This window comes from Typopeltis vanoorti, chromosome 20 (assembly GCF_054136105.1).
Source record: "Typopeltis vanoorti isolate ZY-2024b chromosome 20, IOZ_Tvanoo_1.0, whole genome shotgun sequence".
Taxonomy (NCBI): Eukaryota; Metazoa; Arthropoda; class Arachnida; order Uropygi; family Thelyphonidae; genus Typopeltis; species Typopeltis vanoorti.
Window position 1 is genome coordinate 94071565 of NC_143568.1, and position 288358 is coordinate 94359922.

At 35.4% G+C, this 288358-nt stretch overlaps 2 protein-coding genes across 3 annotated transcripts in view; one reads left to right on the forward strand and one right to left on the reverse strand.

The window, feature by feature from the left end:
- Positions 1-14054: 14054 nt before the first annotated feature.
- LOC150095672 (flotillin-2-like) lies at positions 14055-165720 on the reverse strand. Its single transcript, XM_090410168.1, has 10 exons — positions 165504-165720; positions 146655-146731; positions 137197-137278; positions 110369-110583; positions 91432-91664; positions 53800-53919; positions 26973-27187; positions 24196-24379; positions 17446-17592; positions 14055-14084 (listed from the first exon to the last, which is right to left on the reverse strand). The coding sequence occupies exons 2-10, from the start codon at positions 146701-146703 to the stop codon at positions 14055-14057; spliced, it is 1275 nt and encodes a 424-aa protein (XP_090266294.1). The 5' UTR covers positions 146704-146731; positions 165504-165720.
- A 23857-nt stretch (positions 165721-189577) lies between these two features.
- LOC150095673 (vacuolar protein sorting-associated protein 37B-like) overlaps positions 189578-288358 on the forward strand; it is a 113280-nt gene continuing 14499 nt past the window's right edge. Inside the window, exons 1-3 of one of the 2 annotated variants that reach the window (XM_090410160.1) lie at positions 189578-190015; positions 229519-229666; positions 260760-260931. In XM_090410160.1, coding sequence (XP_090266286.1) covers positions 229529-229666; positions 260760-260931 — 310 coding nt within the window. In that variant the 5' untranslated portion in view covers positions 189578-190015; positions 229519-229528. Of the gene's footprint in view, positions 190016-194045; positions 194159-229518; positions 229667-260759; positions 260932-288358 lie in introns of those variants that run through there. The other variant, XM_090410161.1, reaches the window with a different exon arrangement.

Genomic DNA, 288358 nt, shown 5'->3' on the forward strand with positions numbered 1-288358 from the left:
TCTCTTATTTTGTTAAAAAAAAAAAAAAAAAAAATCAATTTTTTGGCATTTAGGAGGGCGATGTGCGCTAGCGGCACTGTGTTTTCCACAGTGTCATATTGCTACGCGCACAACCATATGCACATCATAGTGAGATGCGAGATGAGCGTAATGAGGCACTGTCCGTTGTGCAGTTCCACTGTTGTTTATATGCAGTTTGCGCCAGTAGTAGAGTGTTCGTAGTGCTTATTATGTTTACGCCGTATCTTTAAATATTTGGACATTACAATTAAAACATAATTATAGTAATTTTTAAGTAATTTTGAATTATACTAAACTGTATAATTTTATCGATAATAAACAATATTTTTTCATGTTTAATTTCATTTTTTAATTTTTACCATAATTTTGATATTTTATCCAAACACACATACACTGTACTTACAGTGTGTATGTATATTTTGAAAGTTGCAGGACCCCCCACGATTTCAAGTCACAAGCCACCACTGCTTAAAACAATGCTATAAATAAAATTATAAAACTGTTTGCCTTTGAATTATGCAATTTAACTAAATAAACTAACTTTATTTAGTTGTTAAATTATTAGAGTACTATTTTTTGCTTTGGTCAACAAGGTATCTTCATAAACACAAATATGCACTCTACCTATGCATGCAGGCACTGAGTAGGAATACAAAAAAAAGGCAGGATCGAATCCTAATGTCCTCAATGGGTGCTGAGGTGGAATCTCATCCATTAAGATTCCATCACTGTCTCCTTAGAGAACACTGGTTAAGACTTTAGGTTCCTGTCTTTTACTCAGTCTTTGTTTGCCTTCCTACTGGGATGCCTGCATGTACAAGTAGAGTATATATTTGTGCCTACAAAGACACCTTGGTAACCCCCTCAAAAAAAAAGTGGTCTAATAATTTCACAACAAAATAAACTTAGTTAATTATCTCTAGATGTGTGTTTTCTCCTCTAAACAAAAAAACATGGTTGATAATGTCTAAGCATCCACAGCAGTCACCATGAACTGTGACTTAGTTGGTCTATATACTTTGAAGCAGATTAAATTACGCATCCATTTGGCAAATGTTATGCCAAATGGAGGTGTAATTTGAATGAAAACTGTGTTTACATATATGTATATAATAAATATCTTACAAAAGCAACATTAAAATATAATTATATAAAAACTTTTGAACTATATCATTCAGTTATGAATGAAAGTTCATTAGACAAAATAATAATCCAAAATAAAGGTGTAATGAATAATGAAGTTCAGTGAAGAGAAGCTTCTTTACTTATACTTTACATGGGCATAAATGTACACTTATCTGTGCATGCAGGTATGCCAGTAGAAAGGCAAACAAAGACTGAGACATACTTGCGAGGAAGGGATGCTAAGGAACATAACTTACCATTCCTTATAAAATGTGCGTTTAGAACTATCATTATTATTTATTTCTTTTTTAATCAAATGAAATTGATCACTTAATTTAAAAGAAAAATTAAAGTAAAGAAAATTCTGGGACGCACTGCTGCCTTAATACCTTCCCTTTCATTCTTTCTTAAATCCTGTGGATGTATTCCTCATAGATATGCATTTATGGATACATTTCTATGAGAAGTTTATATAGGTTTTGATCCTACAATACAGACCAGATCATTATGAAAACATTTTCAAGGAATAAAACAGATAGTGACTGAAAATTGAGCAGTCAGAGATGAGACAAAGAGAATAAGCTTATCAAAATAACTAAATGGTATTTAAAAAATTCCTAATATATAATGTTACCTAACCTAATATTGTAATTTAGTTTAGAATAACTAAACTAATTTAAAACTAAAACCGAACTGCAATAACTGTACAGATTTGTATCTGTTATAAAACTATTAATACTTTAACTTCCTGTAAATAAAAGTAATCTATATATTAAAAAATAGTTTAGAAGTTGCTATATTAAACATTAGTCACTGATCAACAATATTACTTCTATTTTTGATGTAGTACATCAAATCACGATTTTACTATTGCAGTAATTTCATCTTTTGTTCTATGTACAGTATATTAGGATCAAAAATAATCTTTTGTTCATTTCATATATACAAGGGTGGGTGCAGAGAATGAGATTTGTTTGTTCAATTTATTTTAATCTATAGTATATGTACACTTCTTTAACATACTGCATGTTTTTTTGTGTTTCTTTTCACTAACACTAAATCACTAGAAATATTTTACATATCTGTAATTCCAAGTCTGGATATTTCTATCATAAAATATTTCTTCCTTTATCAATCACTATAAGATTCAAATCACTATATAACTAGAAACTAAATCTGTAATTTCTATTTAAATTTAGATCATCCTCAAGCTCTCTGTTTTAAAAATTTTATTGTTTAAATGTTGTATGATCAACATTTGCTGAAGGAATCTTATAGCTATAACACAACAGTTTGAGTTAGAGCTTAATGATTCCAACAAGTGATAACACATGATGCATTTATAGTAAGTACAGGAAATCATATAAAACTGAGAAAGAACAAAATTACAATTCTGCTGTTTGCAATGATTAAACTTTTTTTTTTTTAAAAAAAGAAGTCTTCTTTTCCCTATGTCCCAAGAAAAGAACTAATAATCAGCAAAAAGTGGACTTTGTTCATGCTGTTTAGAAGATATTTCAGCAAAATTCTTTAAATAATGTTAATTACAGTTCATCACATTTTCTAAACAGAAAATGTGATGAACTGTAATTAGCATAATTAAACAGTAAGGCAGAATCAGGTGGTGAGATATCAAATTAAGAGTGGATACATATTACACATATATAGGTTCCCTTCCCCCACAAAACAAAATGGAAAAAGCAAAGTTCTTGAAAAGTACTACCCCCCCCCCCCTCTGGGGAAAAAGTTTTTTAGAAACCTTAATTTTTTATTTTTATTTTTTGACATTTGATAAGTTTTGCTAAGATGCATCCTTATTAGTTAATATTATGGAACATGAAAGTCAGAGCATTCTCACAGTAAAACAGTAGAAGGGCATTTATTAAATAAAATACAATCACGTTATGCTGTGTTCATAGCTCATTTTGTTTTTTATTGTATTGTCATGTTCCTTAAAACTTTATATGACTAGAAACAAAGAAGAAGGAAGAGCTCAAAAGGCAGAAGTGGCCCATGCTTCTATGGACCTTTGAGAGGACCTGAATATACAGATTACTCCAACATTTATGAATACAGTTAGGCTTGAAGAAAGTCAAAGAGAATCTTGAAAAGAAAACAGAGCAGAAAAATTGTGAATTTCAAATTTAATAGCAATAAAAACATTAATTTTACTATAAAATATAAATGAACTGAAAAACAGAACCTAATGATATTACTGTTTTGTAATTCTAATTAAAGATTTGAGATGAATTTTATAACAAAAAAGTAATTACTTTAATTTACTTAAATTTTTGGAGATTGTCATTTAATGGAATTGGTTGTGGAAGTTATGTTTATATACTGCAAGATTTTTAAATTGGGAAATAAGCATACCAACATGCAGAAAGAATAGAGCAAGCAAAAGAATTGAGTCGAGGTATCTGGTCTAACAGGGAAGTGGAAGGCTAAAAAAGTCAACTCACCATCATATACAATGAGCAACTAGAGAGGAAATTGGACATCCAATTATAAAATGGAAAAAGAGGACCATAGGATAGGATCTTGCTCAGAGACATCTGTGCTAGACATAAACAAGATCCATGAAAAGATGGTAATCCCTACTGGTTTTACAATGCAAGGTTTCAAGGTTGGCTGTTAATGGATTTCTTTATTATTTTGGAAAAGGATTAGTAAGAGAACAATGGATTATTAATTAGGTAGTGCAGATTTGTCTATCCTATTTTTTGAGAGATTATGGAGATAGGGGCTAATCTTTGCTACAGAAATCTCAGCAAATTTCTTCTGTGTCTTTTTCTGCATCTTCTATAAATATTTCCCATGATAACTGATCCAATACCCATTCACAGTTCAAATCCAAATTCAGAAAACATTTCTCTTCCTCCTCTTTCATTCCTTTCACTGCTGTATTTTGGAAGAGTCTCTACTCTGCATTTCCCAAGTTACTGATACACAGGTCTTCAAATCAAATGTGAACAAATTTTTCCTTTCTTAACTCTCTACCCAATTACAGTACTGTACCATACAATAGGCTAACCAACCAATCTCTCATGTACAAGATTAACATGAAAAAAAAAAAAAAAAAAAGAAATATCAGTGGAACAGGTGAAGATAAACAAGTGAAAAGGAGAGAAATTAGTTTTCAAATGAGTGCTGAATATAACTCAGAAATCTTTGGTATCCAAAACCTTCCTGGCACCCAGTTTTCAGTATTTTTCTGATATTCCCCTTTCTTCCTTCAAACCCATATCAATATATTATAGGTGGCATTTGGTGTGAAATATATTGATTCCAGGAGCATGTTTTTCTTTTATCAATCAAAGCAGAAATTTAAGAATGACAAATCAGCTATGCTGATGTTGAAGAACCACGTTATTACTGAAACATACTACATTATAAGTAGTTGCAAATCTGTTAAGTCTCCAGTCATACTGATCATCAAAGCAAAGTCGGTCATAATATCCATTTTCTTAAAAAAATGAAAATCTTGTATATACATAATGAAAACTAATTATGAACATGAATCTCTAAGCATTCAACCCAAATAAAAGCCAACACACATTCAATTTGTACAGAGTAGGACAATCATTATTTGTATATAGAATTTCAATAGATTACTGACGCTATGTAATTCAGCATTAAACAAAAGATATTCATTCATTCCTAGTAGAAAAGAATTTTTAGATTCAATAGAGATTTAAAGCTGATGATGTTTAATACAGCCAAATGAAAATTCAACCAATGTTCAACACAATATGTCAAATTTTCATGAATCTGATAAAAAGATAAATCCATGATATATCCTCTTAATGAATTATGAGCCTCTGTAGATCAGTTGGTAGAGATGAAGTCCTTTGGTCGGAAAGACATGGGTTCGATTCCTGTCCAAGATGTGAGGAACCTTTATCTGGTCTCTTTCAGCTAAAGGCAAGTTAGTCAGTCTCATACAGAGGAAGGGTTTTTTTTTTTTTTTCACCTGGAAACTCAGGTTTTTCGTCCTCCAGAACAGGCAAACCGGCCCTGTGAACACGCATTTACAGAAATAGGACACACCAGGAGGCACAAGGCTAACCACCTTATCATCTTGCAACAGGTTCCAGTTGCAAGAATACTTACCTATAAATGGTACACTTACACTATAAAAGGTAGAAGAGGAGGATTAAGTAAAGTAATGAATTATGAATGATATATTTTATGAGTATAAAATTTCAACTTATCACAAAATCAGAGTTGCAATTCTCTCCTCTTCTACCCTTTAGTAGCAGCATCTGCATGGAATAGTTTCACACAGAGTGAGATTTATCACATCAGTGATGGAAGGAGGGTTAGCAAAGTTGTGGACTGGAAAGGCAACAACAAGGAAGAAATGACATATACGTAACTTATGGTTGTCACATGGATTATTTATTATGCTTATATAATGATGCAAGTCATAGCAAAAATAAGGATGCTAATATATGTGGCACTGTGTGCTGTCCAAAGGATGGTTGGCATAAACAAAAATTGATTAACTGAGGATGATATGGCAGGAAAATAAAGTTAGAGAATTTTCCAGTAGGGCAAAAACAATGAGAGGTGGCCCTTTTGTGTGTGTAGGTGGGTGGGTTGGGGAAGAGAGAGGGACCGTAATCATTTCTTTCAATGTGTCAGAGGTTTTTCTTGACAAATTAATAGAAGCATTCAGCTGAGCTAAACTATATTCATGTCATCTATATAAACTTTGCAGATTTTATATATATAAGATATATGCTATATGTGATTCACCATAACTGCAAATTTGGCTTACTGATTTCTCTCATATCTCACAGTAGGCTGGACTCTAATAAATATTGCAGATTATCTAAACCTAGGATTAATTTTAACTGGTGCAAAATGAAATCTTTTGCATGTTATTTAACCATACATTTTAGCTTCTATTTCATAAAATTTCTGATTTCTTTTCACCCTTTCAAAGCTATATTCTGAACAGTTGGGTTTCAGAGGCCAATTACTATAAACATGAGAGAGAGAGCTATTTTTCTACATAGAACTCATAGTGATGATCGCCTTTTATATCTTTAGGTGTGGCAACACAGCTCTTCAATGTGGCTGATGTGCTGAGCAGATTAAGTTAAAAATCTATGTATGCAACTTGAACAGTTTTCAGGCATGGAATCTAAATCTTCTGTTATTTGCAATATTGAATGGGAAAAAAAATATATATATAATAATAAAAAAAAAGTACAGTTTTGATGACGCTTGTTTAGGACTTTTCATTTGTTCTAAAAGCTTACAAATTCACTATAAGTGTTTACTATAGAGCAAGTCAACTGTGTATTGTATTCTACTTTTAAACTTAAAAAAAATTCACAAAACACAATAATAATCACCTTTTATATGTGTAACTTAAATATGTTTATGTTACAAAAATATGTGTATTGAATTGTTGGATCAATAAACAATATTCATAATCTGTTATGAAGAACTAAACATAAAAGATTTTAATGACTAATCTCTAGCATAATACTAACATCAGAGTGAACACAGTGACCAAATGAACAATTAATATTAAAATCAAGTCAATTAGATAATTTCATTTGAAATGTAAAGTGACTTCTTTTTCTCCCCCAAATATAACTGATAAAAAATAAGACAATATAAAAAAAAAACATATTAAGCACAGGAAATTAACTGTTCATCTTTCAGATAACTATTTCCCAAAAGTGAAACAGTCAACATGGAGCCAGTCTTGTTCAGATTTGGCAGATGCAGAAAATCTTCAAAAGATTCCTTAATTAATCTCACAACTAAAGAACTGCAATGAAGATATCACTTCCTACTGTTTGATGCAGTGGTGTAGTTAAGCAATGGTCATCTGGTTCACCACACATTCCATGTTTTTGGAAATAGATGTAATCTCTATGTTCTTCATATCTAACCTCAGATCAGCTAGCTTGACAATAGTAAAACCGAGCCTATACAGCAAGGATTCTATATATGAGTAATACATTATTATCCGGCATGAGGAAAAAAAGAAACTTAATTTATGAAAAGATAAATAGAAAAGTTGGTTTCTGTAAGATATGAGCAATTCTTTCAGAAACATCTTTGACAAGAATAGTTTAGGCAAAATAGCTATTTATTATTTTAATAATGCATACAGAGCAGAGTCAGAGTCATTCAAAGAAATGATCAGTCCTTATGTAAAGGGTCACAGACTAAAATCTTCATATAAGCAAACAATATGTGCTTATGAGTAAGGATTTTAATGACATCACATTTTTGGCTAGAAGGATGATGAGAAGCCATTAAATAGATCTTCAGGTAAAAATGAGCTTCCTATAAATGATAAAATGTAATAATCCATCAGGATGAGAATGTATAAGAATCCAGAAAGAGTTAGAAGTTGTCTTTTCTATTTCTAAAGTAAATTTGATGTACTGATGTACACACTACTGGATACTACTAAATTTGTTAAGTAAATCTGCTACAGAGTTTGATAGATAGGAGGAAAACAGGTGACATGATACATTTAAGTTAGTGAAGGGATTTTATCAGATTAATACAGATGGAATTATAAAAAGAGTGAAGGACTTGAATGAGAAGCCATCCTGAAAGCTGTTCAAAGAAGGGTGAGAAGATTTTTTGCATGGAAAGTGATGGGTGAGTGGAACACATTGCTAGAACATGTTGGGAATGCAGAGAGAGAATAAATGAGCTCAAGTTAGATACAATACTAGTTAATTGAGTTTCCACTAATGTCTGCTGATTCCATGGAAGCTGCTGTAATAATAATAATAAATTGTCTTCAAATGAATGATGAGCAAATAATTTTTGCAAATTTTTTTTTTCAGATTACAAAAACAAATGAATTTTGTTTTACAGAATACATTTTAGAAATTAGTATTTTTTTGACATTATGAAGGGATTTTTTAAGTTTGAAAATAAAATACTTTATTCAGCCTGAGCAATGAGTGGATCAGGAGTAATAAAAACATTTCAAATAAACATTCTTATTTCAAATTTTGTACATGATTATATTTATGCTGATGTAGGTGTAATCATGTATACATGCACATATATAGCCCATTTTTAAGATTACAAAATGATTTGACAGTTTCTTTTCCTGCGAGTATTAAAAAAACAATAATACATCATACAAGCTAAAAGACTGAAAATGTGCCCAATTTCAGTACTACTGCTAGTATTTAGCAAACACATGTGTACACACCTTGCCAAACCATGACTGAAAATAAATAATTTAATCTAGTTATTTATAAAGGTAACTTAAAAAACAACAAGAAATCTATTGCCTTCCCAAATAGTTGTATTGCTTATATTAGTCTACAGAAATTATATAAAACAGCATTCAATATGTATACGAAATTATCTGTTTTGAATTTCAATTTTGAAAAGGGAAAAAAAAAAAAAAAAAAAACCCATTTCATCAAAAGTTGCATCTGTTATAACTAGTGATAGTCTGTGCACCAAGATAGCTCAGGCACTTAGTTACTAAAATTTATGAAATTCTTCAAGTATAAAAACATGGCATTCTAGATATTTAATGTACACCATAATACATACTACCTTTCAAAAAAGTAATACCATGCTCTTCCCCCCACATACACACACACACCTAAGCTAAATAAAGCTAAATAGCTCTTAAAATATGTTATAAGTAGATTGATAAATACATATCATCTTTAAAATATACAAATTAATTCATTCATTTTAATAAATTCTCTACTATTGTAATATTTTCTACTTGCACAAAAATTTTCATTTCACTATCATATAAAACTGGAGGGCATTTCTAATATATCTTACAATTTACTTCTATAATACTTTAGCATGTGCAAATGCAACAAAAGAGAAAGACTGTATTTATTCAAATATAAGACTGCCATGATTTCTGAATTTCAAGAACAAAACAAAATATAATAATATAAGAACTGAATTTATAAGCTGATGGCTATAATACATTGAAAGTAAAAAAAAAAAAAAAAGGAAATACAGCAGCTACCATACTGGATTTTCTATCTACTGTGGTGTAACAAGGTTAGGTAGTGCAGTTTTATAGCAACACATCTCTCCTCCACTGCCAAGACAAAAATTATCTAAAAGCAGGCTGTCTTACATTTTAATATATACAGTAACTGATGACAAATCTGCATGGACATCTTTGTCTATAACTCATCTGAAGAAACAGTGACTGAAATAAAGGAAAGGGAGAAAGTGAAAGCAGATCAAAGCAATAGTTTCAAGCATATGAAAACAATTTTTCAATTTTCAATTACATTATGCATTACTAATATGTATGTTATAAAGAACTTGAATTAAATTAAGGTTTCAGTAGCATAATGTGAAGTGCAGAGCTTGATCATTCACTACTCTATCAAGGTTAAATACTTCGAACTTGAAAGGAAAAAATGAAGGACAAACAATATATTTGTGCCTTCATACATTTTGAAGTTTTGCAAATATCACAAATTCATGATTATATCAGCATTATCATTTTAACAGTAATTCACTGTCATTACAGACATTCACATTCTTAAATATACAGTGAACTTTTGTGAGATTGGGTTGATGACACGATGAAACAGAATAAACAGAGATACATACTTATGACAATAAAGCAATAACAGACAAATACTGAGACAACATACCTGCATTTCAATTTTACTCTTCACAGTATAAAGTCAAAATGTTTATAAAGTCCTTGCACTCTCAAGTTTCTCACTAATTATTTAGTCATATGAGGGCTAACAAAATAAATAATTTATGTATATATATATTACTAGGCATTGCCTCCAAAAGAGAGATCTAAATTCGAATTCTGCCTGATGAGAGGAATTCTCAAGGTCTTTTTTCTTTTAGGCAAGGATAAGTTCATTTCTGATGGAGGCAACAAAGGAATTGCTCCTCTAAACTTTAGATTTTCCTTCTGCAAAATATGCAGATCACTCCAAGACTTTACAGAATAACAGACACAAAAATGACCTGGCTAGAAAACAATAAGCAGAAAGATGATCCATAAACAATTGCTGATCTGACAGTTAAAAGTTGGAACAGTAGGTGGATGATGTAATGTAAACATTATGTTTTTCTTGCCAGACGTTTAATTACTGAAGTGAAGTAGAATTACTTGAACAATTAAAGAGGGGGAAAGAAATCCCAGTTCTTCACATTTTTTATGGTAAATACTAAGTTAAAATTGTTACATATTTCACTAATCCGAAATTTTTTTGCCTAATATTTTATCCAATTTCAAGTATTATGCCACGGTTTGTTCCATTCTAAAAGTTTTATGAGTACTCCTGCCAACAATAGCATCTCAGAAAAATAACGTGAAAAACTGATTCCAATTTTCAACTGTCATGTTTTCAAAACTGAATTTAACGAACTATATTACATGCTCTACTTATTAATACTGGTGTGCTTGTTATGTTTTTGAATAAAGTCAACTCTCACTACAGCAAAATCACTGGAGTGAACTCACTATAAGAAAATTCCAAAAACTGCCAATAGCATCAATGCCATCCTAAGGTATAGTAAATTAGTTTCAATAAGTTTGCTATGGTGAGTACTGATTGCACAGTTCAAAAAATGAACACGAATTCTCAACAGCAGGAATTCTATCAAAAATATGAACTTAGCTTAGCATTTACTTTTCTGTCAATTCTAAATAAGACTGTATACCAATGGCAGATTTAGCAAGCATCTCAAGTGACCACAGTTGTATAAGCCCTATCATGTTATGTGACTGGAAATTTCAATCATAAATTTGACTTTATAGTGATATAGGTGTAACAACAGAGTTAATTTAGTAGTGCATAACTGAATGTACTATGAACTGAATGGATCTCACCTCCATTAATCAAATGGTTTTGCAAACCTTTTTTTACATTTCATTTCCAAATATTTAAGGTTTTAATTAAAAATATAACACCCCTTGGGAATACAGTATCAGGAAACTGATGATCATGATGGTTAAAATACAAAATGTATTGCCAAAAACAACTTCAATCACCTCCATTAATCAAACATGGTTTTGTAAACTTTTTTACATTTCTAAATATTTAAGGTTTTACTTAAATTATTCTAATTAATATTTCAATTAATTAGAATTTGAATTTCAGAAAAAAAAGTGAAAAATTATTTTTTCTTCCTGAAATATTTCCTTTTTTACCTTTAAAATAATTTTGAAAAGTTAAACATAATTCCAATTGTATGTTGTGCATTCACTGATAAAAAAATAAAAAATTCTGAGGTTTCTGAAATCCATATATCAAAATATCATCATATTCATTACATCTGTTTGGTTTGCCTGTGTTTTGTACAGAAACCATGCTTAGCTAGACATTTCATGAAGACTAAATTTTTATTTTTATTTTTATTTTTTTAAATTGACACCTAAAATGCTTACATGGCTGACTCACTACAGCAAACACCATTATAGAAAATTCATTCACTATAACAAATTATGAAAAAGTCCAAGCACAAAGTTCCATATCAGGAATTGTCAGTGAACTTTTTTTTTAAAATATCTGACCAAGAAAGATCACAGGAGCTACAGCATATTAGTGCCATTTGTTCTATCCCTTTGGTCCCTACATGTTTGTTAGAGTGAGAGATTACTAATGCACTTTAAAACACTGCTTACTTTTTTAAAAAAATGCATATGCATTTTCATTAATCTACCTCCGATTTCCAATCAACATGGCCAACTAAATCTGCCACTGAAGAAAACACTGATACACATTTTTTGTTTATTACAGTGCATATGTATATAGCATGCAATAAAGCAAAGTGTTTCATTTAAAAGATCTTCATATCTAACAAGAGACGAAAATGGCAATACCTCTCTGCTTCCTCCCCCCAACTTCCAAGTAAAATAAAGTTTACACATTGCCTATAATGTAGTTAACAAAGTTATTAATTCCCAAAAATATAAAACTATGTATTCACTTAGTTAGCCTAAAATTAAAAAAGAAACCCTTCAAACTATTATTATAAATACTAATTTTGATAACAGCAAGCTAATCTTATCCAGAACGGATTGAATTAACTATTTGGTGTTTAAAAGTTAGCTGTGATAAAGATGGATAGGCCAAAGTATTATTTGACTTATATTTCGGTAAGCTGATTAATGTGGTACAGAGTTCCTCAGTTGTCCTGCTTTTTTTCTGGACTAATATTTATGGAATCATTTTGGGAAAGGAAGGAGATGTCTATAGAGTTGATTGAATAACCTTCCTCAAGGAAATAATGTTTGCAGATATCAAAACTAATTCCAAAACTTAATTTCCTATCTAGGAAAACCTAAAATAATGCTGTAACAACTGAATAATTCTATGTGAATGCAATCAAAAGATAGGCCAATTAAATATCTTGGCCTGTCCAACTTTACTACACTAACTTAAACATGTAAACTTAGCATCAAGCAAACTATTTTGGGTAAAATATAATTAGAAATAGAGCTAATTAAGTTTGCTTTGTTTCTGATTATATTTTATCACAAATATTTCAACATATGGCATCTGAATCTGCTAATGAAGAAAATATGGATAAATAAATGTTTTTAAATATAGTATAATGTATTGCACTATATGAAAAAAAAAAAAAAAATTGTGACTTCAATTTTTTGAAATTGATGCATTTCATGTGTTTTAAAGATTTTTGGAAAAAAAATATGAACATTAATAAACTAAAACTGTTCTTAATTATAATTCATTAAGAATATTTTTTTACATATCTAAATAAATTTTAATTCACCTTTTAAATTCTAAAAGTTGCAGAAGCAATATGTGATTTATGTTTTTGATAAAAAAAAAAATTCTGAAAAACGAACAATTTTTTGAGCAGGATTTTTAACAGTGAAGCTAATAGTAATAGAGGAAGCTTTATGGGTGCACTGCATCTGTTCATCATTAACTAAAAAAGCATCAGCACTTTGACTGCTTCATGGATTTGAGTTGAACAATGACTATTATATAGCAAATTACACTTTAGTAAAAGCTAATAACTGTAAAGTAGATAATGCTTGCTGTAATCTAATTTATTAAATTAATTTCTTTGTATTCCATATCACAAGTACAATGATGAGAAGAAAGAAGCTTTAATTAACAACAGTATAATGTTTAATTACTCAATGGCATTTTTTTTAATCTGTCAGTGACTATCAATAAAAATGTAATTGGAAAACATCTGCAAGATGCTTATTGCTTATAGTGAGTCAAGCAAGAATATAATGTTCTAATTATGAAGATGCATCCAAAGTTTGAGCAAGTAAGGACTGCTATTTGTAAAATCAGTAATTAACACAATGAGCAAATGTTTAATATATAATAAACTTCATTAATACTGAGTGACTTAAATATAGGAAATATATTTTGATACTGGATTAAGCTAATAAAATCCTAAAGTTAAATAAAACCTGAAATGCAGTAAAGAATTATTTTGAATGCTGTGCATGGAGTATACATTGCTACAGTATGAAATTCAAGCATAATGAGTTATACCTGGAAGAAAAGGAGAGGGGAGGAGAGAAAAACAACTAAGTACTTCTTTTTTTGTATTCTTGCTGTTAAAAATTTGATCTATTTCATAAACTTCAACAACCTTAATACATCTAGCAATCCAGTATTAATAAATTTAAATTTCATATAGTATATATTTTGTAATATCAAGATGTAATATTTAATGCATACATAAATATTCAAATTATGACAAATGGACAATACTGTCAGATCTGTCACTGGAATTAATAACTTCAGCCTGGCTGCTTTAATGACTCATTTTAGTGCTTTCATATACTAAATCAAATCCTTAAACTGCAGAGCTGAAGAAATTGCTTTTCAAAATTAAGATACCCAAACTTCTATTTTTACCTTTGTGAGGAAATGTAAAGATGACCATAAGAGAACCAACTACTTTGCAACCGTAACTTTTGATAGTACCTAAATACAAAGGAGAAAAAAAAAAAAGAGTTATGTTAAAAAACATATTTAGAATAAGGAAAACAACATTAAATAAACATTTTCACAAAACATTTTCAGATGATGTGTGTATTCACTATCATATAGCAGAACATCAAGTTATGAAACAGATCATTATGCTATATGAAATATTTTTCAAATAAGCATATTAACAAAATTAATGAGAAATATAAACTAAGCAGATCAGTGCTTGAAACACGTACTGGTTGACCAGTGAGGTATCTCACTAGTAAGGTGCTAGGTTGAGTATCATGGTCGTTTAATGTATCATAGTTACATATTCAATCTTGGACCCGGTCAATCTATAAGCTCCCCCCCCCCCCTTTTAATGCATTGATTTTCTGTGTAACTATCAACATCGAAGCAAATACATTTAACTTTTAGGTGAGAGACCACATTCTTCTTAATGGCAGCCTGAAGAAGTTTAAGGTTTCATAGAATTTCTAGATAATGTAAAAAAATAATAAAAATATAAAATAAACATATAAAAAAAACTTACAGTCCAGCTACAATACTAATGTACTACAGATGTAACAAAAAAAAAAAAAAAAATAGCAATGAAACATGATTATTTATTAATGATCATTATCATTTTCATATATTTTCAGTTCCAACACTAATAGTATTTTTTGAAACACTTATGGAATGGAAAAAAAAAAAGTCAATTTCTTCTGTGCAATTATAAACAAATATTTTTGCCATCAACATATAAATTGATCAATTAAAATAAGTGAATTTTCTAAATTTCTTCTGATTTTTTTTACTTGACAATGATGAGCAGACAAGTTACATTTATCTTGCAGGGCTTGAAAAAAATAACATGACTGTCTTAATGGATATATGCAAAATACAACAGAATTTCCTAAAAGATTACTCTACTTATCAGAATATAGATCAAGGTCCTAGGTAGTGGGACTTCTCAAGGGGGGGGGGGGGTATATTCTTGTCAAGAGAAATTGTTAATAAAACAAACTGTCCCACATTAAACAATCCTGGATATATGGGGCCAAAAAATTTACAAATCCAAAATTCCTTTCATATCACAGTTGACAGAATAGAGCGTGCTACTTAAAAACTTGCCACACAATTAGAAAATCACTTCATCCACACATGCAACCTCTCATTAAAAATTCTATTCACTTCAAAACTTTAACAAAAACTTTTTTCATCATTATCAAATTCCTGATCTATACTCTAAAGAGGAAGTGTACAGGATACTATGATAGTACTACATTAAAAGATCACATTATTACTAGCCTCCTATGAACAATTTTCCTCCAAATTAGCCTGTCATCTGACAAACCTCCAATGTACTCAGATCTTATATTTCAGTCTTCTGAGACATTTTATTGCACCACTGCACCCAGATCATGGTCTCTCTTTGAGTTTTTTTCCTGCCATCCTAGTATCAAACACATGTTTTGCTAACTATTCCTTCCCATTCTGTTTTAAGTAACAGCCAAGAAAAATCGTGGAAGGGAAGCTTGGTGAAGAAAAGCTAGATTCAGGCCAAATCGAGGTTGTCAGGATCAGATTTTCACTTTAGGACAAATAGTTGAGAAATCTTGAGAATGTAACAAGGATTTGTATTTAAATTTTCTTGACTTGGAAAAGGCATATGACAAGGTGCCAAGAGGAAAACTCTTCAAAACACTATAGTTATATGGTGTAAATGGGACATTATATCGAGCAATACATAGTCCCTATTTAAGATGTAAGTCAGCAGTTAGAAGTAGAGGTACAGAAAGATGGTCTAAGGAAGGAGGTGGGCAACCTTTTTAAGTGTGCATGCCAAAATTGCCAAATCTTTGATGCAAAATTTTTTCACGTGCCAACCAAAATTTTGGGGAACATGTTATTATTTGGTGTCTTTTACATATTGGGAGAGAACCTTTCCAAATAATCAAAAATCACACTAGAGTGGTAAAATCAAAGATTATTGTATGGGTGATTATTTTAAGTCATGTAAGATTGTATGAATGTAAAAATCAGTGACGGAATTTTTACTTAAAAGTCCTTCTACCCTGTTGATAGCATGGGTATTTTTTATTTGTCTTTAAGTGTAATTCTAGCTGCCATATACAGCCACACAATTTAAAGAAGTTTTAACCTAAGCAAAAGAGTAAAGAATAATTCGAATAATTCTTAATTTTTTGTTTTTTATAAAGATCAATCAGCCATAAGTTTTTTCAAGTTTTTCCAATATATTACAGTGCACAATCCCATAATCGTTTTACTTGACTAAAATGCAATAAAAGAAAATAAAATCAAAGATACTTTTATTAATTCTTAATCCCTTACAATTAATACATAAAAATTACAGATAAAATAAAATGTTATTTTACCTACATAATATATTAAACAGAAGTTAATCTTTACCATTCTTAGCAGAAAACATATCTGCTGATGCAAGATAGGATGAGTAAAAAGATTAAAATCAGACAACTGAAAAGCTTTAATTTCATAAGGATAGGGAAACAAAATCAGTGCGCTTTTAATTAACAAATCTAAAGTTTTTAGATTTGTTAGTTAAACAAATCTAAAAACTCTATATCTCTATAAAACAAATCTAAAAAATCTCACTACTAAACTTCTCTCTCATAAATTATTTCTTAGTTTTTCACACCCTCCACAAAAAAAAAAAAAAAAAAAAAGAACGATTTCACTGTTTCCAAAGTTATTAAGAGAAACTTTGAACACTTCAGTCATTGACAGTTATTTGTAAAAAATTTTTTCACTTAGTTACAAAGTAAATTAAATTTGCCAAGAAATTATATTCTTGCTTGTTCCTTTACCAAGTGTAAGCAAAACAAAGTTCGACCATGAAGTATCTTCATCACTTCACGTGAGCCTGCACGCACACTTGCAATAAACAATGGCACGCCTGTTAGAACAACTTGAAAAAATACAACGTTTTTTATGTATCAATTATGTGTGGCAATTTTTACCTGTAATTTCCAGTTTTTTAGATACTTCAATGTTTATTACTATTCTCTTCCTTTATGAATACCTGATGAAGGCTGTTATAAGCTGAAACTAGTTGTATTATTCTCATTAAAATCTTTATAAGTTATCTCGGTTTTTTAAGTCATTAAATCTATTTTTTAAATATATATATATATATATATATATATAAAATATATATATTCTAAATTCAATGCAGAAGCAGTATATTTTCCATATACAAGTAGAAAAAAGATGTATCATCTTATTAATAAAACACTCCAGATCAGAGATGATTGTAGAAATTTTTTTCACTTGGTTACAAAGTAAATTCATCTGATGAAGTTATACTGTCTTAGAATACTGAAAAAACATTTACCTTTGTTAAATCAACACCAGTCAAGGCTTGAACAGCGGGCGGTAGCTGACTAGCTAATCTGGCAACTTCAGTTGTCACTCGATCATCACCTCCAAGAAGAATTATTTCTTCTGTTTTGCTGAGAGGCTGTACAACTTCAGCTGCTATCTGTAAGGATAAACATATAGTAACACTAAATTACTTATAAGTAATTAAAAGTTCGTGTCTTTGATAAAAAAAACATAACTACTAATATGAATAACATTCAAGACCTCTCCTATGCTAGCAGTCGCATAGTTTATATAATAATAGTAGAGACTGTACATAGCATGCCCAATGATACATGTGATTAAACTATTATTCTGGTATTTTTTCAATTTAGAGAAATAATGGCTGTTGGGAAACATGTTAAATAAGTTCCTCAAGATGCTGTCAGCCATACAGACATGAACATGTTGAAGAAATACAATTAGTGTTAATAAAAAACATCTATGAGTTAAAAATGGGTTATTTATTACGTTATTAATTATTAAAAATAATCTGATTTTTAAATTTAATAGTTTCTTTAAATATTAAAATTCTGCAAAACTAGCATTATTCTGAAGTCGCATAAAACAGACATCCTTCTGTTCATTAAAAATAATTCACTAAACTTAAAATGAAAGGTCACATGATTAATTATGACAAAAGTTGTGAGATAGTAGTTATGAAGTTAGAATATTCTGTCTGATTATCTTATTTATTTAGATATAGATAGGATAACAACACACTTGGGCAAGAGATTCAAGTCATCTACTGCTATGGGAGTTAAAAAAGAGATATGATTATAAGTTCGGATGAAGATTTGTTATCTGGGAGAAAGGACTAATACTTCTTCAGGTGCATTCATCATCACTAGGCAACATTTTCCATGTAGCCTGATTCATGATGATGCATTCAAATTAGCCTATTTCACTCTTTATTCAATTCTCTCATAATCCCACCTCCACATTCCTGCAAGAAGTTACAACTGAAAATAAGTGGAATGTTCTTCAGTAAAAGGTTACAGAAACAGTGAATTTATGAAGTTTTTTAAAAAAGAAGTAGCTATTACGACTGGAAGATATGATATGTTAATTAAAAATTATATATAATAATGATCAACTAATTCAGTAGTGTAGAACATATTGATTTTGGTGTGTCTGTGCAAATATATCTGAAAAAAAAAAAAGTACCTGAAAATGGAGGATAGGGAGAAGATAAACGGATTGTGAATATACACACAAACTAATCTATTCTTGGACTATGCATCTCGTATTGCATATCAATTGACATAGCAGATGGTGTTTCTGTTAATGAACATGGTGCGAGTTCAAATCCTCTGTGACATCCAGTAATGCTTTTTATTACCTTATAGAGTAGGAGAGGACATTTTAGTCCTGTCTAACTTTTGGAGACTGAGAGGGCAGTTCAATCTTCACTAGTAGTCAGAGACAGCTGTCCCAAGACTATTACTAATTATACATGGCATCTAGTGAAGAGAGATGTCTGACAAGTGCCACCATCTTGTAGTCCCTCCTCTGTAACATGTATTTATTTATTTTGTAATATGAATCCTACCTAAGTCAGGTTTCCAATTTTTTGTGGGTGATCACATTACTGCATTAGGCTATGTTGAGAATTCAGAAACCCTGTTCTGGAAATCCAACATGGAACTTTTTCATGCCACTTGAAACCTCTAATAAGAAGGGCTGGGATCTTGCACTAAGAGATGAAAATTATTTATCATTTAAAGATTTCTACGAATAATCATACCACAGTGGGATTCAAACCCACACTGTTGTTTAGAGAGCAGAGATATTATCTACTTAGCCTACCAGTCTGAATGTTTTTGAGTCTTCAGGCAGTAGATGATTTATACTGCCAAGTGAGAGACCACGACCCTGCCTAGTGGAGCCTGGAATATCTGAAAGAGTTCATTGGTTTGTAAAGAAGGGTTTTAAGATCCTTCGTCCACAAAGAGCATTATATGTGGTTACCAACCCTTTGAGAGTGAGAGCAACTTAAAAATGTTCACCAGCCGATACTAAAAGACATCCATCTGCTGTTCTTCAACAAAATTCAACATCAGAACTTGCTTCACTACATTTCCAAAACTTAGCTCCATACTAAGTAGACCTAAAGTGAAACATCTTTCTATTCAGTATCCAGGAGTCTACAAGATTTTGTGTGAATGTGGCAAACCATATTACGGCCAGACAGCTAAATCCATCCTTTTACGTATGGAAGAATACCAAAGAGACATCCCATACAATAGGAGCAGGGCCAGCGCTCTCTTTAGCCATGTTCTCTTCTCTATCAACTCGGATGAAGGCTGCCAACACCTCATAGACTGGCCGCAAACTGTTAATATCCATGTGTGTTATGATGAACTCGAAAGAAAGATTATTGAATCTAGAGAAATATCGCTCAATTCATCCCATATTAACAACAGCCTTAGCTACAATCTTTATGACGCACACATTGCCACTGTCCAGTATTGGCGCACTCGTGAGAGCTCACGCACATAGGTCAACTTCCATTGGAACTCCAGCATGCATTCCTGTTTTAAAATGTACTATCGTGCTTTATACTAGATCTGTATAAACTTTATACTAGATCTGTATTGCCTGTGATACCTGAAGAAGTTGATTTATTCAACGAAACTAGTAGTACCTTAACATTAAACCTTTTCTTTTTCATTCTCAATATATAGTCATTCAAACTCATTTTTTATAACATTATCTACTGAGTAAATACGAACAATAATATATACATACACACACGAGGGTGGTCTGAAAAGTTCTCGTCCTCGACCATAGATGGCAACACTATCGGCAAGTTTTTTTTTTCTAAGTTGGTACACCTGTCATAAACATCCATGAAACTACAAGTCATTCTATCAAGTAGTTTGTTTTATAGAGCTGCCTGAAGCAAACGTGTTGTCTGTATCCCTTGAAATGGATAAAATTGAGTATCATGCAGTTATAAAATTCTTTGTAAAAGAAGGTTTAACTCCAAAAGAAATTCATTCGAAGTTCATAAAAGTTTATGGGCACTCTTCTCCTTTGTTTTCGACAATTAAGAAATGGGCTGCTGAGTTTAAATGTGGCCATACCAGCCTTAAAGATGATCCATGTGAAGGATGTCCAAAAAGTGTAACAACACCAGAAATTGTTGATCAAGTGCACAGTATGGTATTGGATGACCAGCGAGTTAAAGTGCGTGAAATTACTGAGACTATTGCATTTCAAAAGAAGGTATAGGATATATTTTGCATGAAGAATTGCAAATGAAAAAGCTTTGTGCAAGATGGATGCTGCACTTGCTCACAGCAGATCAAAAACACACGCGCATGAAAATCTCTGAACAGTGCTTGGAATGAGACTATTACACTTTTTATAAAATCTTTATCAAGTAGCTTTATTTTTATCCTCCTACATGTTTCGCCAATCTGTTTCTATTGGCATCCTCAGGGAATACAAATCAGTAAGCACAAAATGAAGGTTACAGACTAGGTTATAACCGATGGTTCTAAATCATACAAAAAATTGGTATTGTGCGTGACAATGTGCGTGTCTCGTTAACGTGATTTATTCGTGATGACTCATGACGTAATTGTTATGAAAGTTCATTTCTTTGATATTTAATGATCTGATAAAAGTTTTCCAAATTTCTGGTAAAATTAGACCTTGATTCTTGTTTAGGTTTTCAGTTTTACGGGCGACTGTAGCTGCTTCTTTAAAGGTTCTTGAATGGTAGTTATCTTTTATGTATGGCATAAGGCTTTTATCCCACTCAATGTGATGGTTAGTAGAGGCCTGAAATAAGACATTTCAGGCCTTTCATGCCACTTTGCCTCTACTAACCATCACATTGAGTGGGATAAAAGCCTTATGCCATACATAAAAGATAACTACCATTCAAGAACCTTTAAAGAAGCAGCTACAGTCGCCCGTAAAACTGAAAACCTAAACAAGAATCAAGGTCTAATTTTACCAGAAATTTGGAAAACTTTTATCAGATCATTAAATATCAAAGAAATGAACTTTCATAACAATTACGTCATGAGTCATCACGAATAAATCACGTTAACAAGACACGCACATTGTCACGCACAATACCAATTTTTTGTATGATTTAGAACCATCGGTTATAACCTAGTCTGTAACCTTCATTTTGTGCTTACTGATTTGTATTCCCTGAGGATGCCAATAGAAACAGATTGGCGAAACATGTAGGAGGATAAAAATAAAGCTACTTGATAAAGATTTTATAAAAAAGTGTAATAGTTTTATGAATAATTGTCAAGAAAAAATTCAACATAGTGCTTGGAATGTTTTAACAAGAATAACACTGATTTTGTGAGTCAATTTATTATTATGGACGAGACTTGGATTCACCATTACATGGAACCAGAATCCAAACAGCAGTCAAAACAGTGGACAGAAGCCAGTTGTTCAGTGCCAAAGAAGACAAAGTCAGTTCCGTCAGCAGGAAAGGTCATGGCATCGGTGTTTTGTGATGCTAAAGGCATTTTGTTTATTAATTATCTTGAAAAGGGTAAAACAATAACCAGGGAATATTATTCCGATTTTTTAACCAGACCAGATGAAAAATTTCGTGAGAAAAGATCTGGTTTGCAGAAGAAAAAAATCATCTTTCATCAGGACAATGCACCTGCCTACAAAGGGGTTTTTGGCAATGGGAAAATTAAGGGATCTGCACTATGAATTGTTGGAACATCCACCATATTCCCCAGATTTGGCTCCCTCTGACTTCTATCTTTTCCCAAAACTAAAACTCTTCCTTGCTGGTCAGCGCTTTTCTTCAAATCAAGAGGCGATTGCAGCTATAGAGGGGTATTTTGCAGATCTTACTGAGAACCACTACAGGGACAGATAATGGCGCTGGAGCATCGCTGGAATAAATGTATTAGTCTTAAAGGAGATTATGTTGAAAAATAAAAAATAATTTTGAAATTATAAATTTGCTTTTCATTGTTAGCCGAGAAATTTTCAAACCGCCCTCGTATATATATATATATATATATATTAATGACTGAAATTCTGAACTTCTCTAACAAACTTAAAAAATACCAACAATAGGCATGACTACATATTAATAAAATTTTTATAGGAAATTATTTTTAAATGATTAACAATAGCGTTTATTTCAAAGGAAAAAAAAAAAGGTACCAGCATACAGTTCTGCATATACTAGAAACAAAACTACACTAGTAGTTGTATTCGCTATTTGACTTTACGTTGTTGACATCAATTAAACACCACTATTTGATATAACTTAATTCAATAGTGTCTCAATATATGATTTCAAAATTAAATGGTTATTTGAATTAAAAATCATCATTTCACAATAAATGAACTGAACCTAGTTAGTATAGGTGGCGTTTTAAAATACCACTACTATACTAACATGATTTTAAGTTCACATTGACTTTCACTTGCAAATGGAGATATTACAGTAATATTGCTGTCTTCAATTTTTTAGGCAAATGACATTCACTGGAAACAGATAAGTTTTGAAAATCTGAAATATTTTTACAGCCAAACAAAATAGAGAGATAGAGAATTCGGGTAACAGAAGTGTGCTAACTAGCCACATTTCATAAACTTTGAATTAGTAAAAATTAAAATCTATTGGAGTATATTTTACATTGTATTATGATTTAAAATAATGAATATTTGAATTAAATGACACTGAAAGCAAATAAAACTATATTCTAATTTATGGCAGATACATTTTTTTTTTTTTTTAAATAATGGACAATATTAGTTTAAAATGTGAAACAATAATCATGAAAAATCACTAAATTTAATTAAGTACTACATGATATACCATACAAATTTTCTTAAATGCTTGGATAGCTCTTAGAATATCCAATTCCTGGAAGGCAAAAATGAAAGGGATGACTTAGCTTTTATGACCATCTGCATCAGATTATGGGCTAGTTTAGAACCTGATATTTTCCTTGGGGACCATCCACTCTCTTCTGTGGGGAAACATGTCTACTAAAAGAAAGTATCACTCGGTTCATGAAAAAGTTGAAATCAATCGTGAGTTAGAACATGGTGGGAATAATGTTGAAACGAGTAAAAAGTTTTCTTTGTCTTCTTCAACAGCATCAACAATGTGAAAGAATAAAGATGTTTACGTATTGCACTGGAAAACAACATAACAAAAAAATTAGAAAATACGAGCTTACAAACATTGGTGAAGCATTGCTTCAATGGTTCACTACAGAAAAAAGTGTGGGATTCTCTGCAGATGGTTGGTCTGATCTTGAAGGCTCAAGTGGAAAAAGCTGCTATGAAATTTGTACATGACGATTTTGTGTGTAACAATGGTTGGCTAGATTGATTTAAAAACAGACATAATATCGTTACGTCAGTTTTTAAAAAAGACTAAGTGTGTTTATTATTAATTGGTACTGTTTTTAAATTATGGACAAATATATTGTTTGAGTAATAATTTAAGTGTATTGTAGTTTATACAAGCATATTCATACAAATATATCTATGTAATTATATTATTTTTGCTAATACTTCTTTCGTTTTTTTTTTGAACATTTTTTATTGAGATTTAAAAAAAACATAGGAGGTAGATTTAACTAATTACTAATCAAAATCAAGTTTGACTGTAGTTATAAATTTAGATTTTCTGTACTGCATAATGTAGATAGCCAACTTTAAAACCAAATACTTATAAAAATTAATTATTTCAATTTCTTACTTTGGGAAGTGACTCCAATACTAAACTCATCACAGCAGCATCCCCATACTGTTTATAGGCTGCAGCTTTCATTCTCATTCGTTCAGCCTCTGCTTTTCCAACAGCTTCAATAGCATAAGCATCTGCACCGCCAATCATCTTGATCTTTTCTGCTTCTGCCCTTGCTACTTCCACTGTCTGTGTCCTAAGAACAAGTTATTACATATTATATACCATCTCAAAAAAAGTGGTTTAAATTAACATAAATTTTAACCCAGAAAAATATATTTAATTATTTTAGCTGGAAATTTCACCCCAATCACCAGCATGCTTTGTATCATCTATAATTTTAAGTTTGTATCATATGACAACAACACAAAATTTCATATATAGTTTTCAATCAACAGCTTTTAAATAGGCCGATTATTTGTCAGATCTCTGATTCTTATTGAGTATAAATAATGTCAAGTTGATTTATATCTTCATTCTTAATATGATTCTACCATTGATGCCATCTGAATTCATCACAGCAATTATTTTGACAAAAGCATTTTGAAAACTGGTTGCAAACTTCAATCTAGACAAATGGTCAGTATAAACTAAATTAAGCTTAATATAATTTTTCTTGATGACACAGATTATAAATAACAGCAAAGATAGCATACGACCACGTTTCACTTAATTTAAAACTACTTTCTAACATGTCTTTCAATTCTAACAGCTAATTTATTACTTTTGTATAAGCTATGTATTGATCTGTATAAAAATTTCCATTTATATTATCAAAGAGAGACTTAAACTGAGCAGTTTTCCTATAGATTTTAACATCAAGCTCAAACAGAAATCCTTATTAAGTCCTTGAAGTTTCTTGACTATCCATTGTAAGATAAGAATCTGGTCATGGTAAATCCAATATTACTTCCTAGAATAATTTTTCTTAACCTTAGGTATGACTGTATTATGCATTACAATAACCTGGTATTTGACCTTATAACAAGCTCTCTGAATTATATAGCTGAAGTGCAATACTTTTAACAAAATATTTCAGCCTTTCAAGCTGAATATCATCTACTTCATTTAAAGTTTTTGATTACTTTTACTACCTTATATACTGAAATGTACTTCTGAGTGTATTCTATATGATTATTTTCAGTTTAGTATAATCTGAAGATAGGATATTCTTAGAACTGTTTTCTCCAGTCTCTAAAACATTCTAGCATCTTCAACATTTTGGATCCAAAAACATTTTAGAAAGAATATAGAAGATAAATCTACATATTTATCTTTTACATTCTTTTCATAATCTTACCATGATTTCTGTCTTGCTTTTTAACTTTGCTTTTCTACATCTTCAAAGAGCACATGCTGAATTACTATGAAACTTTCTATACTTTTTTTATTCCCCAACTGCAAACAGACATGGAAAGTCGAACTTCCTGTGTCCATTATAGAGATTGTTTTTTTCTCCTGTTCTTGCAGTTGCCTTCAGTGCATGCTTTCTTCAAATTATGGTTTTGTTACGAATTATGGATTAGGGTATGGTTTTTGTTTTCAAACTTTCACTTTTCACCCAATAATATTTGTATATTTGAGTCAACAGGTCACATGAGCTTTTTTTTTTTTTTTTTACTGTGATTCTTGACAAATCTTTAGAACACTTTTTTTATTTAGTGAGATATGTTTTTTTTATCCTGCTCAACACCAGGTTTTGGTTGCTTTCTATTTCAAATCTATAGAACATACACTATCTTGCACTAATCTGAAGGCATAATTATCAATAATAATGTAATTGATAAAGATACCTTCTTGCTTTGCTTTGTGTGTTTTCTACACATGAATCTATGCAGATTTTTGTGGGAACATGGTTATAACATAACTAGCCTGTGTCTTGGAGCTGAAATTTAGCAGGTGCTTGTCATTATTATTGCCTTTGTACTTTCCTAAAAATATTTCTATTTGTCTGTGAACTATTTCTACTTGATCATAAAGGAAGATTCATGTCTTCCTTTATGCCTATTGGGTCATCAGTTGGGACTTTTTTAATAGCTTGTTATACAAACTATTAAAAAGTTCCAACTGATGGCCCAATAGGTGTATGCTATGCAAAAAGAATTCACTATAGCAAATTAGAAGAAACTGTTCCTATAGTCCCTATGAGGCTGCTATAGTGAGTGTCAACTTCACATATGCCAAAATTTCAAATTAACATAATTTTACAAAAGTACATGATAGGGAAGTCTTCAAATCATGTAAGGTTTTATCACAGACATCACACAACTGTTGTTGCAAAAACAGGTCAAATTTTGACAATCCAAAATTTAACTCTGAACAATTTCAAACAATATTACATATAAAGAATGAGAAAGTCTGTTATGTCTAATGTTTCTTTAGTCATATGTCATATTGAAGCAATTTCGTTGTGAACCAATCCTAGGTTCAAGATTGGATGGTGAAAGATTTCCTCCTATTATAATTCTGTTTTTGGCAAAACAAACTGAAATGATAAACAATTCCTTCCAGGCTTGATGGAATTAATGAAATTTGGTATTTAGGAATATTTTGTTGAACTGTCTCAAATGGACCATCATAATGGCAAAATGGGCAAACAAATTTATGCCTATGGTACGTATAATAAAAATGGCTGTAGGCTCAACTGTTGTGATAACAAATAGCGTCCCTATATGAGAATGTTACTGTGAGGTAATTTTTATGATTGCCTACGATCATTTCCTTGTTATTAGAATATCTATCCTCGGATTAAAGGGATGGAGCATTATTTAATTTCAATAATCACATACCTTTTCCCCTGTGCTATCATTTCCACTTTAAAAGCTTCAGCTTCAGCTGGGAGACGAACTGTAGCAGTTAATTCTTTTTCCTTTCTTAGAATCTCCTTGTCTTGAACTGAAATCTGTTTCCTCCTCTCTACAACATCTATTTCCATTTCTTCATTGCGGATCTTCTGTTTCATCTTAGCTGCCTGAAGTTCATATGCTAACTGTGCTTCAGCTTTCTGTCAGAAAAATTTAAAAAATAAAGGTCCTTAAATTTATAAATTAAGTTTTTTCTTTTTTTTTAATCTCATTAATATTTTATAAATAAAAATAATATACATATCTCATAATAATTTAGAAAAAATAGCCAAATAAAGCATGCCCAGTCTTACTCCAAAATAAATTCTTATAAATTTACTGTAATCAAGGCATTCTTACATGCAAGAATTTTTCAAGAAGACAAAAAGCATAAATGAGAGGTGGGGTATTCCTGATGATTACAAAGAGCTGTTTCCCCTCCAAATGAAGGGGCAAAGAAAGTGGTGGTAGTAGTAGTGATAGTTTTTGAAGCTGTTTGATGGAGGCTAAAGCAGGTAGGAATATTAGATATTTAGTAGGAGCATTAAATAGGCTGGATAATGTACGAGAAGGTGATTCTGAAATGCTCAAGGAGATGAGAGTGGCAAAAAAAACAGGAATATGATGATAATAGCAAGCTGGCTATAAATAGCGCAAATTCCTTGCGTTGCTTAGACATAACTACTTTAAAAAATATGTGGTGGTAACAATAACAGGATACAGGTATCTCATTAGGCGATAATAAAATAAGTCATAAGTCACCATGACACCAACTGGTAACAGCAATCATGTAACGGAGATGAAAGGCTGCTAGATAGGTGGAACTTCACTAATCAAAAGAGAAGTGCAGAAATACAGAGCAGAAGATTGTGAGAAATTATGGAAAGTCATCAGAAAACTGATGACTTTCCATAGTAAGATACCTGAAGGAGAGGGAAATAGAGTCCATGGCATTGTTTGAGATCAGTAACTGGAAACGATATTAATTTATCCCTAGAGTTAGAAGCATAAGTAGTGGAAAAGGGATATGGATGAATCATGAATCACAGAGAATGTTACAAAGGGAGAGGATAAAATGAAGGGACATATGAAAGGAGATGAGCAGAGGCAGCAAAGCAAGATTCTAGTTTGCCAGCACTGAAGGGTGAGAACAAATGGCTTACAGGTGTTATCTATACAAGATATTGTAGAAATGTTCAGTAACCATTTTGCCAGTGTATTTTGTTGTATAATCTTAGAAAATTAATGTGATGTAATGAATTTTAATTGTATTTATAATTATATTTGTAATTTTGATATACAAAGCAAAATATGCATGAAATATTTTGTTTTTATTGTGTATTTCATGCTGAGGGGTGGAGGAGTAGTCAGATATAACTAGCATAAAATAACAGAGGCTGGCAGTTCAGGAAAATGAAATGTCTGGAATTTTAAATAAGCTTGATGTTAATAAGGCTGTGAGACTGGATGGAATACTGCTATGTACTATATATATATATATATATATATATATATTAAAATATTCCATGAAGGAGCTAATGGTGCCTTTGATTTGGCTGTGTAAGAATCTGACAAAATGATTAGTTCCTGTAGAGTGGAAGAAAAGAAAAATATTGCCATAACATAAAGGACCATCCAAAGTGGTGATGGAAAACTAAAAGGCTTGCATATCATGCATGAAGAAGGTATTGTACAATTTAGCCATGATGGGATGAAGTGTACTTAGCAATAGGAGGTTAGTCATCTTGGTTGACAGATAATGAGTTAAATTTCAGGGAATACACACTGCCTACAAAGGTAGACTGAAGGTTTGTGATTTTCAAAGTTTAGCTGATAGGCAGAAAAGATAGGTGTTACTAAAGAGGTTTTATAAAGTAGGTACTAAAAAAATCATTCAATACATGACTTGGATAAGAGAGAGAACCAAAGGACCACCTTCAGAACTGTAGGAGTGCAATTATGAATAATTTTTTTTGCTAGGATAGTGACAAATGAGTGCAATAGGTTGCCAGAGAGAGGCAGTTGTTAGTGCATTGATAGTGAACAAATTTAATGAGGTACTGTATCAGTAAATAGTTAATGTAAATCTCCCTTGAGTCTTTGACTCCATGACAATGTCTGTTTAATAATAATAATAATACTTTACTTTTTGTGGCATAAATAGCTAAGTCAGACATATACATCCTCCTCCCTTCTTTTTTTTTTTGATTTCTTCCAAGAGACAGCAGTCATGGTATATACAACTAATGGTGTATACCATGACTACTGTGTATATCCTGATTGCTGAAACACAATGTATGGTGGTAAGACTGCAAGTGATTGATACTGCAAGCTTTCAAAGGTATGTCTTATTCTGTTTGAAACTTCCTAACATATGAGAGTTAAATGGCATTTTTGCAACTGCAGTCTTCTTGATTAATCTCATGTCTCAGTTATGTTTTGATTCTTGTCTTAACATGTTTCACACTGGTCTCTTCACAAATATGCAAGTACAGGTAACCCTCATATAGCGCGGATGTTAGGTTCCATAGAAATGCCACATTATATAAATCGCGTTATGCGAGACTTAGATCACATAGAAAAACTAGGGTTAGGTTCCGAAATAATTTTTTTTTAATTATATAAACAATAATGACATCCAACAAAAACAATACTTTTATTTAATTCAGGTAATCCATGCAAGTTAAAAACACAAATTATGAGACAAATGCATATATAAAATTATAAAAATTACAAATTGTACATAAATTTCATTGCACATAATGCATAAATGTTTTAGACACAATAAAATAAAGCGCATATTTTAATCATCACCACTGTCTTCAGAAATAACATTTCTTTAATGGGAATAAATGCAAAAATTTTTGCTCCAGAATTTTGAATTTTGTTCCAGAACGGCTTCAGGCCATATTTTTTTAGTTATCAAGAAGTCAGTAATAAGCCACCATGCTGCAATTTTTTTATTAAGTTCATACTATGGAGCTAAACAAATATCCAATTGTCTCGTGAATTTTCCCGAGTGCTCTTAAGGGATCATTATCCGTAAAATAACTTCCTAACTTTCTTGCCAAGTCCAATCCTTCTGCTAATTTCTTTAAACTGAATTCTTTAACGAATTCATCAGAATCTTCGGCAGAACTTTATCCGCCATTTGGTTTGACGCCATCTATTAATTGTACCAGTTCCTCCTCATTTAAATCTGTTTCTCCATCAATTAATTCACTAATTTTGTTTTCAACCATATCGCAAAAGTGCTCTCCACCAAAAATGTGTGCGACGTAGCTCGGCATCCACTGGAGGTACGAAATTTTGTTCCAGAACGTCTTCAGGCCATATTTTTTTCCAGGAAGCATTCAGCGTAGTGGGTTGTAATTCCTTAATGGACAGAGAAACAATTTTCACACAATTCAATATTGAAAACTCTTTCCACGCTTGAGGCAGTGTCATGTTTGGATTAGATTCCAGTTTTTCCAAAATTAATTGGAATGTTCACCGAATATAATATGACTTAATGTTGATATTATTCCTTGGTCGAGTGGTTGAATAAGTGAAGTAGTATAAGGCAGAAAAAAAGTTATTTTAATATTCTGATGGCTTAAATTTGTTGGGTGACCTGGTGCGTTATCTAAAATTAGTAGAATTTTGAAGTCCATATTCTTTTTCTTTGTATAACTTTCTACATCGGGTACAACACACTTGAAAAAACCAATTTTCAAACAGCTAGCTGTAACCCATGCCTTTTTGTTGGCCTGCCAATAAACAGGTAGGGTGGACTTGTCGAGCCCTTTCATCGCATGAGGATTTTACAGATTGGTTAATAAACATTGGTTTTGTCACGTAATCACCTGATGCATTACTACAAAATAGAAGAGTAATTCTATCTTTGGACACTTTAAATCCAGGAGCTGATCTTTCATTTTGCGAAATATAGGTGCGTGTTTGCACTTTTTTCCAATATAACCTGGATTCATCTGCATTGAACACCTGGTCTGCACTATAACCATCTTCTTCAATAATTTTTAAAAGTTCTGCTGGGTATTTCCTGGCAGCTTCAATATCTGCTGATGCCGATTCTCAATGGATTTTAAGATTATACAATGAAAACCGCTTTTTAAAGTTTTCAAACCAACCCTTATCAGCACAAAATCCATGCTCAGAGATTTCTTCTGAAGAATCTTGATCAAGTTCTTTTAAATGTTCATAAACTTAGAGAGCTTTTTGCTTAATAAGGTATCTATCCAAAGGAATTTTCTTTTGAGTGCAATCTTCTATCCAAATCATTAGAAATTTCTCCATTTTTACTATTAGAATATCGCGAACATGACCAATGCTGTTTGCACTTACCATTGACACAGCAATAACACTTTCTTGGATTTTATGTTCATTTTGTTTGATTGTTCGAATTGTTGATTCATTTAAATTCAGAGTCCTTGCAACAACTCCTGGTTTTTCTCCAATTTTCAACTGATCCAAGATTTTAATTTTTTCTTCGAGAGAGATGAAGTTCCTCTTCAATGTTGTTTTTTTTCCATTTCGTTGCAGTTTTAGTGGCCATTACACAATAAAAATAAACTTTTACATAAAAAAAAGGCATTACATATGTATGTAACTCACCAGAAAATAAACTGCACAGCTTGAGAATAATTTCTCAAGCTGTGCAACTTATGATTATATCCATCAATTATGGACAATTGATGGACAACTCACGCTTATGATTTTTAATGTGCTTTCCTGGCAGAAAACGAAGAAAAATTTTCAACAATAAACACTTTATACAGTAAACCCTAGATGGCAAACCTATAGCACTCGTGCCAAAGGTGGCAAGTCTGAGAATTTTGCTGGCACGTCATACAGGTGATATCCTTTTATACGCTTATAAATTATTCAACTTTCTTTAATTATTACAATACGTACAAGTTGAATTCTGTTTTACACAAGAGAGCAGCTATAAAGACATACATATGATTGGTGCGGTATTAACAAAAGCTCACGCCACCCAAAGACAAAGGTAACCGACAAGTGTCGAGTTAAAATGCTAATTCTGTTCAATCGAATTCCATAACATCTGAAACTGTCATAACAAAATTCATTATTAGTTTTAACACATTCGCGGCAGGGTGTCATTTATCATTCTGACGGAACTTCTCATTACCGACTGGCACAACTCACACAAAAGTTTCAAACCCTTGGTTGAATTTTATGGCTGTTTGTTTGTGTTTGAGGTGGCAGGCGAACTCACACACTCATTATATAGCATATTTCAATTCTTGGTAGAATTTTATTTTAAGTTAGCCTTTGTAATCTGTCATAATGACATCGAGAATTTCAAATGCAATAAAACAAACACTTATTTCATAATTGAAAAATTGGACAATAGTTTTTAGTTAGATACCGCGTTTCAGTGTAACATATGATTTTGCTTGAGTCTATACAGCATAGTTTCTGTTAGAGGGGACATGTGATTCATTAGTTAGCACCGTTTTTTTTCCAGCTGTCTCTAATTGCACTATTTGTTGAGAATTATACAGACTGCAAAAGCCTCTGTACAGTACCTTATTCAGTGATACAATAAAACTAAATTCGATACTTATAACTACTTCCACGATACAAGCAGACACAAATTTAACGAAGATAAAATTTGATTTTTAAATCCCGCAGTGAAAAATATATAAAAAAAAAAAATAAATAAATAAAGGGTTACTAAAAATTGTAGACCGCGTTATATCGAACCACGTTATACGAGGGTAACCTGTATTAGTTTTGCCAGTATTACATCACTGTGTCATGTTAAGATATATATAGTGTTACTACTCAGTGAGATAGCCTGATCACATACCATGATTGTATTAGCATAGTGACAAATGAATGCAATAGGTTGCCAGAGACTAATACTCAGTGCAAAGTTCAGTTTTAGTTTTTGTGTTAAGAAAAGCAACTATTATAGCATCCATGTGATATAATACAGTTTGACCAGATGAGAGAGCCCTTGACACTTCTGCAGATGCCAGAAGAAGGTGAATCCATTCTGATAACAGGGTAATCAATCAATCTTGTGGGATCAGTTTATTATCACATATCAGAAAATTAGCTTTTCTTTTATGAATATGCTAGTTTTTTAAAGTGGTAACTATTTTATAACAATTTGAAAATTTTACATATAGTATTAACAAAATTTTAAAAAAGGTACAAAATAAAAAAAATACTGTAAGTGAAATTTATTTTTAAGAAAGTTTTGTATAAAAAAATAATATACAGAAAACAGAAATTTTTTCAAATGCACTTAGCCATTCTAAAATTACAGATGAGAAAACTCAGACATTTTACCGTCCTAAACCAATTAATTATTTATGCCTTGTTGTGACTCTTTAACAAAACCATGAATAAAATTTTGAAAAAAATACCTTTATCAAATCCTTTTAATCATCAAGTGAAAGTGATGGTGATTCGGTGTCCGAATCACCATCAATTTCACTTACATTAATAGCAAAATCTTTGCATAATTCTGTCTTCAATTATTCTTCTTCTTATTCTTCAATTAGTCTTCATAATTCTGTCTGTCCCAAAACATATTTTCCAATGAGGCAAATAAAAGCAATATTTTCCTCAGTTTTGAACTATAATATTTTTAAGTTTTAAAAGAGGTAAACCGTGAGTAGACATAACTATATATAATAAATAACGGAAAAACTCACGTAGAAATATTATTTAATGGTATAATTTTCGCCCGTGTGTCACAGGCATCTTCAGTACAATTAGGCACAAAAATCAAACATTAACTGACAATTCCAAAAAGCACCACCTAAGTAGCTGGTGTAAGATAACTAAAAAGGTCAATAACTTTCCTAAAAAAAAAAAAAAAAAAAAAAAAAAAAAAAAAAATATTTAATACAATAAAAAGTTAGGAAAGATTAGCTGATTTACAAATCAGCTAATTTACAAATCAGCTTTTATGAACTTTGAATGAATTTCTTTGGATGTTATACCTTCTTTTACAAAGAATTTTATAACCGCACGATACTCAATTTTATCCATTTCAAGGGATACAGATAACACTTTTGCTTCAGACAGCTGTATAAAACAAACTACTTGATAAAATGACTTGCAATTTCACATGGATGCTTGTGATAGATGTACCAACTTAAAAAAAAAAACTTGCCGATAGTGTTACCATCTATGGTCGAGGCCGAGAACCACCCCTGTATTACTCTCAAATACTGAGTTCTAGATAAAACTATGCCACTTTGCTCCATGATAAATTTCCTTTTATTCTGTGACCTCTTGAAAGAAAATCTGATTTCATACAGTATTTTCCTTAAAGAAGTTTTTCTTTCGGCACAGGTATAAATTTAGGAACAGTTGGCACATTTTTCTCACCCATGTAAAATTCATAAATAGTTCTTATACAGTCTACATCAAAATCATTCAATTTTTAGGCGATTTAAATTTTGGTTTATCTTCACCTTTTGATTCCCTACAAATTCTTTTAATAGTCAACTCCGATATGCCAGCAATTTCACTTGAACATTTTGTGGCCTGAGAAATTGGAACAAGGGGGCTTCTAACAATTCTTGTTTGCAGAATGTCAGTACATTATGAAATATTTTTTTGAAAGCACTACTGAAAGATTTAACACTGGAACTTGTTGATATATCAGATCCATCATACAAATAAATATGAAAAATAGCAGTGCAAAAAAAAAAAAGCAACAACATAAATCAAGACAGTACAGCAACAGGCAATAAAGTACATGATTTCGTGTATTGGTGATGAATCATACATTCCTTAATTCTTTCTCCTATTCAATATAAATTGATTCTTCTTGACACTCTACCAGTTACAGTTCTCTCAACTGTGGCAGACTGTAATTGCTCGTTTGTTGTTGCACAAATGGCAGACTACAAGGTTTGATGATCTTCTGAAGAAAAAATAGTTACATGTAGAAAGGTTATTTTACTTGTCACAAAGTACATCATACTTGTCACAAAGTACATCATACTTGCCAAAAAATTACATTCTTGTTTAATCTTTTATCCAAGTATAAGTAACCAAAGTTTACATATGACTCTATACAAGTAGTCTTTTCAGGGCTACTTTGTATGACATATAGAGGCTGATGACTTTGACATTAATGCCTTAGTATTCCATAATGCAAAACACACTTCCTTTTGAACAGGCAAAATGCTATGCATTATGCATGTCCAAAAAGGAAGCGTATGTTTTGTGTTATGGGCTCCTAAAGCAATTGAAGTGAAAGCGAGTCATCAGCTCCTCTATACAAGTAACTAGTCTAGTCGTAAAGATACTTCATGTGCAAACTTTGCTTGCTTGCACTTGGATAACGGATTAAGTAGGAATAATTTCTTGGCAAGTATAACTTTTATAGTTGCATGATGTCTCACAGGTGTATGAACAGAGTAGACTCGTGTGGTGAAGCAATGTTAAAATCCGCTACAAGTATTTATTCATCAGCTGTACTTGGATGTAAAGTTGGAGATCAGGACCCGGGCTCCCCCACTTATGTGGTCACAAGTATGCAGAGTATTTAAGAGGAGAGTCAAAGGGCATACATTTGCTGTTAGGGAGATACTTGTTAAACAGTAACAAATAACATCAACTCATTTGCATGGTCTCTATGCTTACTCTGCCACTGGAATAACAAGTGAGCCCTGCTCTGGTCCTGACGTCCCACTTTACATCCAAGTACAACTCATAAGCTCTCTTAATCAGAGGTGTGAATTTGTTTAACAGATTTTATTGTCACTTCACCACTTACATACACACAGCAAAATGAGCCCTGCACTGTCCATATACTTAAGAAATTGTGCAGACTGTGGATGAAGTATGTTCTTGTGAACTGGATCCAGATTTTAAGTCACCAGTTTTGCCATCACGTACAGTACTTGAACTTTCAAAATGAGAATTTTTTTTTCCCTCAAAAAAAGAAGACAGAAACAAAAATCACCTAATTTTGAAAGTGTCAGAATTTAGAACTTTTTTTTTTTTTTTTTTTTGTTCTATGAGTGGTGAGCTTTTATTTTGCTATGACATTAACAGATTGATGGAAATGAAAAAAATGAAATGCACTAGAAATCTCTCTCTCTCTCTCTCTCTCCTAAAAGCAGATGCTATCCACAAGAAGAAATCCTATCCAGATTTTAAGTCACCAGTGATAAATACTAAATACAACCAATACAGGTAGGATTAAACGAACACATTTCAAAGTGACAGCATTTTTAAATGGATATTATAACTAGGCTTACAAAATACAGGTAACCCTCATATAACGCGGTACTTATACAATGTAATTTCGATATAACATGGTCTACAAATTGTAGTAACCCTTGTGCAATGGGGTACTTATGCAACGCGGTTTTGATATAACACCATTTGCAAATTGTAGCAACTCTTTATCTTTTCATATATTTTTCATCGTGCTACTTAAAAATCAAATTTTATCTTCGTTAAATTTGCGTCTGCCCATATCACGGATGTAGTTATAAGTAGCGAATTTATATTAGGGGAAATACCCTTTAGCATGCATGCATGTACATCAATTGTTTACCGTATAAAGTGTTTATTACTGAAAATTATCTTCGTTTTCTGCCAGGAAAGGGCATTAAAAATCATAAGTCTGGTAATCTCAAGCTGAGGACTTTATTTCCTGGTGAGTTACATACAATATGTAATGCTTTTTTATGTAAAAAATTTACTTTTATAGTAATGGCCACTTAGAGGGCTTTTGCGATATGGTTGAAAACGAAATTGGTGAATTAACTGATGACGAAACAGATTTAAATGAGGAGGAACTCCTCATTTAAATGGTATGATTAATATCTGATGTCAAACCAAATGGCAGGGAAAGTTCTGCCGAAGATTCTGATGAATCCGTTAAAGAAATTAGCAGAAGGATTGGACTTGGCAAGGAAGTTATTTACGGATAACAATCTCTCCGGAAAATTCACGAGACAATTGGATATTTGTTTAGCTCCATATTATGAACTTAATAAAAAATTGCAGCATAGTGGTAAGCAAGATCTTATTACTGACTTCTTGATAACTAAACTAGCCGAAGTATGCAATGAGAATTATACTAATGATGTCCAAGAGATTTCAAGTGATGACGACGTCTGGCCACTCGTAAATAAAGAACATCTATGAAATGTTAGTTTTGAAGAGCGTGATGACGATTAAAATATGTGCTGTATTTTATTTTGCTGAAAACATTTATTTATGCATTATGAAAAAGAAAGTTTACGTACAATTTATGTTTTTTTATAATTTTATACTATGTATTTGTTTCATAGTTATGTTTTCTTAACTTACACGAATTACCTGAATTAAATAAAAAAATATTTTTGTTGGGTATGTCATTATTGTTTATAAAAAAAATAAATAAATAAATAAAATAAAATTAAAAAAAAAAACGATTTCGGAACATAACCCTACACAGCGCTGTTGAAAGACAATTATAGAGATCTTGTAGAAAAATGCTACAAACATATGAAGTAACAGAGGTGAGATATATTAAAGATTAACTTTCTGCACCCATATCTGGATTTAGATTTAATGGAACTGAGTGCTGCCAGTGACAAATATGACAAACGTTTTGACCAGGACATTTCTCATGTGAAACGACAGTACTTGTGCAATAGGAAAATCAGAAAGCTAACTGGAGTTTGCTTTCTGATTTTTTTCTAGTTCTTAAAGTTACCACTTTCCTGCTGTAAGACAGACAGACATCTTCTTATAGCAAGACTTTAACATGTTTCTCTTCATCATGTCCTGATAGGTAGAGAAAAGGTTTTTTTTTTTTTAATATTGATCTTATACATGAGAGGTTTTAGGACCTATAAAGCACATTAATATTAGTGCCATGTCTAGGAACCAGGTGAGTACCCAGAAATTTATGGACTTTTTTTTTTTTTTTTTTTTTTTTTTTAAGAGCTGCAGGTTGTAGTTTGGAAATAGTTCTTGCAGAAAGCTGTTCCAGAGGATGGAGATAGATAGAATAAAAGAGAAACAAGAAAAGCAGGTTTGGTGCGTTTGCAGTTGCACAGTATAAGGAATGCTGGACAGCTGCTGCTCTTGTATTAACAGGTACAACAGAAACTAGAGGAATAATGATTGCCAGTTGTTCAGAGGGGCAACGACCATTGAAGTACCTGTATTTGTCTACCTGTAGAATAGACAAAAAGCCAAAAGACCATCTGTGAGATAGAGGTTGAAATGAATTTGTGAGAGTAAGATTATCTATGAGACAAATTGCTCCCCTCAGGACAGCATCAAGAAGTTTCAGGTGCTCCACTGCAGATATGTGAGAAGTATTTTAAGCATTGGCAGATTTGAGATTTGTACATACTTAAGAATTCGTTGGGTATAAAATAGCATCTTGAACAAAAGAGAATGCCTAGTTTTTTTTTTTTTTTTTTTGGATACTGAGGAAGCTATTGTTGTGATGTGCTATGCCAGAAGAGACTGGAACTGGAGGTAAGTGTTAGTTCAAGCACAGATCTGATCTTGTCTGGTAATTTGTGTACTGTTGATGATTGCTGGCCTGGTTGGCCAAGTGATTAGTATATCCGCTCGCCAGCCAAAAGGCTGCAGGTTCAAATCCCGCTATGGGCATGGATGTTTGTCTGTGAAAATACTAGTAGTGGTTGGAGGTAGATGGTGTTGGTGAAATGAGGTGGAGACAGAGTTATAGAGTAGGGCCCTCCCTCAATGAGTCTTTGGAAGTGTCACGTAATAATAATAATAATAATAAAATAATGTAAGCTGAGATCTCTTTTGTGAGAGAAGAGGCAAGACTGTTTTGGTAACATTGAATGAGACAAGATTGTCCTCTTCCCATTGAAGAATAGTACATAGATCAGTGTTTAAGGCACTAGTTGTAAATGATATTGAATTATGCGATGCCTGTACACTGCATGGTTTGTCCAATGAGTATGATGAATGGAGAGTATCACTGTTTGCAAAGCTGTGGATAAGATTAGTTGTGTGATTGAGAGTAGGAAGCTTAGGTACAAGAGAAAGAGAGGAGGTGACCGGAAAGAATCTGCAGCACTGCTGCAATGGTGATAAAGCTCAAAGAGAGGGATCCACAGCCCAATTACAGAAGGTGGACCAAAGGATGGCAACTTGTTTAGTAGGCCTTGATGCCAGACACAATCAAGTTCAAGAAATGTCAAGAGTTACTGCACAAGTTTCACCAAACCTTTCCGTAGGACATGTCTAATGGTGGTCACTGATTAATTGGTGGACTTCTATTGTAGGTAGCGAAGACGTTAGTTATTGATGATCGGTAGTTTGACAGTAGACTTGTCTCCCTTTTTTGGAACAGGTTAGATATATGAATGCTTCAATGCACTGGAATAAGTACCAGCCATGTATAATAGATTGGATACTATGACAGCCCTAAATAATTAAGTTTGCATTATCAGTAGTTTCGAGCCTCCATAGCTCAGTCGGTATAGACGAAGCCCTTTGGTCAAAAAGACCTGGGTTTGATTCCTGTCTGTGACATTAGGAACCTTTATCTGGTCTCTTTCGACAAAAGATAAGTTAGCCAGTCTCATACGGATGTAGGGGGGATTTTTCACCCATAAACTTGGGTTTTTCGTCCCCCAGAACAGGCAAACTGGCCCGTGAACACGCACATCTACAGACATATGACACTCTGAGAAGCATGGGGCTAACCACCTTATCCTTGAATTATGGTTAAGAAATCCAAGAATACTTGGAAGTTCATGGGTGCTTAAGTGCCTGTTAGAACTGATGATGACGATTATCAGTAGTTTCATTAGCAATAAGTTTATTTCAAATTATCTTATATATCAGACCATTAATATTTTCAGTTCTTAGATTTTGTTCTTCTATGGCACAATAAACCAAATCAACTCACATAGATGTCTTTTTCTTGCCATCAAAATTCTGTTTTGCTAATCTTTTCTTGTCCATTTTGTTCAAGTGACCATACCATCTTGGATTAGTTCTACTCACACATTCTTGAATACTACGCTCCTAATCTCGTCCTTTTTAATATGATTTTCCATTGATGGAGCCTCTTCACTCCTCAAATTTTCCTCATACTTTCAAATATCAGTGTGCTATATTTTTTCTGACCAGTGTTCAAACTGATTAAAAGTTATGGATCTGAAAGTTGAAATCAAATTATACTTGTCTTGTATACTATTAGTGTTTTAGCTAATTTCCCTATTCCATATAAATTTATTCAACTGGATCCCCCCCATACCAGCTCTGTTCATTCCATTTATCTATAGTTAATTTACTATCTTTGCTAATAATTGTGTCTAAATAACCGAAATGTTTTACGAGTGCTATAGGTTTTCCACTGAGAATTACAGCTGATGTTCTGCATGTTTTCCTACTTATTTTCATGGTTTATCTTTTTATTTTTTATTGCAAATTTTCATACCAAATTTGTTACAGCAGTTATTTATTTTAGTTTCAATTTTTTCTTTTTTGTAAAATTTTCATGTAGTTATGAACTGTTTTTAATGGTATCTCAAAAGTAATGGTATCTTATTTCAAGTCATAAAAAACATGATTTGCTTTTAAAAATATCATGCATTACATCAGTTGGTTGCTGCACCATAAATGTCTAGCAATATTTCAATTTTATGATTATATCACCCTACATTATATAGATAGAATTATGATTATTGAATGAACCTCATTCAATAATCATAATCAGTGGTCTCTGACCTTGAATACTATTATGACTGCTTGAGATCACTTATACTGTCTACAACTGAAGACTTAAACTGAATAAAAAAACTGTTTTGAGAAAGTGGGAGGGGAATGCAAACTTCATAGAAAAACTTGCATGCATGTTATAATTATCAATCAAATTATTGAAAATATGATGTTTACATGAAGTGAGCCTTACTTCATGTAATATACTGGGTTAGGACTGTTGGGATTTGTCCATGCTAACAGATTAGTTATTACCAATACCTGCTGAAACACCCTTGACAAACCTATACTTGGACGTCTAATACTGATAGGTCAAGGCACCAGAATGATTACATCCTGGCTCTCCAACAGTGGAAGACTGTGGTATTGATCATCAGCTAGTAAGAGCCAAAGACAGACAGACTCAGAAACCTTTCAAGTTAGAGGGGATGTCAGAGTAATCCCTAATGGATTCATAAAAGAAACATCAACATAGCTGGATGATCTTTCTGAGACTAGTGAGGAGAGCTTACCTGAAATGCTGTGGGAAAAGGTCAAGATTATAATAGAGGATATGGCCAAGAAGAATCTAGGCCCAATTAGAAGACCAAGAGACCCATGGATATTAGATTCAACATGGCATCTGATTGAAAGGAGGTGGTTTGGTTGGAGAAACAAAGAGACACAAGGACTGATGAATATAAAAGATATACAGAGAAGTAAGAAGAGGCATCAGACAGGACAAGGAAAATTTTTATGCTAATAAGTGTGAAGAGATAGAATGCATAAAAGGATGTTTCATTTAGTTCATGACTTAAAGCACAAGTTTAAACTGAATGTCATCAAAGACAAGAATGGAGCTGTATTAACAGAAGAACTGAAAATCAAAAACAGGTGGAAAGAGTACTGTAAGGAACTGTACAGCAGAGAGGATAAGGAAAATTTCTATTTAGAACTTCCTCCAATTAGGCATGAGATTAAAGGAGCAATTAAATAGCTTAACAACAATAAGGCCTCAGGGAATGGAGGGATAAGAACGTTTCCTAGACTGATTACAAGGATATGGGAGAAAGGATAATGGCCAAGAGACTGGAATATGTTTCTTATGTATCTTAATAGGATTAAGACCAAAGTGGAGGCAGAGATACCTGAGGAACAAGCAGGTTTTAGGAAAGGAAAGAGTACCAGAGATCATATTCTTTGCCTTAGATAGATCAATGAAAGATATAAAGAATTTAGACTCCCTATGGTAATATTCTTCATAGACTACTCTAAAGCTAAACAAGGTAAGAGAAAAGCAGATGAGTGAAGAGATTAAGCATGATATCTGGAAGAAGAAGAAAAAGAAGGCACTGTGGAGGCAACACAAGATGAATGTTGGTAATAATCAGTTGCATAAAGAGTACAAAGAGCAGGCCAGAAAGGTAACTCAGTTGATAAAGTGTAGTATAAGAAGAAGTTAGCCAATCAAGCTAAGAAAAATCCTAGTGAATTCTTTTGAAATGTGGCAAGTAGAAAGAAAAATGACTATGGGAGAATGATGCTAGTTGATGACACTGGCAGACTGGTAAACAATGTGAAGGATGCAGTTGGATTATTCAATGATCAGTTTATCAGTGTATTTTATCTTCATGATGACATCATCAGGAGAAGCTGGTGTATAGAGGATATGGTGGAGGAGAAACTGATGATGAATGAGCAGGAAGTATATGAGGAATTAAGTAAACTTGATATTAATAAGTCAATGGGATTTGACAGTCTATCACCACATCTTGAGGGAATGCTCTATGGCAGGGATTCTCAACCTGTGGTACGTGAGCCACTGCCGGGTGGTACGAAAACAGATTTGCATACTGGTACATCTAATATCTTGAATTAAATATGGTGGTATGCCACTGGAAAAGGTTGAGAACCCCTGCATGGAATTAATGGCACCTTTTATACAACTTTTAACACAAGTCTTGCAACACGGCAGGTCCCAAAGGAATGAAAGGTAGGGGAATTGTTTCACTTCAAGGGGGGGGGGGGGGAGAATAAGACTAAGGTTACAAATTATAGGCCAATCTGTGTATCTGGGATTGTTGTTAAGATATTAGAGAAGTTGGTGAGGACTAGGATTCAGAAATAAGTTGATAATATCAGTATTTTTTATGGTGGTCAGTATGAGTTTGTTAGGGGAAGGTCATGTTTCAGCAATCTGCTTAAGTAGTATAAGGTGACAAATTCACTTGATAAAGGATATACATATACAGTGGTGTACTTGGATTTTTCAAAGGCCTTTGATAGACTGTCACATGACAGGTTAGTAAGTTGGATTGATTTTCCTCTACACATTATCAAATTGATAGCATACCTCAAATTACAGATCAATCTTCCGCCTATCTCAATTCCTGTGTTGAGCTCATCCAATACTTCTTGCATCATCTCATCATAGAACACTAAACAGGTGAGGAGAAAGTAGGCAACCTTGCCTAACTCCCTTGCTGACCAGAAACCAATCAGTTAATCCAACACCTTTTCTTACCATGGCTTCTTGCTCACTATACAAGAAGCCATGGTAAGAAAAGGTGTTGGATTAACTGATTGGTTTCTGGTCAGCAAGGGAATTAGGTAAGGTTGCCTACTTTCTCCTCCCTATATTTTTTATAGACACTAAACAGGTGAGGATGTCATACACTAAACTATGATGAGATCATGCAAGAAGTATTGGATGAGCTCAACACAGGAATTAAGATAGGTGGCAGATTGATCAGTAATTTGAGGTATGCTGATAATACAGCACTCCTTTGTGATGAGAAGGAAGAAGTAGGACAAATCCTAGACAAAGTGAACAACATCAGTAAAAACGAGGACTTCAGCTCAATCCTAGTAAGAGAAAGATTAAGGTTCTCAAAGTAAATATAAACAGAGAGCTCCTAAGAAACATGTACCTTAATAGAAAAAAAATTGAGGAAGTCAGCAAGTTTGAATACCTGGAATCCATTAATAATGTGAAAAACTGTTGTTCAGAAGATATCAAAAGAAGAACTAGGAATGGCTAAAACAATAGTCAGAGACTTGTCTAAAATCGGGAAGGATGGATCTATTTCCACAAGAACAAAGTTGAGAATTCTGGATACAGCTGTTTTTCCAACAGCGACTCATGGATGTGAAACTTGGAACCTAAAGTAGGCTGATAGGAAACGGATATTTGCTTTTGAGATGTAGTGCTACAGAAGGTTGTTGAGGATATCATATACTGAAAGGCAGTCAAATGAATGGATGAATGCTAGAAAAGATCAGCAGAACTTTAAAGCTCCTTAAAAAAAAGACAAGCCTTATAAACTCAAGGAGCTATCATGTCCATCTAGAACAGGCTTTTAGAAACATCCATGCCCAAGGTGGGACTTGAACCCACAACCTGTTGGTTGGAGAGTGGATATCATCTGAGTGGATAATGACAGAAGAAAACTGAAATATTTTTGGACAATTGAAAGGAAGGACTTCTCAAAACAGTAATAGAAGGTAAAGTTCCTGGAAAAAGAGGTAGACCTTCAATGAGATGGATGGATAGCATATCTGGAATGACTGATCTTCACAGGGTTGAAGTCATCCAAAAAATCATACGACAGGACCACCTAGCGAAGACTAGTGTGGTACTCAAGAAAAATGTGACCACATAGCATCTGATGATATCCAATGTGTAGATGGATGGAATGCAAATTTAACTGAAGGAGGAGTTTCCATTCTTATCCAGCAGTTAAAATGATGTTGGTTGGCTGCCAGATAGTATATGGGTCCAAACTGGTAATTAACGAGTCTTCTCAGTCAACTGGTGCATAATCCCGTTTCCAGGCCATGCCTGACAACAGAGTCTGAGTAGGTATGTGAGAAGCTAGTCACTCTCTGTATGGGTGTCATGTTCATTAGTATCATTCCCCACTGCATGTCCCCACTCTTTCCTTTCATTTAATAACTAACCAAAAATGAAAAATAATGACAGCAACACTGCAAACATAATAAATCTCTCTCAACAAACAGTTCAGCCAAACAATTCAAACCAAATACAAAATTTCAAACTTATCAGGATCCCCACAAAAAATCATTTCAGGGAGTTGAAGTATCCAATTCACAAACATCCAAACTAGACCACCCAAAGAGAAAGCTGACTTCCTAGCATCACTCTTTTCCTCTAACTCCTGCATAGATGATGAAGGCAAATCATCCCCTTCCATACCAGCAAATGAGCATCATATGCTTCCTGTGGCCTTTCAGCAGAAACACATAAGAAAAATATTAAACAACCTAGACACTACAAAGTTGTCTGGGTTCCGATGGCATCTATCGTATTGTGCTCAAACATTGTGTACCAGAACTAACACTCCTCTATCATCCCTTCAATCTTCTATACTCAGCTGGCACCTATCCCATTTCATGGAAATTAGCATATATCCAACCCATTCCAAAAAATTGAGACAAAAGCTTACCTTCCAAATACCAACCAACTTCCCTCACCTCAATCCTCTCCAAAATAATGAAGAAAGTTCTCAATGGTCAACCTCTTCACTACCTACAAGCTCAACCAGTTAATCAGCAACCATATGGATTCTGCCACATCAGATCCATATGTTGATATCTTAATATACATCACTCACCTCTTGACATTTCCAAGGCTTTCAATCATGTTTGGCATCAAGGCCTGTATTGCAAACAGCCTCCTTCAGCCTATCTGACACCCTCTATAACTGGAGAGTCAGTTTTCTCTCTGGTCGTTCACTGCGTGTTGTAGTGGATGGCATCCTCTCTTTGAGATTTGCCATCAATGCAGGAGTACCCCCAGGGCTCCGATCCTTCACCTATCCTCTTTCTCTTATAAATAACCTACTCCCAATCCCTACAAATCCGATCCAAAGCTTTGGCCACGATAGCACTCTCCACTCATCTTACTCATTTCACAAACCATGCAGTTCACAGACATCCCGTACATCAAGATCATCTGCAACCAGTGCCTTAAAACTGATCTCCATACCATCCTTCAGTGGAGCAAGAATAACCTAGTCATCTTCAATGCTGCAAAAATGTTGTTTCTCTCACAAAATGGATCTCAGTTCACCTTCCCTCATCCTCAGTAATGCACACATTATCAGGCAGGATGAACTCTCTCTTCCCCTGAACTGTCATTTACATTCAACCTGTCTTGGCAGGTTTGGAGGTAAATGACAGTTTAACACCCACTATTTTACACCAACCTAGTTACTAACCCTATATATTCCAAATTGGTCCATTCTTAGAATACTGTACACACACATTTGGGAGTAGTGCACCTCAACTCTCCTTAAAAATTCTTGATGCTGTCCAGAGGAGAGCAATTCAGCTCATAGACAACCCATTCTTCACTCACTTCAACCGCTATCTCACAGATGAAATGTTTTTGCTCTGTCTCTCTTCTACAGATACTTCCATGGTCACTGCTTCAGTGAACTGGAACATCATTCCACTGCTTGCTGTTAGGCCTGTTAAAACAAGATCAGTTGCTGTCCAACATCCCTTTACAGTACAACTACAAACTAATTGAACCTGCTTATCCTCTTCTTCATTCATTTATCTCTATCCTCTTTAGCAGTCTTCCTCGTCATGTGTCTCCCATTAATTTCATCAACCTGCAGTTCTTTAAGAAGAACATCAATAGGCTTCTTTCTCAATCTTCATTTGCACCTCACTCACCACACTGATGTGCTACAGGTTCTTGTACCTCTCTTGTGTGATATATATATATATAGGTGCCTGTGTAGCTCAGTGGATGTGGCGTTTGCACACCATGGCACTTGGCCGCACGAAGGAAGACTTGGTTTCAAGTCTAGTTGGCGACTAGAGGAAATTTTTCTAAGCCTTTTTTCGACCGGTTCCAGAGTTAGTCGATCTCTGGCACGGGCAAGCGAGTTTTTCCTCCCGGAAACTCGGGTTTTTTGTCCCGTAAACTCAAGAAAATCGACTGTAGAACCCACAATATTTCAGGCATTAAATATATTGTGTTAGGGTTAGGGACCACGAGATGGCGGCACATTTGAGCCGTCTCTCTTCACTGTGTACCGCTTAATTAGTGATAGCCTTGGACCATCTATCTCTGATTGGTACCAGTGGGGATTGAACTGCCCACTCAGTCTCCAAAAGTTAGATAGGGCTAAACGGCCTCACCTACTCCGGTATACGGGAATAAAAAGGCGTTAGCTGATTTTTATATATATATATATACAGGGTGTTCGGGATAAATTTGACATATTTATAATTAATTATATTTTTCCGTAAGTTACATGTATTAACACACACTTCTCTTCATTTAAAAGTTTGGACCCTTCTTCATTCATATACAAGATGTCAGAAAGGATGGATAGCTGGAACCCACCTGAATCATGGAAGAGAATAACTTGTATCATGATGATTCGTGCCCGCCATCAAAATAAGGATATTACGACTGCTGCCCAATGCTCCCTGAATACAGTAAAAACAATCAGGCATGAACTAGAGACTTGCAATGGTGACTACGAGGATGTAGCAAGAAGAAAGATCCCTAGCAGACGATCTGATTGCGTTCGTACAGCAGAATTCCTCGCAAATCTGCAGGAACAGGTGTTGAAGAACCCTGGCATTGGAATTCGGGCTTTGTTCGTGGAGTTGCTAACTGTAGTCAACCCCTGGATAACAAGGGTAGCCAATGGTAGGCCATATGTATGGCAGCAGGATTCGGCCCCTTGCCACACCTCTGGGAAAAGTCAAAAATGGTTGTCTGAAAATTTCTACGACTTCACCAGTCCAAATGTTTGGCCTCCAAACTCCCCAGACCTTAACCCCATGGATTATTTTGTATGGGGCGCAGTTGAAAAAGACACCAATCGCACTTCCAGTAATACAAAAGCCCAGTTAATGGATAAAATTAAAACAGTTTTTGCGGCCCTTCCCAGGGAGACTGTAGCATCAGCTTGTTCGAGGTTCCGAAGCAGAATTGAAGCTGTGATTGATGCTAATGGTGGTTATTTTGAGTAAATCTTGTTGATAGTATTGTAATTAACTCTGCCTGTAATGTTTTTTTGTCAATTCATTAAATTTAATAGATACAAAGAAGATTTTCTTTTTCCTTACGAAACTGTCAAATTTATCCCGAACACCCTGTATATATATCACGCAAAAAAAATCTCCTGTTGAAAAAATACAATTTAATCATAAAAATACAGTAATCAAACATTGCATAGCACATGTATATACATGTTTATAAAATAATTTCTTTGATTTCATTCTCCCCTAAAAAAAAAAAAATCCTCTCATATGACACTTCATATAAACTCTGCTTCAAATAAAGTCACTGGAATGTCAACAGATTTTGCATAAAGCTTTATAATTTCTTATTCCACTTTTTACAGTGATTACTACTGAATTTCTTGGCAATAAATCCAACACAAGTAAAACTGTTATAGTAAATAACATCTTCTTCACCATAACATAATCCAAAATGAAAGTAGAATTTTATTGTAGCACTAAGCGAGGTATAATAATGTCCTCCTAACAATCTATTTTATGTAGAATTTTCGATGACTGTTCCTCTATTCTTTTACATCAACTAATTCTTTCTTTTTTGGAGTAACAGAACTGAAGGATAATCTTTGAAATTTTTTCCTGTATTTAGTGCTTCAATAAGATTCCTACTTTTGTTTTGCTGCATGCTGTAGTGGTGGAATGTTATTCACTATACACAATTCACTCCAGTCTTTCTAAAAAATACATCATCATCATCATCATATTCCTGCCATGTACCCTCAAGGGGTGTACAGGATATGATAGTACTACATGAAAAAATTACATCATTACTAACTTCCTATCTACAATTTTCCTCCAAATCAGTCTGTCACTTGTCAAGACTCCAACATTATCAGATCTTATATTTCTATCGTCTAAGGCACTTTGTACCATATCAATCCACCTATATCTTGGTCTTCCTCTGGGTCGTTTTCCTGCCAACCTGCAGAGAACACTTGTTTTGCTAATCTTTCCTCTCCCATTCTATTTAAGTGACCATACCATCTAAGATTAGCTCTGCTAACGCATTCCTGGATGCTGACAATGTCAAGTTCTTTCCTAATATCCTCATTTTTAATATGATATTGCTATTGATGCCATCTGTTCACGCCTCTAATCTTTCTCAGGACTCTCATATCTGCGGTCTCTAGTCTTTGGTCAAGTGTTTTACTTCTGACCCAGCTCTCAGATCCATAAGTTAAAATTGGTTTGAACACAGTCTTGTATACAGCTAATTTAGTGTTCCGACTAATTTCTTTTTTATTCCATATGAATTTATTCAATTGACTTCCCACGATACCAGCTTTGCTGATTCTGTTGTCTATTTCTATATTTAGTTTACCATCTTCAGTAAAAATTGTGCCTAAGTAGCTGAAATGTTTTACTTGTTCCACAGGTTCTCCATTCACAACACAGTTGACATTTTCAATGATTTTGCCTATTTTCATTGTCTTTTTATTGCTGAGCTTCATACCATATCTATTACAACAGCTATTCAATTTAGTCAGAGAATCTTGCAGACTTGTAGTGGATTTATTTAGAAGTATAACATCATCCGCATAAAGCAAAGAGCTGACATTAACATCTCCAATTTTGATATCAGGTTTAATACCACATTCCTTCATAATGTGATCCATATAGATAATGAATAACAGAGGGGATAATGTACATCCTTGTCTCACACCAGATTTAACATTAAACCATCTTCCTGTACTTCCTTCAATTCTAACTGCTGACTCACAACTCAAATAAAGACTAAGTATTGCTTGATATAATGCCCCATTGACACCATATAACTGCAGCGTATTGAATAGCTTCTCTCTTGGCACCTTGTCATATGCCTTTTCCAAATCGACAAAACTTAAATACAGATCTTTGTTATATTCCCATGCTTTCTCGACTATTTGTCGTAAAGTGAAGATCTGATCCTGACAGCCTCTATTTGGCCTGAATCCAGCTTGTTCTTCACCAAGCTTTTCTTCCACAATTCTTCTCAACCGTTTCTCAAGTATACTTGCATAGATCTTGCCAGGAACACTCAGTAGGGAAATACCTCTGTAATTCTCACATTCAGTTTTATTTCCCTTTTTATATATGGGTACTATGAGAGCTCTACTCCAATCATCGGGAATTCGTCCCTCTGTCCAGGCTTTCTGAACTATGCAGTGCAGCCACTGTAAGACTCTTATACCACCATACTTCAGCATTTCTGGTCGAATATCATCTACTCCTGCTGCCTTTCCACATTTCAAGCCTTTGATGGCTTTTTCTACTTCAAGTATGGATATGTATTCCTGACTGCATGCCTGGTCAGTGTTTTTTATCACTGTGCTGTCATCACTGCTTGTTTCATTTAGCAGTTTTTCAAAGTAATTACTCCATACATCAAGGATATCTTTTTCTCCTGTTTTCATTTCACCTTTATCATCTCTAATTCCTTTTACAGCACTCTTTCCTCCATTCCTAAGCTTCTTCAACAACCTCCAGAATATTTTGCCACCTTCTTGATATTTATTTTCTATATTCTTGCCAAAGTCCTCCCATGACTTTTGTTTAGCTAGTTTTACACACTGTTTAGCTTTCTTACATTTGTCTCTGTATTCTGTAAGAGTAAAAGCTGACTTATTTGCCAGGAACTTTTGATATGCTTTCTTCTTTTCCTTCACTACCTCTTTAACTTCCTGTGTCCACCAGGGAGTTCTGATTTTTTTATCTTTGCACACAACCTCACCACATGCTTCTCTGGCAGAATCAATCAATGTTTCCTTCAGAGTTTGCCACTGAATCTCCAAGGTTTGATTCCTGTTCTCAAACTCTTTCATTTTCTTTTCAATAATATTTCTGTATTTTAGTCTATAGTTTACACCTGAGAGCTGCTCAACTTTTATTCGCTTTAAAACTTTCTTACATGTTATTCTTTTCCATATGAAATTCAATTTTATCCTGCTCAAGACTAAATAGTGATCACTTCCAATTTCAAATCCTCTGTACACTCTGGTGTCCTGCACTAGGGAGAAAACATCACTATCAACAATAACATAGTCAATGAGACTTTTCTTATTCCTAGCCTCTTCTCTCCATGTGAATTTGTGCACATTTTTATGTTGGAACATGGTGTTAGTAATAACCAGTCCATGTCCTGAGCAGAAATCCAACAGATATTTGCCATTATTATTAGCTTTGCTCTTTTCTCCAAATTTTCCCAAAATGTTTTTGTATGTCTCACAATCATTTCCTACTCTACTATTTAGATCCCCAACAAGGACCAACTTTTCCTTTTTCATTGTGTCAGTTGCTTTTTCTAAAGCCTCAAAAAATTCCTCCACTTCTACCTTAGTAGAACCTTCTGTGGGACCATAGGCACAAATAAGTCTCATTGTCCAGTTCCCCATTCTCATATTTGCCCACATTACTTTACTTGAGACTGACTGCCATTCAAGAAGATTAGCCTCGTATTTTGTGTTGAATACTATGGCTACTCCTTCTTTTCCTTGATTGTTATTGCCTGAATATAACATTTTGTATTTATTGCTCAGAAAGATCTCACCAGTTTTGGTCTTTTTTGTTTCAGTCACCCCTATTATGTCGATCTGGTACTTATCTAATTCCTCGGCTAGCTCCATTTCTTTGCCAAATACATATATGTATAACAAAAGGAAATTTTATATATACACACACACACATATATATAAATGATGACTGATGATAATGTTAACTGCATAAAAGAATGTTATTCTTAAAAATAAAAAAGAGGAATATAAAAAGACAAAGAAATACATAGGACAAGCCCCAGAATAATTCAGGTCGATTTGCTTACTAAGTGTTTAATCAGTGCACATGCAACTGATGCTACTCACAGACGTGATAAGACAATAATGAATTTGCTTCTCCCTGTAGTTATTTACTAAGCTAACAATATGTCAACATTATTTTTTACTTATTGGTTTTACTGTCCATGCGGTTAGCATAGGGCTGTGCGCTTCACAACCATATGCCTAGGGAAGGAGCGTCGTAGGTTTGATTCCTATCGGCAGGGCTGGTTTTATTATTGGGCAAACCTAGGCAATCGCCTAAGGGCGATTAGATTCGGGGCACCAGATTTTGCTATATAGTTCGCGGAAAAAATATATAGAGACAATGTATAGGGGGCACCTAAATTTTCTTTGCCTAGGGCATCAGATACTCTCGCACCGGCCCTGCCTGTCGGTGATGTGAGGAGCTGAAGGATCTTCCTCAGCCATAGCCAAGTTAGCCAGTCTTGGACGTGGACGTTAAGGTTTTTTCCCCCAGTTTATCCTGGGGTTTTTCATCCTGCAAAGCAGGCAAACCAGCCTTGAGAACTCAACACTACAGGACATAGGATACACCAGGGTGTAGGACTGACCACCTTATCCTGTGAACAGTTTGAGGTCTGAGGATCAATAAACCCCTTGACACCGCAAGGTAAAAGAGGGTAAAAGGAAGATGAGATTGTTTTACTGGTTAGTTATTTTATTTTTTAAAGACCCCCCCCCCCCCTCCAATTCAAGCTGATTATAAATGTGCACATGAATGGCCAGAGGTTAAAAATGACTCATAATTTGTCCCATAGCATAGTATAGCACAGTAATTTATTGCACTGCTCAAATATTACAACTGCTAGAATATTTATTTGTCCCTAGCATATCTCTTTGTATCATATCTATTCTCTTCCTCTTTAAACTTGAAAATTGTACAAAAATGGTTCAAACTCATTTATGACAGTCGAAGTATAATTACTGCACATTTAGTGATTTAAATACATTATCCAAATATAGAATTTTTCTCTTAATCATCAGTTACTTATACATCCTGAAACTAATGAGTATTTTCCCTTCTTCACACGTTGGTTTCTCTGGAAAGCACATGTTATGATTTCTCCTATCCCATTCCATGGTGAAGTATGACATGATACAATTGGTCGAGTGTAGTTTGGAAAAAAGTTTGTAAGATTCTCATCCTACGTAAATATCAGAAATGATTTATTATATATTTGATATGATCCTTATAAATATGCAGCACTTATTGTTGTCGGTTAATCAATTCTTGTATTTACCTTGTATTCTGCCTCTTTGAATTGCTTGTTTGTTCCACACTGATAATGTATTTAGTTTCAGCATGAAATGTTTGCTCATTTTTATTAAATTTATTTACTGTATCCAACATGTTTTCTCTATCAGTTCTGTGAAAGAACACAATAACAACAGAAATGGACTTAATATAGCATGTAAATTTGAAAATCTGTACATCTCCTGAGAATTTTCAAAAAGCTTATTTTTTGCAATGTTCTTTCCATTTGCTTTGCCAGTGAGCAAACTACTTGAACATCATCATTCTGGTGTTAGTCAGTTCTTACTACAACAAATACCATGATACTCACTTACTTTGTTAATCTAAGAAAAATCTCAAATCAAAGCTCTAAAGGTACAATGCTCTGATAAACAAAATACAAAATTCACTATATGGTATGTGTTGCAGTAATAATTGATTATAAACACCAGAATGATGATGTTCGACATCAGCTTTCTCACCAGCAAAAAATAAACTTTTTGGAAATTCTTAGCAGATGTACAAATTTTTAAAATGTTAAAGTGTGCAATCAAAAACTCCCACTTCTAGGAGACTGGAGGTGTGACAAAGGGAGAAGATATATCTAGGATGAAGTTGCTTAATGATGTCATTTATTTGCTTAGAAAAGTGAGAATATTTCAAATAAGAAACACTAAAATTTAACATTCCTTAACATTCAGTAATTATAATTAACAATTATAATGACTGAATTTATAAAAATGGAAAGGTACTGATTTTATATTGGTATTTAGGTTTAATTTGTGCCATGACATGGAAAAGGAAGATGGAAGTGGAATACACCCCCACCCACTTCCTAAAAGGGACATTATTTATATATCACTTAGAGGCCTCCAATTCAAACAAAGAAACCTGCAGTGACAGTTTTTTTTTTCTCCTTCCAATGAAAACTGCCATTCATTTAGAAAAAACTGAATCAACTTACTTTTGTATTTACTTCGGCATCAAAATTAGCTTTCTGAAGTTGGTACATGCGACAGGAATCCTCCACTTTTGTATTAGCTGAAAACTTCACATCCATAGCTGATTTTTCACATTCTGCTTCCTAAAAAGAACAAAACAAAACATCTTAGCTAATTATTACATTTCTATGACACTACTGACTGCATACTGAGTTTTTTTATGCCTTTCATTAACTTATCTGATGTATTTATTTTATTGTCCACCATTGTTTAAAATTTTTTTTTTACGTAACTTGCAATAATTACTATTTATAAATATTAAGTACAATATTAGTCGAGGCTAGCTGGTGAAAAGACGTACTGTCAGACAGCTCCTGAAAGATTTGTGATTTTTGTTGATTTATTAATTATTTTGTTAGATTTAATTGTGTAATTTTAGTATATTATTGTAGTTTTATTAGTGTAGTTAGTGTACTAAAGTGTTTAATAACATAATCTATGTCGGGAAGTCGCTGCTAGAGGGATTCGTAGTGTGTAGTGTTCGTGAAAGCTCCTGATAAGATAAGCGTTATTTTCAGTTATCATTGATAAATTTACTTTAATATTGCGTAGTTTTGTTTGCCTTGCGTATCTTAGTGCGTCTGTTTGTGTGTTTTTGGTGTTTATAATTTATAATTTGATAAAATACGTTACTAGTAAGTATGGCTCCAGTACGAAGGAAAATGGCGGCTAGTAATGATGGTTCGCCATCTTCTTTCAAGAACGGTAATGTAAAGGAGATGATTCAGTATCTGCAAAGCGAAATGTACGCTTTGCGGAGTGCGGTTAGATGATAATAAAGGAGTGAATGTGTGTAGAAAATGTAGGGAGAATGAGGAATTGAAGTGTATTTCGGATCGTGAGTGTGATATTTTTGTCAAACTTCAGAATGAAGAAAACAGGGATATGACAAGAAACGGCGAGGTTGTACCAGAGAATTGTGAGAGTGTGAATGTAGAAAGTGTGAATGATAGTATTAATGGTTTTACAGAGAATAAAAAAGATGAGATAGATGCAATGAGTGAGATCGCGTTGTTGAATGGTGCGATACAAAGGGCAAAACAGCAGCTAGAGCATATGAGCAAAAGTCGACTGAATGAACCAGCCAATAATAAAAAGTATGACAGGAAAAATAAGCGTATGAATGTAAACATGAACAAAATGAAGGATAGAGTGCTGTATGGAGACTCGTTAGTATGAGGTGTGTTAGTAGACGATTTGACAAAATCGTACCAACCTGGTGCGACCATAAAGAATGTAACTGAGTCTATTAGAGAGCAAAAGGAAAGGGTGAAAGAAATGATTGATGTGGCTGGTACGAATGATTTGAAAGGAGATAAAATGGAAATGATAGAGGACCTGAATGAATTGTTTGAGGTAGCCAAAGAAAAGAGTGAGAGAGTTAGAATGATTAGTCTTTTGCCACGGTATGACAGTGAAATGTTTAAAAGGAGGGCCATAATTGTGAATGACTTTATGCGTGGGTTATGTATGCCGAGTGGTGTGGAATTTGTGGATGTGTGGAGTGAGTTTGATGGGCGAAAGGATCTATATAAGATGGATGGCTTACATTTGAATGGTTACGGTGTAAGGAGACTTGAGAAAGTGTTGCTGAATGTAGTGGATGTGCAAATTCAGCGAAACTAGATTTATTAAGGGGGGAGGGTAGATATACAGTCCTAAGGGAGGCAGTTGAATGTATGAATGAATATAATATGCCCGAGCGAATAAGGACAACAAATCAGAGTGGGATAGTTAATATAAGGCATCAAGGTAGGGTTGGGGCTAGGAGTATTAGGAACAAGAAGGAAGTTTTGGCCATGGTTGGCACTTCCAGACCACGGGTTATTGGAATTAGTGAATCATGGCTGACTGTAGATGATATAGCTAGTGGGATTGAATGTGATGGATACAGTGTATTGAGGAATGACAGGGAGAATAAAATGGGGGGAGGAGTATTGTTGATGATAGCTGATGAGCTACAGCCAAGGAGAATAGAAGTTGAATTGCAGAATAGAGAAAAGAGCACATTTGAGGCCATTTGGTGTGAGATTGTGGCTAGCAGAACTAAATATACAATTGGGTGCTGCTATAGACCAGGTGATGGAAAAGATGGTGGTGACAGTATGCACAAGCAAATAGAAGAAATGAGGGGAAGGAGGGTAATTATTATGGGAGATTTCAACTATGGTCGCATTGATTGGAGCGAGGAGAGGACACACGGGAGGAAGGAATTGGATTTTATGCGGTTATTAAGGGATAACTATCTGCGACAGCATGTAATGGAAAATACTAGGGGTCAGAGAGTGCTTGACCTAGTAATTACATCTGAGGATTTGGCTGTAACAAATATGACCACATTGCCACCAACTGGTGAGAGTGATCATAGGGTCTTGACTTGGGAGGTAGCTAAAGGTGTGGAATTTTCAATTAAGACAGGGTACATGTGGAATTATCGTGCTGGAAAGTATGACAAGCTTAGGAGTTTGATTGGTTCAGTGCCATGGCATGTACAACTAAAAGGACTAGAAGTTGATAGTGCATGGGAGGCAGTTAAGAAGTGTTTGCATGAAGCAATGGCTGACTGTATACCTAGAGTCCAAATAATAAATCAAGTAGGGGTTAAATGGATGAATAACACCATTAAGCTTGAGCTGCAAAAAAAGAAACAACTATGGAGGGAATTTAAGGAGAAAGGTGACCGGCAGGCACACGAACGGTATAAAGCGCAGGCCAGAAGGGTAACGAGTGTGGTAAGAAAAGCAAAAAAGGATTACGAAAGAACATTGGCCATGCAGGCTAAAGAGAATCCTAAACAGTTTTTTAGATATGCAGCAAGTAAAAGGAAAAATGTACATGGCAGAATGATTTTAAAGAATGCCAATGGTAGGGAGGTAACTGAATCAGTTGATATAGTTGAGTTACTGAGTGAGCACTTTGCAAGTATATATCAACCAGGTGGTGACATTGCAGAAACGAATAAACCAATAGATTATACGGGAATTGTGGTGAATGAAGTGGAGGTGAGTAGTCTATTGCATAACCTCAATGTCAATACATCCGTGGGATTGGATGGTATACCAGCTCATGTTGTACGAGAAGCTGCTAAAGAATTGTCAGTACCCTTGACCATTTTGTTTAATTTGAGTCTCGGGTCTGGGTTAGTCCCGAGGGGGTGGAAAGAGGGGAAAATAGTTCCACTGCAGAAAGGTGGTTCCAAGACTGCTGTTGTAAATTACCGACTGATTAGCATAGGAATCATTGTCAAGGTCTTAGAGAAATTAATCAAGAAAAGAATACAGGATTGGATAGATGAAAATGGGATATTGTATGGGGGACAACATGGTTTTGTGAAGGGTAGACCATGTCTCAGTAACTTGCTCACGTTTTATAACACAGTGACGGCTGAACTGGATAGGGGTAATGGGTTTACAGTGATTCTACTGGACCTTGCTAAGGCTTTTGACAGGATACCACATGGAACCCTAATCAGTAAACTGAAGAAGATGGAGATATAGGGTTAGTGAGATGGATAGGAGGGTGGTTGAAGGAGAGATACCACAGAGTGGTTTATTCAGGAGTGGAGTCTAAAAGACGGCTTGTGACTAGTGGTGTGCCGCAGGGCTCTGTTCTTGGACCACTGCTTTTCAATTTGTTCATCAATGATATAGGAAAGGATTTGAGAGGAAGTGTTCACTTGTTTGCTGATGATGCAAAGTTGGGTCAGCAATTGTGAGTGCACAGGATGTCAAAATTTTACAGGATGATTTGGATAGTTTGGAGGACTGGGCTAGAAAAAATGGATGTCAATTTAATGTGGCAAAGTGTAAGGTTATGCACTTTGCGGTGAAAAGAATAGCAGCATTATATCGCATTGGTGGAACCGTACTCCAGGAGATTGATGAGGCCAGGGATTTGGGAGTGCTGGTGGATAGGGAATTGAAGTTTAGGGGGCACATTGCAAAAGTGACTAAATCAGCTCATCAAATCACTTGGCTTCTGAAAAATACTTTAACATGTAGAGACAAACAAGTTGTTGTTCCTCTGTATCGAGCCTTGATAAGACCCCATCTGGACTACTGTGCCCAGTAATGGGCACCAGGGTTTCTTCGTGATGGGGAGGAAGTGGAGAGGATCCAGAGACGAGTGACCAAGATGACAGCAGGTCTGTGGAATGAACCAGAGATTGGACGATAGGCGAAGGAGGGGTGATATGATTGAGACATTCAAATTACTGAATGGTTTCTATAAGATTGATCCAGAAGATATTTTTGAAAATATGACTGGTGGTGGGAGGACTAGGGGCCATGCATGGAAGCTGGGCAAGAGCGTGGTTGACAAGGGTGTTAGAGCTAGGTTTTTTACTTGGAGAGTGGTGAATGAGTGTAATAAGCTTCCAGAGTCTGTTGTGGGTGCTACGACCGTGAATGAGTTCAAGGCAAGGTATGATAGATACTGTGTCAATGTCGAATAGTTGTTCTTGACATGATGTTAGGGCCTCCCTCGATGAGTCTGTCGACTCCTTGGAGTTGCCTGGAACAATAATAATAATAATAATAATTATAGAAAAAATGTGTAAAGTATCATAAATTTAATTAATGATAACGACTCGCATAGACAGGCAAAGTGGATACTAGAGCCAACATTATTTCAAAGCTGGATTTGTAGAAACTATGAAAGTTTTGTAATTTGACCTGAAAATGTATGATAATACAATCCTCAGCATCCCTGAGTTGCCTTAGCTACTTAAAAGACATGGGCACAGCCCAAGCATCCATATATTCACCTTTTATTAGTGCTGTCAGGCCAGTGAAACCTTTATCAAATGCACTAATAAAAGGCAATATATGGACACCTGGGCAGCACCCATGTCTTTTAAGTAGTACAAGCTAAGGCAACTTGGGGATGCCAAGGATTGTATTCTTGTAAGTTCTCAAGTCAACTTACAAAACTTTCATAGTCCCTACAAACATTCAGCTTTGAAATAATATTGGACCAAGTTTCCACTTTACCTATGTCATTTTACATTCCCAAAATGAAGTCTTATGGCTCTTCCTTTAGTAATAATAACTTTTAATTTTTATATGAAGTTTTTCTAGGTAATTTCTAAAAATGTAAACCCTTGATCCAAATGACCAATAAAGATTTTCATTCCTAAGAAAGTGCTATTTTTAAATGGCCAACTAAAACTGAAGCTAACTGAATGTAGTTATATTTAATAATGTCAAACTGACTAGAACTATATAATAAATCTGTGTGTGTGTGTGTGTGTGTGTGTGTGTTTTTGTTGGGAATATCTTTGACAATAATCTTGGAATTTTGTAAGCAAGTGAAATCAGAAATCAAGATCACACCAATCCTTTCTACATTTTATGCATTTAAATAATAGCTATATATTTAAATATAGTAACTGGTCCCATCCAGTCACGTGACAGTTATTTAATATCCAGAACAAACTACAAATCAGCTACCTATGCAAATGATTACTTTGATAATGAACTACCAGTTGGTAGTTTAATATTAGTATTTCCTGTAATAAAAAGCAGGATGCCAAATTGCCAGATATGCATTACTGTATTTCAATGCCACCTATACTACACAGGCACAACTTTATGTAGTTAGTTTGTGACTACAGCTATGACATCATTACTCCAAATATTTTATTATAATGGAAAAGCAGGTAAAATATTTACTACTGTTCATATCGAGTATCAAGTCCACCAATTAAGTCTGTCCATGACACTGCTATGAGTTTTGAAGTTTTCAGCAACACATGAGAAAACAACCCAAAGTATGCCTTGTTATTATACTAATAGAAACTCTTATCAAGGAGACTAAGGTATCACCTCTTATTAAGGCAGCTTTATCTGGAGGTCACATGGGAATTCAAGGGAGAAATATATTGAAAAGCTTGTGTTTCCATACACAAAATATGGAATAGTGCTGGCTGTTAAATATAAAAATACAGCTTGTGTTAATGATTATATTTTCTTACATGATATTCAATTTCAGTTTCACAAAGTAAAACACAAATTTCCATATCAATGTCTTTGTTGGATATAATTCATCTTTACTTAAATGGTAGCCGATTTTCACCACTGAACTGGCAGCCAGATAAAATTTCCATTATTATTCACACCAATTTGGTGTGAATAATAATGGAAATTTTATCTTCTTTTTCATAGGTTTCATCACCAAATAAACCCACACTGTTCATTAGTTTATATATGGACTAATGAATGGTGTCATTAGGCAATGAAACCTATGACATGACTTTTGCAATGTATTATTTTTTCTTGTTTCATGTGGCTTGTACATAAGGTTGGGAACCTAGTTAATGCATTAATAGAAGGCAATATAGAGATATACTTCAAACTCTTAGACAACAGTTTGTATAATTTATTAGAGTAATCTTAAGGTATTGAATGCTAAGGGTTTTCTCATATACTATAGCACCAAAAAAACATTAATATATTAGCTGATTTTCACTACCAACTTACTGGTACCCTGAATGCAGCTTTGTAAATACAGTTTTTAGAGTAGGATTTCTGGATTATTTAATCCACAGCCACTCATATGGTATAGATTTACAACCTTTCATGAGGAGTCATAAAAAAATTATACATTTTTTTTAATGTAACTCCCACCCATAAAAAGTTATTTGTAAACTGATCATATATTTCTACCATGGGGATGTGCTAAGGATTTTTTTTTCTTCTATTTTCTTATCAATTTTATATTTTTTTATTTCTTTTTTGCATAGTTCAGAAACCTTGACCTGGAGACCAAACATGAAACTTTTTCAAGTGACAGTGGTGTTGCACAGGACAATGAAATTCATCTCCCACCTAGAGATATTCACAAACATCCATGCTTATGGCAGTATTCATACCTGTAGAAGATCAGATACGCTAACCAGACCAGACCAGCAGAATGATATAGAATACAGATGTCTTCTTAAATTATTTTTCCAGTTTTATCTGTAGTTCCAATTAAGTGACATTGCCCCCCCCCCTGCCAGAAGCAATACAGGCAAAATGATTTCAAGATGCTGTGAAATATGACACATACTCCTCACTAGCAATCACATGCTATATTGGATCAAAACTCTGCAGTTGGGGATGGGCAAATTAATTACAGAAAAGACTTCAGTTGAATAGCTACTAACAGTGCCTCTGTAATGCAACTGGAAAAATGACAAAACATTGTGCTTGTTGATTGGAAAAGACCTAAGTTTGATGCTCATCATGATGAGAGAGGAATCTTTATATGGGCTTTTTCAAAAAAACTGAAGCCGAGTTAGTAGATCTCATATAGAGGTAGCAAGGTTTTTTTTCCCAATAAACTCAGGTTTTCATCCTGTGTATAGGCAAATCAGCCATGACAACAGAAGCAATTTACAGACAAAAATACTATTATTGTTAATGGTGGGCAGCAGATGGCACTGATGGGTAGTAGTGTCATTGTGAGTAGTTGGAGAATTTGGTAGGGGAAAAGGTGTACAATAGAGTAGTGCCCTCACACGATGAGACCTTGGACTCCTTAAAGGTGTTATATAATAATAACTAGGAACCAACCAAATATTTTGTAAGAAATGTGGACACCCAAAAGGACTCCTGATATAATTCAATCCTCATCTTCTTTGTGCCAATGACTCATATTAGAACACATCCACTTTAATACAGAACAAATGAAGACACTGGAAATTATCTAATCAAATTCTAGTGTGAATTTGGGAGAAAGGAATTCTCACATTTCACTTCTTTAGAATAAATACTTTCAATAGTATTAATGTTTGGTAGTAACTGTAATTTTTAATTCTCTTGCAATCAGTTACTGGGTGGAGGTCCTCTTGAGAATAGATCTAAAGTGCTTAAACCATAATTGTCAGGCTCCTACCCCCACCTCCAAATTGTGAAGTGACTTGTTTATAATTACACTAAAGCAACAAGATTATGACAAGTTTATTTTTGTGTTTATATTTATATCTATAAATAAGAGTGTAATTTTCTTACACTATTCTATTCTAATTCTAGCCAGTGTGTCTATACTGCATGAGTAAAAAGTTTAGTTTCAGGAATAAAAGTCTTGTCACCTCAAACTAATTAATCTCATTAGTTTTATGCCATAGTAGTAGAACTACTAGTAGCATTTGCTCATAGTATTTCAATACTAAACTAAGATTCATTTGTCATCTTTTAATTTGATATTCTTATTATGACCAGTACTGTAAAAGAAATCATAGATGATAGAGGTAACATGAAAACTGACGATAAGGATGTTTTACATGTTTAGAGTAATTACTTTTAGTACAATAAATGAAGATAAATGAAGCAATATAGAAGAAAGTGTAATGAGGTGAAAAAAGCAGTCAGAATGGATAAGATGAAATGGTCAATTCAAAAATATAGAACAGCATTATGGAGATCATAAAACTAGGGAGGTGAACAAAATGATCAGAACCATTAATAGAAGGTGGCAACCAAAACAGGTCCCGATTAAAGATGAAAATGTACACCAGTGGACAAGATACTGTAGTGAGCTATATCAAGAAAAACTAGATTTAGATGAAGTTGGAAAACTGATTGAAGAATTGAAGCAGATATCACCACCAGGCAGGAGAGGTAGAAAAAGCAATAGGATGGCTAAAACACAACAAGAGTCCTGGTAATAATAACATCACTGGAGAAATGATTAAATACGGTGGTGAAAGTATAATTATAGAAATGCACCAACTATGTAATATGGTATGGAAGGGAAAATGCCAGAGGAGTGAGTGAAATCGATATTAGTGACATTATACAAGAAAGAAATAAGCTAGAATGTAAAAATTATAGAACTGCTTTGACAAGTCACCCTGTCAAAGCAGTTCTATAATGTGGTGATGGATGATGGTGATATTGACAGAAAGATTGAGAACACAATTGGAAGCATACCTTGCAGATGAGCAAGTTGGATTTAGAAAAGACAGAAGTACAATTCAACAGATTTTGATAATGAGGTTAACAGCAGAGAAAGCTAAGAGAAAACAAACAAACAGACATATATACTTGCTTCGTTGATTTTCAGAATGCATTTGATAGTATAGACCAGAAAGTGACATTATCAGTGCTAGAATCTTATGGAATTGACAGAAAACTAATAGCTATATTAAAAGATGTTTATAAGAATGCAGTGGCAACAGTCGGAATAGGTGATGATTCGGGGGAAATGGTTTAGAACAAGTACAGGTACAAGACGGGGATCAATATCACCAAACATTTTCACTGCATATTTAGAAAGAGCAATGGACAAAATGAAGAAACATGCAAAAGGAATAACAGTACATGGAATGAGAATTAACAATCTGAGATTTACAGATGACATTGTTATTATTGAGGAAGATGAAAGTGAACTACAAAAAAAACAACGAAACTATTAAATGAGGAAGGGAAGAAATTTGGACTTGTTATGAACTTCTAAAAAACAAAGACAATGGCATTCGATGAGAAGAACATGAAACAAAAGATACAAGTGGATGGAATTGATACAGAAAATTTGGACAATTCACATATTTGGGAAGTAAAATGACATATGATTTGGACTGTAAAAAAGAAATAAAGATCAGGATTGCAAAAGGAAGAACAAATCTGAAGGCTATGGATAACATCTGGAAAAGTAAAGTGATCAGCCTGCAAATAAAATTAAGAGTACCAGAAACATGCATCTTTAGCAGTGTATTGTATGGATCTGGAACATAGGTAATAAATAAGGAATCAAGAAAAAGAATTTTGGCATTTGAAATAACTTGTTACAGGAAAAGTCTAAGAATATAATGAGTAATTACAGAAAATTACAAATGAAGATCTCTATTAGAAGATACAACCAAAGGAGAATTTAATGCAGAAGATTATGCAATGGAAGATGCAATTATTTGGATACATCTGCAGAATGAGTGAGGAGCAGAAGATAAAGACATTCATGTTTGATATTATGGATGGTGTAAACAGAAGAGGTAGACCATACAGAGAATGGATAGACAATATAAAGGACTGGTGTGGAATGGGTTTACAGAAACTGCAACAGACAAATGGTGATGATAAATGAAACAGTAACAGAACAGTAGCTGAACATTTCCAGGAGGAATGAAACAGGAGTACGTATCGATATTTGAGGTAGAAAAGGCAATTAAAAATGCGAAATGTGGAGAGGCAGCTGAAGCAGACGATTCAACCAGAAATGCTCAAATATGGAGGTATAAAAGTTTTGTAGTGGATATACTACATAATTCAGAGGGCCTGGTCAGAAAGTCAAATTCCAGATGACTGAAGTAGAGCTCTCAGAGTTCCCATCTATAAAAATCGTGAATGTCAGAATTACAGAAGAATTTCCAATTAGCTATTAGATTTACATGCTGGTTTGAACTCATTACAGGATTTAATGGAATAAATACAACACATAAATAATTAAATAACATGTTTAATCACTCCTATATTTCATCTCAGTCACTGAGACATAGTTAGGAAAACAATATTGAAATTGCAAAAACACACACAAAAAAAAATACACAAACACCAAGTGGAAAAGATTAGACTGAAAGCCTAAAGTCCTATTAGGGGTGTTTTCTAGGGGTTTTGATGACTAGCCTTAGTTAGCCAACAGACCCCACCCCCTGCCCCAGGGCAATTGTGAAGGAAGTCTAAAATTTAAAGTTTCTCAAATCTTGGAAAGTTTAATACAACCTAATACAACCATGACCCCAAACAGATCACATGGTAGAGCTCAACAGGATAAAAGGCAAAAGGTTGTGCTTAGCAAATTGTGTATGAACTGTTTTCATGAAGGAATAAAGTTGCAAACTTAATATCTTGTAATGTCTCAAAGACATGATTTCATGTGACGAGAAAATTTATTGAAAAAGTTTGAAGAAGACAGCAGAATTACTGATATTGCCAGAGTTTGGAATCTCACATAGCATTGTATCTAGGTTCTGGGCAGCATTTCAAACCAATGGGATGTGTTCCAAATGTTTGTTAAGGTCACCTTCACCTCTACCATGGAGCATGAAGACAGATTTTTGGTTATAACAGCAAAATGTAATTGATCCACCACAGCAGGTCAGCTCTATTCAAGGACAGGTACGTAGATATCTCGACAAACTGTGGAAATATGTCTGAGACAAGTAGGTCTATATGCCTGTAGTCTGCTTCCCTTTATCCACAGCTCATCACATAGAGCATGGTTTAAATGGTGTTCCATCCATAAAAATTGGACAAAATACCAATGAGTTAATCTCCTCTTTACAGATGACAGTCGTTTTAGTCTTTCTTCCAATTCTAGAGGTCACTTGATCTGCCATGAAAATGGTACTGCTTACTGTCACGAGAATTGTCTTGAAAGGGATGAATTAGGTTGTGTTGGGATCGTGGTCTGGGGAGGCATTATGCTTAATGGATGCACCAAGCTTAAGTGTCCGCGCGGTTAGCCTAGTGGCTTTGCGCTTCGCAACGATATGCCTGGGGAAGGAGTGTCCTAGGTTCGATTCCTGTCGGAGACGTGAGGAGCTGAAGGATCTTCCTCAGCCATAGCCAAGTTAGCCAGTCTTGGGCGCAGGCAGTAGGGTTTTTCCGCCAGTTTATCTGGTGTTTTTCGTCCCGCAAGCAGGCAAACCGGCCCCGTGAACACACAGGGATACAGCCAAGAATACCTTGAGGCATAGGAGTGACCATTCTATCCTCGTATTTCGGTTACGAAATCCAAGCATGCTTGGAAGGTTGTGGGCCTTAAAGGCTTGTTAAAGCCATTGGGATAGAAGCTTAAGTGCTGGAGAAATGGATTGACTGGTGAATGACATTGCAATGAAGTTCTTCGATGTCATGTTTAGTTGTTCTGTGGTGCTGTAGGCAAAGAATTCATATTTACCAATGAAAATGCCATATTACATCATACATGAGTATGTGGAGATAATTCTGGAGACTGGGGATATTAATCGAATCGAGTGGCAAGCATGCTGCTCCCCAGATCTAAACCCCATGGAAAACATTTGGGACATAATAGGGAGACGGAATGGACATATTCCATACTGAAATGTCTATCCACATAGTTTTCTAAGCACCGTACATTAATTCCTTAACTACATCCTTAGGAAACTTGTAACTTTTGCTGAAAATGTATTGCAATTTAATTTATGACACATGGTTTGTGTAATATAATTTATTAGTATGCTAGAAATAAATTTCCATCCACATTTGGCTGTAGTGATGAAATTTTTTCATATACAGGTAAAAAGGTAGGCCATCCTTAGCTTTTGGATACCAGTGTATATCAGATCAATTGTCCCATAAAGAATTTCTAAAAATTAAGGAGAAATACATTAATATAACAATCTGCAAAGATTTTTTTCTCATCCACAGTTGGTCGCTTCAAGTTGCAGTAACCTTTCATCTAAAAAAAGCCTCAACAAAACAGCCATTAGCATTCTTAGCCCTGGCCACAACTTTACAGTCCATGTAGAAGAAATCTCTCTAACAGCCAACTCCTGTCTCTCTCTCTCTCTCTCTGTAAATTAGACAAAGACAGTAGCATAATAATCACTAGAGCTGATAAGGGTGATTCCAATGTGGTCAGCAATGGCAGTGAATATAATGGGAAGATGAATGTCTTACTTAGAGACTTCACTACTTATAAACCACTGGATTATGATCTCACTAATTCCCAAAAGAAAACATTAAAAAGGCTTCTTAAAATGCCACATCTTGGCCTCCTAAAATAGTTAAAAAGAACCTCAAACAGTTTAATTTTCTCCACCAGTATATACAGATTGCTAAAAATTCGATAACCCTCTCCATCCCACAGTAAATGCTACTGACACCCCCTTTAAATTAGCCAAGCAGTTAGCAAAATCCTTAACCCCAACTTACAGGTCAATCTTCTTCTTTTTATATTACAAACTCCATTCATTTCAAATCTTTAATCCAAAATTTAATTTTAGAAAATAATGATATCATGATTATCTCTGACGTCACCTCCTTTTAATTCATTGGCTCTCCAGCCAATTATTACATGAAGCATTCTGAAAAACATGCTTTGATACTGCTATTCTTAAACCCTTTATCTGGTTAAGATATAGTGATGATGTGTTCTCTATTTGCCACATAGCTCAGACACGTTAGACTCCTTCCACCTCCATTTTAACAGATAGCACTCCACAATCCAGTTCACTATAGAAAATGAAAATAATAATAGTCTGCCTTTTCTCGATACTCTAATTACACATCTTCCCAATGGCACCCTTTCTTTCTCAGTTTACAGAAAACCCACCAACACAGGTAGATACACATAACTTTCTCATCATCCCCTCTCTCAACAATAACGGTGTTATAAAAACCTTGTTAATAGAGCCTCCAATCTCTGTTCTACTGAAACTGATCTTACTGCTGAATTCTCTTTAATTCATCAGACTTTCCTGCTCAATGGCTACAATGCCAAAAAGGTAAACAAATGAATTATTCCTCTCATCTACTCACATCCCTCTCATTCCTTATATCCAGATAATCTCAGAAAAAAATAGCCAGAACTCTAAAAATGCACAATCTCTGCATGGCATTCAAACCTTATCTAAAGCTGGCCATTCTCATCTGCTCTCCCAAGGATTCTCTACCTCCTCTATCACTTCCAGATGTTTACAAAGTTCCTTGTTCCTGTGACTTATCTTATTATAGCCAAACTGGGAATCTGCTAGCATTTGCCTAGAAGAACATAAAAAACATATCTGTTGGCATAAGTATGGTAAGTCAGGGCTTGCACAGAATCAAGTGGAAAAAAAAAACTGCTATGCTTCACCACAAAAAATACAAATTCGAAATGCTTTTTTTAGAATCGGCAGAATTAAAAACCAACCTAATCTCAATAAATATGGTTGTATTAAACTTCCCAAGATTTGGGAAACATTAATTCTTAGGCCTCCTGCCAAACACAGCTAGGGCTAGCCAACAGCACCCATAGAGGGTGCCCCCCCCCCCAGAAACTTTAGGCTTTCAGTCTAATCGTTTCCACTTGGTGTTTGTGCAAATTTGTTTGTTTTTGAAATTTTAATACTCTTTCCCTGACAATGTCTCAGTGACTGAGATAAAATATAGAAGTGATTAAATGTGTTGATTAATTATTTATATGTACTGTATTTATTCCATTAGACCCCATAATAGGTACAGAGGAATTTCTCTACTAAGTGTTCCAGGTAAGATTTATGCAAGCATACTTGAAAAGAAGGCGAGAAAAATTGTGGAAAAGAAACTGGGAGAACAAGCAGGATTTAGTCCAAATAGAGGTTATCAGGATCGATTTTCACATTATAAAAATAGTTGAGAAATCATGGGAGTATGACAGAGATCTGTACTTAAGTTTTGTGGATCTAGAAAAGGCATACGACAAGGTGCCAGGAAAAAGCTTCACAAACACTCCAGTTATATGGGACAAATGAACATTATATAGGACAATACATAGTCTATATTTAAGTTGTAAGTCAGTGGTTAGAACTGAAGGGAATACAGGAAGATGGTTTGATGTACAATCAGGTATTATGAAAAAATCTGGCATTAACCCTAATATCAGAATCAGAGATATCAAACCTAGCTTGTTCCTTTATGCAGATGATATACCTCCAGTGCACATCTCCAGGATTCTCTAACTAACTGAATAACATTTGCTGTAACAAATTTGGCTTGAATATCAGCAATAAAAAGACCAAAAATATGAAAATAAGCAGGAGCATAGAAAATATTAGCTGCATTCTCAATTGAGAATCTACAAAACAAGTAAAATATTTCAACTATTTAGATAGTTTCTGGATCACTTAAAATTTCACTAGGCATCAAAAAGTTTTACCATTTTAAACATTTTACCATTCTTGCAGTGTTTCATGATCTGAATTTTTAAACCTGAAAATATTTTACCCCACCCAAATTTGCTGTTCAACCATTGTAAAGTTATACTGTAAATACAAAACACTTATACCTTTTACCCCCCCCCCCAAAGCTATTTGGGGAGGAGGGGTATTGTAGAATTATGAGTTAACATTAAGTGCTGGTCTAATCTTTACTCCAATCTGAATTAAACAACAAGTTCTGTAACTAGCCAAATGAAAAAAACTATATAATAAACCAAGTATGCAATTAAAAAATCCTAAAATAACTGACAAATATACTAATATCAGAAAGCATGAATATTATTTGCACTTCACACACACACACACACACACACACACACACACACACACACACACACACACACACACACACACACACACACACACAGTCTTTGGAAACTACAAACTATCTATAATTTTCTTTCTTTTAGCATTCATTTAAGTGAGAAAACAATACTCAATCCAGAAGTGGCAGGCAGTTCATTACATCTTATCACCTGAAGTGGAAGCTAATTTAATTTAATTTGTAACCAAGTGAAAAAACTTTCTATGCCTATCTCTGATTCAGAGTATTTTAATAATGAGATGATAAACATCTTTATTACATGTAAATGGGAAATATATGGCTTCTGCATTAATTCAAACTTAGTATCTCAATAAAGGTCAAAACTGGTCGGAGTAGTCATCCTGTAAAAATTCAATACAACAAGAAGAATTTTTGCATAAAAAGTACATCAAGTTTTTACAGATAGGCAAAACCCAGAAAACCTGTAAATAATCTTTTCCTTTAGTATTCAGTACTTTATGTAGCATGTGCACAGCCCAACGAGAATTAGCCATCTCTTTGAAAAAATAAAAGATGTAAAATTGTCAAGGCTAAAGGGAAACGCCCTACAGGAAAGCCTTTTGAAGTTTTGTTTACAAGTTCGACCCTAAGTAACCTCAAGGTCAATGCAGAAAGGGGGCGGCAAGATTCAAATGAATGTTCCGCTAGCCAACATAATCTGATTAGCACATGAAAACGGAGAATGAAGGGGATCGGCGGAAGTTCCAGAACCAGGAATCATGATAACTTAAGGGGTTCTCATAAGTGCATGCAAGGAATGCACGGGATTGAGAAAACTGAACTCAGGGTTTCGGAACCGAGGAGGATATAAGATGGGAGGAGGAGACGGTGAAGGAGAGATGGCATAGTATGAATTTAGAGTGAAGCCCTGACGTGCCGAGGTGAAAGCCGAAGCTCAAAGGGAGAAATGCTGCATGTCGACGTAGCCCAGAAGCAAGGATGACCAGGGGACGAACAGCCAAGGAGCAGCCAAACTTGTCCGTGAGCCATTCCGCTCTACAGAGTCCGTGAAGGCCCTGATAAATCGCGATCCTTCGCCAGTGTGTTTAGTACGCCAATGAATAGTCACCCTAGTCCCGTGAGCTGACCTGATGAGCTGCCGGTAGTCCAAGGACCTAGAAGAAAAGAATAAAAGGAAAAAGGGATCATAGGAAGACACAGCCAGCGGAAATTTGAAGGATGTGCCCTTATAGAAGACAGCCCATGTGAGTCTGAATATTATTTTGTTAAGACTGTGTGACAATTTTTAAGGATAGGTTAATGAACTGACAATTCAATTAAGAGGGACATTAATAGCCTGAGTATACTTAAAGACTCGTTCTGTCGGGAATTTGGTGATGAATCTATGAATGAGTTTAGCTTTTATTTATTTATTTATTCATATGGAGTTTCCTCCCTCTTCTCCCCCGTCCTATTGGGGCGAGTTGAGCCCCCTCATGAGGGGGTAAGTATTTATGGCTGTAGATCTGTGTGTTCACGGGGCCGGTTTGCCTGCTTGCGGGATGAAAACCCCCAGATAAACTGGGAAAAAAACCCTGCTATCCATGCCCAAGACTGGCTAACTTGGCTATGGCTGAGGAAGATCCTTAAGCTCCTCACGTCGGCGACGGGAATTGAACCCAGGATATTCCTTCCCCAGGCATATGGTTGCGAAGCACAAGGCCACTAGGCTAACCATGCGGACAATGAGTTTAGCTAATTCCTAGGGAATGATTTATGTTATAACTTAACCTAATGCTTGCATACATTCATGTATGGCTTTTCTTAGCTAATTTAAGAAATTGTTGTATTGATCGTGATATGTCTTCAATGCTGTTTTTCCACGTATTGAGAATTTTGTTAAAGATATTTCCTTGAGTTAAACAAATAACATAATGTGTACTTTATTGAAGCAAAGATACATGCATGTTTTGCCTTAGTATTTTGAGAATTTTACAGAGGACTACCCCTGTTATTTTAGTGTACAATATATGTCTGCTTATTGATCAATTAAATTTTTTGTTGCATTTTATGTGGAGTTTTGCCTGATCTTGTTCTTATTGCAATGCAGTGATCCCAAAAAAATCTAACCTAAACGGGAAAATCTGATATAGAGTGTGCGTGAGTGAAGGGCCTAGAGTGCAAAGTAAAATTGATTACTTGGGGACGATCAAGTGTTATTTTATATAGTTGTGAGACATTTTGCAACCTACTGGAAGTATCATATTTCTTTTACCATATCGAGGAATGGGTGGCGCAGTCGATAACTTAAACAAATTTTTCCATTGCTCTCAGGTGAAAGGAATATAGATTTTGGAAGGTAGGAATACATCCAAAATAGGGAAGGAAAGATTGTAAACAACGGGTACGATTACATATTTATAATAACGTTATTATACGAAATAACACACATCATTATAGCCCTTCCATAATGCATAGCATTATGCACAATGAAACACTAAGGTAAATGAAGTGAACTCATCAGCCTCTATACACAAGTAATTTAGTTGTGAAACTACTTCACATTAAACTTTGTTTGTTTAGTTGGAAAAAGGATTAAATAAAAAGATAATTTCTTGGTAAGTTTAATTTCTAACTAGTGAAAAAAAAATTCAAGGAAATCAAAGTAGAATATTTCAATGTCAGAAACAGTGCAGTTCAAAATATCAGGTTATCTTTACTTGAGTAATAAAAAATCCCAAGGTTAGTATATCATTAACATAATTAAACAAGTTCTGTAACTAGTCAAATGAAAAAACCTTGCATCAAGAACTCCAGCTTCATACTCTGCCTATACCAAAGCATGCAACATATGCAAATCAGTCATCAGTAGATATAAATCTGATTTTATAAAGGCCACTAACAGAAAACTCCTGTCCAAATGGAAGCTGTGCCTTCTAGTCGCTTGCTAAGGCCGTTGGATGCAACTTCTGCCTTCATTCACTGCCACCTCGGTCTCATCCTGATGCTGTCACTGTTATTATATGATCCAAAGATAAAGCTGACCTCCTGGCATCACTCTTTTCCTCAAAATCCTGCATAGATAACCAAGGGAAATCACTACCATACCAGAATCTAAGCACTGTATGCCTCCTAGAGTTTTTCGACAAAAAGTCATCAGAAAATAACTAAACTTAGATGCTAAAAAAGTCTTCTGGTCCTGATGGAATCTTTCCAGTTGTTCTTAGACACTATGCTCCAGAGCTAACACCCATCCTGCATTGTCTCTATAATTTATTATATATATTATCTGGCACTTATTCCAATGCATGGAAACAATCTCATATCCATCCTATTCCAAAAAAGGGTGATATAAGTCTACTTCAATCACTGACCTGTCATCACCTCTGTCTTCTCCAAAGTAATGGAAAAAAGTCATCAATAGCCAACTCCTCCACTACTCGGCCCACGAATTAATCAGTGACCACTAGCACAGATTCCTCCATTCAGGATCCACGGCTGACACTTCTTGTAAGCTTACCTCATCCACCACTGGATATGTACCATGGAAAGGTTCAGCAAAACTTGTGCTATTGCCCTTGATATTTTCAAAGCTTTCAGCCATGTGTGTGGCATCGAGGCCTACTAAACAAACTGCCATTCTTCAATCTCCCTGCCACTCTCTATAATTAGGCAGCTAGCTTTCTCTCCAGTCATTCTTTGTGAGTCATGGTAGATGGCTCCACTCTCTCTGAGCTTCACCATCAATGCTGTAGTGTCTCAAGGCTCTGTCCTATCACCTGCATTCTTTCTCCTATAAATAAACGACGTACAATAATCACTAATCCCATTCACACCTTTCCTGATGATAGTAATCTCCACTCATCCTATTCATTTCATAAATCATCCAGTACTCTGACATCCCAGGCTACAAGATCATCTACAACTAGTGCCATAAACACTGATCTACATATTACCCTCCAATGGGATGAGGACAACCTTATGTTTAATGCCACCAAAACACAGGCTTGCCTTTTCTCATGCAAAACAGATACTAGCTCACCTACCCTTATCCTCAGTAATACACAAATCACCAGACAAGATTAGATCTCTTTGCTTGGACTAATGTTTACCTCCAGTTTTCCTGGTATCAACACAACACATCACTTCAATAGCTTCCTCAGTATACAAGAACTTGGCATTTTCTTTTGTTCAAGAGTCTATATTACACCCAACTCTTCACTGTACACAAATCTGTCCATGTTTAGGTGTTGTGCACCTAAAACTTCCCTTAAAATCCTTGACACCATCCAGAGGCATGAAATTAGGCTCATACATGATTCCACTCTTACAGACTCATTTCAACCTTATCTCACATGCGCAGTATTTCAGTACTGTGTCTATTCTCCAACTACTTCCAAAGTGAATTGGCAACCATCATTCCTTCACTTTCTGTTGCACCCGTTAATACAAGATGTTTCTATTCATCCTCTTTTATCCCATCCATCTCTATCCTCTGGAACAGCCTTCCTCAAGAAGAATTCCCAAACAACTACAACCTCCTCTTAAATAATAATAATAAAAACTATCTCAGTCCTCATCTGCGCTTCACACACAGCACTGATGTGCCTATAGGTCCCTTGACTTTTTGTATGGCATCAACATATATATTAAAAAATCATTCCATTCCCAAAGAATTCCCAAAACAACTACAACCTCCAACTCTTAAATAATAATAATAAAAACTATCTCAGTCCTCATCTGCGCTTCACACACAGCACTGATGTGCCTATAGGTCCCTTGACTTTTTGTGTATGGCATCAATATATATATTAAAAAATCATTCCATTATATAATGACAAAAAGCTCTAATTAACATGGTGAATTTACCTTACTGAAAAACTGTTGTGGTTCACATCAACTAAATAATGCATAATCTGCTCTCCAACAAACATGCTATATACATATCATAAGCATAGATGTTTGTGAATAGTTTTAGATGTCAGAATTGTATTACTCATTGTGATAACAATCTGCTTATTAGAGGAGTGAATGAATTAGCTTGAAAAAGTTCCACATTTGGCCTAGACTAGGGCAAGGCTTTCAGATTATCTGGCCATATCTAATACAAAAATACTATATATAGGTTTACACCCTTTTATAGGCGGGATTCTCAAAAGACTGATGGAAAAAAAAGAAGGAAGAAAAAATAATCACTACTTACTTGCTTACAAGATGTCAGGAAGTTCACTTATGAAGGTGTGTTCTGGAGCAGGAAGGACTTTAGATGATGCAACAAAAGAAATGTCTATATAATGTATGGTCCCAAGAAACATTTTGTGGAAGAGAAATAGTAATAATTAAATAAACCAAAAGAAAAAAAATTAATAAAGGCAATGTATGAAAACAAAGTATGACAAAATAAAATAAATATAATCGTAAACTAAATTATAAAATTTAAATAATTTAAAAAAAAAAGTATGAAAAAAAAATCTCTTGAAAACAAGTAAAATGATTGCAAAACAGAAAACATAAGTAATAGGAAATAAAAGAAAAAAAAGGGAGGATGGGGTGAAAAATGAAAGAATACTTCTCAAAGAGAATCTTTTATTGAAGGTAGGAGGTAAACATGCACAATCTTTGCTTATTTCATTCCTTTAAGAGGAATGGAAAATATCATTAAAACATTAATGATATTTTCTGTTGTTTCAGAAAGTCCTGAGAAGGTAGAGAGAAACTAAACAGTCATTGGATGGTGCAGAATTGTCACCTTTCTTAAGACTGGACTGAATATGGGCAACAACATATCCAAAACTGAAAATCAGTTTTGGATGCGTTGTTGCTAATTTGGTTAATTTGAATTATTTAAGAAAAGAAAGATGAAGATTTTTGATGAATGCAAGATGTGACATGCTTGAATCCTCTCTTGAATGAACTTCGCATTCTTCTCAGCCAGGGCTTAGGTAAGGAAAGAGTGTAAGAGGATATGCATATTTCCACAGCTATAAGAACTGTTTCAGTGGTGCATTTAGATATTTCCCACCCCTAGGCCAGCAGAAAATGCCACCCCCACATATTTAATGAACATGTTGATTTACATGCATAACCTATTTATATCATAAATTCATAATATAAATATATATATTACGACACACCCAAAATGTCCTAGAATATTCTGTGTCTTGCTGTTCGCTCGGCGAAGGTATTTACCACATCCTCGTAGCCCAGTGTCCTTGTAATATCGCTCTCAATTTGTAATAAATACATTCCTACAACTTTCGCAGAAAATTTGACAGGAAGCCCTACAGTGTATATATATATCCCAATCTGGACATTGCTGTTACGATTTTTATGTGTAAGATGGCAACAAATTGCTCAGCTGAACAATCGTTTTCCGCCCTCAAAAGGTTGAAGGACTGTTCTATGGTAGTCCTTCAACCTTTTTGTATCTACAAAAAGATTGAAGGACTACCTTGAACCTTTTATATAGATCAATTTGTAGATCTTCAATCTGTCGAATTTTCTGCGAAAGTTGTAGGAATATATTTATTTCTAGGCCACTTGATTTTAGGTGCACTCTGAAGTGCAGATATCTGTTTACAAATTCAGGTTCAATATCAGTCGAAAAGTGTTCTAGAAGTTTTTTTGCCCCTTTTATGATGTCCTTTTCACATATCACATGCACTGTTGTGAGAAACCGAACTCCTTCGAGAGGTTTTCATACGACACTATTCTTCGATTCATTTCGAATGAGAGACTGTGCAAAAATGTGTCATAAGTATCAATTTTGAAACTGCCTGATGGATTGTACTCGTCTTCATTTTCGTTACTTTCATCTGCGCTGTCGTCAAAAAACCTGGTGGGCTTTTTCTTCCTCTTTTTCTCTTCCTCGTACAAGTCAACTCCACTAAGCTTCTTCAAATCCTGTTCTTCATAGGATTCATAGAGTAAATCTAGTTCTTTGAAATATTTTTCAAGGGACCCGTACAGTCCACACACCGTTCCTATATCAAATGTTAACACTTTGTAATTTCTTGCTTGTGGCATTCATTCTTGCGAGAATATCATCCCATAGGCAGGTCATGATCCCAACCTCCAGTGACTAAAGTTGCCGTAGAATCCCACTTGCTTCACATCGCGTAACTTTCTTCTGGGTGGTGTCATTTTCAATTTCGGACAAAGTGGAAATTATTTCCTTCCATCCCTCACGAAGACTATGACAGGCATCATCACGAGCTGACCAACAATTAGGCGAAGGACGTTTGATTACTTTTGCAGAAGTCTCCAGATGCTTTCTTAGAACACTCCACTGATGTGTTGAAGATGTGAAAAATATGTACATTTTCTGAAAGGACATAAAAAAACGTGGAAGAGTACCAACAGGATTTGGCAACGCAAGTACCAATTAGAGACAGAGAATGTCAAGCGCACGGTGTGAATTCTGCCAATGGATTTATTTCAAGAATTCTTGTTTGCAGTCCTGTGTACTTGCCTGACATGTTATTAGCATCATCATATGCCTGCCCTCTGCAATTTGCTACATCAATTCCAAGCTCGTTTAGTGAAGTCAAAACTGCCTATTGTAACTCTCCAGATTTTTGACTTACGTTAGGAATGAAACGCAAGAAACACCCCACAGGAGTTCTATGTTCTTTCACATACCGCACAATGAAGGACAGCTGATCAGCATGAGACAAGTCTGGTGTTGAGTCAACTCTTATGGAATAGTACTTAGCTATTTTAAGTTCTTCCACAATAAATTTGATTACTTTCTCGCCCATTATTTTAATAAATTCCTCATATGTGGCAAAGGAAAGATAGGAAACGAAACCTTTTCCTTTTTTCCCACTTTTGGCAATGTGCTCAGCAAGAAAGGAATCAAATTCACTAATTAACTCTAGATACATCATCACATTTCCATTATGCACAGAACAGAAAATGTCATCCTTTCCCCTCAAAGCAAGTCCTCTACTGGCCAATGTTTTTACAACTGCAACTACTCGTTTTAACACAGCCTTCCAGTATTTAATTTCTTCTTCTGGTTGCTTTCTCGTGATGACTCACTCGTGCTTCTGCATTTTTCCAGTCATTAAATCCACTGACAAAGTGACTATCATCAGCTCCCCCTCCACCAAAATGGCGTCAAGGCATTTTGGTTGAGGGGGAGCTGATGCTTGTTTTCGAGTAAACAAGAAAATCTCTTATTATTATTTTGCCATCAAATCAGATTCCTCTCAATGAGTTTCTTAGAAACATGTATTACTTTGTCAGGATAAGCTCTTTGTGATTTTGAAAGATCACTCTCTAAATTTTGTGGAAACCTGTTAACTGCGATATACTCGCATGTTATGTCATTTAGAATCCACTCAGCTAGGTCATTACTCACTATCGCCTGTACTGCCAAATTGTCAGGATTTGTTGTAGACAAATCCTGACAATTTGTAGACACGTCATTTGAAACAAATTCAATTTCCATCTCCTTAACCACTTCTTGTTCTTTTTCCAAATCACAATTGCTATTAGCAGATACCGAAGCAAAAAAAACTGTACAGTTTTCTTGTCTTTGATACTACTTTATTAATTTTCGCTTCCTTTTCTTTTCTTCTTATATTCACTACCACTAAGTAGCTTTCTACCTCTCTCATGTTTTAAAATTTAAATAGTAATTTAAAACATGCAGGAAGTATCAGAATGATTTACACAATTTATAACTTTTTAAAAGCAAAACAATAAAACAGTATTACCTCCAGTCTGATGACAACATATGACAAGGGCACTGAAAACTCTAAAAATAATTTCAGATTTAGCACGTCTTAACTGCCACAAAGATATCAGGATACTGAACTAAAGAGTTGAAGGAAGGGCAACAATTAACAATCTTAATTTGAATTCAAAATAATAAAGAAGGAAAAGTTGTTACAGTTAGTAAGAATAATACCGACACAAAATTAATTAGCATGAATCTCTCCTGACTGCGATCCCTATTGCCTTGCCTTTGTGTCAAGTTACCAGCAACAATACAGTAGCTTTCCGTGCACGTGTCTCGGTCCGTATAATTATGTAGAATCTGATTACATGCTAATATGCTTGCAGACTAAACTTACAATGAGGAAAAGAAAAATATTTCTCTACTTGTGAGTAGATGCAGCATATAAGGAACATGTTATAATTACAAAAATGAGAGCCTGGAAATTTCCGCCCCCCTCAAAATTTGCCACTGTAGGCCCGGGCCTATACCTAAATACGCCACTGGATGCATTTAGTGTTCACAAGACTGAAAATCATAATCCAACCAAGGAAAGGAAACATGGAAATCACAAACTTTAACCTACTTAGCATTGTCACAATGCCAGGCAATTGCATGGATGAGAATGGCAAGATGGTTGTTTTGATTTTAATGTCAAATTAGACATGTGCCAGATAAAGATTAAATTATTTTTATTTATTATTATTTCATGACACCTCCAAGGAGTCCAAAGACTCATCGAAGGAGGACACCTACTCTACAATTCTCCATCATCTACACCAACACCATCTACTGCTCACCACCACCACCAGTATTTTTTTGTTGAAATTTTATTTTTCACTTGGTTAGAGTATAATAAATTTAGTTTAATCCTTTATCCAAGTGTGAGCTTGGTAGAGATGACCTGCTAATGCTTCTGCCTGGTATCTCAACTTGGGCCTGGCTCCCACTGAAGAGACCTCAATAAAAGGTCGAAACTAGTCTGGGTAGTGGCCCTTCCCTTAATGCATAACATTAGACATATCCGCAAGGAGATGTGTTTTGCATTATAGGAGATACTGAGACAGGAGTTGTTGGTAGCTTGCTCCACCTTTGCTACGAGTTGCCTTGGTGTTGCACTACTTGAAAAAAGAAAAGAAAAGAAAAAAAAAAAACAGCTTGCCATTTTTAGATACTTTGATTTGATCGCATGTCTGCCCAATGGTACCTGTTCTTTCTCCATTTACAAAAACCCACCTACACAGGTAGATAGATACATAAACTTTCCCACCTTCAATAACATGGAGTCATCTAAACCCTTGTCAACAGAGCTTCCAACCTGTGCTCCACCAAGCTTCCCTTACAGTGAAACTTCACCAAACCTTCCTGTCCAATGGTTGCAATGCCAAAAAAAACTATACATTATCTGTCCCTTCCTCCACCTCACATCCCTCTCAACAGTAATGCCATTACTATTCCCTATATCCAGGTAACTTCAGAAAAAATAGCCAGAACTTTGGGGAAATATAATCTCTGCTGCTTTCAAACCTCATTTGCAGCCAGCTTCCTTTCTCTGCCTACTTAGGATCTGCTTTCTCTCCTCTCTATTCCAGGTGTTCACAAGATTCCTAGTTCTTGAAAATTATCATATTATGGTCAGACTGAGAGATCTGCTAACATCTGCCTAGAAGAACACAAAAAATACATCTGCCACCACAACTATGGTCAATCAGGTGGTATATGGGGTTGGGGGAGTGGAATTACCACGAAAGATACATAAGGGCAGCCATCTCTTTCTCTACACAGTAGAAGACATGTTTGCAAGTCTTTCAGCTCTTCCTCTTCTTTATTAAGTCTTCTTCCCCACCAACAATTAAAGACAAATACAGTTTTAGAACTGCAGATCATAAAAATCTCCCACAGAAAGTTACCCTTTGCAAAAAAAAAAAAAAAAAAATATTAAGAAAATCCCCACAAAATAGCAACAACACTTGCAGCCAGTGTGACAAGGTGTGCAGTCATTTGATGTAATATTCCATGTCAGGAGAATGCCAAATCTTGAATCTCCCCCACCCCCAAGTTTGATCTACTATGATTTTTCCCATAAAACCCTTCCCCTTGCCCAAAGAAGCACCCTTAAGTATAATAATAATAATATATATATATATATATATATATATATATATATATATATATTATTTTAGAAAAAAACCCGGGTTTTCAAAATTATTCTTCCTGTCTTGTGTCAAACACTACCCCCTCCCTTTTTTTTAACAGCCTAACAGCAGAAGCATGGAGAATGAAGTCATCCTAGCATCAAAACAAGGTATGTACAAAATTTGCTTCCGCAATTATTCTGCTATATTTTCCTTTAAAATACACTTATAATGCCCTAAAAATTTCTTGAGTAAAAAAGCCAATGTATTTAAAATAAGGGACACTCCTCCTAAACAAAAACAGGCTATAATAGCCATAAAAATAATAGTTTTTAAGAGGAGTAACATGGGAATTTTCCCAGAAATAATACCTATGATCTACTATGGCTTAAAACTTCATTACCACATTTTAACTGAATTGATTTTCTCCCTCTGTTTATAACTTATGTTTAAAATTGATTCATGTTGCACTTAATTGAATAATTTAGTGCAACAATTAAAACATTATAAATTATGGAATGAAAGAATAATAGAAGCTAGAATAAAAATAGATAGAGGCTATTTAACAATAATTGGTTTATATGCCCCAGAAGAAGGAAGAGAACAGGATAATATTGATTTTTATAATCAGCTACAAAACATATATAATAAAATAAATAAAAATGATTACGTAATTTTAGCAGGAGACTTAAATACAAGAATTGGAAACACGAAAATTAATAATAATATAGGAATACATGAAGAACATATTCTAAACAGGAATGGTAAAAAATTGATTGACTTTGTAGTTTATAATAACCTAAAAATAATGAATTCCTTCTATAAACATGAAGACATACATAAATATACTTGGGCAGCAAGAGGTGGAAATCAATATTAGTTTACTCCATATTAAATGAAAAGACATCAAAATTTTCACTAGATGTTAGAGTTCACAGAGGATATGAAATAAGCAGTGACCACTTCCTTGTTAAAATAAAATTAAGACTACCACCTAAATGGCTACAAGTAACAAGAACAGAAAGAAAAATTGAAACATTTGTTTATAAAACTAGACTATTGAATGACACAAATGTACAATGGCTATATGAACAAAGAATTAACCAATATGTAGATAAAATAAAACAAAATGAAGAAATAAAATGGCTTAATATAAAAATGATACTAAATGCAGCAGCAAATGAAAGCTTAGGAAAGACCAAAAAATTCAATAAAAGGAAAAAACTGAAGATCTGGGATGATACAATCAAAGAAATAATCAAAAAGAAAAAAGAAGCCTATCACAAATGGTTAAGCAGTAAAAGATTAGAAGATGAAATAGAATATAAAAGAATAAGAGCCATAGCTAAAAGAGAAGTCAGAAAAAGACAAAGAATCATGGAACAAATTTGTTTCTAATTTAGAACATGATTTATATAAAATAAGACCCAATGTATATAAGATTTTGAAACACTTAAATGCAGATACCAAAGAAAACAAAATTAAACACCGAATTGAAATTAGAAGAATTTCTAAATTACTACACAGAATTGTGGACAGACAAATATTTTAAAAAAGACAACTAGCAAACAATTAATGAAAATGAAAAGGAAATAACTAAAGAAGAATTAGAAATCAACCTGAAAGAAACAAGAAATGGAAAATAATCTGGAGAAGATAAGCGAGGTTCAGAACTATATAAATATGCAGGAACAAGATTCAAAGAAAGACTCTTATTATTTTTAAATAAAATTTATTCAACTGGTATGCCCCCAATAGAATAGAAAAAAGCAACTATGATTCCCATCTTTAAAAAAGGTAATAGAATGAAATAATCAAAAAGAAAAAAGAAGCCTATCACAAATGGTTAAGCAGTAAAAGATTAGAAGATGAAATAGAATATAAAAGCATAAGAGCCTTAATGGCAAAGAAATGGAGCTAGCTGAGGAATTAGATAAGTACCAGATCGACATAATAGGGGTGACTGAAACAAAAAAAACCAAAACTGGTGAGATCTTTCTGAGCAAAAAATACAAAATGTTATATTCAGGCAATAACAATCAAGGAAAAGAAGGAGTAGCCATAGTATTCAACACAAAATACGAGGCTAATCTTCTTGAATGGCAGTCAGTCTCAAGTAGAGTAATGTGGGCAAATATGAGAATGGGGAACTGGACAATGAGACTTATTTGTGCCTATGGTCCCACAGAAGGTTCTACTAAGGTAGAAGTGGAGGAATTTTTTGAGGCTTTAGAAAAAGCAACTGACACAATGAAAAAGGAAAAGTTGGTCCTTGTTGGGGATCTAAATAGTAGAGTAGGAAATGATTGTGAGACATACAAAAACATTTTGGGAAAATTTGGAGAAAAGAGCAAAGCTAATAATAATGGCAAATATCTGTTGGATTTCTGCTCAGGACATGGACTGGTTATTACTAACACCATGTTCCAACATAAAAATGTGCACAAATTCACATGGAGAGAAGAGGCTAGGAATAAGAAAAGTCTCATTGACTATGTTATTGTTGATAGTGATGTTTTCTCCCTAGTGCAGGACACCAGAGTGTACAGAGGATTTGAAATTGGAAGTGATCGCTATTTAGTCTTGAGCAGGATAAAATTGAATTTCATATTGAAAAGAATAACATGTAGGAAAGTTTTAAAGCGAATAAAAGTTGAGCAGCTCTCAGATGTAAAGTGTAGACTAAAATACAGAAATATTATTGAAAAGAAAATGAAAGAGTTTGAGAACAGGAATCAAACCTTGGAGATTCAGTGGCAAACTCTGAAGGAAACATTGATTGATTCTGCCAGAGAGGCATGTGGTGAGGTTGTGTGCAAAGATAAAAAAATCAGAACTCCCTGGTGGACACAGGAAGTTAAAGAGGCAGTGAAGGAAAAGAAGAAAGCATATCAAAAGTTCCTGGCAAATAAGTCAGCTTTTACTCTTACAGAATACAGAGACAAATGTAAGAAAGCTAAACAGTGTGTAAAACTAGCTAAACAAAAGTCATGGGAGGACTTTGGCAAGAATATAGAAAATAAATATCAAGAAGGTGGCAAAATATTCTGGAGGTTGTTGAAGAAGCTTAGGAATGGAGGAAAGAGTGCTGTAAAAGGAATTAGAGATGATAAAGGTGAAATGAAAACAGGAGAAAAAGATATCCTTGAAGTATGGAGTAATTACTTTGAAAAACTGCTAAATGAAACAAGCAGTTATGACAGCACAGTGATAAAAAACACTGACCAGGCATGCAGTCAGGAATACATATCCATACTTGAAGTAGAAAAAGCCATCAAAGGCTTGAAATGTGGAAAGGCAGCAGGAGTAGATGATATTCGACCAGAAATGCTGAAGTATGGTGGTATAAGAGTCTTACAGTGGCTGCACTGCATAGTTCAGAAAGCCTGGACAGAGGGACGAATTCCCGATGATTGGAGTAGAGCTCTCATAGTACCCATATATAAAAAGGGAAATAAAACTGAATGTGAGAATTACAGAGGTATTTCCCTACTGAGTGTTCCTGGCAAAATCTATGCAAGTATACTTGAGAAACGGTTGAGAAGAATTGTGGAAGAAAAGCTTGGTGAAGAACAAGCTGGATTCAGGCCAAATAGAGGCTGTCAGGATCAGATCTTCACTTTACGACAAATAGTCGAGAAAGCATGGGAATATAACAAAGATCTGTATTTAAGTTTTGTCGATTTGGAAAAGGCATATGACAAGGTGCCAAGAGAGAAGCTATTCAATACGCTGCAGTTATATGGTGTCAATGGGGCATTATATCAAGCAATACTTAGTCTTTATTTGAGTTGTGAGTCAGCAGTTAGAATTGAAGGAAGTACAGGAAGATGGTTTAATGTTAAATCTGGTGTGAGACAAGGATGTACATTATCCCCTCTGTTATTCATTATCTATATGGATCACATTATGAAGGAATGTGGTATTAAACCTGATATCAAAATTGGAGATGTTAATGTCAGCTCTTTGCTTTATGCGGATGACGTTATACTTCTAAATAAATCCGCTACAAGTCTGCAAGATTCTCTAACTAAATTGAATAGCTGTTGTAATAGATATGGTGCAATAAAAAGACAAAGACAATGAAAATAGGCAGAATCATTGAAAATGTCAACTGTGTTGTGAATGGAGAACCTGTGGAACAAGTAAAACATTTCAGCTACTTAGGCACAATTTTTACTGAAGATGGTAAACTAAATATAGAAATAGACAACAGAATCAGCAAAGCTGGTATCGTGGGAAGTCAATTGAATAAATTCATATGGAATAAGAAAGAAATTAGTCGGAACACTAAATTAGCTGTATACAAGACTGTGTTCAAACCAATTTTAACTTATGGATCTGAGAGCTGGGTCAGAAGTAAAACACTTGACCAAAGACTAGAGACCACAGATATGAGAGTCCTGAGAAAGATTAGAGGTGTGAACAGATGGCATCAATGGCAATATCATATTAAAAATGAGGATATTAGGAAAGAACTTGACATTGTCAGCATCCAGGAATGCGTTAGCAGAGCTAATCTCAGGTGGTATGGTCACTTAAATAGAATGGGAGAGGAAAGATTAGCAAAACAAGTGTTCTCTGCCAGGTTGGCAGGAAAACGACCCAGAGGAAGACCAAGATATAGGTGGGTTGATACGGTACAAAGTGCCTTAGACGATAGAAATATAAGATCTGATAATGTTGGAGTCTTGACAAGTAACAGACTGATTTGGAGGAAAATTGTAGATAGGAAGTTAGTAATGATGTAATTTTTTCATGTAGTACTGTCATATCCTGTACACCCCTTGAGGGTACATGGCAGGAATTTGATGATGATGATGATGATGAAGAATAAGAGCCATAGCTAAAAGAGAAGTCAGAAAAAGACAAAGAATCATGGAACAAATTTGTTTCTAATTTAGAACATGATTTAACTTTTAACTTATGGATCTGAGAGCTGGGTCAGAAGTAAAACACTTGACCAAAGACTAGAGACCGCAAATATGAGAGTCCTGAGAAAGATTAGAGGCGTGAACAGATGGCATCAATGGCAATATCATATTAAAAATGAGGATATTAGGAAAGGACTTGACATTGTCGGCATCCAGGAATGCGTTAGCAGAGCTAATCTCAGGTGGTATGGTCACTTAAATAGAATGGGAGAGGAAAGATTAGCAAAACAAGTGTTCTCTGCCAGGTTGGCAGGAAAATGACCCAGAGGAAGACCAAGATATAGGTGGGTTGATAAGGTACAAAGTGCCTTAGACGATAGAAATATAAGATCTGATAATGTTGGAGTCTTGACAAGTAACAGACTGATTTGGAGGAAAATTGTAGATAGGAAGTTAGTAATGATGTAATTTTTTCATGTAGTACTGTCATATCCTGTACACCCCTAGAGGGTACATGGCAGGAATTTGATGATGATGATGATGAAAAAAGGTAATAGAGATGATCCTAAAAACTATACAAGTATCAGTATACTAAATTCCTGTTACAAAATATATAGCAGAATCTTAAATAGCAAACTAATGAAATATTCCAAAAACTTTATTTTAGAAGTACAGAATGGATTTAGAAAAGGACGATCATGTACAGACCCGGCCTTTTGCCTAAAATTAATAATAGAGAAAAGAAGAGAATACAATTTAGAAACACATATTGCATTTATTGACTTTGAAAAAGCATATGACAAAGTTAAAAGAAACATATTATTTAACATATCAAAAGAAAGACAAATACCAAATAATATCCTAAAAGCTATCACAAGTATATATGAAAATAATCAAATACAAATAAGATTAAATCACGAGCTTTCATATACGAGAGAGATAAACCAAGGGGTCTGACAGGGATGTCCCCTCTCAACAACTCTTTTTAATATTTACTTAAATGAAATAATAATAAAATGGAATAAAAATTTACATCAAGGAATTAAACTTTCTCCTACAGTGAACTTAAACACTCTCCTTTTTTGCCGACGACCAAATAATAATTACAAATTCTGAAGATAACGACCCAGAGGAAGACCAAGATATAGGTGGATTGATACGGTACAAAGTGCCTTAGACGATAGAAATATAAGATCTGATAATGTTGGAGTCTTGACAAGTAACAGACTGATTTGGAGGAAAATTGTAGATAGGAAGTTAGTAATGATGTAATTTTTTCATGTAGTACTGTCATATCCTGTACACCCCTTGAGGGTACATGGCAGGAATTTGATGATGATGATGATGATGATGAAGAATAAGAGCCATAGCTAAAAGAGAAGTCAGAAAAAGACAAAGAATCATGGAACAAATTTGTTTCTAATTTAGAACATGATTTAACTTTTAACTTATGGATCTGAGAGCTGGGTCAGAAGTAAAACACTTGACCAAAGACTAGAGACCGCAAATATGAGAGTCCTGAGAAAGATTAGAGGCGTGAACAGATGGCATCAATGGCAATATCATATTAAAAATGAGGATATTAGGAAAGAACTTGACATTGTCGGCATCCAGGAATGCGTTAGCAGAGCTAATCTCAGGTGGTATGGTCACTTAAATAGAATGGGAGAGGAAAGATTAGCAAAACAAGTGTTCTCTGCCAGGTTGGCAGGAAAATGACCCAGAGGAAGACCAAGATATAGGTGGGTTGATAAGGTACAAAGTGCCTTAGACGATAGAAATATAAGATCTGATAATGTTGGAGTCTTGACAAGTAACAGACTGATTTGGAGGAAAATTGTAGATAGGAAGTTAGTAATGATGTAATTTTTTCATGTAGTACTGTCATATCCTGTACACCCCTAGAGGGTACATGGCAGGAATTTGATGATGATGATGATGAAAAAAGGTAATAGAGATGATCCTAAAAACTATACAAGTATCAGTATACTAAATTCCTGTTACAAAATATATAGCAGAATCTTAAATAGCAAATTAATGAAATATTCCAAAAACTTTATTTTAGAAGTACAGAATGGATTTAGAAAAGGACGATCATGTACAGACCCGGCCTTTTGCCTAAAATTAATAATAGAGAAAAGAAGAGAATACAATTTAGAAACACATATTGCATTTATTGACTTTGAGAAAGCATATGACAAAGTTAAAAGAAACATATTATTTAACATATCAAAAGAAAGACAAATACCAAATAATATCCTAAAAGCTATCACAAGTATATATGAAAATAATCAAATACAAATAAGATTAAATCACGAGCTTTCATATACGAGAGAGATAAACCAAGGGGTCTGACAGGGATGTCCCCTCTCAGCAACTCTTTTTAATATTTACTTAAATGAAATAATAATAAAATGGAATAAAAATTTACATCAAGGAATTAAACTTTCTCCTACAGTGAACTTAAACACTCTCCTTTTTTGCCGACGACCAAATAATAATTACAAATTCTGAAGATAACTTACAGAAAGCTATTTTAGATCTAAATGAGATAGCCATGTTGTACCATCATTTTTTATTTTGGTTTAACCAATAAGAATACAATTTGGTCGGCTAAATCCCAAATTGAATCCCAAAATACACTGCAATTATATGGTGTCAATGGGTCATTATATCAAGCAATACTTAGTCTTTATTTGAGTTGTAAGTCAGCAGTTAGAATTGAAGGAAGTACAAGAAGATGGTTTAATGTTAAATCTGGTGTGAGACAAGGATGTACATTATCCCCTCTGTTATTCATTATCTAAATGGATCACATTATGAAGGAAAGTGGTATTAAACATGATATCAAAATTGGAGATGTTAATGTTAGCTCTTTGCTTTATGCAGGATTAATTCAGTGAACTAATTGGTAATTCAATTAGGTGTGGCATGAATACGTTGATAGATGGAGCAGCAAATCATCTTGTAACATTTAGTGTGCTTGTTATGTGTATTTATTTCTGTTTTATTTATATTTTGCTTGGTTTTCTAAGCATTTTCTTTTGTTTACTGAGGATCAGTATATATTTTTTACACAGTAATAGGACATTAATAGGGTGGGGGAATAAAGGGATGTTGCCGTTTCTATATACTAATGCCAAAGTATCAGGAACAAGAAGAAGGAGTTTCTGGCATTGATTAGTGCAACCTTGCCAAAAGTTATAGGCATCAGTGAGACTTGGCTCACAGCAGATGATGTAGTCACAGGAATTGAATGTGAAGGATTTAGCATTTTCAGGGAAGATAGGATGGGAGGAGTACTGATGATAGCAGACAGGAGAGTGGAAAAATAATGAGAGACAGGAAGGAGAGTGGCTGTTCATTTGAAGCAATCTGGTGTGAGATTAAGACCAGTAAGACAAAATATACAGTTGGTTATTGCTAAGTTCCACAGATGATCTAGAAGACATGCATCACCAAATTAGTACAATGAGTATACAGGTCAAGTGATTATTACAGGGGGACTTCAACTATGGAGATATAGACTGGAAGGAAGAAAGATCACATGACAGAAAGGAAACAGAATTTATACACCTGCTGAGAGATAATTACTTAAGGTAGCATGTGATGGAGGTGACTAGGGGCGGAAGAGTATTGGACCTGGTCACAGGATCAGAAGAGCTATCCATAAGTAAGGTGACAATATTGCCTCCAATTGGTGAAAGTGACCATGCAGTCTTGACTTGGAAAATTGTAAAACATGATGAATATTCTATCAAGAAGGGATATTTGTGGAACTACAAGGCAGGTGATTGTGACATGCTTAGGAAGAAGCTTAAATCTTTACCATGGCATAAAACATTGTAGGGTAAGAATGTTAGCAATGCATGGGATAATTAATGATCATCTAGAGGAAGCGGTATTAAATTGTATATCTAAGATAAGGAGGGTTAAATGGGTAGGAGTTAGATGGATGAGTAATATAATTAAGCACGAGCTGCAGAAGAAGAAAATGCTGTGGAAAGTATAAAGAGAATGGTGACCAGCAAACTCATGAAAAGTACAAGGCTCAGGCAAGAAAGGTGATCGGCATGGCAAAGAAGGCAAAATCAGATTATGAGAAGAATTTTGCCGAGCAGGCCAATGGAAATCCCAAAGAGTTCTTTTGCTATGTGGCAAGTAAGAGGAAGAATGAATATAGAAGATTAACCTTAATGAGTGATGATTGTCATGAGGAGACAGAAGCAGATAAAATAGTTGTTACTGGGTGACCACTATGCAAGCAGATATCTTCCTAGTGAGGTTACTGCTTTAAACTATGTGACAGACACTAATGTGGGAACAAATGTGGATGAATTGGAGATTCTTATGATATTACAGAATCTCAATGTAAATACAACAGTGGGTTTTGCAAGAATGTGCAAGAGAACTGGCAATACTAAGCGGTTTAATTTAAGTCTCAGCTCTAGTAGAGTTCCAAGGGAGTGAAAAGAGGCCAAAATTAGTCCTTTGTATAAGGGAGGTTCTAAGACTACAGTAGCAAATTACAGACCAACCAGTATATCAGGTGTGGTGGCAAAAGTGTTTGGTAAAAAAGAGAATTCAAGAATGGGTAGATAAAAATATGATACTGTATGAGGGGGTCAGCATGACTTTGTGAAGGATTGGTCATGCCTTAGTAATTTACTAATTTTTTATAATAGAGTAACAGCTGGCTTGGATAAAGGAAATGGCTTTTGCTGGATTTTGCAAAGGCATTTGACAGAATACCACATGGAACACTGTTACAAAATAAGAACAAATGGGAATGGATATGACACTGGTTAAGTGGATAAGAGGATGGTTGCTGGACAGATATCAAAAAGTGGGGCAGAATTGAGGCAAAAACAGGTGACTAGTAGTTTGCAACAAGGTTCAGTGCTGGGACCATTGCTGCTTAATATGTGCATAAATGACATAGGAAATAACCTGAAAGGAAATATTCAGTTGTTTGCTGATGATGCGAAATTAGTAGAGTAATAGTTAATCAAGGCGATGTGGAGAACTTGCAAGACGATTTAAATATCAGTATGGGTAAAAGTTAATAGGTGTCAGCTTAATGCTGAGAAATGTAAAGTTATGCACTTTGGGATAAATAGATTACACGCCATTTATCACATTGATGGCACTGTACTCCAGGAAATAGATGAAGATAGAGATTTAGGGGTGGTGGTAGACAGAGAGTTAAAGTTTAGAGGGCATATTGCTAAGGTAGCACATAAGATTACTTGGCTAGTTAAGAACACATTAACAAGTAGAGATAAGGAAGTTGTCAATCCTCTTTATAAGGCCTTGATACACCGACATCGGTGAATTACTGTGCTCAAGTCTAGTCCCCTGGGTTTCTTGTGGAAGGGGTGGAGGGGATTCAGAGGCGAGTGACCAAGATGGTGAGTGGCCTGTAGAATGTGCCCTATAAGGATAGACTGAAGGTGCATGGATTGCAGAAGTTGGTTGATAGGAGAAAAAGAAAGAATATGATAGAAACATTTAACTTGCTTAAAAAGTTTTATAGGATACATGCAAAAAGTAATGTTTCAGGATAAGAAACATTACATAAGCTAGAGGGACCAGAACAAGGGGGATCATCCCTGGAAGTTCAATAAAAGTGTGGTCAGGAGGGGTGTGAGGATTAGATTTTGTGCTTGGAGAGTGGTGAATGAGTGGAATAGGTTGCCACAGTCATTGTGAGTGCTTTTTCTGTTAATGGGTTCAAGGAGAGGTATGATAGATTGTGTGAATAAATTGGGTCTCCTACGATGAGTCTTCGCACTCCATTGAGATGCCAGTATAATAATAATAATTGTTACCATTCAGGAAAGTGAGAGCAGAGGTAACCTAATTCAATATGGTCACTTAAACAGAATGGAAGAAAGGTTAGCAAAACTAGTGCATGCAGCCAGGATGGCAGGAAGATTAGAGGACGACCCAGATCTAGCTAGGTGGATTGAAATAGTAAGAAGTGCCTTAGACAACCAAAATGTAAGATCTGACAATATTGGAGTCCTGAGAGATAACAAATCAGTTTGGAAGAAAATTGTTGATAAATTAAATGATGTAAAGCTTTCATATAGTGCATCAAGAATTTGATTTTGATGATGAAAATAAAATAAATGAATAATAATAATGTGGACTTATGCGAAGTCCCTCGTTAGTTTGAGTTTTTGTAAGTTGAGTATTTTGCAAGTTAGGAAGAGAGAGAGAGAGAGAGAGAGAGAGAGAGAGAGAGAGAGAGAGAGAGAGAGAGAGAGTGTGTGTGTGTGTGTGTGTGTGTGTGTTGGCTTAAAGGTCCAATTTGGTTTTCTGCAATTCATAGGATGTATGAAGTCTATCAACTCTTAAATGATTAATAATCTGCTTTAAAGAAGAAAATTAAAAACATTTTAATGCTCCACAAGCATGTTTGACAGGATGACAGTATATATAAATTAATTTTTCAGTTAGTTCATTACACAAGAAATAAAATTATTTCATGTTATGGTATTTTACTATATCAAATACACACACACTATTACGTGAATTTATACAGATTACTGTAAACTGAAAAGAAATAAAAACCAACTCTCGAAAATTACTGTAGAATCAAGGGAGTAGATCAGAAGATTGTTATATTTTTGAGAATCACATCACATCGAAACTGTAAAAGGCATGGGGAAAAACTATTCATACTCACCCGAATTCCAGCATCTCGTTCTGCTTGAGCTACACCAACATCAGCATCTCGCTTCACTGCTGCAGTACGAGCTTTTCCAAGTGATGCTAAATAATCAACCTCATCAAATACATCTTTAATGGTAAAACTGAGAATTTCTATACCCATACGACCAATATCAGGAGCTGCAACTTCTCGAACAAGTGAAGCAAACTGGTCTCGATCTCTGTACACCTCTTCAACAGATAAAGTACCTAAAATAAATATAATTTTTGCCTTTTGTTAAAGCACTTTTTTCTCCTTAAAGTTACAGATATTCTGTTCATTAATATAGTCAACTTTCTTTTTTAGTAATTACTACTTAAGTATGTGTTCATAGTTATTACTAATAACAATATTATTAGAAGTGATGGTTTTCAAAACAGAGTTCAGATTTAAGAAGAAATCCCAACAACAACAACAACAGCGCTCAAGATTTGCACCATAGACATAAAAAAATAATCAATAGAAAAGAAATAAAACTAGCATTTGAAATGGATAAGTACCAGATTGACTTAATAATAGGTGTTATCAAAAAAAAAAAAAAAAAAAGAAGACAAACAAATCAGATTTTTCTAAGCAACCAAATACAAAATGTTATATTCAGGTAATAATAATCAGGGAAAAGAAGGAATAGCTATAGTATTTCATAATTCAAATACATATGGGTGAATATCAGAATGAGTAACTTGACAACGAGATTTATCAGTGCCTATAATCTCATAAAAGGGTCTACTTAGGAAGGAATTTTTTAAGGTAACTAGACAAGGCAGCCTTGTTACAGATCTAAACAGCAGAATAGGAAATGATTTTCAGAGATATATTTTGGGGAAAATTGGAGAAAAGAGAAACCTAATAATATTGGTAAGTAACTGAATGATTTATGTTTAGAACATGGTCTAGTTATTACTTATGGCACGTTTCAACACAATGTGCACAATTTTACATGAAGAAAAGATGAAAGAAATAAGAAAAATCTCATCGATTATGCATTTATTGATATTGATGTTTTCCCACGGGTTCAGGACATGAGAATAGAGAGGATTTAAAACTGGATGCTGTTAATAATTGGTGGATTTTTATATAGATAAGGATATTCATTGATATTATATCTTAATATTATTCCTACCATAGAGATGATCTCTGTTTCTAACAATTTTTTTAATTTATTATGGAGTGTACCTATATGTTATTATGTGCACAAGGGTTCACTCCAAATTGGTGCAATGATCTTAACTCTTTCTTTCAGAATCCAAATAATCACTGACTCAAGACCAAAATACAAAATAAACACATTTAATAAAACAAAAAGAATATATATACACTTCAAACAACTTTACATTACTAACTACAAATTAATTGGATCCAAGGCCTTTTAAAAATAAACTTACACTTAAGACAAGACTGCACAATCACAAAATGTTCATAGCCAGTTTCTCTCTCTGTCAAGGCTCTTCTCCGAAGATATATAACTTTATTCTTCATTTTCACAGGATCCTTTTTCATCACTCATGTAGCACACACAAAAATCTTCCTGACTTAATTCTGTCTCTTTTTAGTAGAAATAATAGTCAGATCAGGCGTCCTTAATACTGATGAAACTTCTTAATCAAAATTTTCTCAAACATTCCTTTAGAACGTAAATAGCAAATTCTTCTTGTATTCACTATACTTAATGACAGTCTTAACTTTTCCACTTTAAAAAAACTTACAGTTCTATGATTTCCTTTTGGAATCTACTATAAATCTTCCAATTAGCTTTTCCTCCAATAATTCTTTTAAAACAATCTATAGCAATATTTCCCTTTTATTTATCCACATTAAAACTTAATAGTTCCACGATTCCTTTTTCGGAATATACTATTAATTTTCTTCCAACTGTCACAATAAATCTTAAGTTCCTCTGAACCTAAAAAATCCACCGGCCTGTATTCTAAATTCCTTCCGAACGCTATCTTGTTTACAACCGTTACCCAGATACCAAACGCTTTCTTGTCAGCTGTCAATCACTCATCAAACTTCTCGGCGAGCATGCGAGAAAGTTAGGCATAAATAATGGCTGACACGCTGTCTCCGTTAGCGACAAGAGAATGTCCTCATAAAACACAAAACTTAATATTTCAAACCATAATAAATTTGTTTAAAGTAATACAACTATTCAAATCCGTTAAGTACATTAAATTTTTAACTTCTTTACTTATCACTTTTGACAAAACAATTTCCATAACGGGCACATCGCAAGTGCCGACAATGCGTGTTATGAAAACAAAAATAATAAACATTTTAACATAAACAATACGTAAAAATATTCAGAATTTTAATTATGATTATTATTACATTTATGATTATTTTTAATTATGCATTTATTGATACTGATGTTTTCCCACGGGTTCAGGACATGAGAATAGAGAGGATTTAAAACTGGATGCAATCGTTTAGTTTTTGTTTCTTTTAAGGTTACATGGTGGTAAAAATTCATAGAGAAGAATTTGATATGATGACCTCGATATATAGGTCAAAATGTCGAGTGTTATTTTCTTAATTATAAGTAATTACTCCAACATGTGTTTGTGTATCCATAAATTCTTCACTAAGAATAATTTAGTTTTGTTTTGAGCATAATCAAACAGAATTTCATACCGAAAAGATGTGTAAGAAAGCATTACAATGAATTAAAGTTGAGCAGCTTTCAGAGATCAACTGTAGACTAACATACACGATCATTGTTCAAGAAATACTGACTTTGAAAACAAGAGGCAAACCCTGAAGAAAACATTCTAGTAGTAAGATTTATACGTTGGTTAGACATAACTGGTAATTAATTTACGGAATTAACAACGCATATAAAGTATATTAATTAAAGATAACTTTAATGAATCACTTCTATATTTCGGCAATGTCACATTGCCATCTTCAGGAACATAAAGATATGGTATGTGCACTAAGGAACTAACAAAGCAAATGAGGAAGAAAGTAAGAAACTAATTTTGTTCCTAAAGTCCTAATGGTGTCCTCTTGCGGGCTAATTTGGTAGTCTTGGCAGTTGGGCTGAAGTTCTCATAATGAAAGTCTCCCAAATTTGGGGCAGTTTCATGCACCCAAATTTGTTGAGGTTAGGAACGTTTTTTAGAGCTGCTGAAGATTCTTTGAATAATCTTTCGTATTTAAACTTGCTGCGATGGATTATTTTTGTTTTCTTCCAACGAATTTTATGGTGGGTATCTAAGGCATGGTCTGCCAGCCCAGAGCGGCTGTACTGGTGAAACCGGATGTAGTCTTGGTGTTCTGAAATCCTGATATTTGTTGTTCTGCCTGTTTGGCCAAAGTAGGACAATTTGCAGCTGAAAGGGACCTGGTATACACCAGGTAGGTCTAGGGGAAGTGGTTGGTCTTTGGTAGAGCGGATAAGGGATGCCAACTTTTTATATGGTCTGTAACAGGAAGTAAGGTCATATTTTTTGAGGATATTAGTTATTTTTTCAGAGGTGCCCTGGATGTAGGGGATAGTGATAGACTTGGTGTAGTCTTTATTGTGGAGGGGGGAGGGGGAGGGTTGTGGTTTACAGGTTTTAGTATTTTTTGGATTTTTTTGGGGTTATAGCCATTGGCTAAGAAAGTGTTGAGGATGTGGTTTAGTTCCATAGTCAGGGCCTTCTCATCTGAACAGATTAATTTTTCACTAAAGCCAAACCTCCGAAATCCAACTTATCCAAAAACAAATATACAGCCCTACAAGAATTAAAAAACAACAAAAAAATAGTAATCACCAAAGCTGATAAGGGAAGCGCCACTGTGGTACTCAATCAAAAAGACTACAAAGGTAAGCTAAATTCTTTAATACGAGACCGTACAACTTACCTCCCCATTGAATATAATCCGACCAGCTCTCAGATTAGAACTATCCACAGACTCCTTAAGAAAGTCACTTCTTGGCCTGTGGAAGTCACCAACAAACTTAAACCTTATAACTCTAGACCCCCCCGATTATATGGACTCCCAAAAATACATAAACAAAATGTGCCATTACATCCCATAGTGGATGGCATTGATTCCCCCACATATAAATTAGCCAAACATTTAGCCAAAACGCTCACACACTACACTGGCAACACACCATCACACATAAAAAACTCGGCCCACTTTAAAGCCAGTATAGAAAACCTCACACTCCAACACACTGACATAATGGTCAGTTTTGACGTCTCCTCCCTATTCACTAATGTCCCACTCAAAGAAACCCTTGAGCTCATCCAAGCCAAGTTTCCTCCCGATATCTCAGCCCTATTTCAGTTCACAATGAACTCAGGCTATTTCGTTTGGCAAGGAAAGTTCTACAAACAGATAGAGGGGACAGCCATGGGTTCACCACTTTCCCCACCCTTGGCCAATTTCTTTATGGAGACATTTGAAGAGAAAGCCTTAAACTCCGCCCCACAAAAACCCACTATTTGGCTTCGTTATGTGGATGATGTGTTTGCTATTTGGCCACATGGCTCAGACACACTCCACTCCTTCCTAACACACTTAAACAATCAACATCCCAGAGTCCAGTTCACCTTAGAAAAAGAGGAAAACAACACCCTCCCCTTCCTAGACACTTTAATCACCTGCCAGCTTGATGGATCTTTGGTTTTCTCTGTTTACAGAAAACCAACCCACGCTGGCAGATACATTCAACAGCAACCCCCCCCCCCCCCTCACAACAATATGGGGTGATAAAAACACTATATAACAGGGCAAAATTAATCTGTTCAGATGACAAGGCGCCCTGACTATGGAACTAAACCACATCCTCAACACTTTCTTAGCCAATGGCTATAACCCCAAAAAAATCCAAAAAATACTAAAACCTGTAAACCACAACCCCCCCTCCACAATAAAGACTACACCAAGTCTATCACTATCCCCTACATCCAGGGCACCTCTGAAAAAATAACTAATATCCTCAAAAAATATGACCTTACTTCCTGTTACAGACCATATAAAAAGTTGGCATCCCTTATCCGCTCTACCAAAGACCAACCACTTCCCCTAGACCTACCTGGTGTATACCAGGTCCCTTTCAGCTGCAAATTGTCCTACTTTGGCCAAACAGGCAGAACAACAAATATCAGGATTTCAGAACACCAAGACTACATCCGGTTTCACCAGTACAGCCGCTCTGGGCTGGCAGACCATGCCTTAGATACCCACCATAAAATTCGTTGGAAGAAAACAAAAATAATCCATCGCAGCAAGTTTAAATACGAAAGATTATTCAAAGAATCTTCAGCAGCTCTAAAAAACGTTCCTAACCTCAACAAATTTGGGTGCATGAAACTGCCCCAAATTTGGGAGACTTTCATTATGAGAACTTCAGCCCAACTGCCAAGACTACCAAATTAGCCCGCAAGAGGACACCATTAGGACTTTAGGAACAAAATTAGTTTCTTACTTTCTTCCTCATTTGCTTTGTTAGTTCCTTAGTGCACATACCATATCTTTATGTTCCTGAAGATGGCAATGTGACATTGCCGAAATATAGAAGTGATTCATTAAAGTTATCTTTAATTAATATACTTTATAATCATCATCATCATCATCAAATTCCTGCCATGTACCCTCAAGGGGTGTACAGGATATGATAGTACTACATGAAAAACATTACATCATTATTAATTTCCTATCTACAAATTTCCTCCAAATCAGTCTGTTACTTGTCAATACTCCAACATAATCAGATCTTATATTTCTATTGTCTAAAGCACTTTGTACCGTATCAATCTGCCTATATCTTGGTCTTCCTCTGGGTCGTTTTGCTGCCAACCTGGCAGAGAACACTTGTTTTGCTAATCTTTCCTCGCCCATTCAGTTTAAGTGACATTACCACCTGAGATTAGCTCTGCTAACGCATTCCTGGATGCTGACAATGTCAAGTTCTTTCCAAATATCCTCGTTTTTAATATGATACTGCCATTGATGCCATCTGTTCACGCCTCTAATCTTTCTCAGGACTCTCATATCTGCGGTCTCTAGTCTTTGGTCAAGTGTTTTACTTCTGACCCAGCTCTCAGATCCATAAGTTAAAACTGGTTTGAACACTGTCTTCATCATCATCATCATCATCAAATTCCTGCCATGTACCCTCAAGGGGTGTACAGGATATGATAGTACTACATGAAAAAAATTACATCATTATTAATTTCCTATCTACAATTTTCCTCCAAATAAGTCTGTTACTTGTCAAGACTCCAACATTATCAGATCTTATATTTCTATCGTCTAAAGCACTTTGTATCGTATCAATCCACCTATATCTTGGCCTTCCTCTGGGTCGTTTTGCTGCCAACCTGGCAGAGAACACTTGTTTTGCTAATCTTTCCTCGCCCATTCTATTTAAGTGACCATACCACCTGAGATTAGCTCTGCTAACGCATTCCTGGATGCTGACAATGTCAAGTTCTTTCCTAATATCCTCGTTTTTAATATGATATTGCCATTGTTGCCATCTGTTCACGCCTATAATCTTTCTCAGGACTCTCATATCTGTGGTCTCTAGTCTTTGGTCAAGTGTTTTACTTCTGACCCAGCTCTCAGATCCATAAGTTAAAACTGGTTTGAACACTGTCTTGTATACAGCTAATTTAGTGTTCCGACTAATTTCTCTCTTATTCCATATGAATTTATTCAATTGACTTCCCACCATACCAGCTTTGCTGATTCTGTTGTCTATTTCTATATTTAATTTACCATCTTCAGTAAAAATCGTGCCTAAATAGCTGAAATGTTTTACTTGTTCCACAGGTTCTCCATTCACAACACAGTTGACATTTTCAATGATTCTGCCTATTTTCATTGTCTTTGTCTTTTTATTGCTGACCTTCATACCATATCTATTACAACAGCTATTCAATTTAGTCAGAGAATCTTGCAGACTTGTAGCAGATTTATTTAGAAGTATAACATCATCTGCATAAAGCAAAGAGCTGACATTAACATCTCCAATTTTGATATCATGTTTAATACCACTTTCCTTCATAATGTGATCCATATAGATAATGAATAACAGAGGGGATAATGTACATCCTTGTCTCACACCAGATTTAACATTAAACCATCTTCCTGTACTTCCTTCAATTCTGACTGCTGACTTACAACTCAAATAAAGACTAAGTATTGCTTGGTATAATGCCCCATTCACACCATATAACTGCAGCGTATTGAATAGCTTCTCTCTTGGCACCTTGTCATATGCCTTTTCCAGATCGACAAAACTTAAATACAGATCTTTGTTATATTCCCATGCTTTCTCGACTATTTGTCGTAAAGTGAAGATCTGATCCTGACAGCCTCTTTTTGGCCTGAATCCAGCTTGTTCTTCACCAAGCTTTTCTTCCACAATTCTTCTCAACCGTTTCTCAAGTATACTTGCATAGATCTTGCCAGGAACACTCAGTAGAGAAATACCTCTGTAATTCTCACATTCAGTTTTATTTCCCTTTTTATATATGGGTACTATGAGAGCTCTACTCCAATCATCGGGAATTCGTCCCTCTGTCCAGGCTTTCTGAACTATGCAGTGCAGCCACTGTAAGACTCTTATACCACCATACTTCAGCATTTCTGGTCGAATATCATCTACTCCTGCTGCCTTTCCACATTTCAAGCCTTTGATGGCTTTTTCTACTTCAAGTATGGATATGTATTCCTGACTGCATGCCTGGTCAGTGTTTTTTACCACTGTGCTGTCATCACTGCTTGTTTCATTTAGCAGTTTTTCAAAGTAATTACTCCATACTTCAAGGATATCTTTTTCTCCCGTTTTCATGTCACCTTTATCATCTCTAATTCCTTTTAGAGCACTCTTTCCTCCATTCTTAAGTTTCTTCAACAACCTCCAGAATATTTTGCCACCTTCTTGATATTTATTTTCTATATTCTTGCCAAAGTCCTCCCATGACTTTTGTTTAGCTATACTTTATATGCATTGTTAATTCCGTAAATTAATTACCAGAAGAAAACATTGATTGATTCACACAGAGAGGCATGTGGTAAGGCTGTAAAGGATAGAAAAATCAGAACTCTATGGTGGACTCAGGAAATTAAAGAGTGAGCTGAGGAAAAGAAGAAAACATATCAAAAGTTCCTGGCAAGCAAGCCTGTGCACTTAGAGAATACAAAGAAAAATGTAAGCAAGTGAAGCACTATGTAAAATTAGCTAAACAAAAGTCATGAGAAGACTTTGGTAAGAACACTGATAATAAATATCAGGATTCTTGCAAAATATTCTGAAGATTATTGAAAAAAAGCTTAGAAATAAAGGAAAGTGTACCGTAAAAGGGATAAGAGATGACAAAGGTGACATGAAAACTGAAGATAGAGATATTCTACTGGAGTAATTTCTTGAAAAAACTGCTAAATGAAACAAGCAGTGACAGCACAGTGGTATAAAATACTCAACAGGAATACATATCAATACTTGAAGTAGGAAAAAGCTATCATAAACCTGAAATGTAGAAAGGCAGCTTAAGTAGACAATATTTGACCAGAAATGCTCAAATATGAAGGTACAAAAGTTTTAACTGTGGCTCCAATGCAAAATTCAGAAGGCCTAGTCAGAGGCCTTCTGAATTTTGCTCTACTCCAATGAACTCCAGATCATTGGAGAAGAGCTCTCATAGTAGCCATCTATAAAAATGAAATAAAGCTAAATATGAGAATTATCTTACTAGGAAAAAAAAAAAAAAAAAGAAAGAAAGAAAATAAATCTTACCAGGAAAAGATTTATACAGGTACAGTCATACCCCGACTTATGCAAATCCGGAGTTACGCGGTTTCTTATATGTACGTATTCCCGCCCTGTTTCACGCCTCACCACTAGTCGTTTCTTTCAAGCATCGGCCGCATTCGTCAGTGTCGCATATGCTGTGAACAAGCAATCACGTGTTTCACGTGGTCGTCGTTCAAACACGATTTTTATAGTCTACAAACCTTGCGATTGTTTAATGTTATATTCTTGATAAAAATTTTATCACATAAAAAATAATAATGTCGTCCAAAAGAAGCAAGTCCGATTCTTCTACAGCTAGCAAGAAAAGAAAAACATTGACTTTGGAAACAAAACTCAACAGTATTAAGGATTTTGAAGGCGGAATGAAAATTTGTGAGCTAGCAAAGAAGTTCAATCTACAGGAATCCACAGTAAGAACAATTATAAAAGAAAGGTTTACATATTTTTGGAGGACATAGATTCTAACGAGGAACGAATTGTAGCCACAAGGGGCAAGAAATAAAAAAATCATTAGCTTGCTATGAAGAAATTTTGCGTGACAAGAAAAAGACATGATGTCAGACGAATCTATTAGATTTTATGAAACCATCGACATCGAAATAACTTTCTTTTTTTTATGTACGAAAAACTACAATTATGATTATATTTCTTAAAAAACATAGGTGTTTTTTGTAAACCTTTGGTCCCAATTGTATGTTTGTATATATAAATTACATGGAAAATTATACCCCGAGTTACGCGAATTCGACTTACGCGCTTTTTGTTGGTCCTCATAACTTCAGGGTTTTACTGTATACTTAAGAAAAAGTTAAGAAAAATTGTGGAAGCAGAGCTTGGAGAAGAATAAGTTGAGTTCAGGCCAAATAGAGGTTGTCAGGATCAGATTTCACTTTAATGTGGGTTAAGGATTTTCTTCTTTTCTTATTTTTATTCATTTTTATAATTTTCTTATTTTTTATTCATGGTCTGGAGATTCTGCTATATAGACTAAACATGGAATTTTTTTCAAGCCACTTCAGGTCTCCAATAAGCTAAATAATATCTCACACTGAGCAATGAAATTCATATATTATCTAAAAACAATCATATACATCCATGCCCATAGCAGGATTTGAACCCATAGCCTATTGGCTGGAGAGTAGATTATGCTAACCACTCAGCCAGTTGGTTGAACAAAGGAATAAACACTCCATCATGCCATACTCTCAAGTTGGATAAAAAAAACAGGTTTATAGCTGTCAGGTTGAAAGCGCTCTCAAAAGACCTCTCCAGATTTGTTTCAATTAATCTTTGTTGAGTTTTGTAGAGCACTTCATTGTTGATGTAGATGCAAAAATAGTCATTCATACTTGTAATGACGTCTATGTAGTACTGCAGTTTTATTCCATTTAATCCTATGTGAAAGTCTGTCCAAGATGTGGTCTACCAGTCTTTAATTGCCATAAATGACGACAGTACATATACTTATTATGTTTTTCAAGCTGATAGCAGATTTTCCTGTGTCTGCAGTAGGCTAAGCTGCAGTCATGAAGCACTCCTGGATATTGTTAGAGGATGAAATATGTGCTCAGAACAGATAAGGATTAATATTTTGGTATGCAATTTAAAAGTAGATACAAAGATTATATTTATTCAGCATTACTGGGCACTCTCAGATAGAGGGAATAAGAACTGTTTAGCTATGATCTTATGTCATGGAGACGGGGGGGGGGGGAGTATTTTATATATTTTACAATAATTTTAGCCACTTATCTTACTACATGGATTTGTGCTGAAAACAGTAGGAAGATAACAGTTTTGCAGCAAAAGCTGTCTCATCAAAACAAATAACCATAGGGCTCAAGACAAGTGTTAGTGTTTCGAGGATACTGTATTACTGGAGATGCTGGGGTGACCATCTTATTAAGCATCTGTCAATGTGAAAATGTGCTGAGTTTCTATGAACAAAAAAATAATTAATTATTTAAAAGATGTCACTAAAGTAGATTTATTTCTAAGGTATTCTGAATGGTCCACATCCTAAAACGCACTTCACAATAGGAAAAGTATCAAATAATTCTGTCTCTTGCCCTAGATATGTTTCCTAATTTAAACATAATTAGTCTGCACTATGCAGATATTTAGCACCATGACTCAGCTAAAACAAAAAGTGTTCTTTACAAACCTGATTGGGGGGGGGGGGGACAGTAATGACATCTTATATATGTAAAAATATACCAGATAGGTATCCTAAAACAGGTATTACAAGAAAAGTACTACATGATTATGTTTCCAGTATTACAAATCTGCCATTAACAACTTTTCTCCAAATTAGCTTCATCACTTGTCAGCACTTCAATATTGTAAGAACACATATTTCTTCTAAGGCACTTTTGACTGCATCCACGCACCTAGATGTTGGTCTTCATCCGAGTCTTTTTTCTGCCACCTTGGCATCAAACACCTATTATGATAACATTTCCTTTCCCATTCTGCTTAAGAGTTTATATCTCCTTAGATTAGCTCTGCTCACACATTCCTGAATGTTAATGACAGCAAGTAGTTCTCCTAATATCTTGATTATTAAAATGATTCTGCCAATGACACCATCTGTTAACCCCCCCTAATTTGTCTCGCAGTTCTCTCTCCTATCTGTGATCTCTAGTGTTTAATCAATTGCATTATTGTAATCTACTCCCAGATCTCTAAATAAAAATTGGTTTGAACATATCTTGTATACTGCTAGTTTAGTGCCAAAGTACTAAACTAGCAATATAATTTATTCAGCCAACTCTCACCATACCAGCTTTGCTTATTCTGTTGTCAATTTCTATATGTAATTTGCCATCACGACAAATTGTACTTAAATAGCTAAAATATATTTACTTGTTCGATATGTTCTATGAAATAAACCAGAGGTCGGCAACCTTTCAGACTCGTGGGCCACATTAAACTTTTATTTTTAATAATCGGGTCACAAGCCTTTAATTAAGAGAAAATAGTGATTGTAAAAAACACTATTTATCAATTTTTAATATATCAATTTTAAAAAACAGAGAAATATTTAAAGTACGAGATATGAAATAAGTATGAAAATGAAACTTATTGAAAACTTATTATCACGTAAAAACAAAGTAATATAGTTTATGCATCACAATATGTGTGTCTCCCTGCTTAATGTGCCTTTTGTGATTGTTTTCCCTTAGCAAATTCGCATTGAAGCATGGAAATGTTCATCAGTCAGTCGAGAAGAAAATTTACTTTTTCTAAAATTCATGGTAAAAAATGCTTGTTCACAAATGTGTGTGCTTACAAATGCAACCATCATTCTTTGTGAAACTGATTAATCCTACAAATTTTTTGCTACGCATCAATAAAATTTTTCAACATTTTCTAATGAAAATGCATTCTTCAATGTTTCATTCTGTTCCAAAACTTCCATCTGTAGTTGGTTTGATACGTCATCAATGTCTACATTAAGGGTTCAAAAATAATCGCATTTCGATGCTATTTTTATGAAAATCCAAAAATCTTGTTGAAAACGTTTACAAATCTTCAATAATACCAACAAAAGTTTCCTTTTGTGTTTGCCATCCAATTGCAGATGTAGATTTGCAACATATATAATGATGTAGATTTTCTTTCATCATATGTTTCTTCAACAGACATAGTTTGCCATTCAAAAGCATTTATGTCAGAAAACAGTTCTACTAGTAATTTACATTGGCCCTACAGGTTTCATTAAATTCATTAAGGTACACTGTAATATCTACTGTAAATGCAAGAGACATAATCCCTTTTTTATCCGATAGTTGTGAGCAGTATTTTCATGTTCCCTCATGAAAATATCTATTTCTTCTTGTAAATTAAAAATTGATTTTAGCACAGCACCTCTACTTAACCATCTAACAGCTGAGTAGTAGATAGCGTCCTTACACTCCGATTCTATTTCTATCAAGAATTCTTGAAATTGGCGGTGTTTCAGACCGTTGTGTCGGATGTAATTTACAGTTGTATCACAATGTCCATAACGTCTTTCATTGATAGAAATAGAATACCCCCATTTTCAATAAAGAAGTACTTGCTGTTCCATTCATCATTAAACTTTTTTCCTACATCTGTAATTTTACATTTTCTTGAACCCTTTTTGAAATTATTTTTAACAAATATACATCCTCTGAAAATACTAGTTGATATTATTGAATTATATTAAAAGATGGACCAGGAACGCGACTGCAAAAGTGTGCCAAAATCTCGGTTGTTGTCGGATGAAGTCGACTTTGTTATCCCCACTCATGATGACTCACACAGTTAACTCATGCCAAGTTGCATGGTGATATCACGAAGTAGAGGTATAAGATTATTTTTAATTTATTATTCATATTATAAAATGCATTATTTAAAGAATGCAACATACAGGCCACATGCCATGAAAGTATCGTCAACATATTATGGGCTGCCAAAAACGCACTTTTGGGGCGCCGGTTGCCGACCCCTGAAATAAACTATGAAAATACACAGTTAACGTGTATTTTCATAGTTTATTATTATCATCATCATTTTAGATTAGCTCTGCTCACACATTCCTGAATGTTAATGACAGCAAGACAAGTAACATTATTATTATGAAATTCCTGCCATGTACCCTGAAGGGGTGTACAGGATATGAGAGTACTACATGAAAAATTTACATCATTACTAACTTCCTATCTACAATTTTCCTCCAAATCAGTTTGTTACCTGTGAAGACTCCAACATTATCAGGTCTTATATTTCTATCTTCTAAGACACTTTTTGCCATATCAATTCACCTATATCTTGGTCTTTTTCCTGCCAACCTGACAGAGAACACTTGTTTTGCTAATCTTTCTTTGTCCATTCTGTTTAAGTGACCATACCACCTTAGATTAGCTCTGCTAACACATTCCTGGATGCTGACAATGTCAAGTTGTTTCCTAATATCATCGTTTTTAATATGATATTGCCATTGATGCCATCTTTTCGTGCCCCTAATCTTTCTCAGGACTCTCATATCTGTGGTCTCTAGTCTTTGATCAAGTGTTTTTTTACTTCTGCCTCAGCTCTCAGATCAATAAGTTAAAATAGTTTTGAAGACTATCATGTATACAGCTAATTTAGTGTACCGACTAATTTCTCTCTTATTCATTATAAATTTATTCAATTGGCTTCCTACCATACCAGCTTTGCTGATTCTGTTGTCTATTTCTATATTGAATTTACCATCTTCACTAAAAATCGTGCCTAAGTAGCTGAAATGTTTTACTTGTTCCACAGGTTCTCCATTCACAACACAGTTGACATTTTCAATGATTCTGCCTATTTTCATTGTCTTTGTCTTGTTATTGCCGACCTTCATACCATATCTATTACAACAGCTATTCAATTTACTCAGGGAACCTTGCTGACTTGTAGCGGATTTATTTAGAAGTATAACATTGTCTGCATAAAGAAAGGAACATTAACATCTCCAATTTTGATATCAGGTTGAATACCACTTTCCTTCATAATGTGATCCATATAGATAATGAATAACAGAGGGGATAATGTACATCCTTGTCTCACACCAGATTTAACATTAAACCATCTTCTTGTACTTCCTTCAATTCTAACTGCTGACTTACAACTCAAAGACCAAGTATTGCTTGATATAATGTCCCATTGACATCATATAACTGTAGCGTATTGAATAGCTTCTTATTGGCACCTTGTCATATGCCTTTTCCAGATCTACAAAACTTAAATACAGATCTTTGTTATATTCTCATGATTTCTCAACTACAGTTACACCCTGAGTTACGTAAGTAATGCGTTCCATAAACCTTTACGTAACTCTAAGTTGAATTTGCCGTGATGCTGGCCTGCTGTTTTAAATCCGTATATAAGGACATAAGTTTCTCCTGGATAATCAGTAAACTTAACGGTAACCGCTTCCGTGTTAGATCATCGATCATCCAGTGAGACAACAATTTCTCCATTTCTGATATCGGGTCCAGCCTCTTCTCGGTAATAATTGTGCCCTTCAACGATACTGCACTTTTCGTACTTTCAACAATGCAAACTTTATTCTACACTATTGTATTCAGTGTCGAAATAGGTCAATTTATTTCCCGAGCTTTGTTGATAGAATTTTCCTGTCTTCATACATACGAATTATTTTTAACTTTTCTTCTAAAGTAATTGCAGACCTTTGTTTTTTTAATTTATTACCAGCACATTGGGTTTTGCGTTTGCATTCCATTTTAAGGGTAAAAAAAAAACAAAGAAACTAGCAGTGATAACAAGTGACTGAGCTAACCTCGCAAGGCATCTACAGTAGTAGATGCCTCGCGAGGTTAGCCCTGCAATAAGGCTGTCAAAGACACACCTGCACAAAGCCGCAAATGTGTTCATTACGTGCTAAGTTTATTACATAACTGCGAATTTACGTAAGTCGTGTGTTACGCAACTCGGGGTGTAACTGTATTTGTCATAAATTGAAGATCTGATCCTGACAGTCTCTATTTGGCATGAATCTAGCTTGTTCTTCACCAAACTTTTCTTCCACAATTCTTCTCAACCTCTTCTCAAGTATACTTGCATAAATCTTACCAGGAACACCTCTGTAATGCTCACATTCAGTTTTATTTCCCTTTTTATATATTGGTGCTATGAGAGCTCTACTCCAATCATCTGGAATTTGTCCCTCTGTCCAGGCCTTCTGAACTATACAGTGCAGCCACTGTAAGACTTTCATACTTCCATAATTGAGCATTTCTGGTCAAATATCATCTACTGCTGCTGCCTTTCCATATTTCAAGCCTTTGATGGCTTTTTTCTACTTCAAGTATGGATATGAATGCCTGATTACATATCTGTTGAGTTTTTTTTTACCACTGTGCTGTCATCACAGCTTGTTTCATTTAGCAATTTTTCAAATTACTCCATACTTCAAGGATATCTTTTCCTCCAGATTTCATGTCACCTTTATCATCTCTAATTCCTTTTACAGCACTCTTACCTCCATTTCTGAGCTTCTTCAACAATCTGCAGAATATCTTGCCACCTTGTTGATATTTATTTTCTATGTTCTTGCCAAAGTCCTTCCATGACTTTTGTTTAGCTAGTTTTACACAGTGTTTAGCTTTCTTACATTTGTCTCTGTATTCTCTAAGAGCACAAGCTGACTTATTTGCCAGGAACTTTTGATATGCTTTCTTCTTCTTTTCCTTCACTGCTTCTTTAACTTCCTGTGTTCACCATGGAGTTCTGATTTTTCTATCCTTGCAGACCTCACCACATGCCTCTCTGGCTGAATCAGTGTTTTATTCAGGGCATGCCACTGAATCTCCAAGGTTTGGTTCCTGCTCTCAAACTCTCATTTTTTTCTTCAATAATGTTTGTGTATTTTAGTCTACAGTTCACATCTGAGAGCTGCTCAACTTTTATTCGCTTTAAAACTTTCTTATATGTTCTTCTTTTCGATATGAAATATAATTTTATCCTGCTCAAGACTAAATAGTGATCACTTCTGATTTCAAATCCTCTATACACTCTCGTGTCCTGTACCAGAGAGAAAACATCACTATCGACAATAACATAGCCAATGGGACTTTTCTTATTCCTTGCCTCTTCTCTCCATGTGAATTTGTGCTTTTTATGTTAGTAATAACCAGTCCATGTCCTTAGCAGAAATCCAACAGGTAATTGCCATTATTATTAGTTTTGCTCTTTTCTCGAAATTTTCCCAAAACATTTTTTTATGTCTGACAATCATTTCCTACTCTGCTATTTAGATCCCCAACAAGGACCAACTTTTTCTTTTTCATTGTTTCAGTAGCTTTCTCTAAAGCCTCAAAAAATTCCTCCACTTCTACCTTAGTAGAACCTTCTGTGGGATCACAGGTATAAATAAGTCTCATTGTCCAGTTCCCAATTCTGATATTTGCCCACATCATTTTAATCGATACTGCCTGCTATTCAAGAAGATTAGCCTCATATTTAGCGTTGAATACGACTACTCCTTCTTTTCTTTGATTGTCATTGCCTGAATATAACATTTTGTATTTATTGCTCAGAAAGATCTCACCAGTTTTTGTCTTTTTTGTTTCAGTAACTCCTATTAGGTCAATCTGGTACTTACCTAATTCCTCAGCTAGCTCCATTTCCTTGCCATTCAGGCTTTTTATGTTGATAGTACCAACATTTTCATTGTTTCGGTCTTTTATTGCTGATTATCATGTCAAATTTTTAGAGCTATTATTCAATTTAGTTAAAAATCCTGGAGACCTGCACTGAATTTATTTAGGAGTACATCATCTGCATAAAGCAAAGAACAAAGTTTGATATCTCTGATTCTCATATCAGATTTAATGTTACTTTCTTTCATAATGTGATGAATATAGATGTTGAATAAGAGTGGAGCTGAGTTATACCTTAAAAAGAGACTATGTAATGCTGTGACATTCTATTTACTCCATATAATTGTAGCATTCTGAAAGGTTTTACACTTAGCTCCTTGTTGCATACTTTTTTTCCATATCTACATAAGTTAATCATGGATCCTGATCCTGGATACATTTCCAATAATTCTCAACTATCTGATATAAAGTGATAATCTCATCCTGACAACCTGTAATAGCTCTGAACCCAGTACATGAGACAATCAGAGAAATCCATCTATTATTTTCACATTGTTTCATTCTCCCCTTTTTTTTTTATAGATGGGAAACATGATAGCAATACTCCAATCATCCAGAATTCAACTATTTGAGCTGAATGCAATGTAATCATCATAAAAATTTTATACCTCCAGATATGACTATTTCTTGTTGAATGTCATCTACTGCTTTTTTCACATTTCACGTTTTTGATGGTCTTTTCTATCTCAAATACTGATATCTACTCCTGATTGCACTTCTCTTGAATATTTTCTACTATGTTTCTGTCACTTCTTGTTTCATTTTGAAATTTTTCAAAGTAAAAAGTTACTCCAGACATCCAGAATGTCTTTAGTTTCAGTTTTCATGTCATCTTATGTGCAGTTTCTTTTACTGTACTCTTTCCTCCATTTCTAAACTTTTTCATTAGTCTCCAAATTATTTTGTTTGATTCTTGCCAGTCTTTGACTTTTGTTTTGCTACTTTTACACATAGCTTAGCTCACCTATTTTTTCTGTACTCTCTCTCAGGGTATCTGCCAACTTGCTTGCAAGGAACTTTTGATATTCTTTTTCAGGACTGCAACTTTTTGCATCTCCCATAAATTCTAATTTTTCTATTCTTGCAAACAACTTTACCAGATGCTTCCCTAGCTGAATCAATCTATATTTTCTTCAGAGTTTGCCAATGAGAGTTCTTGTTTACAAACTCCATTTTTTTAAAAAATAATATTCAAATTGTTGAGTCTAGAGTGGTGTCTCTAAAAGCTGTACAACTAATTCTGCTTAAAACTAAGTGATGATGGCTTCTGCTTTCAAATCCCTTGTATACTCTTGTATCCTATTGTGAAGATATTGCTAGCAATAATAAATTACTATATTAATTAATATAGTAATTTTATTATTAATTACTAAATATCACTATCAATGATAACAAATCCACATCCTGAACAGATATCTGGCAAACACTTACCAGATAGCTGTTCAGTTTTCTTTGTTCCAAATTTTCCAAGATTTCTATATGGTGGGATTTATTATGTCAATTGCCTTTTTTAAACTCAAGAAATTCTTCCACTTCTTTCTTAGTAGAACATTCTCTGTGCCACAGGCACAAATAAGTTTCATTTTCCAATTCCTCATTTTGAAACCTGTCTGCATAACTCTACCTAAAATTGACTGCCGATCAAGAAATTTATCTTCGTGATTTAGTGTTGAATGCTATCACTACTCCTTCGTTCCTCTGATAACCATTTCCTAAATATAGTATCCTATATTTTGTATTTAGCAGGATCTCTCCTGTTTTAGTCTTCATTTTTGTAACACCAATTATTCAGTTAGTATATTTGAAAAATGTATTTGTACATCTAAAAACAAATCAAGTGATAATTAGTGAAGTGTAAATTGTAATTCTTTTCAAATTTTATTGGATGAAAATAGTAATTTCAGAGTACTTAAGCAAAATTATCAAAGATAACACGACCTTAAAAAAATAATTCTGAAATATGACTACACACCTAATATTGCTCTTAAGTGTCCTTCTAGGGTCTGTAAAATGACACATTTCACATGCTCTACATTCTTTCCTAGGAACTGTTCTGCTGCAGTGGACAAAAATTCTCTTTCTGTCATAACTTTACACTGAGCCACACCAGTGACAGTCAGTGGTACTCCCTGGGCTGTCTCTACATGTTCACATCGAGGTTTCAATGTCATAACTTCTAGGGATAACCTAATATAAAAATTGAAATGAAAAAGCATGAAATTTCGGAAATATATTATCTAATTAAACTTATGAATGTTTGTTTAAGTTATAGTAGAAAGAAGAACGGAAGCAGAAGACCGATATTTATTAAAAAAGTTAAACATCAAAACTTGTCTTATAAAATAAACTCCATGAAACTTAAAAAGCATTAGAATATAACATAACACTACTGCTACTTTTCACTTTAAAACCGTTTGATATGTACCATCTAAATAAAATAGTTTGAACGTACATTTCTTAAAAGTTTAGAAAATATTTAACTATACAGATAAAATCTGTATAATACTTAATTTTACAGATAAAAGATTCAAACTTTGAAACTCCAGTTTAATTATTTACTGATGTCATGTTGGAGGCTTAATGGATTTTTTACAACACTCACAAAGAATTAAAATAGAATTTAATACTTCCTATATTTCGTCCTAGTCACTAGGACATCTACGGGGATTACAAAAACAATTAATGTAACATATACACAAATAACAAACAATACTAAGCCCAACCACCTGGGTGACACTAAAGTCCTATCTAGGTAGAGCGCCATCTAAGGGCAGTAGTAGGTGGCCTGGAATGTAAGGTGGGAACTCTGGTGATGAGTGTTTCCCAAATCTTTAGAGGCTTAATGCAACCGTATTTATTGAGATTTGGTTGGTTTTTGAGAGTTGCTGCTGCTTCTAAGAAAAGTCTCTCTTTCTTGAATTTGCTGTGGTGGAGCATGGTGGTTTTCTTCCATGATACCCTGTGGGTGGTGTCCAAAACATGGTCAGCCAAGCCTGAATGGCCATAGTTGTGTTTGAAGATGTAAGACTTGTGTTCCTCTAGATGGATGGATGCTGATCTGCCTGTCTGTCCAAAGTATACCAGCTTACAGGAACAGGGTACTTTGTAAACTCCAGGCAGAGAGAGAGGAGGGAACTGATCTTTCGTAGAACGGATAAGGGTAGCAAGTTTGCGGTGGGGCTTATATGCTGTGTGTAGGTTGTACTGTTTTAGTATCTTGGCTATTTTTTCGGATGTGGCATGGATGTAGGGTATGGTGATGGCATTTTTAAAATCTTGTTGACGAGAAGGACGGGGAATGGGGGAGGAGTTGATTATTTTTTTGATACTATGATCGCTGTAGCCATTGGAGAGGAAAGCGCTGCGTATGTGGTTAAGCTCAGTAGTGAGGGCAGTTCCACTGGAACAAAGATTGTGGGCTCTCTTGGTAAGAGTTTTAATAATGCCATATTGTTGAGAGGGGTGGTGGTGGGAGAGTTTGTGAATGTATCTGCCTCTGTGTGTGGGTTTTCTGTATACGGTGAAGGTAAGTGTATCATTAGGCAGGCGTGTGACTAAGGTGTCCAGGAAGGGTAAACAATTGTTCTTTTCCATAGTTAACTGGATTCTTGGATGTAGACTATTGAGATGACTGAGGAAGGAGTCTAAGGAAGGTGTCTGGGCCATGAGGCCAAATAGAGAACACATCATCTACATCTCTCTGCGTTTACAAAGTACCCTGTTCTTGTAAGCTGGCAGACTTTGGACAGACAGGCAGATCAGCATCCATCCGTCTAGAGGAACACAAGTCTTACATCTTCAAACACAACTATGGCCATTCAGGCTTGGCTGACCATGTTTTGGACACCACCCACAGGGTATCATGGAAGAAAACCACCATGCTCCACCACAGCAAATTCAAGAAGGAGAGACTTTTCTTAGAAGCAGCAGCAGCAGCTCTCAAAAACCAACCAAATCTCAATAAATACGGTTGCATTAAGCTTCCAAAGATTTGGGAAACACTCATCACCAGAGTTCCCACCTTACATTCCAGGCCACCTACTACTGCCCTTAGAGGGCGCTCTACCTAGATAGGACTTTAGTGTCACCCACGTGGTTGGGCTTAGTATTGTTTGTTATTTGTGTATATGTTACATTAATTGTTTTTGTAATCCCCGTAGATGTCCTAGTGACTAGGACGAAATATAGGAAGTATTAAATTCCATTTTAATTCTTTGTGAGTGTTGTAAAAAATCCATTAAGCCTCCAACATGATGTCCTCACAGCACTTGAGCCTCTACACACGTATTCTAATAATCCATGGAGAAGAATTAGCATTCAAATCCAAGCAATACGATAAGTCAAAACTACGACTATCCAGGCAACTAAATAGGCTGGCCTTTTAAAAACGATGTCGGGATACAAGAGTGATACCAAACTGCGTTAAAATGAAGATCAATTTCCATTCTAAAAAAGCACTTCGTATATATATAACCGTGCCAGCCGGGCATTACTCCACGAGCAAATCACCTCTACACGTGCTACCCTCGCAGTGACGAATGTCGCCATTGGCTCCTTACATTCAGAGCTCTCCACCGTTCTTAACCCTGAACTTGGTCGATTCTCTCTGGCATTTCGGAAACTTCCGCACAGAGAGAATTCCAAAAAATAAAAAATAAACACATCAAGAAATATAGCAACCTTGTGAAAAACAAACTACAACCACAAATTCAACCGCTCCAGACAGTAATAAACTTCTCTTCCAAAAGGCTAAACGACGATGCCATCAGCGCCCTTTGCCTCGGCCGTAATTTTCCGTCCGGTGCTTAACGTAATGGTGAACATCGAACGGGGAATCGGTCGCTTACCTCGGAGATAGCTAACAACATCAGACTTGACGTAGCCAACATCCTCGCACATTCTTCGCCGCCAAAAAGTAATTTATCATATGCCCAACGCACGGCTCTCCTGAAACTACGTAAAGAAAAAAGTATCATCATCACCAGAGCGGATAAGGGTAATGCCACAGTCGTCCTTAATATCAGCGAATACAATCGTAAAATGAACATTATCCTCTGCGATCGCGCTACCTAAATACTGCTAGAACACGACCCCACAAAAACACAAGTTAAGAAACTAAAAATCTTACTCAAAAAAGTATCTTCCTAGCCCCCTGACGTCACGAAAAAACTTAAACCTTTCCGCTCCCGTCCTCCCCGAATATACGGTTTACCAAAAATCTACAAACCCAATTCCCCACTCAGGCCTATAGTAGATGCCACCAATGCACCTTGCTACAGACTATCTAAACAACTGGCCAACTCTCTGATCCCCCTCACTGGAAGGTCCCCTTCCTATATAAAAAACTCAACCCACTTTAAAGCCCTCACAGAAAATTTAACCTTGAATAAGACAGACATATTGGTAAGCTTTGATATCTCCTCTTTGTTTACCAATATTCCCTTAATTGACACCTTATCTTTCTTAGAAAACGTTTTTCCCTCTGACATCTTAGATCTCTTTTCCTTTGCCATTAACTCTGGGTATTTCTATTGGAACAACAAAATCTACAAGCAGATAGAGGGAACTGCCATGGGTTCCCCCCACTCACCCCCCCCCCCCCTGCCAATTTCTATATGGAAGATTTCGAAAAACGAGCCATAGACTCAGCCCCACTCAAACCTTCTATCTGGCTAAGATATGTAGATGATGTGTTCTCTATTTGGCCTCATGGCCCAGACATGTTAGACTCCTTCCTCAGTCATTTCAATAGTCTACATCCAAGAATCCAGTTCACTATGGAAAAGGAAAAGAACAATTGTTTACCCTTCCTAGACACCTTAGTCACATGCCTGCCTAATGATTCACTTACCTTCACCGTATACAGAAAACCCACACACACAGGCAGATACATTCACAAACTCTCCCACCACCACCCCTCTCAACAATATGGCATTATTAAAACTCTTACCAAGAGAGCCCACAATCTTTGTTCCAGTGGAACCGCCCTCACTACTGAGCTTAACCACATACACAGCACTTTCCTCTCCAATGGCTACAGCGATCATAGTATCAAAAAAATAATCAACTCCTCCCCCATTCCCCGTCCTTCTCGTCAACAAGATTTTAAAAATGCCATCACCATACCCTACATCCGTGGCACATCCGAAAAAATAGCCAAGATACTAAAACAGTACAACCTACACACAGCATATAAGCCCCACCGCAAACTTGCTACCCTTATCCGTTCTACGAAAGATCAGCTCCCTCCTCTCTCTCTGCCTGGAGTTTACAAAGTACCCTGTTCCTGTAAGCTGGCATACTTTGGACAGACAGGCAGATCAGCATCCATCCATCTAGAGAAACACAAGTCTTACATCTTCAAACACAACTATGGCCATTCAGGCTTGGCTGACCATGTTTTGAACACCACCCACAGGGTATCATGGAAGAAAACCACCATGCTCCACCACAGCAAATTCAAGAAAGAGAGACTTTTCTTAGAAGCAGCAGCAGCTCTCAAAAACCAACCAAATCTCAATAAATACGGTTGCATTAAGCTTCCGAAGATTTGGGAAACACTCATCACCAGAGTTCCCACCTTACATTCCAGGCCACCTACTACTGCCCTTAGAGGGCGCTCTACACCTAGATAGGACTTTAGTGTCACCCACGTAGTTGGGCTTAGTATTGTTTGTTATTTGTGTATATGTTACATTAATTGTTTTTGTAATCCCCATAGATGTCCTAGTGACTAGGATGAAATATAGGAAGTATTAAATTCTATTTTAATTCTTTGTGAGTGTTGTAAAAAATCCATTAAGCCTCCAACATGATGTCCTCACAGCACTTAAGCCTCTACACACGTATTTACTGATGCTTTTAAAAATCACATAATATAGAAAGAATAACTCAACTTTAGTTAAAAAAAAAAAATTACAAGCAGGTTTAGAGCAAGATAAGAATATATAGCAATGAATAGACAAAAACACTATTAGGAGTGACAGATGGCATAGTAGGGAGGATGGAGCGTGTTGTGTGCAGAAGGTGGATTAAGAAGTGTAGGTGCCTATCTGCAATAAGTCCTTGGATTCATTCATAATAATGCTCACTTATATCTTGGTTTTCAATCTAGCATCATCAGAATACAATTATAACTGTGACAGGCACACAGCACTGAACTAGGTAATTGTGGAAAACAATTCAAATTGTAACTGGAAACAGAACCAATCTTAAATGGCAGCCTCTATGAGCTGGATTAACCATAAATTTAGAGAAGTAAGGCAATCACGGTCTCAAAATAGCACTCTTATAATCTCAACAAGTATGGCTGTATTAATTAACAAAGATCTGGGAGACTGTCATTTTGAGACTTAATAGCCTAACTTCCTGGTGATCTGGCCCATAGACAGTGCCAATTAAGGTTATGTTTTCAGTATTAATACTTATTATTACTATTACAGGCAACTCTATGGAGTTCTTAGATTCAATGAGGAAGGCACTAATCATGTCAGGAACTATTCAACATTTGCACAGTATCTTTAATCATACTTTGCTTTGACCTCATTCTCAGTCATGACACCCACAACAGACTCTCATTGGACAACAACCTATTCCACTCATTCATTACTCTCCAAGCAAAAAACCTAGTTCTAACACTCTTACTCAGTTTTCATGGACAGCCCCTAGTTTTATCACCACCAGACTTATTCTGAAAAATTTCCTCTGAATTAATCTTATAAAAACCCTTCAGCAATTTGTCTCAACCATATCACCCATTTTCCACCTATCAACCAGTTTCTGTAACCCACAAATCTTTAACCTGTTCTCGTAAGGTTCGTTCCATAGAACTTGCTACCATCTTGGTTTTCAATGATACTGCTGTGGCAGTATCATTGTAAACCATCCATTCTCCTTTACCCAGTCTGCCAATCAATCCAAATCATCCTGCAAAAGTTTGACATAATCTGTATTAACTATTGCTATACCCAACTTTGTATCATTGGCAAATAACTGAACAGTTCCTCTTAGATCCTTTCCGATTTCTATAAACAAATTAAACAGTAGCGATCCTAGAACAGGACCCTGCAGCATGCCACTAGTCAGAGGCCTTCTTTTAGACTTGACTCCTGAATAAACTACTCTCTAATTATATATTGGGTTTTATCCTTTATCCAAGTGTAAGCAAACAAAGTTTGTGCCTGAAGTACTTTCAGGACTGGGGCAACTCACGGTAAAGGTGGTATAAGTTCTCGTCACTTGCCTTAGTATCTCCCATAATGCAAAGCACATCTCCTTGCAAACATGTATAATGATATGCATTAAGGGAAGGGCCAATTACCCAGACTGGTTTTGACCTTTATTGAGGTCTTTATTGAGGTGATACTAAGGTGGAAGTAATGGAGAAGTCATATTTACCTATACGAGTTGCCAAAGGGTGTCACACCCTATTATTAAAATTCTCTGGGTTAGAGATAAGTTTATGGAAGTTTTTTTCACTTGGCTATACTACTAATTATCTATTGGGTTTTATCCTTTATCCAAGTGTAAGCAAACAAAGTTTGCATCTGAAGTACTTTCAGAACTGGGGCAACTCGTGGTAAAGGTGGTATAAGTTCTCATCACTTGCCTTAGTATCCCCCATAATGGGATATACAGTGGGCAATTTTCACTAGCATATGATAGTAATCAATGGTAATTCTGGACCATTCTTCTTGTAGACATGTAATGAGATCCTGGATTGTGTGGGGCAGATGTCTCTTGACCTCAGCCAACACTCCAATTCATCCCACAGATGTTCAATAGGATTGAGATCACAGCTCTGTGGAGCCCAGTCTAGCATGATGTTCATGTCCACAAACCACTCAGTTACAGCAGCAGCCCTATGAAGACAATGGTCAGTTCCATAGAAATGTCACAAAGCAGGAAGCATTGCAATGTTCAGATACCTCTCGGAGTTCAATATTCAAGGCACCACAAACAGAAGTCCGAGGCCAAACCAAAAAAACAAGACCATACTATCACACTGCCACCTATGAATTTCATAGATGGTGTTATGCTCTCTGGTAAGAGATGTTCACAGAGGGTATCTGCCACACCCATCCATCTGCTCAGCAGAAGGTGCCGCATGATTCGTCACTCCATAACACAGCATTCCCAACTTCTATATCATGCTGTACATGTTCTTTGCACCACTGAAGATGTCACTGCATGCTGGTTCAGGTAATATGGGACTTGCATATTGCAGTCCCACCATGGAAACCCATGTTGTGAGCCTTGGTTCTGAATGTTTTTATGCATATTCATGTTCCAGTTGATACCTGGAACTCTACATTCAATGTATCGGCCAGTGAATGGCAGCTTTACATATTAACCTTCATAGTGCCATACGATCACTTTTGGTGAGTGTAATGGGTTATCCACTGTGGGTAGCATTTGCAGTTGACTCTCTGCGCTTCCATCTCAGTATGGTATCACTGATTGACGTGGGATGGCCCAATTTGCTAAAAGGCTTGCAACGTGGTATTCTATCACAATGCCTCTTTCAAACTCCATCAAATTCCCCTTCTTGCAGCCATTTCATCTGGACACAGTTGCTGACTTGGGAGTATCATATTCCTCCGATTTATATCAGAGAATTGTTACATGGCACAATGCGCCTAGTCCATGACTTCTTTCCAAGTAGTGTATACAGCCTATACTTAAGTTGTATGTCAGCAGTGAGAATTAAAGGTTAAAGGATATACAGGAAGTTTGTTTGAAATCCAGTTTCGTGTAATTCAAGAGTGCATGCTATTCCCACTGTTATTCAACATCTTTATACATTATGAAAGAAATTGCTATTAAATTTGACATCAAAATCAGATATATTAAACTTAGTTTTTTACATTATGCAGATGATGCCATACTCCTAAATAAATCCACAAATCTTCAGTAGACTAAATAAACTTAACAAATTTGGTATAAATATATGCAATTAAAAAAAATGAAAATAAGCAGGAAAAGAACAATATTCTCAGTGGAGAATCTATAAAACATTACAGCTGTTTAAGATATCATTTTTAACCTGTTGAATATGGAATAAGAAAGAAATGAGCCAAAACACTGAACTAAGCAATCTAGGACGGTCTGCAAACCTATGGATTTCAGAGATGAGATCTAGTTGTTCCAAGACTAGAGAGACTAACAATATAAGAGCTCTGAGAAAAATTACTTGTGTACACCTCCTGAGGTCCTGTACATATCAGGAATTTGATGATGATATTGAGAAAATTACAGGAATGAACAGACATCATCGATGGCAAAATCATGAAGCTATGGGGGAAAAAATTAACTTGACATCATTAGCATTCAAGAATGTGTAAACAGAAGTGTACACAAAGCATTAATCTGCAGTATGATCACTTAAACAGAAAGGGAAAGGAAAGGTTAGAAAAACAGATATTAGTTATCAAGAAGGCAAGAGAAAAACTTAGATGAAAACCAAGATCTAGGTGGAATAGTTACATTTAGTAGAAATAAAATATAAGCTTAAAATATTGGAGATTTACAAAATAACAGATTAATTTGAAAAATTGTTGATGAAATACTAGCAATCATTTAAGCTTAATTTGGTGGCATTATCATACTGGTTGGTTAGTCCATGGTTAATTGGCACAAGGACAACAAAGGTTATACTGTGCCATAGCAAAGGCTACAGCAGTACACAAAGCATTAATAAATAGAGATAAATTAGTAAATAATATATATGTACAAAAATGAAGTTAAGTAATGTAGTATCTATATATAAATAAAATTTATAATCAAATGTTTGTATCAATTAATTCTTTGTAAAAAGTTAAAAACATCATGTAATTTGTCTGGGAACATCTGCCTGATTGTATATGGTTCAGCTAGATAGGTAAAAATTTCGTTCCTGTATCATGTGAAGTGTTGGCACTACACCAGAATATGACAAATGGCAAGGCATGCTACATTTTTCACATATAGGTGGTTTATCATCAGTCCTCAGAAAATAATAAGAATGTGTAAGATGACTGTGATCTATGCAGAGCCTAGCAACATTGACAGGCTTAATATCATTCAATTTTTTTTTGGCAGTGCTTCTTACCATGATGACTGCTAATGGGCAATTAGCTTTGATCTTATAAACTGTCTGTAGTCTGTATATGGAACTGTCAAACAGTATGTGGAGAACGTGTGAGCTGAGTTAACTTTGATAGCAAAAAGTGTCACACATAAGACAGAGCCTTGGGGAAAACATCCTGTTGTTCATGACATGGCTGAGATAGCATACTTCCCACTCTGAGTTGGAAAGCTCACCTGGACAAAGTTTTTAATAAAAGATGTTCTCTAAGAACTAGGTTACAGAGGTCTTTTAATATGCCTTATCTCTAGTTTGTGTCATAAGCTTTTTTTTTTTATTCATGTCAAAGCACTGAAACCAGATGTTCTTGTTTCAGGAATGCATCTCTTATACAAGTTTCTAAACATACCAAATGCTGACATTGCATATTGGAGAGAAGATTATTGCTTTCTAAATACCAGATGTCTGGCATTAACCATTTTCTTTAATATCTTACAAAGGCAGCTGGTCAAAGCAATAGTCTATAATTATTTGCTCATGTTGGATCCTTTACTGGTTTTAGGATAGCAATGACAACCGACTTGCCATAAACCCAGAAACTCTTTCTCTGTGCATTAAAAGAATATCCATAGAAGATGTTTTATCATTTCATAATGGATGTCATCAGGACCTACTGCACCAGGATGAGACAGTAAAATAGATCTTTTTAGTTCTTCCTTAACAAATATCTGATTACACAACTCAAGCTCATTGGTAGAAAAATTTGGCTGCCATTTCTCTTGTTGCTCTTTCAATATTAAAAATTCAGGATTATATGAAGCTGTTGTTGGGATTATGGTAAAATTTTCTCCTTAAGTGCCTGCAGTAGCTTTGGAATCGAGCAACAACAACACATCCATGGTCTTAGGTAGACAAACGGTGTATTCTGTATCTACCTTTCATTTTCCAGATTTCAACCCATGCAATTTTTGCACTGGTTGTTTGATTAATCAATGAGGTAAATACGATTCAAGTTTGTTTTTGACTCTGGCATCTAACATAATGTGCTTTGGCCCAAGCATGCTTAAAAGCTATTACGTTTGATGTGGTGGGGTATATTTCATATATATATGAAATATACTCCAAAAGATCAATACAGCGTGGAGCTTTTGGGCTGCCTGGCATTTTGGGTTCCACCAAGGCTTGGATAGAGTAGAAATCTTGACATTTTTGGAATTAAGGCTGTTGTTACCTGGACAATGCAGTCTGTTACATATTTTACTGCTTCGGTGACAAGCGTTTGACTGACTATCAGCATTAAATTTAAATTTTTCCCAAGTTGGGAATAAGTACTCAAGTTAGCCTGTCCCATTTTCCATAGGGACATCTGTATAGGAGAACATGTTTAATGTGAAGACGTGCAAATAACAGGAAAATGATCACTTCTTTAGATGGTGTCTTCGACATCCCAGGTGAGCAGTGGAAAAATGGAAGGGGAGCAGATTGTAAGATCGATTGTAGAATATGAGCAGGTAGGCATATGGAAGAAAGTATCGAGTCTATTATTCAAATGGAAGAGGTCATTGTCAAGGATTCATTCAACGATACGACCTCATCCATTTGTGTTGGCACTACCCCACAGAGTGTTGTGCCCATTAAAGTCACCCATAAGAAGTATAGGCTCAGGTAGTTGCAAGATAAGGTTATCAAGATTAATTTCATTTAACTCAGCATCCAGTGGTAAATAAATTGAACATAATGTAATAAGAAATCCATGGATAGATGAATTGTTACTGCTTTCAGAGCAGTATTATGCTGGAAAGGAGTATGACTAAAATAACTCCTCATTGGGTCTTAAAAATGTTTCCTTCAGACAGAAACAAAAATGTTCGTGTTTTTGCAACAAAATCTTCATATCACTGATATTCTGGTGAAACCCACGACAGTTCCACTGTAAAAATTTTCCCTTCATTTTGGCTTTGTAGACGTGTCTTTTGAAAAGTATGGACAGCTAATGTCCATCTCTTCCTCTGGTAAAATATTTAATACATCTGATGTGTCAGGGTCAGCTGGCATGTTTTAATTTACTTTCAGTGGATACCAAAGTATTCATCATTTCTGTGGGGTTGTCTGGTGGTATATCTTTAAGTGATATCCTTGCTATAATTTTTTTTTTGACAAGTGAGTTCTCATGAATGGAACCATTTTTGGAGTGAGACCATAGGTCATGCGATTGACGTGCTTAACAGAAAAGCATGCACTATTATCGTAAAGTTTGGGTATATTGAAATTACCAGATGATGTATAGGAGATCCTCAGCAAAAGAGGATCTCAGAGCAGGTGTAGTGGTGGCTAACTTCCTTTTTGTATCCTGATATAATATATTTTGTTCTGTTTTAATCTTTCATGTATTTATTTTTCATCTTTCTACTTCTGACATACATAGGAGCAAATTGAATGATTTCCCTGAACAATTAACACATTTAGCTTTCTTTGCAGAGCAAGATTTGTTATCATGCTCTTTACTACCACATCAGACACAGGTGGTAGAACCACAACAAAGCAGGGTATGCCCATATTTCTACCATTTAAAGAATCTTAGTGGATTAGGGATGCGTCATCTAATAGGACAGTTGAGATACCCTGCTTTTACAGAAGTTGAAAGCTTAAGTATATCAAAAGTAAGGATGATGTTCCTGGGGTCAGAACCAAGAGACCATCCCTATGTATCGGGATGTGCCTTCACACCTGTCACCCCCTGATCTTTAAGCTCTGAATATATCTCGTCATTTCTCTACAAGAATTGAGTGTTTTATGAGGTATTACTGTGATTGGTATTCCAGCCATTAATGTTGCTCCCAGCAGTCTCTTAGAATGTTGCTGACACAATGCTTTCACAAGGATATCACCAGAAAGTAGTTTCTTAACAGTCTTGGGAGATCCTGCCAGTTCTTCTAAATCCTTTTGAATAAAGAAGAGTGACATTTTCCCTATTGGCTTTTCACCTGTTGTGTGGATGATCTGAAACACTGGTACATTTTTACTGGTATCACATATCTTTTGTTTCTTATTTCTTACTTCTGTTACCAAATGCTGCATCTACAGTATCAGCACTTTGTTAGAACAATGTCAGGGCCCTGAAACATTTGAGGATGTAGAATTCATGTATGAAATAAATTCTTTCTCAAGGATATCACCAGAAAGTAGTTTCTTAACAGTCTTGGGAGATCCTGCCAGTTCTTCTAAATCCTTTTGAATAAAGAAGGGTGACATTTTCCCTATTGGCTTTTCACCTGTTGTGTGGATGATTAGAAACACTGGTACATTTTTACTGGTATCACATATCTTTTGTTTCTTACTTCTGTTACCAAATGCTGCATCTAGAGTATGAGTACTTTGTTAGAACAATGTCAGGGCCCTGAAACATTTGAAGATGTAGAATTCATGTATTAAATAAATTCTTTCTCATAATTTAGATACTGGTTAACATGACATTCTGGAAGAAAGTAACTTCTGAAGTCTAGATCCTGAAAACTTGGCATTCAATGGAATGATGTTTGAAAAACCATCACCAAATCATTAAGTTTGCATTGTATGAAAAGTTTTGGCTCACCAGGGGTTGCATGTTGAAAATTCATTTCATATTGTTTTGACATAAGATCTATGAGAAGAGTGAAGATTGAAGGTTTGGATAAAAAAATACCCTTCTTTTAGTATCCGTCATTCACATTAGCAGAAAAATAGCAATGTCAGCTCAATCGATTCCAGATTCTTCATTAGGGTTTCCCCAAGGTAAAAATCTTTTTCTTATTGCTTTTTTACCTTTAGTCCACCGTCTCTGTTCAACAGAAACACTGCAAACTTTATACTGAATTCATGATTGTGTGGAACTTATTTCCAAGTTTTATTCCAAAATGCATGCAACTTGGATGTTTTTTTTTCTTTACAAGTACTACATATATAACATAAGCAAAATTAATCAAAAGCATAGCATAAAATATGTTTGTCCAGTATACATATGATTTCTGGAGTATCTTGCTTCATAGCTAAACCTTTCCAGTTTGTCTTTCTATTAATTATTCATAGTTAACCAACTTCGGATCTACAATTTTAATAGGGGAAAGAAATACTAGACAGAATTCCAATAAAGTAAACATACATCTTTCTTTGAATACAGCATAAGACATTAGTATTATGCAAAATAGAAAAGTAACTCACTTCTGTATAAGTAAAAAGGATGTAAAAAATTTGTACAGTGAAAATTTTTATTAATCTTTTTCTTGCAAATTACTATATGTTATTTCATATATCTCATATAAGCAATATGCAAGGATAGATTAAAAAGTAATAATGCCTGCTGAAGAATAAAATTTTAAATGCTGCATATTCCAATTTGTTGGAATTTTTGAACTGCCTTTCCAATAATACCAATATTATTATTTAATTTAATTTTTTTTTTTTTTTTTTCTTTTTGTTGCAGGTTTTTGATTATGGACTTCAAGTAACGTTTGTATGATGCAGGTGTCATCAAGTGCTTAGTCAAATCAAAAGTCTCATTAAACATTTAATAAATAATATCAATATTGAAAGATGTCTTAACAAAATAAAAATGGTAGAATATCCTTAAATCCTTAGATTATTAGGTAGACCACTAGACACCACAACTGATGAAAATCAGAGCCATAATGAATGAATTGGTCAAGAGTGCCAAAGAACAAAGGCTTAGATGTTCTAAGTATGGTACCCAAATGATAATAGAAAGGTTTGGATATTGAAACATTTGTTGCAAATGGATATCATACCTACATGAGAGAGAGACAAAAAGACACTTGGGATTCATTGAATTTTTTTTCAAAGTGTAACGAAAGGTAACAAGAAAAGTATCGTTACAAGCCAAATCAGAACACCGATCCCAAGAATATGTAAATCCCCCCCCCTCCCACATACACACAAAAGGCAAAATTCTTAGCAAATGTCTTTTTAGATAAAGGTGCTATTTTGTTAGATTTAAAAAAAAAATAATAATAATAATAAAAAATTACAGTGAAACTATCAACAAGTTCTGAGAAATGGGGGGAAAAAAAAATTAAAACAAGTTCTGTAAAGAACAAGAAATGGTAAAGTTTTACCTTTTATTTATTATGTATGTTATTTGTTCTTTAAAGAGTCACCTATGAAGAATTAAAAAGAGAAATCAAAGACGTGTTCAAAAAGTCATGAGCATGCAATTTTCCAAAACTTTTAACATGTAGGTTAAAAGTTTTGGCAAAATTGATGTTTATTACAGAATTTGAGATAAATTCTTTAGTATTAAATTAACATTAGTGTTTAGTATTATATAGCAATCCAAAATAACTCAAGGTACTTAGAAATTTCAATTTTTCAAAGAAAAATTATTAATTTCAGGTACAAAGTACAGGGAAAATATAGCCAATATTGTGAGATCTCAATGAAGATTAATAAGTCAACTACTGAATATTATTATTTGTAATTCACTTTTCTTGTAATTTAAAGCTTTTCTCTCTTTGGCTCTAAATGAACATGTTTTTATGTATAAATATCCTAGCTGTAATGAGCAAGTTTACAATTCTTTAAATAAAAGTTGGAACTATATATGTATATACATATATATTTAATCACTAGCAAAATATCAGTTTTCAGAAGTAAGAAGATACTGCACATATAATAGTGCTCATACCAGTTACTATGACAACAATTATACAAACATCTACACACCAAAGCAATTTAAAAATCAATATTTTACTTGCTTCAATCATGCATTAAATGTCAAGTGGTATGTGTGAATCTTTGCATGATATGAAGCACAAAGAGCTCTATGTCTTAACAGTTATAGTGTACAAAATAAATTCATTTTTAAAGTTCACTAATTAACACAGATTTATACAATGCATGCATTTCTGTGTATGTATAATATGAAAGAAATCGTGTGTGTGTGTGTGTGTGTGTGTGTGTCTATTAGAAATGAAATGGCATAAATTTGAAGAAATGGTCAATAATGAAGATAAACTCAAAATGAAAAGAAAATTATGCTGTTATAAAAAGAAAATGTTTTGTAAAATTAGTCATAATCTCCAACTATATAATTTATATACAAATTACAGAAACTAATTAATCCTTAATTTCATAAATGAGCTCTCTAAATACAAATAGTTATTTTGCATGGAATGGTACAGAAATTTATGAAAGTACTATTTTAAGTAGTAGTAGTATCAACATATACATGCTTAATGGTTATACTAATGCACACTGTGGATAAAATATGGTAATTACAATGTAATCATAAAACATCATATTCATTTCTGGTATATTGCAAAGAGTATTAACCAGATATTGTGATAGTACAACAATATTTTATATTTCCCACCAGTGTCATTCAACAATTTTCTTCCAATTTGGCCTATTATCTGTCAGGTTACTGATCTGTTCCTACAATTCAATTTTTGATGCAACCTTTTGATGCATCAAACTACTTGTATCTCAGTCTTCCTCCACATTTTTTCTCCTGTCATTTTTGCCCTCCAACACTTAATCTTTCATCTGCCATTCTGTTTAAGTGACCATACCATCATAAATAAGCTCTGTATATAAGTTCTTCATATTAGTTATGTGAAGTTTTTTTTCTGGTAACTGTTTTTAATGTGGTTATTCCCCTTACTTTTCCTCAGAGTTCTAATACCTATAATCTCTAGTCTTCAATCAATTTTATTTTTAACCCAATAGACTAAAGCTATGAAAATAGGAAAGAGAAAACACCAGTTGCATTCCCAGTACAGAAATAATATGTGTAACCTATAGAAAGGTTACACATATTTAAAAATTTTAATGAAGATGGCAAATTAAATGTAGTTTATATGTTGATTACATATCAGTTGGGTTTGGCTAATTTCTCTTTTGTTCAGTATAGATTTATTTATTACATTTAATATGCAATCTTCACTGAAAACTATAAATAAACTTTTTTTGTTTCAATGAGAAACAGTACTGAAGATATTTTGTGCACACTTTTTTTTTTTCAAACTGAGAATACAAACTTAAAAATTGTTAAAGATGGTAAACCATGTCCACCTCTTCCAAATTTATGTAATGTTTACATCTCAGAAATGAAGCATAAATAGGATGATTTTTCTTAATAAAGTAAGTTTTTTTATACAACTTTAATGATTTTTTAATAATGTTGCCTTACCACAGCATACCCAATGGAATACCCACCATATGCCACTGATTAAATATAAATAAGTCTGATGGGTTCAACTCAGAGATTGTTTGTTTTGTGCAATGAAAAGAAAACTGTTTTAAAAGAATAAACCAAGACAAAGAAAGTTTGCATGTAAAAAAAAAAAAAAAAAAAAATCCAATGTTACACATTCTGAAGCTTGTATCAGATCTACTGTACTTATTCAAGATTCCAAAATAAAGTAGACCATGGAAAAGATGATGCTCACTCAGAATTAGCTATCATACTTGAAACACTGAGGATAGTTTTTATAAATTGGACACTAAGAATGGAATTATAAAACAGTTATGTGCAAGGTCACAATTTGGTCTTTGTAAAAACTTACTTCGCCTAGGATTCTGTGAAATGTGTATGTAAGCAAAGATGCCAAGACTACAAAGGTTTATGTATAAAAAGAATTCTATGACTTGTGCAACTCGAAGAGCCATTATAGTTCATTATGCACAAATAAACAAATGCCTCTTTTCACACTATTCACATTGACGTTATTTTTATTATTACATTCTTCATTTGTATTCACAGGATGTATAAATAAATTTATGAAAGTGAAAATCATATTCTATATTTTAGAATTTGCCTGGTTGGCCTGGTCATTAGTATATCAGCTCTTTAACAACAGGCTGTGGATTTGAATTCTGCCATGAGCATGGATGCTTTGCCTTTAGCGGGAGATGAATGATGAATTTTGTCTACGAGAGACCACTGCCTGCTTACTGGAGAACTTGAAGTAGCTTAAAAAGTTTCATGTTTGGTCTCTAGAAATAGAAAATATAAATAGGAAAAAAAAATCAATAGCCTACCTACTGTACTATAGTCCGACCACATAAGCGAGAGCTCTCGTTGGCAGACTGCCAAGAAGAGTCAATTCATGTTGAAGGGGAGAAAGAAATAAGGCGATGAATGAATTGGTCAACAACACACGAAATCACGTGCTTTATAGGCAAAATTTTCCAACTGTTATAAAAGAGAAGTTAATTTTCAAACGTGTAATAATAAACAACTCATCCAATACGTGATTTTTTTTTTCATCCACAATTTAGGATTGTTTACCCTATTATCGGAATGGATTCTCCTTCTGTTGACACGCACAGAAGTGTCGAAGGGTCTCGCATCTGCGGGCGTACTATATAAGTTTATATAACCTTTTGTGGGCAGTAGTCACATAAAAAAAACCACTGCAACATTTTGCCAACCAATACTTTTTTATATACTTTGACTAGAACTACTTATTCTACAGAATATCTAAGTATTTCATAAGATATCTAAATAAAGTATGAAATAAAATTCATATTTCGTACTCTACCTCAAGTGACTCCATTATTCTATAGAATATCTAGTTAACTACAGAATAACTGAATTATATACGTTAATGATAACATATATATATATATAATTAATTTGTAAGATTAGCAGTGCAGGCATAGCCAAGTTAGCCGGTCTTGGGCACGGTCAGTAGGGTTTTTTCCGCCAGTTTATCTGGCGTTTTTCATCCCGCAAACAGGCAAACCGGCCCCGTGAACATACACCTCTACAGTCAAAAATATATCCCCCCCCAGCGGCAGACCAGGCGACGGGTCGGTTGGGAGTAGTACTAACAAGTAGTCGCATCTAAGTAACACGCGGACCCTGCATAGGAAGCGGGAATAACGCGAAGAAGAAGTAGATCACTGAATAACTTATATATAAAAAAGTAGATCGGCGAATAACTTTTTATAGAAAAGTAGCTCGCGTAGTAAAAAAGCTGAACACCACTGCCATAGGTGATTAGTAATGATGAAAACTTAATCATACAGTGCACAGTACTTTGTACACCCCTTTGAGGGTACGAGGGTGGGTCCCTAAGTTTCCCGCGTGACTAACTTTTAGCGGTAACAGAAAGAAAATAACACTTTTTCAACAACCTCCCTTTACTTCAACACAATTTCTGCATCTTTGAATTAATATTTCTATGCCCTTGAAAAAATAGTCTGTACTTTTGTCTGCAAAATAGCCTAAAATTGCATCTTTCAATTATCATCATTATCATCTGCAAATTTTCTTTCTCAAAGGTCTTTCTTCAGTTTCAAGAAGAGGTAGTAGTCACTGGATGCTACATCTGATGGGTGTCCAATCTCCTGGAAGCCACAGTCCTTCACTGCAGCCTTTGCAACAATAACTGTATGGACTGAAGCATTGTCGTGAAGCAGGCAAACACCATGACTCAGCATTCTTGTCTCTTCTCCTTTGACATTGTGCAGTTTGTGCAGGAGTGAAGCATAATATTTTGCATTCACAGTAGTATTCCTTTCCTTGAAGTCAATTAAGAGAATTCCCTGTCAATTCCAAAAGATTGTTGCCATGATCTTGATAGACTGAGTGACCTTAGCTTTTTTTGGTGGTGCTTCGCCTGGTTTGCACCACTCCATGGATTCCCTTTTGGAAAGAGCACCATAATAAAGGACCATGGATTCATCTCCGGTCACAATAGATTCCAGCGCTTCTTTCTGATTCCCTTGGCAAAGCTCTAAAACTTGCGAGAACAGGTCACACGATGCTCCTTCTGAATTGAAGAGAGAAGTCGAGGCACCCACCTTGCACTGACCATCGTCATGTGAAGCTTCTTGTGAATGATGTGAAAGACAATTGTTATAGAAAGTCAACCTTGCTGAGATTCTTTGAGCTTCAGCTGTCTGTCACTGAGCAGTTCCTCAACAAGAGAGACATTTTCCTCAGTCATCACTTCCACAGGCTGACCATCATGAGGATCATCTTCGATGCTCTCTCTTCCCAGGCAAAACTGCTTAGCCCATTCCTTCACAGTGGAATAACACTTGATAGCACTTGGAGAAAGCCCTTCTTTGGTGAAAAACATTTTTTAACATTACAGCCACTTAGCATGCCATGTGTTGGTCATAGTGCCTTCAACTGAATGATGCAGGTAGAGAGTTCAAACTGGTACTGGTGCTATCTGTCACACACGGTGTTTTAAAATTGGCGTGCATTTTGTATGTCAGGCTGGAAACTTTTGGAACCTACCTCACACATAGGAATACGATGGTTCCAATGGTGATCCTATGGGAATTGTTAGATTGTGATAGAGTGGAAATTTATGTATTCCTATCTTATCACAGTCTAACATGCTTTTCCAAACAAAAGAATGAGATAAATACAATAAGTTGCCTCTAAGTGTAGAATAAGTATTATGTATATATAAATCAAGTGTGTTCTGTTATGAAAAGGTTAAATAAGTATGTATTTTGTGCCATTCACGAATGTGGTTAATTTAATATTGAAAGTGTAAAACATTAGCAGAGCATTATAAAATATGTATAAAAGAATTATAAAATGTAAGCACAAATTCAACAGTTGGGGGGGAGTCAAGTCCAAAGGTTACGGAGTCGTAACATGAGGGAGCGGCTCGCCCCAAGCAAACAACGTGACGTCAGCATACGTGCAATAGCGGGGGAGAGATATGGACGCCATGACGTAGTAGTAGTATGTGCGAGTTGGCTGGACATCGGAAAGAGCGAAAATCGCCGAGAAAAAAAGAGGGAAATATAAGGGTCATGCGACCCTGTAAGAAGGCATTTTGTTCCTGGATCTCCTGTGTGTTCGTCACTCGTGGTGGCGTAGGGTGCAACTGCCCTCAATGTCGGACGGATCCCGATAGGCAGCTACGAGCTAAGCTGTGATTTCTGGAAGCTACGGTCTTGGCGGCCGTATTCTCCGCGAAAAGAAGCAAGTCTGGCTGTCCACAGAAGGCCAGTTTCCTGTGAACCTATGAAGCACTAAAGAGCCGAAAAGGGAAGATAAGTAAACTTTGTGTTACACTGTTTATGAATGAAAGATTTGTGTCACATTAATATGTTATAGAAGAAGAACATTAATGATATAGGATAGGATTGTATTGTTATCACTTTAGAAGAATATTGATTTTAACCTTACTATCTGTCGTTGTGTTAAAGTTCGCCTTTCTATTGAATGAAATTAAGGATATGTTTAGAGTAAAGAATTGGCATAATATAAAGAGATTGTGAAAGATATGAATGTTATCTTGTGTAGTCTGACAGAGCTACAGAGTCTTAGATTGATTGTGATAATAGTACATGACTAATGCATTAGCGAAGGTTAATATAATTCATACTTTAGGAAGCTACTGTATAATATTTTATAAGTGTAATAATAGTGTTTGAATATTATATACCTTGTCTGGAACTCCCTTAAGATGGGATTTTAATTTATGTTATTATATGTATCAACTTTTGAGTATAATAAACCTTGCTTTTGATTCTAACAAAGACTTTCTGTGATTTCTGGAATCCGATGCACCGCTTATAAAATATTAATGTGAACCTATGCGGGATATTAGAAAAGGGTATATTTTGGCCACGTCTGCAGAGTTAATAGGTATCATTAAGTACTGTCCTGAGATTACCTCTTGGTTGTTAATATTAATAATCTAATAGCTTATTAATATTAATATTAATAAGCTATTAGATCTTAGCTTATTAATATTATTATTAATAAGCTAAGTGGCGCAGCGAAACAAATAAATTTCTTGGCGTTTTACGAGAGGTAAATCTCAGACTCTGATACTCTGGTACTGCCTCGTTCCCGAGGAAATTCCATTGTCCCTCAGAGGTACCACGTGCTACTCGATAGAGTGTATTACGGAGACATAGCATAAAAGGTTAAAATAGTTGTGATAAGGAAGAAAGAGACACAACATAAATGGCGCAGCCGGTAGGATATTGATAGAATAAGGTTAATATAGAAGAAGGTTTAGGTTAGAAAAGATTGAATAAAATACAACCATTGTACAATAAAAACTACAATTCAATGCAACAGAATACAAGACGATTGTTGGCTAATCAACAAAATATATAAAGACCCCTCTATCTTCGGATTAAACTTTGTTTTCAAAGCTTGCACTGCACTTATGATCTAAAATTGTAGATGGAGAAAGGGATGAATGGCAAGGGACACAAGGAGCATCTGAAAAGTTTTACTACATGATAAAGAGAAAAATAATAAACCGAGTTATTTCACAGAACTCAAGACAGGGATTAGAAGGTGGCCAAGTATCAAATCAAAGTCTGTGGCAGACATGATATCAAATGTCTCAGTTATAAAGAAAAAAGTGCAAATATTTTTGTTTGTGTATGTGTGGATAAAATATGGATGAAAGTAATATAATTATGTCAAGCACAATATAATTTCCAACCCATCAAAAATCAGTTTTTCATATTCAAAACCTATTTTTTGCAGCTGTTCATTATTTCCAAGATATCTTATATTGACTTCAGTGTCCTTTATGCATTATTATTTTATTTATTTTTTATAAATCCAACTCTCAAAATGTCATTTACCTGCATTGTAGATGTTATTTATTGTTTGTTTATATGTATTTATATGTGAATTGCTAGTCTATTATGGATGTTTGTGTAGAAGGGTTTGTATCTTATATGTGTATAAATCATATATTTATTTTACAACCATATTATTGTATCTGTAGTGCGTATGCATATAGCAAATTATTTTGTTAAACAAAATAATTTGACGAATTACCCCTTCCCCCCCTCAAAAATATGAAATTTTTGAGATTAGTTCGTTTTATGCAAAATAAGAAATTTTTATTATGTAATTACAAGAGTTCATCGCTGATATTAAAATGTCGATATTTGTGATGATCATGTTATAAATTTTATAATGCGTTTATATATATATATATATATATATATATATATGATTTTCTTATGGTGACATAAATCATCGCCCATGTTTATAGTTTGGGAATCCAATAAATATCTATATTTTTCTGATGTTAATTCAGAAGATCTCACAATCAGAATTGTAGGATTAGTGAAATTTAAAAAGAACTTCTTGTCATCACTTGCAACCTCCATATAGTCAAATACCTTTTTTTAGAGAGGATCACCTGACTTGTTCTCTGCTCATTAACCTGATCTGTGAAAAAAACTTAAACCCACAAAATGTCTTTTTGTTTATTAATTGCATGTATTCTCAGACTTGTATGTATGTTTTATAGGATGAAAAATGTTTCAGGAATGACCTTCCACTACCATATGAGACCTTTAGTCACCTTCATTTGGGAACAACAACACATAAAAGTTCTTTACATTTTGATAATATTTGAACATAATGATATGTGCCATTCTTCTAACTTCAGTTCAAAAGCGTTTATCCCTATTATTTCAATAAGGAATTCAAAGTAGTCAGTTCTAGGTAACTTCATTTAAGTTCTCCTTGATGATTTAAGATAATGTAACTAAAGTAATAAAATGCAGAATTGGCAGGAACTTCACAGAAAAATAAATAAATAAAAAATATTTTACATAGTTAGGTCCTGGATAATTTCTGCATGTAAAATGACATGTGCAGAGGCAGTTAATCTATGTACTGATCTTGGCAGAACAGTCAGTATTAGTGACTCCAATAGAGACAGAGATGTCTCATATGCGAGCTGCTGCACATTTGGAGATCTCACTCTGACTTTTGAAATAGCTCTTTTAGTCAGGAATCTTTTTATTTCATCATCATCATCAAATTCCTGCTATGTACCCCCCAAGGGGTGTACAGGATATGATAGTACTACATGAAAAAATTATATCATTACTAACTTCCTATCTACAATTTTCCTCCAAATCAGTCTGTTACTTGTCAAGACTCCAACATTATCAGATCTTATATTTCTATCGTCTAAGGCACTTTGTACCTTATCAATCCACCTATATCTTGGTCTTCCTCTGGGTCGTTTTCCTGCCAACCTGGCAGAGAACACTTGTTCTGCTAATCTTTCCTTGCCCATTCTGTTTAGGTGACCATACCACCTGAGATTGGCTCTGCTAACGCATTCCTTGATGCAGACAATGTCAAGTTCTTTCCTAATATCCTCATTTTTAATATGATATTGCCATTGATGCCATCTGTTCACGCCTCTAATCTTTCTCAGGACTCTCATATCTGCGGTCTCTAGTCTTTGATCAAGTGTTTTACTTCTGACCCAGCTCTCAGATCCACAAGTCAAAACTGGTTTAAACACTGTCTTGTATACAGCTAATTTAGTGTTCCGACTAATTTCTCTCTTATTCCATATGAATTTATTCAACTGACTTCCCACCATACCAGCTTTGCTGATTCTGTTGTCTATTTCCATATTTAATTTACCATCTTCAGTAAAAATCGTGCCTAAGTAGCCGAAATGTTTTACTTGTTCCACAGGTTCTCCATTCACAACACAGTTGACATTTTCAATGATTATGCCTATTTTCATTGTCTTTGTCTTTTTATTGCTGGCCTTCATACCATATCTATTACAACAGCTATTCAATTTAGTCAGAGAATCTTGCAGACTTGTAGCGGATTTATTTAGAAGTATAACATCATCCGCATAAAGCAAAGAGCTGACATTAACATCTCCAATTTTGATATCATGTTTAATACCACTTTCCTTCATAATGTGATCCATATAGATAATGAATAACAGAGGGGATAATGTACATCCTTGTCTCACACCAGATTTAACATTAAACCATCTTCCTGTACTTCCTTCAATTCTAACTGCTGACTTACAACTCAAATAAAGACTAAGTATTGCTTGATATAATGCCCCATTGACACCATATAACTGCAGCGTATTGAATAGCTTCTCTCTTGGTACCTTATCATATGCCTTTTCCAAATCAACAAAACTTAAATACAGATCTTTGTTATATTCCCATGCTTTCTCGACTATTTGTCGTAAAGTGAAGATCTGATCCTGACAGCCTCTGTTTGGCCTGAATCCAGCTTGTTCTTCACCAAACTTTTCTTCCACAATTCTTCTCAACCGTTTCTCAAGTATACTTGCATAGATTTTGCCAGGAACACTTAGTAGGGAAATACCTCTGTAATTCTCACATTCAGTTTTATTTCCCTTTTTATATATGGGTACTATGAGAGCTCTACTCCAATCATCAGGAATTCGTCTCTCTGTCCAGGCTTTCTGAACTATGCAGTGCAGCTACTGTAAGACTCTTATACCACCATACTTCAACATTTCTGGTCGAATATCATCTACTCCAGCTGCATTTCCACATTTCAAGCCTTTGATGGCTTTTTCTACTTCAAGTATGGATATGTATTCCTGACTGCATGCGTGGTCAGTGTTTTTTACCACTGTGCTGTCATCACTGCTTGCTTCATTTAGCAGTTTTTCAAAGTAATTACTCCATACTTCAAGGATATCTTTTATTCCAGTTTTCATGTCACCTTTATCATCTCTAACTCCTTTTACAGCACTCTTTCCTCCATTCCTAAGCTTCTTCAACAACCTCCAGAATATTTTGCCACCTTCTTGATATTTATTTTCTATATTCTTGCCAAAGTCCTCCCTTGACTTTTGTTTAGCTAGTTTTACACAGTGTTTAGCATTCTTGCATTTGTCTCTATATTCTCTAAGAGCACAAGCTGACTTATTTGACAGGAACTTTTAATATGCTTTCTTCTTTTCCTTCACTGCCTCTTTAACTTCCTGTGTCCACCACAGAGTTCTGATTTTTCTATCCTTGCAGATAACCTCACCACATGCCTCTCTGGCTGAATCAATTAGGGTTTTCTTCAAGGCTTGCCATTGAATCTCCAAGGTTTGGTTCCTGTTCTCAAACTCTTTCATTTTTTCTTCAATAATCTTTGTGTATTTTAGTCTACAGTTCACATCTGAGAGCTGCTAAACTTTTATTTGCTTTAAAACTTTCTTACATGTTATTCTTTTCAATATGAAATTCAATTTTATCCTGCTCAAGACTAAATAGTGATCACTTCCAATTTCAAATCCTCTGTACACTCTGGTGTCCTGCACCAGGGAGAAAACATCACTATCAACAATAACATAGTCAATGAGACTTTTCTTATTCCTAGCCTCTTCTCTCCATGTGAATTTGTGCACATTTTTATGTTGGAACATGGTGTTAGTAATAACCAGTCCATGTCCTGGGCAGAAATCCAACAGATATTTGCCATTATTATTAGCTTTGCTCTTTTCTCCAAATTTTCCCAAAATATTTTTGTATGTCTGACTATCAGTTCCTACTCTGCTATTTAGATCCCCAACAAGGACCAACTTGTTGGGGATGTACACCCCTTGTACATTCCTGCCATGTACACCCCTTGAGGGTACATGGCAGGAATTTGATGATGATGGTATTTAAGCTTTGTCAATCTGGAAAAGGCATACGACAAGGTGCCAAGAGAGAAGCTATTCATTACACTACAGTTATATGGTGTCAATGGGGCATTATATCAAGCAATACTTGGTCTTTATGTGAGTTGCAAGTCAGCAGTTAGAATTGAAGGAAGTACAGGAAGATGGTTTAATGTTAAATCTGGTGTGAGACAAGGATGTACATTATCCCCTCTGTTATTCATTATCTATATGGATCACATTATGAAGGAAAGTGGTATTAAACAGGATATCGAAATTGGAGATGTTAATGTCAGCTCTTTGCTTTATGCGGATGATGTTATACTTCTAAATAAATCCGCTGCAAGTTTGCAAGATTCCCTGACTAAATTGAACAACTGTTGTAATAGATATGGTATGAAGGTCAGCTAATAAAAAGACAAAGACAATGAAAATAGATAGAATCATTGAAAATGTCAATTGTGTGGTTTGAATGGGGAACCTGTGGAACAAGTAAAACATTTCAGCTACTTAGACACGATTTTTAGTGAAGATGGTAAATTAAATATGGAAATAGACAACAGAATCAACAAAGCTGGTATGGTAGGAAGTCAATTGAATAAATTCATATGGAATAAGAGAGAAATCAGTCGGAACACTAAATTAGCTGTATACAAGACAGTGTTCAAACCAGTTTTAACTTATGGATCTGAGAGCTGGGTCAGAAGTAAAACACTTGATCAAAGACTAGAGACCGCAGATATGAGAGTCCTGAGAAAGATTGGAAGCATGAATAGATGGCACCAATGGCAATATCATATTAAAAATGAGGATATTAGGAAAGAACTTGACATTGTCAGCATCCAGGAATGCATTAGCAGAGCTAATCTCAGGTGGTATGGTCACTTGAACAGAATGGTCGAGGAAAGATTAACAAAACAAGCGTTCTGTGCCAGGTTGGCAGGAAAACGACCCAGAGGAAAACCAAGATATAGGTGGAATTGATACGGTACAAAGTGCCTTAGACGATAGAAATATAAGATCTGATAATGTTGGAGTCTTGACAAGTAACAGACTGATTTGGAGGAAAATTGTAGATAGGAAGTTGTAGATAGATAGTAATAATGTAAATTTTTCATGTAGTACTATCATATCTTGTACACCCCTTAAGGGTACATGTCAGGAATTTGATGGTGATGATGTGAATGCAGGTAAATGACATTTTTCTCCAAAATTACATGTACAACTAATAATCACATGTATTCATAGCCAGCAAACTGCAGTACAGTATATGTACTGCAGTACATATACTGGGTAGATATATAATAAAAAACTACTTGCCTCTGGACATCTGTAACTAACCACCAAGCCCAGACCCAGCCTCCGACCACCATTCTTTTATCCAATGAACCGCAACACCCTCCTAAAAATACATAATTATTATTTTACACTCCAAAGTAACATTAAAATAAAATTTCATATGTAAAATTTTGAAACTCATTAGTTGCATGTATTAATTTTCTTTAATGTACCTATAATAACAAAAATAATATATCATTCACTTTGTAGATGCCATGTCATGTAACATGTTGTGCTACCATATAGCAGAGCTTGTCAGAACAGAATATTGAGTAATCTTCATGTGTCTGTTTTTTTTTGTTTGGTTTTTTTAATCATAACTTTATCCTGCACTCGTGGGATTGAGAGATGTGCAGAAAGATAAGTAATTTTTTCAAATTTAGTTAACAATATTAGGTTAATTTCTTGCAATTGTTTTCTGTGAGTTATTTAGCATTTATGAAAAAGTTGTATAGTTTGTATTAAAGTAGATGTTGTTGGTATGGTGCCAATGAATAATGGCAGCCAAGATATCTTTGGGGGAAGTATGTAGAGCAAATATGTAGATGTTCTGAGAGTGAGTGCCAGTTGTACGAAGAGAGCAAAACCCATGATAGCAAAGAACAGATGTTGACAGAAGCCAAGAAAATGTGATATTCTTGAAAGTGAAGTGGTGGAATGTCAGGAGAATGACCTCATGAAATAAATAGTGCACTTATGTGGAGTTGGAGTCCTTTACAGGACAAAGCATAATACTAAATGACTGTAGAAACATCAGGTGACTGGTAGAGCTGAAAAGATTAAAAAACATGATGTGCAAGGTAAGAAATAAAAATCTATGGCTAAATGAGAGAATTAGGGTAAGAAGAAAACTTTTTACAGGATTCTAACATAAGGAGAGTACCTTAATAAGAATATGACGAAACCTTGCTCTCCGGTTAAAAATTAATATTAGTGAAGATGTCAAAAAGTCTAAAGGTCAAAAAATATTGTATGAAAGAAGATATGAAAGTTACCGGAAGAAGCAAAAAAAGAAGAATACGAGTAAAGATTGCTTTAATCTGCTGCTACTGATTGCAAATGAATCAACTCATAAGTAATGCAGAATGAAGGACATGAAGTTTGTAGAACTAAGGAATGGATCTCATGGACTTGTATAATGCTGATGGACATTATAATGTCTGTTTTTTTTTTTTTAATAGTGCAAGGGTTGTGCTGTGCCCATACACAATGTAACAAATAAGCAGCATATATAGGTCTAAAATTTGTATATAAAAACAAATGAATTTTTTTAGCAGTAAACAAGATACTAAGTAAATAAAACAGCATAAACAGATAAAAATCAGTGTGTAAAAAAACACATATGTAAAAAATATGTCTAAAGATGCAAAAAGCAAGTATAAAAAAGTGTAATAAAATTCATAACATTAATAAAAAAAACAACTAGATTTTTAGTTCCTGTCCCTCTATAGACAGGAAAGAACAAAAGGGCTTTCTTGGAAGCTGCACAAAGGAGAGTTTGAGCAAGGGGATGAGGAGCAGAAGTTTTGCATGAAGAATGGTGAGTGATTGAAATGCAGTGCCCGAGAGTGCAAAAACAGTGATCATATTTAATGCCTGGTATGATAAACTGTGTGTGCATGTGTGAGTGTGCGCGAGTGGGGCCTCCCACAATGAGTCTTTTGACTCCATAGAGGTTTGATGATAATGATAACAAAAACTAATATATGTATAATTTATAAAAGATGGTAATCATCAATGCTCCATAAAAATTTTAAAATGGGGGTAACACTCAATGAATCTGATAAAATCTGCACAAGCGTACTAGGGCTCAGACAGATTATGAAAGTGACTAAAATAATGGCTGTGCTCATTGGTAAAATGAGGATAGTCAATCAAAATATGCATAATAGTTAGTCTGGCATCACACAACTCACATGCAGTCATGTCAATACCCCTGAATATGAAAGAGAGTGTGTAAGATGACTATGACCTATGAGTCTAACAAGATCAACTTCCTCTTTAGGGCCCTTATGTAGACTAGCGTGGCTGGAAAATTCACCATAAACATTTTCGCCGTAGGAAAATTCGGCACAAACATTTACGCCGTAGGAAAATTCGGCACAAACATTTACGCCGTAGGACATTTTGCATTAATTGACTTAGATCATAGTTTAGTGATTGTAAGCATCAAGTTGAAATTAAAAAGAAAATATAAACCCCATCATTACAAACGAAGAGAGCAAGAATAAGTGAAGCAGAAATATGAAGAAGGTACAGAACAGTGTTAGAGGAGAAACTTAAAAGTGTGTACAAAGAAAAAAATTCAAATCTAAGAGTGAAAAGAGTAATGAAGGCGATAGAAGACGCAGTTGAAGAAACAGTACCAGAAGAAGAGAAGATCAATAGGAAATGGATTAGACAAGAAACACTGAAGTTAGTACAGGAAAAAAGAATGTTGAAGATAAGAAGGGATATATCAGAACAAACAGAGGAGCAATATAGAAGAAAGCGTAATGAGGTAAAAAAAGCAGTCAGCCAGATAAGATGAAATGGTTAGAAGTCCAATGCGATAATATAGAACAGTACTATGGAGAGCATAAAACTAGGGAGGTGTACAAAATTATTAGAACCATTAATAAAAGGTGCCAACCAAAACAGCAACCAATTCATCTTTATTGATGAATAAAGATAAATTTGTACAGCGATGAACAAGATACTGTAGTGTGTTATATGAAAAAACACTAGATTTAGATAGTGTTGGGAAACTGACTGAAGAATTGAAGCAGATATCACCACCAGGTAATGAGTATGATATGGAATCACTCAATTGGTATCGCGGACCTTGTTGATCAGGGTGATGAACGAGCCAGGATCTTGTAGCTGTTGATCATATAGGCATCAGATAACAATTGTGTTTTTTCTTTACAGTCAGAGCATCGACACTCATCTGACCAACCCTCTTCCTTAATACAGGCTTGGGACTGGCATGAGACCCCTTAGGATTCCAAGGCGGTATTTGCTTTGCTTCCTGGAAAACCAGAATTAACTTACTGCAGATTATTCAGTGCCTTAAAGGACTTATATTCATCATTAGATCCTGAAACATTAATGGTTGACTTTGAGAAAGCAACTATCAATGCTTTTTCTAACATATTCATCAACAATTATAACAGGTTGTTTATTTCATAGGGTACAAAATCTTTATCTCAAAACTGTTGCCATTGGTTTGAAGTTATGCTATCAAACAGATGCTGAATTCAACGAGAAAATTAAATTCTTCACAGCATTAGCATTTCTTCCAGTGAGCGATGTTACTGATGGATTTGTTGAATTGACGATCTGCAGCAAAAAGTTAATTATTTACGCAGCATCTCTTTTAATTTGCACAATTTTTAAATGATTTCATCATGTTATGTATCACTGATATTCACCTTAATAAAGATTTGCCTTTTTAATGATTTTATAATACCCTTTATCATCCATTGATTATTTACAAAATAATTAATGTAAAAGTCTTACGACGAATTTTCCTAGAACTGTAGACTAGACTGCCATAATTTAACTTCTGGATTGATTCGATATAGCTTACTATTGGTACCTCTATTCCAAGACTGCCACAGATAAAAGCTTGTGATTGATAATTTCCCGAGATGTAGGGTACTGGAAAATAATGGAAGCTTGAGAAACAAGCTGACCTAGTTGCAGTAACTGCAGCTTTGTTTCCCTTAATCCTGATTGGAATCCAAAAGAAGCATACATCCAAGTGTGGCTTCCACAACAGAGAGGACATGAATTCAAGAGCGTGCTAGATATTTTTGTAGCTCTAGCCTTCTTATTGCCTGTAAAGAAGTCTGTGAATCTGTACATGTTATGAACCTTTTGTGGCAATATAATCTTATCTATTTTAAAGAAAGTTTCATAGTGACAGTTCAGCTGTGAAGTTATTACATTCTAGTGAAATCTGAGCAGATATTATGCTGTCTGGGGAGCCAGCTGAAGATCCAGCTAATTCAGAAGGCCTGGTAAGAGGGTCAAATTCCAGATGCGTGTGAGATTCACAGAGAAATTTCCTTACTGAGTGTTCCTGGTAAGATTTATACAAGTATCCTTGTGAAATGGGTAAGGAAAATTCTGGAGAAGCTTGAAGAAGAACATGCTGGGTTCAGCCAAACAGGTTCTCAGGATCAGATATTCACCTTAAGACAAATAGTTGAGGAATCATGGGAATGTAACAAGGATCTGTATTTAAGTTTCGTAGATCTTGAAAAAGCATATGACAATGTGCAAAGAGGAAACTGTTCAAAACGTTCTGGGATCTGTTTATATGATCAATGGGACATTATATATTTCAGTTGTAAATCATCAGTTCAAATTGAAGGAATTACAAGAAGATGGTTTGATGTTAAATCAGGTGTAAGACAAGGGTGTATGTTATCTCCAATTATTCATCATCTAAATGGATCACATTATGAAAGAAAGTAGTATTAAACCTGATATTAAAATTGGAGTTGTTAATCTCATCATTTTATATAGATGTTATACTTCTAAATAAATCCAGTATAAGTCTGCAGGATTCCCTATCTGAATTGAATAACTGCTGTAATAAATACCTATAGAACAAGTAAAACATTTCAGTTTTACTTGTTTTATTTCTAATCAAGAGAGCTTGATAAGAAATAAAACACTTGGCCAAAGACTGGAGACTACATATATGAGAGCTCCAAGAATGATTAAGGAAGTAAACAGATGGTATCAATGACAATATCATATTAAAAATGAAGATATTAGGAAAGCAATTAACATTGCCAGCATTCAGGAACATGTTAGTAAAGCTAATCTCAGGTGGTTATGCCACTTCAATAATGGGAAAGGAAAGATTAGCTAAACAGAGTTCTTTTCTGGGATGGCAGGAAAAAGACCCAGAGGAAGACCAAAATTTGGGTGGATTGATATATTAAAAAGTACCTTAGAAAAGAGAACTATAAGATCTTATAATATTAGAATGTTGACAGATAACAAGCTAATTTGGAAATAAATTGTTGATAGGAAGTTACTTGATTTGATTTAATCCTTCAGTTATGTCCGACTCTTGGTAACTTTGTAGGCAAATGTTCTTGCCACAAAGTGTTTCTGGTGATATTTTTACAGGGCAGTTCACCATCACTTTCCCCATTTTATCCAGACTTGGGGTTGGCATATAGCTGATGAATCAGGCCTATGACTAAGTCGTAGGTGGTATTCATGGCTGTAAATTCATGTGTGTTCATGAGGCCAGTTTGCCTGTTCTGAGGGATGAAAACCTGACTTTTCAATTGGAAAAATCCTCTACCTCTGTATGAGACTGGCTAACTCACCTTTAGGTGAAAGAGACCAGATAAAAGTTCCTCTCATTATGGATGGGCATCGAACCCAGGGTCTTTCTGACCAAAGGGCTTTTCTCTATACCGAATGAGATACAGAAGCTCCAGAAAGTTGGTAATGATGTAAATTTTTCATGCAGTACTATCACATAATATCCTGTACAACCCCAAAAGGTATATGTCAGGAATTTGATGATGTTCTTCACTAAAAATTGTGCCAAAATAGCCAAAATGTTTTACTTGTTCTATAGATTCTCATTCAGGATGCAGTCAATGTTTTCAATGTTTTGTTGTCTTTGTCTTTTTATTGCTGATTTTCATACAAAATTTACTACAGCAGTTATTCAATTTAGTCAGAGAATCCTGGAGACTTATACTGGATTTATTGGAGTATAACACCACCTGCAGAAAGTAAAGAGCTTTTTGAGATTGCGTTGAGATTAACATCTCAATTTTGACATCAGATCAATGTCACTTTCCGTCATAATGTGTGATCTTCTCTCATGCTTTACTTAACATTGAACCATCTTCCATTACCTCCTTCAGTTCTAAATGCTGACTTACAATTCAAATATAGACCATGAATTGCTCAACATAAAGTGTTATGTATACCATATAACTGCAGCATTTTGAACAGCTTTTCTCTTTGCACCTCATGTGCCAGATCTACAAAACTTGCTGACAAATCCTGTTATATTCCCATGATTTCTTAACTATTTGTCTTAAAGTGAAATCAATCCTGACAACCTCTGTCTGTCCTGAACTCAACTTGTTCTGCTAATTTCCTTTCTACAATTTCTCTTAGCCTTTTCTCAAGTATACTTGCATAAATCTTACCAGCAATAATCAGTAGGAAAATTGCTCTGTAATTTTCACAATCAGTTTTAATTTCCTTTTTATACATGGCGACTATGAAAATACAGCATTGCCAATGGTCAAGATCTCAGCATACCTAAAATGGAATTAGAGAAGGAAAGCCAGTCTGAGTGGTGAACAATGAAATCTCAAAGGAAAACAACCTTGCTCTATGGGTATTTCAATTGTAGAAAATCAAGCATCAAAGAAAAATAATGGAAAAAGGTCAATGTAGTTATTAGAATTTGGAGAACAAGTAAATGGAGAAAGAAAACTTTGAGCAAGAGCAGATTGGAAAGAGGAGATTAGAGGTTTAGTATTTTCTGAAAAGGATGTCAGATCTGATAAATACACAAGTTCTATCCCTTGTAGAAAAAAGGAATCATCAAAACCCAACTTGTACAGAATAACAGACATGGTGAAATGGACATGGATTTTTTTTTTTTTTTTTGGGAAATCAATGCTAGTTTTTCATTTGTTTGGCATTATATGAATTCCAAGTTGAATGATTTCATTTCTTTGGTTAGATTACTCACAAGCGTCTAATCAAAACATTGACAATGAATCTATGACTGAAACAATTCGTACTGATGTGGAAACATTTAATTCTTGTTTTTCATGAAAGCTTTAGTTCTCCAAGAAGTATGCAAACACCATCCAAGAGAAAGACCAAAACTATTGCAAACTGGCTTTGATTAAAATTTTCATTCTGTCTGATTCTGAAAGGGATAAATGGAGGAAATTTACATTATCATACTAATGTTTTCTTGTAACTCACACTGCACTGTTATAAAAAATAAAATAAAATAAATAAATAAATAAAAATAAAATAAAAGTCACTCTTCTTGCTCCTTATTTTTCCTGCAATTTTTACATTGATGATCTCGATAAATGTCCTACAATTTCAAGCTCATGGTATTCAATGCCCACTATGATTTTTGTTAGAAAGAGATTGAAAGAATCATATCCACTCTGGATATGATTGAGTGTAAGAATGTGTCTAGTAACAAATCAGAAAGGGATAGTTAGTATAAAGAACAGGATAGCGGTGGGACTAAGGGGCTTTTGCACTTTATGTACACTAATGCCAGGAGCATTCAGAACAAGCAGAAGGAATTTTTGGCATTGGTTAATCCATCCTGGGCAAAGCTTATTGGCTAATAAAAGATTATATAGTAGTGGGATAGAATGTGAAGGTATAGTGTGTTCAGGGAGGATAGAGATAAAAGAGTGGAGGGGGAGTGTTACTGATGGTAGCCAATGAACTGCAACGAAAGACAGTAGATGTTCAACTACAAGCAGTAAAAATAGCACATTTGAGACTATCTGGTGTGAGAAAGAGACCAGCAGAACAACATATACAGTTGGATGCTGCTATAGACCAGGGGATGGAAAAGATGATGGAGATAGTATGATTGGCAAATGGACTCAATGAATGGAGGACAGTAATTATTATTAGCAATTTCAACTATGGGAACATACATTGGGAGGAAGGAAATGGAATTTATGATTACTAAGGAATAATTACCTGAGACAGAATGTGATGGAATATACTAAGGGTTCGAGAGCGCTTGATCTAGTAATTGCATCTGAGAATTTGTCTATAATGAATATGACCACGTTGCCAATAATTGGTGGAAGTGGTCATATGGGGCTTTTGCACTTTGACCTGGAAGGTGGCTAAATGTGTAGAATTTTCAGTTAAGATGAGGTATATGTGGAATTACAGGGCTGGTAAGTATGACAAACTTAGGAGATTGCTTTGATTGGTGCCATGGCATGTAAATCTGCAAGGGCTGGATGGCAATAGTGCATGGGAAGTGGTAAAGGAGTATTTGAGGGAGGTAATGGGAGACCGCATACCTAGAGTCAGAAGAGTAAATCAAGTGGAAGTTAAATGGATGAATAGCATCATTAAGATGGAGCTGCAAAAAAAAAAGAAACAATTGTGGAGGGAATTTAACTTACTTAACTTAGGTGACCAGCACCAACATGAACAGTACAAACAGGCCAGAAGAGTAGCTAGTGTTGTAAGAAAGGTAAAAGCAGAGTAGGAAGTTAGTAATACAAGCTAAAGAGAATCCCAAACAATTATTTTGATATGCTGCAAGTAAAAGAAAGAATGTATATGGCAGAATGATTTTAATGAATGCTGATGGTACGAAGGAAACTGAATCAGTCAAAATAGTAGAATTACTAAATGAATACTGCAAGAGTATATCATCCAGGTGGTGATATTGCAGGAACGAGAGAGCCAAAGGTTTATATGGGAACTGAGGTAAATGAAATGGAGGTGAATAGCATATTACAGAACCTTAATGTGAATACAGCTGTGGGATTTGATGGTATATCAGCTTGAGTTTTACATGAAGCCTAAGCCTATTCACCAACATCCAAACCAGAGATTCAAATAAAGTGTCTACAGTGTGGGAAGCAGAGGTGCTATCTTAGGTTGAATGACACAAGATGTCTTCAACAAGAGTGATTGGAACAACTTATGATTTGATGTGTGATGATTATGGGCATCCCATATACAAACAGCTATAAACCTACATTACAATATTAATACCATGCATAAGCTCATGATAAAATAAGCTGGAAATCTTGCTATAGAGAGATTATATATGTAACTTTTTGCCAAGCCACTTCAGGTCTCCAGTAAGCAGGATGGTGGTCTCATATTAAATGATGAAATCCATCTACCACCTACAAACATTCCCAAATATTCCTGCCCGTGGTGGGATTCGATTCCAGAGCCTGTTCGCTTAAAGTGGGTACAACTAGGCCACCATTCATAGTCTTCCTGAGGAGTTTAAGAATAGCAATGATGATACCTTTGAAAAAATATATTTCTAATAAGTTGTTTTGCTAAAACTACTCAGTTTTTTAGTTAGTAATTTTTCTTTTAGAAAAAGCAACATAATGAGAATGGTTTATAATTTCATAATTTGCTAAAAAATACATTTTTGTTGTTAAATTTGCAATAATAAATAAATCTGACTTCCTGCAAACTTAATCATGTAGTGCTGTCAAAGTAGCCTGAACACCTCTTGAGGATGCATTTCAGGAAAATGATAACTTCCTGTGTCAAGTATTAATTCCTTTCTTGTGATGAGTACCAATTCATTGTAACAAGCACTATGAGATCTGTTATTCACACATGCTAAGAAATAAAACTATGAGAAAGTGAACATGTTAATGATATGCATATACATGATATCTCAAATAAAGTGTAGCACTTACCTGATACAATAAGAGCTTCATTTGGTCCGACAGTATAAATGTTTCCCATTTTGTTGCAATTTTAAGGTACCAGTGTGCTGAAATATAAAACATCAAATATTACTTATACAGCATGTACTGCTGAGCAAATATTTATTAGGCTTTGAATGATATTAATAATTATTTAAATCAACATTTAAAAATGTATAGCTAACTGATAGATTAAAAATATTACCAAGGAAAAACATACACAAATAACAATAATAATTTTTAATGAGGATGCATATACAATACTAAGAGAATTATATCATAAAAATTATATCCACTGTGTCATAGCGTTTCTTGCTTGTAGATGATTTTGATCACCTCAACATTTAGACCACATTCCACTAGAGCAGGATTTCTTATTCATCATCTAACCCTTAGCCTATCCAAGTCGCTAAATTATGGAGGTTTACAGCCTTTCATGTGTTCTGAAACTCTCATTATTTAATAATTAATATGAACACAAGAGCACAAATGAAAACTGCAAATTGCAGTCAATAAAAACTTGGTGAATAAATGGATCTTCCAAGACTCATCGTGGGAGATCCATTTATTCGTTAATTATTAGTTAAAGAAGTATCTATCATACTTCTTTAACTTGTTCACCAATGAAGTGCCCACAACCACCTCTGGCAACCAAACCCATTTCACTCATTTACCACCCTCCAAGCAAAAAACCTAATCCTAACACTTTACTAACCACTTTCACTGGTGATTCCATCTTCTCTCCCTTCTTGCCATGCCATATCAGCTAATTTTTGAAAAGTCTGCAGCCTGTCAATCTATTCTCATAAGGAGCATTCCACAGACCTGGCACAATCTTTGTCATTTGCCTCTGGATACTCTCCACAACTTCATCACTACAGAATCTGGGAGTCCAGATCTGTGCACACTAGTCCAGATGTGGCCTTATTAAACCTTATACAGGAAAACAATAACCTCTCTATCCTTGCTTGTTAATGTGTTCTTCAACAACCATGTAATCTGATGTGCTGTTTTTGTTACCTTTGCAATATGCCCTCTAAATTTCGACTCCCTGTCCACAATCACACCCAAATCTCTGGCCTCATCAGTTTCCTGCAGTTTGGTTCCATCAATATAGTACACAGCATCTGATCTCTTCCCAAAGTACATCACCTTACATTTGGCTACATTAAACTAGCAGTCAGTTTAATAGCTATCTTCTTTAATGTGGAATCTAGTCAAATGTTTTTGCAAAGTCTAGCATATCACTGAGTAACCACTTCCCTTATCAAACTCCATTTTCACTTGATTATAAAAAGTAAGCAAATCACTAAGACAAGACCTACCTTTATAAAACCAAGCTGTTGCTTCCCCCACCAATTTCTCCAATACAACCACCACTCCTGACATGCTGATAAGCCTACAATTTGCTACTTCTGTCTTAGAGCTTCCTTTATGAAATGGAACTATTTTGCCCTCTTTCCACTCCACTGGTACCTTCCCACTACTAAGGCTTAAACTGCTTGGTCAGAGGAGCTGATAATTCCCTTGCACATTCTTGTAATACATGGGCTGATGGCTGTGTTTATATTGAGGTTCTGCAATATTTTAAGCACCTCCATTCTTCTGTCAGTCTATGTCACCACCTAGAAAATACACTCCTGTAAAATGCTCACTCAGTAATTCAACTATTTGGTTTGATTCTGTTACCTCTCCACCATCAGCACTTTTTTAAAAGTCATTCCTCCTTTTACTTGCCACATAGCAAAAAAACTCCTTAATGTTTCTTTTGGCTTCATCAACTAGCTTTTTCTCATAATTAGTTTTGGCTTTCCTTACCATACTGGTCACTCTTCTTGTCTGAGCCTTATATTGCTAATGGGCATTCTGATTACCTGTTTCTTCTAACTCATACCTGATTTATCCTTCTGACTCTAGGTATACACCCAGATACTGCTTTTTTCAAACACCCCTTGGCTACCTCCCATGCACCAACATCTCTCTCCTCCAAATTCTTATGCCATTGCTTTGCTGAAAGCTGCCTCCTTAGCATGTCATAATCATCTGCTTTGTAGTTCTACATAAACCCCTTCTTAATAGAAAATTTTGCATGCCTGGCAATCTCCCCGGTGATTGCCATGATCACTTCACACATCATGAGACATGATCACTTTCTCCAAGCAAATGTAATGTAGCTAGATGTGTGAAGTGATCATGGCAATCACCTGAGAGATTTCCAGGCATGCAAAATTTTCTATTAAGAAAATTTTGCATGCCTTCTCTTTTATGATCATTGTAGTTTTTAAAGTGGTAACTATTTTGCTTGTATAATAGTTGGAAAATTTTACGTATAAAGCACATGATTTCGCGTGTGGGTGACCAATTTGTACATCGCCTTATTTCTTTCCCCCCTTCAACATGAATTGACTTTTCTTGGCAGTCTGCCAACAACAGCAGCTCTTGCTTCTGCAGTTAGATTGCATCATGGGGTATTTCGACTATGGGGAATGTAGATTGGGAGGAGGAGCAATGATCAGATCCAGCACTTTTGAACCTCATGTCCCCTCCATTACATGTTACCTCAGGTAATCATCTCTCAGCAGCTATATAAATTCCATTTCTTCCCTGCCTGGGACCATTTCTCCTCCTCCCAATCTACATCCCCATAGTCAAAATACCCCATGATACAGTCTGACCGCAGAAGCAAGAGCTGCTGTTGTTGGCAGACTGCCAAGAAGAGTCAATTCATGTTGAAAGGGGGAAAGAAATAAGGCGATGTACAAATTGGTCACCAACATGCAAAATCATGTGCTTTATACGTAAAATTTTCCAACTATTATACAAGCAAAATAGTTACCACTTTAAAAACTACAATGATCATAAAAGAGAAGTTATTTCCGATCTGTAATAATAAACAACTCATCCCACAATACGAATTGATTACCCTATTATCAGAATGGATTCTCCTTCTTTTGACATGCACAGAAGTGCCGAAGGGTCTCGCATCTGTGGGCGTACAATAATTACTCAACCTGTACTCATCATAGGAAAAGGATCAAGAGGTAAAAAACAAAGGACATGGTTTGAAGATATAAGATCATGGACAGGATCACATGGCTATGCAGAAACAAAAAGGAAAGCCACCAACAGAGAGAACTGGAAGGACATGGTGGTGCTGCACCCTCTCACTGAGGAAGCTACACGAAGAAGCAGCAGCAGTACTCATCATGTTAATTTGCAAGTGCATGGTGTCTACATTTCCTCATATACTCCCCCTGGATTATAGCTGCAACTAATTATATATTTAATCCTATTGGCCTCTATCTCACACAGATAGCCTCAAATGAACTGCCCTCCGAACCTCAGATGTGCTTCTATTCTTTTTGGCTTTAATTCCTGTGTTATCTACGTAGCAAAACCCATCCACCCCATTCTGTTCCTTCTGCCTTATCTGAAGACACTATATCCCTTGCATTCTATTCCTTTGACCACATCTCACTAATGTCTATAACTTTTGGCCAAGGTGTGCTAACTAATGCCAAAAACTTCTCAACCTTATTTTGAATACTTCTGGCATTAATATACATAAACTGAAATACTCCCTTAATCCCACCATCTCCCTTACACCTTGTGTTACTTAGCTGACCTGAGGTGCTACATTTTGCCTCGTGACCACTTTCCCATTTACTATCTTCTAGGTTGCCTGGACCCATACTCACCTGCACCTCCCCCCTTCCTCCAAGAAAACATTCTAGTTACCTTGACGTTGTACTTCCAAATCTCACTGAACACTTTCTCAAGCCTCTTGACACCAAATCCATTTAGATGCAAGCCATCCATACTATATAACGCCTTCCTTCCATCAAGCTCGCTCCACAAATTCCACACCACACGCACTTGTCACCTGCTAAATCATTTGTACCAGTCAAAATAAACATCTTTCACCGTAACTCTCTGATCCTTATAGCATCAGTGACATCTTTAATCTAAGCTCTAGGCAAACACAATTTCATCACACTCTCTTTGAGGACTCCTTGTATCAATGAATCGCCATACAAAATCGGTTCTTTATTTCCACACTTCAGCTTTTTCATGCTCTACTTTCTCTTCCCCTTTGTTTTGCTTTTGTGTCATAACATCTGTCAGGCATTTTTCCAACCATTCAATCCAATACTTTGTTCTGTGAAGAACCCCACATAAGTGAGCTATCTTTTCATTTACCATCCGATCATTCTCTTCATTTTCCACCGTGTCTCCCATATTACTTGCAACACTAAGCTAATCACATTAATCATGTATTTTATCTTTCAAGTCACTGCTATCATTCTTCTTACTCTCTTATTACATTCACTCACAAAACACTTTTGACAAACACGTTCCCCAGTTTCATTCTCTTTCCAAAAATCTCTTGTTCTGCGAAGGCCATATGTTTCACACATGCTGCAGTAAATGTAATCAGATATGTTAAAATTGCCCGCCATTGTTTTGTGCATCAGCGCCATGACACACAATACAGTGTACAATAAAACAAATATTAAACCTTTAAAAATCCTAAAATTACACATGCTACCCTTACAGTTAATCACACAAACACTCATAAATATAATTATGCAAAACTTAGCTGTCGCTGAAAACTTCCAAAAAGAACTTATCTTTTGGCACCAATATTCACAATCTTCTGCCCTCTCACAGCAAATTATTATTAGATGCTTTCCTGTTACTCTCCTATTATGCAAGGATAGATGTGTAATTTTTATTCAAAGTGTGAGAGATAAGAAAATGAATTAGTAGAAATATGAGCAAGGATGTAGATGCAAGATTCAAGTAACTCTTGAAAGAGTTATGCAGTTACAGCTTTATAAAGTTTGTAATAACTGGAAAAAGGGTCTGATTTGTTTTCTAATGCAATCCATGTGCATCAGAATTCCATATTCTAAAATTATTTTTATAATAATAAATGTGCACTACTGGATAAATACTGCTCTCTTAAAATGTTTCAATCTTGACTATAGTCCAATTTCTCATGAATTTCCAAGTCCAGGCAATTTTATAATCTTGTCCAATTAAATATAACAAAAATACAACAAAATCATGTTTCCCTGGTGCAAAAATTAATGATCGTAGTCATGCCATTCAGATGTAAAAAGGTAAGGCAAAAGAACTAATTGTCTTGAAACTAGCAAATTCTTAGCATCTGAAATTGGAATATAAGTTTCATAAGGATATAAAATATATATTTACACTGAACACCAAAGAAATAAATATGGCTAATTCTTCTTATAAGATCAATACAACAGTATCTCCATAATAAAGGTGATACCTATATTACTAGATAAAAAGGTAAAAAAAAAAATACATTATGGTAATTAATGAAAATAACAAGATGAAGAATACTGCAATCAGTATAAACATGATGTACTATGCAAACTAGCTCAGTGAACTGAATATGGAGACTGGTAAGATTAGCGAGTGGCCTGCAAAAGTGGGGGGAGGAGAATACAACTGACAAGCAATTATTATAACATACCTTCATGGAGTCAAAAGTTCATCATAGGAGGCTAACCCAAAACTTTTCAATGTCCATCATACTATTACACCACAACTTAAACCCATTCAGAGTCCTTGCTCTCATGATGGCAATACATTCTAATTCTCAAACAAACGTTTTCTATGGGTAAAAAAACAAAACAAAATCCTACTTATCTCCATTTTAACAGCAGTTTTCTGCAGAGGAAAACAAGGTAAGGAGAAAATTATGTACAGAGACTCTACGATCCGAAGATTATGTAATGAAAGTATAACAAAATCATGTTTCCCTGGTGCAAAAATTAACGATATAGTCATACTATTCAGATGCAAAAAGGTAAGGCAAAAGAACTAATTGTCTTGGTTGTCACTAATGATCTGAGAGGTGAATAGGGAGGATATGAAGGAGTTGTTAGATGAAGCAAAAAAAAAAGAGTGAGAAGGTGAAGACTAAGTCTCCTGACACACTATGATATAGGCGAATTGATGAGGAGGGCATTGATAGCAAACAAATCAATATGTAGGTTGTTCAAAAGGAATGATGCAGAATTTGTGGTCCTATGGTCTGAGTTAGATGGAAAGAAGGGTTTGTGTACTACTGACAGATTGCACCTAAATGGTTTTGGTGTCTAGACAGAGAGAGCTTTGTTCACCAAGAATGCTGAAGTGAAAAGTCAAGAAACTTGAACAATTAGGCTGGATGTGGGTGACTGCATGTAGTAAGGCACCATTGAGACAAGAGCATGAGAATGACCAACAAGTGTGACATCTAGTCTCTCAAGCAAAATTTTGAATTAGGTAGTCAATTCAGAAAGTAAAGATGGTCAGGGACCTAAAAGGATGTTGCAGTTTCTATATACTAATACCAGAAGTATCAGAAACTAAAGGGAGGAGTTTATGGAATGAGTTAGTGCAACTTGCAAAAGCAATAAGCATTACTGAGACTTGGCTAACAGCAGAAAATGTAGTTACAGGGATAGAATGTGAAAGGTTCAGTATTTTTCTGGAAGACAGAGAAGATAGGATGGGGAGGAGGTACTGCTGCTGATAATAGCAGATGAACTGGAGCCAATAAGAAAGAGACAGGCAGAAGGATGATTGTTCATTTGAGGCAGTTTGATGTGAGATCAAGGCTGATAAGAAAAAAAAAATATATATATATATGTGGTTGGTTGCTGCTTTGGGCCAGTTGGTTCCCGGGATGATCTGGGAGGTATGCATTAGCAAATTAGTACGAGGGCTGGTTGAGTGATTATTATGGACTTGAACTATGGAGATATAGATATAGGAATAGAGATCACATGGCGGGAAAGAAATTGAATTTATACACCTACTGAGAGATAATTATTGGAAGCAGCATGCAAGGGAGGGGTATATTTGGAACTACAAGCCAGGTGATTATGACAAGCTAGGAGGAAGCTTGGTCGGCATGGTTGGCCTAGTGGCTATGCACTTCGCAACCATATGCCTGGGAAAGGAGGGTCCTGGGTTCGATTCCCATCGCTGACATGAGGAGCTCAAGGATCTTTCTCAGACATAGCCAAGTTAGCCAGTCTTGGGCGTGGACAGCAGGATTTTTCTTCCCAGTTTATCTGGGGGTTTTCCCTCCCACAAGCAGACAAATTAGCCCTGTGAACACATGCAGCTACAGCCATAGAATATACTGGGAGGCATAAGGCTAGTCACCTTATCCTTGGGACGGGTACGATTCAGAAGGGTTTAAGACAGCTCTGTACCAGGCTGGTAGGTCTAACATGTAGAAGGAAGAAGAAGATATATATTTGTCGCAATTTAGACAAGAATACTTAGAGGCATGGGGTAACCACCTTATCTTTGTATTACGGATGAGAAGTCGAAGGTAAGAGTTAGAGATATCCTCAACAGCTTTCTGTAACACCACATCTCAAAAGCAGATATCATTTTCCTATCAGACTTCCTTAGGTTCCAAGTTTCACATCCATAAGCTGCTGTTAGAAAAACAGCCACATCCAAAATCCTCAATTTTATTCCTGTGGAGACAGATCGTTCCTTCCAGATTTTAGACGAGTCCCTGACTGTTGTTTTAGCTATTCCTAATTTTCTTCTGACATCTTCTGAATAGTAATTCTTCACATTGATAATGGAGCCCAGGTACTCAAACTTGCTGACCTCCTCAATTCTTTCTCCATTAAGGTACACTTTGTTTCTCAAGAGCTTCCCTGTTTGTATTTCCTTTGAGAACCATAATCTTTGTCTTTCTAGGACTGAGTTGGATATTTATTAGGATTAATCTTAGAAGGGAATGTTACATAGGCACATGGAATGTTTGGGGTCTACAGATGGGTACTCTTGAGATTGTCTGTAAAGAGATGGATGGATTAAGTATTAGCTGCAGAAAAATTAAATCTGTGGAAGGTATATAAGGAGAAAGGTGACCAGTAAACTCATGAACAGTACAAGGATCAGATTAAATGAAGAAACTAGCTGAACAGGCCAAAGAAAATCTCCGAGATTTTTCTTTATGTGGCTGTGCCAAGATGAGTGCTGAAGGTTATGAGGTGACAGAAGCAGATAAAATATTTGAACTGCTCAGTGACCACTTTGCAAGGGTACATCATCCAAGTGAGGTTAATGCTGTGACATATGAGACAGACTTATGTGGGAACAAAGGTGGATGAAATGGCAGTTCTTTGAACGTTGCAAAACCTTAATGTAAATACAGCTGTGCGATTAGATGAGATATTAGCTTGTGTTTTTGTGAGAACGTATAAGGGAACCAGCAATGTCTCTGACTAGGCTCTTTAATTGAAGTCTCAGCTTTGGCAAAGTTCCAAGCGGTTGGAAAGAAGGCAAAATAATTCCCTTGTATAAGGAGAGGTTCTAAGACTGCAGCAGCAAATTATAGATCAATCAGTATCTCAGGAGCGGTGGTAAAAGTACTGGATAAATTGGTAATAAAGAGAATTCAAGAATGGGTGGATAAAAATATGATACTCTGAAGGGCAACACTGTTTTGTGAAGAATTGGTCATGCCTTAGTAATTTACTAACTTTTCATAATAGAATGACAGCTGAGTTGGATACAGAAAATGGCTACATGATGATTCTGCTTTGAGTACAACTGGAGAGATGACATTGGGATCAAGAAATTTTTTAGTGTCCAAATTATTTAGAATTCTTCTTATGTCTTTCTGCAGAAAAACTAATGGATGCATATAGTGCTTAGTTACTGGCATGGAAGGAGGCAATTTGCCTTCATCATCAGTGCAGGAGTTGGGAGAAAAGAGTGATGCAAGGTGGTCAGCTTTGTCTTTGGGTGCTGTAACAATGGAGAGAGAGGTGGAAATGCAGGCAAGTAGAAGTTGCATCCAATGGCCTTTGCAAGGGACCAGAAGGCACAGCTTCCATTCAGACAACAGGCAAGTTTTCTGCTGTTGGCTTTTATCAAGCCAGATTCAGATCAGAAGATTGTTTTGCATTTATTTTGTGTGACTAAGTGTGAAAATGGGCTTCACGATGCAAGCCACCTGCAGTAAGCTGAATTTTTCCTTCAACAGCTTTGGTGCACTTTCTGTTGAACCAGGAAAGTGGATGAAAATTTTTGGAGTAGAATGCAAAACGATGATGGACTTCACACCATTGATGATAATTTGTGACTTGCTCAGAGAAGATATTTGGGCTGGAGTAGTGGAAGCAATAGTCAGACCATGGAAAGATGAGTAGAAATTCCAGAGTTCATCTTGCTTGACATCTTTGTAGTGCCAAAGAATACAGACAGAATTGTTGATGGAAGGGTGTTCTGTGAGAAGAACACTTGCACTAGACTCAGGTGCCAAGAGGAGATGTAACCTCTAAGGTATATCTGAAAGGAGAATTGGTTAAAAAGAGACAGAGTATTAAAAGAACAATGAAGGTTATCAGGAATTTGGATTTGCATTAGGTTAATGCTTATAGCAGACTTCTGCATCTCACACAGCTTGGTATGTAGTGTTAAGGAAAGAGGGAGCCAGTTGGAATTGTAAACATTAAGGTCGCCTAGGAAGATGACCTCACTATTTAGATAACTGTATTGCAGATGGTTGAGTTTCACCGAGAGGCAGGTGAAGAAGTTGGAGTAATTTTCATATGGAGGCATACATGCAACAGATGATTACTAAATGAGACAATGGAAATCTTGAGCCAGATTCTAGATTCTAAATTTATAGATATCCAAACCCAACCTGCTCTATCCAATCTACAGCTTCATGACCTACATACACTCTGCAAGATTCTTTTTGCCACAGAATGTAATCTCTCTGGCATTATGCCAAACCAGGAATTCCATTTTTATTTAATCATCTGCTTAGGCACAAAACTTCCTTTCTACATTTTGCTATATTCATTCTGGTAATTACTTTGTCCTTAAAACTAACTTTCTGCAATCTGACTACTCACTAGTCCTTAAGAACTTTAAACTGGAGGAAATGCAAAAGTTTTTGCTTTTAAAAGCAATGATATAATACAAACCATCAGCATGTTATACAATCAGGACCGTCACCAGATTAAATTGCACCCTGAAGCAAACAAACTTAAATATCGACCCTGATGGATTACAGGACAAAAATATAAGAAAATCTCCAATTGCTATTTTGTTTTTATTACAAGAGAAACATTAATGCAAAACGATTACTTAATAATATTAATTAAATGTTTTCTCAATGGGGATATCGCACAATAAAACTGTTTATAAGCTCTTCTAAATTTAAATTATAAGCTATGTCCACCTCTATCGATATAGTTGCTAGACCAGCCAATCTTTCTTGGGACATTGCTGTTCACAAATAATTTTTAATCCGTTTAAGCTTGAAAAACTTCTTTCCGCACTTACTACACCAACAGGAATTGTGATCGTAGCAAAACCGTCTATCGCAATATTGCTGAACGAGCACCCTTATTAAGCTGCACCGTGAGGCAGGCTGCCCCTATGCTACACCCTGTCATCGGTACTGTAGACAATCCTCATCATTCTCCCAACACTGACCTTCTTTTAAGTGATTCTCCTTCAAAATATACCATAAATATATATCCTGTTGGTAATTACGACCATAACCTCACACACTACTAAGTGGGAGGACTTCTTTAATTGTTATCCTTCCTTTCATAATCTTACTGTTTTCACTTTCCAGTGAATGAATCACTGAAATCTTACTGGAATGAATCCTCCATTTCAACCCACTTTCCAAGCCTTGGTTTTCCAAATATTGTGGCAGGACAGTCTAATCAAAAAACAGCACTACAGTTGGCTTGAGACAGAAACTCATGTTGAGAAAACAAAAACCTCATCAACTTCCCCCTTAGCCCATGATGCACTTCCCAATATCTGCAAAAAACAACTTATTCAAAGAGCCAAATGCAAAAAAAAAACTGGTCACCTGCTTAAACAGCAGTCATGTCTCTCCCCTAGCCACGGCCACTGATATATCACCTTTCCATGTTTCCACTTCTCTCACATCTCAATGGCACCATTTCCCAAAAAAGCTGGAAGAAAAAAAAATCAACTTATTCAAAGGTGACATCATGCCATTCAAAGACAAAGATGACTTTTAACCTGGCATTAGTAAGGTGAAGTGTCACAGACCCCCCAAAGATTTCAAATTGACTATAACTTTTTAACAACGTGTGGCAGAGTCATGCCTCAGTATAGCTTCCCCTCCCATAACCCGCTACTTGATGCCATAGACGACAGGCTGTTGCAGCAAGCAAGTTTAGAGTTAATTTTGTGGATCTGCATTTTTATTCTGTAAAATTACAGAACACTTAAACAATACGTAATCTAATATTGATTAAAAAGATATGGATTTCTACATTATTTGGGTGGGTCTATGGGACCCCACCTTACCACTTTTGTTACATTTTCCCACCTCACCAGCACTGGGTTAAGCATAATTTTTCTCAACTCCTGCACAGACAAAAGCAAATCAACTCAATTATACCAAGTTTAATTATTGATGAGAGAAAGAATCTTTGCCGATGGTATCCCTCCATGCTGGGCTCCAGAATGGAGCCATCATCTATTGTCTGGCATTTACCCAAGTGCATGGAAACACACATATCTCCAGTCTAGTCAAAAAATGGGAGATAAGTTACAGTAGATATTAAATTACTATCCAATTGCACTTACTCGGTTTATCAAAAACAATGAACAGTGATCAACAGTTAGCTTCTCTACCTGAAGGCTCACCAAATACTTAGTGATGACCATTACACAACTGCCACTCTCAGTCCACACATCTCCTTGCTAATTATCCACCTCTAGACACAGGACATCTAAAGGTTAAGAGTGTGATTGTTTGACATATTGCAAAAGAGGAACATGAGAAATTTAATTAAACACATATTCGAGAAGAGACAGACTCAAAATTAATGGAGAATTAATATTGATGATGATTTATCCCTTCAGTCATCTCCAATCCTAGGTGACTTTGTAGGCTTGCCCACAAAATGTTCCTAGTAAGATTTTACAGGGCAGTTCACCATTGCTCCCCCTCCCCCCCAATTTTATCCAGTTGTAGGACCAGCATATGGCTGGGACGTATTCATGACTATAATCCCTGTGTTCATGGGGCCGGTTTGCCTGTTCTGGGGGATGAAAAACCGAGTTTCCGGGTGAAAAAACTCCTACTTCTGTATGACTAGTTTATCTGGTCTCTTTCAACGGAAAGAGACCAGATAAAGGTTTCTCACATCACTAACAGGAATCAAGCCCAGGTCTTCTGACCAAAGGGCTTCGTCTATACTGACTAAGCTATGGAGGCTCAGAATGAATCTTACAATACAATATTTAAAAAGGGAACGAAATCTAAACCCAGAAATATAAAGGAATAAACTTACAGTGCACCACTCTAAAATTATGCACAAGAATTATCAAATTAGAATTAGAAGCAAGACAATTATAATGATGAACTACAAGGATTCCATAAGAGAAGATCATGTACTGATGCTATATTTGTTATAAAGCAAATAACAGAAAAAAACAATAAAATTTAACAAACTGATATTTATCTGTTTCATTGACTTACAAAACATTTTCAACAGAATCAGATTACAGGATGTCCTGAAAGTATTCATTGCAAATCATTGAAATGATTTGCAGTGGTATGTCAAAGATATATACACAAAAAATGAATATGCAATAAAATATCAGTACACAAAAAATCCCTGTAAGGAAGATGATCAGACAAGGTGCTTCTTTAAGTTCGTGTTTATTTAACATAAGCATCGATGAAATAACTGAATTTAAGAAATAGAAATTAAATGGAATAAAAATTAAAAAAGAAAATTTAAATTTGGTTGGATACGAAGATGTAGCATTACTTCAAGAAAACGAAGATGATCTCCAAAAGCAATTATTCATCCAACAGATATGCAGCAGTTTTAATATGAAAATATCAACAGAGAAATCAAAAACAATGGTAACTGCAAAATAAAAGAACAATCTCTGAAAGCTAATAAAATATCAGGATGTCTAAATTCAACTATATGGAAAAATAAAGAATAAATGAATGAATGAAACAAAAGTAAGAATATACATATCAACAGTCCAACTAATATTAATGTATGCATGTGAAACATCAAAATACAAACAGATAAATACATGTGAAATGAAAACATAAAGAAAAATAGTTAAATAAAACAAATTTTCAGAGAGTAAAACATGAAAAGATTTAAGAATGCCAACTACAACCCATAGATATGTAATAAAAAAGGAGATTAGAATGGAATCATCACGTTAAGAGGATGAACCAAAAAAAAATAGTTAAACTAACAAGACTGGCAACCAAATACAAAAAAAAAGACCAGTTAGTAGACCAAGAAGAAGAAAAAGAAGACCATGTTATGATTTGCCTATTGCCTTTTTAACTGGATTTGTGTGTGTGTGTGTGTGTGTGTGTGTGTGTGTGTGTGTGTGTGTATCCCACAAAAAAATCAAACCTATAGCAAAGTAGTATTGTGGGTGGGCTAAGGATTAGATAATCGAGAAACTGAACATGGAAACTTTTCAAGTTACTTCAAGCCCCAATAACCAGGCTAGTAGTCTCAGAGCTAGCAAACAATTAAATTCATCTGCTACCTAAAGCCCAACTACTAATTCAACCAAAACACAGTCCTATCGTCTTTCTTACAAGAAATAATAATATCCAGATCTCTAGACAAGATCAAATTTCTCTTCTTTGGCTTTCTAGACACACACACACACACCATACCTGTAGCTTTAAGAAACATAAATAAAAAAGTTGGCTGTTTATAGGAAGCAGCAAGGTCTCACAGCATTTTTTGATCATTTTTCCATAATACAATATTTTTCACCAATATAACTGCAACAATGGCAAATCTGCTCAGTCTTAGATGTCCTCACATATGACACAGTGCAACACTAAAATGCTTGAAGCTATCAAGAGAACTATTGTTTAACTGATGATCCCCCCCCCCTTTCACACAGGATCACTCACTTTTTTCTCACACATCCTATTTCTACCCTATGCCTGTTAGGTATTTTAATAGGCAACATTTTAACAAACTGGCTTTCATCATTACTCTACTTTTCTCTGGTCTCCTAAAAACATGAACAGCTAATAAACCTCTACTCAAACTTGTACCCAATAAACTTATCCTTATTTATTCTATCTGACCCTGTCTTCTAAATAAGCCTTACTTATGTAGCGTAACCCAGAGACCACTGACATCCAACTATGCAAGAAAAACAGCAGCAGCAGGTTTTGGCTCTTTTTAATCACTTGCCAACATATGGTAATAATGTATCAGAAGTTTTAAAACCTCTCACATGCAAGATTAATATATAAGCACTTCCAATTCATTCCAGAGATACTACTTATAATATTTAATACAGACAAAACATAGGTAAAGTGTGACATCTCTTCAAATGGCTCTTATTTCATTGGCTTGTAATACTAAAAGTCCAATACTGTCATTCTCATCAACAGACTCATTGCTGGAGGTCCCCACTAATAAATAATTACTCAACCAAAGTGCACTTTGAAATCATTTATTGTTTCAATACTCACCATTCACACACAATTTCAAGTAATATATTCCAATCATTGTTCTCCAAGTGGATAGCATCACTACTCTCCAAACAGCAAGTTATCAGTTCGAGTCCACTGTGAGTGACCATATACAGTTGAAGTTCTGAGAGCATACTGTAAAAGCTAATAAAATAGCTCAAAGAATTACTTGGATGTTGAAAAACATACTACCAAGTAAAAACAGGGAATTATTATCTCTTTTATAAGGACCACAATTCACCAACACATCTTGACTACTGTGCACAGATTTGGTCACCTGCATTTCATGAGGATCAGCAGGTGGTAGAAAGGATTCAGAGATGAGAGACCAAGCTGGTGATAGGTATGCAAAAGAACTCTATGAAGATAGATTGAAGGTAAGTGGGTTACAAAGTTTATTTGATAGGCAGAAAAGAGGAGACATCATAGAAACTTATAAGATTTTTATTATTACGGGGCGACTCCAGGGAGTCCTTAGACTCATCGAGGGAGGCCCTAAACATCATGTCCACACAACAATATGACATTCTAACAGTATCTATCATACCTTGCCTTGAACTCACTCACCGTCATAGCACCCACAACAGAATCTGGCAGCTTATTCCACTCATTTATCACTCTAAAAGTAAAGAACCCAGCTCTAACACCCTTGCTAACCACACTCTTGCCCAGCTTCCATAGGTGTCCCCCTAGTTCTCCCACCACCAGTCCTGATCTCAAAAATATCCTCTGACTTATCCTATAGAAACCCTTTAGCAATTTGAATCTCAATCATATCTCCCTTTTCCACCTATCAACTAATTTCTGCAACCCACAAATCTTCAACCTGTTCTCATAAGGTTCATTCCATAGACCAAGATGATAGCAGGTCTATGGTTCATTCCATAGACCTGCTATCATCTTGGTCACTCGCCTCTGGATCCTCTCCACCTCCTCCCCATCATGAAGAAACTTAGGTGACCAAATCTGGGCACAGTAGTCGAGATGAAGTCTTATCAAGGCTCGATACAGAGGTACAATAACTTGCTTGTCTCTGCTCGTCAAAGTATTTTTCAACCAAGTGAGTTGATGAGCTGATTTAGCCACTTTTGCAATGTGCCCCCTAAACTTCATCTCCCTATCCACCAACACTCCCAAGTCCCTGGCCTCATCAATCTCCTGGAGTACAGTTCCACCAATGTAGTATACTGCAAGATATTAAAGAGTTTTCATAAAATTGACACAAAGGAAATTTTTCAGTATATGACAAACAGAGAACTAGGGGATCATCTGTAGAAGTTGTGTAAGAGTGTGGTTAGTAAGGGTGTGCAGACTAGATTTTTTTTTAATGGAACAAGTGGAACGGATTGCCACAATCAGTTGTGGGTGACCTGACAGTGAAGGAGTTCAAGGAAAGATATGATAGGTTCTGTGTGTATAAATGTTAGTATGGGTCTCCCACGATGAGTTTCTGGACACCACAAACATACCATATAATAATAACCATCAATTAGCCTACATAAAAAGGGCTGGAAAGCTGATAAATTAGAACAAAAATGATAATAAGGCATTTGATATAACCACAAGAAAGAACATACTAGTAGCAGGGTTATGAAGATAACTTATGCTCTTATATTCTTGTATATTCTCTCCTGTGGTTATATCAGTTGCTTTGCAGGCCTGGTTGGCCAGGTGGTTAGCGCATTTGCTCTCCAGCCAAAATGCTGCAGGTTTGAATCCCACCGTGGGCATGGACGTTTGTGAATGTCTGTGAAAATACTTGTGGTTGCAGTCTCTTGAAGTTGGTGGATGGATTGATTAGTGGAGTCAGAGTTATAGAGGTGTCCTCCCTGGATGTGTCACTTATTAATAATAATCATCATCATTTTTGTTCTCGGTGTTTATCAGAACTTTCTTGTCCCCCTCATACAGTACTAATGTATTATAGGCGTTAAACCTTTCAAGGGGGTGAGCATTTGCTTAAAAAAAAAAACATTATGCTCCTTACTCTATGTCACTCTCCTTAAACTCTTAAGAAATCTCTTTTACATTAATCTAGTACAAGTCCTCGTCACCAATATATGACTTAATCATATCACTCCCACTCCACCAGACTGTGTAGATAGAATTCCATTTACTGAGTATGTCCTCACCAAACATTCTGGAGACCCAATTATTTTAGTCAATTTTCTCTGGAATCATGCCAAAATCCACTTCCTTAAAAACAAAGTTACCATATTTTATTATTATTGCATGGGCACTTCCATGGAGTAACATGAATCATCGTGTCAGCTATCTATCGTGCCTATCCTTCATACCATTAACAGACAAAGCAGTCACAAATGACTCGGGCAACTCAGTCCATTCATTCATCACTCTCCAAGCAAAAAATCTAGTCCTCATACCCTTGCTAACCACACTCTTACCCAACTTACAAGGATGACCTCTTGCTCTGTACCTGCTAGCCAAATGTTAAAATATCTCCCATGCATCAATTCTATAAAATCCTTTAAATAACTTAAACATTTCTATCATATCCCAACCCCCGTTACACCTAACACCAACTTTTGTAATCCACAAACCCTCAATCTATCCTCATATGAAGCATTTCACTTATCATCTTGATCATCTCCTCTGGATCCTCTCCACCACTTCTCATCCCAAGAAACCCAGGTGACCAGACCTGAACACTGTAATTCAGATGTGGTCATATTAAGGTTTTATAAAGAGGATAAATTAAAGATACCAAGAAATTATATACTTGGTTTAATCCTTTATCCAAGTGTAAGCAAACAAGTTTGCACACAAACTATTTTAAGGACTGGGGCAACTCGTATATAAAAGCTTATAACTTCACATTACTTGCCTTAATATCCCATAATGCAAAGCACATCTCCTTGCAGACATGTATAATTCTATGCATTATGGGAAAGACCACTATCCAGATTGGTTTCGACTTTTATTGAGGTCTCATAAGTGAGAGCCAGATCAGGAGTTGATACCAAGGTTGAAGTAATACAGAAGTCATATTTTCATATACGAGTTGCCAAAAGATGCCACACCTTATTATTAAAATACTCTGGATTAGAGATAGGTAGTTTTTGAAAGTTTTTCCACTTGGATATATACTATAAATTAAATATACCAAGAAATTATATACTTGGTTTAATCCTTTATCCAAGTGTAAGTAAACAAAGTTTGTGCCTGAAATATTTTCAGGACTGGGGCAACTCATGGTAAAGGTGGTATGACTTCACATTACTTGCCTTAGTATCCCATAATGCAAAGCACATCTCCTTGTGGACATGTTTATGCTTTGCATTATGAGATACTAAAGCAAGTGATGTGGAAGTTATAAACTTATATATATGAGTTGCCCCAGTCCTGAAAATAGTTCAGGCAGAAACTTGTTTGCTTGCACTTGGATAAAGGATTAAAGAAAGTATATAATTTCTTATCTTTAATTTATAGTATAACCATGTAAAAAAACTTCCAACTTATAAAGAGGAATTATAATTTCCTTATATTTGCTTGTTAGTGAGTTTTTAAATAACAAAGTAATCCTGCAAGCCACCCTGGCTACTTTAGCAAAACAGACATCCATTATGTTTGGCCGATACAACCTATTCAAATCATCCTGCAAGCTCTCTACACATCACCTTGATTAACTATTACTCTACCAAACTTAGCATCAACAAACAGATTAAGATCTTCCTTCAAATTATTTCCTATACCATTTATGTACAAATTAAACACCAGAGTTTTTATAATAGTTTAATCAACACTATGACACAAACAAAAAAGTAACAACTCAGATATCAGAGAATAGTGGAATTCCCACCTAGAGCTTTACTAAACGCTTGCGTTCAAGTTATGCAATCATAAAACACGTGGCTTGCCATTCACATATCAAATATAGCTTGATATGTGAGTGGCAGCTTGAGTGATTGCATACCTGACTAGCCAGATGATCTAATTTAAAGAGGAAGAAACATCTCACGAGATAGTGAATAGTGTAAAGAACGAGGGTGAATTCAATAATACTCGTTCCAGAGTCTCTGACTTCTTGTTGCCACGAAATTTTAATTAACGCAACTTTTGATAATTGTAAAACAAGGTATTATTATTTATATATGTCAATTGATAGTTACTCAAAGTGAAATAATTTACTAAAAGTCTTTTTTAATAACAATAATAAAAAAAAATTTCTTCAACACTTTGAACTGTTAAAACTGGCTATCGAAATTCCATACTCAAAAAATGAGAAAATTTTATGAACGTACACTGCTTGTAGTAAGCTAATTAAATTTACTTACATTGGGCACGAGTGGCAGTGTTCGTTTAAAATCCTTGATGAAACTTGTTTATAATCTAAGAAATGCTGAACATTTGGTATATATATTGCAACTAATACCAACAACAAAAGTTGAAACAAAATCACAGATGTGTGTAGTGTTATCTACACGCATGTCATTAATCACCCGAGAATGAAGAAAATAAAATGAATTATCAGTATATTAAACAAGGACGTGATCCTTATTCACCGCAACAATATAAGTCAAACACGTTGGTGACCGCGCCCACCTTTCGCATCTGATTTCCTTTGAAACGAAAAGTTCAGACCACGCGCCCCTCAAATCGTACACCTGAAACTCTTGTATCCCTTTGATGATTTTTCTCCCAAGCTACCACCAGGGGATCACTGTTTCACTGTATAAATTTAAAATAAAAAATCGGTTATTGCAGTTTTTATAGTTTCGTTTTTTTTTTTTTTACGATATGTAACGATTTAATTAAAACTTATACTTAAAAAAAATAATAATATTGATTATGGCTTTTTGTTGTTGTTGTTTTTCTATTGGAATTGAACTGTTTTGTAAAAAATTACTAAACCGCCCGGACTGTTATAAACTCGATTCAACTCGCTGAAAACAACATTTACTAAAATTAAGGGGATATTAAATCCCACATAGTTTTAAAACCGAATAAGAAACTCAAAGATAGGAATCAGAGAGTTTCTTGCCGAATATACTAAACTATAAAGTATCGGCGAACACTAGCGTTAGCAAATGCAAGTGATCCTAGTACGTAGTACAATCTCGGGAAACTCGTTGCAAAGGTGAGTAAAGTTCAGATCGCTATTCTTAGGTATTATCCATAATGTAAAAACACATTTCCTAGGAAAAGTATGCTGTTATTACATTACGGAGGGAGGTCACCACCCAGACCGGTTTCAGCCTTATGAGTAAGTAAAGCCGTGTCTAAAAATTCGGACGATCCCTAGGCCACTCAATCGTGGGCGAAAGACCGTCCATCTCAGCGTTGGCTCCACTCAGTGATGGCCTTCCACCCACACGCCACCACCGAGCAGAACCGCTCAAATTCCGAAGAAAATCATTCACCGACAAAGCCCCTCAGCGGGCCGTGCCGGAGAACACTTTCCCCGGAGACTCAAATTGCTCCCTTAAGGTAAAAACCCCAAGGAAGCGAACTCATAATAGCCCCCACCGGTTTCAGCCTTTTTTGAGGCCTCATCAGTGAGTGGCTAGACCTAATACCGAAGTGTATAGCGAAAAGAACTTATATACTCTGCGAACGAGTTTTCCAAGTAGGTGCAACCATTAAGTTACTTAAGTATAAAGAGCTAATAAGCTTCATTTCGGCAATGAAAACATTACTAAAATTAAGGGGATATTAAATTCCACATAGTTTTAAAACCGAATAAGAAACTCAAAGATAGGAATCAGAGAGTTTCTTGCCGAATATAGTAAACTATAAAGTATCGGCGAACACTAGCGTTAGCAAATGCAAGTGATCCTAGTACGTAGTACAATCTCGGGCAACTCGTTGCAAAGGTGAGTAAAGTTCAGATCGCTATTCTTAGGTATTATCCATAATGTAAAAACACATTTCCTAGGAAAAGTATGCTGTTATTACCTTATGGAGGGAGGTCACCACCCAGACCGGTTTCAGCCTTTTTTGAGGCCTCATCAGTGAGTAGCTAGACCTAATACCGAAGTGTATAGTGAAAAGAACTTATATACTCTGCGAACGAGTTTTCCAAGTGAAGGTTTAGGTCCAAGTTTAGTTCTAGCCACTCACTGATGAGGCCTCAAAAAAAAAAAAAAAAAAGGCTGAAACCGGTCTGGGTGGTGACCTCCCTCCATAATGTAATAACAGAATACTTTTCCTAGGAAATGTGTTTTTACATTATGGATAATACCGAAGAATAGCGATCTGAACTTTACTCACCTTTGCAACGAGTTGCCCGAGATTGTACTACGTACTAGGATCACTTGCATTTGCTAACGCTAGTGTTCGCCGATACTTTATAGTTTACTATATTCGGCAAGAAACTCTCTAATTCCTATCTTTGAGTTTCTTATTCGGTTTTAAAACTATGTGGGATTTAATATCCCCTTAATTTTAGTAATGTTTTCATTGCCGAAATGAAGCTTATTAGCTCTTTATACTTAAGTAACAACATTTACTAGTTACTTGAGTATAAAGAGCTAATAAGCTAGAATTCGGCAATGAAAACATTACTTAAATTAAGGGGATATTAAATCCCACATAGTTTTAAAACCGAATAAGAAACTCAAAGATCGGAATCAGAGAGTTTCTTGCCGAATATAGTAAACTATAAAGTATCGGCAACACTAGCGTTCTCCATAATGTAATAACAGCATACATTTCCTAGGAAATGTGTTTTTACATTATGGAAAATACCTAAGAATAGCGATCTGAACTTCTCCACCTTTGCAACGAGTTGCCCGGTATTGTACTACGTACTAGGATCACTTGCATTGGCTAACGCTAGTGTCGCCGATACTTTATAGTTTACTATATTCGGCAAGAAATTCTCTGATTCCGATCTTTGAGTTTCTTATTCGGTTTTAAAACTATGTGGGATTTAATATCCCCTTAATTTAAGTAACATTTACTAGGCCTTTCTTCGCCCCCCCCTCTCTCTCTCTATATATATATATAGAGAGAGAGAATATATATATATACACAGTATATTAGGGTTACCAAATAATTTTATAAGCTTGGTTATTTAACTCCTAATCCCAAGTATGCAAAAAATTAACTTTGCGCCTGAAACATAGTTCAAGTCTACAGATGGTACAACACCATTCTAAAGGTGGGTAAAGCTCTGATCACTATTCTTAGTATTTTTCCATAACGTAAAGCACATCTCACTTCTTTCACTACGGGTCCGCGTGTTACTTAGATGCGACTTCTTGTTAGTACTACTCCCAACCGACCTGTCGCCTGGTCTGCCGCTGGGGGGATGATATATTTTTGACTGTAGAGGCGTATGTTCACGAGGCCGATTTGCCTGCTTGCGGGATGAAAAACGCCAGATAAACTGGCTGAAAAAACCCTACTGTCCGTGCCCAAGGCCAGCTAACTTGGCTATGCCTGAGGAAGATCCTCAAATTCCTCACGTCTACGACGGGAATCGAACCTGGGACACTCCTTCACCAGGCATATGGTTGCGAAGCGCAAAGCCGCTAGGCTAACTGCGCGGACTATGTAAAGCACATCTCACTAAAAGATGTATACTGCAATACATTATGGGTGTATGCCCCCCCTTTGCCCAGACCAGTTTCAACCTTTTTGAGGTCTTCTCAGTGAGTAGCTAGACCCTAAATATCAAAGTTGAACTTGAACTTGAACTTAAATGGTTGATGGACTGAGTCCTTGACTCTTTATCCCTTCATCTGGATTTTAGATTGTGGGTGATGAGATTATTGTGGGTAATTTACCCGCTCATTGTGAGCATTGAGGCTGTATCAGCTTTCTCTTGCGATGGAGGATTTCGGTTTTTTATGTTTGAAACGATCTGAGGGCTTGTAGTCCGCTGCCTGTCGAACTAACTGATTTGGGTGATTATCCGTGATTGTGAAGAATTTCTCTGCAATGTTTGTCATGTAGGTCTTAATATCTGGAAGATTGGCTTCTTGATGTAACTGGATGTTTCTGATGAACCATGGGGCATTAAATGCCATTCTTAGGCATTTATTCTGTATTATCTGAAGTCTGTTGATGTTGCTTTTAGTCGTGTGACCCCAGGTTGGAGAGGCATAAGTTAGTTGCGGCCTGATTACCGATTTGAAAAGGAGAATTTTGTTGCTTATGCTTAGGAAGCTGTTCCTGTTCAAAGGTGGATATAGCTGTGCTATAGTCTGACTTGCCTTAGTGGTAACACTATCCATATGTGACTTGAAGATTAGACGTCTATCAAGATGAATTCCCAGATATTTAGTAGAATTGCGCCAAGGGATGATTTTACCAAACATTTGTATGCTTGTATTCGGTTCTGCCTTACGTCTGGTGAAAAGTACTGCAGAGCTTTTGTTTGGATTAATTGCGATACGCCACTTGGTGTGCCAATCCTCCAATTCATTGACTGCTCTCTGCAGCTTGATTGTGGCCAGGTGTGGACGGAGGGATCTGGCTATAATGATTGTATCGTCGGCATACAGAGCGGTGATAGCTGGAGACAGTTTGGGGAGATCTGCCATGTATATGGAGAAGAGTAGGGGAGATAGTAGAGAGCCTTGAGGTACTCCGGCCGTGATTGTATTCTCGGTGGATCTGATACCGTTGAGTTTTATTTTAAATTTCCTGTTGGGTAGATATGATTTGATAAGTAGCACTAGTAGCAATGGAATACCAACTTCGTGTAGTTTAAAAATTAGTCCATGATGCCATACTCTATCAAATGCCTGAGTGATGTCTAGAAAAACTGCGCCAGTGTGTTGGTGCCATTCATACCCTTGGGTTACATGTTCGATAACTCTGTAAATTTGTAGCGTTGTGGAGTGATATTTCCTAAAGCCGAATTGTTCATCTTGAATTATATGGTTGATATCTGTTGCCTCTTGAAGCCGTGTGAGAATAGCACGTTCGGCTATCTTACCTATGCATGAAAGAAGGCTGATTGGTCTGTAATTTACAGGAAACTGTGTATTTTTCCCAGGTTTGGGAATTAGGAAAACGTCGGCAATTTTCCATCGTTGTGGGAAATAATTTAGCCGGAAGATGGCATTAATGATGGCTACTAGATGCATAACCCCTTTGCGAGGAAGTAACTTGAGTACCTTATTTGTTATTCCATCTGGACCTGGAGCCTTTCTGTTATTTAGTTTTCTTAAAATCTCATATACTTCTGTTAGTGATACGGATTTGTTATTGGATTGGAATGAGGCATTTTGAGTTATTTTACGCACTTGGGTGTGAATTTTACTTATGAAATTTATATCTGTATTGATATAATTGGGGCTGCATTGTTTTTCTAAACTGTCAGCAAATGCTTCAGCTTTTTCATCGTCGTTGTAGACAACATTAGATTCACCTTGGATTGGAGGAAATGTAAAACGCTTTGAACAGAGTGATTTCATCATTTTCCATATTTGATTGATCCTCTGTGTTTAATTGGAGAATTTTGTTATTCCAGAGTTGGTTACGCTGGTCCTTTAGGGCATATCGAACCTGGTTTGTTGCTCTATTGACTGCTTGTTTATCCGCTGGGTCCATTGTTCTCTGATATTGTCTTCTTAATCTGTTTTTCTCTTGGATAAGACGTTTTATATCCTGTGGAAGTTTATTTGATGGTGTACATTTGGTTATATTTGTAACCTGCGTTATAGCTGTCAGCAGTTGTTTTTCAAGAGTCTTCACTGCTTTTTCTACATCTTCAGCAGATGTTATATGCGGTATTGGACCAAGGTTTTCCTGGAAGGCTGAGGGAAGTTGTTTCCAATTTATAAATGCGGTGGTGTTTTCTGTTATATCTTGTATGGTGTGCCTAGTTGTAATATGATGGGGTTATGATCAGAACTTAAGTGGTTGATTGCTTGTATCTGATAGCTGTGCGCTATGTTTTTTAATATAGCTATATCTAGTACATCAGGACGACCGGTAGCTCCATAATGTGTGGGTTCAGTGGGTCCTATTACTGTTATATTTCTTGAAGTGATGTAAGAGTTGAGTATTCTTCCATTAATATTTGAGTTTCTGCTATTCCAGACTGAGTGTTTGGCATTAAGATCTCCGGCTATAATCACTGCTCTGCCTGTATTTAATATCACCTCTAAGTCAGATTCAAGGAGTTTTTTATTTGGGGGGTTGTAGGCTACATATATCGTAATGCTGCTTGTATTTTCCATATGTATTTCTATTCCTGTAGTTTCCATGTGTTCTGTTTGGGGTTCTGCTATTGAATTATGTTTTATGTTTCTTTTCACAAAGATGGCAGTGCCTCCACCTCTAGCAAAGCATCTGTCTGTTCGGTAAGTGCTATAACTATTGATTCTGATTTTGTCACTTGGACGAAGATGTGTTTCATTTATGAGGATGATGTCTGCTTGAGTTTCTGCTGCAAACTCCTGCAGCTCCTGTAATTTGACAGATAAACCATTTGCATTCCATGAAACAATTTGTAATGATTTCGGTTTTCTTTTAGATTTATCCATTAAGAATTTCCATAAAGAGTGATTGTGTATGCCTTAAGATGATATCTTTGGCTTCTTGAGTTGGGTTGGTTTGTTGGAGTTCAGCAAGCATTTCACCTAAGTGGCTTGTTATGTTCAGTAGGATAGGTTTGTTGGTTTGCTGTGACTGCTTTGGTTTTGGGTCTTTTTGGAAGGTCGATCTTGTAACTTCAGCATACGATCTTCCATCCGTTGTGGAGACTATGGTTTGATGGGAAGACGCTTGTTCTTGAAGAGGTTTACTGGTTTTGAGTTGTAATTTTTGGTTTTGAGGAAATGCTATACAGCCCCTATAGTTTGCAGGGTGTGGTCCTCCGCAGTTTGCACACTTTGTTGGAAGTGTACGAGGTTTATGGCATTCATTTGATGCATGTTTGCCACCACATTTAACGCAACGAAATTCGGCCTTGCAGCATCGTTGGGCATGCCCAATCTTCTGGCATCTATGGCACTGGGTTGTAGTTGATTTATGTTTCAATGCCTCAACTTTTATGACTAGATCACAGATGGTTTGGAGATTGTATATATGATTTTGGTCTTTGCTTATTTCCACTAGAATTAGGGGATAGGGTGTTTTATCAGCTCTCCGCATTCGGCTGACTTTAATTGGGCTAAATCCCTTAAGTTGGAGGTCTGCAGTGAGGTCTTCTATTTGTAATGTTTCAGTTACTTCCCTTAACACTACTTTTAAATTTTTTTCACTGTTGAGTGCAAAAGTGTGATATGGCAAGTTGTTGTTGTCTAGAAGTTTGGTCATTTTTCTGTAATCTGATGATGTTTTAGGTTGTATGCGAATCCTTCTTCTGTGTTTGTGGCTTTAATGAAGGTGATATCTGAAGATTTCAGTGTGGATGCAACGGACGTCCAGTGCTCCTTGGCCCTTAGGACGACTGGGGGTACCCTTTCTTTAATTAAATTATCTGGTTCTATCTCCACTGTTTTGGGTGTATCTGCAGTAGAGGAGATTTTCCTTTTCTTTTTGACTGTTTGAAATTCTATGTTGGTTTCCACAAACTGCGGAGTATTATCCTGAGATGCAACATTCTCTGTATTCGTGGAGTGACTTGATTCTGGTTCAGTCAACATACTTCCTTCATTAGAATCATCCATCCTATCTTCTGTGACTGCTGTAGGGGGGAATGTATCTAAGAGCTTTACTTTCCCTGGCCAGTTGTCGCTCAAAAGTTTTCCTAATCTTAGGAATTTTTTGTAAACTTCTTCAAATATGCCTTCATTGAGAGGTTTTGTCATGATTAACAGAAGGCAATAACTCTATTAAAATAAAGTTTGAGAAGTGGGACCTAGAGCCCAATGTAAATATCCCGTAGATCAAGTCGATCTACCAGCAAAGGTAGTAAATGTTTCACAGAATGAAGAACACTTACCTCTATATATAAATATCCCGTAGATCAAATCGATCTACCAGCATCAGTAGCAAATATTTTACAAAATAAACTTTTCTTCAGAAAATCATAACGACTATTTAAATCACTGTTCACATATATAAACACTTGGCAACCGCCATTACCCCCTCGCAATCGCCTCCTAAATATCAAAGTTTTAGTAATACAGAGCCTTATTAACTTTATCTATAGCAGCTGCTGCAAGGTGTTTTTATTTTTAATAAGAATATCTGGAGGATATATAGATGTCATTAATTTTTTAACTTGGGGATACTGTATATTAGGGTTACCATGTAATTTTATAAGCTTGGTTGTAATTAATTAATTACGATGTAATTAATTAAAAAATTAATTATATCTATATATCCTCCAGAGATTCTTATTAAAAATAAAAACACCTTGCAGCAACTTCTATAGGTAAAGTTGATAAGGTTCTGTATTACTAAAACCTTGGTATTTAGGGTCTAGCTACTCACTGAGGAGACCTCAAAAAAGGTTGAAACCGGTCTGGGTAGTGACCCCACCCATAATGCATTGCAGTATACATCTCTTAGTGAGATGTTCTTTAGATTATGGGAAAATACTAAGAATAGTGATCAGAGCTTTACCTACCTTTACAATGAGTTGCCCTGGTGTTGTACCATCTTTAGACTTGAACTATGTTTCAGGCGCAAACTTAATTGTTTGCATACTTGGGATTAGGAGTTAAATTCCAAGCTTATAAAATTACTTGGTAACCCTAATATACAGTATCCCCAAGTTAAAAAATTAATTACATATAATTACATATATATACAGTATATATATTTTTAAAAAGAATTGAATGACAAAAACCAAGAAAAAAGGAAAAAGGTTTAATATTATCACACGATTAGTTTCGGCTTTTTACAGCCTTCTTCAGGTGTTTTTATAAAAGAAAAAACCTTAAACATTGAAGATTAAAAACTGTGAATAGCACAGGAAAGTCACTATGCATATTTAACGTGAAAACGTTGTAGTTAATGTATTCAAAGTAGTTCCTTCGTTGGTCACATTGTTGGGTGAATGCTTGCGTATGGCATCTCGTGAGCACCAGTATTTGATCACAGCAGAATGACAGCTGGGAGGTCATAGCTTAAATACAGGGTTGAGGATGATTCTCTAGATTCTACAATTTTTCTCTCCAATTCGTCATGGCAACGGAAAATATTGTTAGAACTATCCCAAAGGATTGTATGACCATGGTTTTCATCATCAGAATCGGCCGTAAAAAAAGGACATGGCTGGATAAAGCACTGACACGCGTTCTCTTGTAAGCGATGTCCCTCCTGTGCTCCTCCATACACAATTCAATAGACTTATCCGTCTGGCCAAAGTAAGGGATGTCGCAGTCACGCCATATCTTATACACACCGGGATATTTTAGATTGTGATGGCTAGGTTTTGGACGGCTCACTAGGGAGCGGATCTTAGGAAGCAGAGTAAATAAAGTTCTAATGTTATATTTTTTGAGAACCTTGGCTAATTTTTGAGAAACTGTGCTCATGTATGGAATAGATATATTGCCTTTAACATTATTCATTCCTTGAGTATGGCGACTAGGAGGATTAAAAAGGAATTTTTAGTAATTTTTTGAGAATAAAAATTCTGTCTGAAGGTAGATGTAAGAAATTGGATTTCTTTACGAAGTTCATCAGGGTCGTCAAGAAGAGGGCGAGCTCTATGTGCCAAAGTAGAAATAACTCCAAGCTTCTGAGGAGGGAAATGATGGGACTGACTATGGAGATATCTATTGGTGTGTGTGTGTAGGTTTTTTGTATATCGAAATTTTAAGTTTTTCAGAAGAACGGGTTAGTTTCACGTCCAAGAAAGGCAGGGAGCCATTAGTTTCAAACTCAGCCGTGAATTGAATATTCGGATTATTTAATACTACTTTTTTAATACTGAAATAAAAATCTCAGGAGGAGATATCTCCTCCTGAGATTTTTATTTAATAAGGTTAAAACACCTTATGGTAACTTGTTCTGGTAAAATACTTATAAGCTCTGTATTACTAAAATCTTGGTAGTATTTCTAGCCTGGCTCCCACTGATGAGACCTCAATAAAGGTCGAAACCGGTCTGGGTAGTGGCCCCTTGCCTTTAATACAAAGCATCATACATCTCCTCCAGGAGATGTGCTTTGCATTATGGGTAAATATTAAGATTTGTGATCAGAGCTTATTCTACTTTTACCATGAGTTGCCTTGGTCTTGCACTACGTGCAGGGTCAGCTAGACTTGCAACACTTGCAGTCGCAAACTTGACTTGTTTGTCTGTTTGCTTACTTGGGAAATGGAGTAAAACCAGGTTTAAAATAGCTATGGTATCTTTAACATTTATTATACCCAACGTAAAATACTTTATATATATATATATAACTCACCTTCGATTGAAAATTGTCCACATAAAGATTACTCCCTCCCGTCGCGAAGAGAATCTTTATATGTGATATTTGTATGCGAAGAGAATGTTTATCACACTTCGTGTGATACTGTTAAACTTTTTTCCTATTTTCTCGGTTTTTGTCATTCATTTCTTTTTAAAAATATGTTTAACAACCGAGTAGATGAATCTCCATGCATATATATATATATATATATATATATATATATATATATATATATATATATATATGTATATATATATATATATATATATATGTATATATATGTTACAGATACCAAGCAATTTTAAACCTGGTTTTACTCCATTTCCCAAGTATACAAACAGACTAAAAGTCAAGTTTGTGCCTGCAATTGATGCAAGACTTGCATCAATTGCAGGCACAAACTTGACTTTTAGTCTATTTGTATACTTGGGAAATGGAGTAAAACCAGGTTTAAAATTGCTTGGTATCTGTAACATATTTATACCCAAGGTAAAAATACTTTCTACATGTATATATATATATATATATATATATATATATATATATACATTCAAGGAGAACCGGCCTACCAGTCAGCAACTCGGGGGATTGGGCGACATAGGCATCGGGGGGAAACCCCGCCTTTCGAGTTATCAAAATTCAGGTCATAAGAATTCGATGAGAACCGGCCTACCAGTCCGGAACTCGGGGGTTTGGGCACCTGGGGGGGGGAGAGGAACCCCCATCCGGAACTCGGGGAGTTGGGCGCCGTAGGCGTCAGGGGGAGGATCCCCCCTAGTATATGTATATAATATATATAGAATATGGTATATAAAATAATAATATTATTATTCGTGACACCTCCAAAGAGTCCGAAGAGACTCATCGCGGGAGGACACCCCCTGTACAACTGTCTCAACAACTACACCGAACTTCTACTACCAATCATCTCCATCTACCGCCCACCTCCACCACCACAACTAGTATTTTTTGTCTGTAAATTGCGTGTGTTCTGAAGGTCCGATTTGTCTGTATGCAGGATGAAAAACCCGAGTTTTCAGGAGAAAAACCCTGCTACCTCCGTATGAGATCGGCTAACTCACCTTCGATTGAAATCGTCCAGATAAAGATTCCTCCCGTCGCGACGAGAATCGAACTTTGGCCTATTCCAATCGAAGGGCGCAATGTACCGTCGTTCTTCCAATTGCGCTACGGAAGGCGATTTTCTTTTCTCCTCTTCTTATATCCATTACTACTAAGTCGCTTTCTACCGTCACTCATGTTTTAGATTTTAAATCGTAATTTAAAACACGAAAGAAGTATCGGAATGATTTACACAATTTATAACTTTTTAAAAGCAAAACAATAAAACAGTATTACCTCCACTCTGACGGCAACATATGACAAGCGCACTGAAAACTCTAAAAATAAATTCAGATTTAGCACTTCTTAACTGCCACAAATATATCAGGATACTGAACTAAAGAGTTGAAGGATGAAAGTTGAAGGAAGGATAAAGAGTTGAAGGAGATGAAACAATTAACAATCTTAATTTGAATTCGAAATAATAAAGAAGGAAAATTTGTTACAGTTAGTAAGAATACATGTAATATCGACACAAAATTAATTAGCAACAATCAGGCACAGCTCGTGCATAGGCACATCGGAACTGCAGCACTCCTTATTTTTCTTAATATATAAATATATATTAATTTATTTATTTATATTTACTTGTAATATTTAATTTTATCATCGACAATCCTATACAATTCTCTTATTATCGTGATTTTATTTTTAAGTAATTTTGAATTATACTAAACTGTATAATTTTATCAATAATAAACAATATTTTTTCATGTTTAATTTTTTATATTTTTTAACCGTAATTTTAATAGTTTATCTAAACATGTATACACTGTACTTACAGTATATACATTTCAAAAGTTGCAGCACCCCTACGATTTCAAGCCACGAACCGCCAATGTATCAATCTCTCCCGACCGCGATTCCTATTGTCTTTGTGTCCAGTTACCGAGTATATGCGGCATATAAGCTACATGTTATAATTACAAAAAATCAGAACCTGGAAATTTCCGCCGCCCCTCAAAATTTGCAGCTCTAGGCCCTGGCCTATACTGCCTATACCTGAATACACCACTGGATGGAACTAAAGTGGTATGCCAACATTGTAATGTCCATTTTTCCGTTGCTCATGGAGGTAGAAGCGACATCAACTAACATCTACGTACGAGATGCACAATGATGCGGAAAAGACTTTGGCTTCAGTTAAAAACATCAGCTCGTTTATGGTGAGACGTGTTGATAGTGAAAGCGATAAAATTACAGCAAGCGAAGCTCTTGTTTTCACGCAAATAACTGCCTGTCGACATTGATAAATAAAATTTTTGAACCAAAATTTTCTTCATCACGTACAAAATCAAAAGCAGGATTACCAATGTTTTATCACCACACATACTAAGCGAAATAATAGAGGATTTGAATAATAAAAAAGGCATTATCAGTTTAGATCAGTGCTTCCCAATCTTAAGGATGTAAAGGCCCCCTTTGGAAAAATTAAAATATTTCATGACCCCCATTGGCTCTCCTCGGACAAAAAAGATGAAATTTGTGAATTACGTGAATAAAGGAATCCCCGTCGTTTATAGTTTCGATGCATGTGATCTGTGCTATCAGCGAAGTCGCTCTGATAAGCATATATTTACTAATATCTTTAAGCACCGAAATACTCAGGAAACAAAATTTGTGAACCAACAGAACCAACATCATTGTGTGATTTTTTCCATTAAAATATAAAAACTAACAAAAATGAAATAAAAATTAAACACGTTTCTTTTAAGATAAAAAAAATTACTCAATCTCAAAACATTTTAAATTTGTTTTCATTATTTCATGGTCCCCACAAGAAAACTAACGAACCCCTAGGGGGCCTTGGCGCAGTTTGGAAAGTACTGGTTTAGATGCATCAAACAAAAAAAGACATCAGATTTTTTCTATTCGTTGTGCGGTACTTTTTTGCCAAATTGTGGTATTCAAGACAAAATTATAGACTTTATTTCCTTACCTGGTGAAACATCCGACATGCAGAGTGAGCTATGTTCAAGAAGTAAGTGACAAATTTGCTTTACAAAAAGCCTTATAACAGCGTAAAACTGAACGTGTCTGATCATGACTCATATCCTCCCTCCCGCGACGGTTCGATATATATATATATATATATATATATATATATATATATATATATATATATATATATATATATATATACACAACTATATCTTTTTTAGGGTTGTTTTTCTCTATTTTACTTTTAAAAATTCAAAATATGTTTTTCAAAATCAAGTTTTTATGTCTCCTTCATTGGCATACACAAACTGCATTTGCATGCAAAACTGTGATGAATTGGTTGTCCTTCTCTGGCTATTAATTTTACCTACGATTCCTTGTGCTTGACACCTACTTCTGTTACTGAAATTTTATTTTATTATATTCTTTAGCATTAGTAAATTTAAGTAAAGGAAATGAGACAAATAAGGTTTGGTATTCTCCGCTAGCGATTTCTTATTAAAAACTTCTTTTGCCAGCACAAATAAATAATTATTTCTTATTATTTCAAATGAATATTAGCCCTGTAGTATACTTTGTTAATTTCTATGTTACAAAGTTCCAAACATTTAAAACTTTAGACTAGTAATATTCTAATTCTAAGTTAGATAGGGCTAAAAACAGCCTCGCCTACTCCCTGTATATACGGGAATAAAAAGGCGTTAGCTGATTTTTTTTTTTTAGCTGACTATAGTAATATGTTTAGATGAGCATAAAACTCAACGTGTCTAATCATGACTGATATCCTCCCTTTTGATGTTTATGCATTCTCCTTCTGTGTTCTAATGACAACAACATTCTATTTGAGATTATCAGTTCGGATTTTCGCGTATTTGAACGAAATGTTTACAGATAACTCAAACAATGTCAATAGGTAGCATTAGACAATTTCTAAAATAATCAATTACATGGATATCAGTTTTCTCCACTTTTTTTTCTCCATTCCCAACATTAATTTCACCGTAGTCATATTTTTTTTACAATAATTAAACATAATTGCATTAAGCTATAAAGTTATGGATATATCAATTTTTAAACAGAATAACTGAGTAAAAATTTTACTGTAGAAAAAACAAAACAACAACACGCATCTTTATTCATTTAAGTTTACAAATGCATATTTTATTTTGCTGAAATATTATTTACAAGTATATTCACAGAGAAAAATTCGAAACATGTCATTACCTAAAAATATTTCACAATATTTAGTTTACACTCTTAACATTTTTCAAAGAGATCAATAAAGAAAACGTTCGTTACTCACTGTTTCTTGGTTACATTACATCAAAATAACTGGTCATGCAAGAGCTGATACAGGAAGCACAGCTCCATACATTTGATATTGCATTAGTCTGGAAATGACACCATGACTCCGTAAACTTTCCATGTATTCTTTTGTCACCAGATATACACAACAGTTTTTGTATAATGTTCGTAAATGTCCCAAAATAAAGAATCTTTATCGAATTGAATAAAATCTTGAAAGTTTAATTTTACCATTGACGAATTTAGATGGTTAGCGATAATCTTCCCATGATACGAATAGCTGGTAATTCAGTTTCCAAAAATAGTAAATTATTATCAGCATCGTACATTTTTGGTGAAAATCTCTCAGCTTCTTCACAACTAATAGAGAAAACTTTACTTCCACCAGCTCCTGTATCATCGAGTGTTAGTCCCCCATCTTGGCTTTTCAGAATATAACAGTCACCGATGTCCAATTCGTAGTGAACTCTTCTTTGCAAGTACGCGAGGATATCAGACCACTTCCTGTGTAACTTTTCCCAAGTGGTCCTAGATGACCACATTACAATGTAAGTGTCTTCTGAAATAATAATAGGTTTCTATCCTTTTAGAGCTATGTGAAGAGTTTTGTCTCGTGCTATTTTCCTGAAGAAAGAAAATTTCAAAGACTTTTGTGACTCACCCATTATTTTACTTTATGGGACATAAAACAACACAACACAATACGATAGCTGCACTGGATGAATGAATTGCAGTAACTGAAATTCACTCGACTCAATTGTTTTTCCTTATAGTACTGTGTACTTTGGGCATTACTTCAAAAATGTAACTTTCGTGCAGATGACTCATGGATACATTTTCACATGCTGGTGTATATCATGTTGATGTGATTTTTATCTTACTCTTTTACATCATGGGGCAAACTTTATCTCTGTGGCTTGAATGGTATTTTATAAAAAAAAAAAAAATAAAATGGTATTTTATATTAGTTATAATTATTGTGTTAAGTATTTTTATCCTCAAACAGCGTTTTTGATGTTAGTGCATGTGACTAGTTCTCTCACTCATATGTCCAAAATTGTTGGGATGGAAAAAATATATAGCATTAGGTGGTGGAGGATGAAAGGGTAATCGAGAGGGTGACAGTGGTCTACCCTACAATGCTCCCCCTCATCCCACCCTCCTCTCCTCCAAAAGATGTCTGCTCATCCAAGGAGAAATGAGTGAGCTTGCCATTTGTATTCTCAAATCATCTACTCAACTTGGCACCCCACCTCCCAAGATTAAATTCTAAGTGCACTACTGGTCACTTGTATAATTCTTTTCTCTAGTCTCATCTGGTAATACTTCTAATGGCTCAGGACGACTTTCGGCAATTTCTTTTTCTGGCTTTCTGCCTCTTATCGTTTTATATAGACATTTCGGCAACAGTGGTTTGGTTGCCTTTTTGAAACGTGAAATTTTTTTTCTTTCCCTTTTAATTTTTTTCCCTTTTCATGATGTCTGTTGATGAGTTATTGCTTTAATTGTTATTCTCTTATTTTCTTCTTTGCTTTGTTATATCCTTCTGTGTAGCACGTACGCCATCCATATCAGGAGATGCTTAGTTTTGCCACAACATGGAAGTGTACGTGCTCCACTTGAATTGCTCTGCTACATGACCTATGTGTTTTTTTTTTTTTTTTTTTTTTATTATGTTGGGCCCATATACGAACGCTTGGCAGGTCAACCTATAGTACTTTAGTACCATATATGGGTAGTGGGATGGGAAAGAAGAAACTTGTTGACATTCGATTTAAAAGCGTGTATATTGTATTCCTTGGGAAATACATCAGTGCAAAGACTGTTCCACAGTACAATCAGTGCGAAGGCTGTTCCACAGTACATCTGTAGCAGGGATGAAGGAGAAGTAATTTGTTCTGTAGGTTTCAAGGTGTACTGTGAAGGGATGTTGGGAGGTGGCTGTACAGGTTCCAATGGGTTCAGTACAGAGCGGGGGAATTATTGATGTTGTTTCAGATGAGCATTTTCCATGAAAATATTTGTAGAATATACAAATTGCAGAGACTAAACGTCTATGTGAAAGTGGGGGGAGTGAGTCGGTAAGAGATGGATCATTTATAAGTCTAATTGCTCTCCTCTGTATTCAGTCAAGCATTTTGTGGAAACTTTTAGGAACCCCACTGCATATGTGAGAACAGTATTCGATTGCTGGGCGGATTTGCGATTTGTATAAGGTTAACAGCTGTTTTGAAGTGAAGTAATGTCTTGAGCGAAAGAAAAAGCCTAGTTTTTTGGAAGCTGAGGATGCCATGGTTCTAATGTGTTTATGACAGGAGAGGCCTGATGTCATGGTTATTCCGAGAAGATATTTCATACTGTCTGGGAATTTGAGTGTTATCAAAAATAATAATGGGGGAAAATGGTTATTTTTTTGTTGAAAATAAGACAGAACTGTGTTTTATTAACATTCAAGTTGACGAGGTTATCTTAGCCCCATTGGAGAATGTCATGGAGGTCTAAATTAAGGGAAGTTGTGGTTGATGTTCTGTGGGTTGAAATGAGTTGTGTAGGGTAAGGTTTATCAAATGAAAGGGAGGAGTGCAATGTGCTGTCACCTGGAAACTGTGTATTGAGTTGGAGGTCAACTGAAGTAGGCCTTTGTTGTACAGACGGAAGAGGGTCGCTGAGAGAACTGAACCTTAATAAGTCTACAAATTTATTTATTAAAAAATTGGTTACTAATTAGGAAAAAAAGAATTTTTTTAAAATTATTTTATATATAGGCAGCACCACCACTTAAACCTTAATGGCTACCACTGGTTGGAGGTCAACTGAAGTAGGTCATTGATGTACAGAGGGAAGAGGGTTGGTGAGAGAACTGAACCTTCTGGGACCCCAGCATTAGTTGGATGATGGGAGGATAGGGAGCCATCTACCATCACACATAGTGTGCATCCAGACAGGAAGTTGGCAATCCATCTGCAGAAGCCCTGAGACAGTCCAAATGATGGACGATTGCTTAGTAAGTCTTTGTACCAGACCCGGTTAATGGCTTTAGAGATATCAAGTGAACTACTTGGGATTCACTAAATTTTTCCATGGCATATGTCCAGAGATGGCTGACATATGAGAGCATGTCACCTGTTGATCGGCATCGGCAGAATCCGTTCAGGTGGTTACTTAATAGCTGGGTACCTTCAAGGTAGAGTAGCAGTTGAGAATTGATGGTTTTCTCCATCACTTTAGATAGGATCGAGGTGAGTGAGATAGGGCAATAGTTAGATGGATTTGTCTCCGTTTTTGGGAATTGGTTGAATATAGGCCAATTTCCAGGCTTTGGGATATATACCAGTGGAGTAAGATAGTGTGTACATACGGTATAGGAGAGGAGTCAGTTCTGCCGCACAGACCTTGAGGACAACTGGAGGAATGCAATCAGAGCCAGGGGCTTTTTTGTGTCTATTTTGACAACAGATTTTTGATCTCTTTCTGGCGAAAGGAAACAGGGAGCATTTTATGTTGGGCAGTTGGAATGACTGGGGGGGGGTCATTGCCATTGTTGGTTATCCAGGAGATTATCTTTTTCTGTGGGTGATGTTGCAATTGAGCCATCTGCGTATGAGTAATGTGAGTATTGTAGAGCAAAAGTTGAGACCAATTGCTTTGGCAAGAGAACAAAAGGCATGGCCGCCGTTGGGACAGACTGCAAGTTTTTTGCCCATTCAAATTCTGTATTGGAATTATTGATGTTTTTTTGCATCTGTTTCAAGCTTCAGTATAGGCACTGAAGGAGGATGGAGTTCCTAATTTGAGCCAGTTGTGGCATGCCTAGTTTTTCATTAGTACAGTCTTGGCACATCTTTTGGAGAACTAGGGTTTGGATTGGGGACAACAATTCAGAGTGGTGTGGGTAATGCATGTTATCATGCCAATGAGGATTAATTTGGTGATATGTTCGGTGCATATATTTGGATTGGTAGACTGCAAACAATAGTCCAACCATGGGAATGAAGTATAGTAGGCTTGGAGACAGTCTCATTTGGCATTGTTATAATACCAAACTACTCTTGTGCAGTTGTGACTGTGTAAGCGTTGTTGCATGGGGCAAAAGATGAGCACTAGATTGTGGCCAGAATTACGCAGGCGGCTCACTACATTCACTGTATATTTGGAAAGGTCATTGGTAAGGAAGAGATCTATGGTATTTGGGGAGTGATTTGGATTATCTGTTATTCTGTTCGGCTTGTGAACTATTGGTGTAAGGTCGTTGGTGATAACGAATATTTCAGCGTCTCTGCTTGCAGGATCTGTACAACTGGAAGAAGAGAGCCAGTTGGTGTTATGGACATAAAATCACCTATCAGCAGTGGTGAGCTATAACGGGCTCGCGCGAGCCTTTTGTTAAATTTTTCTCAAATTTGCGAGCCCTTTGTTCTTTTTCTTTAATAATCTTTGGTATAATACTATAATTGCTATTATAATTGCTACTTTAAATTCATATGGATTTTCCGAGAACTATTTAAAAATCATTTCATTGCATTTTGTTCTGATGGAGCTGGTGTAATGTTAGGAAACTAATCAGGTGTTGCAATCAAACCTCTACAAAAATTTCTCCATTGTTGTGATTTGGCATTGCGGTCATCGTTTACACTTAGCATTAGACGATTAGATAAAAATCATTAAAGAAATAAATCATTTTGAAATATTTATGGATAAATTATATGCTTTTTATCATCAATCAGCAAAAAATCAACGAGAATTAAATACGATTGCAAAAGATCTTTGTATCGATTTAAAGATCGGCTATGTGTTTGGACCATGATGGGCAGCTTACATTTTATGAACGGCTCTCGCTGTGTGGAGAAATTACCCTGCTTTATGCAAGCATTTTGCATCGAAAGATAAATATAAGGACTTTTTAAACAGACTTCTCAATTTGGAATTTTTAGAAGATCTATTGTTAATGATTGATATCCTACAGGAATTATCATATCTGTGAGAAGCTCTCCAAAGTCGCAATATAAGTATTATAATGGCTAAGTTAGGTCTTTTTTTTTTTTTTTTTTTTTTTTTTGCTCGACGATATGAGCCCTTTGTTAAAATTTTTGTAGCTCACCACTGCTTAGGAGGATGATTTCACTATTAGGAAAGTGGGGCTAGAGGAAATCAACTTTTGAGGAGAGGAAATTAAAGAGCTCGGAGCGGTTGGTGGTATTAGGAGAGCAATAGAGACAGCAGATGAATTTGACTGAGTAGGAGAGGGATATATTTAGTCAAAGAAAGTCAAAGTTGGGTGATTCTAGGTTAGGTGCTCTCTGGAATGGTATGTCAGAGCGGATATATGTGCACACACCACCCTTGGGTTGAAAGAAGCTAAGTAGTGTAGAGTTTGGATGTTTGAGATGGATAGTTTCTGTTAAGAAGAGTAGGTGGGGTTTGATTGAGAGCAGATGATAGTGGACACTGTTAAGGTTGGAGTTGAGACCACGGATGTTGGTGTAGTGGATATGCAAGGGTCTGTGGGGCATGTGCAAAGGTCTTGCACGTTTCCTATGCAGTGCCTACATACTGGTCTCCTTGGTAGTTACTAGTGGCGTCACTTGGTTTTTGCACTAGTTTGGTTTATTTGTAGTCTATGGTTCAGCTGTTGTCCCCTTTTTGGAGTTTTTCTTCTAGTTGTCTTCGGAGTTGGCATCTTTGTTCTCTTTGTGCAAAGATTAAGTCAGGTCGAGCACGTACACGCGATTGGGGGAAATTGTCCTTGAGCTTGCTATTTATCACCGTTATTAATTAGGATGTGTTTGTTGGTGTATGATATTTCACTTTTACGAGACGTGTAAAGTTCGTTTCGTCCATTCTTTTGTTTATGGGTCCAAAACGATGATATTTGATGATATTCCTGGGATCGAAGTTGCATTCACCTGTTAGTTTGCTAACGTCTTCTTTCAAAGATTTACCGTTTTACTCCTGAAAGTTCAGAATAAGGTTGCACTTTTCGCATTTCGGTTCATTGCAGTGCCGATGTTTTTATAGCGGAAGCAAGATGGCTGCCTCCTCGGATGACGACTATTTCCATAACCTTCTTCACATGTATAAATTACATGTGAAGAAGGTTATGGTCTCGTCAATTTTGGCACCTTCATTTAGTTCTATAATTAATTTTTTTTGTTGCTTAGAACATGCGACCAATCGTTTTTCTTAATTGTTGAGATGTTTTCCAGAAATGCTATTTTCCTGAATTTTTCAAAGTGGAGAGCAATCAAGTGATTTGGGATTTGGGGTACAATCCAGTGTATTAAAATTTCGAGTGTTCTACATGCATTTATGAGGGCTGCTCAATAAGTAATAAGACTAATTTTACTGTCTCGAAATCACTCATCACAATATTAATTTCTGTGGAATAAAGAAATGTTGCTGTCTCTATTAACAAAAGAAGTTGATAGATGGCGTATACGGGCTGATGTGCCAGAGTGTCACGTGACTAAACGTAAGCTTGTTTCGGCGTGCCTGCGAGCCGCGACCAGTCTTGGAAATGGAAGCATCCTTAGAAGAGGGTTATGCAATTAAATTTTGTGTGCGTTTGCAAAAATCGGCATCGGACACTTTTATCATGATACGCGAAGCTTTCCACAATGAAGCAATGTTGAGGGCAAGTGTTTTTCGCTGGCATAAAACTTTAAGGAAGGAAGGCAAAATGTGGAAGATCTTGAACATGAGAGAACACCTTCAACGTCCATCCCAGCGACAATGATCAACACAGCAGCGATTATCAGCAAGGAGGATCGCAGAATTACAGTACGCCAGCTGCATGTTGTCCTGAATATTTCTGTGGGAAGTGTTCACTCAGTCATGGCTGAACATTTGGGAACTAAAACGTTTTTGCGCCCGATGGATTCCCAAATTCTTGACACCGGAGCAAATGCAGCATCGAGTGGATGTGTGCACAGAATGGAAAGAAAGACTGGAACAAGAAGGCGACAACTTCTTTAAAACGCATCATTACAGCAGATGAAGCTTGGTTGTATCACTATGACCCTACAATGAAACAACAAAGCAGTGAATGGAAGCATCCGTATTCCCCTACCCCCAAGAAAGCTTAAAGTGTAAAATCGGCTGGTAAAGTTATGACCATAATGTGTTTGACTACGAAGGCATTGTTTACCAACACGCTGTAGAACCCGGGAATACTGTAAACGGCTCATACTATGCGGATGTTTTACGGACAATGGTACAGCACATCAAAAGGAAGCTTCCATTGCTGAAGAATGGCTTCTTATTGCACCACGATAATGCAAGGCCACATATTGCTGGTTGTGTAGTGGACGTTTCGCAGAAGAACAACATAGATATCTTACCACACCCTCCATACAGTCCTGATCTTGCACAGCCTCACGGTAGTTACTTCGAAAAAAGACCATGTAAATGATGACGATTAAAGGTAATCTGTTTTCTTTATAAATATAGTCTTATATCTTATTGAACAGCCTCCGTATATTAATAATTTCACAGGTAACATTTCTCAGTTGGATGTTCCGTATGCTGGTATATATTTCTTTAGCCATCAGTTGTTTGAACGAATGTAGGAACACATAGTTATATTTTAGATTGCCTAATTGCCACACATAACTTCTTTTAACTTTGTTTTTAGCAAGACTTTTAATAATGTCCTTCTCAATGTTAGGACCGCATTTTGTATGACATTTGAGAATTACAGTTTTAGATTAGTCTATTTACTGTGGTAAGTTTAGCCATTTTTACAGGTCTTGCGAGCGATTTTTACAGGTTTTGTTCTCTGTATAATTTAAGTTCAGTAGAGTTAATTTTATTCATAATGCTATGCATACTACGAGAGTACTAAAACAAAGAGGAACTTACAGTTCTTTCTTGGTGAACCTTTGCATTGATCTGGGAAGTGACGGTTGACTTTCGGCCTCAACTTTGAGGTTGGAGTGAGGGTCGCGTAGGTCACTAAATTTAGGGAGCACTAGAAAAATCGTCTGCACTCTATGAGAGCTAAAGGCGAACTGTGCTAACCACTAGGCCAACGTTTCTACTTCCCAGCACTAGTATTAAAAAAAAATCAGCTAAGGCCTTTTTATTGCCGTATAGGGAGTAGACGAGGCCGTTAATCCCTAACTTTTGAAGACTGAGTGGGCAGTTCAATCTCTAATGGCAGCCAATCAGAGATTGTTGGCCAAAGGCTATCACTAATTAAGCGGCATCGCAGTGAAGAGAGACGGCTCAACAAGTGCTGCATCTCTTGGTCCCTAACCCTAACACAATAAATTTAATGTCTGACATAATGTGGATTCTACGTTCGATTTTCTTGAGTTTACGGGACGAAAAACTCGAGTTTCAGGAAAATACCTGTTTACCCATGCCAGAGATCGACTAACTCGGGAACTGGTCGAAACAACGCTTAGAAACATTTCCTCTAGTCGACGACTAGGTGCGAAACAAAGTCTTCCTTCGTGGGGTCAGGCGCCGTAGTGTGCAAACGCCACATTCGCTGAGCTACACAGTAGTATTTTTTGTTTGTAAATTATGTTGCTTTCAAGGTCGATTTGCCTGTATGCTGGATTAAAAAAACCGAGTTTTGGGAAAAAAAATCCTGCTATCACTGTATGAGATCAGCTAACTCACTTTCAATTTAAAAAAAAAACGTATAACGATTCTTTTTCTCATGACAAGAATCGAACTTAGGCCTTATTCCTTCCTTTCTCTTTTACCTTGCTATGTCGACGTAAATTTAACTGCTACCGTATTTCGAGGATAAGATGATTTGCTGTATGCATCCCGGTGTGTCCTATGTCTGAGATGCCTGTTCTTGGGGACGAAATACCCGAGTTTCTTGGTGAAACCCCCCTCCACCACCGTACGAGACAGGAAAACTCACCTTTCGTGGAAAAAGAACAGATAAAGATTCCTTACGTCGCTCACGGGAATTGAACCCAAGTCTTTTCAACTAATTGGCTTCGTCTATGCTGACTGAGCTACGGAAGCTCAAATCTGTACATGGTAACGTGATAGTAACGAAGTGCATGAACATAATTGAGGATCCGGACATGTATAGCTCGACGTAGATATCAGAGCACCGTGATAACGATCAAAATTCGGATTGGGAAGCTTGTTAGAAGTCGCGCGGTATAAAGTGGCACCCCCCACAGACACATGATAAAATTCATTCGCGAAATGGCTCATCACATTCTGGATTTTGGCTGACCATGAAAAATGAATTATTCACTTTCCTCCGCTTATTTCCCTAACATACATTTTGCCATGCTGCATAAACTCTCTCTTAACTTAGAATGAGATTCATTAGTCAATTCTTGTCACACATATCCTGACTGTAATTAACTACTGCCCTATATTTATGTCCTATTTATTTATTTGTGAAGGCGCTTGTAAGCTGTTAAATCTAATTTTCAATTGGATCCGCTGACAGCTTCCTGCTTGAATCAAAACTCCTGCTATATACTATATGTCAAAGAATTATATTACGTTATCAAAGGTAACTGTATGAGAGGTAACTGATTGGCCCTTAGGTTATCCCTAAACTGAAGCAATCAAAGCTATTTCGCAATAAGATCTTTACATCATTTTTTTAAGCTTCAGTGACTGGATTAGAATGACAGATGAATATTGGCTAATATTTAAAATTGTTTACTGACTATTACTCATTTGACGCTGCCATCTGGTGTTATATGTCGTAATTATTCTTAGTAGGTTCTAACTTTTCAGTGCTTTTAGTGAAAGAGCTTGTTTGCAGTTAATAGTTGCAAGCTTAATGAATAATTAGTGAACTGAAATCAATAACTAAATTACAGATACATGCAACCGTTCAGTTTGGATGGTGTTAGTATGCTTCAGTGACTTAACAAATTTATTATTTGTTGACCGTAACAGCTGACAATAGCATTAGCCAAATTCTTATGTCGAATATCCATTTTGGCTACCTTTCTTATCGGAAGAAATATGAATCATTTACTTGTCCAAGCGGTGTTACTGATAGACCATTATAAATCCCAAATTTAATTAGTATTTCAGCTTTAGTGATGGGAGTCATACCGAAAAAAGTGACTTTTCTGAATATGAATTCTGCGTAGACCTGTTTTTACTAGGTGAAAGCAGGAATACCAGGCCTCGAATTACTGCGTTTGAAAGGTGGGTTTTATACATGTACCTCGTTAGTTTTGAAATAATTCCAGCGATTGCTGTATGTAAAACTGGAAGCTTCGGATTAGTTTGTTTTAATTATATATATGTCGTCTTTGTATGAGTTTTATGCATTTAACCGACAATCCGTGAAGCCTCGGCCTTTTCTAAGTTTTGTTTTGGAATACGGAGTAGCGGAAAGCTTTTATAGCAGGTTTTAATTTGAGTGGTAGAGTAATAATAGTGGATCAAACTGATGTAAAAGCTTGTGAAGTGAGAGATTATTTCAGTTTTGATATACGACTCAATTTCCAGTATATATGCCAACAGAAATTATTCATGCCATATTATTTAATGTGGTTTTGCAATAATTTTATGTTAATTCACCATGAATTGTTGGAAACTTATTAACATACTAGAACGATGTGTGGATTGAGGGTTAGATAAGCCGGGAATCTTGTCCTGAAAACAAATCTCTTCTGTGGCACTTCAAGTAACCAAGCAGCAGCGTTATGCAGCTCGGTGAAAGTCTTCTACTGCTTATTATTTTCCAGTAATATCCGTTTTCTGTGGAATCTGAATCAAGAGGTTGCATTTTTATATATGCCTACCAAAGCCTGTAAAATGCTAAGCTTGTGATACATAATACCAGTGTTAATAGTTTTTTTTTTTTAAGTCTCCATAACCATCCTTTGACTAGTGGCAGGCACAATGAAAATTTTGTATCAGCTAGGAATGCCAGTGTAATTAAATATTTGATTACACTGCATGATTGGCACGTTTTTAAAATTTTGGTATATGTATGTGCTATACTGAAGCACAGTTCCTTTACTCAGTGTGTATCCTTACACATTTTGCAAAAGTACACACTGATTTTATTGTTAATAAGTGCAGCACTTTATACTTATTAACATTAAAAATGTAACCCCACTCATTTATTCAAACTAAAAGTCTGTTAAATCTTCCTGAAAGGAGATGACATCAGCATCACTTATAACTCTTTCCAAGGTGTGGTGTCCTCAGACAACTGAATATCCCCTTTCAATCCATTTGACATATCATTAACAAATAAGTTAAGCAGTTGGAGACTACAAGGAATAGTACACCTTGTCAACTAGTGGATTAGTTGGCAAGCTAATGGTTGCCATTGGTTGCCAATCTTTTCTGGGAGGACTCTGCCATGTGATTCTGATTTCAGTGGTCTGTGTCTGAATTCTTGTAATTAGTGCTTTGTTTTTGTTCCTCATGCATGATGTTATTTCCATGGTGTCGTACATATTGTGGGAGACCCACACAACTTTTTACGTCTATTTATCAATCGTATTTCTTGAACTCATTCACTGACAAATCCCTCAGCCACCTTTGGCAAACCATTCACCATCCTTCAAGCAAATCCCCAACTTTTGCTAATCACACTCTTGCATAGTTTTCAGAGATGACCCTTTGTTTTCTCTTTTCCTGCTATGTATTGAAAGAAAAGTCTTCAGTGTCAATCTTATAGAGCCTTTTTTAATAACTTATGTGTTTCTTTCATATATGCTCTTTTCTATCAACTAATATTTACAACCCACAGATCTTTAGTTTATCCTCATAGGAAGCATTCCACAGATATGTCATAATATTGATTGCTTGCCTCTGGATCCTCTGCTCTGTCTATTGCTTTATTTTGCAGTTTGATTTGGTAGTCATGACTGTATTCATGTTTAATCTACTTTTCTTGTGACGGTGGATTTGTAATCCCGAGATTCTACAGTACAACTCCATTTTGTTCAACATTATTTCTAGTTCAGATGATTGATGAGATGTCAGAACCACATCATCATCAAACAGGAGTATTTTAAGATTCTCTCCATCCATGTTTTTGTTTTTGAGAATGGTTTCTAGAGCTACTGTAAAGTGATTGGATGATATCACACGTCCATGTCTTCAAGAAAATGCGATCTCATCTTTCAAGGGATTTATTAAAAAGAGTAATCTGGGTTTTGCCACATGTATATATGTTTTGAATTAACTTGATATATGATTGTTCAATTCCTTGATCTTTTAGTGCCTGGAAAACCACATTATGTTCTACTGTGTTAAATGCTTTTTTTGAAATCAATAAATAGCAGACAATGTGGATGATGATATTCTCTACAATTTTCAGTTCGTTGGTTTATTGTATGTGTATGGTTGATTGTGGATTACTCTTTGCTAATATTTCCATATATTGTTTTTATGATTCTGTTTAGTATGGTTCTTGTTAATATTTTATACCAGTGGGACAGGAGACATATTGCCCTATAGTTTTCAATATTCTCTTTTCTCAATTTTTATGGATGATAATAGTTTTATATGATTTCCATTCCTCAAGTATTCTACCTTAATTTAGGTACCAAGTGAGCCTTGTTACTGGAGGTTTATAAATAATATTTCCTCCTGCCTTGATATCTTCTATTCTTATTACATCTGTCCCTGGTGCTCTGTCTCCTTTATCTGATTGATTGCATAAACTATTCTGGTAGTATTTTTGACATTTCTTTCTACTCAGTTAATTTTATTTAAGTGACATTTTGTGTGTACTAGTAGAGCTTACTGTAGTAATTCTGGATGATTTTTTCCATTTCTATTCTTTTTGTTTTCCTGATATTCGGTTCACCTAGGGCAGTGGTGTTCAACCTTTTTTTACTGCGCAAGCTACTTTTCTATAAAAAATTATTCAGCAATCTACTCTCTTATATAGATCATGTTCCTCCAACCTGATATCTGATTACGCACAAATAAACAACTAAAAAAAATACACAACTAAAAACTTTATTTGTGTATTTAAAAATTTATTTATCACTTTTAATTATTTTAATACAACAAAAAAAAAAACAAATTTATTGGAATAAAATATTTATTTCTCTATTTTGGAAAACCAAAGTTAGAAAACACAACAGATCGATTACAAGCTCACAAGTTATAGGAAATGCTGGTTGATTTAAAAAAAAAGTTAATGTGAAATTTGGCATTGTTTGGACCTTGCAATATTTTCATAGTCAAGTTGATATGAAGAAGGGAACAATCTCAGACAATCATCCAAATGATCATTTGTAATTTGGTTTCTTAATTGATTTTTTATGACGGTCATATTTGAAAAAGCGGATTCTGACAAGTATGTCGATTCGAAACACGACAGAATTTTTCACGCAATATCAGTTAATATTGGGAATTTTTCATGTGCATACTTCCAAATGACTTCAGTGTTTATTGATTTTGAATGTAAACTATTCTGAATGTTTATTATCTCAAGTTCTACTTCAGCTTGGTTTATATCAAACAGCCCACTAATTTTATTTGAAATTTCCGTGATGTTCAAGTTTTCTTGAAATGGATTATTGATAAAAGATACAATCATTTCAGTTTTATTAAAATCTTTAAATCGTGAATTTATTTCTTCCTCAACTAATTCTATTTCACGAATAAATTATTTTAAATCATAGCGAAGCATTTCTTGATTTTGTTCAAAAAATTTTAATAAACATGGGAGATGTCTAAATTCGCGGTCATTTATATTTTTCTTTAATAAAAGTGAGTATTGTTGGAAAGTTTTTATTGAACTTAACATGTCAAGTAAATTTTTATCTCTGCCTTGTAACTCTAAATTTAAATTGCTTAATTTCGTACAGAAATCTACTAAAAATGATAAGTGTGACAACCATCTTTTATCACTAAATTGTGGATAAATATCTCCTTTTTCATCAAGAAAATTTTTTATATCGTTAATTAATACAAGAAATCTTTCTAAAAATTGACTTCTGCAGGGCCAGCGAACATTACTGTATAACAGAAGTTCCCTATCATCATCTGCCTGTAATTTAAATAACTGCCATTGCAGGACTTTTCCTTGAACAGAATTTACAATTTTAAATGTAATATCGAAAACATCTTTTGTGTTTAATCTTTTACTACACAATACTTGTTGGTGAATAATAATACAGTGGTACGTTAAAAAATCTAGATATTTGTCATCGTTTTTACATAATGAAATGACGCATTATTTATTACCTATCATTGCAGGAGCACCATCAGTAGTAATAGACACAAGTTTAAAAAGTGGAAGTTTGTGTTGTTTCACAAATTCATCAAATGCCGAAAAAATGTCTTCTATCCTAGTCCTTCCCAATAATGGTATAATTTTCAAAAGTTCTTCTTTACTTGAATAATCTTGAAATACAATGTGAATAAATACCATTAACTGAGCAATATCAGTGAAGTCGTTTGATTCATTAAATTGTAATGAAAACGCAACACACTGGTGAATGTCTGACATTAACCTGGCCTGGAAACTTTTCTCCAATTGGAATCTTCCTTTCGGCAATTTGAAACCTTGTCTGTGGCCTAGAAGTAGTCTCTCTCTAGCGATGTCTTGAACTGAGCAGCTCCTTTCTGGAAGCGGGAAACTTCTCTCTCAAGCAATGTGGATCTGGGCAGTCTCTCTGACGGTGACTCTGGACCAGGCGGCCTCCTCTCTGACAGCAATTCTGGAACCTGTACCTCTTCTGCTTGCTTCAGTCCCTTTTTATTAGGCCTCCTCTGAGACCTCACATGAAGTTTGGCAACCCCCAAAGAATCGGTATGAGTCTTTCATCTTAAGTTTCAAGTTCGGCATGCCTTTTGTTCTCCTCCACTTTCTTTTGATTGTAAGTTGCCGGCCATCGGAAAGTTGTTTGAACTCTTTCTGACTGACTTCAGAGATATTTACACTTAGAGCCCCCATGTCTCTCATCCATACAAGTTTCAATAACAATCTTTCTAATGCCTCCATGTACAGCTTTGACGACAAAAACATTGCCTTTGTTTTTAATACTCTAACATATTCTTATTAAAGCAGTATATGCAGTTAGCTTCAAAAGAGTTATTTACAAAAACATCTAATACAAATTATACTGAGACAAACAAAGTTTATTTTTTTACAATATTCACATGGGACTTAACCTAAGTAAAAAATCGATGTAATGTGCTTTGGATTTAATATTTAAGCTACAATCGAGTTTTTACACTTTGCTTATAATTGTATTCACTCAGCTCGCTGTTTGACTTCCTTCTTCTTCTTATTGTGCTATCTTCTATCGAAGGTCAGCGACCATCTTGGCGAACAAACTGCACTCTTGTGCTAATCTGAGCAGTTGTGCACTGCTCTTTCCTGTCCATATCTTGATGTTGTCAAACCATGATATTCTTTTTCTTCCTCTAGTTCCTTTGCCACCAATTCTTCCTATCAAAATAGTTTGTAGAAGTTGGTATTTGCCGTTTCTCATGATGTGGCCAAGATATGATGTTTTTCGTTTCCTGATTATTTGTACAAGATGTTTAGCTTTGCCAATGGATTTTAAGACATCTTCATTGGTAATTTTTTCTGTCCATGATATCTTTAGCATTCTTCTGTATAGCCACATCTCAAAGGCTTTGATTTTCTTGATGGTTGTCGCCTTCAATGTCCATGTTTCAACTCCATAGAGCAGAATAGACCACACGTAGCATTTCAGTATTCGGCATCTGACTTCCATGTTTAGGTCTTTATTGCAGAATAGTGTTCTCATTTTCATGAAGGACTGCCGTGCAACTTGAATCCTTGTCTTTATATCTATTTCTGGATCCCACTGTTTGACTTCCACTGATCCAAATTAATTCATTTACCTGACTTATAAGAAAATTACTGATTTGACAATTTTAAAGAAAAATAAATAAACAATAGCAATACACTTAAAGCGAATTAAAAATACTACAAAATAATGATAAATAAAATATTATGTTTTCAGTTTTAATTAAATTTGTAAGTAAGGAGGAATACACGAGAGATCGACCAAAAATCGCTCCACGATCGACAGGTTGAACACTCCTGACCTAGGGGAAGTGGTGTTATTATTTGCTTCTTCCTTAATTCCATTTCTTCCCTCCCCCCATTTTTTTAAGGTTGCTTTGTCTTTATTCTGCCTCTTGTAGTTTATTTATTCAAAATTTAGTGTAGTCTTCTTGTATCTTTATTCTCAGTAACTTGCTATTCTAAACGAGTATGACCAGAATCCTTTAACTCTCTTCTTCTACGTAACAGTTAAAGAATTTCTTGGCTGAGACTCTCCTTGTGATTCTTTTATGTCATAAATTCTGCATGTATTTTGCATTGGCCAGCCCTTTATCTATGTCTTCTTCCAAGCTTCAATCAGTCTACTATATTAATTTGCCAAACTGCTCCCTATCAGAACAAGGTGGTCATCTCTGGAAGTTGAATAAAGGTGTGGTCATTATGGGTGTGAGGACTAGATTTTTTACTTGGAGAGTGGTGAATGAGTGGAATGGGTTGCTGGAGTTAGTTGAGTGCTTTTTCTGTTAATGGGTTCAAGGTTAAGTATGATAGATTGTGTGGATAGATTGGGTCTCCTGCAATGAGTCTTCAGACTCCATGGAGGTGCCCATATAATAATAATATATTTTAGTTGTTTATGGTTTGATAGTGCTCATGTTTTTGCTTCCTGTCTTTTGTCTATATGTTGAATGACTCTTAATAATCTGTGATCTAGATGTATGTCACAGTACATTTTTCCAATTGTTCTAACATTTTTTATGATTCTTTTTCAATTTGTCATAATGTAGTGTGGTTTTCATTTCTTGTTAAATCTCCAAATGAGATAACAATTTCATTTCTTGTTATCTCATTTGGAGATTTCTATGTCCATCTTTTTCCAAAGCTTTTTTAAAAAAGTATTCATTATATAAAGCCTCTCTGGTTCAACAAACTTTGCCAGATGCGCTCCTCTTTCATTTCTAACATCTATTCCCTATGGAATCTATATGTTTCTCTCCAGGCTGGCACTACTAAAATTCTCACATACCATTGTATAAGTCTTTTCATTTGTCTTCTGTTGTTTCATCATCAGCTGCAGAAGTTGGTGCATAGTTGACTATTGTTTTTAATATTTCTACCCGAAGGGATGTGTGCTTTGCGTTATGGGATACTAATATAATTAATGTGAAGTCATTAGCTTATATATATACAAGTAGCCTAGTCGTGAAAATACTTCATGCACAAACTTTGCTTATACTTGAATAAAGGATTAAACAAGAATGTAATTTTGGCATTTTTAATTTATAATCAAATGAAAAACACTTTATACAACCAGCTCTTATCCAGGGTATTTTAATAATAAGATGTTATGCCTTTTTGCTACTAATATATAGGAAATATATGACTTCTGCATTACATTATCTCTTCTGGGACTGGTTCCCAACTTAGGAGACCTCAATAAAGGTTCCCTGCTCAGTTGTACATAATAAATATTACGGACATTACAGAAGCTGAAGGAAAAGCAGTTATATAGTAAACATGCAAATTTTTGGTCCAGCTAATACCAAGAAGTTAAAAATGAATTTCTTCAACTATCAAAGAAGCATGGAGGCTTTGGATTTCCAGATAAAAGTTGTTTAAGCAATACAGCTTCAAAAATTCATATGTAGACAGACCTTCTCTGGTACCATCTGGGTTTTCATCTGTTATTGGAGTAAATGATTATAAAGATTCAGAAGCTGTGATTGTTCCTAAATGCTGCAACGTTCTGTGTTTAACTCTAAGACTGTTATAACATTCTGGCATTGACATTCCTTTCATTAATAAAAACAGCATAACTTGGTATAAAAAATACTCTAACTTCTTTTGCCATGAACTTCTGCAGACAGGTATTGACAATAACACTTTGTTTCATAACTTACTAAAGTTCCAAGGATATCATAAGAGAAGGGATCTTGTTCGATGAATTGCATACAATCATTTTCAAGTAAATGCCATCAAATGGAGGTACTTTAACATTGGGGGGGGTTACAATCTATGACATCTCTTACAGATTGGAAACAGTAGAACATGAGTTCTGCAGCTGCTGTCTTGTCTTGTGTATTTGGAACAGATTGTGTAATGTGTTGGGCATTCCATTACTTACAACAGAACAAGTTCTTTTTTTGCAGTATAAACCCCCCCCCACACACACACCTGTCAGCAATGGGAAGAGAGTTTTTTGATTTTTATAATTAATGAGTTAAAATACTGTTTATGGAAAGTTAGGAAAAAACATGAATGAATGATGGTCCCCTAGACTATCTATATGGTGGAGATATGTAGATGATATTTTCATTATATCGCAAGACAGCTTAGAAAACCTAAAATCGTTTGTGAATAAAATCAACTCAATACATAACAAGATAAAATTCACTGTGGAAGTGGAAAACAACAGCCAACTGCATTTTTTAGACATCTTGATAAAGAGACAATCAAACAGTGTCAAATAATCTATTTACAGAAAGCCTACAGACACTGGAAGATATCTTCATTATACTTTAAACCATCACAGAACACAAAAACTGAGCATTATCCACATGTTGAAAAATAGAGCCTGAAAGTTTATATCAGAAGAGGAGGATACACAGACTGAACTCTCACTAATAGCTAACACATTATCACAAAATGGATATCCTCCGAACATCATCAAAAAATATCCATATGGTGACAACCCCAGACAAGAAGAATCAAGCTCCCAGCACATTTCTGCTGTAGTGATCCCTTTCATCAGGTCAATTTCTTATCAAATAGTCACACTACTAAGAGCCTACAACATCAGAGTGGTCTTCAAACCAACCACCAGCATCAGACAGGTTTGAGGATCCCCAAAAGATAAGGTGCCATTCTACAAATATCCAGGAGTATATTACATTCCTTGCTCCTGTGGTCTTGCCTACATCGGACCAACTTCAAGGAGTTTAAAGATCAGAAGTATTTCTTCTGGCTTAGCACATCATTTCTGTACATTTAACCACATGATAGAGTGGCAAAACAGCTCCATGCCATATTTGGATGACGACTACAGACATCGTTTATTCAAGGAAGCCACAATAGTATTAATAACCCGAAGAAACCTCAACAGAAATCAGGGTACTATTCTGAACAGTTCGTGGAAAAACCTGATCCTCTCTCTAAATCCATCAGAACTACAGCTAGCCAGTAATCACATTATGCGTTTACAACAAACATGCATGCGTGATAACGAATAAGAACAATAAGTCCTTTCAGTCTCTGTCATGCTAACGTGTAACCTTAGCTACTAGATTGTTCACAATGTTTTTATGTTCCTTTCAATTTGCATTTACGCTTTTCCGTCAATGCCTTGAAAAAGCTAGACAGTTTGCTAGTGAAACTGGTAGGCAAAGAATGTAAGATGTTTGTATGCATTACAATATGGTCAGTATTAAAACAATAAGTTTGTAGGTTTAATTATCAAACGACCAAATATGTTTAATTTAAACATGAATGAATTTAAAAACCAGCAATATGACATACAAATGCTTTACAATATCATATTATGGAAATTATTGTTAGATTTTCATGGAGTCAAAGATTCATCATGGGAGGGCCTTCATCATGACATGCACAGCTCATCATACTGTGACTTGATTGCATTCACTGTCTCCACACTCACCGCACACATCTAGGCATTGCATTTCAACTACCCACAGCTCTCTATGCAAAAAAACCACCCCTTATGCCCTTCTTCACACCATCATACAGCTTTCAAGGATGGCCTCTTGTTCTTCCCATGTCTCCACCCATTCTACAAAAAATCTGATCCACATTAATTTGGCAATAACCTCTTACCAACTTAGATGTTTCGATCATGTTTTCCCCTCATTCTTTTATCCACTAGATTGCAATTTGCATTCCCTCAGTATTCTCTACATTCCATTCTAGAGACCAGAAACTACCTTAGTCAGTGATCTCTGAACCCATTCCAACATTTCATCATCTTTATATAACGGAATCATAAGATCCCGACTCCCACATGTCAGTGTTCTCCACATCATTCCCATAATGTGCCTAGCTGTCCTCACAATTTTAGAAAAATGTCCCCAAAATTTCAAGTCCTTATCCACTAACATCCCTGGATTCCTCATCTCCTCCACCTCCTTTAAGATATCCCCACCTATCTTTGCTTACCAAATTTTAAAACCTTACTTTGCTACATTGAATTGGTAGCCCATTTATTTGCTCATTCAGAAAGTCTACTGAAGTCCCCTTGCAAAGTTACAACATTCGTTGTACTCCTCATTGTACTCTGCAAACAACTGTATATCACTATTCAAGCCCTTACCAATATCATTTACATAAAACAAATTATACAACAATGGACCAAAAACACCCTTGGGGCAAAAAACTGATGACCTTCCTCCTTTGGGATATTGCTCCCCCATACACAATTTGCTGATACCTATCAGATAGCCAATCTCCCATTCAATGCACTAATCTACTATGTTGCTCTGTTCCAGTTTAATTACAGCTTGTCATATGGCAATCTTTCAAAGGCTTTAGCAAAATCTAAATATATCACTGTCTATTCTTCTCTATCCAATTCACTTTCACCTTATTATAGTAAGTAGGTTGCTAAAACACGACATTTCTTTAGCAAACCCCCATGCTGTCCATCAAAGAGAATGTTGTTGTCATCAACCCAATTCTGAATCCTGATTCTCACTAGCCTCTCTAACACCTTTCCAGACAAAAAGTTGGGCTGTAATTTGAAGCCTTAGTCTTTTCACTCCACCCCCCCTTTATGAAGCAGAACAATTTTCCCTCTTTCCACTCTTTTGAAACTTTTTGGGCAAATCTAAGACTTAAGTTACAAGCACATTAAAGCTGTTAACTCCCTGGAAAAACTAATGCTATCAAGTCCTATGGCTTTATTGACATCAAGTTTACTCAGTTTTTCATATATCTCATTTACCATCAGTGGCTCCTACAACCTTCCCACTGCTCTCAAGTTCTGCATGATTTTACCTTCACGAGGATGATATACCTTTGCAAACTGCTCATTTAATATCTGTACTATGTCCTCCTCAATGGTTATCATTCCACAATTCTTTCCAACTAGTATCATCCTTCTGTAATTATTCTTTCTTCTACTGACCACAAAAAACTCCCTAGGGTTCCTTTTTGTCTCATTAGCTAACTGTTACACATACTACACTTTTGTTGCCATTCCCAAGTGAGTTGCCCCTCTTGCTTGCTGTTTTTGTACTCCTTGTGCAACCAACTCTTACCAGCACTCATCTTATGCATCCCACCATAATGCTTTCTTTTTTCAAATTGCATGCTTTTCCTCTTCATTCATCCATTTCACATCCACCTTATTTGACCTCCTTGCTTTGGGAATGCATTCAGACATTGCCTCTGCCAGATAGTTCCTGAATAGGTCCTAAGCAGCATTGATCTAATTTCCTTCCAATTCTTCATTCCATGATATAGCTGCACGCTGCCTCCTGATCTTGTCATAATCACCAACCTTATACAGTAGTTCCATATATTCCTTTCTCACAGAAGTCCTCATATGACTGGCTACTGGCTATCACACAAGTAATTATCTCATGGTCACTCTCACCAACTGGGGTGTGTGTGGATTTAGTATCTTATTTACAGTAACGGCCTCTGATAAGATAATCAAATCCAAGATCCTTCATATGTATATACCTTCTGTTAACTACTGCCTAAGAAAGTTGTCCCTCAAAATCTTAAGAAATTCATTCTCTTTGTCCATAGATGTGTCTCTTCATTCCCATCTATATTGCCATAATTAAAATCATCTGTAATGATACCCTTTTTTCAGTAGCTAGATTGATTTGCCTATACATTTCTTTCTCACTGCCCTTCACATTACCAAGTCTTGTTCACTTCCATCTCACGCCATACTGCTTCAAAACTGCTGCTCACTCTTATCATTTTCACCTTAGTTGGAGGTAACTCCTCTACCATCAACAGCACTCCCCCCCCCCCCACTCCCCTTCTGTCTTGCCTATCTTCATGAAAAACATCATATCCATCCATCTCTGTTCTTGTCAGAACACTATATTAATGCTACAATTTCATTTCCTTTATTTCAAATACTTCTGGCATTTGTAAACATACATACTAGCTTATTTCTGGTTCTATAACATGTTAGCTTCCCCAACCCCACTCTTCAGATGCTACTCTTCCATATCCCTCTCCTTCCTCTTGGCCACTCTTCTATCATCACTGAACTTACACCTCTTCTCAGACCTGTTTGTTTCCCCCACTGGTCATCCCAATCCTTTGTTGTACACATACATCTGCTCCTGCATCCATCATCCACTCTTCTCATGCAGTGTTTCTCTGTCTTGTGTTCCTTCTGTCTCATTTTCTTCACCCATACTGCTTGCCTCTGCATTCACACACTCTTTTACCCTACTTACTTGCTGTTCCACTTGACTTCTTGCTTCCTTAGGTCTTCCATTCACTTAAGTCACCACTCCCTCTTGCAACAACAGTCTTTCCAGCTGACTCATGAGAAATCCATTTAAACCTGGCCCATCTCTTTCATACAGCTTTGTCTGTTCATCCCTCAAATTCATCCCACACATTTACAAAATTAATTCCTTTATCCTCACACAGCTCAGCTAGCATTCCATTCATTATCCTCACTCACTGTCTCATCACATCATATTCATACCTGGGCAACACACTGATTACCTTTCCTACCAGTTATCTTTTGATCTCTTCAACAATCTCCTGATATCCATCTTTACATTCCCCTTGTTACTATCCAGATCATTTGTCCTTACTACCACTACTAACTCTCTTGCTTCTTCCTCATATCTAGTGCTTCAAACACTTCTCAGTCTACCTCCTTCAAACTAAACCTTATGCACCTTCTCATTTACCACATCATTAATAATTGAATACAAGGTCACTATCAAATCATTGGACACCTCTTTCACACGGCCATCTTTTATTCTAGCCTTCTTCCCCTTCCATACATACATACATGCCTATTAATCTCCTCATTTTACTCTGCAATTGCCTCATCTCTGCCAACTCCACTTTCATATCCTGAATTACTTTCTTGCTGTTTTTTGCTCTCTCTACCAGATCGATTGCACATTCATCATGCTCCTTATCTTAGTCTGTCAAATTCACTTTTACATATGCTAACTTTCAATCACCTAATTTATACTCTTTTTCATTTCTGTCACCATTGTTTAAACCTGGAACTTTGTTTGCTCCAGCACTTTCAATTTTATGCTTTCAGCACTAACTTCTGCTACTTTATTTTCTTGTTTCAAACAAGTCTCCCATTTCTGGCTCGTAAACCATTTACAACATTCTCTCTCTCTCCACTGTCACTCTCATACTGCAATCATATTCTCTTGGCAGTGAACACATAGCGCGCACGCGCACACACACACACACTACATTTCATAAAATCCTCCATGTCAAACCCCTTGCACAACGATGTCTTGGCTGCCATTGTTCTGATTTGCATCAGCACCGTAAATAACACTATTTATCTATTGTAAATAGTATAATATATCAAAAAAAAATAAAACACTTACCACACAGTCATACCCAAGGATACTACAACCAGTAATTATCAAGATATCCTGAATTTAATATTAAAACAATGACTTATCTGTGAGATCATGTGGTCGGTCCAATACAGGCATCCATGATTGTTTTTTATTGTTCACTCAGATGGTTTTTATATTGAGAAAGAAGCATTCTAGGCAACATCAAATTTTTGTCTAAGTGGTGCAATATTATTCTTGTTACATAATTATTATTAACACCACACCTCCATGGAGTCTAAAGATTCATTGTGGGAGGCAAACACTGTTATACACAAAGTCCCTCAAACCGTGCTTTAAACTCATTCAAGGTATCTGCATTCACTACAGTATCAGGCAAATTATTCTGCTGACCAACCACTCCATGCAAAGAACTTCCTCCTTATGCCCCTGCTCACACCTTCCTTATACAACTCCCAGGTATGTCCCCCTTGTTCTACTCCTTTCTCTCATTCTACAGAAAATTTCTTCCACATTAACCTGGTAACAACCTTTTACCAACTTAAATGTCTCAGGCATATCCCCTCTCTTCCTCCTATTCATAAGGCTTTGCAAACTGCATTCCCTTGATCATATCCCACATCCCAAAGATCAGTTACAACCTTAAGTTAGTCTGATCTGGACCCTTTCCAAAATATCCTCATCACCATGAAAACTAAGGACCAAACCTGTGCACAGTAATCCACACGAGGCCTGATCAAGGCCTTATACAATGGAACCGGAACCTCTTTTGATGTTGTAATATTCAGTATTGCAGCACAATATTACAATATTCAATATTGTAATATTTACCAGGGAGGAGATAAAATTCTGTCAATTTTTACTGTCAGAGGTTTTTTAAATAGTTCACTGGGATCTTATGGTCAATAGCAGGGATCGCCAGGGAGTAATCCCATGCAGAATAGACCAACTTATTTATTTTGCATTTGGCTAAGAAGAATACATGCATATACCACCACGTACAAGACAATAAAATGCATAAAAGATGTATAAAAGAATACAATAGTGTGAAGTGACACTGTAGTCATGTATACATATAAAAATATCAAATAAGCGTAAGATTAAAATTGAATGTCTAAGTTTGACAGCCAATCAGCAGCATCTGTAGAAAAGTCAGTTACAGGTCCAATGTAGACTCCATGAGGACAGTCAAACATGATATGTTGTATAGTTTGGTTATCCTCACCACAGTCACAAGATGAGTTTGGCTTTATTCCCCAAGTAAACAAGGAAGCTCTGCACCTACCATGGTTGCTGCAAACCCTATTTAGGAGGTCCATATTTTTCAAGGTAGGTCGAACCCTGATGGAGAGCTGTTTGGGTTAAAGACAGTCTGCCATATTACTGGGACTTAGGTAGTCCATTCTGTCTGCCACTCTATTGTTGCATCATAGCCCTCAGTGATAGGTCATCATGCTGTTATAATAGGCTGGTGCCTTGACTTAAGCCTCTGTGATGTGAAGTTGTAATGTCAGAGTGTATAGGAAGCAGTGGATTCTGGCAAATTTTGTTATATTTGTGAATCAGGTTGTCTTGGCATCACAGTTGTGGCAGTTGTATGTAGCTCAGAACTGGTAGCCAATATGATGGAGTAGTCTTAATTGTTCAAGAAATGATACACATTGTCTGATTCAGGACAGCTGATACTGTCCTGAATCAGAAGATCAACTCAAAGTGGTTAACTTAGATAACACCAACCACCTGAGTATCAGTCAGCATTGGATTTTAGTTTCAATTGTTCTGTTAGTTGCTCAGCTGCTTGAGAAGACAGGTGGAAAAAAAAAAAAAAAACTAGCCTCTAGCTACATGATGATACAAAAGAGCTGAGGCCTTTTTTTTTTCTTTCTCTCATACTATGCAATTTTTCTTTCTTCTAATACTATCAGGCTCTCTTGCAACCTTATACTAACTGTTCTAGGCTTATGATGAATACCCCTTTTTCACTTCAATAAAGATTGAAACTGGTATGGGTAGTGGCCCTTCCCATAATGCATAGCATCATACACACTGAAAAAAAAAGTGTGCTTTGCATTATGGGATACTAAGGCAATTTACTCGAATATAACTCGCCCTCACATATATCTTGCACCCCTGATTTTACTTTATGAAAAAAGAAATCATTTCACATATAGTTCGCACATGAAAAAAGGTTTATAACTTTAAGAAATAGATGGTGAATGTTGTTATGGCAGTTTCTGATATTTTGGAATTCGGTTGAAGAGAATCAGCATTTCAACTCAACAATCATCGGCTTGCCTTTGTCATTGAGTCATGCGATCTTTTGTTAATACTGCACCAATCACATGCTTAGAGATGAAAACAACCAGTAGAGGAAATGTGGGAGTAAGAGCATTGACTTCTACTCAATCTTGGAATGCATGGAGATGGGTTAAGAGACCATCATTAAAACTGCTGTGCAACTGGATTTTGAGAGCTTGCGACATGATTTCACCAGAAATAATTTAATTACAGAAGCATTGTCACAAAAGATTCAAATATATTGCATGATGAAGGTGAGCAGCTGATCACATAAATAATGTTGATAATTAAAATTTAAATGCATTTATTTTATAAATAATGTTAGCAAGTATAAATTATAATGAATACTGAGAATTTAATTATGAACTGCAATTTAATTTTTTCCTGAAAAACTTTAGTTTCCAAAAATCCCTGCACATATCTCGCACCACGAATTTTTTAACTTTAATTTTGGAGAAAAAAGTGCGAGTTATATTTGAGTAAATACAGTATACGCTTTATTAATGATAAAATGTGCAGTTTCTGTAAACCTTTCTCTCGTTCTACTGTAGTTTCTTGGGTTGAAAACTGAAGACCCAAATAATTGCAACATTAACCAGTTAGCTACAATGATACAAAATATGACCATATGGAGAAACATTTATAGAATTCCAGTGTCATCACCCAATAGCTGTAAGAACTGGCTCAGAGATGTTGAGTGCTCTTTCAGTTCTCCTTGCATGTGTTGCTATGTATAGCATCATTTATGTTCTGATTACATTGGTTTGAGATGTGACTAGTACAGAATGTGTTTCTTCTTTCACATAGACATTGCAAAGCCTTGCAACAATGTTAATACTGTTGTCGAACTATTATAGTCACACTGCGGCATGAACGTTAAGATCTTGCGGTTCACTTATGAACAATGAAAACGAATGTGTTAAATAAAATTATATTTTCAGCTTACATCTATAATAACTTAACAGCAGTTTCATAAATCATCAATTTATGAAAACTGCTGCTCACTAGCAAGTGACAATTAATATAGCGTTGAATGATTAGATGGACTACATTAGTAGTCCATCTAAGCACATTTAAGTAGTATTAACAGATTATTAATATACATTAGTAGAATTAATGGATTGTTAATTTATTTAGTATTCATGTACATTAAATATATTAGCACCGAACCTGCTTCTATAGTTGCTATTACTGTTATTTTAATTTTAAATGACAGATAAAATAATAAGTAATTCATGAAAGGTGCTGGTTTTGTATTTATGCTTGATTTTTATTTTGCGGTGTATATATATGTAAATAATAACAAAAGAGAAACAAAAATGTTAAGTATCTTTTATGATGTCACTCGGCACGAAAAGATGCATTTCATGATTGCATTTCTGTAAAAGATAGATTGAATTGAATAGATGCTTAAGCATTTTGCGTATTTCTTAGAAACTTGAGTTTTTTCTCCTGCAGAATCACTTACCTATAAAATAATAAATAAATAACAGTAGCAATATTGTGCAACTTCACTCAAAACAAGCAAGGGTTCAATAATCACAAGCAAGTATTTTCCGATGAAACACAAATGCTTAAGCATCTATTCGATTCATTTTGTCCTCTACAGGATGGTGCTTAAGAAACGCACCTATTTATATAGAGTAGCAAAATTCATAATCACAGCAACTGAACCCAGTGCTATTTTAGGCATATAAAAATATGCTGTAGACATAATTTTGTTTTTACCTAATATTCCCATTAAAATGATCACTTAATAATGAAATGGGGAGAATATTATCATTTTAATTTCAAACTGTTTTGCCAATAAAAGTCATATTATTATTATTATTCCGGACTTCCATGGACTCATCATGGTATTATAATGAGAGAGAGAGAAAAGAAAGAAAAACTTTCCTTTAAGCAGGATTGGGAAAAAAAAAAAAAGAAAGAAAGAAAATAAAAGGAAAGAAAGAAATTGTGGTAGTTGAACATTTTAGTTTAACAATGATACTACACACCAATACTACACTGCTGTTAATTTCCAAACAAATTTCCGCCCGACATTACGGCCCTCTTTGCCCACGTACTAAAGTCCGGTTACTTCGTGTGGCAAAACAAATTCTACCTACAAAAGGAAGGTACGGCCATGGGCTCACCATTATCCCCCCCAATCGCAAACTTCTACATGGAAACCTTTGAGCAAAGGGCTCTTGATTCCGCCACGCTTCGACCGACAATCTGGCTCAGATACGTTGACGACGTGTTCGCGATCTGGCCGCACGGTCGACAAACGCTAAACACACTCCTCAGCCACCTAAACAAACAACACAAACGCATACAATTTACCATCGAAATCGAAAACCAAAATTCGCTACCGTTCCTAGACACACTAGTTACACGTCTTCCTTCAGGCAATCTATCCTTCACGGTCTACCGAAAACCGACACACACAGGCCAATACATACATGCGAATTCATATCACCACCCAGCACAAAAATATGGAGTCATAAACACCCTTAAAAACAGAGCCACAACTATTTGCTCTAACCAACAGGCCCTGAAACAAGAACTAAAAATCATTAGTGACACATTCATAAACAATGGCTATAACAAAAATACTGTCAATAAAATACTCTATAAAACCACAACAAAAACGAATCTAGACTACAGTAAAACCATAACCATCCCATACATTAAAGGGTTATCAGAAAAAATCAACAGAATCCTACAACACTATAACCTTAATGCCACCTTTAAACCACCCACTAAACTTAAAACCATATTCAGCTCCTCTAAGGACCCTCTCCTCCCATTAGCACATCCTGGAGTCTATTGCATCCGCTGCACCTGTAACTTACCATACATTGGTGAAACAGGACGGACAATCCCTATACGCAAAAAAGAACACATTAGACACATTAAATATAACCATTATGGTGAAGCAGGCCTCTCAGACCACGCACTCAACACCTTACACCAAATCAACTGGAAAAGCACCTGCTCCTTACACCGCACAAAAACATGGTACGAAAGAAAATTTAAAGAATCCTGCGAAATCCTGATAAACCACCCAAATATCAACAATAAAGATGGTATGAAAATTCCAAGGATCTGGATGGCACACATTCAGCCAACCTAATTTGAAAGATTCAACACAAGTCAGGACTCTAGCCAATCTGCTATTATTAGAAACCATTCCACTTCAACTGGCTGGAATGATGTTAATATAATGTTAATATATGTATATAGTAGACAACACAAATAATAGGACTTTAGCGTTGATGTATAATTTTTTTTTTTTTTTTTTTTTTTTTTTTTCACCAGAGGTCAGGCCAACAATTGTGGTAGCGATTAGTCAGTGTCTTTAACGAACCAGTATGATTGTAGTATAGCTTGTTTCCTGTGTATATTTGTACGCTCCAGAAGATGACCTTGACATAAAGGTCGAAACGTCGAATTGTAAAATTTTAGTAATAGTAAACTAAAGTTTTTATTCAAACACGGTAATTGCCTCCATAATTTCCAAAAATGCATTCGGATCACCGTGCAAGCCTAAAAGAAAGGATACTACACACCAGTTGTAAGTTAAATGGTTGAATTCTTAACTCTCCTTAACTCACTCTCCTTCTATCCATCAACGTAATGGAGCAGATTCAACCGTTTAACCTATGACTGGTGTGTAGTTTCATTGTTAAACTAAAATGTTCAACTATCACAATTTCTTTCTTTCCTTTTATTTTCTTTCTTTCTTTTTTTTTTTTCCCAATCCCGCTTAAAGGAAAGTTTTTCTTTCTTTTCTCTCTCTCTCGTTATTATACCATGATGAGTCTTATTATTATTATTATTATTATTATTATTATTATTATTATTATTATAAAAACCTCCATGGAGTCAAAGACTCATCGTGGGAGGTCCACTGTTATACACACAGTTTATCATACTGTGCCTTAAATATATTCACTGTCTCTGCACACACCACACTCTCGGGCAAAGCATTCCAATCACTCACCACTCTCCATGCAAAAAACCTGCTCCTCACTCCCTTGCTCACACCCTCCTTATACAGCTTCCAGGAATGACCTCTTGTTCTCCTGCTATCCTCACCCATTCTGTGCAAAACCTCCCCGACGTTAATCTGGTAATAACCACTCAACAGCTTATATGTCTCAATCATATCCCCCCTCCTCCTTCTATCCACCAATTTCTGCAAATTGCATTTTGTCAATCTGTCTTCATACTCTACATTCCAGAGACCAGAAACCACCTTAGTCAATTGCCTCTGAACTTTTTCCAACGCAATTTCATCTTTTTGAAAACCAGGTGACCAGATCTGTGCACAGTAATCCATATGTGGCCTGATCAAAGCCTTATGCAATGGAACCATAACATCCTTACTTCTACAAGTCAATGTCCTCTGCATCATTCCCATTATCCGCTGTGTTGTCTTCACTATTTTAGTAACATGTCCCCAAAATTTTAGGTCCTTGTCTACAATCACTCCCAGACCTCTCATTTCCTCTACTTCTTCCAAGATATTCGCACCGATTGTGTTCTTTACATCCCATCTCTGCTTCCCAAATTTCAAAACCTTACACTTTGAAACATTGAATTGACATCCCCACTTATTTACCTATTCAGCCAGTGTATTCAAGTCCTCTTGCAAAGCTACAGCATCCACACTACTCCTGATAGCTCTGCCCAACTTTGCATCATCTGCAAACAACTGCACATCACCATTCAGACCTCTCCAGATATCATTTACATACAAATTAAACAGCAATGGACCCAAAACAGACCCTTGAGGTACACCACTAGTAACTTTCCTCTTCTGGGATATCGCTCCTCCATAGACAACTCGCTGATACCTATCAGACAACCAATCTCCAATCCAGTGAACCAATCTACTGTTCAGCCCCATCCGTTCCAATTTAATTACCAGCTTGTCATGTGGCAATTTATCAAATGCCTTTGCAAAATCTAAATATACCACTGTATATGCAATACCCTTATCCAACGCATTTGTCACTTTATTATAAAAAGTGAGCAGGTTGCTAAAGCATGATTTTCCTTTAGTAAATCCATGCTGGCTACCAAAGAGTATTTTTCTGTTGTCAACCCAATTCTGAACTTTATTCCTAACTAACTTCTCTAATACCTTGACCACAACTCCAGACACACAGACTGGTCTATAATTCAAAGCCTTACTCTTATCACCTCCCTTATGAATTGGAACAATTTTACCCTCTTTCCACTCTTTTGGAACTTGACCCAGTGAGAGACTCATGTTGAAAAGATATACAAAAGCTGTTGTTAACTCTCTGGCACGTTCCCTCAAGACACGTGGTGAAATAGCATCAAGTCCCACAGCCTTATTTACATCAAGTCTATTCAATTCCTCATATACCTCCTGTTCACTTACTAACAGTTCCTCTCCCACTACTTTCAAGTTCTGCATGATGTCACATTCGCAAGAATGAAATACCTTTAGAAATTGCTCATTAAATATCTCAACTATATCCTCCGCAGCGGTTATCATTCCTCCGTTTTCACCAATCAATCCCATTCTACCATAATCATTCTTTCTTCTACTGGCGACATATCAAAAAAACTCCTTAGGATTTTTTTTGGCCACTTTAGCTAACTGCTGCTCATACTGCATTTTTGCTACCCTTATCAAGCTAGTCACCTTCCTCGCCTGCTCTTTGTACTTCTCATGCAACTGGTTGTTATATATACTCATTTTGTGTTTCTTCCATACCTTCTTCTTCCATATTGCATACCTTATCTCTTGATTCATCCATTTTACACCCACTCTGTTTACCCTCTTGACCCTTGGAATACACTCTGATATTGCCTCCACCAAATAGTTCTTGAGTATGGCCCAAGCAGCATTGATATCCTTTCCATCCAGTTCCTCTTTCCAATTTATTATCGCAAGCTGTTTCCTGAGCTTTTCGTAATTACCAGTCTTATAATTCCACATATATCCTTTTCTAACAGACGTCCTCAAATGACTGGTCACCCTGCACGTGATCACCTCGTGGTCACTCTCACCAACTGGTGGAAGATTTGACACCTCATTTATAATAACATCATCTGATGAGATGATCAAATCCAATACTCTTGATCCTCGTGTACCCTCTATTACATGCTGCCTAAGGTAATTATCTTTCAAAAACTCCAAAAATTCATTTTCTTTACCCCCAGATGCAGTCTTATGACTCCATGGAAGCCAGAATAATAATAATATGACTTTTATTGGCAAAACAGTTTGAAATTAAAATGATAATATTCTGCCCATTTCATTATCAAGCGATCATTTTAATAGGAATATTAGGTAAAAACAAAGTTATGTCTACAGTATATTTTTATACTGTAGACATAATTCATAATCACAGCAACCCAGTGCCAAAAATGGCACTGGGTTGCTGTGATTATGAATTATGCTACTCTATATAAATAGGTGCGTTTCTTAAACACAATCCTGTAGAGGACAAAATGAATCGAATAGATGCTTAAGCATTTGTATTTCATTGCAAAATACTTGCTTGTGGTTATTGAACCCTTGCTTGTTTTGAGTATTTTTTCCAATCCCACTTAAAGGAGAAATTTTGTTTCTCTCTCGTTATAATACCACGATGAGTCTTATGACTCCATTGAAGCCCGGAATAATAATAATATGTTGTCTGACAGCATGGGATAATCAGCATCATATTTTAGAGAAATATTCCTTTTCTCCTTGGAGAAACAGAATATTTGATCAAAGCAAAGATTCTAATTTCTCAGAAGCATCAGATCTCAGTCCAGCACAGCTCTTGTAAGACAAACTAAGGTGGCTGTTTTGACTCACTGAGAGCAGGTGGTGTTAAGAATGTTGCAGAGGATGGTAGGCCACAGAAATATTTGACCTTCTAACTTGGGACATTCAACATTTATTCTTTGCTGATCAAAGAAAAATTTTTGATGGCCAATAATTCTTCCTGTTGTTTTGCCAGAACAGTCATGATGTCAAATTAACAGATTTCCATTATTCAAATACAAGTTACAATGCTTTTAAGAAATTAGACGGATGCTCCAACAGTTATAACATTTTTATGATTTTGATAGTCACGTACTTGAAAAGTATAACTCTGTTTTATTTAATTTTGCCAAAGTAAAAAAAGATCAACAAATTTTAATAAATTCTGTCCAGCCACTTTAGTATTATTAATTTGAAATAATTTTGGCAAGTTTTGCCAAGAAAATACACCGATGAAACGAACTGATCACATGAACATTTCTATGTTGATCGTATTTACTCAAGTATAACTTGCCCTTGCATAGTAATCTATTTACTTATTACAATAAAGTGACTGCTTCCTTGAACAGAGGAGAAGGATACACAGTAATATACTTAGATTTTGCAAAGGCTTTTAATAGAGTACCTCATGATAAATTGATAATCAAACTAGAGCAGATGGAGTTGGATATTAGATTAGTGCATTGGATTGGAGACTGGCTATCTGATAGGTATTAACAAGTTGTGTATGGGGGAGCGATTTAGTATTATTAATTTGAAATAATTTTGGCAAGTTTTGCCAAGAAAATACAGCAGGTGGTGTTAAGAATGTTGTAACATTTATAACACTTTTATGATTTATAACATTTATAACACTTTTATGATTTATAACATTTATAACATTTTTATGATTTTGATAGTCACGTACTTGAAAAGTATAACTCTGTTTTATTTAATTTTGCGAAAGTAAAAAAAGATCAACAAATTTTAATAAATTCTATCCAGCCACTTTAGTATTATTAATTTGAAATAATTTTGGCAAGTTTTGCCAAGAAAATACACCAATGAAACGAACTGATCACATGAACATTTCTATGTTGATCGTATTTACTCAAGTATAACTTGCCCTTGCATAGTAATCTATTTACTTATTACAATAAAGTGACTGCTTCCTTGGACAGAGGAGAAGGATACACAGTAATATACTTAGATTTCGCAAAGGCTTTTAATAGAGTACCTCATGATAAATTGATAGTCAAACTAGAGCAGATGGTGTTGGATATTAGATTAGTGCATTGCATTGGAGACTGGCTATCTGATAGGTATTAACAAGTTGTGTATGGGGGAGTGATATCCAGGAAAAGAAAAGTCACTAGTGGAGTGCCTCAGGGGTCTGTTTTGGATCCATTACTGTTTAACTTGTATATTAACGATATAGGTGAAGATTTGGATGGAGATATCAGTTGTTTGCAGATGATGCAAAGTTGGGATGAACCATGAAGAGTAGTGAAGATGTTGTGGCCTTACAAGAAGACTTGAATAAATTGAGTGATTGGGCATGGAAATGGGGATGTGAGTTCAATGTTGCAAAATGTAAGGTTTTAAAATTTGGAAGACAAAGATGGAATGTTATTTATGGTGGGGATATATTGTTGGAGGTGGAAGAAATAAGAGATCTGGGGGTGATAGTGGATAAGGATCTGAAATTTAGGGGACACATAGCCCAAAATTGTAAAGACAACACAAAAGCTTCTGGGAATGATGCGGAGGACACTGACATGTAGAAGTAGGGAGATATTCATGTTCCGTTGTATAAGGCTTTGATTAGGCCACACATGGACTATTGTGCCCAGATTTGATCACCTGGTTTTCAGAAGGATGAAGAGATGTTGGAAAGGGTCAAAAGGCAACTGACTAAAGTAGTTTCTGACCTCTGGAATGTTGAGTATGAGGAAAGATAGAGAAGATGTAATTTGCAGTCTGGTGGACAGGAGGAAGAGGGGAGATATGATAGAGACCTACAAGTTGGTAAGGGGTTGTTATAGAATCAATGCTGGGGATGTTCTACAGAAAATAGTGGGAGATCGGGGAGAACCAGAGGTCATCCCTGGAAACTGTATAAAGAGGGTATGAGAAGGGGAGTGAGAGGCAGGTTTTTTTTCGTGCAGAGTTGTAAATGATTGGAATGCCTTGCCTGAGAGTGTGATGTCTGCAAGGAGTTTGAATGTGTTCAAAGCACGGTATGATGAGCTGTGTGTGATAAAAGGACCTCCCAGATGAGTCTTTGACTCCATGAGGTCTTGGGTAATAATAATATCCTTAACCCCTGATTTTACTTTATGAAAAAAGAAATGAAAATGTTTCACACATAGTTTGTACACAAAAAAGTTTAAAACTTTAAGAAATAGATAGTGAATGTTGTTATGGCAGTTTCAGATATTTTGAATTTGGTTGAAGAGAATCAGCATTTCAACTCAACAATTGTCAGCGTGGCTTTGTCGTTGAGTCATGCAATCTTTTGTTAATATCACACCAATCACGTGCATAGAGATGAAAGCAACGAATAGAGGAAATGTGGGAGTGAGGGCATTGACTTCTACTTGATCTTGGATTGCGTGGGGAGGGAGGGATTAAGAAACCATCATTAGAACTGCTGTGCAACTGGATTTTGAGAGCTTGTGACATGATTTCGCCAGAAATAATTAATTTAATTACTTTGTCACAAAAGATTTAAATATCGTATGATGAAAGTGAGCACCTGATCGCATAAATAACATTGATAATTGAAATTTAAATGCACATATTTTATAAATAATGTGAGCAAGTATAAATTATAATGAATACTGAGAATTTAATTATAAATGTCAATTTAATTTTTTCCTGAAAAACTTTAGTTTCCAAAAATCCCCGCATATATCTCATACCATGATTTTTTAACTTTAATTTTTGGGGAAAAAGTGCAAGTTATGTTTGAGTAAATATGGTATATATATATATAAGCAGCCTCGCATGAAGATACTGCATGTACAAACTTTACTTACACTTGGATAAAGGATTAAACAAGAATATATATATATATATATATACGGTTATATATTCGGTTATTTATATATATAGATTTTTTTAAAATTTTTTTTTTAAATGTTTGTTTGCCTCATTTGAACCAATCAGTTTTCCTTCTCTTTTCTGATAAAATGCTGCAAGATAAAATATTTCTTCTGGTTTACCTATAAATTCCATTCCACCAACGTCGTTTCCTTAATGTAATTCACCAAGGAGCCTGATAATCCTTCCATTTTGCAATCAGGGTAGCTTGTCTTTTTGTTTCACATAATACCAGGAAATCAAATTTTAGGTTATCATGTCTTTCAGAAGAAAGTGTACTTGTAAGTCCTTAGCCAAAGTTCTCATGTTGAATGTCCTAAGTTGGTCAAATATTTCTGTGGTGGCCTACCATCCTCTGCAAGATTCTTAACACCATCTGCTCTCAGTGAGTCAAAACAGTCACCTTGGTTTGTCTAATGAAAATCTGAAAATAAACTGAAATCTAATGCTTCTGAGAAATTAGAATCTTTGCTTTGATCAAATATTCCATTTCTCTAAGGGGAAAAGGAATATTTCTCTAAATATGATGCTGATCATCCTACTTGATGACATCATTCTGTCAGACAACATCAGAGTAGGTCTGAGTATTAATTTATAGAAAAAAAAATCAGCACTAGATAGTGATCTGAATTGCCTATGAGAGCAAATGACTTTGACAGTACACTGATAGAGAGAGAGAGACAGAGAGAGCAGTTGACAGTGTACTCTAACGAACAAGCTGTGGATTTCAATTCCTCTGTTGCATGGATGTTTGTGAAGTTTTAGGTAGTGGATGAATTTTCTCACCTGGTGTGAGACTGCTATTATCCCTGCTTATTGAAGGCCTGAAAGAGCTTGAAAAAATTTAGTGTTCAGTCTCTGTGGCAGGAGAACCTGATTATCTATTATCTAATCCTTATGCCACCCAGAGTACTAAATTTGAGATGGGTTTACAACCTTTTGTGGGTATAGTTCACAAAAAAAAAACTATAATTAAAAAGATCATTGATAGTGAGATAAAAACGAAGAGTGTTTTGAGTGATTATGATTACATAACAATTTGTGTAACATTACTGGTGATAGCAAATACCTCATCATCTCTGCCTACTGATAAAGGAAATCCAAGGGATTAGAATCTGTAAGGGAATTAATTGCCTTTACTATTGGGAAAGTTGGACTGAAAAATATCATGTAAAGAAAGAAAATTAAAAAGTTAAGAATTGTTAGTGGCATTAGGAGTTTTATTTATACATACATGCACACACAAACCAAACATATTTGATAGAATGAGGCAAAAAGAATTTTATCCTGTTTTCTGCATGATATGTTTCTTTACTTGACTTTTCATAGTTGTTTAACCTTCCTACCGGCTAGGACGTCTATAGACGTCCAACTAAATCTGGATATGATTCAGCCCACCTGTTTAAAGAACCTGGATAAGAAGTGCAATTTGACTGTCATGTCCATTAGAAGGTGTGATAAACCCTCACGCTGAAGAGAACGGTTAATCGGATTATCTCCCGTTCGTAGCTGCCTCTCAGTTGCCTATAACAAGAAACGGACTTTCTTGTTCCATGCTGGTGAACTGGATTTTAGTTATATATGATAGACTAAAAATAGAGAAATTATTTATATTTTTGTTTTCTCTTTTTATTGTACAATACAATTTTAATTTCTGGACAAAATAAAGGTCTTGCATAATTTCTTCACTTAAATATTGCCTTACCTTGGAGAACCAATTTAATTTTTTATTTTTTTGCACTGATTTTTTTCTAATCACTTACTAGACAAAAGATTTTTCTTTGTTCTCGAAGAAATTAATTCACGATAATTATTTGAAATATTCTTTTAAAAAAAGAAAAGAAAACCGGCTGCCGACGTTCCAGATTATATTAATTTTATTTTTGTACAAAACCATCGAAATCGAATAATACTTAACAGATTTCCTATAGGACACGCTTGAGCAACTTTGCTTTATAGAGAATAACATGAAATTCTTTAATCATATTACTAAATTTTTTCTTCATGTTGTATAGTAATCTGTACTTTCACTTTCTTGGTTTCCTTGTATAATTGGTCAATACAAAATGAAATTAACAGTTATGATTTAAATTTATATTTTCTGCATAATATGTTTTTATTTTATTTTATTCTCCAATTTTTAAAGTAAGCGATACATTTGCTTATTTTTATCATCCAAATTATGTATATCAAATGTGAAATTTTATTTCCATATTTTTACAATAGAATTGAACTTTATTTCGCCTCTGATAGTTTACCCCCCCCCCCCTTTGCATTTCTATCACACACCCGAAAACTGTTATGAAACATAGGTACAGTTTTTATTTAATTTGTTATTTTTCTCTAGTAATTGTTCCACATAACTTTAATTTTTCGATACTGAAACTATGTGGTGATTATTATAAATTAGCAAATTATAAATCAGACAATATACATATTTCCTGATTATTATAAATCAGGAAATTATGTGATATTCGGATATAGGTGAAATTAAAATTTAAAATCTCTGTCATCCTTCAAATGCAATATCAGAATAAAGAAAGTGGAAAACCCGAAGTTTCGAAATACATTTCGAAAGCCCGCTCTCGAAATGTATTGGTCTACAGACTGGATTCTGAACACGCCAATGTTTCGTGATGTTATGACTGAAAAACAATTCAGTCTCATCATGAAGTATTTGCATTTTCAGAATAATGAGGAATACGATCAGGCAACACATCCTTGCCCAGTCCTCAACAAAATTTATGATTTTCTGATGAAAATCCGTCAAAAATGTAGATCATTCTACATTCCTGAGAGAGACTTCAGTATCGATGAAAGCCTTATGCCATTCAAAGGTGGACTGAAATGTAAGCAGTATGTTCCCAAAAAGAAAGCGAAGTATGGAGTAAAATTTTTTATGCTTTGCGAATCGGAAAGTGGATATCTTTGGGATTTCAAACCTTATACGGGTAAGCAAACTGTAATCGAGCACGATAAATATTCGGATCTCCCCTTGTCGATGCATGCAGTAATGCAGTTACTATACCCTTTACTGGGGAAAGGTTACTGCATTATAATGGATAATTACTATATATGTGTCCTGAACTCGCTGATTTGCTTTCACAGCATTGTACTGTAAATGCAAAAAGGCGAGATATGCCTCCAGATCTTGAACTTTGTTTCTTCAGGAAAGCTATCGAAGGGGGAAATCCGAACTTATCAGCGAGGGAAAGTCTTTGCACTACGTTGGAAAGCCAAAAAAGATGTTTTTCTGCTATCTTCCCTGCACAATCCATCAACGGAATCCGTGGAGAAGCATGGTTTGAAGAAAGAAAAACCCATTGCTGTATGTGCATACAACGACACTATGGGTTGAGTCGACAGGTGTGATCAGCAGCTATCATTCTACTCTGTAATGAGGAAATAGCATAAAAAATATTACAAAAAAGTGTTTGGACATGTTATTTGAATTTTGAAGTGTTGGATTTTGTTATTTGGAACAGTTTCCTCCTGTACAAGAAAAAATGTTTGTCTACCATAACATATCTAGAATACAGAATAGAAATTGCAAAAGCATTGCTGCATGCACATGCACCTTCTTCAGCAAGCAGAAAAACAGGAAATCCTGCCAGACATCTGAGGTTGAACACTGCTAACTCCAACCATTATCCCGAAAATCTACCACCAACAGCTAATAAAAAAAAAACCTGCACGCAAATATTATGTATGTAATAAAAAAAATATCAGAAAGGAAACAAAAATCTGGTGCCCTGAGTGTAAATCTGCTTTGTGTGTTTACCCTTGCTTCAAGGTGTTCCACGCTGTTCAAGAATTTTAAATTCTGAATAGTATGAAATAAAAAATGTTTGTTTTCAAGGCCATCAAAACAGTCCTTTTCAGGACTACAAATATTGATAGAGGGATACCCGAATGCACTGTTTCTTTTTCATCTTGAAGGCTAATTTTTAAGTTCTTTTTATGACACAGAGAAACTGGGAAGAGTATTCCAGGTAAAGTATTTCATCAAAACAATAAAAAATAATGAAATAAAATCTACCCTATATATATATATATATATATATATATATATTTCGATAAACATGACATAAGCCTTTTTATGTCATGTTTATCGAAACGTTTTGAAACTCAGGGGCTACCCTGAGTGTCGAGTCTTCAAAATTCGAGTCATCAGAATTCAGGGGCAGAACCCCCTTTCGAGTTATCACAATCGAAGGAGAACTGGTCTACCATACCGGAACACGGGGGGGTTGGGCATAGCCCCCTAGTTAATAAATGAAATATATAAATAATAACGGGAACATTTTCACCTTGCCAACACTCAACATTGATGTGATATGGGTTCCAAATTTCTTGTTTCGGAGATATATATATATATATATATATTACAAAGTTTTGTAATAAAAATTTCTGCTACAATGAAGTTTGGCAGAATCAACAATATTATTACTACCTTATTTCTGTTTCTCGTGTGGGAGAAAAACGGTAAAATGTCACTCTTATAATTATATGAGATGTTATAATGGCAAAAATAGTAAGAAAAGTCATTTGCACTTTCTCTTCAAAACATAAAGAAAGAACATTGTAAATTCAGCCAGTGGAAAAGAAAATACTACATATTTTTCTCCTGTTATCCGATTTTTTTTCTTGTAGTACAAAGAAGAAATCACTGCATATAACATGAAGTCTGCAGGAGGGAAAAAAATCTGGAAATTGGTTGCATTATAACGAATAGAGAAATGTCAGAAAAATTATTCATGTAAGATTCTAATCTCAGCAGACATAACATTTTCTTCTAGATTAGATATCTAAAGTAACTGAACCTTTGCTACTATTTTACACTAAAATGAATGGGTATGTTCCCCAAGTGATTTACGTTTGTAACAGCTGTCTTACAAACGATTTATGAAATAAATTATCTAAAATATCCACAGATTGATTAGGTCTATACCCCCCCCCCCAAAAAAAAAGAAGATTATGAAACGCATATGCACCTTTTCTTTGAAAATAATTCAAATCCTCTTTTTCAAGATAATTGTATGATTTAATTTCTAATTTTTGATAATAAAAGTGAAACTGATCATTATAAATTAAGCAATTATTTTGGCATAAATAATGTATAAGCATGTAAACGAAATATCAGTATTTCTGTTAGGATATAGGTAATCAACAATCGAAAAGGAAACAAGACATTCTTGACATATTCTGCACTACAGCCTGAGGCACTTTAGTGTTCTCCCCTTTCTTCTCAATAGCACTGAGAGTAATAAGCCTTCAACTTTTCCTCCAGCTAAGAGGATATTACCAAGTATTTATAAGACGTAGATTATTTCAGAAATAGCTTCCAGCAGCAGAAGAAGTAATATTTATTTTTTTTTAAAGAAAAACAAACACAAATAATACTACTGAACTTTCTTTTGTGTGGTATGCATATAAACAATTTTGCATGGTGAAAATATAGCATATTATTTCTAAAATTTCACATAATTTCAGCAGACAGTCGAACAGCTGGTTTTAGATTGCAAATAAATAGAACAGAATTAGAAGCTTCACAATACAATCTGATTGCCGTATATCTTTTGTCAAAATGGTAAAATGAAGTAATTGATTTTGAATGCTGAATTATTTGAATTATTCTCTCCTGGAATTGAATATGCATTTCAGTTCCAGGAGGGGGGGGGAGCATTAGAAAATCTTCAAAATGAGCAAAAATGTTGAATCATTCCGTATATGATATTTTTCACATATTTTTAACATATCTATGAGGTTATGCACTAGATATTATCGTAATATGCATAATACAAATAAATAAATAAATGACGAAGGCGAAGAATCACTGCTAAAATATCATTGGATATAAATTTTTGATACCAAAAAGACACGATCGGAAACCGAGTAATGCAATTTTGCATTTTAACATTTTTTTTTTTTATTTTGTCTTTATGAATAACAAAAAATCGTTTCTAAATCTGAAATGTGATGAACCATATAATGCTATTTCGCTAGAAATGAAAGAAAAAGGACATATTTATTTCAATAAATATTATTTAAAAATATAAATATTTGACATAATATTTTCAAAGCAAACATTTGAAAATTCTAAAATTCGAAAAAAAATTATTCAATTATTGTACGTAAAGTGAAAGAACAATCAGTGCAACTCTTCCGGTGCACTGATTTGTAGAATAAAATACACCAAATTTACTATCACTAAATAGATTCATTGCAAAAGCTGATCAGTGGTCATTTCAGGATTGATTTTTTTCGCATATGTGAAATTCGTTTCAATTTTTGGGAAGAGAGACAATAATCATTTTAGAGGCAAGAAAGGTCAAATAACTTAGGACAGTAAATGAAATTCTAAGCAACACAATAGACGTAAAGACAGGGGGAAGGAACACAAAGGTCACTCAGCAACAGTTAATCCACTAATGGCTATAGAATAGCCGTAACGAGATTAACGGCTGAGGAAGGTAATGGCATGATAAAAGGTAGAATGCCGACGAAGTTTTGATCCATGAAAAAAGCTAGGGAGTGTTGAATATTTCATCCACACCGTCTGGTTGGGAGTTAAAGCAAGTTGAAATTGGGAGGAATATAAAATACGTATAGTAATGGATTCTTTGCTAAGCCACATGGAGTATCACTAGTTCCCTTTCCCCCAATACATACCAAAACTCAGTCTCTTTCCAGATGAGCTAGAGAATATTAATACCAAGATTATTCAGTAACTTTGGCTCTATTGAGAGCTTTTGCTGCTGTTATGTGGCTAAAGCTGCGTGTGAGCCAAAAATATATTCATTACTGCTTGATGCATGACTTACTTCAGTCACTTGTTAGTAATGATGCATATTTATATATAATGAAGATTTATTTATTATACGTGGTACTAGTAAATGAAACTTTCAGCACAGCAAATAAAAAGTACTGCTGTCATCCATTATGCTTTATGGCTTGGTTGTTAGAATGACGTGTGTGTGTGTGCATGTTTTTTATAAATAATCATGAATGGGGTGCATTCAGAAAATTGAAAAGCATTTTTCAAACCAATGATGTCCCACTCTGTTTAAAAAGGAAGACATTTAATCAGTGTATACTTCCAGTCATCACATATGGTTGTGAAACTTGGTCTCTAACAAAAGTGCTGGCAAATAAACTAACAACAACTCAAAGAAAAATGGAGAGGTTGATTCTAGGCATCACATTAAAAGATAAGAAGCGAAACACCTGGATAAGAAGCCAGACTCTCATCAGTGACATTCTTCACCATAAGTAACTAAAATGGAAATGGGCCGGACATCTACCAGAAGAGAAGATGAGCGATGGACCACCATACTAACGAATTGGATTCCAGAAGAAGGGAAATGAGGACGTCCTAAAAGAAGGTGGAGTGATGAACTGTCAAATTTTGTTGGGAAAAATTGGGCAACCATTGCCAAGAACAGAGAAAGGTGGAAAGAACTGGAGGAGGCCTTCGTCCAGCAGTGGACTGAAAATGGCTGAAAAGAAGAAGAATCATGAATGAGATTACTTGATTTTATTGTGAAGTGGTATACAGATAGTCTCATGCAGCAGCAGTTTGTACTTTGCTTTTGTATATTATTACACTCATATTTGTAGGTCCAAAAACTTGTGGGATATTCACTCTAACAATACCTGTCAGATGGATTTGTACCTATCACCCTTTCTGCTAACTATATTTTTTATACAATTTTTGGGAAGGGTTTCCTTTTTAAAAAATATCTATCCCAGATCTGTTTTTTTATCCACTCTATAACCTATGTTCTTTTACTCTGTCCTCAGCTGACATTTCAGGTATTACATTTATTATTCACCTCAGCATCCATATCTCATCTTGTTAGTATCCACTCATCACTGTACCAATGCTTCACACTGTTCTTATTGTGTTTGCTGTTCATTGTTCTCCTAAACTTTCAGTCCTGCGTGCTGACATTTTGATTCTACATTTCCATACTTCCTGAATTGCAGCTCCATACTGGCTTCATATTTTGAATTCTGAAATACATGATATTCTTGCTATTCAATACCTTGCATTATCTGCAGCCAGTGCAGGTACTAATAATGAAACTGACACACACACACGAAAACAGGAATGATATTAAAGTAAAGTGAATCATTTATTTCCGAATGAAAGTATAAGATGGTGAAACCAAAAGACTAACAAAAAATAACTATGCATGTTCTAAAGCAGTGCTTCCCAAACTTATGAATGCAAAGGCTCCTTTGGAAAAATTAAAATATTTCACGGCCCCCATCGAAAATTTTTTTTTGTTATACAGACCTATATTATTATAATATTTATTGTATTTATATGCTATATGTGCTATTGGCACAGTCGCCCTGCACCCCAAGTGTGTTTCTTTTCCATGCATTGCCTGTACTTGTGTATACTAGCAATGAAGCATTAATTTAAAGCGTGAAAAGCTTGGGCGTTTTAAAGGAACACAAGATTTTGCGTTTGTAAGCTTTTTTTGTTCTTCTTATCAATATCTTTGAAATGAAAGTTATATGAATAAGCATATATTTACTAATATTCATTAAGCACCGAAATATGCAGAAAGCAAAATTTGTGAACCAACACCAATATGTGATTTTTTCCATTAAAATATAAAAATAACAAAAAAGAAATAATAAATAATAAAAATTAAATACACTTCTTTTAAGATAAAAAAAAAATCTACTTAGTCTTAAAACATTTTAAATTTGTTTTTCATTATTTCACAGCTCCCTCAACAAAACTAACGGGGGCCGCATTAGTTTTGTTGAGAGAGCCGTGGCCCACAATTTGGGAAGTGCTGTTCTAAAGGATGTTCCAGATATTATGATAGTCTAATGCAAGTAAGATACTATGACTAATTACCAATGTTTTTTTTTAAATTATTATTACAAATTGCTCTATTACTATTATTTGTCAGCAAGAACATTTTGTTGAAATAACCCCTCCATCAGCCCATATATATCTTAATCTTCCTCAGTCTTTTTACTTTTTTTTTGGTTTGAACACTTGTTTTTCTAATTTTTCATCTCCTATTGTTCTGTTTACACATTATTGAATTAATAATATCAAGTTCTTTTCAGATAGCTTCACCTTTAATATGGTTAAACACACTGTCCTGGTTGGCCGAGTGGTTAGTGTATCCGCTCTCCAACCAAATGGCTGCAGGTTTGAATCCTGCCATGTGCATGGATGTTTGTGATTGTCTGTGAAAATACTAGTGGTGGTGGGCAGTAGATGGCAGTGTAGATGATGATGGTAGTTGCGGTTTTCACTGTAGTTGGTGAATTGAGTGGTGGAGATGGAGAGTGGACTCCTTGGAGGTGTCATGTAATAATAATAACTTACCTCAAGGCTTTGTAGTATTACTAGTAGGTTGGTCCAGTATAATATCTAGTGGACAGTCTACAGAATAAAAGTAATGGCATAATACCAGGTGATAAGTCATTAACTATCTAGAGGTGTCTAGTACCATAGAAGTTTGAGCTATCCTCTTGGGGGGGGGGATGCCACACTTAACCCCTATCTTTGTTGTTTCACTCTAAGATAGTTTCTTGCAGACTGGTGGCTGGGAGAAAGGTGTATATATATATATCCAAGACTACTAACAAAGGATGTGATTGTTGAAAACCAGCCAGATTTCATTTGAAGAACTGCATATACCTAGATTGTGGTGGTCTTAACCTCCTAATTGTTAATAGATATTGTACCAGGCATGCAGTCTGTTCAAGACAAAATCCAGAGATGTGTTATAATGAACTGCACTTTCCTTGAATATTATCCTGAGAAGTTATCCTGGTTCTTTTATTAAACTTGTTAACTTTTTTTTCTCATAAAGCACCTCATTAAAAATCAGGTGATCCAAGTAAACTGAAAAAAGCAGGAGTTTGTCTGCAGGTTTAGAAGTAGTCAGTTTACTGAAATTATTTTTGTTACTGAAAAAAGCGAAATATTTTAAAAAGTAGATCTGAAGAAATTGATTGATTCAGTCATGGAAGTATATGGTGAAGTTGCCTGCATGTGGAAGAAAAATGAGAATTTCATGATGGATCCAAGAAAGAAGCAGTTCTGGAAGAAAAAAAAATTACTGCAAGTAAGTTCTCTCCAAGGGCACACATGTTCTTGGAGAGTAAAATGGGAGAAAGCTAAATCATGTGTAAAAGTAGTAAAGCAGAAGTCAGGGGAAGAATATGTAATGTAAGGCTGGCAGGTTTATAAAAAGAAGGTCCCCAGTTCAGATTATTTTTTTTGACTAATTAATTGTGGATAATTGTGTGTTTATATGTAAGAGTTGCGGTAGAAGTTGTGCACTTGCAGCGTTTGTAGTGTGTGGGCTTGTTTTGTTTGAGTTTGTTTATAAAATTGTTAAACTCAGAGTGGAGTATAGTAACCGGTGAAGGAAAAATGGCAGTGGCTTTGTCTTTAAAAGAGTTAAATTTTGATTTTAGTCATTTCATGAAATGTGAGGTGTGCTATATGCATTCATTAGATTGTGTCAGTAAATTATGAATTTTTAAATCAGATGGAAGGAGGATGTGTGTAAAGTGTGATTTGAATGCGGACTTGATGGACAGTAACGTATCTATAACTGAAGGTAATAGTAGCAAGAATGCAACAAGAAGAATGAGTGCTCATCTGATAGCAAAGAGAGAGAGAGGGGGGGGGAGAGACTGTAAAAGAGTAGTTAAAAGTTATAAAAATTCAAACAAGCGATCTGCTGAACAAAACAATCAATGGGTATTAAGAATGATGAAAAGCAATAAGAATTTAGCAGAAGATGAAAAACAGAATGCAATTAATGTTAAGGTGGCGAGCGTGGTTCATAGCAAAGAAGCGTGTGTGACTGGTGATAAAATAGCAAGAGTGAATGATAACAAAAAAATTATGCAAGATTTGAAAGCTGAGTTTGATAAAGATGAGGCGATGCGCAGCGAAATGAAGTGAATTGTAGATGTGTGGAAGAGTGAAGAAGACAAAAAACAGATAATGTCAGTATGAAAGAGGTAATGAAAGACTTGTGAGTGGCACTGTATGGAGATTCGATTAGAGCATGCACAAGATTTGTTTTCTTGGAAGTAGAATGAAAAGCGATTGAAGCATTGGATACGAGGAGTAAGCAAGTAGAAGATTTGATATCAGTAGTAGGGACAAATGACTTGACTGGGAACAAGGAGAACATAAGATTGGATGTTAGAAGGTTGTTGAGAAGGATAAAAAATAATAGTGTGATAGGAAAGGTAGTCAGTGTTGCCCAGGTGTGATAGTGATGAGATGATATGTTAGCGGGAATGTGTGAAGAGAAAGGAGTGCAGTTTGTTAATGTGTGAAATGAATTTGAATTATGAATTGAACAGTATAAGAGTGTCTGACTGCATTTGAATGGTTTTGGTGTGAGCCATTTGGAGAGACTCTGCTGGAAGGGGAGAGCAATAGTGCAGAGAATGAATATGTGCAATTTAAGAAATAATGTGAAAAAACAGGAGAATCAGGAAGGAGAGATTGAAGTGGTGTTTATGAATTAAGAAGTGGGTAGCAGGATTGTAGAATATGAGAAAGCAAGTGTGCAAGACAAACAGGGATACTTAGGATGGAACATAGCATGAGAAAGTTTGATGCTCAAAGAGGATGTGAATGTATGTGTATGTAGACAACTAGGGAATGGAATGGTGTGGGAGGTAGGGAAAACAGTCGGATTTGAAGAAGGTTCTTCTGGGATGAGTAAGGAGAAAAGAAATGACTCGAGGAAGGCATGGTGAAGTCTCACCTAATAAGTAGTATCAGAGAAACTTGTTATAGATTCAGGAATGAGCTGTTATGTTTGTATATGAATGCTAGAGGTATCAGAAACAAGGGTAAGGAAAATGGTTCCATTGAGTTCAGTTACCCAAAAATTGTTGGCATGAGTGAGACATGGTTGAATGAGGATGACATCCTGACAGGAATAGAGATGGAAGGGTATGAAGATAGAAAGGGTAAAAAGGGAGTGGAGTGCTATTGATGATAAAAAAAAAAGTTATATCAATACAAGGTTGAGATGCATTGGAGAAATAGTGGTGGTTTTGAGGCAGTACTTGTATGGTATGAGATAGAGCTAAACAGAATGAAATCTTGGTTGGATGTTGCTATAGACCTGGCAGTGTGGGGGTCCATCATAAAAATTATGGTAACAACTACCGTGTTAGAGTAAAACTTCAGTTTCATATAAACCAAAATAATCACTTGATACACTTATATACAAAGAAACAAGCGGCACTACAATCTACATGCTATGCTAAAGTTACATTGATTTGGTCAACTGTTAAAACTATTGGCCTGTCCTCAGGTAAAAAAAAAAAAAAAAAAAAAAAAAAAAAAAAAAAACCCCTTACCACATCAATGCTAATTGATGTGGTAAAGGCTTTTTTTATTTTTTTAATAATAATAATAATAACAGGACTAGAGTCCTGTTATTATTATTATCTATTTGGTTACAAATATGTGTGTATATGTTACTGTGAAAGACCGATATCTGGCAAATGTCGATCTTCTCTGGTGAATGTCAGCATTCACATAGTTGCTTGGTGCATATACGAAATATTTGCTAAATATCATTATTTCTCACTTACACCAGCAAATGTCGACATTCAGCATGCACTGATGGTGAATGTTGAATAAAAATATTTTTATTACGTTAAGACAAAAATGCAACTTTTTAATATATGATATATGTCAAAATAGGAGAAATAATATTATGATATATGTCAAAAAAGGAGAAAGTTTTGCTTTTACAACTGCATTTAGTCGTGGAACACTTCTTTTTGCAATTACAGTGTGTATAGCCTTGTCCTCCACTTCTCGAATTAGTTGCAGCTGCTTCTCTAAGCAACATTTCTTGAGAAGACAATCTCATCTATGGAAAGTAACTTTTCTTTGCAAATTATGAACTGATTACGGGTATAAAGCTGCTTGAGGGTACCATTTTTGTTTGCTAATTTATAAAAGTCCGAGTCTTTTATTCCAACAACAACCGCCAACACATTTCGGGCATCTGTACGACCATGGTCGACATCAGGGACTTGTATTCGTATGGTATCACCAATTTGAGCAGGAGGAAATTTTCTTTTTGAGGTTCGTAACATTTTCGTTGCTTGCAGTAGAAGATTCTCTTTAGTGGCCGTTCTTTTTATAGAAATAAACTCGTGTTGTTCAGTCAGGGCTTGATATGAAGACGTGGTAGATTAGGTTAGGTTCTCGGCTTGTCGTTTCGACCCCCACCAGAGCTTATCTGTGCTTGTCGACATATACCGGCGATGGTTCGAATGTATAATAATATAACCAAATACGTCGGTCTTTCACCGAAGTATTTGGTATGTGTCGACATTCTCTAATTTCAGTCTTTCACAGTAACATATACACCAGATGATGATCTAAGTGTGAAGGTCGAAATGCCGAGGGATTATTTTGGTTTATATTAAACTGAACTTTTACTCTAACATTGTGGTAGTTTCTATAATTTTTATGATGAATTCTGATCACCGTGTAACCATGAAGGAAATGGGGAATAGAATCCTTAAAATGTATGAGCAAATTAGCCAAGCAAATAGGAAAAGAGTGATCATTATGGGTTATTTTAATTATGGCAATATAGACTGGGATGACAAGATAGCAACTGTAAGTAAAGAAAATGTTTTTAGAGTTTTTGAGGGACTTGGATTTGAACATCTCATCAGATGATGTTATAAATGAGGTGTAAAATCTCCCTCCAGTTGGTGAGAGTGACCATGAAGTGATTATCTGAGTGGTTGCCAACCATGTAGGACTTCTGTCGGGAAAGGATATATGAGGAACTACAAGGCTTGTTTGTAGTTTATGGTTTGTATTTCACAACAGGATATTAGTTAATATTACTGTTATATATGTTAACTGTAGGATGCATTTAATTTTGTTACCTGATAATTAATTTTTGATATTTTATAGAAAACACAGAATGCCTTACTATATGCATGAGTTAAACCCAGACTATAACCCAGTCGTGGGCCTTGTTCAACACCTTACTGCGGAAGAACTACAGCAGTTGCTTAATGATGATGAGAAGCAGCAAGCATTAATAAGGGATCTTCAACAGGTAAGTTAATAATGATTGGTTACTTTGATTGTCGCGGAAAGAAGCTACAAGGTATAATATTAGTACTTCTGAAATGCTATTACAACCAAGGCAAATCATCTCTAGTCATACCAAAAATAGTGCATTGCCTGGATATAATAGATAACTATTATATCCAGGCAATGGATATAATAGTTATTAGCAATACTAATAGATAACTTTCATTGCTCTGAAACTATGCCTTACTTATTGGAAGCCTGAAGTTTCATATTTGGTTCCCAAAGCAAGGTTCGATTGTTTCATTTTCTCTCATCACTTTTACGTAATTCTTACAGTGCGTGTGTGTGTGTGTGTGTGGGGGGTGGATTTTTGGGTTTGCCAGAGATGCACTGTAGGGACCCTGATCTCTCTTATTTTAGGATATAGTAATAAAAGAGTTCCATTGGTCACCCACTAGGTAGAACATGGATTGAATTTGATGGTAATGCATCAGGAGGCTTCCTAATCAGGTAGTAAATAATCCAGTTGTCACATACTTCCAGATTGTACCTGGAAGGAGATTGTGAGTATACTGGTATGCAAAAGGAACTGTCATGGCTACACAATGGATTGCCATATATTATCGCGTATAATGCGAAAAATTTATGGTAAAAAATACTACTTAAAGCTAGGGGTTCGCATTATATGCGGATCTTAAAAAATATAACATCTTATTAAACTTGCACACACAGTATATACTACCTAATGCCTATACAACCAAATCTACTTGACCCACTCGCATTCGGCGACTGAGCTTACATCGTATCTGCGCATAAAGCCAGTAATGTAAGTAGTGCTAATATCCCGCCCCCTTTCCCGGGATATTAGCACAGTCAGGTATATTGGTTTAACCACAGTTCATTTTAAATATTATTCGTTAAACAAAACAGCCTGAAAATGAGCCAACAGAAACGTAAACGTTCATCTTTTGAAGCAGGATTTAAATTACGTGTCGTGCAGTTTGCAGAAGAACATAATAACAGTGTTGCTATGAAAGAATTTGGTGTAGCAGAAAGTAATATTAGACTTTAGCGTAAGCAAAAAAGACAGTCTTGAAAAAATCCCCAAAACGAAACGTGCCCATCGTGGAGATGTAGCATTAGCATCCTTTCCAGAACTCGAAGAAGAGCTAAATGAATGGATTTTGACGCAACGACAAGATGGCATTATAGTAACAAGAAATGCATTTCGTTTTCGAGCTCTACAACTCAAGAATGGTAAATTCAAGGACACACCAGGTATTTCATCTTTTCTTGCTTTGCCTGGGTGGTGCAACATATTTATGGAATGCAAAGCATTAACATTACGACACCGAACAAAAATTGCGCAGAAGTTACCAATGCAACTTGAAGAAAAAGTGGAGTCCTTCCATAAATTTATCATAAAATTACGGAAGTGTCACGGATATGAACTTTCCCAAATTGCTAATATGGATGAGACACTCATGTACTTTGATATGCCTGGGAATCAAACAGTAAACTCAGTTGGTGAAAAGGGTGTCCTCATAAAAACAACGGGACATGAAAAAACACATTTTACTGTTGTTCTAGCATGCATGAACCAAATTAAGGCCGACAGTGATATTCAAAAGGAATAAAATTCCTGAACATATGAAATTTCCACCAGGTGTCATTGTTCTCGCCAATCAGAAAGGTTGGATGGATGAAGAAGGTGTACAATTGTGGCTGGATTAAGTATGGAACATACATCCAGGTAGCTTGTTACCGTCAACAAAGCATGCTAGTCTGAGATATGTTCCGGGCTCATTTAACGGAGGCAAGCAAAGAGAAAGCACGTGAGCTACGTACAGACCAGTGGTCTAACTTCCATTTTGCAGCCGCTTGATGTCAGCTTGAATAAGCCGTTTAAAGATCATTTACGTGAAAAATGGAGAGAATGGATGTCATCTGGTTTGGTGAAGATGACAAAGGGTGGGAATTTTCAGAAGCCTGAGATCACCCTAGTCATCAGCTGGGTTAAAGAAGCATGGGATTCGATACCATCTGAAATGATTCAATGCTCATTTCTTAAATGTGGAATAAGTAATTCAGTGGATGGATCCGAAGACGACGTCATATACGAAAGCGAGGATGACGCACAACAAAATGGGGAGCATAATGACGATGACAACAATTGCTGCACTGATGATGCAATGCCTACAGATGAATTTATAAATGAAATGTTTGATGACTCAAAAGATGAAGAAGAATTTAAAGGATTTTGACATTTTGTTTTAAAATAAATATTTCTTTCATTAATTCGTATTGTATTATTTATAATGTTACGGAACAAGATTAACAGATTGCATTATACGTGGACATGACATTTTAGGGCTAGTTTTCAAACAAAATTTCTAGTTCGCATTATATGCAAAAATATACGGTAGATGATCTGTGTGTCTGCGAGGCATTGCAAGTTTTCCAGCTACACTGCCTGCTGTCCTGACTCCTTAACACAGACATTCTTAACCATGCAAATCAATATAACAGTACCAAAAAACAAAAACATTCTAAGAAAGAAAAAAAAATGTATAGCCATTATGTTTCTGTGAAGCTTTATCATCTACCATCCAAATACTCAAACAGTGAGGCTGTGTTCCTTGGAGAGTTTGTTAACATCGCAAACTGCCCTCCCTTCTCCAGTTCTTCTGCTCTATCTAAAGAAATGTTCACCAGAATGCTTGATAATTCTCTCTCTCTACCCCAGAGCAAATCTATATTCAGCCTATACCCCCCCCCCCAAAAAAAAAGATGGGGGATGGGCAAACTTAATCCCAGCAAGAAAAATAAATTATTGTTCTCAAAGGAAATATAGACATGCTCTTGAGAGAAAAAAAGTTAATCTTAATGGAGAATTAATTGAGGAAGTCGGCAAATTTACTAGGGATCTGTCATTAATGTGAAGAATTGCTGTTCAGAAGTCATCAAAAGAAGTTAGGAATGGCTAAAACAACAACCACAGACTTGTTTAAAATCTGGAAAGATGGATCTATCTTCAGTTTGATGGATAGATGGTGTGTCTGAAGTGATTAGTCTTCAGAGAGTTGACGCCTCCAGAAAAGCATATGACAGGACCATCTGGTGTGGCACATCACTGAAAAGTGGAGTGACTATATGGCATCTGTGGATGAATGGGGAAACCGAAGTCTACTATCAAACTATTGATCCATTGCCCTCATCTCAGTTCTCTCTAAAGAATTGAGAACTTTTTTTTTGTTAGCCTCTTCACCACCTGGAAACCTAGCAGCTAATTAGTGATTGGTGCAGATTCTGCCCTTCTGGATTGCACCAGAGTTCCTAACCTATATCACTCAGCTGTACTTAAAATCATTGCCTCTGACCTGTGCTGTTGCTCTGGACATTTCCAAGACTTTTGATCAGGTCTTGAATAGAGGACTGTTCAACTGTCATTGTGTGGTCTTCCTCAGATTTCTCTACTGATGCAGGAGTGCCTCAGAGCTCAGTTGCTTATCCTCTTTCTCCTGTTCATAAATCACTTCTTATCACTGACCTTGTATTTTTACAACTAGTACTGATTTCTATACCATTCTTCATGAGCGGTGAATATAATCTGTCATGCAGATTATATTCTGAGAAAATAATCATTTAATGATTATTTTCTCAGATACTCACTCTCTTTGCTGTCTTAGTGGGCTGTCTGCCTTACCTTTTCTGCAGGTCCTCCACTCTCCTCCAAGCCTGTAATAACACAAGTAGCAATTACTAGCACGATTACAGTGTCCACTGCTAACCCACCAAATCTGCTTCTCCTCTTTCAGCCTGCAAAAACAGATATACCAACTAGAATAATACTTGCAATTACAAACATAATACACCGGCCTCATAGCCTTATTTGCTTTTGTCATAACTCCAAAATAGCCCAAACAGTTCTCTTCTTTCATTCTGCCTCTCTGTTCTCTGGAACAAGCTTCATCATGAAATGACCACCACCTCCATCCATTCAAAAAGAATATCAATAAATTTCTTCTTTAATTCCATTTATTCCACACATGGCACTAATATGTTATAGGCTTTGCAACCTCCTGTGAGATTGATTTCTGTTAACATTGTTTCTATAAAAGAAAGACTACAGGCAAATTTTTTAAATGGGTAAACATAAGGTCATTTTATCGTTTTCCACTTCAATAAATAAATTCTCTCATAGATTTCACCTCCCATGCCTTTAACTATAACTTTTAGAAAATTGATAGGAAGCCAATCTCTTCCTCTAGACTTTTTTGTTTTATCTTGCCTAAGTCTCAGATTTCTATGTTAAAATTGGTTTTGAACATCGGCTTGTATATTTCTAGTTTAGTGGCTGATTATGTATTCAGAGGAAATCCAGCTGAAAAACTATACCAATTTTATTTATTCTATTGTTTTCGTGCATGCATGCACTCACTCTCTCTCTCTCTCTCTCTCTCTCTCTCTCTCTCTCACTCACTCTCACTCACTCACTCACTTACTTTTCGGTCTTAAGGGTCAAAGCTGTATAACTGAGAGGAGACCTTCACATAGTATTTAAAGGAATGCAGAGAACCGACCAGGGCTTTTGACCTAATGTTCATTCCTCACCTCGTGGTGCACCATGTTAGGTATCTACCTGAATACTGAATGAACAAGGATGGACTGGTAATTTGGGATTTAGCTGACCAAATTGTATTCTTATTGGCTTAAACCACAATATAAAATGATGGTACAACACAATTTCATGCCAGCTGGGGCATCGCCCGGTTAAACAAGGCCCCCTGCTGTTTTCACCAGGAAATCAGGGCGAACAGCAAAAAGTCAGCTACTGGAACAAATCCTAAAACACGCGCCAACTCAACATCACCTGAGTTCAAGATTGGTACTATCAACATAAGAAGCCTGAATGGCAAAAAAATGGAGCTAGCTGAGGAATTGGATAAGTACCTATCCTATCTTTCTCATCCATCCTAAGACGGGTTGAGTCCCCTCCTAATAAGGGGTTAGTGGCATATTAATGCAGCTGGTTCGCCACTCCTCTGCTGTATCTCCTAAGGACTATATTCATGACTGTAATCCATGTGTGTTCATGGGGCTGGTTTGCCTGTTTGCGGAATGAAAAATCCTAGATAAACTGGGGAGAAAAACCCTACTGTCCATGCCCAAGACCAGCTAACTTGGCTATGGCTGAAGAAGATCGTTAAGCTCCTCACGTCATCGACGGGAATCGAACCTAGGATATATGGTTGTGAAGCGCACAGCCACTAGACTGACCGCCCGGATAAGTACCAGATCGACATAATAGGGGTGACTGAAACAAAAAAAGACAGAAACTGGTGAGATCTTTCTGAGCAATAAATGCAAAATGTTATATTCAGGAAATAACAGTCAGGGAAAAGAAGGAGTAGCTATAGTATTCAACACTAAATAAGAGGAAAATCTTCTTGAATGACAGACAATATCAAGTAGAGTGATGTGGGCAAATATCAAAATGGGGAACTGGACAATGAGACCCATTTCTGCCTATGATCCTACAGAAGGTTCTGCTAAATTAGAAGTGAAGAAATTTTTTCATTTTTCATTTCATTAAGAAATTTTGCATGAACAGATGGCATCAATGGCAGTATCATATTAAAAACGAGGATATTAGGAAAGAACTTGACATTGTTAGCAGAGCTAATCTCAGGTGGTATGGTCACCTAGACAGAATGGGAGAGGAAAAATTAAAAAACAAGTGTTCTCTGCCAGGTTTGCAAGAAAAAGACCCAAAGGGAGACCAAGATATAGATGGTTTGATATGGTAAAAATTGCCTTAGAAGATAGATATATATAGTAGACCATATAGTAAGTTATCTTCGACTTACGTTCCGTCCAGCAGGATGTAGGTTGGTCGGACGTAAGTCGATACATTAAATCAACAGAGTTATAAAGGTTAGGGGACTTAACCGTAATAAGTGTGCTGTCATTTTAATTTTTAAACCTTATAAAACTGTACTGTATGTTAATGCTACTACAAGGTGTCCCAAAATTCATGCAAGAAGTAATTTTGATAGAAAACACAGGTTTTTAATTAAAAATTGTAATTTCTTAATGATTCATAAAGTATACAGTATAGGGTTATGCATGCAATAGCATATTGGATAAATGGCCTCCACGGCTTTGCTGGCACATATCACTCTTTTGTCGAAATTTTCCATGACCATTTTGCATAAATGTGGCTGAATTTCGTTCATACAGCGCTCAATTTCCTCCTTTGAGGCGTGGGTGGTCGTGGGCTTGTTGGCATAAACCTTAGACTTCAAACAACCCTAAAGAAAAAAGTCCAACGGCGTTAAGTCACATGATCTGGGTGGCCAATTCTGATCGCCAAAATGGGAAATTACACGACCAGGAAATGACTCATGCAGTAATTGAATTGTTTCTCGGGCTGTATGGCATGTGGCACCGTCTTATTGAAACCACATGTCGTCCACATCCATACTTGCAATTTAGGCACAAAAAACTGGATTATCGTGTCGCGATAGCGAGCACCATTAACTGTTATTGCCTTACCAGCTGCATTTTCGAAGAAGAATGGACCGATGATGCCTCCAGCACAAAATCCGCACCAAACAGTGACACGTTGTGGATGCATTTGTTTTTCAACAATCACTCATGGATTTTCTGAACCCCAAATGCGACAATTTTATCGATTAACGAAGCCATCAAGATGAAAATGAGCCTCATCGCTGAAGATGATTTTGTTCGAAAAATAAGCATCCACTTGTTGTTGTTCCATAATCCATTCAACGAACTCTCTTCGCTGTGTGTGGTCAGTAGGCTTCAGTTCTTGAGTCCATTGAACTTTGCAAGCATAAAGATGCAAATCTTTCGTGAGAATACGCTGTAGAGAGCTTCTCGAAATGCCCAATTCAAGACCACAGTGCCGAATTGATGTTCCTGGACTTTCAGCAACACTCTCACGAACTGCTTCGATGTTTTCTGTTGAACGACTTGTTGAAGGACGGCCAGAGTGTATAAGATCACTAATTGATCCAGTTTCCTTTTATTTTTTAATTAATCTTTTCACAGTTGATGAAGTTAAATCACTATTCCGACCATATTTTGTACGAAAATTGCGAACTGTAGCTGCCAAACCTTCATTATTTTTAAAATATTGCTCAACAATGAAAATGCGTTGTTCTTTCGTGTAGCGCTCCATTTTTAATAACCCTGAACTGTCAGCTGTCACGCTGTCTTTTTTTTTCTTGTTGGCAACACTTTACCGCACAAATGGCGCTAAATTTAAATCTTGTGTGAATTTTGGGACACCCTATATAAAACAGGAGAATAATCACTCAAATCTTCCTCCACAATCACATCTTCATTACCTTCCCTATGTTAAGGACCAGGCTCCAGATGTGCTTTGCTTATTCCTCTTCTTTTTATCATAGCAAGTAAATGCAACATGTACTTTCCTTTCTACTAATAACTAGCTTTAAAAATTGGAGTCCATGTCTTCAGCCATTTTGAGAACATCGCTAACTGCAGAGAACATTTCTGCAAGACTCTTCACTGTGAATTGTTTCCCCTTCTTGTTTCTCTTTTTCTCTTCCTTATCTCATTCTTCTTCTTCTGTAACACATTGTTCCTCCAGTTCAACCAATTCTTCATTGGTCAACTCTTCAGGGCACTTTCTATGAGTTGAACTATGTTGTCATCACTCACTTCGAGATTCAGATTGTTTGCTAGGCCCACTATTTCTTCCCTCAGTTTACCGAGGTCTTCATTTTTTTTCAAAACTTCCAAAATCGTGCACAAACCTTTTTAATGTCTTTTTCCTTATGCCACTCATACATTGAGAGGTCACTTCATTCCAAGCCACAGTAATATTTTATAAAGAGGGATAATAACTTCCTCTTATCTTTAATTGTTAGCACATGTTTTTCAACATCCAAGTAATTTGTTGAGCTATTTTACCAACTTTTGCAATATGCTCTCTGAACTTTAACTCTTTGTTCACCATTATCCCCAAGTCCCTAGCCTCATCAATTTCCTGCAAACCAATACCATCACTGTGATACACCATATGCAACCCGAAGTATATAACCTTACATTTTGCAACATTAAATTGACAGTCATTATCCTTTGTCCACAATGCCAATTTATTTAAATCATCCTGCAGTATATACTAAGACAGGATCTATCCTTTTCAAAGCCACGTTGTTCACTATAGAGGATTGCATCCCTACATCACTTTATCAACTGTTGCTTTCCCCATTTTTGCATCATCTGCAAACCACTGAATATCCCTTCTTAAATCTTTCCTTATTCGTTGATATACAAATTTAAGAGTAGTGGCCCTAGTACTGAACCATGAGGTACTTCACTGGTCACTATCATTCTCCTAGATTTCCACTCCACCATATACTAGTCTCTTGTGTGGTTGCTGAGCATGTAACCACTCTGCTAACTGCATGGACAATGTATTAATTATGGTACTGAAGTGCTATGCTGATTGGGGTTAATATATATACTTACATCATCATAGTTTATTCAAGGTATGAATAAGAAAATATATGCATATAACAACTAATGGAGATAGTCTGTTAAATGAAAGTTACTCTGTTATGGTAAATGTCAGATAATTCATGAGTCTTGTCTTCATAAAGAATTTTATTTATTTATTACCAATGAATTGATATATACTTTTATAATGAATTGTATATTATAAAAGTATACAGGCATACTACAGAGCAGATTGAGATTTATAAAGCATGAGCGATTTTTTTTTTTTTTAATTACATATATTAACTCCAAACATGAGAAGTTACAAAACCCATAACATAGCAGTAGTGTATGTAGGCAAAAGCTTAAGGAGAAAGAAATTGTTCAAATGAGAAGCATTTGATACAGTAGAAGTAGTTAGATTTTTGGATGAGGCAGGTGTACCTGTGATGTATACAGTATATATGCTAGGAGATTCCAAGATGGTATCTCTTCTTCAGCAAATACCCAGAAGGTATTAAAAGAAGAAACAGGTTAGGTGGATTCATTTTCAAGTGAATTTCATTTCATTTATTTCAAGTGCTGTATATATGCATTCTTCAAATCTTGTTTATTTGCACATGGAAGGGGTTTCTAGAAAACCAGTGCTGTCTCTAAAGCTATGAATAGGAGTTGTGGAACAAAGCATAAGAACAAAGCTCTGTTCTTATGCTTATTCTCTTCCTACTGTTAATATATATATATATACAGTAGGAAGAGAATAAGCATAAGAACAGAGCTTTGAAGTACTCAAAACTTGCACACAATGAGCAGTGCAACAAAGAAACATGGACACCAAACTGCAGAGTAGAGGATGAAGAGTATAGGATAGTGATTTGCTCCTGAGTCTTTGTCAGAGAAAACAGAATCAAGTGTCCTTTCAGAAAGTTTTTGGGTGGGAGATTAATTTCATCATCATCATATTCTCTGCTTATTGGAGGCCTGAACTGATTTGAAAAAGTTCTATGTTTGGTCTCTAGAGCAGTGTTTCCTGGCCATATAAAAAAAAAAAACAAATAGAAAATGTCACGCCCGCCCTCCCATCCGTCCGTCCAGCAGAAAAGTAATGACAAAATTCATATGAAATTATGTATTCAATTAATCAGCGGTCACCATCAAAGCAACTCTTCACCCCCTCCACACAAAATGCACTAGTTCTAACTTTCCTGTCATGCAGTATAAAACAGGATTAAAAGTTCTCTTCTATTAGCTTGTTTATGGTCTCTGTCATGGCACTTTGGATGTTTTCTACATTCTCAAAATGGTACTTTTCATCTTGTTCTTGAGTTGGGTGAGAAGAAGAAGAAAAGTGACATGGATGCAAGTCAGGTTAGTACAATGGCTGTTCCAACACTAGAATGCATTTTTTAGCCAAATACAAATTAACAATACAGAATGAGAAGATGCATTGTCATGATGCAAGATCTAATCATTTGCAATCTCTGGACACAATTGTAAGATGTGTTTCTGCAACTGTTCAAGGATTTCTTTGTAGTAAATTTTATTATCAATTGTTCCAGAGGGTAGAAATTTTCTGTGGACCATGCCCCATGGATATCGAAAAAGATTACAGTCATGGTTTTTGTTTTGGATGCTTTCTCTTTCCTCCAAAAACATCTTGTGCAATTTAAATACTTGAGAACATAATAAAGAATCATTACCATACACCTGCTTAATTTTATCCAATGTTTCAGTAACACTGTTGTTCAGTTTTACACAGAATTAATCAAAATCTCTGGATGAGAGAAAGAATGTTGAGAGTTTTTTTACCTTGGGTTTATTATACTTTAAACATACCAAGAAATTGTATACTTGGTTTTAATCCTTTTCCCAAGGAAGCAAAACAGTGTTTGCATAGGAAATATATTCACATCTGAGCTACTTGTATGTAGAGGCCAATGACTTCACATCACTTGCCTTAGTATGTATCCCGTAATGCAAAGCACCATCCCCCCCCCCCCTTCAGATGTGTATGATGCTGTGCATAATGGGAAGGGCCACTGCCCACACCAGTTTCCACCTTTATTGAGATCTCATCAGTGGGAGCCAGACCTGGGAGAGATACCAAGGTTGAACTAATTCAGAAGTCATGCATATCTCATATACAAGTAGCTCAGATGTGATTATATTTCACACGCAAAACATTGTTTTGCTTCCTTGGGAAAAGGATTAAAACCAAGTACAGGTAACCCTCATATAACGCGGATGTTAGGTTCCATAGAAATGCTGCATTATATAAATCGTGTTATGCGAGATTCAGGTCACATACAAAATGTAAGGTTATGTTCCGAAATCGGGTTTTTTTAAAAAAAAAATTATATAAGCATATCCAACAAAAATATATTTTTATTTAATTTAGGTAATTCATGTAAGTTAAGAAAACATAAACTATGACACAAGTTCATAGTATAAAAATTACAAATTGTAATTAAGCTTCATTGCACATAATGCATAAATGTTTTAGGCAAAATAAAAATAAGTGCATATTTTAATCTTTCATAGCACGAGGATTTGAGGATCGGTTAATAAACATTAGTTTTGTCAAATAATCACCTGATGCATTACTACAAAACAGTAGAGTTATTCTGTCTTTGGAAACTTTGAATCCAGGAGCTGATCTTTCATTTTCGAAATATAGGTGCGTTTTGACATTTTTTTCCAATATAACCCGAATTCATCAGCATTGAACACCTGGTCTGCATTATAAATTTACATATAAACTTCAAGAGTTTTTTGTTTAATAAGATTTCCATCCAAAGGAATTTTCTTTTGAGTGCATCTTCTTTCCAAATCATTAGAGATTTCTTCATTTTTCTCTTAGAAAATTGAGTGCACGAGCAACGAGCACTTACCGTTGACCCAGCAATAAACACTTTCTCGGATTTTATGTTCATTTTGTTTGATTGTTCGAATTGTTGATTCATTTAAATTCAAAGTCCTTACAACAACTGGTTTTTCTCCATTTTTCAACCGATCCATGATTTTAATTTTTTTTCTTCGAGACGAATTTTCTTTTCAATGTTCATTTTTTCCCTTTCAGTGCAATTTGTGGCTTACTATAAAAATAATTTTTTTACATAAAAAATGCATTACATATTAATTATGTATGTAACTCACCAGAAAATAAAGTGCTCAGCTTGAGATTAACACACTTTTGATTTTTAATGTGCTTTCCTGGCAGAAAACGAAGACAATTTTCAACATTAAACATTTTATACGGTATACAATTGATGTACATACATGCTAAAGGGGGTATTTCCCCTAATATAAATTCACTACTTATATAATTACATGCGCAATATGGGCAGACACAAATTTAACGAAGATAAAATTTGATTTTTAAGTCGCGTGTGAAAAATATATGAAAAAATAAAGGGTTACTGCAATTTCTAGATTGTTTTTGTCAAAACCGCATTGAATAAGGGTTACTACAATTTGTAGACCTCGTTATATTGAAACCGCGTTGTATAAGTACCGCGTTATACGATGGTTACCTGTAAGCATTGTATAACGCTTACTACTTGACTTCTGCATTACTTCAACCTGGGTATCTCTCCCAGGTCTGGCTCCTTCTGATGAGACCTCAATAAAGGTCGAAACCAGTCTGGATAGTGGCCTTTCCTATTATGCATAGCATTATACACGTCCGAAAGGGAGTGTGTGCTGTGCATTATGGGATATACTAAGGCAAGTGATGTGAATATATATCATGTGCAAAACATTGTGGCTTCCTTGAGAAAAGGATTAAAACTAAGTATATAATTTCTTGGTATCTTTAACATAAAATTAATTGCACAACATTGTTCAAGATTTTGCTTCTCCATTTTCATGATGAACACACCAGAGATACTTGCTAAAAACACAATAACTCGACAGGTGTTTACTGTACAAATGAGAAACTGGTACAGGTAGAAAGAGTAGGAATCACTGTAACATATTATCATCATTGATTTGATAGTGCTGCTAATTGTCATGAAAAAAAATCTCATTACTCTTCTGCTAGATCTTGTGTATATATATATATATATATATATATATATATATATCTATAAAATCAATAAAAATAGAAAAAACTTAGCCGACTCACGGTATGAATGTAGTCTACTGTAGGTTTATAAATAAAACTTTTATGGGTTAAGAACCACATTTTAAAAAAAAAAAAAAGTTGGATTTATTTTAACTCTCTTCATAGTGGTTGTTGAGAAGTAGTTCACTCAAGAAAGAAATCCTGTGGAATAGAATGTCTATAGCAGAACTGGCAGTGATTAATTAAGTGAAAGATTTCCAGATAATGCAGAAGTTAGATTTTGCTGTTATTTTAGTAAAGACTAATGTAGTGGCAATAGGTATATAGTTAGATGATTTGTTTTTTACTTTTTTTTTTTTTAAGGTGAATTGCATAAAATTGCCAGTAAAGATTGGTCAGTTGGTAGAGCCTCTGCTACTAATGGCTTAAGCAAAAAGTGAATCAAGTTTGAGCACAGTTAGTAGATGGAAAGGGATCAATCGTTTGATGCTCTTGGCACACATTCCCTCGATGAGTCTTTGGACTCCATGGAGGTGTTACATAATAATAATAATTCATAAGTACCTACTAGTTTCATGGGTGAGAGCCACATTAAAAAAAAAGTTGGGTTTATTTGAACATCCTTTATAATGTAGTGTTTGTTTAGAAAAGACTAATGTAGTGACAATAGGTTAAATTATTTGTTTTCTATCTTTTTTTTAGGTGCATTACATAAAATTCATAAGCACTTACTAGATTCATTTTGTCAGTTCATATATATATACATGTAAAATGAATAAAAATCAAAAAAAAAATCTTAGCCCATCCATGATGCAGATGTACTACAGGTTTATAAATAAATCTTTCATGGGTGAGCACCATGTTAAAAGAAAAGAAAGTTGGGTTTATTCAATGCTCTTCATAGTGTTTGTTCAGAAGTAGTTCTCTTAAGAAAGAAATCCTGTGGAATAAAATGACTATAGCAGAATTCATACAGTTGTTAATTAGCTGGAAGAAATCCAGGTGGTATTTTGTCTAGTCTTTTAGTCTTTTCAGAAAGGATAGAGATGATAGGATGGGATAAGGGGGTTCTGCTGATGATAGCAGATGAATTGCAGCCAAAAAGAATAGGAGACATGCGTGATGGTGGGTGTTCATTTGAAGCAATCTAGTGTGAGATCCAGGCCAATAAGACGAAATGTATGATTAGTTTACTGTTATAGACCGGGGGGGGGGGTTTCAGAGATGATCTGGAAGACATGCATAAGCAAATTAGTACAATGGGTGCAGGCCGTGTAATTACTTTGGAAGCCTTCATCTGTGGTAATATAGATTGGAAGGAAGAAAGATAATATGGCAGGAAGGAAATGAAATTTATACACCTACTCTGAGAGAGAACTTTTGGCAGCATGTGAGGGGACTCAGGTTGTGAACGTATCGGACCTGATCATAGGATTAGAAGAGTTATCCATAACCAAGATGGCCGTATTGCTTATGATTGGGGAAAAGTGGCATAAAAACCTGCAAGGGAATAATGTTAGTAGTGCATGGGAGATACAGAGTATCTGGAGGAAGCAATATCAAATGGTACACCCAGAATCAGGAAGGTTAATCAGGTAGGAGTTAGATAGATGAGTAGTATCATTAAACATGAACTGTTGAAAAAAAAAGAAAAGAAAATATTGTGGATGGTATTAAGGAGAAAATTGACTAGCAAGCACGAACAGTATAAGGATCAGACAAGAAAGGTGACTGGCATGATAAGGAGTACAAAATCAGATTATGAGAAGAATTTAGCCTAGCAGGTCAAAGGAAATCCCAAAGAATTCTTTTGTTATGTGGCAAGTAAGATAAAAAATGATTTTGGAAGGATAACCTTAATGAGTGGTGATGAGGTGACACGAGTAGATAAAATAGGTGAGTTAATTGAATGACCCCGTTGCAATAGTATATCATTCAAGTGAGATTACTGGTATGACATATGTGACAGGGACTGATGTGAGAACAGATGTGGATGAATTGAGGCATTCTTAGGATATTGCAAAATCTCGATGTAAATACAGCCATGGGATGTAAAGCTCATGTTTTACAAGAGTGTGTGTGCAAAGGAACTGGCAATACCACTGACTAGGCTCTTTTAATTTAAGTCTTGCTCTCTGGCACAGTTCCAAAGGAGTGGAAAGAGGACAAAATAATTCCTTTTTTAATTATAAAAAATAATTTAACAAAATAAATAAAATTAAATTAATAAAAAATAATTCCTAAGGAGTAGCCATTGTATTCAACACTAAATACGAGGCTAATCTTCTTGAATGGCAGGCAATTTCAAGTAGAGTGATGTGGGCAAATATCAGAATGGGGAACTGGACAATGAGACTTATTTCTGCCTATGCTCCCACAGAAGGTTCTGCTAAGGTAGAAGTGGAGAAATTTTTTGAGGCTTTAGAGAAAGCAACTGACACAATGAAAAATGAAAAGGTAGTCCTTGTTGGGGATTTAAATAGCAGAGAAGGAAATTATTGTCAGACATACAAAAATATATTGGGAAAATTTGGTGAAAAGAGCATAGCTAATAATAATGGCAGATATCTGTTGAATTTCTGCTCAAACATGGGCTGGTTATTACTAACACAATGTTCCAACATAAAAATGTGCACAAATTCACGTGGAGAGAAGAGGCAAGGAATAAGAAAAGCCTTATCGACTATGTTATTGTTGATAGTGTTGTTTTCTCGCTTGTGCAGGACACTAGAGTGTACAGAGGATTTGAAATTGGAAGTGATCATCATTTAGTCTTGAGCAGGATAAAATTGAATTTCATATTGAAAAGAAGAACATGTAAGAAAGATTTAAAGCTACTAAAAGTTGAGCTGCTCTCAGGTGTAAACTATAGACTAAAATATGCAAACATTATTCAAGAAAAAATGAATGAGTTTGAGAACAGAAATCAAACCTTGGAGATTTAATGACAAGCTCTGAAGAAAACATTGATTGATTCAGCCAGAGAGGCATGTGGTGAGGTCTGCAAGGATAGAAAAATCAGAACTCATGGTGGACACAGGAGGTTAAATAGGGTCTGGCTCCCACTGATGAGACCTCAATAAAGGTCGAGACCAGTCTGGGTAGTTGCCCTTCCTTTAATGCATAGCATTATTGGGAAGAAGTAGTATCTGCAAGGAGAAGTGTTTTGCATTATGGGAAATACTAAAGCAAGTGATGAGAACTTATACCACCTTTACCACGAGTTGCCCCAGTCCTGAAAATACTTCAGGCGCAAACTTTGTTTACTTGCACTTGGATAAAGAATGAAACCAAATATATAATTGGTAGCATAGCCAACTGAAAAAGCTTCCATCAGACAAGTTAAAGCAACAGTGAAGGAAAAGAAGAAAGCATATCAAAAGTTCCTGGCAAATAAGTTAGCTTGTGCTCTTAGAGAATACAGAGAAACATGTAAGAAAGCTAAACACTGTGTAAAACTAGCTAAACAGAAGTCATGGGAAGACCTTCGTGAGAACATAGAAAATAAATATCAAGAAGGTGGTAAAATATTCTGGAGGTTGTTGAAGAAGCTCAGGAATGGAGGAAAGAGTGCTGTAAAAGGAATTAGAGATGATCAAGGTGATATGAAAACTGGAGAAAGAGATATACTTGAAGTATGAAGTAATTACTTTGAAAAATTGCTAAATGAAACTAGCAGTGAAGACAACACACTGATAAAAAACGCTAACCAGGCATGTAATCAGGAATACATATCCATACTTGAAGTAGCAAAAGCCGTCAAAGGCCTGAAATGTGGAAAGGCAGCAGGAGTAGATGATATTATACCAGAAATGCTGAAGTATGGAGGTATAAAAGTCTTACAGTGGCTACACTGCGTAGTTCAGAAGGCCTGGACAGAGGGACGAATTCCAGATGATTGGAGTAGAGCTCTCATAATACCCATGTATAAATAAAAAGGGAAATAAAACCGAATGTGAGCATTACAGAGGTATTTCTCTACTGAGTGTTCCCAGTAAGATTTATGCCAGTATACTTGAGAAACGGTTGAGAAGAATTATGGAAGAGAAGCTTGGTGAAGAACAAGCTAATCAAGCCAAATAGAGGCTGTCAGGATCAGATTTTCACTTTACGACAAATAGTTGAGAAATCATGGGAATATAACAAAGATCTGTACTTAAGTTTTGTAGATGTGGAAAAAGCATATGACAAGGTGCTTCATCTACATCTGAATTACTTGTACTTAGGTTTGGTTACCTGAATTTCTTGGGTATGAGGAAATAGTGGAGAGGATTCAGAAGCAAGTGACCAAGATAGTGTGTGGTCTGTGGAATGATCCTTATTAGGATGGGTGAAAAAGAGGGGATATGATAAAAACATTTAAGTTATTGAAGTTTTTTATAGGATTGATCAAGGGAAATGTTTCATTACTTGGCTAGAGGATGCAGAAAAAGTGGTCATCCCTGGAAGTTGAGTAAAGGTTTGGTTAGTAGGGTGGTGAATGAATGAAATAGGTTGGTAGAGGTAGTTGCGAGTGTTTTGTGTGTTATTGGGTTCAAGGAGAGGTATGATAGATGTGGATAGGTTGGATCTTCTGTGTTGAGTCGTCGGATTCCATGGAGGTGCCTGTACAATAATAATAAATTATATGCAAAAAATTATAAGAGCCTATTAAACTTAACTGTATTTTTCCAAATGCATTCCAATGGTGTTGTTCATTTTGTATTGTAATTTTTGTTGCTAAACTTCCTTAGTTCAAGACTACTTTGCATGAGAGGCCTATAACAAATCATTGCTGCATGTGGCAATAATGATATGTATCAGTTTTATTTCAAAATAATTTTAAATGATAGGAAGAATTCCTCCTTGATGGGCTTTAGTGCAGTGTGATAGTGATAATTGCTGTTGCAATTGAAAATTGATCGGGATTTTGATGATTATCATGATTGTCCATGATTTACTTTCTAAGATTCATCTACTTTCTATGATTGTCATAATTTCTTTACTTGTTTAGGATAAGTTGACTAACTTCCAGACTGAAGCCAGCAAAGCAAAAGAGTGCATAGGTGGGATAATATGGAGGTTGATTTTGGTGCACAGGTTTTTAGAGCAGTTGGAGTGATACTATCATGATCAGAGGGTATTTTAGTGCATAGATTTCTCAATTGTTCCATTCACTGACATTGTTCATCAAGTGTGAAGTATTTGGTATATCAAGAGGAAAAAAGACATTTTTCTTACTTCTACAAAGTAGTGATAGCTAGAATTAATAAAAATCATCATAATAGTTTACAAAATACCCTCCTCCTCCCCTCAAAAAATCATCATCATCAATTTCCTGATATGTACCCCCAAGGGGTGTTCAGGTTACTATGACAGCATTACATGATTAAGCTTACATTATTATTAATCGCCTGTTGACAATTTTCCTCCAAATAAATCTATTACTTGTGAGCACTCCAATATTGTCATATCGAACATTCTGTGCTTCTAAGGCACTTCTGACCAAATCAATCAATCAAATAACCTTGACTCTGGGTCTCTCTTTCCTGCCATCTTGGCATCAAACACCTGTTTTGCTAACCTTTCTTCATCCATTCTTTAAGTGGCCATACCACCTTAGATTAGCTCTGCTGACACATTCTTGAATGCAAATAATGTCAAGTTCCTTTCAAATATCTTCATTTTTTAATATAATTCTGCCAATGATTCCATCAGTTCACTCCCCTGATTTTTCTCAGAACCCTCATATCTCCCTTCAAAAAAACCTGCAAATTTTGCACTTTTGTTCTTTTTATGATCAGATGGGTTATGTTTTTACAGACTTCAGTGTGCTTTTAAAAGGAGGAGTACTAAGGAATTTCTTTTAAGTTATGTTTGGTATACTTTAGTGTACTTATTCGCCAATGCTTGAATACAGAACAAAAAATGTGGCTGGAATGTGAGAGATGAAGGTATTCATGTCATTAAGAATACATGTTGGAGGTTTAATGGAATATTATCAGCACTCAGAAAGGATTAAAAAACAAATTTAATACTTCCAATATTTCATCTCCGTCACAGAGATATCATCAGGGATTACAAAAAAACTTTTGTAACAACACACACACACAAATATAATACAATAGTGAGTGAAACTAAAGTCCTATCTAGGTAGTGCACCCTAGATGTAAAGAGAGATCTCTGATAATTAATGTTTCCCAAATTTTGGGAAGTTTAATGCAACCGTATTTGTTTAAATTTGGTTGATTCCTGAGTGCAGATGCAGATTCAAAGAATAGTCTTTCTTTTTTGAATTTACTATGGTGGAACATGGTGGTTTTTTCCCAGGAGATCCTGTGGGTAGTATCCAAAACATGGTTTGCAAGGCCAAATTGACCATAATCGTGATTGCAGATGTATGACTTGTGTTCTTCTAACTGGATTGTTGCTGATCTGCCTGTCTGTCCGAAATAAGCAAGTTTACAGGCACAAGGTACTCTATACACTCCAGGCACTGAGAGAGGAAGGAGCTGGTCTTTGGTGGAATGGATAAGGGTAGCAAGTTTGTGGTGGGGCTTAAAAGCTGTATGGAGGTTGTACTTTTTTAATGATCTGGCTATTTTTTCTGATGTACCACGGATGTAAGCTATGGTGATGGCATTTCTTCTGAAGAGATGGTTGGGGAATGGGGAAGGACTTGATTAATTTTTTAATTCTGTAGTCACTGTAGCCATTGGAAAGGAAGGTGTTGTGTATGTGTTGAGTTCAGTTGAAAGGGCAGTTTCACTGGGACAGAGATTGTGGGCTCTATTGGTAAGAGTTTCAACAATGCCATATTGCTAAGAGGGGTGGTGGTGGGAGAGTTTGTGAATGTATCTGCCTGAATGAGTTGGTTTTCTATATACAGAGAAAGAAAAGTTACCATTAGGAAGGCGGGTTACTAAGGTGTCTAGGAAGGGTAAACAATTGTTATTTTCCTTTTCCATCGTAAGCTGGATTCTTGGATGTAGACTATTGAGGTGACTGAGGAAGGAATCTAATGTGTCTGGGCCATGAGGCCAAATAGAGAACACATCATCTACATATCTTACCCTGAGAAAGGATTAAAAACAATTTTAATATTTCCAATATTATACATACTTCCAATTTCTATAATATTGGAAATATTAAAATTGTTTTTAATCCTTTCTCACTGCTGATAATATTCCATTAAACCTCTAATATGAATTCTTCGCAGCACTTAAGCCTCAACACACGTTATTAAGAATAATAAATTTTTCTTAATGTCATGGTTATTCCACTGATTCCATGAGAAGAGAAAGGAATGCATTATATCATAATAAGATGGAATACTCATGAAATTACAAGGAAAGGAAGAAAGAAATTTTGGAAATCATTTGACACTGTAGAGAAGGGCACATTAATATTTTTGGTCATGATAGTATTTTCTGACATTTTTTCATAAACACTTATCAGTTTATTGATACGAGGGTGATTTGAAAAGTTCTTGGCCTTGACCATAGATGGCAACACTATCAGCAGGATTTTTTTTTTAAGTTGGTACATCTATCCTAAGCATCGATATGAAATTGCAAGTCATTCTATCAAGTAGGTTTTTTTATACAGCTGTCGAAAGTCAAAGCGTTGTCTGTATCCCTTGAAATGGATAAAATTGAGTATCGCGTGGTTATAAAATTCTTTGTAAAACAAGGTTTAACGCCAAAAGAAATTCATTTGAAGTTCATAAAAGTTTATGAGCACTCTTCTCCTTTGTTTTCAACAATTAAGAAATGGGCTGTTGAGTTAAACAGGGCCGTAGCAGCCTTGAAGATGATCCACGTGAAGGATGTCCAAAAAGTGTAAAAACACCAGAAACCATTGATCAAGTGCACAATATGGTATTGGATGACCGTTGAGTCAAAGTATGTGAAATTGCTGAGACTACAGGCATTTCAAAAGAACGTGTAGGATATATTTTGCATGAAGAATTGCAAATGAAAAAACTTTGCGCAAGATGGGTGCCATACTTGCTCACAGCAGATCAAAAACGCACTCACATGAAAATCTCTGAACAGTGCTTGGAGCATTTTAACAAGAATAAAACTTATTTTGTGTGTTGATTTATTACCATGGATGAGACATGGATTCACTTACACACTAGAATTCAAAGAGCAGTCAAAACATGACTATTAAATTATTTAAAGAATTTATAATGTATACTGATATATTAATTAAAAGAAACATTAATAAATACTTACTATATTTCTTGAATTCTTTTTTCTATAGAACGTTCAGTTTTTCTAAAGTAGGAAAGATTACAGTTACAAGGAGCTTCATACACACCAGGTAGAGACGAGGTTGAGTGTTTATCTTTAGATGAAGGAAAATGGGTGGATAATAGGTGTATAAGTAGCTATTAAATCATAATTCTTCAGAATTCTTGAAATTGGAAATGTAAGGAATTGGAACTCGATGTATTGAATCTTTGCTGTTCTGTGTTGGATTGTAAGAATCGAAAAGATGTTGTGTACTCTTTTCGGAGAAGCCATTTAGTTTCATGTGATGGTTGATAGTCTAGAGTTCTTTCTGTAATAAATGAGAGGTTGAACAATTAGTTTTGGCTCGTTGGATTAAACATTTTATGATTCCTGTTTTTTGACAAGGATGATGAGCAGATTCTTTGAGAATATAATGACCTGTGAAAGTTGGTTTTCTGTAAACTGTTGTTGTAAGAATACCTGAAGGTGAACGGATGAGAAAGACGTCTAAAAATGATAACTTGTCGTTTTCAATCTCCATGGTAAACTTTATACGAGGATGTAAGGAATTGATACTGCTTAAAAAGGAAGGTAAGGAGTCTCTGTTGTGAGCCATACAGCAAAGATGTTGTCTATATATCTAACTTAAAAGGATGGTTGAGGGAATATAGATGAGAACAGGACTTCTTCTAGATGTTCCAAATAAAAGTTGGCAAGAGCAGGAGAGAGTGGACTTCCCATGGCTGTTCCTTCAACTTGGTTGTAAAATTTGTTTTGACATAAGAAATATCCAGAGTGCATTATGAAATCAAATAACTTTATAATATCTTGCGGGATGATGTCTGCAAGTAATTCTAAAGTCTCTTTGAGAGGTACATTCGTATATAAAGATTCTATATCATAGCTAACCATAAGATCTGTAGGTTGTAAAGTGATGTTTTTCAATTTATTTAAGAAATCACTAGAGTTTTTCAAAAAAGAGTGTGAGTTGCCAATGTGTGATTTCAATAATTTAGATAGATATTTGGCTATGCGATAAGTAGAAGAATCAATACAATCCACTATAGGGTGAAGAGGAATATCTGTCTTGTGTATTTGAAGTAGACCATAAAACCTAGGAGGCTTTGCAAAATGAGTTTTTTGTCTTTCAGTAGTGTCTACATCCAAACTTATGACCTCATCTAGCAGGGAATTTAATTTCTTCAGTTGTCTGTTGGTTGGATCGTAATTGAGTTCTTGGTATGTTGAGTGATCAATTGTTCGTATTCCACCTTGTTTTTTAAAACTATTCCTATGTAGCCATTGAAGATATTTGTAATATTCAGACTGAAATATTTGGCAAATTAAAGATTATTCTTGTGTAAATGTGTATATATTTCTGATCATTATGTCACAAGTATCTTTAAAGAATCAAATTTTATTCCTTCATGGAGAAAACTTCACCAAAAAAACCAGTAAATTAGGTAAACTATCAGTAACTCAAGGTAAGTTGCGAGCGAGGATCATCTTTCTAAAAAAAATGCCGCGACAACAAGATAATTCCTAATTTCGCTAAGATTAAAGAAACCATTAAAACTCCTGGAGCTCATAATATTTATAGGAACACCAGTTTATCTTTAATCCGTAATCAACTCAGAGCAGCTAAACATGATCTGGCTATTAACATTCATCATGTTTCTGATCTCCGTACGTATATCTCCACAAACTTAGAACCACATCTTTCAAACATAATTCTGAAAGTAGCAAGCTCTTTACAACGTTCGTATAAAAAACAGAATCAACATCTAAACCACAAATATGATGTTCTTGTTTCTAGACAAATCAAGCCGCTCCAAGTTCCAGATAATTGGATCGTCAATGTATCTGGTCGGCCTTGAACTAATAGTGAAACACTCATCCTCTCAAAAGGACATGATTTCTCTATAATCACTAAAAAGATTCCATATCTAGATTTTCTAGTTAACATCGAACGGAACCTCATTCATCTTTCAAGTGAAAAAGCTAATGCTCTCCATCTAGAAGTTGCTTCTTCGCTACTTAAAGCCAAGCTTCCTCCTTCGAACATATCTCCTTCTGAAAAGAAAGCTATACATTCCTTAAGAAACAACAGCCATCTCATCATTACTAAAGCTGACAAGGGGAAAGCGACAGTAATTATGGACTCTTCAAACTATAGAAGAAAACTTTCCCTTTTACTTCGAGATCGCTAAACATACCAAGAACTCGATTACGATCCAACCAACAGACAACTGAAGAAATTAAATTCCCTGCTAGATGAGGTCATAAGTTTGGATGTAGACACTATTGAAAGACAAAAAACTCATTTTGCAAGGCCTCCTAGGTTTTATGGTATACCTAAAATGCACAAGACAGATATTCCTCTTCGCCTTATAGTGGATTGTATTGATTCTCCTACTTTATCGCATAGCCAAATATCTATCTAAATTATTGAAATCACACATTGGCAACTCACGCTCTTTTTTGAAAAACTCTAGTGATTTCTTAAATAAATTGAAAAACATCATTTTACAAACTACAGATCTTATGGTTAGCTTTGATATAAAATTTTTATATATGATTCCTATACAGGAACTGGTGTTCCTGTATAGTAATCATATATAACCTATATAACCTAAACTAACCTATACCTCTCAAAGAGACTTTAGAATTACTTGCTGACATAAGATATTATAAAGTTATTTGATTTCATAATGCACTCTGGATATTTCTTATGTCTTAACAAATTTTACAACCAAGTGAAAGGAACAGCCATGGGAAGTCCACTCTCTCCTGCTCTTGCCAACTTTTATTTGGAACATCTAGAAGAAGTCCTCATCTATATTCCCTCAGCCATCCTTTTGGGTTAGATATATAGACGACATCTTGCTGTATGGCCTCACAACAGAGACTCCTTACCTTCTTTTTTAAGCAGTATCAATTCCTTACATCCTCGTATAAAGTTTACCATGGAGATTGAAAAAGACAAGTTATCATTTTTAGACATCTTTCTCATCCGTTCACCTTCAGGTATTCTTACAACAACAGTTTACAGAAAACCAACTTTCACAGGTCATTATATTCTCAAAGAATCTGCTCATCATCCTTGTCAAAAAACAGGAATCATAAAATGTTTAATCCAACGAGCCAAAACTAATTGTTCAACCTCTCATTTATTACAGAAAGAACTCTAGACTATCAACCATCACATGAAACTAAATGGCTTCTCCGAAAAGAGTACACAACATCTTTTCGATTCTTACAATCCAACACAGAACAGCAAAGATTCAATACATAGAGTTCCAATTCCTTACATTTCTGGGATTTCAGAACCAATTTCAAGAATTCTGAAGAATTATGATTTAATAGCTACTTATACACCTATTAACAAATTATCCACCCATTTTCCTTCATCTAAAGATAAATGCTCAACCTTGTCTCTACCTGGTGTGTATGAAGTTCCTTGTAACTGTAATCTTTCCTACTTTTGAAACACTGGACGTTCTATAGAAAAAAGAATTCAAGAGCATCAATTCAACACAACAAACCCGAGAAATCTGGATTAGCTCAGCATGGATTAGAAACAAGCCACAACATCCTTTGGTCCAAGACTCTCCTCCTACACAGATGTCGCTACAAATTTGAATGTTTATTTAAAGAAAGTGTGGAGACCTTACTTCAGCGTCCTAACTTGAATCGTAATATCTGTATATCTCTATCAAAAATTTGGGAAAGTTTAATCAGGATAACACATTAATTTTTTATTTTATTTTATTTTATTTTTAATGTAAATTTCCTATATTAGTCTCATGTTATTTAAGATTATTACATGAACTTCTGAATTAATATCTTTAATCATGACTTTATAAATGTTTACTCTTCTAATACTTAGCGATATGATATCACGGGCTCGTTCTATGTGTGAATGATCAATTGTTCGTATTCCACCTTAATTTTTAAAACTATTCCTATGTAGCCACTGTAGATGGTCTTTAATATTCAGACCAAAATATTTGGCAAATTAAATATTATTCTTGTGTAAACGTGTATACATTTCTAATCATTATGTCACAAGTATCGTTAAAGAATCAAATATCCACTTAATTTTGAATAATTTTACTTCGACAAAGTGAAGCCTGTTGGCTCTTATTTCAGTAATTGTATTTGTGCACCTTTTGGCAACTCGTACAGTAAAGAAATAAGTTCTGATTATTGAAACATTAGTATTACATCTAGGTCTACCTATTCACTGATGAGACCTCAAAAAGGGTCGAAAACGGTCTGGGTAATGACCTCACATAATGTATAACAGTAATACATCTCTTAGGAGCTGTGTTTTACATTATGGGAAAATACTAAGAACAGTGATCGGAGCTTACTCCACCTTTACTACGAGTTGCCCTAGCATTGCACTACCAGGTGTTGGCTTACGCTTGGACTCACCATACTTTATAGTTTTCTATATTCGGCATGAAACTCTTAGATTAGATTTCTTATCTTTGAGTTTCTTATTTGGCTAAGAAATAATGTGGTATTCAATATCCACTTAATTTTGAATAATTTTACTTCGCCGAATTGATGCCTGTTGGCTCTTATTTCAGTAATTGTATTTGTGCACCTTTTGGCAACTCTTACAGTAAAGAAATAAGTTCTGACTATTGAAACTTTAGTATTACATCTAGGTCTACCTACTCACTGATGAGACCTGAAAAAAATTCAAAACTAGTCTTGGTAGTGACCTTATCTCATAATGTAGAACAGTGATCGGAGCTTACTCCACCTTTACTATGAGTTGCACTACCAGGTGTTGGCTTATGCTTGGACTTGCCGTACTTTATAGTTTTCTATATTCGGCACGAAACTCTTAGATTAGATTTCCTATCTTTGAGTTTCTTATTTGGCTAAGAAATAATGTGGTATTCAATATCCACTTAATTTTGAACTAAGAAATAGTAATTACCAATGCGGATAAGGGTAATTACTATTACCCTTATCCGCATTTACCAAAAGGACTACACAGGTAAGCTTAATGCTTTATTGTTAGATCGGGCTACCTACCTCCCTATTGAGTATAATTTCACCAGCTCCAAAATTTGAACACTCCAAAGGCTCCTTAAGAAGGTTACTTCTTGGCCTGTGGAAGTTCCCAAGAAACTAAAACCTTTTAACTCTAGACCCCCCCACCCCGAATATATGGACTTCCAAAAATACATAAACGAAATGTGCCATTACATCCCATAGTGGATGGCATTGATTCCCCCACATACAAATTAGCCAAAGCACTCACACACTATACTGACAACACACCGTCACACATAAAAAACTCAGCCCACTTCAAAAGCCAGTATAGAAAATTTCTCACCCAACATACTGACATAATGGTCAGTTTTGTGTCTCCCTGTTCACAAATTTCCCACTCAAGGAAACCTTAGAGCTCATCCAAGCCAAATTTCCTCCCAATATCTCAGCCCTATTTCAGTTCACAATGAACTCAGGCTATTTCATTTTGCAAGGAAAATTTTTCAAACAGATAGAGGGGGCAGCGATGGGTTCACCACTTTCCCCACCCTTGGCCAACTTCTTTATGGAGACTTTGAAGAGAAAGCCTTAATTATGCCCGACAAAACCAACCATATGGCTTTGCTACGTCGATGATGTGTTCGCTGTTTGGCCACTTGGCTTAGATACACTCCACTTCTTCTTAACACTTACACAACCAACACTCCAGAATCCAGTTCACCTTGGAAAAAGATAAAAATAACAGCCTCCCTTTCCTATATACTCTAATCACTCACCAGCCTGATGGATTCTCTGTTTTTTCTGTTTACAGAAAACCCACCCATACAGGCAGATACATTCACTATCAATTCCCCCCCTCCTCACAACAATATGGGAGTATAAAAACACTATATTACAGGGCAAAATTAATCTGTTTGGATGACATTGCCCTAGCCACTGAACTAAATCACATCCTTAATACTTCCTTAGCCAATGGCTTCATTGATCAGAAAATATTTTTTTTATATTAAATATTATTTTTATAATATTTTTATAAATATTATATTTAAATATTTTTATAAATATTATATTTAAATATTTTTTATAAAATATAAAATATTATTAAATATTTAATATTTTATTAAAACCAGTTAACCCTAACCCCCCCCTCCCCCTTCATAACAAAGATTACACTAAATCTATCACCATTCCCTAAATCCAGGGCACCTCTGAAAAAAGAACCAAAATCTTAAAAAAATATGACCCGACTTCTTGTTACAAACCATATAAAAAATTGGCATCCCTTATCCGCTCCACCAAAGACCAACCACTTCCCCTAGACCTACCTCGGTTATACCAGGTCCCTTGCAGCTGTAAACTTTGGTGAAACAGGCAATACAGCAAATGTCAGGATTTAAGAACACAAAGACTACATCCGGTTTCACCAGTACAGCCACTCTGGGCTTGCAGACCATGCTCTGGATACCTGCCACAGAATACCTTGCAAGAAAGCCACATTAATACACCGCAGCAAGTTTAAATATGAAAGATGGTTCATAGAATCAGCCTCAGCTCTAAAAAAACTTTCCAACAAATTTGGGAAGCTTGCATCATGAGAACATCAGGCCCAACAGCCAAGACAACCCAATATAGCTCGCTAGGGGACACCATTAGGACTCTAGGAATAACAGTAGTTTCTCTCTTGTGCCTCATTTGCTTTTTGTAGTGCCTGCATGCGTCATAGTTGTATGTTCCCATGAAGATGGAAATGTGACATTGGTGAAATATAGGGAGTATTTATTAAAGTTTATTTTAATTAATATTCCAGTATACATTGTAAATTCCTTAAATAATTTAATAGTCATGTGTTACCAACGTATAAGCCTTTGTACAAAAAATAATAAAAATAGTCAAAACAATGGACAGAAGCTGGTTGTTAAGTGCCAAAGAAGACAAAGTTGGTTCCATCAGCAGGAAAGGTCATGGTATTTTGTTCAGTGGCAGCCACTAAAAATTTAAAGTGGGGGTGCTGCACATATAAAATAAGAAAAATAATTCCTTTTTTTCCTAATCAGTAACCAATTTATTAATACGCAAATTTACGTATTAAAAAATTGCTTTATTAAAAATATTTGAAAATAAAATTCATTCTTCTATTTTTGCCTTGCTTGACAAAATTTTTCAATAATGTTTTCATTAAAATTTGTAATTTGCAAAATCATGTTTTTTTTAATTGAAATCATAGACAGTGCTGTTAACTGCTTTTAGTTCATAGTATTCCTTAAATATGATTTCACCCTCTTTAAAGTAGAAAAACATCTTTCCAGTTCTGCTGTGGTCATTGGAATTGTTACTAAAATTTTTATAAGTTTAATTATTTCACTAAAAACATCTGCTAAATTTTCTTCATTTAATACATTTAATAATGAAAGTAATCCTTTAAAATTGTGAAATTCTTTTCTAGAGTAAAAAATTTGTAATTCTCTTTCTAATTTTTATTGAACAAGAATTGAATAAACGACATATTTCTTTTATTTCATAAGTTGGTAGCTCTTTATGAAAACTCAAAATTTTCCTGATAAAACAGTTTTGCAGCTATTAAATGATTGGTAAATACAAATCTTTCTTTTGCTTCCACGAAGATACTATCGCACACTTCTTTACTTTCCATAATTTTAGTAGTACTAGCAGACTCGCAGCATTCTGAATTACGGATATTTGAAATTGTTTTATAAAATTCATTTGATGCTCTTTGAATCTTATTAGCATCAACGTTTCTAGATTGCATTTGATTATATAATATTTCAGAATGAGACACGATTTTATGAAACAGTCCTAGCCAAAATATAAACATTTCATTTTTCAGTAAATTTCAGAATCCTGTTGATGCTTGGATAGTTTTATCGGTGGTTCTTAAAGTCATCAATTCCTCAAAACATTCAATAAGTTGATCCTTATATTCAAAAACTGTATTAACTATTCTTAAATTAAAATTCTGTGTGTTTGATGATCTTAGAATGCATGCATTTACATACTTATCTAATATTGTCGATCTCTGTGGAGATCTTGAAAAAAATGTTGCTATTCCTGAGAGATTTGCAAAAAAATAATCATACAGATTTAATTGATGCAGTTACATGTTTCATAATAAGATTTAGTTGGTGGGCACAGCAATGAATAAAATGACATTTTTGAAAACCTGTTGAATTTTATATTGAACCTCTCCTTGCTCACCTTTCATAATATTAGCTCCTTCATATGTTTGAGCTATTAACTTATTCAAATCATTGTTCAATACTTTGTTTATTTCGTTAAGTAAACATTTTGACAAACCATCTGCAGGTGCATTTCCTGAAGTGAAAAATCTTCCAAATCATTCATAAACTATACCTCGAAGTTCATAATGGAAAACAATCACTGTGTATGTATGCTCAGAAACGTCTGTGGTATCGTCGCCATGACTGCTACATACGATGTTTCATTGATTTCCGATGCTATGTGATCATGACAAACTTCTAATATGCATTGTAATAATTCGTTTTGAATAGTTTTTGATGTCCCTTTAAACACTGAACTGTTATCTAAATGTTTTTGCAAAGAAGGATCAAGAGTTGTAATGAAATTTATTAACCCCTTAAATACTCCCAGATTTTCAGACGAATCACTTTCATTATATCCCCGAAGGGATAGTGCAAATTTGCCACAAAATTTTATACAATCAATTCGTTTCGATAATATTTCTCTGTTTTTCTTCACTTTTTCATTATGTTTCAATTTTGATGTTCTGTAAGCCTCACTAAGTTGTTCGGAAATATTAACTTGTCCTAATAATGAAAACGAAATAACATTTTCCATGTGTTTTCAAGAATTCTGATGCTTTTCACATTTTTCTTTTATTCTGTTTATATTTGTAAAACCACTTATCGCCGCCAAAAAAGTAAACAAGGAAAACAAAATAAAACATTTCTAGTTTTGCAACCACAAAGCCATTTAATTTTTTGATACTACTCACTGTTAAAAGACCCAATGTATTTTTTCATTTTTACTTATTCCTTCTTGACTAATAATAATATCTGGAGTAGGATGACCTTTATTTTTTATTTCTATTTTTTCATGTAACGATAATTGAGAAAATATAATTATTTTCCTATCTTCAGCAGTTGTGATAATTCAGCTTTGTATATATAATAAAATAAATAATTATATGTTATTTTAACAGAATAAAATAAGATTTACAAAAAATAGTTCACCCTCACCACAAACATGCACCAATAATAAAAGTTACGTATCTCACAGAATAACTCGCGCAAGCATACAATCTATGTGAGCGACACTGCCCAAACGAGCAGTGTCGATTCACTAGTTACTTGCAATGCCAAGCACAAACGAATATCGGTGAGTCTGGCTGCAATTGGTCGAACGTGATAATTCCGACACTGCATTAGATCGCAGTGTATTTGTTTCGTAATCTAAAGCGTTAATCGAACAATTCCAATTATTAACTATTCAATCAATGTCAAAACATAAGCTGTAACCTTTAACATGTTGTATTGCATTTATATAATGTTGTAAGCATTGTTATTATTTATAAACACAAACAAAATTTAATTTTTTTCTTGGGGATGCTGCAGTGTCGCAGTGCTTATGTACGGGCCGCCACTGATTTTGTTTATTAATTATCTTGAAAAGGGTAAAACAATAACCGGGGAATACCATTCTGATCTTTTAAGCAGACCTAGACGAAAAAATTTGTAAGAAAAGACCTGATTTGCCGAAGAAAAAAATCATCTTTCATCAGGACAGTGCACCTGCCCACAAAGGTGTTTTGGCAATGAAAAATTGAGGGATCTGCACAATGAATTGTTGGAACATCCACCCTATTCCCTAGATTTTGCTCCCTCTGACTTCTCTCTCTTTCCAAAACTAAAACTTTTCCTCACTGGTCAGCATTTTTCCTTGAATCAAGAAGTGATTGCAGCTGTAGAGGGGTATTTTGCAGAACAGGGAAGGGATAATGGCACTGGCTGGAATAAATGTATTAATCTTAAGGGAGATTATGTTGAAAAATAAAAATAAATTTGAAATTATAATCCGTTTTTTCATTGTTAGGCCGAGAACTTTTCAGACCACCCTCGTATATAATATTTAATTGGATAACTGTGTTAATCTCTAATGTTTCTTGGATCATGGATTTCACATTTTATGTGATCCATTTAATTAGATCTAAAACCAGAATTAATCTTTGAAATAATTATTATACTTTAATAATGAAATCTTTTCTTTATAACATGCGGTAGCCTAATTATTGTACTGATTTATCTCCAAAATCTTTATCTTTTCAGGTTAAAACTGCAGAATCAGAACGAGAAATGCTATTAGCAAGTAACAAAAGTCTAGCTGAATTTAATTTGTCACTTGAACCTCGTTTCTGTCAGTTTCGTGAGCGTCTTATTCAGTTATATAGTACTGCAGTACAGTTAAAGCAAGAAGTGGAAGAAAAAAAGCAAAAAATAGGTAGCAACATTTTAAAATTTTAATTGTAATGCAGAAATTTTTGTATACAAAAAATCCTCCCCCCCCATATATATGTGTGTAGTTCCACATTTCATATTGAAATAAAAATTCATGAGCGTGTGTAGCTCAGTGGAAGTGGATTTGTACTCCACGGCACTTGACTGCATGAAGGAAGACTTGGGTTCAAATCTAGTCACTGACTAGAAAAATATTTTCTTAGTAGTTTTTCGATTGGTTAGTCCAGAGTTAGTCGATCTCTGGCACTGGCAAGTGGGTTTTTTTCTCCCAGAAACTTGGGTTTTCCATTCCGGAAACTTGAGAAAATCAACTGTATACCCCACACTATTTTAGACATAAAAAATATTGTGTTAGGGTTAGGGACTATAAGATGGTGGCACTTCTTGAGCCATCTCTTCTTTGCATGCCACTTAACTTAATGATAGCCTTGGGCCAGCTATCTCTGATTGGCTACCAGCGGAGATTGAACTGCCCACTCAATCTCCAAAAGTTAGATAAGACTGAAACATCCACTATGTCCTTCCAGCTCTCTCTGTCGGTGGCTTTCCTTTTTGTTTCTGCATAGCCATGTGATCCTGTCCATGATCTTATATCTTCAAGCCATGTCCTTAGTTTTTTGCCTCTTGATCCTTTTCCATTAATTTTTCCTTCTAAAGTTGTGAGTATCCTCTGTCCTGCTGAACCTCTCAGTACATCTCCTGCCAATCTCATCCATGAGATTTTCAGAGCTCTCCTATAGCACCACATTTTAAAGGCCATTATCTGTTGTCTTACTCTCTTCTTGAATATCCAGGTTTAACTTCCATATGTGAAAACTGGCCACGCTAATGTTCTTATCATTCTTTTCTTTGTCTCGATACCCACAGAACTTCTGAGCAGATCTTTATTTTTCCAGAAGGCATCTTTAGCTATGGCTGTTCTTACTTTTATTTCTTTATCTTGCTTTCCATCTGCAGTAAAGTAGGTGCCTAAATATTTGTATTCTGTTGTTTGTTCAATTTTCGTATTGTTTATGAATATGTCTGGCTTGGATCTGTTTTCTTTTGAGATTTTCATAAATTTGGTCTTTTTTGCATTTATAATTAATCCAAACTCTTTACCATCTTCAATTAGTAACTGCAGTAATTTGATTAATTTGTTTCTGTTTTCTGCTATTAGAATGGTATCATCAGCATATCTAAGATTGTTGTATTTTATAAAAGGCATTAGCTGATTTTTTTTTTTATAAAAATTCATGCTTATTAATAATGTTTGTTCTGTGAACCTTTGTTATTAACACTGTAAATTTCTAAAAATTAATTGTAAATTAGGATAATAAAAAGATTGTTCATTTCAACTTATTTTTGCTTTATGGACTAAATTAAAACTATCATAATTGTATTTACCAAAGGTACTGTGGAAATGTGAATATCATATGTGCATGATCTCTTGATTGCACTGACTCAGTGTTCAGCATTGACTCTGCAGGCTTAAGTCGGACTATTGCAATAAGATGTATGATTTTCGTTGTTTAACTCTGTTTTAAGACTTGTTTATTAATTAGGAGAATACTTGGTGAGAATAGAAAGTCTCTTCAAATGGCTCTTCATTCTGTAAAACAGACTAATTTTTTGGCTAGTTTGTCTGTTTTGCAGGAGGAAAATACACTAGCCACATAGCCTTTGTTGGCCATAATTCCAGATATCCAGTCTTTCTCATAGCAAATCATTAAACATAAGAAGAATCCCTTGCACAACTGTGATAGCTAAGATGCAGTCTCTAATCATCATAGTAATATCACTGTTTTGCAAAATGAGATATTTTTCAATTTTTCTAAGAAATCTGAGGAGTTTTTTAAGAAAGGACTAGAGTTGCCTATGTGAGATTTCAATAATTTAGCTAGATATTTGGCTATACGGTAAGTAGGAGAATCAATACAATCTACTATTGGATGAAGAGGAAAGTCAATCTTATGTATTTTAGGAAGCCCATAAAATCTAGGAGGTCTTGCAAAATGAGTTTTAAGTCTTTCAATTATGTCTTTATCTAAACTGATGACTTCAGCTAGGAGAGAATTTAATTTCTTTAGTTGTCTGTTGGTTGGATCATAATCAATTTCTTGCTATGTGGAGCGATCTCAAAGTAAAAGAGAAAGTTTTCTTCTGTAATTTGCAGAGTCCATAACTACTGTTGCTTTCTCCTTGTCAGCTTTGGTGATAATGAGGTGATTGTTTATTAATTTGCATAAGCAACTCTAGTTTCTTTCTTAAAAACTCCTCAGAGCAACACATGAAACTCAATGGCTTTTCCGAAAAAAGTACACAACATCTTCTCGATTCTTATAATCCACCACTAAACAACAAAGATTCAACACGTCGAGTTCCAATTCCATACATCTCCGAGATTTCAGAACCTATCTCAAGAATTCTGAAGAAATATGAGTTAACAGCTACGTATTCACCTATTAACAAATTATCTTCCCATTTTCCTTCTCCTAAAGACAAACGCTCAACTATATCTCTTCCTGGAGTTTATCAAATTCCCTGCAACTGTGATCTCTCCTATTTTGGACAAACCGGATGCTCTCTTGAAAAAAGAATCCAAGAACATCAATCCTCCATCGTCACAACAAACCTGAAAAATCTGGATTTGCTCAGCACGGGATTGAAACTAACCACCACATCCTTTGGTCAAAAACTCTCCTCTAACATAGATCCCACTATAAATTTGAACGTTTATTCAAAGAAAGCATAGAGGCATTACTCCATCGTCCTAACCTGAATTGGAATGACTGTATATCTGTATCAAAAATCTGGGAAAGTCTAATCAGGATAACTCATTAATTCTTATTAATTTTATGTTATTTAATAATATTCCCTTTAATACTTAGTGATATAATATCACGTGGCTTATTCTATTTTTAAATGATCTATTGTTAGTATTCCACCTTGTATTTTTTAAAACTGTTCTTGTAGTGGTGCCACTGAAAATGGTCTGCAATTTTCAGACCGAAATATTTGGCTAATTAAATATTTCTTGTGTTTACGTGCTTATATTGTTCAAAGCATACTCTAGATTTGTGTCTTTTCTACGTGTATTTTCTGTTGGGTTGGATTAGTAGTGAATACTGTGATAACAGAAGCAATTTTGTTTTTTAAAAAAATGGCTATTGTTAAAAGTTTCTTTTGGATAATGAAATAAATAGAAAACAATTACTTGAATACAAAACAGCAATGGTATTTCTAAAAGTCACAGTTGTCAACAGTGGTGTTATAAGAAAGCAGAAGTAGCCTAGAGAATAGCAGGTGTTCATAGTTGTTTGCTAGTAACTATGGTGTCATCATTATCATGATTATTGTCACAAACTTTTAGTGACTGTTTCACTTCTCTTGTACATAATTGTCTTGTACATATGAATTATTGATAGTATTATTATGATTTAATAATTTTTAACACTTTTCCAATATTGGAATTCCAAGGCATTCTTCTATGACTAATTCTATGTTCTCCCCAGGACCTTTTGAATGGGCAAACTGCCCAGCTGGTTTTACTGACTGCCAGGCTAATTAATATTGTGAATTGACATGGCTAAATAATGAGCAAGAATGGAAAAATAATTTAAGACATTTTTTAATTAATAGTGATGAGAAATCGAACCGGAGAGTCTCGATACTCGAGAGACCAGCTCAATTTCTTGCATTGCAAGCCAATCTCGAGAGCTTTGGATATTCACTTTGATGCATACCAATCTGTACGCGGAAGAAAACAAAAATCAGGATCTCGAATACAACAGTATCGGTTGCAAAGAAGATCTTTTATGAAAGAGACATAATTTTGATGTTTGAAAGAAATAAATTGAGGAAATTGAGAGAATTCAAATCAAAGACAAAAATCAATGTTAAAAATCTACATTTACCATATATTCTGGCGTATAAGTCGACTTTTCAGCATTGAAAAAAAGTACTAAATTTTTTAGGCCGACTTATACGTCGGGTCAAAAATTGATTGCTTTCCAAGAAAAAAGTAGTACGTATCATACTCTGTTAAATTTATTAATAATATATGCAAGGGGTAAATAAGTAAAAATATTTCAACTTATATCAAATTTATTTACAGAAAACATTATTTACATGTTATATAATTATTTATTTACAAAAGAAAATAGGTAACTACATAATTAAAATTTAATTTTCACTGTCTGAATGTATGAAAAGTTCGTTGTACTCTGGTTCTGTAATTTCTTCCGGTATATCATCATATTAATTGTATTCGTTTTCTCCATCAGATTTAGCATAAATTTCGTCATCATTGTAAAAAAAATCATCTTCCAAGCCATCTAATTTGTTAGATATAGCACATTTTTTAAAAGATTTTATTACTGTATCTGGTTTTATTTCATCCCATGCTTTCGCTACCCATTCACACATAGTCACCAAAGAGATGTCGCATTTGTCCTCCTTTTGTGTAACTTTTCTCTCCTTGCATCCACGCATTCCACTGTTTTCGTAAACTGTCTTTAAATGGCTTGTTTATACATACATCCAACGGTTGCACTAGTGAAGTTAACGCACTTGGAATCACTGCCATATTGGTGTTATTCTCTCTTAATAAAGATTTTGTGCTCTCCGTTAAATGGGATTTGAACATGTCCCACATTAAAAGACTGTTTGGATTTTTTAATGCACCTTGTCGTGTATTCAAAATATTTTTTATCCACAGCTTAACTCCTGCTTCGTCCATCCAACCATTCTCATGAACATGGACAAAAACGTTTCTTGGAATTTTGATCTTTGGCATTGTTTTTCTTTTAAAAATTGTCATAGGTTTTAATTTAGTACCATCAGCTATACAAGTAAGTACAACTGTGAAATGGCTTTTTTCATGTCCAGTTGTTTTTAAAGAAATAGTTTTACTTCCTTTCAGTTCTACTGTTCTATTCCCGATCATGTCAAACATAACTGGAGTTTCATCCATATTTCCGATTTGAGACAATAAATAATTTTTTTGCTTTCTTTTAGCAATTATAAATCTTTTGAAAACTTAATAACTTATCATCCAAATCCTTTGGCAGCTTCTGTGCAATTTTTTTGTTTTTAGTCGAAGCACTAAATTTTTCCTTTCCATAAATCGGCTACACCAACTCACTGTAGCTTTGAAGTTTTCACTGTCCTTTTTATTTGCTTTGCCCCCACTTCAAAGCAAATAAACGAATATTATTTCTCGTTATAATGAGTCCATTTTGTTGATTTTCTTGAACCCAATCCACAACATTATTTTCCAGAATAGACCACTTACAAATTCCTTTCCGTAATGCGCAGTTATTTTTTTGGCATTTTCATTATTAAAGTTTCATTTTTTCTCCAATCGTGAACAAATTTTTGCTTACTCCGAACTGACGTACAGCAACACAGTTAGTATTTACTTTTTCAAATTTAATCACTTTGCACTTAAAACTCGCATCATATTTCATTCTTTTAAAAGGAGCCATTGCACTTTAGTTCACTATTGGTCAACTGGTCAATACGAAAAAGAAATTTTTCAAGTTGACTTATACGACAAGTATACTATAAAAACTCAAATAAACTCAAAAAATTCCAATATCGACTTATACGCCAGGTCAACTTGTATGCCGAAATATACGGTATTTTTCTTAATAATATTTTTTGTCCTAAGATCGTGAGACAAGTATTTAATATTTTATTTCATAAAAGAAAATAGGGCTGCACATCAAATATAGTTGTGATGTTGGGGAATTCTAGAAACTCTCGAGGACTATGACATCAGTCTCGAGTGATACCAATTCCCATTCCTAGTAATTAATACTTATAAATAGTAAAACTGCGACATGGCGCGTGTTATGTGTCTTGGGTATTACTGTCAGTGCACAATTCAATGATTTGTTCTGATTAATGTAATAACAATGATATTTTGTATTTATTAAATTACTCCATAATGAGTAAAAAGTCAAATCAGAAAACCACACTCTTTAGTTATTTTAAGAAAGATGAAATCGATAAGCATAGTAGCAAAGACACCAAACCAACAACAGAATCATCGATTTCTGCAGAGTCTCTTTCAAATGTAAAACGTGTGTCTAAACATTGCTTATCGGGTATTAACAGGGAGTGGTTTAAAAAATTCCATTGGTTAGTGGTGAAAGATAATGGAATGATGTGTTCCACATGTATGAAATACGGAAAGGGACGACCCACAAACAAGGAAGTGACTTGGGTAACTATGCCATGCACATGACTTCGAAAAGAAAGCTTAAAGCTCCCAGAAAAATTTTCTGGGGGCTTTAAGATCTATGTATTGGCTATGGGCTGTTCCTACTTACAACATGAACAAAGCAAGTTACACACTGATTTTGGTTCAGATATAATTGAAAAACGTATACTAGAAGAAACTGGAAGAGGGCAAATTGAAAACTCAATTTCAATTTTGAATAACTTGCAGAGAGATGCTTTTCTGGGAGCTTTAAGATCTATGTATTGGTTAGTGAAAAATGAGTTACCACATACTACATTATTTGAAAAATTGCATGAGCATTGCAAGGCTATGGGCTGTTCCTACTTACTACATTGTAACGTTGGTAAAAATGCACATTATACCTCAGAAAGAATAATGCAAGAGTTGATTGATATTTTAGCATCAGAAATTAGATCTGAAATACTGTTTATAAATGCAGATTATTTCTGCAGAAATAATCTGCATTTATAAACTACTGGCATGCCCCTGGTCGGGACACCCAGTGGGAGCACACCTTTCGAAAGACAAGGATATTGTGAACAGTTTTGTAAACAGTGGACTTACTCCAGTTCACCACTTGTGCAATTTTCATTCCGTTTCACTTCCTAGTCTTCAAGAACAGTGACCTTAATGTGTGAAATGTTGTCTTCTGTCTTGTTCGATGAAGGCCTGCTTGCCTGATGTCGCTCTTCAATGTCACCATGGCCTGCTTTAAATTCATTGTACCAAAAACACACCTGCTTCTTTGATATTACCTTTTTATCAAACTCGGCAATTAGTTCATGGTGAATGTCACTTGGTAAAGCCACTGTTGCTTGAAAAAAAATGAATAACTTCATGAACATCTGTTTTGGACCACACTCACACAGCCACCATCTTGCAACCTGGAATTAGCTGTGAGACAACAGTAATATCACAATACAGTGGTGGTCTTTTTGAATGTTTTTAATGGGTCTATCTATCCACCATATTTTATCTCATTTCCTTTCACCATCATTAAGAAAAAAAAATGTGTTGCCTTACTTTTCAGAAACCCTTTGTATGTTCACGATTGGTCCAGCACTATAGAAGCACCCATCCTTTTCACAGGGCTACACAGGCAACCCTTTAATTTATGTTGATAACAATTTGGAATGATTTTAAGGGGAATATCCAGTTGTTTGCTGATGATGCTCAGTTAGGAAAGACAATGGTAAATAAAACTGGAGTAGACATATTATAGCATTTGATCACTTGCATTAGACCAACATTGTGGGAAAAGAAAATAGCTGCCAGTTCAGTGTTGCAAAGTGTAAGGTCACGTATATTTGATTAAGGAAATTACAAATTGGGGATCACTGATCTGGAAGTGTTAGGATATTGCAGTATGTCTTCTGAACAATTTTGTGATATGTGATAGGACAGGGAGTTGAAGTTCAAGAGACATATTGTAAAAGTGTTAAAAAAAAATAGCACTAGGAATCACTTGGATTTTGAAAAAACACTGATGAGCAGGATTAAGGAAATCTCTCTCTTTTAGATGATCATATATAGACTAATGTGCTCACATTTGTTGGCCTGAATGTTGGGATTAGAAAAAAGAATTCCAAGATTGGTGATTACTAGTGATATAGTGGGATTTATAATGGAATAAACATATCAGTATATAGCAAAAGAGAGTAGAACTAGGTTATTCCTGGAAAGCAAGGGAATAACTGAAGATGTGAGATCTACATTTGATTGCAAAGTTGCAAGTTAGTTGAGAGTGTATTATCAATGGTTTGAATATATATATATATACTGGCATTCACGAGATGCTACTAGCATGCACTTTCCCAACAATATAACTAACGAAAGAACAGCTTTAAATACCACCGCAACGATTTAGTGTCAATTATGTATATAGACGCTCTATGATGTTCATATGTTCATAATTTATTTAAGCTTCACTGTTTTAGTGTTTTTTCTTTTTTCTTTTATAATCTCACTTGATGAAGGCTGTTAAGCCGAAACTAGTCGTGTTTTTATATTAAAACCTTTTTACTTAAATCTCGGTTCTAGTCATTCAGTTCTTTATAAATATATATATATATATATTGCCAGTGTTCTCTTTTAATATACAACAGGATCCACTTATTATGATCGTGGATAATATTATCAATCGGCTATTGTTATCAAAATCAGTCGGTCCCAAAACATGCCATTTAAAATTAATTAAAAATAATCTATCTATTATAATCAAAGTTCCGGTTATTGTTTTATATATATGTCCAGATGCAAAATCCTTGAATGTTTAGCCTTTTGCATCTCAGAATTAAGAACTTTAAGGGTTAGGGGCAGAGCTGACTACTACCGGGTTCCCCAGGTGGCGGATCGGGGAACAGCCTTCAGATATGGAGGCTAGTTGCGATATAAGCAGAGCAATCTGGCGAATAAGCAGCCGTGGACCAACAGCGACTGAGCTATCAGGGCGTGGGGGAGCAGAAGTGGCAACTCTGTTTCACTTAAAACCTCACAAAGCCCAATGACAACTCGGTGACATGGCGAGTAGTGCCGCCATTAAATAAGCACCTGCTGGGGCCCCTGACATTGGGAAGCAGCATTGTCAGTACTGACACAAGGTTGAAGCCAAATGATGACGGAAAAGCTTGTGATCAGAGATTTGCAGATGGCAATATGATTATACTGTGTACGTCTGTAATACTGCGGAGCAGAAAGCAAACGGAGAAACTACTGCTCTACCTTATCTCCAGAACAACCACCATGGCGAGCAAACCCTTACAATTGGCCCAGATTAGCACAAGAGCGCAGTTTGTTCACCAAGATGGTCGCTGACCTTCGATAGAAGATAGCACAATAAGAAGAAGAAGGGTTAATCAGGAGAAAATTTGACAAAGAATTTGTCGAAATCTGACTTTTGTGTTAATTTTCTTTTAATCTTATTCTTCCCTAAATCTTATATCTTCCAAGCAAGTGCAGGTAGGTATCTTCTTATAATCTTAAATCTTCTAGGCAAATGCAGGTGGGTATAAATACAGTCGAATTATGATTTTTCAAGTTTTTTTCATGCTCTCTTTCAGTAAGTGAATTTGATTTTAAGTGCTCGTTAAAGGCAGCCCTTAGCATTATGGCAGAAGCAAGTAAAAAAAATGTAGAGATTTATCTTTCAAGAAAAGCAAAGAATTTTGGAGTGCTATGATAAGTTGCCCAAATTGAGTCAGCGTAGTGCAGCTGTACATTTAAAAATTTCACAACCACTCTTGTGTAAGATCTTAAAAAACAGATCAAACATTGAAACTTCAGCTCTTACTAATGGATCGGAAGAGAGCCGGATCGGGTAAGGATACTCAAGTTCGATCAGCATTAAAAATTTGGTTTAGTAATGTTTGTGAAAAGAATGCTTCGATTATGGGCCTTTGATGCATCAAAAGGCAGAACTTGTAAAAACAATGGGCAAAGAAAATTTCACTGCTACTGATGGATAGTTTTAACAGGTAAAAAAAGCAGGAGAATATTGGGTACAAGCATATTCATGGTGAAGAAAACAGTGCTGATTTTTTATCAGCTGATGCTTGGATTAAGACTGAGTGGTCAAAAATTACTGCTGAATATTCTCCTAAGGATATTTACAATACAGATAAAACCGGATTCTATTTTCATGCAATGCCTGAGCATACTTATTTGCTTAAAAATGAAAGTAAAGTATTTAAATCTTCAAAAGAGCAAGTGACAGCTCTTTGTTGTGCTAATATGAAAGATGAGAAACGAAAGCTCCTAGTGATTGGAAAAAAGTAAAATCCTTGGTGTTTTAAAGGTGTCAAAAGTCTGCCTGTTGACTACTGTTCTAGTGCAAATGCTTGCATGATTAATGCCATTTTCAACAATTGTTAGTGGTAAGTGGGATCTTAAATTAAAGCAAAAAATTGTCTTGTTAGTAGTCAACTGCACTGCACACACACACACACACACACACACACACACACATGAACAATTTATCATTAAAGAACAAAGTAATCTTGCCGTCAAACACTACATCATTAATTCAACCATGTAATCAAGGCATCATATGAGCTTTTAAAGCTTATTTTTGCAGGGAAGTTCATGCAAGAATTATAGCTGAACTTGATTATATAAAAGACTAATTCAAGTGCAATTGCAGAAAAGATTTCCCTTCTTGATGCATTGCATTTGGTAGCAATGTAATGGAAGCAAGTCTCAGAGAAGACTATTGAAAACTGCTTCCAAAAAAGTGGATTTTTTAAAACAAACTCTGAAACTCCTTCTTCCAGAGAATTTGAATATCTTATAAATGAAATTTTTTATATACCCCTAGATGGTGTTTATCAAAAGAAGAATTTGAAAATTGGTTGGATATTGATAACAACGTTGTAGGTGACAGTCGTGTGTAAAGGCTTATGTGTCCGTTGCACATGTAGATTGGATTTTAACAGTATAGATACGAACACAGATTGATAAGAAAATAACTGTTTATTGACTTAATTACTAATATTTTGCTGGCATTCTATCCAGCATCTTCAGAGCACACAAACAAAGTTTGTTACAGTAGCGAGACAACCGCAATCTGGTGTAACAGTGGGACTAGTATGAGTAATTGTAACGTGCAATACAAAGACTAAAGTCCTAATTAGGCACCATCTAAGTTGAAAAAAAAAAAAAAAAACGAGAGAGAGAAAGCAGGTATTAATTTGGTCTTAGGACGTCTGTCTCTCAAATCTTTGATAGATTTATACAGCCATACTTGTTGAGGTTTGGAGTATGTTTCAGGGCTTCTGTTGATTACAGGAACAACCTCTCTGACTTGTAAAAGCTTCTGTGCAGCACATTTTTTTTTTTTTTCCAATTGATCCTGTGTGCAGAGGTATCCAAAGCATGGTCTGCTATACCTGACTTGCCATAGCAAAAGTGCCAGATATATTTTTTGTGTTCACTGAGATGGATGTCCATAGTAGGCTCAATGACATGAATAGGGCACTTCATAGATTTCTGGATGTGATAAAGGAGAGAATCTGTCCTTAGATGAACAGATGAGAGTTGCCAATTTCACATAAGGTTTAAAGATGGTGCGTAGTTGGTGTTTGTTAAGCACTCTAGATATCTTTTCAGATGTGCATTTAATGTATGGGATGGTGACAGTTTTGTTGTAGTCTTCTGTGGTAGACAGTGGGGGGGGGGGGGATTTTTGGGGAGCATTTAGTATTTTATCTATTATGGGGATTATAGCCATTGGTCAGGAAGGTGTGACACAGGTGAGAAAGTTCAGCAGTGAGAGCAATGTCATTGGAACAAATTGCTTTAGCTGTGTGGGTTAGTGTTTTTAAAATACCATATTATTGAGAAGGGTGATGGTGTGATTGTTTGTGTAAATATCTTCCTATATGTGTGGGTTTTCTATAAACCGAGAATGATAAGGAACCTTCTGAAAGATATGATTAGTGTGTCCAGGAAGGGCAGACAGTCATTGGCTTCTAGTTCCATTGTAAAGTGGATTTTTGGGTGCTGGCTATTTAGATGCACTAAAAATGTATTCAATGTGTCTGAGCCATGTGGCCAAATAGCAAACACGTCGTCAACATAGCGTAGCCAGAGACTCGGTTTGAGAGTGACTGTATTGATAGCTAGCTTTTACAGATGTTCTGTGTAGAAGTTGGCTAAGAGGAAAGAAAGTGGGGATCCCATAGCTGTCCCATCTGATTGTATATTTTCCCTTTCCATGTAAAATAACCTGCCTGTACTGTGAATTAAATTCCCCCCTGATATATTTCAGCTATTTAAATTCACAGTACAGGCGGGTTATTTTACAATTACTCATCCTAGTCCCACTGTTACACCAGATTGTGGTTATGTTGTTACTGTAACAAACTTTATTTGTGTGCTCTGAAGATGCTGGATAGAATACCAGCAAACTATTAGCAATTAAATCAATAAATAGTTATTTTCTTATCAATCTGTGTTTGCATCTATACCGTTAAAATCCAATCAACATGCAATGACAGTGTTGGAAATATGTCATGCTGCTTCCAATGAGAACTTTAAACTAGTAGAAGAAAGTGAACCTAATACAAGTATAGAAGAACAAATTTTAGAAGCTCCTCCAACCAATGCCCAGATGCAAGAAGCTCTACAAATACTTTGTCGTGGTGTGCAACATAGAGCAACAATTTTGCGTATGAGCAATTTATTCATGAACTACTTCAAATACAGGACAGACAACACTAGATAAGTGTCTAAAATAAATTTTATGTTGTTGCTTATTAAAAGTTGTTTATAACAATAAATTAAATTAAATAATGTTCATAACAATGAACTGAAATAAATGATGCAATTTTTTATAACCTTGGCTTAATGTTATCAGCCGATTATTGTTATCGAAAAGCGACTGTCCCAAAGTGATCACAATAAGCATACATACACACACACAGCTACTGTGTGTGTGTATGTATGCTGATTGTGTGTATGTAATCACACATATACAGGGTGTTCGGGATAAATTTGACATATTTATAATTAATTATATTTTTCCGTAAGTTACATGTATTAACACACACTTCTCTTCATTTAAAAGTTTGGACCCTTCTTCATTCATATACAAGATGTCAGAAAGGATGGATAGCTGGAACCCACCTGAATCATGGAAGAGAATAACTTGTATCATGATGATTCGTGCCCGCCATCAAAATAAGGATATTACGACTGCTGCCCAATGCTCCCTGAATACAGTAAAAACAATCAGGCATGAACTAGAGACTTGCAATGGTGACTACGAGGATGTAGCAAGAAGAAAGATCCCTAGCAGACGATCTGATTGCGTTCGTACAGCAGAATTCCTCGCAAATCTGCAGGAACAGGTGTTGAAGAACCCTGGCATTGGAATTCGGGCTTTGTTCGTGGAGTTGCTAACTGTAGTCAAGCCCTGGATAACGAGGGTAGCCAATGGTAGGCCGTATGTATGGGCAGGATTCGGCCCCTTGCCACACCTCTGGGAAAAGTCAAAAATGGTTGTCTGAAAATTTTTACGACTTCACCAGTCCAAATGTTTGGCCTCCAAACTCCCCAGACCTTAACCCCATGGATTATTTTGTATGGGGCGCAGTTGAAAAAGACACCAATCGCACTTCCAGTAATACAAAAGCCCAGTTAATGGATAAAATTAAAACAGTTTTTGCGGCCCTTCCCAGGGAGACTGTAGCATCAGCTTGTTCGAGGTTCCGAAGCAGAATTGAAGCTGTGATAGATGCTAATGGTGGTTATTTTGAGTAAATCTTGTTGATAGTATTGTAATTAACTCTGCCTGTAATGTTTTTTTGTCAATTCATTAAATTTAATAGATACAAAGAAGATTTTCTTTTTCCTTACGAAACTGTCAAATTTATCCTGAACACCCTGTATATGTTGTTTCTAAATAACTTAGGGAATTGAAACAACGTAGATCCGAATATAAATTAAATTATACTTTAATAGATATTTCCGATAATTTGGGAGGCATACATCAGCAGACCTTCAGCCCAACGGCCAAGAACACCTACTTAGCCCGCCAGAGGGCACCATCAGGACTTCTATGAGAACGATAGCTTCATATCTTCATTCTCAGTTACTGTATTGTTATTGCCTGTGTGCACCTGCCTTTTTGTAAGTTCCTTTAGAAAATGGCAATGTGACATTGCCAAAATATCGGAAATATCTATTAAAGTATAATTTAATTTATATTCGGATCTACGTTGTTTCAATTCCCTAAGTTATTTAGAAATGCATAACCAACGTATAAGCCTGTCTACGAGAATCAACATATATATGTTGATTACATACACACACACAGCTACTGTGTGTGTATGTAATCAACTGCACATACAAGAAGTAGCAAATCTCTTGTGCATTTGTGCCATGAATGGCACAAATGCACAAGAGGAAGAAAGAGGTAAATTGTTGATTTTATTCATCACTGAGAAAAGAATTTGTGCATGCAAAAAACTTCACAACAGTGTCAAAAAAGTCTCAAACAGTTGATCTTTGTTAATCAGCAAACTTTAGGATAAAGGATAAAGCTTGCTCTTCTATTAATGGCAGTAATTTGTTTTGTATGGGGTTCTCCACTTTCCTCCCTTGTCACTTAGGATCAGTTGAGCCCTCCTAACAAGGGATTAAGTACGTATTTTGTGACTGTAGATCTGTGTGAGTTCACAGGCCAATTTGCTTGTTCTGAGAGATGAAAAACCTGAGTTTCCAGCTGAAAAAACCCTCTACCTTCATATGAGACTGGCTAACACACCGTCAGTCGAAAGAGACCATACAGATACTGTATGCCCATAGATGAGAGACCCTTCGACACTTCTGTGCATGTCAGAAGAAGGAGAATCCATTCCGATAATAGGGCAATTAATCCGTCTTGTGCAATGAGTTCTTTATTATTACACATTGGGAAATTAACTTTTCTTTTATGAACATTGTAGTTTTTAAAGTGGTAACTATTTTGCTTGTATAACAGTTGGAAAATTTTATGTATAAAGCATGTAATTTCACATGTTGGTGACCAATTCGTACATCCTTTATTTCTTTCTCCTCTTCAGCATGTTGACTCTTCTTGGCAGGTTGCCCGACTAGGGTCCCGGATATGTGATTGGTCAGTAAAGGTTCTTCATGTCATGGAAGAGAATCGAACTCAGGTCTTTCCTGGGTTCGATTCCCAAGAAAGGGCTTGCACGAAAATCTCTGAACAGTGCTTGGAGCGTTTTAACAAGAATAAAACTGACTTTGTGCATCAATTTATTACTAATGATGAGACTTGGATTCACCATTACACACCAGAATCCAAACAGCAGTCAGAACACTGGACAGAAGCCAGTTGTTCAGTGCCAAAGAAGACAAAGTTGGTTCCATCAGCAGGAAAGGTAATGGCATTGGTATTTTCAGATGCTAAAGAGATTTTGTTTATTAAATATATTGAAAAGTGTAAAACAATAACCGGGGAATATTATTCCAATCTTTTAACCAGACTAGATGAAAAAATTCGTGAGAAAAGACCTGGTTTGCAGAAGAAAAAATCATCTTTCGTCAGGACAATGCACCTGCCCACAAAGGTGTTTTGGCAATGGGAAAATTAGGGATCTGCACTATGAATTGTTAGAACATCCACCCTATTCCCCAGATTTGGCTCCCTCTGACTTCTATCTCTTCCCAAAACTAAAACTCTTCCTTGCTGGTAAGCGTTTTCTTCGAATCAAGAGGTGATTGCAGCTATAGAGGGGTATTTTGCAGATCTTACTGAGAACCACTACAGGGACGGGATAATGGCACTAGAGCATCGCTGGATAAATGTATTAGTCTTAAGGGAAATTATGTTGAAAAATAACAATAGTTTTGAAATTATAAATTCGTTTTTTTATTGTTAGGCCAAGAACTTTTCAGACCACCCTTGTACACACATAAACTTCAAATATGAAGTGATCCATCTAACTCTAGAGTGCTCATTTGTAAAATGTTCTGTAGCTATCATTTTGCCCATAGGGAACCACTGTTTCCCTTATCTCTTAGTGCTTCTTAGGTAGTTCCATTTGTTTCAAGGGACAGTTGGATATCAGGAAACTTTGAGGGACTGCTGCTCTAGATGGACCTCACTTTAGTGGAAGATTGATTGCAATAAATATATCCATTAGTATACATCTTACCCATAATTTAAACAACCCTGTTTACAAGAATCACTGAAATTTTTTCTAATTTTGTAAAATTTATTATTGGCTACTGCTCCAGTGCAGAGTGATGTGTTTTCTAATACAGTCTACAAAACCCAACAATCTGCATCAGAGTAATAACTCTAAAAACTGAGCTTCTGTTCTTCCATTTTTTTAAAAAATTAATCAACATAATTAATTGGATATCTTAACTGCTCATTGCTTATATTTTAATTTGATTCTTCACAATATCTTGACTACAAATTAAATATGCCAAGAAATTATATTCTTGGTTTCATCCTTTATTCAAGTGTAAGCAAACACAGTTTGCACACGAAGTAACTTCATGACTGAGCTACTTGTATATAAAGGCTTCACATCAGTTGCCTTAGTATCACATAATGCAAGAAACATATCTTTATGAATATGTATAATACTATGCATTATGTGAAGGGCCACTACCCAGACTGGTTTTAACCTTTATTGAGGTCTCATCAGCGGCAGCCAGACCCAGAAGAGATACCGAGGTTGAAGTAATGCAGAAGTCATATATTTCCCATATACAAATATACAAAAGGTGTCACACCTTATTACTAAAATACTCTGGATTAGACATTGATGTTAAAAAGTTTTTTATAACCAAACGAAAAAACTTTCAACATCTTGACTATAGTTTAATTAGTCATAAATTTTCAAGTCTAGATTATAAGAACTTGCTTTTTTTTTTTTTTTTTTGTGACCTCATATCCATGAAAAGTTGTGAATCTGTAGTATAAATTATCATCATGGGTAGACCAAGGTTTAGATAATCTGGAAATTCTGTTCTAGAGATCTAGAACAGAATTATGAGCAGAATTTGGAGTTCCGTATAAAGAACTTTTTTTAACATGTTTGTGCTGGACAATGTCTGCACATGCATAAGCTTCCACTGGGAATTAGCTTTAGCTTATGTATGCCACTTAAGCGTCAGGCAGTTACATTTTCACAAAGCTTATATGCCATGTTAGTTGCAACTTTTTTGGTACTCGTAGACAGGCTTATACGTTGGTTATGCATTACTAAAACACTTAAGGAATTGAACAACGTAGTTAAGGATATAAATTAAATTATACTTTAATAAATATTTTCCGATATTTCGGCAACGTCATGTTGCCATCTTCTAAAGGAACTTACAAAAAAAGGCATGTGCACGTAGGCACTACAAACACAGTAACTGGGAATGAAGAGATGAAGCTATTGTTCTCCTAAAAGTCCTGATGGTGCCCTCTAGCGGGCTAAGTAGGTGTTCTTGGCCGTTGGGGCTGAAGGTCTGCTGATGTAAGCCTCCCAAATTTGGGGCAGTCGCATACAACCAAATTTGTTGAAGTTTGGAGAATTTCTTAGGGCTGAGGCTGATTCCACAAATAGTCTTTCGAATTTGTATTTGCTACGGTGTATTACTGTAGCTTTCTTCCACCGTATTCTGTGGCATGTATCCAGAGCATGGTCTGCAAGACCAGAATGGCTGTACTTGTGAAACCGGATGTAGTCCTTGTGTTCAGAAATTCTGATATTCGCTGTCCTGCCTGTTTGGCCAAAGTAAGACAGTTTACAACTGCAAGGGACCTGGTATACACCAGGTAGGTCTAGGGAAAGTGGTTGGTCTTTAGTGGAGCGAATAAGGGATGCCAATTTTCTGTAAGGTTTGTAACAGGAGGTCAGATCATGCTTTTTTAAGATTTTGGTAATCTTTTCCGAGGTGCCTCGGATGGTGATGGATTTAGAGTAATCCTTGTTGTGGAGGGGATCTGTGGTTTGTAGGTTCTCATATTTTTTTGGGGGGGTAGCCATTGGCTGAGAAAGTGTTGAGGATGTGATTTAGTTCAGTGTTTAGGGTCATGTTGTTAGAACAGATTAGTTTAGCCCTGTTGTATAGTGTTTTCACCACTCCATATTGTTGTGTGTGTGGGGGGGGAGATTGTTGGTGAACGTACCTGCCTGTATGGGTGGGTTTTCTGTAAACTGAGAAAACCAAGGTTCCATCAGGCTGGCAGGTGATTAGTGTGTCTAGGAAAGGGAGGCTGTTGTTTTCCTCTTATTCCAGGGTGAACTTGATTCTGGAGTGTTGGTTGTTTAAGTGTGTAAGGAAGGAGAGGAGTGTTTCAGAGCCATGTGGCCAAATAGCGAACACATCATCAACGTAGCAAAGCCATATGGTTGGTTTTTGTGGGGCAGAGGCTAAGGCTTTTTCTTCAAAGGTCTCCATAAAGAAATTGGCCAAGGGTGGGGAGAGTGGTGAACCCATGGCTGTCCCTTCTATTTGTTTGTAGAATGTTCCCTGCCAAACGAAATAGCCTGAGTTCATTGTGAACTGAAATAAGGCTGAGATATCGGGAGAAAATTTAGCTTGGATTAGCTCTAAAGTTTCCTTGAGTGGGACATTTGTGAATAAAGAGGAGATGTCAAAGCTGACCATTATGTCAGTACATTGGAGTGTGAGGTTTTCTATGCTGGCTTTGAAATGGGCTGAGTTTTTTTATGTGTGATGGTGTGTTGCCAGTATAGTGTGTGAGCTCTTTGGCCAAATGTTTAGCTAATTTGTATGTGGGGGGATCGCCATCCACTATGGGACGTAATGGCACATTTTCTTTATGTATTTTTGGGAGTCTGTAAATACGGGGGGGGGGGGGGGTTATAGAGTTAACTTCTACAGGCCAAGAAGTGACTCTCTTAAGGAGCCTGTGAAGTTTTCTAATTTGAGAGTTGGTGGGATTGTAATTGATGGGGAGGTAAGTAGCCCGATCTAATAGAAGAGCATTCAGCTTACCTGTCTAGTCCTTTTGGTTAAGGACTACAGTTGCATTTCCCTTATCTGCTTTGGTGATAACTATTTCTTTATTATTCTTCATTTCCTGTAGAGCTTTATATTCCTTGTGGATATGTTGGTTTTTGGTGGGATTGCTTTGGAAACGACACAAGCTACATCCAGTCTTACACTGTTGCGACTTGATGGGGAAGGTGGCAGATTCCGCATTCGATCTGGATCATAATATCCTCACTAGGTATTTTTTTTGGGAGCAATGGCGAAGTTGTGGCCACGTGACAGCGCATTGATTGCTTCAGGGTGACTGAAGAAAGGTTGATTACGGTATTGGTAGCAAGTTTTGGAAGGACAGTAGAGTTCTTTTTTTAATTTTTCGAATTTTTTCATCTGTCGGCCTCGTATTTTTTCAAATTCTTTGTCGGCAGTGGTACATGAGACGTCACGTAAAATCGACCAAAGTTCGTGGTTTAAAGTACACGAAAGCTCATCTTCGACGGCACGAATAGCTTCGTTAATGTCCGCTAAGAGAAAACGCGTGGCGGTGATTTGTTCGCGTAGCAACGCATTTATAAGAATATAAATTAAATAACACTTTAATAAATATTTCTGATATTTCGGTAACATCACGTTGCCATCTTCAAAAGGAACTTACAAAAAAGGCACGTGCACATAGGCACTACAACACAGTAACTGAGAATGAAGTGAGGAAGCTATTTTTCTCCTAAAAGTCCTGATGGTGTCCCTAGTGGGCTATGTAGGTGTTCTTGGCTGTTGGGCTGCAAGTCCTGAGTGGCTGTACTTGTGAAACTGGACCCGGTTTGTAGAGATCTCTACAAACTGTGGCAACACATTCATGACAAGTAGGTCTATATGCCTGAAGGACTGTAATCTGCATCCCTTTATCCATCCACAGCTTATCGTAGAGCACATTTCCAGTAGTGTTGTATCCATAAAAATTGGACAAGATACCAATGTGTTAATGTACTCTTTATAGATGACAGTCGTTTTAGTCTTTTATCCATTTCTAGATGATACCTGAATTGATATGGTGTGAAAGTGGTACTGCTTACTATCGTAAGAATGTTCTTGGAAAGAATAGATATATGGAGGTGCTGGGATCATAGCGTGAGGCGGCATTATGCTTAATGGATGCACAGAGTTACAGACGCTGGAAAAAAGGGACTATGACTGTTGAACGATACTGCAAGTTCTTCAACATCATGTTTGATTGTTGCATGGTGCTGTAGGCAATGAATTCATTTTTATGGATGACAGTATCACACCACATCATATACAAGCAGTGGAGATGCTTCTGTGGAGTGGCAAGAATATTAATCGAATCGGCCAGCATGCTCCCCAGATATCAACTCCATAGAACACATATGGGATGCAATAGGGAGATGCATCACTGCTTGAAATTCTCCTCCAGAAAATAAATAAGGACTTCCTTGCTCTGAAGGAGGAGTGGGCCAGTTTGCCTCAAGAACTCCTGAATCACTTGGTACTAAGCATAGCACAATGTTGTGAGAGCTCCCTCGCAGTTTGGGATGGACATATTCCATACTGAAATGTCTCTTTGCATAGTTTTCTGTAAGCACTGTACATTAATTCCCTAACTACGTCCTTAGGAAATTTGTAACTTTTGCCAAAAATGTATTGCCTTAATTTGTGTGAAATTTATGTCCACATTTGACTGTATTCATTAACATTTTTTCATATACAAGTAAAAATTTAGTTTGTCCTTAGCTTTTAGACACCAGTGTGTTATTGATAAGACAGAAGAGCCACTGACAAAAATAAATAAATAAATAATAAATAAATTGAATGTAGGCTTTGTGAAAGGGTGGATAATTTCAATGATGATTGGAAATTATTTGTGTTCTATTACTGTTTAAAAAGTGTATACCGATCCTCAGTAAATAAAATAAAGTTCTTAGACAACTAAGCATAATATAAATAAAACAGAGAAATAAATACATATAACAAACACAAATTTTACAAGATGATTTGTTGCTCCATCTATCAAAATGTATTCTTGCCACACCTAAATGAATCACCTGATCAGCATTATTAGTTCATCGGATTAACCCCTCCCTATAGTTATTTATTGAACTACCAAATGTAAACAATTCTCTTTCTTCTCTCCTAATAAGTTTTTATTATTATTATGCCACCATAAATACACATATGCATGTCTGGAATTTATAGGCTCACATGTTGTTTGCTCCACCCAACAACTTATCGGACACACATAATATCACAAATTTAATTATTAATTCATTCATTTTCAAATAACAAAAGTATTTCTATTCATAATTGTTCTTTCTCTCTTTTATATTTCCTATCCTCATATGGTTTTATTAATGATGACTTGCATATTTCCACCTTTTAGTAATTCAGTTATACCAACCAAATATAGCATTTCCATAATTGCTTTGTAATATATTCTAAAACAAACCTATTAGTCTCCTTTCTCCCCATGCAGATTTGGTTACATTCAAAAAACTGTCATGATACGCTGTGTGTCCCCGCTGAAATGCAAACATGAAATTTCTGCAGGGCACAGTACTTTCTCTCACTCCAACAGATAGTTTGGGTGATGGCAAGAGATTGAGGATCACCCCTGACATTAATGTGTTCAAGCCATTTTAGGTCTCCAAATAGATAGGGTACTGGTGTCACATCCAGCACTTTAATTCCATCTAAAGACTTTCTGTACAGCGGAATTTAAGCTTGCATCCTGTTGGTTAGCAAATAGAGATGCTGTTCACTGATTCTGATGATCTATCTAATTCGCAGTTCTGAACATTGGTTATGTGGTGTTGTAATGTCATTGGTTTCCTATATATATGTTATTCATTGATCAACTCTATTCTATTCGTTAATTATTCTTACCTATCAAACTCTTCTCTTGTTACTACTCGAATTAGATTCTTATCTGCTGCACCTTTTCTATAACCCTCCGTGGCCTATCCTTCAAAATTTTGAAAACGTGTGCAAAACTCAAACAAAGAGAATGCTTCCAGTTAGAGCCAAATTCTCCCTGATTGGGAATCTGAAGTCAAGTCCTTTTTGGAATTAAGAAAAATTTATTTGTTTTGCTGCACCATCTTAATTCCTATACAAGAAAATTAATCTTGTCAGAGAGTTGACTTACAGACTATCGCAATTTCAAAATCTAACAATATAAATAAATTCTTACCATACTTATTTCAGACTAGATTGCAGTCGTAGCCGGTTCTTATCTTAAACTCCCGTGCTTCAACTTATTCAGGTTCTAATTTTAAGCAAGAGGTGCATTGACTTGAAATATCAGACACATATTTTTGGTAAATAAAACAGGAATGTTTATTCTCATTATGACATGATTGTTAGATCCTGAATGAAGGAATCTTGCAAAGAAATCATTCATTCAGAATCTAACATATTAAACTTACTAACAAAGAGAAATACCTGCACATCAGCTGAAATTAAAAGTGAAACATCTTCACTTTTTGTATAAAATTTGTATTCTTTATTTCATGTACCATATATTTAAGCTGTTGTGATCATATTAAGATTTTATTTTAGAGTGTGTCTTAAAAGAGGGATAATCTGACTTAATTTAAGCCTTACTTAAGCTGTGTAAAATTAACTGTGAGTCATCAAATAGTTATTAAATAATAATTTTTGGAAGGTATAAAACTACATGTGTACAGCATAATGCTGGCGGCAGTTGCTTAAGTGGAACGTATATTGACGCGAATTCTGGGAATACAAGAGCATAACAGCATCGGGAAAAAGCAAGGGATGAACCCAAGGGGTGAAAAGATAAGGGTCGTGTTCAAAGGGGACTCCGAGAAAAAGAGGGCGCTCTAAGGAGGAATATAAGGCGACGAGCGCGGTATCGAAAAATCTCTCTTGTCGTATCGTTTTCCTGTTTGGTGGCTTGGAAGTTACCAGGAGTTCATGTAAAGGGGGGAAATGAAGCGTCAGTGCTAAGATAAGATGTCAGACAGCAAGCTTTCTTGAAAATGGAGAAGGATTCTACACAGAGCTGAAGGTAAAAAATTTCCAGTCCTAGCAGAATCAAGCCGTCGCTGAGAAGTCCCATCGAGTTGTTCCTGAAATGCAAAGATTTAAGTCCGTTTTCAGCAGAAATAATGAAGATAGCGTAACCTCTACATTGGCATATGGACAGCCAATAGACAAGAATTAACCAGATGTACATGTGGTGCTGAAAGATGCGGAAAAAGTTTGGTAAGGTGAAATTACTCTATTTTGTGTATAAAATTTATTAGAAGAGAGAAGATTGTTTGTGAATGTAAAAATTAAGAACAATACTCTATAGAACTTTGTGGACAGTCTCTAATTAGAAAATTAACCTCCTTTGAGAGTAAGAAGAATTGTTTAGAAGAGATCTTTTGTAATTGTATGTGATAGGATTAATTTAATGAGATTAGAATTGTGGATTTTAGTAACTGAGTAGCATTAGAATGTTTGTTTATATTATTTTATGAATAGCATTACAGAAAGGAACTTAGCTTAACTTCATATCATTTGCTATCTATCCCAATATGCAGTTACTGTGTTTCGCATGTTTTATGTCCTTTGATTTAATTTAGAATATGTCAACCTCTTAACTCGAGTTTCATTTAGTATTGAGTCATAATTGAGTGTATGAATTTTGTATTCTGTTTAGATATTCCAATAAACTTGTCATATTTACCTAAACCTGAGTCATGCCTGATTACGATTCCAAACTACCACTTATAAAAATAGAACCTATTTTGGCGAGAAAGAATTTGTAAGAGTATATAATTATAGATTTAGGTGACAACTGCAATAATCTGAATCTATACAGCAGTGTTAAAGTGAGATATTGTGTAAGAAAGCCTCAGAATCTAGTATTGTCTCCCTGAGCAAGGATCCTTTTCTGCTATAGTATACTGGCTGGTGCAGCAAAATATAAATTCACCAGTATTCTAAGAGGAAACAATCCTAGATGTAAGCATATTAGGCCTGATATCTGACGAAGTAAAATAGCGATAGAAAAATAGAATAGGAAGATATAAAGCAGTAAAATATAGAGAAAGCAATGACATAACTATAGAGCAGCTGGTAGGACTTTAAATGAATAAGGTTTTATTAATGAGAAAGTATTTTAGTCAAGAAACAAACTAATTAAGTATAAACTACCATAAATAAATATTTAACAATGGCACAGCCGACCGGATGTGATTAGGTCCCGAAAAAAATTAAGTAAATTGACCTATCACAGTGAGTTGGTCTTTGGTTCATATCAGGCAATCAGAGATTTGTTGGAAATAGTAGAAAATTTGAGAAAATAATCTTATATTTCAGTGTAAGCTCTAGTACAAGTATGGCTCTCCCAACCAGTTCGGAGATGAATGATTCTGAATTTTTTCGTACGATAAACCTACATGTGTTCCCACAATTCTCTGGAGAGGGAGATGATTGTGTGCACACATTCTTTAGACATGTCGAGGAGCTCAGAGGAATGGGCCGATGGAGCAACATACAACTCCTCATGCTCATACGTGGAAGGCTAATAGGGAAAGCAAAGAAAATTCTTTGCTTGCAGCTCATCCTAAGAAGAACCCTGAAATATGAACAATTCAAGGAAATTGTGATCTCTGAATTCTCAAAGGGAGGAATTGTTCAAGTACTTGGCAAGCTTTACAAGTGCTTCCAAGGAAAAGGGAAGAGAGTCAATATTTTTCTCAATAGAATATTGACTCTCATCTGAGAAATGAGAACTTCACCAGAGGATCAAGACCACCTTGAGTGGGTAGCACTTCAACAATTTCGAACAGGCCTCTCCCATGAACTACAAGAAAGTGCACACCAGAAGGAAGTAGAAAGCCTCGATAAATGCTATGAGGTAGTCAAAGAAAGAGAGAGAATATTGGGGGACATGGCACAGATCACTGATCTAAGAAATTTAATATTAGAAGTCTCAGGAGAGGGGAACCCCGAAAGCAAATCAAAACATCAGTTGGCTCCAAAAATCAACACTGAGGGAAAGCTCTGCAAGATGCAGAGATGCAAGATGAAAAGAACCTCACCTTGGTTGAAGGTTTCATAGAGAATATCCCTTGCAATTTCCTCTTAGACACTGGAGCCCATATTTCTGTCATCCCTCACTTTCTCATCCCTCTTTTAAAAAAAACTAGGTACCCTGAGTAATGATAGCTTGGTTGAACTTCAACAATCCCACAAAATCATGGGAATTGCCAGAGTTGAACTTTGTTCCACCCCAAAAATTAATGTATTTTTGTAGTGGAACAAGGCACGGATTAATTAAAAATTAATCCGTGCCTTGTTTCCCCATAAGCGTTATGCACGGACTGATAGTTCTCCCTGAGATCTCGGGCCCGGGCCACCAAATTGTGCTGGGATTGGACTTCTTGAGAAGAAACCAATTTGTGTGTAACTTTGTTAACCAATCACTGTCACTCTGTGGGAGAACTTTCGAACCTAAACTCGCTCCCGACAATGTAAGCAAAATAAGTGTAACCAGGTCGGTTGGGGAGGATAATCAAGATGGGTGGAGAGAGAGACTTGTGCACAATGCTCTGAAGTTGCATGATTCCGATCCCGTTAAGGAGGAGCTCCAAGAATTTTTTCAACTAGTGTATAAGAGATATCCCCAGATATTCACTGAGGGAATCACCTCCTTACCCTGCACAAACGTGGTTGAGCATATGGTGCAAGCCACTTCAGAGACACTGATATATGTTAAGCAGTACCAGACACCTTTGAAACACCTAGACAAATTGGAGAAATTACTAATGGAATATGAAAAGGTGGGAATCATCGAGAGGTCAAATTCCCATTGGAACAGCCCTTTCATTCTGGTTGAAAAGTCAAACGGAGGCCTAAGGTTCGTGTTAGACCTAAGGGAGGTCAATAAAGTCACTAAACCAATTGACTTCCTTGTATGCACGATAGAAGAGTTACTGGTTGGGCTGGAGTAAGCAAGAGTGTTTTCAAAGTTGGATCTGAACTCTGGCTACTTTCAAATTCCCCTCAGGAAGGAGGACAGGCAGTATTTTGCTTTTACCACAAAGTGGCAAAAATACCAACTGTGCCGACTTCCCCAGGGGGCAAGGAACTCAGCTATGAGTTTTCAGAGCCTCATGAACACCGTATTGGGTGACGTCCTGGGTAAAGGAGTCTTGTGTTTCCAGGACGACCTGTTGATTTACTCATCAACAAGTCAGTGGAATACCTGGGACATGTGGTCAACGAAGAGGGGATAAAACCCTCCAAGGGTAATGTTAATGCCATACTGGAATCACAGCCCCCTTCCACAGTACAAGTCAGGAGGTATATGGGTATGGTGAACGTTTACAGAAAATTTATCCCTGAATGATCCAAGTTAATGGACCCTATCGTAAAACTAACGAAAAAAGGGGGAAAATTTGTATTGGGAGGGGAGCAGCGTGAGGCCTATCATTCGTTGAATCAGGCTCTGACTAGATCACCAGTACTCTCGTACCCTAAGCTCGGTCAAACCTTTTTCCTAGCAGCTGATGCTTCTAAAGACACCATTGTGGCAGTACTGGAACAAGCAGAAGGAGATCACTTCAGACCAATTGCTTTCGTGAGCAGAAGGCTATCCCCCTCTGAGAGAAACTATTCCGTCATCGAGAAAGAGGCTCTGGCACTCATATACAGCCTCAGAAAGTTCCGATGCATAGGTGCTTTGTCTTGAGATCGGTCGTCCTCCGTTTCGACTTTCCTGTGAATACGGCCACGATTCACTTAAACTGCTCGTGCTCGGAACTTTTCTAATGGAGCGGTACTGCTGGAGCTTCGCGGACTTTGGCATTCGCTGGTCGTCTCGTTGCATTGAAGAAAATTCTCGGACGGAACTGCTATTAGACCATATCATCGGCACTGACCATTTTCGCCCACTCTAAGACCCACACTCAAACCCGAACTTCTAGAAAAACTAGAGAGAGAGAGAGCCTTTTCTGCACACAGCACCTTCTCCGTTCGATAGCGTCCCGCACGTGTCCCAACTTCGCATACCGACTGCTTGGGGTTATGTTTACAATTCGATTACATTTATCTATATTTTGCTCTGACTTTCATAATACGACACAATCTAAACAATGTTTTGTTTCCTGTCTGCTGTTTATAGGATCATTTATGAAATAATACATAGAAAAATACAAAAATTATTATTAGCGTATTTACAATTACTATGCTTGCCTATTTACAAGCATTTTTTCTTTTGAAATTTTGCAACTCAGTTAAATTCTGAATGAAATGCTTAAGAATAAATTAAGCCTTTCATTCCAGATTTAACAGTGTTAGCATGCTGGTATTCTTAGTCTAAAATCTTGTGCTTCAACACAAAATAAAAACTGGAATATAAGTTTAATAAAGAAATGGGAGCCCATGTAGCTCAGTGGATGTGGCGTTTGCACACCACGATGCTTAACCGCACGAAGGAAGACTTGGTTTCGAATCTAGTCGGTGACTAGAGGAAATTTTTCCGAGCCTTTTGTGACCGGTTCCTGAGTTGTCAATCTCTGGCATGGGCAAGTGGGTTTTTTCTGCTAGAAACTCAGATTTTTCGTCCCGTAAACTCGAGAAAATTGACCATAGAACCAACACTATTTCAGACATTAAATATATTTTGTTAACGTTAGGGACCACGAAATGGCAGCACTTGTTAAGCCATCTCTCTTCACTGTGTGCC

What these genes read in the sequence shown, in the direction of transcription:
- LOC150095672 (XM_090410168.1), bottom strand. Translation starts at nt 146,703, where the DNA reads ATGGGAAACATTTATACTGTCGGACCAAATGAAGCTCTTATTGTATCA. An exon ending in TTAGTTACAGATGTCCAGAG is followed by an intron (nt 110,584 to 137,196) that starts GCAAGTAGTTTT and finishes TTTTTATATTAG; the next exon opens with GTTATCCCTAGAAGTTATGA. An exon ending in ACACTTAAGAGCAATATTAG is followed by an intron (nt 91,665 to 110,368) that starts GTGTGTAGTCAT and finishes TATTTATTTTAG; the next exon opens with GTACTTTATCTGTTGAAGAG.